Genomic DNA, 279,690 nt, shown 5'->3' on the forward strand with positions numbered 1-279,690 from the left:
GAACAAAGACCAAAGACTATTACCATCAAATTAAAAAACAAATATATTATAATGTAATTTTACTATTTCATACTTTATATTTCTTCCTTAAGAATATGATTTCTTTGTCATCACATTCAACTGAGACCAATGTATAACATGGAACTAATGTAAACACTAATCAAATGCCTTCTGTGGGGGTGGGGAAGAGAAGCAAGAATGGGAGAAAAATTGTAAAACTCAAAATAAAATCTTTCTTCAAAAAAGGTTATTCTTGACAGAAAATAGACACAATTATTTATTTATTTTAGTTTTTTTAGTTTTTGCAAGGCAATGGGGTTAAGTGGCTTGCCCAAGGCCACACAGCTAGGTAATTTTTAAGTGTCTGAGGTCGGATTTGAACTCAGGTACTCCTGACTCCAGGGCTGGTGCTCTATCCACTGCAACACCTAGCCACCCCCACAATAATTTAAATATCTTTCTCACCAAACCATCTAACACACCAGAGCTCAGATTCAAGGTGACACCAGCTTCTTCTTTACCTTCCTCCCCTCCCTCTGATCTCTGGGATCTCCTCTAATCCTCTCTGAAAACAGCCACACACCTGGGGACCTGGATCCTGGCCCTTCTCCTAAATGAGCAGAGTTGAGATGATACTTCAAGAAAATACAATAGGCTGCTTATGACCTAAAGGTATTAGAACTTGGAAGTATCTCCTATTTCACTTCCCCCACTGTTAATAAAGGGAGAACTAATAGCTAGCACAGGAAAGAGAGGTGCCTGAATCACTGTTCCTGTCAGGGGTGAAGGGTCAGGACTAGGACTGTCTTTCCAGTCTTACTATACTCTCTCCACTCAATCTCTGAGACCATACTGCCTCAGGCCTACTACATATCCCTCCCTCATAGCTATATCTCCCCTCTCCATGTCTTAGTACTGGTTGTTACTCATGCCTGGAATGCTCTCTCTCTTTTCACCTCTAAGTCTTAGAAACCCTAGTTTCCATCAAGATTCAGAGCTATCATGATGCAGCTCCTCTCAGCAGTTCAGAGAGCTAGGAGAGACCTGGGAGACCTGTTATGGACAATGTCATCTACATCCAGACCAAAAATAAAACCCCATAGAATCTGAATGAATACTATACTCACTTTTGAAAAATTTCTCTTATGTTTTTCCTTCCTATTCCATGGTTTGCTTTCTTTTCCCTTAGTCTTAATTCCTCATACACAAAATGACTAATCATCTGTAAACATGTTAAACACAATTGTACATGTGTAACATTCACTAGACTCTTTGCAGCTGAGGACAGGGGGGGTAGAAGAAAATTGTGGAACATAACTATGCAAGTAGATGAATGTTGAAAAACTTTCATAACATGTAATTGGAAAAATAAACTATCATAAGAAAGAAGATTCAGCCATCACCTCTATGAAGCCTTTCTTCATCCCCCAATTCTTCATGCCGTCCTTCCCCAAACTAAGTTGGTGTATTGTATACTATTATGTAGGTAGGTATATACATGTATATACACAATTGAATTCCCTCTTAGAATGTAAGCTCTCCCTGGGCAGGGTTTGCCTTTTGTCACATTGCCAGTATAAAGTAAGCATCTGTCTGTTGAGTGAGTGATTCTGAAAGCTAAAAAACTCAGTGGCATACTGGAATTAGGATGTGAGTCAACAGTTAATATTCTGCTCTTAGCCCTTCTCTTTGGTTCCCATACTTTCTTCCTCTCCCTTCCCTTCATCCCACAGTCTCTGATTAGGTATTGAGGACCAGACTTCCAATCCTTGAGGGGCCCCAAATCCTTTCAGCCTTGGAGATCCAAGACTCAGTTTCCCCAATCCCCTAGACACCTCAGGCGGAGAAGGGACTCAGAGGACCAGGGAGCTTGCTATGTCTCCCCCAGCCACCTCCAGGGACCCCGAATCTATTCCAGTCAGTCTATCAGTCTAAGCAGGGTGGCCGTGGGGGAGCCGGCAGGGAGCCAGAATTCCTGAGAGGGAGACGCCAAGGTCAAGGCTGGGAGCTCCCTGGGGGATCCAAGGGGATCCCAGCTCCAGATGGTGAGAGGCGTGTCTGCCGGCTGGGATTGGCGGGTGCGGTGCCAGGGACGGGACTCCCGGGAAATGACATTGAAACCGGAGCAGTGCTCCTGCAGTCACAGCTTCTGAGTCTGGATATGCTGGGCTACAGACCCTTTCCCTGCACCCCGCCCGCAGCCATGAGCTGCCTGTAGCTTGAACCTATCTCCTCACCCCCACCCTCGCCCCCATCCCCATCACTTACTTCATCTGTCTTCCCAACCTGATGCCCATCAGTTCAAATAGGCCCAGCCCTACGATCACTTGCTCCACAGGTTCCCCGTAGACCTTCAGGGACAGGGACTTGAACTCCTGACTCCTCTATCTTGAGCTCCCTTGGCCTCCAATCCTAGATTCACCTTAAAGCTAAATCCCAATCCCCACCCTGATTTCCCAGGAACTCTTTTTTTTAGGGTTTTTTTTTTCAAGGAAAATGGGGCTAAGTGGCTTGCCCAAGGCCACACAGCTAGGTAATTATTAGGTGTCTGAGGCTGGATTTGAACCCAGGGACTCCTGACTCCAAGGCCGGTGCTTTATCCACTACGCCACCTAGTGCCCCTTCCCAGGAACTCTTAAAAATTGTTTTAAAAATTCCCCACTAACCTCAGTGTCCCAAGAACTCCAATCTCCAGTCCTCTCCCCACTCCAACCCATCAGAGCTGAGATTCAAAGTCTCATCCAGCTTCTTCTTTCACTTCCCTCCCCTCCTCTGCTTGGGGTCCCCTTTGATCCTCTTTGAAAGTAGCTTACATCAGCTTTTGGGGATAGGTGGACCTGAATCCTGGCTCTTCCCCTAAATGAGCAGAGTTGGGATGATATTTCAGGAAAATGCTACAGGCTGCTTACCTAAAGGTAGCAGAACCTGGAAAGATCTCCTACTTCATTTTCCCCACCATGAATAAAGGAAGAACTAGTAACCAGAACAGGAGAGAGAACTTGTCTGAACCATACTCCTGTATCAGGGGTGAAGGGTCAGGACTAGAACTATCTTCACCTTAGTTATGTGATCACAGTCATTATGTCCCCCTTACTTTCTTCAAAGTCCCTAGGGCTGGACTGCTCCACAGGGATGTAGTGCTGCCTGTTTAGGGAAGAAATAAGAGAGGAGAAGAACTGGGGATCCTTGTCCTCTGTGTCTTTCAGAAGGGGAATATGTTTGTGTGTCTGTGTATGACTGTGAATAAGCAACCACACCCCGCTATATGTATTTTAGCATCTTACATGACTAATGGTAGATGTCAATAATGGGATTATGTGTATCCTTCTATTTATGTCTATAAATATGGGTGTCAATAATGAAGTTCTTCTATGTGTTTTGAGGGTATATCTGATGGGGAACATCTATACTTCTGTATATCTAGCTTCAGTGAGTCCATTTGTTGCCTGTGGGAGTGTGGGAGTGGGCTGGTCCCAGAGAGTATCAATTCTCTTCTCTCTCCCTTGGTCCATCTTCATATTTCTGGACAAACATTCTATAATTTCCCCTCCTTCCAGCCATCATCCAGGAAGGGGCTCAGAATTGCAGGGTTCTTATACTTCCTCCTGGCTCTTGAGACTCCCTGAAAGGAGGTCAGAACAGAACCTCAGTCAAGACAAGGATCCCAGATGGGAAAGGTTGATTTAATCCTTGATACCTGGGCATCAGATACATGTGGGAGAAGAGCTCCTGGGGGAAGTGACGATGCTGGCCCTGCCCATGCTTCAAGATCTCTTGTCCTGCCCTTGTCCTGGCCCTAACACACTAAAAGCTCAGAGATGAAAAGATTTTCTTTATTTTGGCAGTTCAGTAGGTTCTGTCTTGGTCTTCCTATGTGTTGAATTCAGTCCTCATATGTCCTGCTACCTCAGCACTACTTACCATAACCTGGACACTCCTCCTCCCCTCCCCCCACCAAGCAAAAGTAGTGCTACAGTTTTGCCCCCCTTAAGTTCCAACCCAGGGCCCTTGTGGGATCTTCTTGGGACCCAGTCTGAGACCTCAACCACACTTCCATAGTTCCCACAGTACTAGTTTTGAAGGTCTAGTTGGTGGAGTGAAGTCAGTCCATGGGTAAGAGGAGTTTGGAGTGTGTCTCCTTGTGTGTGGGGGTGGGGGGGTGGAATTAGAGTCAAAGAATCGTGATGCTATTACTAATTATCTATTTGACCTTGGGCAAAACTTTACCTCTCTGACTTGTTTCCTCTTATGTAAAATCAGGAGTTTGGACCATGTGACCTCTAAAGTCACTTCCAGATATAAATCTGTGAGATAAGTTCATCTACTGGGACAGTGACCCCATGGTGGGAGACGAGAGATGGTGGAAGGCTTCAGTAATAGTGAACTTATCCCTCCCCCAGTTTGATTATCATGCCACAGTAATCAGATGCCTTGACCTCTAGAGCCTGCAAAATGAAGAATCTATCCCAGGTGATCCCATCAAGTAAAACTTCCCTTCCACATCCAAGGATTAGTTCCAGGGTTAAAGAGTTCCAAGGGGATCCAGGAGCCTAAGGAGAGGGTAGATATGGCCTGGAGATGAGTTCCCAGGGGACTCTGGCTATATCTACTAGGCAGGGGCTTAAATTCATATCCCTTTTCTAAGAGATCAGGGTATGATCTGAAAGGTGGTTTATTTCCTAGGAGAAGCATCCTGTACTGGTCAGGATTCTCATAACCCCAAGTAAAGCCCATTTATTGTTTAGGCCAGACCTGTGATTTCATCAGTATAGGTGACTTCCAATGAGAAAACTCATCATTGAAATAACTGACCCTATTCTTCACCTTTGCTTTAGAAAGATACCAGGGCACTTAAAAGTTTTAGGGACTTTTTAAGAGTTAGGCTGCCATTATTAGCCCTGAATAGGACTTCATTCTGCCGATGGCCAAATCTGCTCCTCCAGTCCTTTTTCCACTATAGTAGAGTGGAGTCTAGGAGAAAAGGCATTGATTCGTTTTCCCCTTTCCATTTAGACTAGGGAGAAATCTAAGACTAGATCTGGCTTCCACACATGATCACAACTTTGTCACTTAACCTTTCTGAGACAATCTATTGCCCCCTCTTGGAAAAGATGATAATACTTGACCCTTGCAAAGTATAGGACTATGACTTGCCTTAGGAATGTAAGTCATCCCCCTCTCCTTCTTCATGTAAAGACCTTACTGTGTTCCCTTCATACTGACTTCTCTATTTCTATGTTTCTCTCTCTGTCTCTGTCTTACACACACACAAACACAAACACACACACACATGCACACACACCCCTTTTCTCCCCTATGTCCCTTTTCTAAGATGGTTCTTGGGCAAAGCAGCCTGGTCCAGTTTTCAAAGTTTGTCATCTTAAATCACTTGGCCCTGATGTTGATCTTCTTCCTTGTGCAAATTGCTGTGGCTCCCTTTTACTATGGCCTGATGCTTTGGTGGATGGGCTCCAAAGCCCCTGGTGGAAAGATGGATTTGCCAAGCCTGGGTCCTTAACTCAGTTAACCTCAATGTCTTCAGTGACTTGCTACATTTCATTCAACAGAGCGGAAGGGACAGGACTAGAGAGAAAGGAGGAAAGGGGGGAGCAGTTGGGGAAGTGGACCATCTTGTCTAGAGGGAAACTACTTAGCACTTGGTGAATCTCTGCCTGACTGTGGAACTGTGGCCCTTGGATTAAGGCTGGACTGGCTGGGTACCTGATAAGTACCACTCAGTCATTCAATAAAGAGATTTCCCTCAGTTCAATGCTTTCCAGACAGGAGGGAATTAGAAAAGTCCGGAATATCTCTAGAGGGTGCTGGAGCCATGTGGCTGCCACATCTGGGAGAAAGAGGTGGTCCATAAATGATAAATCGTGTTGGGGCGGGGAGCTCCTATGATTAGTCAAGCCCAGAGGTCTGGTAGCCAATCAAGTACCATTTCAACAGAGGCTTGCCTTCCCCTTCCCAGATCTCCTGGACTTGATCCTACCTCCAACATGACCCTGTCCTATACCTTTTCTTGGACAAGTCTCTGAGGTACAAGTTCTGCCTGTGGGGAATCCCCAGAGCTTGGTGAGAGACCCCCAAGGATGCAATTCACCCAACAACAGCATATACAGCACCTTCAGCTGAGTTTCCCAGAAATCATTTATTAAATGCCTCCTGTGCTTGCTAAATATTATAGATACAAAGGAGAAGGAAAGTCCCTGACCTCAAGAAACATAATTAGATAAGTAAACATAAGATAAGTCAACAATCATTTCTTTTTTTTTTAGGTTTTTTTTGCAAGGCAAATGGGGTTAAGTGGCTTGCTCAAGGCCACACAGCTAGGTAATTATTAAGTGTCTGAGGATGGATTTGAACTGAGGTATTCCTGACTCAAGGGCTGGTGCTCTGGCCACTGCGCCACCTAGCGGCCCACAACAATCATTTCTTAAGCACCCACTATGTGCCTTTTAAATTGTTGGAGTGGCATTTATACATATATATATACTTTTTATTCCATAAAATTTCACACAAACAAAACCAATGTTGTTAAAATGAGAAGGGAAGCCATTTCAAACTATCAAAAGATTACTTAACAGAGCTAGAAAAATATAATCTTGAAATTTATCTGGGGGAACAACAATCAATAATGAAAGAAGTGAAAAGGGGTGCCTAATAGTACCAGATCTCTAGCTATGCTACAAAGCAGTGTTCATCAAAAATGATTTGATATGGGTTAAGAAATAGAGTAGAACTTAGGTATGCAACACACATACAAAAGAACACAGTAGCCTAGTGTTTGATAAACCCAAAGACCCCAACTGCTAAGAAAAGTACTCAGTTTGACAAAGACCTCTGGAAAACTGGAAAATAATTTAAGTATAGACTGTCAACTGTCATCTTATACCAAATCCAAATAGATATATGATTTAAGACAAAAGGGCAACATTATAAACAAATCAGAGGAGCAAGGAAGAAATTACCTTTCAGAGCTATACATAAGATCAGAATTCATGACTAAAAAGGGGACACAAGATAAAATGGACAATTTTGATCATACACACACCAAAAACTTTTTTTGTAAAACCAAAACAAATGCAGATATAATTGGAGGGAAAACAGATAAGGAGCAGGAAAAATCTTTGCAGCATGTTTTCCTTATAAGGATTTCATATCCAAGATATTTGAGGAGCTAATTAGAATTTGTAAGAATAATAACTGTTTCTCAACTGATAAATGGTTAGAGAATATGAACTGATATTAGAAACCAAGAAGGATGGGAATTAAAGGAAGCCTGGAAGGATTTGTATGAACTGATGCTGAGTGAGATGAGCAGAACCAGAAAAACACTGTACACCCTAACAGCAACATGGGGGCAGTGATCAACCCTGATGGACTCAATCGTTCCATCAGTGCAATAATCAGGGACAATTTGGGGCTCTCTGCAATGGAGAATACCATTCGTATCCAGAGAAAGAATTGTGGAGATTGAACAAAGACCAAGGACTATTACCTTTAATTTAGGAAAAAAACTGATATCTTATTGTCTGATCTTGCTATCTCTTATTATTTATGTTTCTTCCTTAAGGATATGATTTCTCTCTCATCACATTCAATTTGGATCAATGTACAACATGGAAACAATGTAAAGACTGGCAAATTGCCTTCTGTGGGGAGTGGGGGGAGGGAAGTAAGATTAGGGGGAAAATTGTAAAACTCAAAAATAAATAAACTCTTTTAAGTAAAAAAAAAAAAAAAGAATATGAACTGGAAGTTTTCTAAGGAAGAGATCCAAGCTATTGATAGACATATCAAAAAAAAAAAACCCACCAAATCAATAGAAATTAAACCAGTTCTGAGGTTCTATCACCTACCTATTAGACTGACAAACCTGACAAATTGGAAAATGACAAATGTAGAAAGGGCTGCAGAAAACATTTATCAATGGACCACTGGTGAAACTTTGAACTGGTCCAGTCATTTTAGAAGACATTTTGTAACTATTTTTAAAAAGTTGCTAAACTACAATGATCAACGGTGAATGACTTATCTATTCTCAGCAATATAATGATCTAAGAATTCCAAAAGAGTCATGTTGAAAAATAGTATCCACCTGCTTTTGCATCTGTTTTCTTTTGCAACATAATTAACATGGAGATATGTTTTGCATGACTATATACACACACACATATACATAAATAAATAAAAGTAGATCAAATTGTCTATCTTCTCATTGAGCAGAAAGGGAGGGAAAAGTGAGAATTTGGAATTCAAATTTTTTAAAAAAGAAATATTAAAAATTGTTTTTACATGTAATTGAAAAAATAAATATTTAAGACTTGTGGGTGAGGAGTTACTAAACTGTTCATGCTTTTTGATCATGTAATAAAATTACTAGGCCTATACCTCAGAGATTAAAGAAAGAGAAAAAGCATTCATATGTACAAAAATTATTTGCCCATCAACTGTAAACTGGCTGACCAAATTATGGTATATGAATGTAATAAAATATAATTATACTATAATAAATCATGAAGGGATAGCTTCAAAGAAGCCTGGGAAGATAAGATTTGCTCGTATGAATTTGTATGAATACTAAGTGAAGGAGAACTGGGAGAATAATTTTTACCTTAATATTACAAAAATAAACAACTTTGAAAGGTATAAGAGCTCTCATTCATTACAATAACTAACTAGGAGTTCATAGGCTTCATGATGGAAGTATTTTAACTCCCTCCTGACAGAGAGATGATAGACTCAGGGTAAAGACTATGATGTATATTTTCTGGACATGATCGCCATGGAAATTTGTTTTGCTTGGCTACATATGTTATAGAATTTTGTCTCTTTTTTGTGGGGGGGGAGGTAGAGGCAGGGAGCAGAATTGAAGGGGAAGACGGGCTATCAATAGGATTGCTAAAGGGAAAACAATAAAAAAAATCACTAAAACATTTTTAAATGCACTGAGGAATCAGAAAAAAAGATCAGATAGAAAAAGGCAAGCAAGACAGTTTGTCTGTTCAGCTACCAGAGAGCATTTTTTCACTCCCTAGATTATTTTACATTGTGTTTATTTGTATACATGTTGCATCTTCTAGGAAAATATAAACTCCTTGAGGTCAGGAGTGGCTTTTTTGTCTTTGTTTCTCCAGCCCCTGGAACACAATTGGCACCCCAATGTCTACACAGCTCAGTTGATTTGCAAGGCTAAATCTGGGAATTAATAGGAGTCTGATTTGCCTAAGCTGTAAATTATAGGTAGTTACATGAAATAAAACTGACATTGGGCTCCCCATTGCCTTTGAGATAAATTATAAGCTGTCTAGCTGGTCATGGAGAGAGCTCCATTTGGTTGGTACTGAACTGTGAAGGGGGGTGGTGGCCTCTGTATCATGATGTCCTTGTGAGCAATTCAATTCAACAAAATAATGCTGATGTGACTTGCATTCTCCTCTTTCCCTATTTTCAAAAAAAAGTGCTATTCTTCTCTTGGTCTTGACTCAAGATGATGATGATTCAGGTCAGAGAGACTCTCAAAGATGTTTCTGATGATTCTGGCATACATAGGATGATTGCCCTTCCTCACCCCTCAGAGGGTCTTAGAGGTTATATTGAACTGAGAGTCATGAAATAGGAGATGGGTATGACATCTGTATCCTGTTTCTTTCTTCTGTTGCCCTCAAAAGCCAGACTTCCTGATCATTTTATGGATAGGAAGTAGGCTACTGTCCTGGATTTTGGTCTTCCAGGATTTCATGATGTAGAAAGGAGGGTCCCAGAATGTGACTGCCAGAGATCAGCCTCTAGAGGAAATCCAAATAATGGAGCAAGATGGAAACGAGTCCTAAAACCAGCATCTATTTTGACTATCAGAATGGTAAATTGGAAAGGAAGATTGATTTCTCTCATTATTGGGATCTTTTACTTATTGTGGTCTGTGATTCTCAGATGGTATACTTCCTTCCCTTATCCCTTTTATATGAGCTTTGGGGCTCAATTCATTGTTGAATTTTCCCCTTATTTTGTCTAGAATCAGACCTCTATGTGCCATCCTCCTCATCCTCTATGTACTGAATCTAGCTCTCTACCTCTGGGACTTTGAGTTTGGATAGATGATTTTTTACTTTTTCTTGCTGGGCCTCTGTGATGCTTCCCCCATCATTTCTTTCTTTCTGTCTTTCTGTCTTCCTTTCTTTAGCTAAATAGTTATTAAGTGTCTGAGGCTGGATTTGAATTCAGGTACTCCTGACTCCAGGGCCGGTATTCTATTCACTGAACTACCTAGCTGCCCCCACCCCATAATTTCTAAACCACAACTCCAACTCCCTTCTAGCTCCTCTGTGTGGTCTCTTCTCAAAAGAATGTAAACTCACTGAGGGCAGAGATTATCTTGTTTGCTTATATTTGTATTTCCAGTACAGTTCTTAGCACAAAACAAGGGTTTAATAATTACTTTATCATCCTTTCATTAATTCATTCAATTAATTGATTTGCCAGTTGAGTGCCCTCTGGTGGTCAATTAATTAATGAAGTATTTGTTAAACTAAGAACCTTGCTAAGAATTGGGGGATACAGTTAAATAATCCCTGTTTTCAAGGATCTCACATTCTAGAGGGGGAGACAGTACATAAAGAAAGATTTAGTTATAATTCAGATGTAAAGATCCCATAGCAGAAGGGAATGCTTCTTTATTAATGTTTTTTCAACTAACCTAATTGTGTATTTCTGAGGTTTAATACTTTAGTAACAACAATTTTCTTTCCTGGATTTCAAAATATGTAGCTGTGGCAATGGAAGAAGTAGGGGTTCAGTCTACATTCTCATGGAGTGCTCCCCTGGAAGATGGCTTTGAACACTGGACTGGAAACATGGCTATTCCAAAAACTTGTGCAAGGTTCAGGGCTGTCTCTATCAGTGTCTGAAGGATGGTGGAGATCCAACTTGACTGGCAAGTCTGTCCTCTGCATGGTCATTGGTTAGCAGTTGGTGAAGATGACTGGCCCATTCTCCGCATGATGTCTGGGAGGGATGGGATGGAAATGGGTGGTCTGGGTGACCCTTCCATGGATCCTGTGCTCTTCTGCCTAGAGGTGGTGGATAATTAATAGTTGCTGCTAGTGATGAAAAAAATCAATGGACAACTGGGATATGGAGTAAAGTGGTTGGAAGCAGGTATGGTGATTTGAGGGACACTGCTATTCATTTTATATTAGATACAAATAAATATAGCTATAGGTATAGATGCTATTATTATATCAAAGGCAGTAGAGCACTTATTGAGGGACCATATTATACTCCTTTATTGCATAAGTAGTGTAGTAATATACCATCTTTCTATAGACTTCAGGAGGGTAGTGTTTGAGCCATACAAGCCAGGGGCATGAGGAAAAGGATCACAAGAATACCGTATGTTTAAGACCTAGTGCTTGGAACTAGAAATATCAGTGTAGGCAAGTTTTTGACCAAAACAAACTTTTGGACTTCTTGATTATATTTCCCTAGAAAGTAAAGAATAGGGGCGGCTAGGTGGTGCAGTGGATAAAGCACGGGTCCTGGAGTCAGGAGTATCTGCATTCAAATCCAGTCTCAGACACTTAATAATTACCTAGCTGTGTGGCCTTGGGCAAGCCTCTTAACCCTGTTTGCCTTGCCTTGCAAAAACCTAAAACAAAAAAGTAAAGAATATATCCACTAAGGAAGACCAAGTTTAGCTGATTAAGTCTCCAGGACTGGATCTACCCCAAGAAGAAAACTGTTAGTTTGAAGCTGTCCCATGGCCTCTCCTGGAGGATGTTTAATTGATGGGGGCTGAAGCCCTGATAAATTAGTTCCAACTCAAGCAATTGGACTCTTGTGGGAAGATCTTTAAAAGAGAGTCAATAGGCCTCCTTTCCTTCACTTTTCTTTGTGGAGTTTTTGAAAGCATAATAAGGGATACCTAGGAGTCATTAATAGCAGCTCTGCAGAAGCACATGGCAAAGCAGACATGTGCTTGCCTAAGTAGCCTGAGAAGGAAGTTCCTGGACCATGTTGTTTCTGGACACTTGCCTTCTAGTTGTAGAAGGGGGGGGGGATTTTCCAGGCATTGTAATTCAGGAATCTGTCCTAGCAAGGGAAGGGAGATTTCCTGGGCAACATCAGTATTAGAAGTTGCCTTTGCAATCAACCCAACAATAAGAAAAATCTAGCCTTAAGAGACAGAATCTTAGAGACTGAGAAGAGGATCATGAATCTGGTTGTACTGGGCTTGTACTGGGCAAAACAGTGGCAGGGGACCAAAACCCACAATATAAAGGCCCAAAGGGTTGGAAATTTGCACTTTGCTATTTAATTTAGCTACATAGACAGTGTAGGTTAGCTGGAAAGTGGAGTGATACAGCAGTCCCAAATTTCCCTTCTAGGGGAGTCCTGTTAGACCCAAAGAGAATCTACAAAGAAAGCAAGAATGACCCAATGAATCTGGGGAGCTGGGGGACAGATACTGCCTTCTCTCCTGTGGGAAGAGGGACACACACATGAATTTTGTAGGGTAGATCCACCAGGGATCTCAAGTTCATTTTCCTTTGGAGTCTAAACCACAGGCAGGAGTTTCTGGTAGGAGGACTTTAAGACCTGGTGGAAAAGAGTTCTTTTGGTTATTTATGTACTAAGAGAGGTTTAATGTCTGTTCTGTATTTTCTTTGTATGTTATATTTTCTTCATTCTGGTGTTTTACTAAAGGATAAAATAAACTGTCCTCCACCTGTAAATGCATTTGCTACTTCTGGTATTTGTAGGGAACTGGCTATCTTTTTACAAACCATCTATGGATCTAAAATGGTTGGTATTCAGAGATTTCCCAGAGCAAACTCTGGGGGAAAAGAGAATGTTTGGGCCAGGTCCCAAGATCAGAACAAAACCCAGAAGAGATCTGGGCTGGGGAAAGGATCCTGGAGGGGACACAAGTATAAAAATTAATTAAACATTGTTTTTGAAGTATATATAATTTATTGGGGTGGGGCAGTTCAAACAGTCCACTGGGTTCAAACAATGGATACCACTACTCCAATGATCTTGTTGTAAGACATTTAGACTTTTGGAATCTATCCCCTCACTTCTAGGATGAAAAGAGACACAGCATATTGTAGCAGATAGAGGATGGATCAGGAAAGACTCAGTTTCTAGTCCAGTCTTGGATACCAGCTGTGTGATCATAGGTAATTCAGTTAGCCTTTTAGTTGGTACAAAGCAGACCTGCATTGATAGGGAGATGTTTCTATACTGAGAGTTCCCTAATACAATGAAATCATAGTTACTGGCTAAAGTCCCTTCCAGCTTTAAAAATTATGAGTTAGAGGTCATAAATATCCCACATGTCAAAAGGGAAAGGCAGAAAAAGAATTTAAAGTTAGCTAAGATTTGAAATTTAAAAAAAAACAATGTTGGAGCTCATTCCCCAAATGGAATGTAAACTCTTTGCAGCCAGTAACTCTTTTCTGTTTTGAACTGTTGTCCCCAGCTTTTAGCACAGTGCCCTACACTTTGTAGGTGATAAATAAATGCTAATTGGATCATTTCACAGGTGAAAAAACTGAGGCCCAGAGAGAGATTAGGTGATTTGTCTGCCCCAAAACCACAAAAGCACTGAAGTGAGTAGCTGATAATTCTAGGCATGGAGGCCTAGGCAAGGGTCTTCCTAGCTGGTCTGATCTGTGACCCCAGCTTGCAACTCTTTTCCTCTTCTGATTGTAATATTCCTTATTTCCCCTCTGGTGTAAGGACCACAGAGCTCATTTTGCTTTCCACCTTTGGGATTTACCTGATCCACTTTTCACCAATGGTTCCAAGAATCTATAGCATCCAGTGGCCACACTCCAGTAAACTATTTCTGCAGATGAGCTAAACCAACTTTAGGATAGATGAGAAATCTCTAACCTGTCAGTGAGTTAGCATATGAAGACTTCCCCTGGAGGAATGGTCAGATGAGAAATGTTTGTTTCAACATCCATGAAGGCAGTTGAAGCAGGCAATTTGGAGTGCTTAGAGCTTGGTTAGACATTGAAAATATCATTGCATCTCATCATCACCAATTATCTTGACTCTGTCTTGCCACTGGACAATGATGATTCTGGAGAAGAAAGTAAGGTCAATGATTTCTTGCAACTGTCTCACTTAAATCCAATTTATGCATGAATCAAAAGACATCACCCTTACCTTTTCACCATTTTTACTTGTGGCAACAGACAAGTGACAAAGCAGCAGATGCAGATAGATTGGGAGTCATAACCCTACATACAGGTGGCCCAAGCCATAGGGTCATCTCCTTACTGGAAAGAGTAGTGGAATTTGGTAGCCCCGTGACAAGCCTTTTAAGAAACACACTGCTTACCTGGTATAAGGAATTGCTAGAAAAGAAGCCCTAAAAATTGTCTGCTTACCTGATCCTGACCTAATAACTCATGGCAGGTAGGGATTCCACCTTGTAGTTGAGACACCAAAAAATGTACAAAAACTTTGATTCCACTTGCCTGCTTATAGACAACATAAAATCCAGTAGACCTAAAAGATGGAACGCTCTTGATTTGAAAGAACCTCAGTAAGAATCACATCCAAATAACAGCCCTGAGTGAAATAAGGCTGACAAATGGAGCAGGATGCACATTTTTTCCTGGAGTGGCTGAAGAGACAAGAAGCACTGTGAAGTTGGAGTAGGTTTTGCAATCAATAAGCTTGTGTGCCTACCAAAAGAAGTGAACAACTGGCTCATTGTGATTGTTACTTGCAGGAAAACATCATGCCACCTGGGCTCTCACCATGATGAATTCTGATGAAGTCAAAGAAAATTTAAGTCATGACATAGGAATGCCCAGCATGGTGTCCTCAGTAGAAAAGGTGCTGTGTTCTATGGGCAAAACAGGGTTGAAGTAATACAAAGGAAATTCAAGATGCACAAATTTAGAGAATCCCCAAATATTCATATGGATTATTTATGCTTGACCTGTGGTAGTGCATTCTGAGCTCTTATTGGTCTGATACTTACTATAATCTGACAATGACATAGTGACGTCACTTTGGTCCTCTTCGAAAATGAAGGACAACAATCGTGTGTGTGTGTGTGTGTGTGTGTGTGTGTGTGTGTGTGCGCTCATTCATAGCTTTATAAAGAGATGATATAACCTCTTACTCCATGACTCTAAGACCACCTGTTTCTTAGTGAGGTTGGTATGAGGGTGACAATGTCTATTGCTGAATGAAGGTCATTACTCAGATATGCTAAATTTTATTTGTTGGTGAATCATTCAAAATTCCCAGGATTCCACTTCCCATTATCATAACTGGGAGCACCTAGAACTCTCTTTCTATTCCTGTCATCTCTCTACTGCACCAAAAAAGAAAATTGAGGTGGAAAGGGAGACTTGTCCAAGAGGGACTTATCTTTTTAAACATCAATTAAAAAACTGGGGGTTTTCTCTGCTCAGTGTTCATAAAACTTTATCAGATTATGCTGAAATCCTCAAACTTTCCTCCTCTAATCTTCATTAAGGATAAAGACTGGTTGGGTGGCAAAGGAAACAAAACTCAAGGTAGAAAAAAAAAAGACAATTTTCTCCAAAGGGAAAGGGTTCACTGGATTGGGGGCCTTGCTTTCCCTAAAGATAAAGGACTGGGGGGGGGTAGATATCTTGTAAGGCCCCAAAGTGGGCCTCTCTTGGGGTAGGGCCTCAAGGGATCCCATCCTCCAAACCAGACTAGTGGTGATTTCAGAGCTGAAGAGGTTCATTCTATAAATGGTGAAGCCTACAACAAAAAGGAGGGAGGGCAGAGAATGGTGAGGATGGCCCACAGCCCTGCTGCTGACGCTGTATTAGTCACCCACCGGCATCATATCCAAGGGATTCAGACTGACTACCCCTTTACCTTGGCACAAGATCCAAGGTCCTTCCTCTATTCTACAGTCACTAGAATTTAGAGTTGAGAATGACTTTGGAGATAATCTAGTGACCCAGAGGTTTCTCACCTAGGAATTTGTGGACTATTTTTAAAGATATTTTGAGGAATCTATTTCAATAAATTTATTTGCCTTGTAATATTATTTTATTTTGTGCGTTTAAAAGCAGAATTCTAAGAAGAGGTCTGTAAACTTCACCAGACTGCCAAGGGGGTCCATGACACATAAAAATGCTAAGAACCCCTATTCTAGTCCAACCATTTCCCTTACTGATGGAGAACCTAAGGTCAAGGGAAGTAACTTGCTCCAAGTATCAAGCCTAATTGGTGCCAGAGCTGGGAGACAGGCCAACTTCAAATCCAGGGTTCCTTCTATTGTACCCCACCACTCTCTCTTTAAGATCCTTATGGAGAAAAAAATCCTCCCTCCCTGTTCTGAATATTCAGGACTCCCCATTCCCTTTCTCCAATTCAGAGGCAGGATTCCCAGAAGGGAAGAAAAATTGCCTTGTGGGGGTGGGAGGGGGGAACCACAAGCATTTCTGCAGAAAAGGGAGAACCTTATAAGGTGGGAGAGGGGGGCGGGTTGGGACCAGAGAAAGTCCCCTCCCCAACCCATCTCCCAGGGTGCTGAAAGCTTCCAGGAAGCCTGAGGGAGAACCAAGGCTCAGAAACTAAATTGGTCTTAAAGAACCTAGGTCTTGGCTTGGGCGGATTACTCCCCTATTCTCCCCATTTACCCTTTTTGAAATGGTCCCTAAGTGCCCAGGAATTGAGGGCAATGATGGGGGCTAGCCAAAGGAAGGTCTCAGTTCCCTAATACTAAAGGGTAGAGGATGAATAAGTGGAGAAAAGGGACAGAAAGAAAGAGAATCAGAAGAAATAGAGAAAACAGGGTCAGAGAGAAATATAAATAGTGACAAAGGAAAGAAAAAAATGACCTGGTCTATGAACTTCTAGGACCCAGGAAATGTACTGAATTCTAGGTGCTTCATAAATGTGGGTAGGAATAAACTGACCCAGACACAGTCTTTGACAGTGTTTATCTCTGGGACCATCTCCGTCTCTGGAATAGTCACGGAGAGAGACAAATAGACACAGACAGAAATCCAGTAAAGACTGCCAGACATGGGCAATACATGGGGTTAAGCCAGTGCATTGGGGGATGGTGACTGTTGTCTCAGACTGTCCCTGTCCCCGGCCCTATTCCCGTCTCTGGTTGGAAAGGTCCTCCCCAGGAATTCTCAGCGGGTTATTCTTCCACACTCCCCCATCCCCCTTTCTGGGCGAAGAATGACTATAGCAAAGCCTCCCCTCCCCTCCAACATCCCTCTCCCCCCACCAAGGTGGAAACAATGACAGCATCGGCTCCCAATACCAGGGGCCTGACATCACGGGGGTGGGGGGGGCTGAAGGGGCTGGCTGACGTGGGGGAAGGGGAGGGGGGCATTGCTTCTCAGCCATTGGTGGGTCCTCTGGCCCAATGAGATGATCTCCCAGGACTCATATGGGGAAGCCCAGAGCTCGAGCTTTCAAAAAGTTGCAGGGAAAATTTGAGACCACTTCAGCAGCAGCAGACATACATCAGAAGAAATTCGGGCCAGGCTCTCACCCCGACTAGCAACAGCACCATCAACATGTCAACTGCTCATTTCAACCGGGGCCCTGCTTATGGACTGTCAGCTGAGGTCAAGAACAAGGTAAAGTCAACATTACCTTAGCTCTGGCATCTCCCCCAGTTCACCCAGGGTGGGATTCTGAATTCTTAGTCTCCAATGTAGGAATGTCTTTTCCTAGCCCTGTTCCCCACTCCCCACCCCACCCCCACCCATTTCAGATTCTAGATTTCTTCTTCCTACTTCTCCCCTTCACTCCCCAGCCCAATCATTCACTCTGGTTCTAGGCATCTGGAGGGGAGGGGAGTGAGGGGACTACAGAATCCAGATAACCAGTTGGCCCAGGGAAAGAGAGCCATTGCCTAGGAACTAAAGACCAATTGAGGGGCATTCTTGTTCAGCTCTGGTCCTCAGTCCTGCTGCCCTTTGCCTGAATGAACTGCCCACTCCATTCACTAGTTTCTCAGACTTCTGGTCCAAAACTTGCCATTGAGGGACATGGGGGCCAGGAATAAACAGCATGTGAGGAAAAGATCTGGATGAGAGGAAGAGGGAAGGAAAGGAAGGTTTGGAAGGATAGAGGGGTCCTTCCCCCTTCTGGGGAAGATGGAGGGGTGGAAGGGTCAGGAGAGAAGAATGGAAGGTATAAGTAGCAGGGGGCAGGGAACAGAACTCAGAGAGGGCAAAGCACTAGAGGTAAAGGGACTGAAGGGCCAGAATCTGGGGTTGGATGGGAAGAGGGAGTAAGGAGGAGGGACTAAAGAAAAGGGACCAGAGGAACTGAAAACCCAGGGATGTCTATAGGGATCTCTAGGTCCTAGTACCTGAGGGAGAAAGGGTCTCATCTGAGTAGAGCTTTGGAGGGAGTCAAGATTTGCTTCACCAACACTCTTCATGGGAATATCTTCCCCTCTGAGGACAGAATTTTGCTTCCTACTTTGCATCCTACTCTAGCCCAGTTCTTGGCACCCATCAACTTGTACACTTACGTAGGAAATCTTAAAGAGCATGGAGAATGAAAGAATGAAGAAGAGGACAGATTCTCCATAGGGGCGGGGGAACCAGGTATCTAATAGTCCAGGATAGGCAGAATCTCAGCATCCCAGGGGCACCACCTGCAGGGAGATGTATTTTTGAGCCTCATCATATTGACACTAGGCCTTGGATTCCTGTACCCCAACATGGGGAGCAAATCTTAGAGGTTCTGGGTGACAGTGAAAAGGAAGGAAGATACTAGGGGGATACTGGTATTATTGGGGTTCTTGCATCCTGAACCTTTACTATGCACCCCCTAGAACTCTGGGGTAGAATGCTTCCAGAGTGGTAGGTTACTTTGGCACCTGCTTGAACTTCTATTCTGTACTCTCAGGAGAGCAGACTGACTATGTCTTTGAAGACAGATAACTGGGAATACCCAGAAAGGTCAACATGTTGATAATAGTGGCCGGCAGGAAGCATCTCCACCCACCACCATTCCCCCATTCCCCCAACAAGAGATCATGGGGGATATAGGAAGTTCAAACCGACTTCCAATCATTGTAGAGTCTTGTTTACTACCCCCCCCCCAAAATCCCCTAGGAACCTTGCTCTTCCTAGGTCTCAGACAACCTCACTGAGTAGCACACTTCCTGATGGTCCCTGTTCCCCTTTCACGTGCAAAAACTCAGTCCTTTGGAGAAAGAAACGTGGGGGGTGGGGAATGAATGATTGGACTTAGATGTTGGGGCTGATGTCCTAGGAGGGTGGGAGAATTTTAAAATTCCAGACCGGCAGGAAAGGACCTTAGAAATGATCTTATTCAACCTTCCTTACTTCCCAGTCAAGAAAATTGAGATTCCCCAGGGGATGAGGGGATCTTTCCCCCTCCCTCACCCCACATAACGGAGCGGGAGCGGGGAGGGAAGGGAGGGGGCAGAGCTTGGGCTGCCCATCCCCCATCGGGACCCAGCTCCAGACTACCCCCTCTCTCCCCGGAGCACCCGGCACAGCAGCCTCTCCATATAAGGCTGCTTTGGGGGAAGCCGGGCAGGGAGGCTTGAGCTCTATATAAGGGCTGGTTTGCTTTATAAAGCAAACTAGAGCTAGAGGGGAGGTGGGGGCTGGGGGATCAAAGGGAGGGGCCATTGTGCATGCTGGCAACTGATGCTCCTCAGGCCAGGTGAGTAGGAAGAGTGGAGAGCTAGGCCCCTCCCCTCAAGTGGGAATCTGACCCGATCCTCCCCCTCCTCCTTACCCCATTACCCTGACCAGGGCACATCAGGCCCTGGGCACCCCCTGCTGGTATGCTGGAGACTAAGGTAACAGTGGGCAGGCTTTCTAGTCCCAACCCACTTACCCCTTTACTGAGTTCCTGAAGCCTTAAGGGAGGACCTGGGAGGTTAGTGGCCAAAGGGGCCGTTGTTAAGATAGTTAGAGGACTTGTTCAGTCCAGTAGGGTCATAGTGGCAACTCATTCCAGGTCTACACACTCTGTGTCTGTCACACACACACACACACACACACACACACACACACACACCCCTCAAAACCTAGCAGTACCATAGGATCACCTGTCTTAGAGACCATTCATGAATTCCTGACTGAAAGACAGGAAATGATCTCTCAGGATCCTCCCAACTCTGAAATCCTGAGATGGAGTTACACATAATTGGAGATGCAGAAGGTAGAGAAAAGCAAGACTCAGACAGACAGACAAATAGCTTTCCAGTAGTTGGCACCATCTCAAATGATGCTTCTGTGTCCAAGCCTCTGTGTAGCAAAAGGGCACGAGAAGGAAAGAATCAGGAATACTGGCACTCTGGTTAAGGGGGTTGAAAGAATAACTTCCCCTCCTTGGGGCTCTACTTACATTTCTGCCCAATCCTCCCTTTTTACCCTATGCCAAACCTCTGGTATGCCTGGAATGGGCCCCCTGGGCAGGTGCTGAGCATGGCCCTGGCCTAATGCCTCCCCCCGCCCCTGGGCCCAGGGACAGCATTGCCTTAGTAGGGAAGAGATGGGGAAAGGAAGCTGGCCTCTTCAGTCTGTGGGAGGGGATGAAGTTGGGGGCGGGGGTGGGAAGCCCTTTTCACAATGGGTACACTTCATTCTAGGCTCTTCTTGCCCTTAAAACAGCTTAGGAGAGGACCCAGGTGTCTTGCTTTCCATTACCACTTCTGCTCAACACAATCCCAACCATAAATTAAATATTCTCCCTTACACTGTTAATCGTAGGAATTATAGGGGGGTAGAAATCCACTCACCATTCTCTCCCACCACCCAGTTGGCTCAGAAGTATGATCCCCGACGGGAGCAGGAGCTTCGTACATGGATCGAGGAGGTTACTGGAAGACGCATAGGTCCCAACTTCATGGATGGTCTCAAGGATGGAATCATCCTCTGCGAGTAAGAATGGGGAGACTGGCTGGGATTCTATGACGTAGACCCTTAATTTGTAGTATCAGATCCCCTTCACCCCCAGATGTCCAACTTTGATTAAGAAATTACATTTTCTTTCTATGGTTGAGGAGAATAATGGAAAGAACCCTGGATTTTGAGACCAGCATTAGGGATCAAAGCATGCTGTTATTTACCAAGCTGTTTGACACTGGGAGGTGATTGGTGGAGTGTCATTTGAAAGCTGTCACTTAATATTCAAAGGGTGAATGGTGACTTCTGTTTACTCAGCAACAGCAGAACTAGAAGCTGTGAGTGGGAGGAAGTTGAAGAGAAAAGATTTGGGTTCAAAATGAGCAAAACCTTTTTAATAATTAGAGCTGTGCAAAAGTAGAATGGGCAGCCACAGAGGGGTTTCAATAATGGGCTACCAATCCCTGGATGCAAGGACCCAGGTGTCTTCCAGAATGACTACTTGTAGGGAGGGCATCCTGCTCTAAGTGTGAAGAGACATCACTCTGGGTTAGCAAGTCATCCTTTGTTTCTTTTAGATTTATCAATAAACTGCAGCCCGGCTCAGTGAGGAAAGTGAATGAGTCCACCCAGAACTGGCACCAGGTATAACCCACCTCTACCTTATCTTCTAAACCCTAGCAGCACACTTGTTTCCCTTTTCTTTTTTGTTTTTGTAAGGCCATGGGATTAAGTGCCTTGCCCAAGGTCACACAGCTAGGTAATTATTAAGTGTCTGAAACTGGATTTGAACTTAGGTCCTCCTGACTCTAGGTTTACTGCTCTATCCACTGTGCTGCCTAATTGCCCCTTGTCTCCCTTTCTAATCTCTGACCTCTCTGTTCTCTAAGTTGGAAAATATTGGAAACTTCATCAAAGCCATCACTAAATATGGAGTAAAGCCTCACGACATCTTTGAGGCCAATGATTTGTTTGAGAATACAAACCACACGCAAGTGCAGTCTACTCTCATTGCCCTGGCCAGTGTGGTGAGTAGGGACTAATAGGGGCCTTTCTATTGGGGAAGGGAAAAGTAGAGACTAGGGGTTCAATCTCCACTGCCTTGATCTCCACAGGCCAAAACAAAAGGGAACAAAGTGAATGTGGGAGTGAAATATGCAGAGAAGCAGGAGAGAAAGTTTCTACCAGAAAAACTGAAAGAAGGGCGGAACATCATAGGCCTGCAGGTGGGTCAGTAGGTCAGGCTGCTGGTAGCCAGGGGCTCCAAGAAAATGTGTAGGAGTGATCCTCGTGCCCAGGGGCAGGGGTTTGCACTTGCCTCTTGCTTCTTTGTTGACTTTGCTAGACTGGTTATCTGGCTCATGACCAGGCTAGGTTTTTGGGAGCATGCCCAGTCCAGTACCTGCGATAGCTAAGGCTCCTGGTTGGGTATCTCCCTAGATGGGCACCAACAAGTTTGCCAGTCAACAAGGAATGACAGCATATGGTACCCGCCGCCACCTCTATGACCCCAAGCTGGGTACTGATCAGCCCTTGGACCAGGCTACCATCAGTCTGCAGATGGGCACCAACAAAGGTGCCAGTCAGGTAAGCCACATGAGGGATGCACAAAGGCATTTGGGAGGTGAGGGAATACAAAGCATAGCTTTGGGCACCCCACCCTAAACCTACTGCCTTTTGAATGCCCCCCTCCACTGGCAGATAGGACAGGGTGCTCCCAACCCTTGCCCCACATACCTGGCACAGGTTAGAACTGCCATTCTGCTCTTTCCTATTGCAGGCAGGCATGACAGCTCCTGGAACCAAACGCCAGATCTTTGAGCCTACATTGGGCATGGAGCACTGCGACACACTCAACGTCAGCCTGCAGATGGGCAGCAACAAGGGGGCGTCCCAGCGCGGCATGACAGTGTACGGCCTGCCCCGCCAGGTGTACGATCCGAAATATTGCCTCACCCCCGAGTACCCGGAGCTGGGTGATGAGCCCACTCACAACCATCACGCACACAACTACTACAACTCTGCATAGGGGCCAACCCAACCCCAGGGAGGGAGTGAGCAGCGACTCTAGAGGCCTGAAGATTGACCAGCCCCACCCTGCCTGCCTCACCACCGTGCCTCGAAGGTGTAGCCCACTAGCCAGGGTGCATCGTCTGGGGACATTGGGGTAGGGGGGGGAGTGGGCTTTGGGAGCCAGGAGAAGGGGGAAGACAGAGAAGAGCTTCTCTCCTCCTTCTCCTGCCCCTTAGGCCGCACCCTGAGCCTGCTGCATTCTCGGCTCTGCTTTCCACCCTGCCTCTTGCTCAAGGGCTATGGCTGCCATTTTCCCCAGAGGTCAGTGTAGCACTTAGGAGGTCTCTTCCTAGGGGTGGAGGTGAAACCTCAGATACTAGATAAAACAAAGCTGGACAATACCCCCAACAGAAAAGCCTCAAGAAATCCAAACTACTGAGTGGAAATGAAATTGCTGTATATCTCCCTTGCCCTGAGGATTCCCTCTCCTTGTCCCACCCTGATAGTCCTGACCCCCAAAGCAAACTTGTTTCGGACTTTTCCCTTCCCAACCCCAGCGCAGTGAGCACAAACTGCATGCCAAAAGGCCAAGCGGACACACTCGGTTTTGCATTTTTGCATTGACTGGCATTCCCAAAGGCGTTTGTTAAGCGAGCACTTTCTTTTTTAAAATTTCACTGGAGCACAATAAAAAATTCTACAAAAACCACTCTTAGCTCCCAAAGCCTACTGCGTTTCTGGCTCCAGTATCTTAGAGGCTCCAGTTTCGACCTTCTTGTCTTTTCCCCTTCTTTCCACTCCCAACCAGGTATGAGCAGTCCATGTATTTGATGTGGGAGTGGGGGTGGGAAGGGAGTAGATCTGAAGGGGGAGGATTTGAGTTTGAATCCCAGATCTCCTTTACCATATGACTTTGAACAAGTCATTTCATATTCCAAATTTCAGTTTCTACCTGTTTAAAAAAAAACGGGTTAGATTAGATGATCTCTAAGGTTTCTTCTTGCTCTTAAGTCTATTTCACTCCTAAGGGGCCTAAAGCACTAAAAACAAAATCTAAGGAAGGAGGAAAAGAAGGGAGAAAGGGAGGGGGAAGGAGGGAGGAAGGGAAGAAGGAAGGAAATTTCAAATACTATGCCCCAAGTACTTTTACAAATATCATCTCAATTTTTTTTTCTCTTGGAGAATTCCTTGGAGGCAGCATTGGTTAAATCTTTTTTTAAATTAATTTTTATTAAAGATATTGAGTTTTACAATTTCCCCCCCAATCTTACTTGGTTAAATCTTTAACATGGGCCAGGCATAAGTCCTGAGGATACAAAAGCAAAAAAAAGAGACTAATCTAGAATGGTCAAGTAGAAAGGTCTGGGTTCCTCTGTAGGGACAGAACCTCTGGCAGGACAAGGTATAGTCTGGGAGCTTGAGTGACAAGGGAACAAGCTGAACAGAAACTCAAAAGCAAACATTCCCCATATTCGGGCAGGCTAGAGTATCTTCTTCTCTACTACCCTAAGACTCTGAAAATAGGTCTGTGGTCACATACACAATGATTCGATTGTGTCACTGAGGGTACAGCAGTTCTTGGGGCTTGAAGGAAAGAAAGATGCAGCAGCAGTGGTCCTAGGAGAAGAAAATGGAAGAAAAGTAGGGTGGGAAGAAAGGGAGTGGTTAAAAGAGGATGATATATATCAGGCCTCAGCCTCAACTCCCACCTAATAAACCAGATTCCAAGAAGTCTTGGCTCTTGCTGTTTCTTGTCTTGATCCCTGCCAAGGGTCCCTGGCGCCTGTCCTGCCCCCAGGCCAATAGGAGAAGTTGTACCAAGGATCCAAGGCTCCTTGGGAAAAACAGCACCATATTAGCCCTGATTGGGAGGGGGAAAGGGACTAATGCTTTGTCTCCTTCAAGAAATGGAAAATATAGAGTAAGGGCCAGGACCAAAGCAACATTCATTCTAGTTCTCTCCTCCTGCTCCTGCAACTCAAGGTAGCTAGGCAGGCACCCTCCCTGCTCCTAGGCATTGACTCACAAGAGAAGTTTCTAGTAAGGGGATCTGGAATAACATGGGGAAATGGCGCTCCAGGGAACAAGGGTGTGCGGAGATCTCTTAAAGAAAAGGTTATGGTCTTTGTCTTGACTAACTGATCTATGGGCAGCTTATGCTTTTAAATGGACCCTTAACCTAACTTGGCAGCTGCCAGAGGTGTAAAACGGTTAGATCTGGTTTTTGCCTTGCCTACCCTCAGGTTCTAAGCCAGGAACCCTCCAGTTTCTAAGTAGGAAGGCAGCTGGAGGGGGTTATATCAGATGAGTAAAGACCCTGTACACATGGCAATAGTCAGCACTTGATGCACTGCAAGAGAAACTACAGTGTAGAGGAGCAAGTGCTTCTTTCATGGGACAAAAATCTTAAAGAGAGCTTTTTGAAGCTCTCCCTTCCACCCCCACATCTAGAAGCCCAAGTGCCCGGCTTTGGGTTCTGCTGCCTCAAAGTTCTCTCCCCAGTCATGCTGCTGAGAGGCCAATAATCACACAAGAAAGACTGAAATCCCTCAGAGAGCAGTTTATTGAAGGGACATTGATAGTTCCCCTCCCTCCATCTGCATACTCTCTTAACCCACCAAAACCCCCTTCTTATCAGATCAGTCTTATTTGTAGTAACCAACAGGAGGGACTTTTAGACAGTCTGAAATCAAGTCACTTCAGGAAGGGAAGATTACAGTTAAAATGAAAGAAGATAAAATCAATCAAGTGCTAAGTTCCAGCGGCAGAAGCCACTCCGGTGCTCTTCTCTTTCTCCAGACCTGGCTAGCTGTTTGTTCGCTGGGAAACCAGGTGCTGGTGGAGTTCTGAGACAACTCAGACATCTGACTGATGTAAGGCCACAGTATCTGCACCTCCCCTGGGGGAAGGTCCAAGTCTGGTCTCAAGAGGGCGGGGGGGGGGGGGGGGGGGGGGAATATCTGTCCCAAGCCTTCCGAGACCCCTGGCAACTGCCTAACTTGATGACTTCAACCACTGCCCCTCCCATCTATAAATGAATGCAGATGCCAGTCCAAGAACTTCAGAAATAGGTATAGGCCTAGCTCAGGCTAGAGCTACAGAGGGAGCCATTCTTCTTCCACTGTTCTGGAAAGAAGGAATGGGGGTGAGGGGGGGGGTGGGCCCTGGGTCAGGGAGGGGACAATTGAAGCTTAGGAGTCACTTCCTTTGTGGTCTCAGCAAAGTCTTCCAGCTACTCAGGGTCCAATAGGTTGCCCACCCTTGGCAGCAAGCAGGCCAGGTCCTCAGAGCCACTACTGATTGGCTGCTTCACAGGCATCTATCCAGTCGCTGTATACATCCACCGGTTCTGACAGATCTGTGGGGTCCAAAGTCAAGGAAGCCACAAGCTTGAAGGGGAATAAAAGAATGCACGTACTGGGGACTGACTGCTGGCTTAAAAGGCACCAATTTTTCCTGTGATGTTCACAAGAACGGTACTTATCCCACAATTTAAGACCCCCTACCAAGAACTCAAACCTTCCTCCCCTCCCCAAATCTTCTAGGAAGATTATGCGATTTCCAGCATGAGTTTACTTGTCCATGACAGGGAACTGGGTAATGAATCCTGGAGTAGGAAGCCTGAGTAAGTATATAATACCAGCTTCCCATCAATCAAATCCTTCTTGCTCTTCTACTACAAATCATTTCCCAACGCACTGACTTGGTCATTGCTCCAAGAGACTGGCAATTAGGGAAGAGTTGGGAAAGAGACATCATTTCAGAAAACAGACTTGTCTGAGAAGGATACATGTGATAGGTGTCTGAAATTCTTCTAAGCACACCGTGCAGGATATCACACCAGTGTTGCGTGCTCGATCCCTGAAATAAAGACATACCGATAAACAAAGAAGCAACAGCAAATGAAAGGATCTATAATCTTTCAAGTTGTGTCTTTCTATCTAATATGTCTCTCCTGACAAAATGTAAGCTGTCTGAAGGCAGTCTTCCTATCCCTGGAGCTGAGCACATTACCTGGCTGGCTGATCCTCCACTGAGGAGAATCAAGCTTGGCCTCTGGGGAAGAACTTGAGCTGAATCCTAAGCTACTGGGCCTGGTGACAAGGATGGAGGGTGGGGAAGAAAAAGAATGCTGATAACCAATAAAATATCTGCTGATCCTCCACCTAAACTAGGGCAAGATGTCATTCGTGTATCAGGTATTCACAGCTTTGTTCCAGCACCAGCAATTCAGCTAATAGGGGTCACTGGCACTGACAAGACCCACCATGCCCCTAGCTCCTGGGAGAGATGGGATGCCCTAACTAAAGGAGTCAAAAACTTTTAGCCCTCTTTCCCTGCAGACTACCCTGCTTTCAGGGATTATTAGGACATTGGTTAGAGGTTTCTCCCTGAGGTTAAAAAGATAAAAAAAAAAAAAATGTCTAGAGAATGGGAATCTATTGTGATTGACTGCATTGGACTGTTAGCCTAACTTAAGATGCCAAACTCAGCAGGAAGTTTCTCCTGGGCACTATTATCCTTTCAGTCTTTGCCTAGAAAGTAACTTACCCAAGCCCAAACCCTTCCTTCATGGTTGACCCCCACAGCTATGACTACTTGTCTCTTACTCACATTTTTACATCACAAGACTTCTCGTGGTTGCAGAAGGGACAAGTGAACTGAGTCTCCAATGTACCAGTCATTTTCTTCTTGGGAGGAGGCTTTCTCTTTGATTTTCTTCGGCCCATCTTCCAGGAATGGCAGACCTAGAAGAAGAACAAATATTCCTGCTGTTATTAGGAAAGAAAGGAAAAGCCTCCATAGAATTCTTTGAGGGAAGTGAGTCAAATGATAAGAGAAGTTCCTTGGCAGCAAGTAGGCCAGATCCTCAGAGCCACTACTGATTGGTTGCTTCACAGGCATCTATCCAGTCGCTGTATATATCCACTGCTCAGTCCCCCAGTATGCATGCATGCTGTTTGCTAAACCATCCTACAAAGGAAGAGCCTCAAGTGATAGGCTGGATTTGAACTCAGGTACTCCTGACTCCAGGGCTGGTGCTCTATCCACTGCGCCACCTAGCCACCCCTAGTGGTAGGATTTTTAATTTTTATTTTGATATTTCTATCACAACATAGTAACTGTGAATAGAGCAGGGATCTTTAAATGCTTGAATGAAAATGTATCCAGTCCTCAGAAGCCTGAGGGAATCAAAGTCAGTTCAAATGCCATAGGCTAGGCTCCAGAACAGGAGCACCAATATAGATAACATATGGTCAAATACAAGGTGCTCTAGTAAACAGAAACTTTGCAGCAGCCAAAAATCTTTCTTTGACTGAAAACTAAGTTAGGTATATGGATGTCAAAGCCGATTAGTCATAAAAGTTAGAAGACCTTGAAGAGCAGCTCAGACTTGTCACTAATTGGCTGCTCTGACCTTGGGCAAGTTACCTATTTTTTTTTCTGGGCTTCAGTCTTCTCATCTATGAGATGAGAGAGGTAGATCTGATATGCCCTAAGCTCACTTCCCATTTTAAATCCTATGACTATACAATTTCCAAACCTTGGAAGCCTTTTCAAGCTACCTCCTTGCCTGTACCCAATCTATCCCAACTATAGTAAAAAGGACTCACAAAGTGCTTCTATCTCCTTGCAGGATTCCCAGACCTGTAAAACCATACAACTCTCTATCCACTTTGTCCACTACCTGCCCTAAGAACAGGAAACTAAACACCGGTGTGGAAAGGTTATCTTAGGGGATGGTTGAAGTTTGCCCAGGGTGCTCAGTTAGCTACAGGACCTTCTCTGGGGGCGGCTAGGTGGCTCAGTGGAGTCTGCAGGACCCGAGTTTAAATGCGACCTCACACACTAACCCCACTGCCTTGCAAAAAAAAAAAGGCCCTTCTCCGTGGGGAGGGGAAGGGGAGACCAAAGGAAGATGACATAAACATCATTCAACGTAGAACACTGATTATTTCCCTTCCAATCTAGTCTGAGGGCTTCAGTTGGGGAAAAGGCAGTCCTTGTCTCGTTCCCTCCCTGTTTTTGAACCCTTCAGAATTTATGAACATCCTATCTGGCTCATTATCTTACCTTGTTGGAGTGCTTTGCCCCGAGCTCAGTGCTCAAGGTGCCAGGTTAGTCCACGTTCATTGGGTACTCACCTACCTATTTAGACAAAGGCCCTTAGAGGGTCCCGGTGTGGCCGCCTCGGCTTGAAAGGTTTATGAAAACGCCAAGGGCGGCCCAGAGTCTGCTTCCATCGCCTGCCCGGCGGGTGGCAGGAAGAAAAAGTAGCCCTGGGGAAGGTCAGAGGCGCGTTCCCGGCCGCTCCTCACCAGCTGCAGGGCCAAGCCCCTCCCTAGGTGTGCCGCGCCCCCTCTAGGGTCCGATCCGCTCCAAGCGGGCAGAGTGGGCGCCGTTGCCAGGGGCGCGGGTCCACGTGGCCGGCCCGGCTTCTGCCCCCTCACCCGGCGGCCCGCGCGGGGCTCCGTCCGCCAGGACACCCCGGCCCCCGGGGGCCTAGGCCGGGGTCACGGGGGGGAGGGGAGGGCGTCGGGCCCCAAGCCCGCCCACAGCCGCCCCGGGGCCGCGGCGGCCCCTTCTCCCGCGGGAAGCCCCGTCCTCTCGGGTACACACCTGTGGAGCCGAGAGTCGCGGAAGGGAGCCGGGCTCCGCCGAGCCTCGTCCCGCCCCGGCCGCAGCGCCTGGCCGAGCTCGATCGCTGCCGCGTCGCCCCGACGGGGCGGAAAACTTCCGACTCCGGAGCGGAAGCCAAAGCCCGCTCCCCTCCGGGGGCCCCGCAGGAGCTGCGAGTCCCGAATCCGCCCCGCGGCCAGGCACACAGGTATGGAAGAGAGCAGCCTTGGGCCAGGCACCACCCTCTTTTTCCCGTGCCGCCAATAGGATCTTTCAAACTCCTAGGCCCGCCTCCTGGCGCGTGCGCAAAGGAGCTACCCATAAGCCCGCGCGGGGAAGATTCACACCTTGCGTGAAGGAGGAAGAAATGCGCCTGCGCAACAGGCCTCCTTCGGCCCATCGGGCCTCAACTGTCACAGTCAACGCTTCCGGCCTGTCCGCCGGAAGTTTCTTTTCCCGCCCAGGTGGGGGCGGGGCTAGTTGAAGCTGTCGGGGCTTCTGTCCTGAGGTCCCACGCTTGGGCCGGGGGTGGGGCAGGCAGGCACGTTGGCACCTGCCCAACCCGGCCCCGCCCCTCCCCAGGTCGGGCAGTGCCAGGAGCCAACCCCGCGGGGGGCAGGGAGAGCCTTTGCATTCCCATTGGCTGACCTCAGCAAGAGATGGCAGCAGCACGCTCCTGAGACCCGTCCCCCACCGGCGCCCCCTGGTTCCTGGTGGGCAGGTGGGACAGGAAGCCTTCCTGCTTATTGCAGGGCCCACCCGAGCTCGCCTTCCATTGGCCTAGCTGGGGGGGAGCCGAAGGTCACCGGGGGCATCATAAGCCATGGCAGCCCTTGCCACCCTAGAAAGGCTTTCTGACCCCGCGCAACCAGCTGGCAAGAAGGAGCTGGCCGGGTTGGTGATGGATTGCCGCGGGATGATGGATTTTTCTAGCCAAGGAAAAGACGTACAAGGGTTATGATTTGGTTCATTGGTGAATGAAATCACAGAGCATTAAAATAGTCTTTTTTCCCCCCTCATCTACTTATTTACCAATTACATGCAAAGATAGTTTTTTTTAACTTTCATCCATTTGCAAGCAAGGCAAAAATAATTCTTTTTTTTATTTTTTTTGGAAAAATAATTCTTTAAAGGTTTGTCAAACACTAGCCTGCAGCCCTGGGAGATAAGTAGAAGAAATATTATTTCCATCTCATAGGCTGGGGTGGAGTCTCCTGAGACACATCCCTAGTAAATGTCAAGGCTTAAAAGCAGGTTTCCTCACCCCAGTTCCCCTGCTTTTCCTGTATAACCCTTGTTGCTTTCTCTTGTCCCTCTTAGAAGCTGCTTTTTTACCTCCAGCATCAAATTTAAACTCTGTTTTGCCTTTTAAAGACTTAACCAGAATCTACTTCAATGTCCATCTTTTATTATGTTACTCCCATTCTTGTGCTCTGTGATTTATCTTTAATTGTGTTCCTCAACTCTAGTCTAGACATCTTTATATAGACACATACACACACACACACATATGTACCTTCTGTGCTTGAAATGCACTCTCTCCTCACCTCTGACTCTTGGAATCCTTTTTCTTCAGAACTCGGCTTGAGAACTACTCCCTCCTGAACGCCTTTCCTGATTCTTTACCAACACCACTGCACTCCCTGGAAAACAGGTGTCAAACAACAATTCCCAATTGCTGCCAGTCAATAAACCTTTATTGAGTATTTCCTACTGCCACACATACAATACTAGGATGCATGCATATGAGTGTTTAGGTAGTTGTTTTTCAGTTATGTACAACTTTCCATGACCCCATTTGAGATTTTCTTGTCAAAGAAACCACAGTGGTTTGCTATTTCCTTCTCCAGCTCATTTATAGCTGCTACATTTAAATCTTGTGTAATTCTGATTCTGGCTCCTTGGTACTTGAATTCTTTCTCTCTGCCTGTTTTCAGTATTTTTTTTTCTTGACCTGGAAGTGCTCGATTTTGAAAAGCTATAATATTGCTGCAAGTTTTCATGTGGGGTTTTTTTTCAAGAAGTGACCAATGAATTCTTTCAATTTCTATTTTGTCCTCTGGTTTTAAGATATCTGGAAAGTTTTCTTCCAGATTTATTTAAATATGATATCTAGGCTCTTTTTTGAACATGGCTTTCTGGTGGTCCAGTGACTTTAAATTATTCTCAATTTGTTTTCTAAGTCAGTTTTTGCCTACCATCATTTTTTTTAGAAATTTATTTAAGGGGCAATGGGGTTAAGTGACTTGCCCAAGGTCACACAGCTAGGCCATTATTAAATGTCTGAAGTCAAATTTGAACTCCGGTACTCCTGACTCCAGGGAAAGTGCTCTATATACTGCACAACCTAGCTGCTATACTTTTCACATATTTTCCCCAGTCTTTTGACTTTGGTTCATTATTTCTCATTGTCTCATGCAGCCAATTCTAATTTTCAAGTACTTTTTCTTCGCTATAGTTTTATATATCTCTTCCTTTTATTGTTCTCTTTTCATATCTTTCTTCCCTGGTTCTTGTCTCTTTTCCTGTTCTTTTATCTACTGTCCTCATTGTGCTTTTAAGATCTTATTTTAGCTGGTCTTAATTCTTCTACTACTTCATATTGGACTTGGACTTGTGTCCAAGCTGCATTTATTTTGAAGCTTTGCTTGTAGATATTTCTGAATCATTCTCCTCTTCTGTATCTTGAGTTTCCCTGTTGTCATAACTATTTGTGTTTTGGGTTTTTTGGCTCATTTATGGGATCTGCTTCTTGATTCTGGATATTGTTAGTGCTGGGTTGGTGGGGATGGGGATAGACTCTAGCTGAGTGCCTATAACCTTTCAATGCCTTCAAAGTTTTGTGATTTGTGAGTTCTATTCACTATTCTCCTGGCCTGAATTCTGCAAGTTCCTGCCCCAGGTTTGGGTCTATCAGTTTGTTTCTGGTTAGGAGTTTCAGCAAGTTGTTTCTTGGCTTAACCAATTTGGACCCACTAGGAAGCTCTCTGCAAGTTCCCCTTTGGACTGGGATGTTTTCTGCTCCTGGAATGAGAGCCACACAGCTGCTTCCATTTACTTCCTGAAATTTGTTTAATATTCAGGATGTAGCAGGTGCTGGTGCTCAAGACTGCCCCTCTCTTCCTTGAATCTCTGATCCAGCACTGGGTGACAGAAGTGACAGAATTGACAAATGGCACCCAACTCTTGCTCAGGGATCTCTTTCCAGTACCCTGTCTCAATCCCTAGGCATTGGAATCCCTATATCCTGTGTTTGAAAACTTCTCTGTCTACCTAAGTGGAAAATGGCTTACTATTGACTTATTGGCTTTCCCAATCAGAATTCAGTCTGGTGCATTCTCTAGATCTTTATTGAGGAGATACGAAGAGAGCTAAACTCTAAAAGCTTCTTCTCACTTTGTCACCTTGACTTGGTCTTCTCAATTTTTGCGTGTATGAAATATGAGATGGGGCAGCTAGGTGGCGCAGTGGATAGAGCACTGGCCTTGGAGTCAGGAGTACCTGAGTTCAAATCTGACCTCAGACACTTAATAATTACCTAGCTGTGTGGCCTTGGGCAAGCCACTTAACCCCATTACCTTGCAAAAACTTAAAAAAAAAATATGAGACAAATTTCACAACTGAAAGGGCAAGAGAAGGGCCTTCTGAGGGAGGCCTGAATGGCTGCTATGGGGAGTGGGATAGAGAATCAATTAGAAAGGACTAGGATTGTTTGGCAATTAGATAGTCTAGTGGTTAGAGCTGAACCTAGCATCAATATGACCTGAGTTCAAACCCTGCTTCAAAACCCTGGGAAATTACTTTTGTTAAATGGAGATAATAAAAGCATCTATCTTCCAGGATGATAGTGAGGAAAAAATTGAGATATTTGTAAAGCACTTTGTTAGCAATGAGTTGTTACAGTGAGAGCTTGGTTGAAACTTAAATAACAAACATTTCTAGTGGTCTTAATTCTATTTTAGTCACTTTATTCTAGTCACTTTATTCTAGTCACCATAGTTTCAATAATTTTTAAAATTTTTTAAAATTTTTATTTTTTTAGCTTTTTGCAAGGCAAATGGGGTTAAGTGGCTTGCCCAAGGCCACACAGCTAGGTAATTATTAAGTGTCTGAGGTCAGATTTGAACTCAGGTACTCCTGAATCCAGGGCCGGCGTTCTATCCACTGTGCCACCTAGCCGCCCCTCAATAATTTTTTAAAGCTTTGTTCAGCAACACATGAATAAGAATGAAAGAAGCAGATGTAATAAAAAGTCTCACATCTTTTAACTTCAACATCATTAAGTGTATATTATATGCTAGGTTCTATGAATATAGAGATGACAAAAGATACTTGCCTTCAAGATCTTACATTGTGCTAGAGATCCTGTGTATAAACACGGCAACAACGTAATTTCAAGATAGAAAGTATTAACAATTGGGGGAAATCAGGAAAGGCTTCCCATAGGAAATGACACCTGAGTTGATCCTTGAAGGAGACTAGAAATTCAGAGGAGGGAATGTATTTCAGCTATGGGAGACACTTCATTATTTTCTAGCTGGCCTCAACCAATCAAGTCTTGTTGGGGGGGAAGAGGGGGAGGTGGGAAGAAAGAATGCAAATCTTTGTTGGAAATATATTCAATATATACATATATATGTATACACACATTCATGTATGTGTATTCTATATAATTTTAAAGTAATTCCTTTATAATTTTTTATTATGAACTAGAAATTATCAGCAAGCATGAAAATTTCAATATACAAAGTCAGAAAATGAGAATTGTAAAAGAAATAATGACTAGATAACTTACTTTTTAAAATGTATGTGCATATACACACTATATATATATTTTTTTCTGTCTTAAGTTCTAGCTATTATTATTTTCAGTTATTTGCTATAACAAAGAGTTGCTTTAAACATTCTTATACTTATGAATCCCTTTCTTGTCTTTGTTTAGAAGCCTAGTAGAAGTATTCCTGGGTTAAAGTCTATACACAATTTAGTCACTTTTGGAGCAGTTACAAAATGCTTTCTAGAATGTTTGAACCAGTTAACAACTCCTCTAACAGTTTATCAGTGTTCCTGTTTTTTCCTCCTTTAGCCCTTCTAACAATGATCATTTTCCATTTTTTTTATCATCTTTGCCTATCTAGTGTTTTTAAGATTTGAATTTCTCTAATTTGAAACATTCTAAAAATATTGTTGTTGGTAGTTTGGATGTCTTCTTTATGAAACAGTTTATATTCTGTTGGAGAATGGTTCCTTTTCTTATATATTTGAATCACTACCATCCATATCTTTTTTTTTTTAGGTTTTTTTTTTTGCAAGGCAAATGGGGTTAAGTGGTTTGCCCAAGGCCATGCAACTAGGTAATTATTAAGTGTCTGAGGCCGATTTGAGCTCAGGTACTCCTGACTCCAGGGCCAGTGCTCTATCCATTGTGTCACCTAGCCACCCCAATACCATCCATATCTTGACGATGAATTCTTATCCGATAAATTTGCTGCCAAGATTTTTTTTTCTCAGTTAACTATTTTGTGTCAAACCTTGTGATTATATCCTTTGTCTGGTTGAGAATTCTTCCCTCAATATGTGTTCTTAACACAACTTTTAATTTGTGGCTTCTTAGGAGATAGAGGACTAAGAATGCATATAAGCTGCCAAGATTTTCCTTATGAACTGGAGTCATGTTGTCTTTTCCATTATTAAATCAATAAACAAAGAATTTTTCTCTCATTCATTTTTTTTGCAAGGTAATGATTGTTAAGTATCTGAGTTTGGATTTGAACTCAGGTCCTTCTGACTTCGGGGCTGGTGCTCTATCCACTGCACCACCTAGTTGCCCCCCCCCCCCAATCCATTGTTGTGAAAGCTTATCTCCTTGCATTTTTCCTCTAATTTGTTTCACAGATCATATTTACATATGGAGCTTATTATAGTATATGTTGTAAGATATTGATCTAAGCCTAAGTTTTCTGAAATTGCTTTCCAGTTTACCCATTAGTGAGTCCTTATTCAAACAGTAGATTATCCTGGGTGGTTCAGTGGACAGAGTCCTGGGTAGACCCAGAGTCAGGAAAATCTGAATTCTCATATTGCTTCAGCCACTCATTAGCTATGTGACCCTGAGCAAATTACTTAACCTTTCTCAGGCTGTTTCCTCATCTGTAAAATGGAATTAATAATACCTACCTCATAGAATTGTTCTAAGGATAAAATGAGATATTTATAAAGTACTTTGCAAACCTTAAAATGCCACTGTTATTAGTGAATACTTTGCACTTATTTAGTTGCTTCATTTATTTTTTTAATAAGTGATTTTTAAAATTCATTTAGTTGCTTTATTAAAATAGTATTTGCCCTATAGTAACTAAAGTGGCAGTTGAAGGATGAGTACCCTAGTGTCATTTCAGTGAAGTACTGTTAAAATGTTCTGTCATTAACTTGTATTTTATAACAGGCCACTAGTGTGGAGCCACTCAGTCTTTCCTCTCAACAATGAAAATATTCTTTAGTTCAGGACTGACTCAGGTTTCTCCAAGTGAAAGGGGATAGAGACACCAGCAGGGAACTTTTCCCTCAACAAGAAGGTAGGATCCTGGTGATGTTAAGTCTGGAATAGATAGAGGAGTAAGTAGGAAATAACTAGGAGAAAGAGCACACTGATAGTGCTGGGTAGAATACTGAGGACAAGAGTAGCATGCCTGCCAACCTTAAGGAACTGGCAATATCTACTAGCCCTAAGATAAAATTTAAGAAAGAAAATGAGGCACCCACATTTAGCCTTTGTAACAATTCTTTTATTGAAATGCAGCAACAGAAAATGTCTTTCCTTGGAAAGAAAGTTCTCTTTATCCCAATTTCTCCTTAAGATCAGGACTGGGAGTGATAACAATCACATAGGAATGGAAAGCTATGTTTTAGAAATGCTTGTTCTTCATCCACACTGGCAGATTCACATCAATTGGTCTTGCGCTTTGGCCTCCTAGACCAAAAGCCCTTTCAGGTTCTTTGTAAACCTGTGCTCACACCCTAGATTAAACAAGTCGAACTCTACTTCTTTAGGTAACAGGCAAATCCTACCTACTGACTGGCATAGTCTTTGGGGGAGCAGGGCTGTTGAGTCAGGTTCTTGCCTATTCCTAGCCCCAAGGAAGACCAGCTTAGGCAGTGCTAGATTCCCAGGGAAGTGGGAGGGAAGAAGTTAAAAGGGAAGAGGGAGGGGTGAAATGAGCTCCCACTATCTCCCAAGACATTCCAAATATGAGAGAAGATGCTAGACAATGTAAGGTGATAGGGTCTAGGACACAGTTCGTCGTGGCAGACTTGTTTTATAGAGAGATTTGCCTGTGGCCTCAATATAAGTGACACTCATGTCCTTGGGGGTGATCTCCACATAGGCGAAGCCACCTAGGGAATCACGGGCCCCATAGTAAAAACGCAGGTAACCATCAGGGACCTTACGCTGGTGTTTCTTGGAGGGGTCCATGAAGTTTCCTGCCCCACTCAACACATATCCCACGCCATCTTTGTCCTTGAGATACTGGAAAAGAGGACATGTATCAGTAGAACATTCAGGCAAACACATTTCTATCCCCAAACCTCAAACCTTTCATTTCTTTTGTCTAGGTAGTGACTAGACTAGGCACCAATTCTTTCTTGTAGTGAACAGAACTGCTCAGAATCTCAGAGGCCCTGCTGTTGGCCTTTTTAAAGAGCTAAGCCATATTAACATTCCTAATTAGGGCTTAGGCTGAAACAAATCATTTTCCATCCCCCCAAGTACACAACAAATGACAATAGTTGGAGACCCAGAAGTATGGGGCTAGGTGACTGGTTACTTGAAAATACAAATTTTCTACAAGTTAGCTTCAAAGACGTATTTGTAGATAATCCTACTATTTGATATGGTTCATGGTTATGAACCTTACATTGATTGTGTTGTTTGATTCTAGCCACCCTGTGAGGTAAGTGAAGAGACAAGCTCAAAAAAGTGAATTTCCATAAGGAGTAAAGTGATACTTATTAGTCACATAGATAGTAAGTGCTAGAATGATCATTTGAGCCTAGGCTTTCTGATTTCAAGTCCAGTATTCTTGATGCCCTTCTAGTTAAAAATTGACTGCCCCATTTCTTTGGTATTCCACACCCTCAGCTTCACATACCTCCCCTGTCCTCCTTACCTGCAAGTTGTGATCATGGCCACATAGGTAAGCGGTGACCTTGTACTTGACCAGCAGAGGCTGTAGGTGCTTTACAAGGCAATGAGTAGGTCCATGCTCTGCTATTGACCACACGGGGTAGTGGCCAGCTACCAGTAAGTAGTCCTCTTTGGCATTGGTTAGCTGTTTCTTTAGCCAGGACAGCTGGCTTCGTGCCAGTTTCAAATCCTTGGGTCGCTCAGGCTGTTGGCTCAAGAAGTCATCTGAATTTCCACACAGTGTCACAGTGTCCAGCATAAAAATTGCCACACTTACATTAGTTTTGGGGATTTTGAATCTGAGGCGGTAATAAGGACTGGGGAAATTCCTGCAAAGAGGAAGTAATTCTTAGATAAGCACAGTCTAGGAACATGTGAAAATTGGGGACAGAACTTATTACTGGCTGGTATGAGCCTCAAAGTAGTGATTGCAGGACTCCTCTAGAAGTTACAAACTTTAAGCAACTGCAGGATTCAGTGGAGGGAAGGGGAGAGGAGAAAGATGGACTACTTGAATGAATTTAGTCCTCTGGGACATAGTTTTGGGCAATAGTATCTAATCATATATTGACCTAGTGGACAATACGGCTTTCTAAGTAAGAGGAACAAAGACAAAAACTTTTCAGTTTCACATAATGGAAATTATTTTACTTTTATAATTGCCCATATCTCTTGTTTTAGTAAAAATTCATTGCTACCTATAGCTGTGAAAGGTATACAGGTATACTATCAATTTTGGTCTCATTTTTTTCAAAAGTTTGACCTTAGCTATTCAAGTTGCCTTTCCATTTTGAATTTATTATACATATGGTATATGAAGTTAGTCTAAACTTAATTTCTATCAGACTCTTTTCTAATTTTTGTCAAATCAAGAGTTCTTTTCTAGGTACTTATGTTTTGTCCTTTATTGAACAAATTTTTCTAGTTCTTCCTTTATAATGTTCCATTGATCTGTTTTTCTAGTTTTTGATCAGTACCAGATGTTTTTGATGATTGCTGTTTTATAACTGGTCTATAAGTGTTATTCCCCCTTCATTTCTACCTTTCTTTGTTAATTTCTTTGATATTCTATTTCTTATTATTTTGCCAAGCTCTGTAAAGTATTGGTAGTTTCATTGTTATCAGGCTAAAATCTGTAAAATGACTTTGATATTTTTATTATATTGGTACAGTCCTGAATATTACTTTAATTATTTAAGTTGTTCTAATATTGCCTCCTAGATTTTGTTATCACATAGAAATGCTGTTGATTTGCGGGGGGGTTTATTTTGTAGCTTGCAACTTTATTTGAAGTCATGGATATGGGATCTGGATAGTAAAAATAACATCATTTAAACATTAAAAAGAAAGCAGTACATATACCTTTCACAGCTAGTGTAGGATACAAGTGATTACAAAAGAGATTATTTCTGCTATCTGAAATTAAATTTTTATGAATAAATTAATATAACTAATATATAATAAGGGAAGCAATCAACTGGGGAAAATCTTTCAAATATCTTTGGTAAGGGTGATATGAAAGCTATCTAGACAACTCACAGAAATACATAAGACAAAAAAAAGTCATTTCCTAATGGAGATACAGGTCGAAGGATATGAATAAAACAGTTCACAAAAGAAAAATAGTAAATTATTAACAATCATATAAAAGAATGCTCCAAATCACTAATAAGAGAGGGGATTTGGACTAGACCTGCAATTTCATTGCTATAGAGAATTCTCCTAGGTAAGAAAATTCCCTTTACCAATACATGTTAGCACTTTCTCATCTTGGGGAACGGTTTAGAACACTGAAAGATTGTGTGACTTGACAAGAACCATAGACAGTATGTGTCAGAGGTGGAATATAAAACTAGGTCTTCCTACCATGCAGCACTGCCCATCTCCAGAGAGCTGAAAATCAAAACATATCTGAGATTTCATCTCATACCCAGCAATTTGGCAAAGATGTCAAATAAAGGGAACAGTAAGCATTTGGAGAGGTCACAGAAAGACAAGTGTACTAATGCAGTGACAGAGGAGTTGTGACTTGATCCAGTCATTCAGAAAGGCAATTTCGAATTATTTGAGGAGTACCTAAATGATATATTCCTAAATTTTGGATTATGAGGAATGTTTATAGCCTCTGACCCAGAGATTTTCCTGCCAGGCATATATCCTAAAGAGATCAATGACAAAAAGGCCTCATAAGCAGCTAGATGGTACAGTGGATAGAATGACAAAGCCTAGAATTAGAAAGGCTCTTCTGCCTGAGTACAAAATTCAATCTGACAATTATTAGTTGTCCAATATTGGGCAAATCACTTAACCCTATTTGCTTCAGTTGAGATGGAGAAGTAAATGGCAAGCCACTCCTGGTACATTTGTTAAGAAAACCCCAAATCAGGTCATGGAGAGGCAGAAATGACTAAAACCTACTGCAGCACTTTTTTATCTAACAGTTCAAAACAAAGTAGATGCCCATCAACTGGAGAGTAGCTAAACAAATCTTGAATCATTTGGGGCAAGTCACTTACCTTCTCTAGGCTTTGGTTTCCTCATTGGAAAATGAGGGGCTAGACTAGATAGCTTAAGGACCCAGCTCTAGATATGCAATCCTATGAAACTATGGTAACATAAATGTAATGGATTAGTATTGTGCTGTTAAGACCTGATGAATTCAGGGAAGCACAGAAAGACCTCTGTGAACTATTGATGCTAAATGAAGTAAACAACCAGGAAAACAATAGACACAGTGACTAAAACAATATGAAAGAAGGAACCACAATAAAACAAAACTAAATATTGTAAATGACCAAGCTCTGACCTAAGAACCTTCTTTCTGCTCTCTGCAGAAGTGGGGGGGATATGAGTGTGGACCATAGATTTTTTTTACATGATTATCTGTGCTGAACTCTTCTTCTATTATAATCCTTATAAGAAATGGTTCACTGAGATTACGTGAAGGAAGGAATAGAGTGGGACGTGTAGATGATGTCATTACAATTAATGGGTGGAGGGAGAAGAACCCAGATGTTTCTGAACCCAATGATTGGCTAAAGGTGAAGGAGATGAAAGTTTCCCCATTCCATCCCAAACTGTAGGGTTCTTAGGGAGGCTCACTACTCACCAGCGCTTGGAGACTTTGGAGTAAGCAATCTGGGCTGAAACATTTCCTAGGTGATCATGGTTGCCAGCTAGCACATACCAGGGAATGTTTTGAAGGGAGGGGGCTGTGAAAACTTCCTCAAAGGTTTCCTGTGGAGAGAAAAGGAGTATGGAAACTGAGCTGGAGAAACAGGGGGTGGGCATTAATTGTAAGGTGCTTCATGTCTCATAGCAAAGTTCTGGTATGAGTTCATTTTTATTCAAAGCAGTCCACAGTGAGATATACACCTAAGATAAAGGCAAACTCCTACATTGTTGGACATTGTTACTGCTTCCTGGAATAGGGGATAAGGGTATAGAGACTGTGTCTAGACTCCCATAGAAGTGCTCAACTGACTCTCTCTGAAGTAGCCAACTGAGTGATAAATATCTCTTCAGTTAAGCATCTCCTAACAAGATAGCAGCTCTTTTTTTTTAAGGTTTTTGCAAGGCAAACGGGGTTAAGTGGCTTGCCCAAGGTCACACAGCTAGGTAATTATTAAGTGTCTGAGACCAGATTTGAACCCAGGTACTCCTGACTCCAAGGCCAGTGCTTTATCCACTACACCACCTAGCCGCCCCAGCAGCTCTTTTTCTAATGTGCTTCCAAGAAGGACATAAGAACTCTCCCAGTTGCCCTGGGTTGTAATGGGATCTTTATTTTGAGCAGAGGTTGGAAGACCAGTTAACAGGGATATGGTAGAAGGAAGTCCTGAGTGGGTTGGAATAGATGACTTTGTAAGTTTCTTCCCTTTTGAGATTCTGTAAAACTCTAGAAAAGGAGGTAATAATTGGACTTTAGAGTAAAAAAAGGGGCCTGAGTGACTATAAATTTTCACCCTTTGAGTTGACAGATGGAGGTAACAGGCTCAGAAAGAGTGACTTGCTCCAGTCACAGAGAAAATTTACTATTGAGGTTCAAACCCAAGTCTCTTGACTTGGAATTCTTCACTTTATATTACTGTTTTCCTAGTGGTTTTCGGGGACAAGTAAAAGAATTTAAGCAAAGTGCTTAGAAAAGAGAGAAGGCCTCAAATAAGGGACTTTCAGAATAGGGGTCTATGAGAAACCATAAAAAAGGGAGCACCTGGAATCTTTTATCCTCAGCATCCTGAACTCCGTTGAAATAGAAGTTGTCTCCAAGGGATAAGATGAAGTTGGCTCCCAGGGTATCCACAGTCCTCCCAATTTCCTTTGCATTTGCCATCTCTCGAGCTGTGTAGAATGGGGCATTAGGGACCCCTCCCCAGTCCCCCACAGCCACAAAGCGCAAGGTGGGAACTGAATTGTCTTCCAGTGAGAGAGTTAGGGCCCCTTGCAGGAAGAGGGCTAATAATACTGTTATCTCCATCTGCAGGAATGAGAGGTATAGATCTCAGAATGAAAGAATGGACATTAAAAGGGAGCTGATTCTTTTTCCCTCTTGCACAGCTTAAGTGTGTCAACCTTATCTGGGATCTATTTTTGACCCTTACGCCACCTGTATGTCTGTGTAATCTGTGCTGGGACAAAGAACTCACTGTAAGAATTTCTGAAAAGGGGATAGTTGGGAGGTAATCAAGGGCAAAGGAGAGAGGAAGAAAAGATGGATAAAGGAAATGGCAGATGAGCAGGTATGGTGAGGAGGAAACTGAAAACCAGAGAGGACAGCCTCCTATTTTATTTGTGAGCTCTCTAGGTATGTTGTACATGCATGTACATGATCACGTACACACATTTTCTTCCTGCTTCTAGAAGAAGTAGGAAGAACCCTACAGTGCTGACCTAGTTCCCAGGTTGCTAGAGTTAAAGATAGTGGGGAGGGGTTAGCTTGGGAGGTGTGTTGAAGTTCATCCAGAATGCCCAATCAGCTGTAGGAGTTTCTCTCATCTTTCCCTTTTGCAACCCCAGCATGGGGAGAAAGCAAGTGAAAATAGAAAAGGTCCTATGTTTGACCCACAATCCTGTCTTGGCCCAGCTTTGAACACCAAAATATTTGTGTCTTGAAAAGGAGAGCTTGACTTTACCTAGTTGTTTCTCCCCTAGTGTAGTAGCAGGAAACAAGAAAATCAGAGTCCTGGCAGTGGAAAAGGTTTAGAAAAGATATTCACTCACTCTGGGCAGTCCCCCAATCAGCCTGGTCCCTTGAGCCTCGGTAGGCAAGCTGCAGATGGCTTCAGGAACTCTAGCTCCCTATGGTTTTATTCTGTGGGAGGGAGGAAGCAGGAACCAGGGAGGGACTTAGATTAGGGCTGGTAAGCTGATCATAATGGGGATGATGAAGCCTCTCCACTGAATGACCCAGGATCACCTCCCTTTGGATCATGTGAGTCTCCATGGGCTTGAGCAGTCATATTTCCCCAAAGAGACAGATCAGCAGTCCTGGCTGGGGGTGGAGAGGACCTGCCAGTTCCCAAATCAGCATGTCAACTTTTCTTTACTCCTATCTCAGTCTATGCCTGATCCCTCAATATCTTAGTGTGGATGAGCCCCTCTTAGAAATTTATAGATCTGTCTGCTAGACATGTAATTCCAACCCTCTATCTCTGCTCTTCTGTTCATACACATTATCTTCTATGGAAAGAAAATTGTACCCATAGAAAACCCACATCTGCTTGTTACCACCTGTCAACCTCAGTCTCAAAATATGACTAACCAACCCATGACATTTCAGAGTTTCCAATATTGCCTGTCCCACCACATTTTTCTGGGCCTTCTGTGAACTTGTGTTTCACACTGGCTGCTGGAGCATCCCAAAGATTGGAGGAAGAGGTATAATGCATTCAGGAGACACCAAGAGATAATGGTCATGGCTTCTCCTGAGGAAGTCAGTATGGGCAGTATATCCTACATAAAGAGGTGAGGAGGCATGAAAATGCCTCCTTAAAGATTCTAATCCATTTTTGAAGAGACTGAACAGGGCTCAGGGCTTGGGAATTTTTGGAACTGAAGTGAAGTAACTAGAATTTCTCCCTCTTGGTCAGGCCCAATCTATTCACACTGGTGAATGAGTGAGCCAGCTCATTAATTAGGGTCATAGGGTCCTGCCAAGGAAAGCTGTGTTCCAGGCTGCTAATAGCTAATAAGAACACTAGCCTTGGAGTCAGGATGACAGGAGTTAGAATCTGACCTCAGATACTTGACAGTACTAGCTGTATGACTTTGGGCAAGTCACTAAGCTCTGATTGTTCACCTCCAGGATCAACTCCAGTCATTCTGATCCAATGGACACAGATGATTCTGGAGGAGAAAGGTTGATGACTTAGCACAGCATCCCCTCCCTCAAATCTAATTCATGTGCTTGTCATGGCACCACCTTCCCTAATGTCATGGTCTTCAAGTATGAAAGACAAACATATTCAGCTAATAGTAATAATAGCTAATATTTGTATAGTGTTTACTATACAGCAGGTCCTGTGATCCTTACAACCTTGGAAGGTGGGTGCTATTACTATTTTCATTTCATAGATGAGATGAGATAGGTTAGGTGACTTCCCCAGTCAGCTAGTATCTTAAGCAAATTTGAACTCAGCTCTTCTTAAGCCCAACACACTCCTTCATCACCTAGTTGCTCTAGAGAACTAGAATTAGAGATAAAATAAAGAGGTTGCTTTGAAGGATGGGTTGAAATTTGCCCCAGGTGCCTAATTAACCATAGGAGTTCATTTTCCCCACATTCCCCTCCTTCATGGAGAGGGGAAGGGGAGCAAAGGAAGATGACAAAATATATATCAGGGACTATGGGAACTTTTCTGAGTTAAAAAAAAAAAGGTAGCCCTCAGTGGTCCTGTTCCCTCCCCTTCCTCTGTTTCCAGCTCTTTCCCTTCAGTATTAAAAACCTTACCCAGCTCTCCTAGTCTCCAGGACTTGTGAAGTCATACCTATGGCCTCTTCCCTGTTGATCTTGGTAAAAGAGGGAGGCGGTGCCTGCATTAGGCAGGCCATAAGGCTGGGAGACTCATCTACAGTCGGGAGCCAAGGGTGCTGGCAGTGGAGTCCACCTGCGAACTTGAAGAAATCTGTTGCCCAAAGCCTACAAACTGTTGAAAGTCACCTCCAAATTGGGGCATAACATCAAGGCAAACTGGGACCCTAGGAGTAGCAGCGAAAAGCTAATAGTTTTACTTTCTGAATCGGAGGAAAGGTTAAAAAACAAGGTACTCACGGTAATCAGTGGGAGGAGGGGCGGAGCTAAAGGAAGTTAATGGCCCAGGCTTGAAGAAGAGTAGGGCTGGGTCTGGCGGAAGTTAAGGGGCCTTTTTCTTAAGAAAAAAAAAAGCCCACTGCTCTTTCCCTTGTTTGTGAAGAAAACACTGACTCCAAGAACAGCTGAGCATGGAAGAAAAAGTAGTCAAGAGAGGCCTCTCAGATCTTGAAGGTCCTTATCTGAGCTTAATGCTAACTACTTATATTGCTCCATGGGAGAGGAATAGAATGCCAAAAGAAGAAAAAAACCCAGCCAGGGTGAGTCCCCGATCATTGTTCCCAACCCTTACAACCATTCAAGGTAACTCCAGTTAAGCTACAACGATTCTTTTCCTTCCTTGCTTCCTTTTTCTTTATTCCTTTCCTTCTTTTCCTTTCCCTTTCATCTGTCCACATGGGGTATCCACCCTCATCTACAATGCTTTGCCCAAAAGAAATGTAAATTTTGATAGCTGAAACCTCACCAGGCCAGCTATTTTGTGGTATATCAGTAGAATTCTTAAGGGTCACGTCTTAAACCCAAATCACTCGACTTTCATTGATAGACCAACAGTAGGTTCCAGTCTAAGCTCCACTAGGCCATTGTTTGGGTCTTGATTGGTTCAGAGTGAAAGTAGATAACCATTATTCCTATTTTGGCCAGAAACCCTGAGGATCTTCCCCTCCCAGTTAGATTTTTCATTTTTAAGCTTGGTAAAAGTGGTCATTCTTGACCTCTTTGCCTCATCTCTCTCTTATGCAACCTTAATCATTGAGTGGCATTACCTCAGTCAAACTGAGGTCTGTTAAAAACCTTAGCTTAAAAAGGCCAAGGTTTCCCACAGGGTCATCTCCAGTCTTTCTACTATATCTGACCACTGATTCATGTGGCTCCAGAGGAGAAAATGAGTCTAATAACTTTGTACAACAACCCTCTCCTCCCTCACTTAAATCCAATTAACTTGGAAAACATGGCATCACCTGATGCTATGGTCCTCTTCCAGAACAAAGGACAAACAACATGTGCCCAGGCTTTTAAATGTAATAAGGCAGGAAGTTCAGGCAAGATGGGGATCTTTTAGGGACAATCTCCACAATGTCCACCTATCCACTGTCTGTCCCAACTGTAGTTAACAAGAAATAAAGTTCAATTCCCTTTTAAATAGGAAGAGAAATAAGACAGAGTTGGGATTAGAACCCAGGTCTTTAGACACTACTGGGTCCAGTGCACTTTCCTTTAAGCCTTTTCTTGATTCTTAACTGTGCTGAATTTTGCTTTTTCTAGCCCAGTCCTATCACAATAATTTAGGCTAAGAGTCAGAAGGAACTATCCTGGTCTAGAATTTAGATGGATTAAGGTAAGATTTAAGACTGTGGGACTTCTGAGGAGGGAGGGAGAATGAAGGTGATTGTTTTCTGGGCAAGCCAGAGCAAAGGTGCAGGGTAACTAATTGAGATTGTCATTATTTTAGGCTAAAAATGAAATCAAAAGTTGTTATACATGAAGTTTATTCTCTAAGATTTACCCAGAAATCTATAGGTGGAGAACATAGAGATATCTGCCAAGAGCATAAGAGAAGAGTATTCATAGAAAACACATAGGATCAAACTTTTGTCAGCCAACCAATCAGGTAACATAATAGTGCATAAAGGTGTCATTGTGATCCTCTTACCCATCCATAAGGTCTGTTCTATATCAGAATTGTCAGAGATTCAGTTAGCATTAGGGATAGTGTCTCCTTATATGACTTGATATTTTCTATCAAGTCTATACAGACATTATAGACATTTAAAACATTGAGATTTCTCCCTTTCCAAAATGTAACAATTTATTTGGGTCTTGTCTAATTATTGACACAAATGGGAAAGCCAACTTGTAGATGCAGTTAGAGGGGGACCAGGGTAAATTCATGCAGAGTCTTCAGATAAGTAATTGGAGAGACACAGACCTTGAAAAAGGCAGAGGTTAACATTTAAATTTATAAAACTTAATGAGAAATCAATTTTTGATCAGGAAATATATAGAAACTTTTTTAGGATGAAGTGTTAAGAGATAAGGCCAAAGATGATTAAGCATTAGGGATTTTTTTATCTGGTGTTTCCCTCTGGGAATAATCTTACTATGAGTCCTCTTCTCACCAGATTTATTATTGTCATGTCTGACCCTTTATGACCCCATTGGACCATAGCATACCAATATGGTCCGTGGAGTTTCTGGGCAAAGAAACTGAAGTGGTTTGCTATTTCCTTCTCTAGTAGTTTAAGGCAAACAGAGATTAAGTGAGTACAAATTAAGATTTACTTCCTGAGTACTGTATGGTCCTGAATAAATACTCAGGGTCACAGAACTAGTAGGTATCTGAAGCTGCATGTGAATTCAGGTTTTCTTGACCCATGGACAACTATGTGGGTCAGTGGATAGAGCACTGGACTTAGAATCAGAAAGACTAATCTTTTCTAGAAAAGTCAACTACATTGAACTACAACTCACTGTCTCCAGGTTTAGCACTCTATCCTCTGGGCTATCCAACTGCCTCCACCAGATTGGACATGTCTATTATCACTAGATCAGGGGAGGTAATAGACCCCTTGTGATCAGACCACTTATAGAGCAGTAGGTTCATTATAAAAAGGATTTTAGCAAATGAAAATACATCCAATTTGCTAAGGAAGTGGACTTAGAACTGCCAAAGGATGTTGGAAGGCATTCTTTCTAGGACAGTTCCTTTTTTTAAAATTTTTTTTTTATTTTTAAAATAAATACTTTTATTTTCTGCTTGCAACATGGACAGAAAGTTCATCCTACTTAGAAAATTAGATAGTGTAGTTCCTAGAATGGTTAATCTTACCAAACAACACTAACTTGGGTAAGCTTTGTTCACAAAGACTAAAAAAAAAAAAATTCTGGTTTTATGAGTACTTATTTGGGAGAGAGTTGCTTTAGAAAAAAATCTGTACTTTTGGCAAATTCTGATTTTTTTGTAAAATCCATCTCAGGAGCACATTAAGGCAAAAACTGTACCTCCAGAAGGAAGGAGACATGGCAGTACAAGGAACACAATTCAGAAGGGCATCAGCACCTGCCCCTGATGCTCACCCAGCTGTGTGACCTCGGGCAATCTACCAAACCTCCCTGGAATTCAGTTCCTCCTCTAATAAATGAGGGGGATAAATCAGATGGACTTGGAAGTGCCTTTCATTTCATTTGATTTAAGATCTCAAGCTAGTTACAAGCTGACTTCTTGAGGGCAGCTGCTACCTTGTGCCTCTGTTTTGAATCCCTGGCTCACAGCACAGTGCCTGGAATCAAGTAGGGGTTTGATAAATGCTTGGTAACTGATTTGGCAGGTTAGCTGAAGGATTGCTTAAGCATGACCCCAGCAATTCAAATGTAAACGTATTAGGACCTATTGCCTGAAGTCAAGCATTTTCCAGTTTTTCTAGGACAGTTCCAATGGTGGCTGACCAGCTTCTTTTTTTTTTTTTTTTTTTTAAGATTTTTGCAAGGCAAATGGGGTTAAGTGGCTTGCCCAAGGCCACACAGCTAGGTATTTATTAAGTGTCTGAGACCGGATTTGAACCCAGGTACTCCTGACTCCAAGGCCGGTGCTTTACCCACTACACCACCTAGCAGCCCAAGCTTCTCCTTCTCGAAGACCACCAAATCCAACTTTATTTCCCACCTTATCTAGTGTCTGCTTTCCTTCCTTTGCCTTCCTTCTTAGGAAAAACACTTCCATACTGGACCAACCAGAGGATCAATCAACCAAAGGGGAAAGTTAATCTGACGGTTCTGCCAGAAGCCCTGAATTTGACCTCTTGCTCAGTTATCAAATCTGTACCACTCTTGTTCTGACTTGTTTTGACTTTCTTTTAATTTAATTTAATTTTTTTTTTTTGCAAGGCAATGGGGTTAAGTGGCTTGCCCAAGACCACACAGCTAGGTAATTTTAAGTATCTAAGGTCATATTTGAACTTAGGTCCTCTTGACTCCAGGGCCTGTGCTCTATCCACTGTGCCACCTAGCTGTCCCTTTGTTTTCACTTTTCAAAAGAACAATTTGCCCTCCCTGTAAACCTCCAACCACTTCCCTTCCAAATCACCTTTCCCTATGTTTGGTCTATCCTTATTAGAAAGCTTCACTTTCCTATTTGTTTGCTCACCTTTTAGTACTGTTAGGTTAGAAGGGCTTAATGAATTCTTTTCATTCATTAAACACCTTCTGCCTCAAGAAATCTCAAGAGGCTATCCACTCCTCCCCTCTCCATGTGTGGCACTAGCCATCCTCCAGGACTGCCATGCCTTGTCTCCTCATAGTTTCCCTTGTCACCTTCTCATCTCTTGTCAGGTAACACTTACCTTTAACAAGCCTCTCCTGATTATGCTAGTGCCTTCCCCAGCAAAATTATAGGGCATCATTTTTATGCATAAATAGTATTGACCTATGTATGTATCTCCTATAAAAGAAAGATTCTTAAGGGCAGAGACTTTTTATCCTCAGCTCTTATTTAATACATTTGTCAATAGAACTGAGGAGGAAAGAGGGAGTGCATTCCAGGCTTGAGGAACAAATTATGCCACATTGTAGGCAGAGAATGGAATGCCCTGTTAAGAGAACTGCAGATAAACCAATTCAACAAGAATATAGATTCAGTGAAAGGGAGTACTGTGAAATAAATCTGGAAAGGTAGATTAACACTCACTATGAATGGCTCTGAATACCAAGCTAAGAAGTGGCCATTTTATCCTAGAGGTAATAGGGAACCACTGAAGATTTTTTGAAAAGAGGAGTGACATGACCAGACTGGTGATGGGAAACTAATTTTTGGTGAGATGAAGGCTGGATTAGAGAATAGGGAGTCCTGAAGCAGGAAGGCTAATGAAGACAAGAGCCTGAATTAAAGGTGATCTAGGCTGGCTGAGCAAGTGAAAAACTGATGAAAAATGTTTTAGTAGAATCCACAAGACCAGGTGATTGATTTCATCTGAGGAATGAGGGGAAATGACTTGATCAGGATGCTTCAAAACTTGGATGACTGGAAAAGTCTGCTAGGAAACAAGAGTTTTTGAAGACTTAGAAATTTGAGTTTAGAAGGGAAGAACATATTTTTGTGGACATGTTGAGTTTGAAGTACTATAGGAGTGGAGATTTTTCGGAGGTGGTTGATTACAGGATTAGAATTCAGGAGGGAGAAGAGGTTGGAGATACAGATATGGGAGTTATTTATCAAACAATCAATAAATCATTTACTTGGTCTACTATGTGCCAGGCACTGTGCTAAGCTTTGGGGCAAAAGACTATTCCTGTCCTCCAGGAACTCACCATCAAATAGGGGAGACAACATAAAAATAAATACCTGTGTTTCCATGGAAAATAAGCCCTAGTTCTAGCATGATTTTTTTAGGATGTTTGTAATATCAGCCCTAACTCCCCAAATAAACTTTAGTTAAGATTATCAGCCAAACAGATGCATTTAGTACATCCATTGCAACACACAATAGATGTATTGAATTATAAAATAATATTAATATGTAATTAAATATAAATAATGTCTAAGTCTTATACCTTTAATTCTATAGTTCTGATCAAAACTTGGCTTATTAGCATCTAATTGGGGTTTGTTAGTCTGAATGTTAGCCTTTGCCTTCCTCAAGGCTTATGTCTCTCCAATTATAAATCTGAAGACTGGCTCTGTATGTGTGACACAGCCTAGTCCCTCTCTAATTGCATCTGGAAGTTTGAATTTTCTGATTGTGTAAACAGGGTAAAGGCCATTCTGACAAGGTAGGAAAGTAGTATGGTTATCTCTATAAGAGACTGAATAAATTCTGAAACTTATGACACTTTGGAAAGGGAGAAATCCCAATGTTTTATATGTCTATATTATATCTAATAATAACATAAAATATCAAGTCAGAAGAGGAAACAGTAGTCTTGTTGCTAGTTGAATCTTTGTTAGGTCTGACAGAACAGACCTTATGGATGGATTAGAGAATCATAAAGTTATCAATGACAGACTTATGTATTAATGTATAACTAATTGGTTGGCCACCAAAATTTTATGATCCTTTGTACGTTTTCTATAAATATTGTTTCCCCATTAAGCTCTGAGTTGGTATCTATAAGGATACCATCCACCCATGGGTTTAGTAAGATCCTAGAGAATAAAACTTCATGGATAAAGTAACTTTTTATTTCATCTTTAACTTAAGACAGTTATGTTAACATTAAATTATATTGTTGACATTAATACTAAAAATAAATGATAATATAAATTATAATTCAATATTTGTAAACACCTGAGCAGATGCCTTTGGATGAGAGATAAACAGATGCACTTGAAAATTATTGCAGAATGACTGAAGAACATGCATGTTTGATAATTTCTGGATGGAAAGAAAGCCCTACCTCTAATCATCATTAAGAGCTAGAAAGATAGGATTGAATGGTTTCAGGCATTTATGTTTTTGAAACCAAAAAAGCTTGATGCACTCAAGCAGTTACAAGGAAGTGGTCAATTTAATGCTGTCATTTGTTTTGTAAGGTGACCAGAGGTCTGCCACCACTCACTACATTAAAGACATGAAGAACTTCCTTGCAGAAAGAAGAATAGATCATATAATGATTCCCACAAGAATGACTGCCTATCTCCAAACATCCCCTGAGAATAAGCTCTATTGTGACTTTTGGAGCAAAAATTACTCTAAGACCCAGTCTTATTTTCAGGGAAATACGCATACATTTACACAGCAAGTTGTATATAAGATAAGAGACAACAGGAAAAAAACACCTAGAAAGAAGAGAGTATCAAGGAAGAGATAGAATGATTTTCAGTGACAAAGGCTTCAGAAGAATGAGAATTGAGAAAAGGTCATTGGATTTGGCAACTAAGAAATTAGTAATTTTGCAGTCATTTTGATGAAGTGATAAGGTCAGAGGGGTTAAGAAATGAAAGGAGAAGAGGTGGTATTATAGATTATTTTTCAAGGAGTTTAGCTACCAAAAGAAGAAGAGATATAGAATAACAGAGAGGATAGGGCTTTTCAGAGTGGGGGAGACATATGTATATTTGTAGACAGTTGGAAATGAGCCTGTAGACAGAGACTGAAAATAAGTGCTACAATAGGGATGACAGGAAGCAGGGGGGATTGAAATCTGCTGGAGGATATGGAATAGAATGAGATCACTTGAACAAGTAGAGGAGTTAACTGATAATGAATAAGGTCACTTCATGTGAAGCACAAGTGAAGGAGATTCTAGCAGGAGGCATAGGAGTGACAGGAGATGAGGGAGAAGGGAGAAGAGGGAGTTCCTAATTCACAGATCATTCGAAGAATGGCCTCATGTTTTTTCTGTAAAATCAGGCAAGGTTTTTAACTGAGGAAATGGAGGGAGGGAGAGCCATGGGAGATTTGAGGAGGGATAAAAGGATATAGGAACTGGAATACTTCTTGTTTGTCCTTTATTTTCAGCATGGTTTGACTTGTGAGTGAGTTGAATTTAAGTGAAGCAGAGTTGAACAGAGTTGACAGATTCATGGATCCAGTGGCAAGAAAGTGTCAGGACAGCTGGTAATGGCCTGGGCTTCAGTAGATAATCTTGGCATCCTGAATGACTGACCAAGTTCTATGGGCTCCAAGTGCCTGCATCAGCTGCCTTCATGGACTTTGGAACAAATTATTCTTATTTAATCATTCCATTAGGGGAAGTCTTCACATGCTTGGGGCAGACACCCTGCTGCCTCAACAATGGGTTTGAGACATGTTGATAATCCTCAAAGTGGTTTAATGCATCTGCAGAGACAATTTTACTGGCATGGGACCACTGAGCAAACTACAGCTTCTTGGAGTAACAGGTAAGAGTTGAGTGAAGGTGGACACCAGTGGTGAATGTGCAGTACAGAAAAAGGCATGGAAGGAGCTCACAGTAGAATACTCTAGATTCTCCACTTGCTGATCAAAGGACTTGAAGTTTTTCAAAAGAATTAAAACTATAAAAGTCCATATGAAAAGATGTGCCATCATCAATAACAACAAATGTATATTAATATGAGGTTTTAGCTCCTATTCATGGAATTGGCAAAAAAGAACCCTAGTTTTAGATGAGCTATAAGAAGGCAAGAATACTAATATGTAGTCAGTATATCTTTAAAATAGTTCAACTGTTCTGGAAGACAATTTATTCTCCTTTCCTTGGATCAGTCCCATCATTCATCATCTTAGCTTCTCCAAACAAACTGATAAACAAAGGGGAGAAAATCATGCAACCAATTCTGACTGGGCCTACTACAAATTTACTTCACCTGGGCCCTCACTGCTGCAAGGCAATCAATTTACTATTGGTGGAACTGTGAACTGATCCTACCTTTTTGTTTTTTGTTTTTTTTCTTTGCATTTCTAGTTTTATTCTGTAAATAAAAAAGGATGTATAGCAACATAATAAGTAAATCCTAAGTGACTTAAGACTTTGAAATAGATACATGTACAAAAAATGGTTATCAAATATTTCAGAATTTATAAATACAAAACCAAGGACTATGAATTGGTTATCTATTTCATTGATTAATATTCTAGTCATCATGATCATAATAAAGCATCAGTTTTTAGTCTCCTTTGTTCTTTTTTTTAAAGAGTTTATTTATTTTGAGTTTTACAATTTTTCCCCCATTCTTGCTTCCCTCCTCCCACCCCCCACAGAAAGCATTCTGTTAGTGTTTACATTGGTTCCATGTTTATACATTTGATCCTCCTACCTTTTGGAAGAGCATTCTGGAATTAGGCTGAAAGAGTTATTACATTACCTATAATCTTTGATCCAGCAATTACCCTACTAAGTCTGTTTCCAAAGATGATTAGGGGGAAAAAAGAAAAGAACTTATATATTCTGAAATATTTATAGCAGTTCTCTTTGTGTTGACAAAGAACTGGAAATTGGAGGGATATCCATCAATTGGGAAATGACCAAACAAGTTGTGGTAAATGAATGTTATAGAATACTACTGTGCTATAAGAAATGATGAGCTTCTTTTTATGGTGGCAAAGAATTGGAAATTGAGGGGATACCCATCAATTGAGGAATGGCTGAACAAGTTTTGGCAAATGAATATTATGGAGTACTATTCTATAAGAAACCATGAATGGCTGGTTTCTAGAGAAGCATAGAATGAATTACAAGAACTGATGCTGAGTGAAGGGAGCAGAACCCAAAGAACATTGTACACATTAACAACAACAATATGAATTGATCAATCTTGATGGCTGCAGCTTCTCTCAGCAGTTCAATGACATAGAACAATCCTGAGAGACCTGTTATGGACAATGTTATCCACATTCAGAGGAAAAAAAACAAAACAAAGAAAACCCTACAAAATCAGAATGAACATATTCACTTTTTAAAGATTTCTCTTGTTTTTCTTTCCTATTGCATGGTTTCCTTTCTTTTCCTCTTAGTTCTAATTCCTCATACAAAAAATGACTAATCTGTAAACATATTAAACACAAATGTACAATTTTCACCATTGAAGGGAGGGTAATGGGAAGGGAAGGTGTAACTTATAAATTTGCATATACATGTAGATGAATGTTGAAAAGCTTTCATAAGATGTAATTGGAAAAATAAAATAAAATATCAATTGTAAAAAAAACAAATGATGAGTTTGATAATCTTATGAAAACAAGGAAAGACCTGCATGAAATAATAGAGTGAAATGAGCAGAACCAAGAGAACATTGGATGTAGTAACAGCAATATTGTTTTAACAACTTTGAGCATATAAGTCATTTTGAGTATTATAAATACTCAAATTAACTACAAAGGACCCATGAAGGAAGATAATATTTGTATCCTGAGAAGGAACTGATAAATAGAATTATGTATAGGAGGATTTTATATATATGCAAATGTTTGTATGTGTATATTCCCTGCCCTAAAGATGATGTAGAAGGGGGTGGGGATGGGAGAAGGGAAGACAAAACAAAAAAGGTTACATGATAACTTTATTACATATTTAAAAGGAATAGCAAGTATTACTGAAGCCCTTGCTATGGGATTGGATCTTTCCTCCTTTTGCTTCTTCCCCTTCCCCATACACTTGTATTTCTCACTTGCATTTGATATGTAAGATGGGCAAATTTTGTGCCCAACCTGTGGTGGAGCAGTCTGAGCTCCTATAGGTCTAACCAGTCATAGTCAGACACACTGTAACTTGACTCTTACAGAGTGATGTCATTGTGGTCCTCTTTGAGAACAAAGGACAGCAATCTAGTACACTTGCATCCACAGAATGGAATCAAAGGGAGGAAAGTAAATACCTGGAACAGAAAAAAAAGACAAGAATTTTGTGAATTGTATTGAACATTGCTCCCTAAAAATAATAGGATGGATTGATTACAGTGACCAGAGTCATAGTTTAACCTCATAGTATGGACTACATTTGACAGAACAATAGCCCTGGGTTCTGTGGTAATGGAGGACAGTGTTTCTGTCAGAGCTTTGAGCACTGATGGAAAAGGGAGATTGGATCAGGAGGCTGGGGCCTCTGTTACCTGGCAACCAGCTTGAATTCCCATTCAGCAATACCAATTCCTTTGGCTTCTTATTCAGGGATGGTCGAGAAGATGCAGAAAAAACACTTGGCTTGATGACAGTAACCTGTGACCTTATTCCTAGATGATGTTAAATTTTAAAAGATTAATATGATTCTCAACATTTTAGGCACAAGTCTGTCAGAAACCATTTTAATTCATTTATCATTATCATTATTCTAAATTCAAGCATTTCTAGCTTGGATTCCTTTATGCCCTTAGACATGTCTCTAACAAAAGACATTTTGAAATAATAGGAATATTGAACAAGGAAAATGTCACAATATGATAAAAATACAATTTAATCATTTTACTTTGTCTAATAGGACAAAAATTACTTAATGTTTCAGGAATGCTCCTGGAGAATTTATTAAATTCCAAAGAATTATAGGCAGCTAGGTGACTTAATGGGTAGTATGCAGGAAACCTTGAATTCAAATTTGCCTCAGGCACTTACTCACTGTGTGGCCCTGGGCAAGTCACTTAATCTCTTCTGCCTCAGTTTCCTCATCTACAAAATAAAAGTAATGATAGAATCTACTTCATAGAGAAATTATGAGGATCAAATAACCTAATAATCTGCCTTGCAAACCTTAATGAACTCTTCCCTTAGATCAATACCCCCAGGTTTTTCAGGAAATCAAGAGGGTAATAGAGCCATAATCCATCCCCTTGAGGGGAAGGGGAAAAGTAATGATCTTAATTATTGTAGAAGTATGCTTTCTAAACACTTTTATTTGGGGAACAATCATGAAATAATATTCTCTCTGGCTTAAGAAGGTATTTCTCTTCACGTTTGTAGATAAATTATTAAAGGAAAGGAGTTTTCCTTTGGATAAGTAAACAGAGTAGAATAACTAGAAATTTATCACAGAGTACCTCTATTCTATATAAGGATATTACCTTTCCCCATATCTGTTATAATGGCCTTGATATAGTCTTCTTCTGCCCTCTGAAAAGATCATATTAGGGTCCATCCCATGCAAAACACCCCTCTTTCATTCAGTAATAGACACATCTCCCATTCTTTTTGGCTTCTGGTTATACATCTGTGGGGGGCGGGGAACATCATTGACAACTCCTGAAGGGCAGTATTACTAATACTACTCCAGAGTTATTTTGTTACATATCTTGATACTTTTTTTTGGATTCCTATAAATGTTACCTAAAATTATTTTGGAGCAGAGAAATGTTTTGAACATTTCTATGAATCAGGAATGATTTAAAATTAGGTTAATCATAAATTTTTTTAAAAAAATTGTCCTGGCAGTCTGGCACCTAGACACTGTACAATTTTAATTTTTTTTCCTTTGATGCTAGGCATGAGATACTCATGACTCTAAGTTTGATTACTACCACCCCTAATCTCTCTTCTGTGGCCTAAACTTTCTTTCTTGACTATTTACACACTCTGAGAGAAAGGGATTAGGTCTAAAAGAAAGAAGAGAATATACAAAAAAGGACTTTCAACTGGAGAAATGTTTATGTGTTAAAATTGTATCTTGTATTGGTCCCTCTGACCTCCTACTAGTCATATAGAAATGTATAAGTAACCAGTGTAAAAGGGTTCAGCATGAAGTAAGAGTACAAAAGGGGAACCTGGAAGACACATAGAAACTGTCCCCAAAATTAAAGGAGCATAATTTACAAATTGTATCATATATTAACCAAAATTCACATCCTGACAATATATATTGAATCAGGAGAAAGTATTAAGATTTCTAGTCCTGGGGCAGCTAGGTGGTGTAGTGGATAAAGCACCAGCCTTGAAGTCAGGAGTACCTGGGTTCAAATCCGGTCTCAGACACTTAATAATTACCTAGCTGTGTGGCCTTGGGCAAGCCACTTAACCCCGTTTGCCTTGCAAAAACCTAAAAAAAAAAAAGATTTCTAGTCCTATGAAATGTACATTTCAGACAAATCCAGATCTTCATAGCTCTGGACCAGAACATCAAAACTTGAATGATGAACTTTGAGATGATAACTTTAAAGTTTTACTGATTACTTAGAGATAATGTGGATATGATAACGAATTAACTCCAAAATGATACAGATAGGAGTTGGTCTGTTTCCCAGAAATCCCTATGAAAATGAGACCTCAAACTTCTGCCCACCCCCTCTGCCCCCAAGCTTTCTTCTACCTTCATCAGGACCATGCTACTCAGTACTCCCAACTTTAATTCATAGTTATATGCATAATGTTCTCTGCCTCTCCTCCTTATCCCCTTCCTCATTCTGCTTGCCTCTGTTCTATTCCCTATTTCCAAAGCTTATCTCTGCTTTTCTGGACTTTTACCCCCATACCCTCTGTATTTAATTAAAATGTTATTGCCACCTTATTTCATGTTGCCAATTGTAGTCTTTCCTGGAAAATATCCAAAGAACTGGGTGTGCCTGCCCCTATTTCATAATTTCATAAATTAATTATCATTTCAGCTTCTTAATATTTTCAGTGGAACTAAAAAGGTTTGATATGCTTCCACATCCCCCCCCATTTTCTTTCTGAGCACAACTATTCCCAAGAGTAATTTATATTCATTAATTTCCAAGATCTCATTTTGTACCTACTAATCAGAAGCAAGATACATTACTCTAATTGGTTCATTATAAATATAGAACTTTCTATGTTCTGCTTTAATATATGGGATGCAGCAAAACAATGAGATGACAAGAATTAGTCTGATGTTATAACAATGTGCCAAGAGATATCATGGGTAGAGATGGCATTACTTTGAATTGGGGTACAGAAAGCAAAGTTGTTGGTATAAACAGAACCCAGTGTTTTTGTTTCCAGACCTTTCACTGACATTGTCAAATGGTTCAACATTAGAAATTGATATGATTTTTATCAGTGAAAATAATATGAAATGAGCAATACCAAATACTTTGCCACTAGGACCTATGGACCTTTCTATCTGCACTTAAAACCTTTCATTTATATTATCTTCTCCATTAGAATATAAGCTCCTTAAGAACATGAACTGTATAACTTTTTTATATCCTCAGTTATGTGTTTAAGAAATGTTTTATTCATTTATTCATTAATCTCTTGAGAAGTAGCCATAAAGCTATATAGATTAGCCAGGCTGTCTGAAATCCATATGGTTCAATTTAAAAACAAGTAGAACTTAAAAGTAACATTATTCTGATAATTTAATCTTCTTAGCCATAGCTATTACAAAACAGATATTAGGAACACACACACACACAATACTGATTATTCTAATGAAATTATAATTTATCAGAAGTAGAATTCCTATCTCAATTCAATCTAGCATATCACGTACTACAACCACATCCTAATCTCAGATTTTTGTACACATTGCAACTAGATGGTTGTAAAGATCAGAAATGCCATTGATTTATTTTCATGTCAAATATCTAGTGCTACTCAGAGAACATTTATATATGGATTAGTTTTCTCAGGGATTTGATTTCCTACACATCAGGATAGACTACTCCCCCCACCCCCCATTTCCCCACATTCTTCCTAGGGTCCAGAGTCAGAATCTCAGACTCCCTTCAAGGGACAATAGGAATGAAAAGGTGCATTATGAGAGATTCCTGTAAAACTCACCCCTCTTCTAAGGAAGGGACTGGAAGTGTCTTCTTGTATCTCTTCTTTAGATCCAAGTTTGTTCTTCACAATTTTGCAGTGTTCACTTTTGATTGTTTTGTGGTTGTTTTTTTCCTTTGTGTACTTATCATTATATATGTCCTTTTCTTTTTTTTATCAGTTCTTGTAAAATTTTTTATGCTTCTTTGTATTCATTCTCTTTTTTCAATTTTTATTACAATAAAGTACTATTTGTTTAGCCATTCCATGGTTTATGGGCATCTACTTTTTCAATTCTTTGCTATCACAAAAAGTGCTACTATAAATATTTTGTTATATAAAAGAACTTTCTTTTTATCAGTGACTTCCTTAGGGTATTAAGACTAATAATAGGATTTCTGAATCAGATGGTATGGACACTTTAATAACTATTTACAGAATTCCAAATTGCTCTCCAAAATGGTTATACCAATTTGTAACCTAAACAGCAATGTCATTTTATATTTTTTTTCCCAACAATTCCTCCAAAATTGACTATTCCTATCTTTCATCATCTTTGCCTATTTGTTAGATGTGACATAAAATCTCAGGATCATTTTGGTTTACAGTTCTTTTATTATTAGTGATTTGTTAAAGTGGTGCTCAAGACCTTTTAAAAAGAGTTACAAGGGGTTGAAACAATTTTTATAATTATATATTTTAATTTCTAATTTGGTAAATATAAGTATAAACCACATAAACAAAAGTTCTCTGAAGAGTATTCAGTAATTTTTAAGAGTGTAAAAGAGTTTTGAGGCCAAAAAGTTTGAGAACCATTAGTGATTTGGAGCATTTTTACATATGGTTGTTAATAGTTTGCAGTTCTTCTTTTGAGAATTGTTTGTTCATATTCTTTGATGACTTATCTCTTGGAGAATGGGTCAGAGTCACTTTGACCCTCTGACAGAAATGCTGTTGGGTAGCCAGTGGAAAAAGGATCATTCCATCCACATAGCAGGTCAGAGGATTCAGACTGTCCATGCATATTTAAGTACTCCAGTCTCCCAGAAGCACATTCTTAGCATCTTCTACAAATAAGGCCATCTTAGGTGATCCAGGCATTCACCAAACCCCCATTACATCAGTAGGCATGCTTATTAAATACCTTCTTAATGAATACATTTCTGGTCTCTAAGAAGTGTCAGATAAAGATATTTATCAGTAGATCTCAAAACAATGTGGGTAACAATCAATCTCAAATTCTCAGTTAAAACTTTTCCAGTTCCTTCCAGAAAGGCAGTCATCAGGAATTAATGCACAATCTTTTGGTCCTAGAGATGGCAAACAAACTAGATTCTACCATAAGACATTTTGCTCTGGAAAAATGGATCCTCTTTAGACTAAGAGGAAGTTACTTGCAAAGGCACCAGGTCTTTTTGCTCCAGCCTCTATAACTGGAACATTTATTTAACTCTAATGTGCTAAATGCCTCATTTGTGTAGTGTTGAGTATCTCTGCCTGTGATGGGGAAGATCTGGCTTTGATTCTCCAATGAAAAGGGCAGCTAGGTGTTACAGCGGATAGAGCACCAGGCTTGAAGTCAGGAAGAAATGCATTCAGATCCAGTCTCAGACACTTAGTAGATGTGGCACCCTGGGCAAGTTACTTACCTCTATTTGCCTTCGTCTTGAAAGAGAAATGACAAACCACCCCAGTATTTTTGCCAAGAGAGTCAGACATGACTGAACAACAGTATCAGCATGCTAAAACATTGTGCTAAATTCTGTGGTTACATTAAGCAAAGATAAAGACAGTCCCTACTCTCAAGGAGTTTATTTTTTAATGCACATAAAGGACTGCTGGACCAGAAGGAAAAGAATGGAAAAGGTAGCATCCTGGGAGTCTGGTTCTGGGCTCAATTAAAAAAAAAGATTCATCTCTCAGAGCAAGGGAGCACATGTTCATTTACAGGGGTCTGCATAAACTCTACAATATAGAGTGTGTGTTCACCTTACAGTCCTCAAAGCATATTTATGTGGCCCACATAGAGGAACCAGAAAATGAAGGAACAGGTGAGCACATATGTCAATGTTGCAACATCACAGATCTAGCTTAACCCTTAACTAACATGGCTTGACTTTTTCATGTAGCTAATATTGTGTGGTCTTACAGACTATCAGTTTTTTTAACAAAAGATATGCATATGGAAATTAGGATCTTTATTTTAAAATATGTTATATGACTCAAAGTAATTGCAACAAACAACATTAATTTTTTTATATAGGGAAAAATTAAGATGAAGGCTTAGGCTTCAGTGTTTACACTAAAAATAGTGTATTCTTATTTTTGCTTAAAAAGTAAATGTTTTATTCTCATACTTTATTACATTTTATTATTATACTCATTGGTAATATGGGTTACATTGTAGTCATAAATAAATATTAAATTCTATATGTAGCCCTTGACAAGTTTTTCTTGGAAGATCTTGGCTTTCACTTCCTTAGTGACTGATAATAATATAATTACAAAGTCTCAGCAGTTTCCTTTTTTGACTGAACTAAGGTCTGTAAGCTTCATTTTATCCTGAAAACATGTATATTGCAACGAGAATATAGTTATTATAGCCTTTAGCCATTTGAATAAAATCAATGTATCTGATAACCAAAAGAAAAGACCCATCATCATGTACATTTTGGATTTGGTTTCAGAACATCATATGCTTCTTACTATTGTTGAACTATTAAAGAAAAATTTCAACCAATTTTTTTTGTACCACAACAATACCAATTGACTTCAATTCCTCCTTGTCCCCACCTTCTACTGCTACATTTTGCCCACTAAGGGAGATGCAAGGGAAAGAAGGCACTGCCAGTAGGCAAAAACAAGCTGCTCTTAGCCCACGTAATTCATCAGTATTTCTATATATGAACAACAAAGCCCAAGAGCAAGAGATAGAAAGAGAAATTCTATTTAAAATAACTATAGATAACATTTAAAAACTTGGGAATCTACCTCCCAAGACAAACCCAGAAACTGTATGAACACAATTATAAAGCACTTCTCACCCAAATAAAGTCAGATCTAAATAATTGGAAGACTGTCAAATGCTCATGGTTAGGTCGAGTTAATATAAGAAAATGACAATTCTGCTCAAGTTAAATTACTTATTCAGTGCCATACCAATCAAATTACCAAATAATTACTTTATCAAGCTAGAAAAAATAATAGCAAAATTCATCTGGAGCGACAAAAGGGCAAGTATAGCAAGGGAACTGATGGAAAAAAAATGGAAAGGAAAGTGGCCTAGCCCTACCAGATCTAAAATTTTACTATAAAGTGGCAGTCATCAAAACTACCTGGTACTGGTTAAGAAATAGAGTAAAAGGGCAGCTAGGTGGCACAGTGGATAGAGCACTGGCCCTGGAGTCAGCAGTACCTGAGTTCAAATCCGGCCTCAGACACTTAATAATTACCCAGCTGTGTGGCCTTGGGCAAGCCACTTAACCCCATTGCCTTGCAAAAACCTTAAAAAATAAAGAAATAGGGTAATAGATCAGTGGATGGGTTCAAAAGAAGTCACAATAAATGATTACACCAACCTACTATTAGAAAAGCCAAAGAAATCAGCTTCTGGCATAAGAACTCACTATTTGACAAAAATCGTTGGGAAAATAGCATGGTGAAAACTAGGCATAGATCTACATCTCACACCTGATACTAAAATAAGACAAAATGGATTTAGAAGAGTGACATCATAGATAAATTAATAGACCAAGAAATACTCTATTGGATCTATTGAAAGGGAATAAATTTATGACCAAACAAGAATTAGAGCACATTATGAACTACAAAATGAATGATTTTTACTATATTAAATTAAAAAGGTTTTGCACTAATAAAATCAATGCTGCCAAAATTAGAAGGAAAGCAGAAAGATGGGAAACGATCCTCACAACTAGGAGTTCTGATATAGGTCTTGTTTCTAAAATATATAAAACATTGCATCAAATTTATAAGGTTACAACTCATTTCCCAATTGATAAATAGTCAAAGGATATGAACAGACAGATTACAAATGAAATAATTAAAGCTATATATAATCATATAAAAAATGCTCCAAATCATTATTGATTAGAGAAATGTAGATTAAAACAACAATAAGGTATCATCTCATACCTATCAGACTGGCCAAGATGAGAAAAAGGGAAAATGATCAATGTTGGAGAGGTTGTGGGAGGAATGGGACATTGATGCATTGCTGTGGAGCTGTGAAAGGATCCATTCTTTCTGGAGAGCAACATGGAACTATTCCCAAAGATCAGCAAAACTGTTCATACCCTTTGACCCAGCAATTCCAATTCTAGGTCTAAATTCAGAAGAAATTATTTAAAAAAGGGAAAAATCCCACGTTCCAAAATATTCATAGCAACCTTTTTGGAAACTGAGGGGATGCCTATCAATTGGGGAATGGCTAAACAAGTTTTGGTACATGAATACTAAAAGAAATCATAAATGGTCAGACTCTAGAGAAGCATGGAATGACTTAAGGGATCTGATGCTGAGCAAAGGGAGTAAAACCATGAGAACAATGAACACATCAACAACAACATTTTGAGATGGAAGCAGCTCCTCTCAGCAGTTCAGAGAGCTAGGACAACTGTATTAGATCAGCTATGGACTATGTTATCTCCATCCAGAAGAAGAAAAACAAAACAAAACAACATACATACATGCAACACACATATGCACACACATACACAAAAAACACCCTTCAGAAGCTAATGAACACTTTATAAAAATTATCTCTTATGTATTTCTTTCCCTCATACATAAAATAACTAATCTGTAAGCATATTTATCAAAATACTTATGTACAATGTTAATCTGACTGTTCACTGCTGAGGGGAGTGGGGTGGAAGGAAATTTTGTAACCTAAAAATATGCATGTGCATATGGATGAAAATAAATAAAAACAATGTAGAAGTCTTGTAAAGGCTGGTTAGGGAAGAAGTAAGAAAAAGTCATACTTATTCTGTCTGAGGGTGTAAAGGAAAAAAATTCTCCAGATCCTGACTATAAAGTTAGCTTAGACCCTTTTCTTCTCTCTCTCTCTCTCTCTCTCTCTCTCTCTCTCTCTCTCTCTCTCTCTCTCTCTCTCTCTCTCTCTCTCTCTCTCTCTCCCCTTAGAAGCTCTAAGTCCTATTGTCCTTTGGTCAAACATTATATAACGTGGCAATCACTAAAAATCAATATTTTGATCAAATTTAAAACTTTTTTACTATCTTGAAATAGTCTCTGCTCTATATTATCCCTGCCTCCTATAGAGGACTTTCTCAGTACTTCAAATAAAGGAATTTCTCATATTATTGGGAGGTGAGGAAGGGGTGGAATAGGGAAGCAATTGCCCAGGGCTATACTATGCCCTATTACAAAAACACATGCTACAGATGAACTCTTTGACAAATAGGGAATATTTGAATATTTAAGGCAGAAATCTCTAGCAGTATTTCCAGTTCACTAATCAATCATAGTATTCAAACTAAAGAACTAGCCTAATGCTGTTAATGAGTATCAAAATTAGCAGAACTTTTATACAATAATTTTCCAAATTCTAATGCAAGAAACTTATAAACATAAAACTAATTTTAAAAATCTCATGGATTTAAAACTTAAACACAAAACAATACTTGTTGCCAATCTAATAACATTAATAGAGTTGAATGCATCTCCAGATAGAAAATTAAAACAAAAACAACAAAACCTTTCCATTCATCTACCAATTTTGACATTCTATCCTGGTTACATTTAAAAAAAAAAGTAAAGGTGTGGTACCAGCAACTACTAATGAGAGTGTATCTTAAAACTATCTTTTAACTTCTTGGAAACAGAAGAAGTTTTATTGTTCACAGCTGTACATGAATGGTTCTAATAATCTCCTTATCTCAGTGAGCTCTGAAAACTAACTTAACTTAAACTTGGTCATGTTGAGCAACACTGGATTTGTCTTTCCCTGACTTTTGTATTCAGTCCGTGTAAGAGATGCCAGTGGGTTGCCCAGAGAGAGCGAGAGACAAGAGACAGAAAGAGAGACCCATTGGGTTGGTCCCTGATTAAAACAATGTTAATGAAAAGCTCACTAAAAAGGAAGTAGAAATTTTTATCAGTTACAAAAAAAATCACCTAAGGTGCCAGAGTTAACGCAGTATGTTTTCCCTCCCTACCTCAGCAGAAAATAAGAAAACTACTAGGGTAGAATTTTGTTATACATTTATCAGGTGTGGTCACTACATTGGATGCTTTAGCTTTTTGTCATAAGAAAGGATTCAATCTAGAGGAGGGAAAATGTTCTACCACTTTGGCCCCCCTCTTCCCCCACGCAGCATGATGTAAGGGTAAAATATCTTTGTATTTTATCAGTAAAAATATCTTTGAGGGGCAGTTGGTTGATGCATTGGATAGAACACTGACCCTGAAGTCAAGAGAACCTGAGTTCAAATCTGACCTCAGACACTTAATAATTATTTAGCTGTGTGACCTTGGGCAAGTCACTTAACCCCATTGCCTTGCCAAAAACAAACAAATAAACAAAATCTTTGAAAGGAAGTGGAGGAAAGGAGACAGATCTCACAAAAAGACCAATGGGAGCACTGAAGTAGGAAATGGCCTTGAGCACTCCTGTGTATCTGAGCAGCCCCAGACAGAATCCTTCAGCCTCAGATAGAAGCTGGAATGAGGTGATAGCAAGATGGCAGAGAAATACCTGAAGAAAAAACCAATAATAGAAATACCTAGAGTCAACCTTTCATTGAAGGAGCCACTATACTTGTTGCTCACTTGTCCTGTCAAAAGCTTATCCATGTGGTCCCAGAACTAGAGAAGCAGCAAGAAAGGCCAATGGGTAAACAAGAATTTCCCTCCACTACTATCATAAGTTATATCGACTGTGTAGGTCCAAGGGGAAGCCATTTGACTCTTTAGCAGCCTCAAAGTCAAAATTCCGTTTCAGGAAATTTTCAAACATAGAGTGAAACTTGAAGTTTAGAGAACTGCCTAGGTCCTTGTAGGAAGTGGGGTTCATAAAAGAATAAAGGATCAACTTTCTACCAACATCAAGTCAACTAGCAGTTATTAGGCTCCTGCTGTGTGTACCAGGTACTATGCTGAACACTGGAGATTTAAAGAAATGCAAAAAAAGCAAACATCCCTCTCCCCAAATGTATCTATTTCCTAAGAAATCCTTAACCACTATGTACAAATAAGATATGGGCAGAATAAATTAGAAACAAAGAACAGAAAGAAAGTCTTTTTTTAGAAGATAGGATTTTAGATGGGACTTAAAGGAAGCCAGTAAGGCATATTATCACTAATATATATCCTTAGTCCCATGCCTCTAGACAGATTGAGGATAAAGGTATTTTTTTAAGAAAGATTTTATTTATTTTGAGCTTTACAATTTTTCCCCCTTTCTTGCTTCCCTCCCCCCATCCCCCACAGAAGGCATTCTGTTAGTATTTACATTGGTTGTTCCATGTTATACATTGATCTCAGTTGAATGTGATGACAGAGAAATCATATCCTTAAGGAAGAAAAACAATGAGATAATAAAATTACATAATAATATAATACTTTTTTTTCTAATTTTACAGTGATAGTCTTTGGGCTTTGTTTAAAGTCCATACTTCTTTCTCTGGAGGATAAAGGTATTTTTAAAAAGAGACCTGAGGATTATATATTAAATATATATTATAGTATATGATACATCTTATATATGTGCATGTATACATGTATGTATATGTGTGTAGGTATCTGCCTGTACTGAATTTGAACTTCTCAGGAGTGATACCTTTGTAGCTAATACCTTTTTTTTTCTCTAACTCAGCCCTCATCTCAATGTGCCTTTGAGCTTTGTTCTTGGGTGCCTTTCTTCTTCTTCCTTGAAGAATCTTACCCTTTGGAGTCCTAGATCATCTAATCCTACACATTTTCCCCTTCTAGATTTTTTGAAATATAATATCCTAAAAGTCTAGAGGGCATCCTAGATCCCCAGGGCTCTTCTCCTTGGGTCTCACAAAATTCAAGGGTACTTTCTCCCATACTTCCTATCATCACTACCTAGTTCTTCCTCATTGGTCACAATCACATGCAAAACAGCAGTTTCTCCCTTCAGTTCTATCTCCTAAAAAATGGAATACTCAGCAAAACAACTCAAGGATTTGCCAGATGTTCTGCTTTTTGCCTGTTAAAGTTGTGTATTCAAAACTAAGTTTCTGTGGACTTCCGTGGAGAACTAAGAGAGGAAAATTAATCTGGCAATAATTAGAAAGGCAGATTGAAAACTGAGAGTGGAAGCTGGGAAGACCAGTTAGGAAGCTGCAGCAAAAAAGCATTGCAGTTCAGAATGAGGGCTGCTGCTAGGAGGATAGCAATGGAAATTGAGAGAAAAGGATGAATAATAATTACCCAATAATAAGGTTAACCTTTAAAGTTTGCAAAGCATTTTAGTCAGTCAACAAGCACTTCTTGTTTACTGTGTACCAGGACCGTGCTAAGCACTGAGAATACAAATTTGTAAAAGAAATAGTCCCTATCCTCAAGGAACCTATATTCTTTTTAAAAATTATTTTTACTTGGTTAAATATTTCCCAATTTTATGCAAAAAAGAATTTTCAACAATTATTTAAAACATTGTTGAATTCCAAATTCTCTTCTTCCCTCCCACCCTGCCCCACTTCTTGAGAAGGCAGGTGATTTGATGTTGTTTATTCATGTGAAGTCATGCAAAACGTATTTCCAGGTCATAAAAGAAAACAAAATAAAACAAAAATAAAGATAGCTTTTTAAAAGTATGCTTAAATCTGCATTCAGGGTTCATCAGTTCTCTTTCTTGTGGTGATAAGATTTATCGACATGGGTCCTTTGAAATTGTTATGATCAGAGGAGGCAAGTCTTTCATTTGACCATCCTTACAATATTACTGTTACTATATACAATGTTCTTCTGATTCAACTCTCTTCACTTTGTATCAGTTCATATAAGTCTTCTCAGTTTTTTTTCTGAAACCATCCTGCTCATCATTTCTTATAGCACAGTAGTATTCCATCATAAACATATGTATAACTTGTTCAACTATTCCCCTATTGATGGGCACCCTTTCAAATTTCCAATTGTTTGACCCCACTGTCAAAAAGAACTGCTAAAAATATTTTTGGTACAATTAGGTCCTTTCCCCTTTTTTTGATCTTCATTGGTCTCTAATAATGACATTTTTGATTCAAAGGATATGCACCATTTTATATCCAGGAGATAACATTCTAAAGGGGAAGACAATGCTTATTTTTATATAACTATTTACATGTTGAAACCTCCATTAAATTGTGAGCTCCCTCAAAAGCAGTCACTGTTTTTTACCTTTCATTTTCAGGATAGCTAAGTGCCATAGTGGCTAGAGCACTACACCTGAAGTCAAGAATACCTGAGTTCAAATTCAGCCTTTATTATTAGCTGTATAACCTTGGGGAAGTCACTTAATGTTCCCTCATTTGTAAAACAGGAAAAAAGAATAGCCCCTTCCAGCACTGTTGTGAATGAGGTGATATTTGTAGAATGCTTTAAAGAACTACATAAATGTTAACTATCATTATTATTATTGTTTGCTTCCCTAGCATTTAGCACTTAGAGAGGGTACTGTATGGATATCTGATATTATTAGGTGATCAAGACCTCCTCTATAGTCCAAGTCTGTCAGTGACCTGTTCTAGCTAGTCAATCACATTTCTCCTTAGGAATGTACTAGATTTCTCTGTAATCCAGGGCTGGGGATGGAATCTTTCACTGGGATCTAGGACACCTAAGTTCTAATTCTAGCCTTTCTCAACCTTTTCTTTCTCTCCAAAGGGGGAGAGGAAAAAGAAGTACAGATAATCAGTTTTCCTTAATTCTCTAAAATGAAAAGACTGTAGTTCAGTATGTGGCCATAAGAGGTCAGCAACAGACAGTCCAGAAAAGAGAATGACAATATTCTGGGATTCCTAGAATCACCTTCTCTCTTTTACTGGGGACCCATGGAGCAGGTTGAGTTTCAATTAAATTCAATATATGTTTACTAAGAACCTGTAAATCCTACTTTTAAAGATCCTAGAACATACTAGAGAAGATTAAGAAAGGTGGATGTTCTAGGGAACCATTCTAGACATAGAAGACAGAGTACAAAAAGGTGGAAACAAATAATGACTGAATAGGGAGTGGTAGAAATAGCTGGAATGTAAGATTTGAAGGAATAAATGGTGTGAGATGAAGCTAGAAAGAGCTAGACTATGATAAGCTAGGGAATGGGCAACCATAATTCCCACTGCTTCCCTTCTCTCAAGCTACCCCTTATAATTGGAGTATGGACTGAATATCCAATTTCATTGTTGTAATGATGATGAAGAAACACCTTCTCTGCAACTCACAGTTTTAAGTTCTTTTGTTTTTTGTTTTGTTTGTTTTTTTGCAAGGCAATGGGTTAAGTGGCTTGCCCAAGGCCATACAGCTAAGTAATTATTAAGTGTCTGAAGTCGGATTTGCACTCAGGTCCTCCTGACTCCAGGATTGGAGCTCTATCTACTGTGCAACCTAGCTGCCCCATGCAACTCACAGTTTTAGAGATTTTTCCCAAAGCACAGAAAAGTTAGGTGATTCACTCAGAGTCAGACAAGCAGTCTCTCAGAGCCAGAACTTGAACTCAGTTCTTTGTGTTCCAAGACCAACTCTTTATCCACTCTCCCATGCTGCCTCTTTCCCCTTATAAAATTAATTTTTTAAAAAAGAGGAATGAAAAAAGAAGTTCAGCAAAACTAACCAAAATCTTGAAAAATCTTGAACTTATATATATATTTCATAATCATGATTCATCACTTTTGGAAGGAAACCAAGGGAAGTGTTTTCCATCTCTTTGTGAGGGTCAAGCTTGGTCACTACAATTTTAAGACCTTCAGTTTTGATTGTTTTGTTATTTGCATTGTTTTCATTGACCCCTTCATTTTGGTTTTACTTTCTTCACATCGTTACTGAATCATCCCATGTATCTTTATGTTCATCATACTTATCTTTTCTTATATTAAAGTGGCATTCCATGTCTTTCTTGTACAACAGTGTGTTTTGACATTCTCCAAACCGTTACTTTATTTTCTGCTCTTTTATACCCCCCAAACCCCCTTTGCTAAATATTTTGGTGATATGGACCATTTTTACAAAGAAGGACAAAAACCTTACCTCCATTTTAATGGAAAGGGACAACATGAAACTACAATTCACATACAATATATTGACATTATAAATGAAAAGTAATCTCAGAGGGAAGGCTCTCAGAGTAGGATTGAAGGGAGGGACTTGGGAAAACTTCCCTATAGAGGGTGGAATTTGAGCTCAATATTGGAGGAAGCCAAGAGGACAAAGGGCACACAAAATTAGGCACACAGAACATCCAGAAAAATGGCATAGAGTTAGGAAGGTGGAGGGTTATTTCCTAGGAGTAGGCAGAAGACCAGGGTTGTTAGATCTTTGAGTAAATGGAAAGGAATAAAGAATAAGATTAGGAAGATAGAAAGAGGCCTAGTTGTGAAGGCTTTGAAGGATTTTAAATCTTGTCCTGAAGATGATAGGTAGCCACTGCTTTTGTTTTATAGTTTGGTATAAAAATATATATTAAAAGCCTCCTTTTTTAGTAGAACTGGAAATATGAAAAATAAATATTCTAGTCTAAAATGTTTTCCAGCCTCTTTAGGAAAGAAGGTAGAACAAAAAACTGAGACTTTTCTTTGGGAAATGAATTAAAATTCATATTTAAATTTAACTTAGGTCCAAGTATAATCATTATTTCTCATCCCTCTGAAGTGATTATATCCGTGATCCATCCAAGGAAAGTGCCATCTTCTATTATTAAGAAGGGATTGAAATCTTGATCACTGTATAGAGGATTTTCTTTTAATCCTTAAGGAGAAAGTGGTCAAAGACGTTTTGGATGATGACCTCTCATGGAATTAATCTCAAGCTGTACTTTTGCATAGTTATACATTTTTTTTGTTCAAGATTCCTATTAATATTGCCTATATCAACTTTGGGGTAGATATATGTTGGGGAAAGAGGAAGCTGGGGAAGCCATGCTAATCTAGACATTCTCCCTCTAAACTTGGATGTAGAATACCAATAAAATCACTTTGGTAATTGAGTGGGAGATGGATTGTAGTATGAAGAGACTTGAGTCAGAGAAACCAACCAGTAGACTGTTGCAGTAGTCCAGGTATGAGATGATTAGGGTCTATACCAGAGTAATGATGATATAAGTGGAGAGCACCTCCATGTATAAGAGGGTGCAAAGTTTTGTTGCCATGTGAGTTAAATGTATCTACATGGTTCTGTCTAGAGGTTGGTGAAAGGAAAACAAGAATGATAACTCCTCCCATCCTTCTCAAAGGGAGACTTTGGTTCCTGCCACAAGAAAAAGTAAGTAGTTAAGATCATAGGCTGGCTGTTGTAGTCTCCACAGAGAGAGGAGATACCAGGCTAAAATTATATCTATCTGCTCCCTTAAATATTATTAATGTAGGGAAGTAAATTTTAGGTTCAGACTAAACTCCTGATAGCTATTTATTAATAAGAAAGGAGTTCTATATCCAAAATTTAACTCCCTTCTGACCAGTTGGTAGTTCTATAATGAACATACTTAGCAAAAAAAGCAAAGAAATCTATTTATCTTAGTTGATAGTAGAATAGAATTCAGAGAAAGTATACATAGGAGAATATATACCTGACAATACAAAGTGAATGAGCTCTCCCTTTGAAAGTAGAATAATAACTCATCCAAGAAAAGATTTCACCCAATGGGAAATTTCCTTTCTTTTACCTTCAGTTTTCTCCAACATTTGGGTCTTTTCTAAAGAGTTCTATCTTCTCATTATTGGGCCAAAGTATTTAAGCTTTGGTTTCATGTTTAACCTTCCAGTGAGTAGTCTGAATTTCTTTAAGGCTGATTTGACCTTCTTGCTGTCCAGAGAAGTCTTCAGAAAGTCTTTTCTAGCATCATGATTCAAAAGTTTAGATTCTGTGATGGTCAACTTTCCTAATAGTCTTACTTTCACATTCATTAATACTAGAAAAGCCAAAGCTTTGATTATATAGACCTTTGTCAGCAAGGTGCCGTCTCTGCTTTTAAGTATGCTGTCCAGATGACCCATAACTTTTCTTCCAAGGAACAAGTGTCTTTTAATTTCATGGTTGCAGTGCCATATGCAGAGTGATCTTTGAGTCCAAGTGTATAAAATCTGACACTGCTTTCATTTATTCCCCCTCTATGGGAGTAGTTACCAAGATCTAAAGCTTTTTATGTTAAGCTTCCAGTTAGCTTTAATCAACCTTGTCAAGAAACTTTTTAATTCCACTTCACTTTATGCCATCAGATAGGTATTGCCTACATATCTGAGATAGTTGATATTTTTCCCAGTATCTTTAAGCCAGCTTCTGATTTGCCCAGTTTGGCATTTTTATACAATGCATTCTGCCTCGAAGTTAAATAAATAATGTGACAGTATGCAGCCCTGTACTCCTTTCCTAATCTTAAACTAATCAGTTGTCCCATGTTTGGTTCTTACTGTTGCTTCTTAAAGGCTCACATACAGGTTCCTCAGAAGACAAGTAAGATGACCTGTTTGAGATTGCTTTGAAAACTTGCCATATTTTTTTGTGTTCCACATAGTCAAAAGCTTTAGTATAGTCATTGAAGCAGAAATTGATGTTTTTCTGGAACTCCGTTGCTTTCTCTATAGTCTAGTAAATGTCAGTAATTTGGTCTCTAGTTCCTCTGCCTCTTTGAAAACTAGCCTGCTCTTCTGGTAATCCTTGGTTCATATGTTACTGAAGCTTAGCCTGAAGAATTTTAAGAGTAACCATGCTGGTTGTGAAACGAGTTCGATTGTTTGGTAATCTGAACATCCTTTGGCATTGCCCTTCTTTAGGATTAGGACATAAGGACTGGAATCTTTTCTAATCCAGTGACCACTGTTGAGTTTTCCAAATTTACTGGCATATTGAGTGCATCATTAACAGCATCATCTTTTTAGGGGTTGTTTTGGTTTTGGTTTTAGTTTTTGCAAGGCAATGGGGTTAAGTAATTTGCCCAAGGTCACACTGTTAGGTAATTATTAAGTGTCTGAGGTCATATTTGAACTCAGGTCCTCCTGACTCCAGGACCAGTGCTCTATCCACTGCACCACCTAGCTGTCCCTTCTTTTAGGGTTTTAATAGCCCAACTGGAATTCCATTACTTCCACTAGGCTTATTGTTAGCAATGCTTCCTAAGGCCTATTTGATTTTACTCTCCAGGATGTCTGGTTCTAGATCAATAATCACTCCATGATTGTTATTGGTGATGTTAATATCTTGCTTCTATAATTCTTGTCTGTAATTTTGTTCTTGTTAACTCTTCTTAATCTCTCATGCTTCTATTACATCTCTACCATCTTTATCTTTTATTATGCCCATTTTTTCATGAAATGTTATCTTGATATCTAATTTTCTTTTTTTAGCATTTTTATTAAAGATTTTATTTCTTACTTCCCTCCCCCTACCCCCCCAAAAGCAATTTGTTGGTCTTTACTTTGTTTCCATGTTGTATATTGATCCAAATTGAGTGTGATGAGAGAGAAATCATATCCTTAAGGAAGAAACAAAAAGTGTAAGAGATAACAAGATCAGACAATAAGGCTATCCAATTTTCTTGAAAAATCTTTTCTGTTTCCCATTCTATCATTTTCTTCTATTTCTTTGCATAGTTCCTTTAAGAAAACCTTTTTTATTTCTCCTTGCTATTCTCTGGAATTCTACATTCAGTTGGGTACTTTTTTCCTTTCCTCTTTTTCCTTTCCCTTTCCTTCTTCCTCAACTCTTTGTAAAGTCTCATCAGACAATCATTTACTCTTCTTTTTCTTTGGAATTTTTTTGTTGTTGTTGCCTCTTTTCAATATTGTAAACCTCTATCCATAGTTCTTCAGGCACTCTATCAGATCTAATCTCTTAAATCTATTCATCACCTCTACTTCATACTCATAAGGGATGTTATTTAGATCATATCTAAAGGGTCTATTGGTTTTTTTGTACTTTCTCCAATTTAAGTTTGAATTTTGCAATAAGAAGTTCATAATCTGATGCACACTCAGCTCCAGATCACAACCTTTGGCTGAAAAATATATAATTTATTTCTATTTTTTTTGAATGTTAAGAAACCAATGTTTATTTTCCATCCACATTTTTCCAACACTATTAGAGCATCTGGGTAAAACTTAGGACCACTCTGTGGTAGTTCCTACCCATTCAGTGGCCTGAGCAGTAGGAGCTGCATACCAGTCCTCAGTAGCCAGCTGAGCACTCCAATCTTCAGTAGGGAACTGCTGAATGGGCACAGATGGCACCTGGATGCCCTCAGACGAATCAGCCACCTCTGGCTAAGCAGCAGTGAACTCTGGGGCAGGTGCAGTCCATTTACCCTGAAATTCCTCCTTTGTCACTGCCTTTTCAGCTGCGGCCTGCTCTTCCTTTTCAATCTCCTCTGGATCTCTGTAGAAGTAAAGATCAGGCATGACCTCCCATGGGTGCTCATGGGAGATTGTACCACACATCCGCAGGACTTCTCGGGCCAGCATCCACCACATCAGACCCACTGAGTGAGCTCCCTTGTTGTTACATGGAATGGCAATGTCCACATAGCGAAGTGGGGAGTCTGTGTTGCACAGTGCAATGGTTGGAAGGTTAACATATGATGCTTCAGTCAAAGGCTGATGATCTGCACGAGGATCAGTGACCACCAAGAGGCGAGGCTCCCTGAAAGCTGCCTGGATCTGGTTAGTGAAGGTGCCCGGGGTGAAGCGTCCAGCAATAGGTGTGGTGCCAGTGGCAGCAGCAAATTTCAGAACAGCTCTCTGGCCAGTGTTCCTGGATGAGATGACACTAACATCAGCTGGATTTTCAATGGCAACAATGGCACGAGCTGCCAGCAGAAGCTTTTCCCAAGTTCTCTTCAAATTAATGATATAGATGCCATCACTCTTCCTTTTGTAGATATACTGTTCCATCTGGAAGTCCAAATTGGTGCCACCCAAATGGGTGCCCGCAGCGAGGAATTTGAGGACATCCTCCTCCTTCATCTGCAAGACATCCAGGGCTCCGGACATTGTGAAAGTTTCCCTTGAAAGTTATGACAGAAACCATGAACGCCGTATGGACCCTTCTTCTGGGCAGCGCAGAAAGCAATTTATTTCTATTTTGACCATCTGGTGACATCTATGTGTCACCTTCTGAGTTATTTAAAAAGAGAATTTGTTATGGTCAGAGAGTTATCTTCACAACACTCTATTAATCTCTGCCCTGCTTCATTTTTAATTCCAAGACAGAATTTGTCTGTTATTTCCTACTTTAACTTTCCAATCCTCTACGATGAATGTGACATCTTTTTGTTGATATTATTTCTAGATGTTATAAATATTCATAGAAATGATCACCTTTAGGCTCTTTGGCATCAATTGTTGGAATATAGATTTGTTTTACTGTGATATTGAATGATTTATCTTGGATGGAAACAGATATCATTCTGTCACTTTGGAGGTAATACTCCAGTATTGCTTTTCTCACCCCTTTTCTTGACTATTTCTTCTAAGGGATTTTTGTCCACAATAGTATATGTAATCCTTGGCTTTTTTTAGGCCTTAGTATCATCTTTTGGATGTCATGGTCCTCTTCAAGAACAAAGGACAAGCAACAGCAACAGTATAGATTCTCTGAGTTAAATTCACCCATTTCCATCCATACATTTAAGTTCATGAATACTCAAAATGTTGATGTTCATTTTTTCCCTCTCTCTTTTACCCACATCCAAAATACCTTGCTTTATAGATTTCTATGCAATATTGATCTTTACAGAATACTGGACTTTATTTTCATCATCAAAAACATCTGCAACAGGGCTTCCTTTTGGCTTTTTTTTTTTACTCAGCCATCTCAATCAGTACTGGACCTACTTGTAGTTCTCTCCTTCTGACCTGAGGGGTTCATCTTCTGATGTCATCTTTTTTATATCATTTTAATACTGTCCATCTTCAGTGGATCATCTTTAGTCCGAACTTTCCACTATGATCTGTCTTAGATAATCCTAAATGACATAGCTCATGGTTTCATTGAGCTACCCAAATCCCTCCACCATGACAAGATAGTGACCAGATCTCCAATTATGCTACAATGGTGTAATAATTAAAAAGTAGAGATTAAGCAAAAAGTGGAACCGATTAGATTTATTCTGAAGCTAATGTGTCTGATTAAATGCAAAATTCAACGTGCTGGGTTAAGAACACTATATGAAAAGGTCTGGGAAAACTGAAGAGCAATTTGGTAGAAATTAAATATAATACAACATCTCACACCCTTTATAGAGATGAATTTCAAATGAAATCATGATTTAGACATAAAAGATTAGTAATCTTAAGCAAATTAGAGAATCATAGAAAAAATTAAGTTTCAAATCTATAGATGGAATAATTAATGGCTAAACAATGGAAAAGAGAGAAGCATAGATGATAAAATACACAATTTTGATTATGTAAAATTTAAAAATATTTTGGACATATTTTAATGGTTAAAAGGTAAACAGGCAAATGAGAATCTTTGCAGCAAATTTCTCTGATAAAGATCTCATATCCAAAATATATAAGGAAATGTTTCAAATTTGTAGGACTAATAACCATTATCTAATAAATAAATGGTCAAAAGATATGAACAGGAAGTTTTCTTTTCTTTTGTTTTTGTTTTTTTTTTGAGGCAAGGGAGTTAAGTGACTTGTCCAAGGTCACACAGCTAGTACTCATCAAGTATATAAGGTTGAATTTGAACTCAGGTCCTCCTGACTCTAGAGCCTGTGCTGTATTCACTGTGCCACCTAACTGCCTCAGAACAGGAAGTTTTCTTTTCTTTTTCTTTTTTGCAAGGCAATGGGGTTAAGTGGCTTGCCCAAGGCCACACAGCTAGGTAATTATTAAGTGTCTGAGATCGTATTTGAACCCAGGTACTCCTGACTCCAGGGCTGGTGCTTTATCCACTGCACCACCTAGCTGCCCCTAGAACAGGAAGTTTTCAAAAGAAATTTAAACTATCAATGACCCAATTTAAAAAAGCATTTCCAAATCACTAATAATTAGAGAAATGTTTTGTTGGTGGTGTGCATATTGATTTAATCATTCTGAAAAGCAATTTGGAACTATGCCTCAAAAGTTCCCAAACTATGCATACCCTTTGACTCAACTGTACCACTACTAGCCTTATGCCCTACTAAAGAAATAAAGAATAGCAAAATATTTAAAGTAGCTCTTTTTAATAGTAGCCACAAACTAGAAACCAAAAAGATGTTTTCCATTTGGGGAACAGACTAAATAAATTATGCCATATGAATTTAATAGCATATTATCAATCCCTAAAAAAGGATGAAATGAACAGTTTAAGAGGAAACTAAGAAGGCATCTTGGAACTGAATCAGAGTGAAGTGAGCAGACCTAAGAAAAAAACTTATAACATAACGTTAGAAGAAAAACAACTTTGAAAGGCTTTAGAACCCTGATCAATGCAGAGATAAATTGTGAGCCCAGAGAACCAAAGATGAATCACACCACCCACCACCTGCCAGAGAAGTGATGGACCTAAAATGTAGAATAGAATGTTTTGGGACATGACCAACATGAAAATATGTTTTGTTGAACTATGCATATTTGTTATAAGGGTTTTCTTTCTCCTTTTTCCTCCAATAGGAAGGAGTGAATACATACTTTAAATATATATATATATATATATATATATATATGTATATACATACATATATGCATCCAGGCTACATAAAATATATACACATGCTCATATTTTATATAAAAATGAATATATACAATATGTACTTGTGTACAATAAGGATGTGTATAAAGACATACACACACACACATATATAAAAAGTAGCAAGTAGGGGAGAGAATAAAGAGATTCAGAAACCTGGAGTTGGGAATGAAGAAGAGGAGATGTCTAGGACTAGGCTGGAATAGAGAAACAATTCTATCCAGGGTCTGGAAAACAAGGAAAAGCCCAGTTTCTAGCTCTGAAAGTAGCCCTGTCCCATGGTAGCTAGGAAAAGGATATCTAGTGGCCAGGAGGTTTGAGGCCTTGGCTTAAACAAAGGCATTGACTGAGCCCCCCCCCCCCAATGGGTCATCCCCAACTTGAGGTTTAGAAGTTAAGCATTCAGAAGAGGGAAAGCCTAGGAGTGGGTGAGCAGTATGGAGACCATGCTTTTCCAACTGGGGAGGATGTGGGAATGTTCCACCCTCAGGAAGAGTGAATCTCTGAGTAATCGTTGCCAAACAGACTCATGGGTCAGAACCACACACTTCTTTTTCCCCATCTTTCCCAGTCTCCCCCAATCTTGAGATACGAGTGGATCTAAAAACAGAGAACTGTTAACCATTCATCATGTAGATTGTAGAGAAGATCTTGACCAGAATTATTCTTTTTATTTTTAGATTTTTGCAAGAAAATGGGGTTAAGTAGCTTTCCCAAGGCCACACAGCTAGGTAATTTTTAAGTGTCTGAGGCTGGATTTGAACTCAGGTCCTCCTGACTTCAGGGCCAGTGTTCTATCCACTGTGACACCTAGTCACCCCTCCAGAATCATTCTAATAAGTGTTTGAGGTAGGATCTATATCCAGACCTCTGACTCCAAGTTTAAAAAGCCAATGAAATAATAAAAGCAAAAGCACCTGTTAAATCCCTGGAGATACAAACACAAAAATATCATTGACTCATAGCCCGAGTAGTATTTCTGCTCCTGCCAGACCTTCACTAACCCTTATAGTCACTGAGGCTCCATGAACTTCAGTTTCCTCATGTAAGTTTGTCCCCAAAGTCTTAATTCACTTTTAAACTACTAAAGCTTAAAGTTTCATTAAGACTTTGGGGGATACTCCGAACATACTGAACTCTACCTTGCCCTCCCATCACCACCACCATGGACTTGGGGGTCCCAGAAAAGACAGTCTTATAATTCTGATATCTGGGCTGAGAAAGTTCTCAGAGAGAAAGTGGAAATAGGACAAGAAGAAAAGCTCAGACTGATAGGCAGAAAGGAGAATCCTGGAGCTATCCTAGTCATGAGAGGAAGAAAGAGCAGCCACCTGTCTTGACCTTTGCTTCCTAGCATTTGCACAGTGGAGCAGTGGATAAAGTACTTGCCCTGGAGTCAGGAAGACCAGAGTTCAAATCCAGTCTCAAAAAACTTGACACTTACCAGCTGTGTGACATTGAGGCAATCACTTAACCCTGATTGCCTCCCATCCAGGGCCAGCTCCAGAGGAGAAAGTGAAGCTGGTGACTTAGCTCAAATTCAATTCACTTGCATGTCATAGGATCACCTCCATGATGTCATTGTCTTCTTCAAGAACGAAGGATGGGGCAGCTAGGTGCCACAGTGGATAGAGCACTGGCCCTGAAGTCAGGAGGACCTGAGTTCAAATGTGATCTCAGATACATAATAATTACCTAGCTGTGTGACCTTGGGCAAGTCACTTAACTCCATTGCCTTGCAAAAATAAAAGGAATAAGGACAAACATTGGCACCAGAGTGTAGACTACTTAGGGAGATCATTCTCCATTCTACTCTGGCCCCACCCAGACTCCATCCTTTGACATTTCCACTTCGAACTGAGATTTCATCTTCCTCTTGGACTTGTGCCCTGTCACCTAAACTAATATAACTGATATTCCTGATTATTGTTTTCCTATTAGTGAGTCAAATATATTTACTTATTAGCCATGAATTTTTTTTTTAATAAATGAAAGCAATGGAAGTGCGATCTCTGACTTTTGTATAATGAGGATTTGGTGGAAGGGAAAGCTAAACCCAGCTCTGAGATGGGAAAACTTCCCCAACCTACCTTCCCTTCAGTGGGCCCCAGGAAAGTTACTTTAATCCTGAACACTCAAAAAGAAGCATACCACTAGGCTACAAATATTTGATGTGAAATAAATTGGCTGTAAGTTCCAAAGCCAAGTCTCCTCTTGAAGGGAAGAGAGGGGCAGGAAGCAATGGTCCAGCCACAGCCGTAACCTTGCTCCCCTCAGATGTAGTATTCCAGATGGAGTGTGGTGTTTGGAATCTAGCTACAAATCCCCAGTCTTGGTTACACAGAACAGGTGTCACATGGAAAATGAGGGAATTATACTGGATGGCTTCTGGTTCTAGATTCTCTTTGATCTATTTTCATCCTGTCCACCCCAGTTTCCATTAGAGTTTTTCCCCACCTCAGATAGAATGATACTTGGCCCTTTGGGGGGGGGGCAATTGATCCCATATTGAAAGAGACAATTAACAAAGGTGGGCCCTATATAAGGAGCTAGTTCCCCCACCACAAGGAAGACCCTGTGATGAAGAAAATTCCTTCTTCCAGGGTAGATCCAAGGGAGTTTTCCAGTTTCAATGAGCTCTCCCCCCTCCCCCCAGGAAGCCCTGGGCTAAGGATGGAGTGCTCTAAGAAAGGAGTATGTCTGTTCAGGGGACCACCCGAGTAAACTATGGCCCAGGCTCTCCTGGGGCTGGCTGGGGTAAAATTCAACCAGTCCTGCCTGCCCCATTCCCCTAGGGATCCTGGTAAACTGTAAATATCTCAAGAAGAGATTCTATCCCAACCTCTCATTCCTCTTGCAAGAAATAATCTAACTAGGCTTCCCATAGCCAGTGTTTCTCTGAGAGTTTATCTCCAGTGCAGCTGCCCCAGTCCTCTCCACCAAAGTATACCCCTCACCTCACTGGCTCCTACCAGCTTAGGCCTATGACTACTATCAGTGCAGCATACTAGAAACCATGGCTACAAAGTGAGTAGGGGTAAGCATTATGTATTCTCTTGGCCTTTTCCCATGATGGACCTGATGGCCAGAGTCATTCTCTTATCTAAAGATTTCCTGCCACTTGGGAGAGTACTCTGGGGAAGTAGCATCTCGGTAGCATTGGGAAGGAGGCAGAGAAATAGGCTGCAAAGAGGTAGAGTATCTAGTGAGATGATTCTAGGAGGGCAGCTGCCCAAACAAGCTGGGATAAAGTAGGCAGCCTCAGGGAGAAAGTGACCGGGGCCCAGAATCTAGCTTTAGGACCTTCTCCCTCTGGTGCTGGACCAGCAACTCTGTGTCCTTCTTGGATGTAGGAGAAAGCCTTCAACTAGAACAGAACCATGAGGGGAGGAAGATAAATGTTGGGTGTGCGAAGAGAAAGAGATGTAAGGAAAGAGAAGCACAGGTTGCACCCCAAGAATTGAGCTAACTCAAGGAAAATGGTGAATAGGAATCTATATTGACTGCAAAGAGTTAATCCCTCCTGGTGTAATAATTATGAACCAACTCAAGAGGATATTTACAAAGGAAAGGGAGCATTGCCAAGTCAGTCCAGGGTTTATTTCTATTCAGGAACAGTTGTCTCCTGGAATAATGAGCTGTTATTAGGCAGCAGTCCAAGAACCTTGGACACTAGGCTGCAGAACAACCCCCTACTCCACCATTTTTGACTTTCCATTTCTTCTTTTCATTGGGAACTTCTAGAAGAGGGACTAGAATAGGGCTAGAAAGGAGTTGTGGCATTTCTGCAGCATAAGCAGTCCTATGATGGGGTCTCTGCCTCCAGTTACCCAGCTCTCCATGATCAATGTGAACCTGCTGCCTCATACTCATGTTGATGTCAGCTGTCTCTGGATGGTGGTGAAAATTGTTTTGGAGGTGAGAGGTAAGGGCATTAATTCAGGGAGACTGGCTACCAGCCTTGGAGTATGTTGAATAGCCTGTCTTCAAGAGATATGAGGCAGCATCTGGTCTGTAGATCATTCTACTCCAAACATCCAACTGGATGCTTAGAGCCCCTTCCAAAGGATGCTCTACCTGGAACCCCTGCAGAAGAAGAAGGAGAGGGAGTGCTTTGGGATCTGAGGGAAGCAAGATGGTCCCTCACTGAGGCTGTCTGTGCCCACAGATCAGAGAGACGGTCCTCACCAGTGTGTCCAGCACATCCTAGACTCCAGCAGGTTGGCCCTGCTGGCCAACCATCCAGAAACTTCATCTTTGCTGAGATGATATTTTTTGTTCTATGATGGTGGCAGCTGGCCACTCTCAAGAGGCAAGCTGTACAGCAGCCGGTCAGCCAGGTGAGGAGAACCAAAGGCAGGGAACCACAGAATGTGTGAGGGTTGGAGGGGAACATAGAGGTCATCTAGCTCTACTCCCACTCAACACTCATTTAGGAAACTGAGGATTCTGTCTTGTCCCCTTCAGGCCTAGCATTTTGACTCCAACCACCTAGTAATGGCCATGGACAACCACTTCTACTGGAATGATTCCTAGTTGGCAATATCAACCAATGATTTCATAATTCAGACAAGCTGATCCAGCTTGTTAAGGAAAAAGTAGATATTCAGGCATGTGATGTGGGGGACAAGAAGAAAATGGGATGCTGGCCAGGGTGACAAGGGAGGGGGAGTTGAATCAGTCTTCATTGCTTTTCCCCTGGCAAAGCAAAGGGAATCTTAATGTTCTTACTCTACCCTGGCCTGTTACCTGTGGGAGCTAAATAAGGCCATCTTCTCCTGGTACTGGGAGGGGAGAAGGCAGGGGAGAGCAAGAGGGAGGAAGAGTGGGGAGAGAAACTCTCTGCCACAGTGATTCTGGGCCCATGCCCCAGAACGATGAAGCAGGATGACTTCTTCCCATATGCAGATGGCTCCCACCAGTTCTGGACTGGCGACTTCACCAGCTGTCCTGCTCTCAAATACTATGTGTACTAGAGTTATAAGTTTCTTCAGGTGCTAACTTTTCTGAGATCCGGGGCAAGGGGGGGGAGGGAGAAGCACATAGGAAAGGTGTTTGTCTCCTTGGAAGGAAGAAAGGTAAGATGGGGTTCTGATATAGGGAAGAAGGAGCCTATGGGAAGAATGTAAAGGTCCCAGAAAGGAGAATTAGGTGGGTTGGGGAATGGGTCATGGGAAGAGTATAAGTCATGGAAAAGAGGATGTAAGGCCTCTGGGAGTCCTGATGGAATGGGGGGAGGGATCTATAAGAAGGGGGAATTATGTTTGCTAGGGAGTGAGGCAGGTTATTGGCATGGGAGCTTAAAGGTCATTTGGCCCAACCCCTTCATCTTATACATAAAGGAACTAGAGACCCCAGAGAATTTAAAATTTACTCCAGGTCATATAGATAGTAAGTGGTAGAGACAACATCACCCAGGATTTCTCACTTCATATCTGACCCTCTTTCCCTTTTATCACAGGATGGGGCCTAATAGAATTGAATAAAGTAGACTGAGGGATTTATGGAAGGAGACACAGACCATCTCCTCTATTTGATACTTGTTTCCCCCTCCCACCAGGCATATAACTAACTGGAAGCACTGAATGAACCACCAGTATCTCAGTCCCTATGGCCAAGGGAGAAGTATCTACTGCATAGATGATAGGAACCATTGGTCAGGTTTGAGAGAAGAGGGTTGTTTCTTTCATCTTGGCTCCCCCCCAGCCCATGGTCCACCACCCTTACTCCAGCTCCCAAGAGGATTTTGTAATCTATAATTAACAGAATATCAGTTTATGCCCCCTGAGTCAGAGGGTCCTCATATAAAGGGGACAAAGGGCTCTTAGTGGACAGCTCACTGGGCTTGGGGGTTGGGAAAAGAAAAGTTCTTTTGCGATTTACAACAGGGAATGAGGGAATTTATTTTTTATATGGGGACTAGTTCAACCCTGCATCCATTGACCCCAGGTCCTGGTCATCCTCTACAGTCCCCTAGGATGGAGAGTGAACTGGATGGTGAGATTGCCAGGCAGTAACTGGGGCTTCTGGGTAAGGGATGCCAACCAGCAGACTGTGCTTAATGAGATAATTACCACATATTTCAACTATCCTTCTTCATCTAACCTCCCCCCTAGAACCACCCTGAGAATGTAGTCCCAGAATCCCCTCTAGTGGCATCATCTACTGTCCTTACCTGACAAAGGCTACACATTTCTCTCCCCAAGTCTTGGGAACCGTGACCCTCTTGAGCTGTCAGTTGGAAACAAAAAGAGGCTCCATTTATGTCTCCATTTCCTTTGACCTTTCCACTGAAGTTGTTGCTGTGTCAGATGAAGGAATGAGGACCTCCCCTCCTGAGCTCCTCTTCCTAGCCTCAGTCTCTCCCCTTCAGACCCTACACCTGGTACCCTGGTCATCCAAAATGAGGCCTAGTATTGGAATCACTGGGTCACAGGTTATGATCAATTTTATTGCTCTTTGGGCATGGTTCCATACTGCTCTCTAGAATGGTTGGATCACAGGCTTCAATGCATTAGTTCCAGTCCTGCCACAATCTCTCCAACACTGATCTTCTCCCCTTTTTGTCATCTTAGCCAATTTGATAGGTATGAGGTGATACCTCATAGTTGTTTTAATTTGCATTTCTCTAATCAGTAATGATTTGGAGCCTTTTTTCCATATGATTTTATATATATATATATATATATATAATATATATATATATGTATATATATATATATTATATATATATATAGCTTAAATTTCTTCATTTGAAAACTGTTCATATCCTTTGACCATTTATCAATTGAGGAATGACTTGTAAACTTATAAATTTGATACAATTCTCCATTTATTTTAGAAATGAGACTTTTATCAGAACTTCTAGCTGCTCTTTTATAGTATAATCTTAGATCTGCTAGAGCTAGTACCTGCATCTTTAGAACTTAAAGGTCAATACCATTTCCTGTGGGATACAGACCCCAAGCTCATCCATTGCAGGTATGAGATGGGGTGTGGTCACCAAGCCTGACAAACATCTGGGGTATTGGAAGAGGAAGAAAGAAAGGAAGGAAGGAAGAAAGATTTCTTATGAAATTTTTGGATGAAGAATTCCTAAAGGGTGGGAGATTAGGTAGGAATGAATGGGTAGACAAGGTTCCTTTTTCTTTTAGTTTTTTTTTTTTTTTTTAGTTTTTGCAAGGCAATGGGGTTAAGTGGCTTGCCCAAGGCCACACAGCTAGGTAATTATTATGTGTCTGAGGTCGGATTTGAATTCAGGTACTCTTGACTCCAGGGCTGGTGCTCTATCCACTGCACCACCTAGCCACCCCAAGAGAATTCTTTAGGACCTGAGAATGAATCTGACTTTGTAAGGCAGATGAGTTAGTTCTGTTTAGAGCAGGGAACTGGGCTCATTCAGTTGGGGATGAGTATGTGTATTTGGGTTCTCTAGGTGGCACAATGAATGAAGTAACTGAGTTCAAATCCTGTTTCAGTCACTAGCCACATGACCCTGGCAGGTCATTTCATCCTGTTTGCTTCAATTTCCTCATAAGTAAAATGAGATAGAAGAAGGAAATGACAAACCCAGTATCTCTACCAAGAAAACTCCATATGGGGTCATGAAGAGTTGGACATGACTGAAATGACTAAACAAAAATAAATGGGTATTTGGGGGAAAATATGCAATAACGAACATTTATATTACTCTTTAAAAGTTACAAAGCAATTTACATAGATTAATAACTCTGCACCACACATTGACCCTATAAAAGAGGCACTTGCTAGGTGTCTCCCTGATGAAGACGCCTAGGCTCCTTGAAATTAAAGACTTGCCTGAGGTCATCCAAAATAAGAAAATGTCAAGGTTGATAAGATACCTCAAGTGCATACCAGTCTTCTTGACTCTAAGCCCAGTGCTATCCATGGTGGTACCATGAATAAAAGAGCTCGCTTCTTTGGGGACCCAATTGGAAAAAGAATAAGAATTGGTCAAGAGAATAAAAGATGCCCTCTTTGTCTTTGTTATATGCCAGTCTCAAAGTTTAGCCCAGGGAAATCTCTGGTGTAAAGTTTTGGGATAGCTTGTATCAAGATTGGCCTAAATGTAGGGAGCAGGAAACTCAAATCTTCTGGATGCTCGTTGTAGCAAGGATCCTCAAAGAGATTCATAAATAACTCCTTGGAAGTAGCTCATGGGTTCCTCTTTTGAAGGGCAACACTTTGACATTTCTGTAGTCCCTCTTTCCCACAAGGGAGATCCCACATGGTTTTCCTAAGACTTGTAATACCAACAAGCTCCTTCTGGGAATTAAACATATGTGGATGGGGAGGGGGGTAGAAGCTACTGAACAAGAAATTTCCTTCTTTTCAAACCTGCACTATCGAACTAATTCACTGGCATAGTGAAGTGTAGCAAGGTCCAAATTTCTTTCCTTCTCCAAGTGACAGATTCACTGAACAGCTCATTCAGCTTCCAGGGCCATATGGACAATTCTCTTCTTTATCCAAAAAGGCAAGTTTGCTCAAAAAAATACTCCAATCTTTCTAGGAGGTTTGACCCTTAAGCTAATCAGTTTGGTAACTTAGTCTTGGAGGGGGGGGGTCACACTTAAAACACCCTCAAGTTTGGAAATCTCCCTTCCTTGACTAGAAGACTAAATTCTGGAATCATACTATATAAGAACATAAAATCTCTTCTCTGCACATGAGTTTGGAGTTCAGGAGCATTGTCCATGAGTCCTCTTCTCAGACTGAAAAGAAGGAAAGCACATGTTTACTTCTGCAATGTACTTCTATAGGAAATCTATCAGTGCCGTTGCTTGCTGTCATCAGTTAGACTACTACTACTACTACTACTACTACTACTACTACTACTACTACTACTACTAATTTATTATTTTTAATTTATAGATCATACATATTTAATTTATATTATAATTCTATAAGTATATATTATATAATTATTAATTAATGAATAAGTGGATATTAATTAAAAGATATTGATATATATTACAAAATAATAATTTATATAGCTCTTACCATGTACCAGACACAGCTAAGTGCTTTACCCTTATAGTCACTTCATCTTCACAGCAAAACTGTGAGGTTAGTGCTATCATTACCCTCATTTGCAGATGAGGAAACTAAGGCAGAGAAAGGTTAAGTACAGGGTCACACAACTAATAAGAGTCTGAGGTCAAATTTGAACTCAGATCTTCCTGACTCCAGGACTGGTGCTCTCTTTACTGCAGCACTAGTGGCTACTAGCAGCTATTCTCCTCTCGGGCTATATGCAAATACAAGTTTTCACAAGCTCCATTTACAGCTCCTTATGGGATGCTCCCACCTCTATCCAAGCATCTATTCTTTTCTAATTACATGCAAAAACAATTTTTACATTAATCTTTTAAATTCTTAATTCCAAATTCTTTCCCTTTCCCCTCATTGAGAAGGCGATTTGATATAGGTTATATCATGTGAGCCATATTAGTCATGTTGTAAAAGAAAACAGACCAAAACCCCCTAAAACCCTCAAGTTTAACAAAAAATATGCTTATCAAAGCACTTAGAAAAAAAAGCTGAAAGCAAAAACATAATAATTAGCCTGAAAGGGCTGAGGACTCTTTTACCTTTTTACCCTTTTTTATACTTTACCTTTTACCCTTTTTTCCTAAGCCCTCAAAAATGGGAAGTTCCTCTGACAAGAGTCCATCTTCCTTAGGGAAGTTAATCAATCATCTTAGAATCAAGAATAGGTTCTGCCTTCTAAACAAGGGATCAATGGGCATGTCTATACTCACCATTAGGAGATACTTTCCTGAGCCCCTGTGATGACTCATCCCTATATAAGATCATCAAACTTCCTAAACCCCCCACACTTGAAATATATGAGGAATTTCCTTTTTATCTCAAAAACTAAACTGTTTTTCTAGAACTTCCATACACAGCTCCTAGTTCTTCTCTTTGGGAACAATCAGAACAAATCAAATTCCTTTTCCATTTGGCCTTCTTGTATATTTATACACAAAAATAAATATTGATGTTGAATTACTAGGTATCTTTAGAGCCATCTAATCCAATCTTCTCATTTCACTGGTCAGGGAACTGAAGCCCTTTCAAATACCAGAGAACAGTCATTCTAACAGTTTAGGAAATTTATTTTCCAGGTTTATTAGGTTATATGTCACCTTGTCTAGAATTGTAACTAGCCTAGAACCATTGAGGCTTTGCCACAGAGTGCAATTTGGAGGGAACCAGCAGGTAGCACACACAAACACACACACACACACACACACACACACACACACACACACACACACATATTTCATAGAAGAACAGAACAAGGTAAGGGGAACTTGAATTTGGACTCTGGAGAAGACTGGAAAAAATAATGTTTGGGTTCTGGGAGGCTTCCTCCTTCTCTCCCTTCCACCCATAAAAAATATTTCCATACTGTCTCACTTTGCCTCATCATCAAGATTTCCTTCCTCCTCTCCAAGCAACCTGGCCTCTCTTCCTCAAACTATGGTGCTTTCCCTAGCAAGTGTGATTAATAATTCCAGTTCCTTTCTACCTATTGTGTGGGAAGGAGCTTTGACTGTGACTTTCTGGTTGAATAGAATAAACATGAAACCTCGAATCCTGTGGATTGGACTAGATAATTCCTGAAATTCTATGCCTTAAACTTCTAGAATAACCAATTTTCTTCCTCCCACTCAATTAGATTTGTCTTAACTACTTGTATTTACTTTTTTTTACCTTTGAACTCAGATCTTCCTGACTCCAGGACTGGTGCAAAGGCAAACGGGGTTAAGTGGCTTGCCCATGGCCACACAGCTAGGTAATTATTAAGTGTCTGAGACCGGATTTGAACCCAGGTACTCCTGACTCCAAGGCCAGTGCTTTATCCACTATACCACCTAGCTGCCCCTTTTTTTAAAAAAAATTTCAGACCTTTGTTTTCACATCATCTTTATTTCCCTATTAAATCCTTTACCCTCACCTACTAGAGAGCCATTACAAAGAATAAAAAAGAAAGAGGGAAAAAGGCAGAAAAATTAATCAGTATATCCACCAATTCTGGTCTGATATGCCATGATCCACACCCATGGTCACCCATTTTTGCAAAGAATGCAGGAAGGTACTTTCCCACTTTTTCTTTAGAACCAAATTTAGTCATAATAATTACATGGCATTTAGTTCCAATCCCCCCCCAGTATCTTGTTCTTTCCATTCACCACCAACTCCTGTGAATAATTGATTTCCTTGTTCTACTTAATTTATCTGGCATGAGTTCAAATGTCTTTCAATGACTCCATGAATTCTTCATACAAATTTCTTATGGGACAGTCAACATTCATATTTCACAATTTGTTGAGTCATTCCCCAATTGATGGGCTTTAACTTTGCCCCAGTTCTTTGCTACTGCAAAAAAGACTGCTATGAATATGTATTTGGAGATTACCTCTTGGTGATGTGCATCTTGGGATACAGGCCTGTATTGTTTTCACATTGGAATTACAAGATTTGAGGATTTATTTCCTTCCATTTTTCCTAGGGATCAAAATCGCTCATCATTATTTTGATGCTGTCCTATATACATACATACATATATATATGGGTTTTGCAAGGCGATGGGATTAAATGACTTGCCCAAGGTCGCACAGGAAATTATTAAGTGCCTGAGGTCACATTTGAACTGAGGTCCCTCTGACTCCAGGGCCAGTGTTTTATCTACTGTGCCACCTAGCTTCCCCCTGTTCTATACTACAAACAGATCCCCTTATAAAGTACATTTCCAGAGAAGAGCTTACTGATTGTTGGAAGAAAGAAGACATGTGGATCGTTGATAGGAGGATACTGGCATTGACCATGGTGATAGATCCCATTGGGTTATCATGATAGCTTCATTTTTTTACTACTGCTGCCACTGTACATGCTAATCTCCTGGTACTTCTTTCTTTGGTTCTCATCAGTACATATAAATCTTGTGTTCTCCCAAATCTTTCTATTTGTCATTTTTTGTTATGGTAAGGTATTTTTCAGTGTGTTTGATTCTCCTACATTCTGGGTTTTCTTGGCAGAGATACTGAAGTGGTTTGCCATTTCCTTCTCCAGATTTTACAGATGAGAAAATTGAATCAAACAGGATGAAGTGACTTGCCCAGGATCACATAGCTACAACAATAAGCTAGATGTGAACTGAACAAAATGAGTCTTTCTGACTCCAGGGCTGATACACTACCCACTGTCCACCTAGATAATTCAATTTTAATTGGCCCACAGACATTCCCTAGGACTGGCCAGAGATCTTTCAGCTCCTTGGGAAAGATTGGGAAAGCACAGTAATAATAAAGATTTCCTTTCTGTTACTCTGCTCCTGGTGAATTATTCATCTATGCAACATAGTGGATATGGTGCTAGATTAGGAGCTCTGAAGGTCTGAGTTGAATTCTTCTAGCTTTGTGACCTTCAGCAAGTCTCCTAACCTCTTTCAGTCTCAGTTTCTTCATCTGTTAAATGAGAATAATGGTAGCAACCTTATAGGGTTGTCAGATTCTAATGGGATAATATTTTTTTTAATTTTATTTATTTAAGGGAATGGGGTTAAGTGACTTGCCCAAGGTCCCAAAACTAGGCAATTATTTAATTTTTTATGTGTTTTTTTTTGCAAGGCAAATGGGGTTAAGTGGCTTGCCCAAGGCCACACAGCTAGGTAATTATTAAGTGTCTGAGACTGGATTTGAACTCAGGTCCTCCTGACCCCAGGGCTAATGCTCTATCCACTGCACCACCTAGCCGCCCCTAAAACTAGGCAATTATTAAGTGTCTGAAGTCACAATTGAACTCAGGTCCTCCTGAATTCAGGGCTGGTGCTCTATCCACTGAGCAACCTAGCTGTACCTATGTTAAATATTTTGTAAACCTTAAAGCACTACATAAAGATTAATTTATCATTAATTATTATTATTATTATTTCCAAAATATTCATAATATAGGCAGAATGGAAGAAAGAAAAGAAATGGTTGCTACTCCCCAAAAGTGGCAGCATCAGAAGTGGGGTTGCTGGTAATTTAGGGTCTAGTGTGGTAAATCTTGGAAACCAGGCAACCTATATACTCAGTGAGAGACTGTGTTGCATAGTGGAAAGAGCAATTGCTTTGTTGGTGGTGGAAATAGCTCTGCCTCTCACTAGTAGGACCCCTCAATTGCTTTATCAGTCTCTTTAGGTCTCAGTTTCTTGATCTGCCAAATGAAGGGATTGGAAAAGATGACTTCTGGGGTCCTTTGCAGCCCCAGGATCTATGACTCAATGATTAATGTTTCATGGAAACTACTTCTAAATCAAGGGGTTATTTAGAAGTAAATATCATTTTTCAAGGGAGCACAGACCTTTGGGGAATTTGTGGGGAAATTCTATTGACTAGGAAGCTCCAGAAAGGCTAGTTTGGGAAGAACATATGTGAAGTCAAGGCCTTTTCTATACAAGCCTTTCCAACTCTCCAACCCCCACATTCCTGGTGACAGGAACTTTTTAGACTTTGTATCTATCTATCTATCTATCTATCTATATTCATACTTATACACATATATACTTACATGTCTATGTGTATCTGCATGTTTAACTGTGTGCATATATGTAACTATGTGCATGTGCACACACAAGTGTGTATATATAGATATAGACATGTGTGTGAAATCCCCCTGCAGAATGTAAGCTCCTTGAGGGCAGAAACAATTTAATCTTTGCTTTTGTATCCCCAACACTTAGCACAGGGCTTAGTTCTTAATAAATGCATGTTGATTAATTGATTTCTGTGCAATTCAATCCAACAAGCCTTCATTCATTGCTTTCTATGAGTTAGGCACTAAACAGAAGCAAGGAGACTTTATTTTCTTTAACCCTGAAAATAAGTAAGCATATGGAAGGCAGTTTCCCAAAGTCTCAAGCTACAGGATGGTAAGAAATATAGGGGGGTCTTGTAAGATTCTGAGCATTTTCAGATTCAAGAGATGATGCAGGATGGGAAGGAAATGCCATGTCATCTTCCCATAAGTTTGGGTAGATCCTTTACAGGTAAGGGTTCCCATATATCTGGACTAGTCCAGCTCCTCCCCACCTTCCCCTGACAGTGCCTTATCCCTTTTTGCCTCCAAATGGTTCTGGTGCAAGTGGGGCACCAGGCACCAGCAACCCTTAGAGCTGGAGTGGATATTGGGGCTTGTGCCTATTGAGTGAGTAGTTGAGGGAGAAGGGATTAAGGAATTACTTCTCACTATCTTATTTGTGCTCCTTCACAGCAATTTCTAGTGGAAAGAAGGCTTCAGCCTCTTTGATTCCCAGTGGGAGAACTGGTGGGTATGTCTACACTAACAACATGAACAGGAAGATCCTGGAGAGAAGGTAGCTCATTAGGATGTCCACTTACCCATGACCAAGGCTCCTAATCAAGGGGAAATATCCCAGCCTGGGGAGCCCTGAGGGAAAGTGAAGCAAGGAATGGGAATCCAATGGTTTGAAATCTTATTAAGGCTCCTACAGAGTGCTAAGGTCCCTCTCTATCCTAATTCCCTGAGGTGAGACCATAGGCCCACCTGGGATCTAAGACAGACTGAGACTGTAGCTGGGAACTACTGCCCTGTCAACAGTCACATCTATATCATGGTATCCCATGAATTAGGATGACACTCCAATATACATATTGACATCACAGGAATCCGCAACTGCACAGCTAAATCATGATAACCTCACACTCTCATGAGCAGAACTACAGAATGGTATCTCCCTCAGCACTTAGACTGTTCTTTTTCTGTTATTGTGACTTCTGGTCTATTGGAAGCAGGTCACAGTCAAGCTCCCAGAGAGAATCATCCTGACTCCTTCTCACTCTAACTCCCTTCTACCACCCCCCCCCCCAGGATGGACAGATTCAGCTGATAGTGCTGACGGACTGGTCCAAAGAGGGCAGTAACCTGGAACTGATGGTGAGTTAGGGTGAAAAAGATGGGGGACATGGGAATGGGAATGGAGAGGGAGGGAAAGAACTCTGGGCCATGTGAATGTGTTTTGGCACTACTCAATGCCCCCCAGGCTGATGACCCAGTGTTCCTGCAGGTTCACCAGAGATTATTTTTGATGATATTGGAAGGGTGGGTGAGGCCCTGTTGGAGCCTAGGAATGGGTCTGGCACTGGACTGGTGGTAGGGGACAGACACCTGGTGCTACTGGACAGCAGCTACTGGATATTACCTCCAGGTCCAAAGGGAAATTCTGGCTGCTGACTCCAGCAGGGCAAGTCACCCCATATCATCTGGGGACTCCTGCATTTACACAGATGAGAGTGTGTCCAAGATTAAGAGGGTAGACAAAGGAGGAGTCTTTGCTCCATTTTTCTCCACCCCCTCCCTCTATGGCAGTTCTCTGGACTTCGGATAGAGCTCCCCCCAGCTGTGCACCTGCTGATCCTTGCCTGCTGGGGCCCCAGCTCAGTCCTCCTGCTCCTGGGGCACATTTTTGAACATGGGGAGGGAGGCATGTTCAACCTGTCCCAGCCAGTGACCCTGAACCTACAGGTAAGTAGAGAGGAGGACCAAGAGAAGGGCAGAGGAAAGAAGGAGAGGACCCCACTCAGCCCCGTCATCTCTTTGGTTTCAGGATCTGTTCTCAGCCTTCACCATCAGTCATCTGGAGGAGACCACTCTGTCAGCTGACCAACCACTCTCCAAGGCCACCCAGCTGCAGTGGAGGACCAGCACAGGAGGAGGTGCTGAGTGGGGAGGGGAAAAGAAAAGCTGCTTCTGGTCCTAGCCCCAGAATGAGGCTAGATGGGGTATTTGTGGGAGGTCTTAGGACCACAGGAGGAACCTTGGAACTGAGATGCAAAATTCCTTTCATCTCCCTTTCTCTCTGGTCTCCCTCTAACAGGCCCTGTTCCTCTGCAGTCAGCCCCCTCCTTGGACCCCTGGGCTGTCACTCTCCAGCCCATGGAAATCTGCACCTTCCTGGCCTCTGTCGCCTGGAACAAGGAAAGGGACAATGAGGTTCCAAGCCCTGGGCTGGCCTTCTCAGACTGTGCTCTCTCTTTTCAGGCTGGATCAGAAGTGGCTTTCCTATCATTTCCTCAAGTCTTTTTTTTTTTGGTCCCCTGCTATCTCTTATGTGTTTGTGTATGTGTCGGGGGTGGGGGTGGGGGGCCCCTGCAGGGGGAGTCACAGGAAGATGGTGGGGGAGATGAGGCAAGGTGGCAAGAGGAGGACTTAACCCTTCACACAATCTGGGACTAGACAACAAATGGCCTACTCCTCTTGTCTTGGGCTGCCCTCCTGTGGCCACAGGACGAATCGCAGTTGCAAAGGAAAGGGGGAAGGAATTTGTATTTGACTATCCTTTCCTCTTCCCTTTTATTTCCTTCTGTTCCCCCCGCCCACCCAGTGAAAAACAGGATCTCCTTCTCTCCTCTCCATCCCTCCCCTTATTTCCTACTTCTTTTAAAAGTTCTGAATCATCTTTCTCAGCATTCCTGATTTCCAGTCAAGGACCTTACTGAATACTGTGATTAAGTGGTGCTATGGACTCCCAGGCCTGGAATCAGGAAAACTTATCTTCCTGAGTTCAAATCTGATATCAGACACTTACTAGTTGTACTAGTTTTATGACCAGGGTCAAGTCACTTCACCTGGTTGCCTCATTTTCCCAGGGATAAAATGACTATGTTTGTCATGTGCTTTATAAACAGTAAGGTGCAGGGTGGTACAGTGGATAAAGCACCAGCTCTGGAGTCAGGAGTACCTGGGTTCAAATCCGGGCTCAGAGACTTAATAATTACCTAGCTGAGTGGCCTTGGGCAAGCCACTTAACCCCGTTTGCCTTGCAAAAAACCTAAAAAAAAACAGTAAGGTGCTATGTATTGTTATTATTTAGGGCAGCTAAATCATGCAGTGGATAGAGCACTGCCTTGGAATCAGGAGGATGAGAGTTTGAATCCAGCCTCTGACCCTTACTAACTGTGTGACCTTGGGCAAGTTACTTAATCCTGATTGTCTGGCATATAGCGCCATCTCATCCTGATTCATATCTGGCCACTGGATCCAGATGGCTCTGGAAGAGAAAGTGAGATTGGTGACTTAGCACAGCACTCCCTCACTCAAATCCAATTCATGTGCTTGTCATGGCATCACTTCTCTGATGTTGTGGTCTTCTTCAAAAATGAAGGACAAGCATCATCATTGTTATTAAAATTTAAGCCATTTGTCCTGAGTTCTTTCTCTCCTTTCTATTTGACATCCTTTTAACACCATTCCCTAATATCTTCTTTTCCCTGATCACTAATGATCTCCTTACCAGTCAATGGGAAGGGGGAAAGGGAAGGGAAGAGAATAAGCAAGGGGTCAGGCACTTTACTAAGGGCTTTACAAAAATTTCATTTAATACTTATAACAAAACAGTTTTACTATTGTTCAGTTATTTTTTCAATCATGTCTGTCTCGTCTTGGTCATATTTGGGGTTTTCTTGAGAAAAAATATTGGAGTAGTTTGTAATTTCCTTTTCCAACTCATTTTACAGATGAGGAAACTGAGGCAAACAGTAGGTGTCTGAGGCTGAATTTGAACTCAGACTTTCTTCCTCCTCGCCCAACGGTCTATCCATTATATTGTCTAGCTGCCCTGTAGCAATCCTATTAGGTAGATGCTATTATTATGTTTATTTTATTATTATCTTTGATCTTCTCCAGAAAATTGCTTCCATTGTCATCTCTTTCATTCTTATCTTCAATTTCTTCTTACCTCTCTGCCTAAATCACACTCAAGTCTCTCCCATTCTTAAAAAAAATCTTCACTACATTTTACCATTCTCATTATTATCCTATATTTCTTTTAGTCTTTTTAGATGTGGAACTTGAAAAAGTCCTTTACTCTCACTCCCTTCTAAATAGTTTGTAATCTAGTTTCTAACTTCACTACTCAATTGAAACTTCTCTCTTCCAAGTTGCCAATTTTCTCTTTATTGCCAAATCTAATGATTTCTTCTCAACTCTCATTGTACTTGATGACTTTGAAACATTCGACACTTTTGGCCACATCCTTCTTCAGTACTTCACCCCCCTCTAGCTTTTCGTGATGCTATTCTCTCCTGATTCTACTTCTGATCTTTATTAATCTATTTTGTTAAATCTTCATCTATGTTCACATGCTTACTGTTGGTGTTCCCTTGGGTGGACTTCTAATACTCTCTCAAGAGCCCCCACCAGTGTATCCCCCCCAATTAGTCAATCAAACTTAGTGTATAGAAAATTATTTTACTATGGTAATATAGTTGCTACAAAATATCTCTCCAATTTGGGGGATCAAATACATATACAATCCAGAGGAAAGTGAACTCAAGTTTAGAAAGTATATGTGTAACAAAGATATAACTCAGAGCTCCTATAAAGCCTTTTCTCCTCTCCAGGAGTACTTAAGCAATTCTCCTTAGCTATATAGTAGCCTTTCTAATGACTTTCTTGTACAGCCTTGAAACTGTGTCTCTATCATATCCAGTCTGTTGTCTGCTATGGTGCAGATATTGCTACTAGCTGTGGCTGTCATAGAGGTGCTGCTAGGATGATCACAAAAAATAAAAATAAAAATCTAAGTCCTTTGGTTATCAAGCATTCATAGGTATTCCTCCAGTCAAGGATGAGGGAGTAGACCAAATAGCACAAAATATTCAGTTCCCCCTCCCCCAAGTGATTCCTCAGGAGCTTGGAGGGAATGGCTCTCACCTGATTTGCCATTTTTAATTTTATACAAGACCTCTAGAGTATGACCAAGTCTCTCACCTGGTGAGAATAAATTTCCTGCCCATTGGACTCTAGTTCATTTTTGAGAACTCTTCCCATTTAAGTCTAAAGTCTTTGATGAATTACCCGAGGCATGATTTCCCCTGGTTTTATCAGGTCATGCCATCTCATACCTGACTTTTAGGGGTTTTTTTTTGGTTTGGGTTTTTTTTGCAAAGCAATGGGGTTAAGTGACTTGCCTAAGGTGACACAGCTAGGTAATTATTATGCGTCTGAATCCGGATTTGAACTCAGGTACTCCTGACCCCAGGGCCAGTGCTCTGTTCACTCTGCCACCTAGCCACCTCTCTCATAACTTACTTTAAAGCAGAGTGGAATAATTGTCCAGACTGACCAACTAACCCTTGCACTCTTCCCCTTTTTAATATTTGCTCTCCTCAGAAAATCAACTAGGGTATATTTAGCACAGTTCACATCCCAAATCATGGATAGCTCTTTAATGATTTGGAGAGTTTCCTCATTATTTTTTTAAAATAAAAAAAGTTTGCTGAAATATTTGTTTCACATTGCCTACTTTTCCCCTAGTTCTCCCTTCTCATACATCTCCCAGAAAGCTATCTCCAAATTTTTGATTTGGAGGGTCCTTTTTGATTTCAGGGTCTTTTGCTCAAGAGTATTGGGGAAGGTCCATGTAACATAGTTCTTTAATAGAACCAGCAATTAGCAATATTCCAAATATAGTGATGCAATTTAGCAAATCAATATCATTTACAAAGTCCTAATAGGTTACTGACTGATTTGGTGCTTGCAAAAGTCCTTGCTCAAGTCCAAAATAATAAAGAAAAAAAAAGGAAGAAGAAAAAGAAAAAGAAATTCAGTCTCCTTTCTCAAAGGGAATCCCTTAGAGAGTTCTTAAGTGGATGAGGCTCTCCCCTTAAGAATTAGGGGCATGAAGTTGATGGGAAGTCACCCCCTCCACCTTAAGGTGAGGAACCAAATCAATCTGCTTGGTACTTGAATAGCACTAATTTATAAAATACCAGTTTCCTGACTCTAGAAGGTTGGGTCCTCATCCTTTACTCTGGGCTTATTCAGGTATCCAGGGCTAAAACAAAATTGGCACTGGATAAAGGGAGGGAGAACTGGAATACTTTGCCCTCTCCCTTTTTCACTAAAAGGTGTAGTAAGAGGCACAATGGATTCAGGACTAAATAAGTTCTGAGTTCAAATGTAGCCTCAGATACTTATTAGTTATATGACTTTGGGCAAGTCACTTAAATTCTGTCTGCCTCAGTTTCCTCATGTAAAATGAAGATAATAATAACACTTACCTACTTCCCTAACCTCCTCCCAGTGGGACTATTTTATAGGCATCAAATGAGATATTTGTAAAATGCTTTTTTCATCCCTTTCTTCATTCCTTCCCTCTACTGTGAACCCCTATACAAAGTCTGGGTTTTTAGCACTGGCTAACTTTAAAAGGAAAAGAAAATCAAGCTTCCCATTTCATAAGGAAAGCCCAATCCTTATGAACATTCCAGAGTATGTGGACCTTTTTTCCACCTGGATTAGGACCTGGGGTCAACTGGAAGTCACCCCCTTACCCTTCAAGGGAAAAACAAACAAACTATCCTGGGTGAAAACTCTTTTATGATTCTTTCAGTGCATAAGTTCACCCAATTAGGGTCCTAAAAAGACTTCTATGAGTCTTTTTTCTATATAGGACTCACCAAAATTCCTCTAAAGGTTTCTGATCATAGATGATCCCCCTCAGAGATTCAGACAGATTTCTTTTGAATCCCTGTCCTAAAAGGCAGCCCAAATTTCCTTCAATGGATCCCTGCCACTGTAAGGGCAATTCAGATGGATTTTCTCCCTCACCCCTCTCTAGAGCATAACATAAGGAAAACATATTCAAGAAAAACCTTCACAGAAGTGCAGGGCTCCTGGAAATATAATCAGGCACCTATAGTTGATTCCTCAAGGTTTCTAGGTCAGTAGACAGACATTATTCTATGGACCCATAAAGTCTATGAAGATTTCACAATAAGGCAAGATGCCTGGGTCTCTTTAAAAACCAGCAGCAGTTTAGGGATACAAAGTTCATATTAGCAAAGATATTCATACTAAATTACAGGAATATAACAGCTGTTGATACATAAGCACTTAAATAAGCAAAATTTATGACAAACTGATCTTTTAAGAAAAACCATCAAAAAATATTGACTGCCTTCCTAACAGACCCTACATAAGTCATGAATCTAGGCCACTCCCCTCCTGGCCTCTTTCCTTAGAGGCCTTCTAGGAGAGCCCTGCATTAGCTTTGCATCCATTTTCACCCATCTCCCTAGTTCCCTGAGTTTCTCTCTACCTTTGGTCTCTTTATTTCAGCCTTCCTAGAATGCCTCAGAATTGTACTCAGGGACTTTGTGCCTTATTTTAGAGGTCATGTCTGAACCAGGTCCACCTCTGAAAGTCACTTCCTGCTTCTTGATTGGGTTCACGTGGCCATGGAAGCCTTACCTCCACTTGATCCCTCCTGCTGTTAGGCAGGCTTCCTAAGTCCTCAAAAGACACATCACCACCTGCCACAAGGTTGAAGGGAATACCTTGAAGAACTAATCAACCTCTTCCCTTAACAGATCTCTCTCTGCTTGGATTCATTCACCAGTGACTGACATACTCCCCACTCATGCTCTTCCTGATTCTTATCTAGCCACTGCACCTAGATGGCTCTGTAGAAGAAAAAGAAGCTGGTGACTTAGCATGTATCCTCTCACTCAAATCTAATTCACTTGTTAATCATGACATACCTTCCCTGATGTCATGATCTTTGAAAATGAAAGACAAACATCATCATCTCATCCCAATGATTCTGAATTCCTAGTTGCTGAAGTACAAACCTATTCCTTCCTCATTCCCATCCTCCTTAACCCTATCCTCCAAATGGTCCATTCCCCTGCTTGCTCCTTCTACCGAGTTCTCTGGAATGCCCTAATCCTAATTAACAAACTACTGATGCTCCCTCAATGATCCTAACTTCCCATTTTCTCAATCTAATGACCTGTTTCTCCAATCCACTTCAGAGATAGTTATATTCTTGATCTTGCCATCACTCATAAGTATTCCACTTTCATGCTTATAAACTCCAAATCTCCTTTATCTGTTCCCATCATTCCACCTTTACCTTTGCCTTACAACCCTAAGACTTTTCTTTGTCCTGATTGTCTCTATCCTTCCATTCTGCAGTTTTTCCCCCCAGGCATCATCACCACTGCACTCACTGCATTGTCCTCCCTTCCCTCTCTTAATCTCTTTGAATTGATTCAATGCTATACTGTCCTTTACACTTGGAACCCTTGCTCCCCTATCTTGTTGTGGTTCTTGTTTTTTAATCCTTCATACCTGAAGACCAGGACATCCAGTAATTGATGTCATGACATGAACAGCATTTGAATCAAAGTGAGTGGGTGTTGGCCTTACCAAAACTCAAACTTGAGTTACTCCCTTAATCCTTCAACTTCATTCTTATTCAGGTGTTATGAGTAATTTGGAGAAATTCCTGAAGCTGTGACTGGATCCACTGCAAATTTCTTATATATCCTTAATTGAACCCTCACTAGCAAGGGGAAATGGAAGGGAAAAAGCATTTATTAAAGGCCTACTATGTGCCAGAAACATAGAATTATCTCATTGGACTTTATAACAACCCTGTTGCATGCTATTATTATAATACTGTTTTGTAGTTGAAGAAATGACAGCAGGTCACATGGCTAGTAAAGGTCTGGGACCAGATTTGAATTCAGGGCTTCTTGCCTTCAAGTCTAGAGCTCTATCCACTGTGTCTACCTTGTTGCTCACTGCATCAAAGCAATTTTTTTATTCTTCTCTATTCAATTCAATACCCCATTCACCACAGTGATTATTACAAACCTTTTTATCCCTCATCAAACCTACTATATAACACCCCTCCCCTTCTCAGATCTTTATCTGCATTGGTTCCCAGCACATAAGCCTCATTAGATCTTTGGGGAGAACCTGATTCAAGCTAACTCCCTGTTAATTCAAATTGGATGTTATATCAAACTGAAACCCTCATAGATTGCTGAACAATTGATAAAAAGAGGTTTTATTTAGCCCTGACACCAAGAGGCTATCAAAAGGATACAGTTATGCTTAGCTAACAGACACAACACCCCCTGCAAACTCATCTAGTCATCAGGACAGAGTGTGGAGACTTGAATGGTCTTGGGGCATCCACCAAATCTGAAGGACCTTGACCTAACATGGTTGGGCCATTTTACATCCTTTGATGACCAGAAAGTCACATCAAAAGTCAGAGACAGCATTCAGGGAGGCTCAGTTTAAGCCTAGGCCCATTCCCTGGACCAAACAACTTGATTTCCTTTTAGGGAAAAAAGCCAAGCCTAACCCATGTGTGAAGGAGAAGGTAGAGCCCTAGTTAATACTGATCCTATCACACTGATTTTAAGATCATTCCCACAGAGTCTGTTGAAGGAACAGCATAGGTTTAGCCTGAAGAAGAGAAAGCAAATATCATAGCTATCTTTAAGGTGTTTCATAGACTTTAAAGCTGCAAGCCCCTTGAATTTATAGAAAATTAGGAAGAATGGTATTCTCTGTGGCCCAGAGAAGTTAGATAACTACCCTAAATCTCCTCAGGTAGTAAGTTAACAAAATCAGAATAAGGTATCAGGTTTGCTGATTTCTTATGCTAGCTACTGGAAATCAAAGACTATCATTTGGATGGGAGTCTAACCTCCTGCTTCACAGCAGAAGGCATAATTTAGAAGTTCCTGGGTAATATGGAAATGACTTTGACAGCCTATGGGATACCAAAAGTAGCGTGACACGTAGCAGCCTTTAACTCTATTAAAAAAGTCTCTAGGACAAGATCATCACTGACCACTTTCTTTCTCAAGGCTTCTATAATTGCTGCTTTGAATATCTCACAAATATCTGAATTAGTCTCATGCCTTAAAAGAAGGAACAGATGTCTCTGTTTTTAAAATGCTCAGATTTCTATTTTATAAATTATGTCTGGAACTCATCACCCACAAGTCAAGTTCCCCTGCCTATCCCCAATCAGGGTGGCATTTATATAGTGTCTTTGGATTTATAAAGCACAATGGGGAGAAGTTGCAGAGAGACAGATTTTGGCTCAATATAAGGAAAAAAAATCCCAATAAATAAGGCTCTCCCAAAATGGAATGGGCTGCTGTTCCAAAGTGGGACTGAGTTGGTGCCCCCTCACTGGAGATCTTCCAAGCAGAGACAATATAGTGCTGTTGGAGGAGGTTCTGTCCATATATGAACTGGAATAGAGGGTCCCTGAGCCTCTCTGATAACCTGGCATCAATCCTTTCTGAACAGGGTTGGGGGAGGAGAAAGGTTATATGATTGTAATGGGTCTGAGAGAGGCAGAGGATCCAGGCCTAGGAAGGCAACTTCACTGGAATCCATTCTGATCAGACCCCACAGCTGGAGTATGATCAATTCTGACACATTTTTTTAAAGAAAGATTTTATTTATTTTAAGTTTTACAATTTTTCCCCCATTCTTGCTTCCCCCCTCCCCCCATGCAAGGCAGTCTGTTAGTCTTTGCATTGGTTCCATGTTAAACACTGATCTCAGTTGAATGTGATGATAGAGAAATCATATCCTTAAGGAAGAAAAATAAAGTATGAGATAGCAAAATTATATAACAATATAGCATTTTTTTTTCTGATTTGATGGTAGCAGTCTTTTATCTTTGTTCAAAGTCCGTAATTCTTTCTCTGGATACAGATGGTATTCTCCATTGCAGAAAGCCTAGAATTGTCCCTGGTTGTTGCATGAATGGATGAGCAAGTCCATCAAGGTTGATCAGCACCCCCATGTTGTTGTTAGGGTGTACAGTGTTTTTCTGGTTCTGTTCATCTTGCTCCGCATCAGTTCATGCAAATCTTTCCAGGCTTCCCTGAAATCCCATCCCTCCTGGTTTCTAATAGAACAATAGTGTTCCATGGCATACCACAGTTTGTTAAACCATTCCCCAAATGGAGGACATCCACTTAATTTCCAATTTTGTGCCACCACAAACAGGGCTGCTATAAATATTTTTGTACAAGTGATGTTTTTAACCCTTTTTTCATAATTTCATCAGGATATAGACCCAGCAGTAGTATTGCTGTGTGAAAGGGTATGCACATTTTTGTTGCTCTTTGGGCATAATCCCAAATTGCTCTCCAGAAAGGTTGGATGAGTTCACAGCTCCACCAACAATGTATTAGTGTCCCAGATTTCCCGCATCCCTTCCAACATTGATCATTGTCCTTTCTGGTCATATTGGCCAGTCTGAGAGGTGTGAGATGGTATCTCAGAGATGTATTAATTTGCATTTCTCTAATAAGTAATGATTTGGAGCAGTTTTTCATATGACTATGGATAGCTTTGATTTCCTCAGCTACAAATTGCCTTTGCATATCCTTTGACCATTTGTCAATTGGGGAATGGCTTATTTTTTTGAAAATTTGACTCAGTTTTCTGTATATTTTAGAAATGAGTCCTTTGTCAGAAATACTAGTTGCAAAAATTGTTTTCCAATTTACTACATTCCTATTGATCTTGGTTACAGTGGTTTTGCTTGTGGAAAAGCTTTTTCATTTAATGTAGTCAAAATTATCTAGTTTGTTTTGAATGATGTTCTCTATCTCTTCCTTGGTCATAAACTGTTTCCCTTTCCATAGATCTGACAGGTAAACTACTCCTTGATCTTCTCTGACACATTTTAGGAAGGACACAAATAAACTAGGAAGTATACAGAGGCAAACAAAAAAGACAAAAGAGTTCCTCAAGCTTGTATCATATGTAGCAGCATCTACAATGCCTGCCCAAGCATGAGTTTGGTAGAAGACCAAAACCATGTAATAGATTGAAAGTTTGAGATTGTGCCAACTTGGCCCTTCCACCTTTTGATTGTTGCATGGGTTTTGTCCTGGGAAAAGTTTGCTAGTTCGCCATTCCATTAGAGATACTTTGTTAATATTGTATCTTTCCAGTAACTATCTTTTTAAAAAATGTTGTTGCTGATACTGTTGTTGATGGTGATGATGATGACAAATAATGATATTGGGAGGGAAATGGAGTCTGGAACCAAGAGCAATAAAGTTCTGAGGGGAGATAGTAAAATAAGCTTATTCTAAGGTTTCAACTTGCCAGGTTGAGTAGGATTTGGGATAATGATCCCTTGAGCATATATGGGCTACTTACTATAGAAAACAAAGAAAGGAAAAGAAGTTGCAGTAGACCAAATATTCAAAGAGAAATTCCATGCTAGAGGTGACACAATAGTAACAGTATTGAGAAACAAATTCTCAGACTAATTGAAGAATGGGGATTATCAAATACTTGGGGGAAAATATACCTTATTATAACAAACAAACAAAGATGACTTGAGGAAATATCAATAACCTTAGTCTTGGATGCTGACTTTCTCTATTATCTATGTTCCATCTCTATAATCAATCCATGAGTATTTATTAAGTATTTACTGTCTGCTAGGAATTGGGTCTACAATTGGGTATTGGGGATAGGTAGGTATTAGGGAAACAAAAAAATAGTCCCTCCTCTCAAGGAGCTTATATTCTTTTGAGGGGGAAACTACATACATTGAAAAGAAAATACAAAATCTTATGAAATAACTGTTAGGTTGAAATATTAGCAAATGGGAGATAGAATATCTTCGAGCGAAGTTGGCATTCAAGCTTGGATTTGAAAGGTACTAAGAATTCCAAGAGGTGGAAGGAATGAGGTAATGCATTCCAGACATGAGGGTCTGCCTGGGCAACAGCAAGAATATGAGAGATATGGGAGTCCCTGAGGAGGATTTACAGGAGAATAAGGACAATCAATAAATCAACAAACATTTAAGAAACTTCTTTTATGTGCCATAAACTTGTTAGGGTTGGACAAGAGCCACTGGGAGTCAAGATCATATGCTGCATAGAGAGGGAGTACCCACATTGAGAAGATCATGGAGATGCCAGCATATCATGATACTTCTTTTCTGGTGTAGAGAAGTTGAACAACAACTTCTTCTGTCTCTCTTTTCAGTTGTGAGGTCAAGGTCAAGTAAAAAGTTGAAAAGCAGAAAGAGATTTTGTAGTCTTGTGCCAGGGCTTATATGGGCTTCATCTCAAGAAAAGCAACATGATTCTACTTCCAGATGAGCAGAGCAGAGCAGAGGATGTCTAGGCTAGCATTCTATGCCCATATTTCCATACAAGAAGATATGTTCCTTAAAAGGAGGGATTGTTCCCCTTTGTTTTTATAATCCCAGTGCACAGTTGTTTAGTCATTTCAGTCATGACCTCATTTGGTTTTCTTAGCAAAGAGAGATTTGCCATTTCCTTCTTCAGTTCATTTTACAGATAAGGAAACTGAGACAAACAGGATTTAAATTACTTACCCAAAGTCACACAGTTAGCAAATGTCTGAGACCAGAACTCAACTCACAAAGATAAATTTTCTTGACTCCGGGCCTGGTGCACTGTGTCACCTAGCTGACCTAACTGATACATGCTATTGTTGTTGAGTCTTGTCCAACTCTTGGTGAACCCATGAACCATAGCACACCAGACCCTTCTAACATCCTCCATTTCTCTAAGTCTGTCCAAGTTGGTATTCATTGTTTCCAACAAAACTATCTCTTTCCCAACAGCTGAGTCTTTTCCAAGAAGTTCCATCTTCTCATTAGGCAACCAAAGTATTTAAACTTCAGCTTCAGCATTTGCCCTTCCAGTCCAAATTAATTTCTTTAACTGATTTGATCTCCTTGGTGTCCAAGAGACTTTCAAAAGGCTTCTCTACCACAATAATTCCAAAGTGTCAATCCTGTAGCACTCAGCATTCCATATAGTCCAACTGTCACTATCATACACTGCTTCTGAAAAAAACACAGTTCTGACTATATAGACCTTTGTCAGCAAGGTGATATCTCTGATTTTTAATATGCTGTCCAGATTTGCCAGAACTTTCCTTCCAAGGAGCAAGCACCTTTTAATAAGTGTTTAATAAATTCTTAGGATTAATTGGTTTCCAAGATGGAAAGATAAAGACACTGGGACCTCCCAGGGGTCCAAGATAGCCTGGGGACTGTAACTTCCTTTATGGATTAACATTGCAACTTGTGACAAGCAGAGAGGAAGAAATGGGAACAGATCATTGAGGAACTGTAGCAGTTTGAAGGAGGGACCTAAAGTAGAAAGGACTGGGAATTGTGGTGGAGAATGGACCAAAATAATACTGGATGAGATAGGCCTCTCCCCTATCCTCCCCTCTCCCCACTCATATCTATAGAGAGACTTGACTAGAGGTGAATCTAACTCCAGAGTTTCTCCCTAGTTTGTCTCTGAGAAATGGTCAAACTGATCTTAGTGAGTTCCAAAATCCATAATCTTTCTCCATATTCTTTTCTTCCATCTACCTACCTGTCAAGAAGAGGTACGACATGAGGGAAGTCCAATGGGCAAAGCAGAAGCTTAGAACTTAGTATTCAAAAGCTTCTTTATAACTTGGCTTTTGCTATAGTAACAAGCAAATTAAGGTTTCAACTTGCCAGGTTGAGTAGGATTTGGGATAATGATCCCCTGAGTATATACGGGCTACTTACTATAGAAAACAAAGAAAGGAAAAGAAGTTGCAGTAGATTTCATTAAATTCTATGGAACACAGCTAGCTGTTTAGATGTTGTCTGCCCACAACCACTTACTATGCTTTCTTTGTATTGGGTCCCCAAGACTTACCACAGTTTCTAGTCCACAATGAGCATGTAACATCCATTCCTTGATTTAATGACTGGCCATTACATGCATTAGCTAAGTGGGCAAGGCACATGATCTCTCTGAGCCTCAGTTTTGTCATCTGTAAAATGAGAAGGTTGAACCTGATGACTTCTAAGGACCCTTCCAGTTCTAAATCTATAATCCTAAAAACCTATTATAAGTAAGAAAATAATAATAGCTAACATTTATATAGTCCTTTTAGGTTGACAAAGTGCTTAATATGTTATTTAGAAATGATATCAGACATTAATGAAAAGGAAAGAACCTCCCCCTCCCAAAAAAGACACAGAATTAAGACCTCAGAGCAATGATGAGAGAACTGTCTAGTTTGCTGATTCTAAGTCATGCTTTTAGATCTGTAAAGAACTTGGGTTACCCACTAGGCAAAACAGTTTCCATAGGTAGTCAGAGTCCTCCTGATAGTTAAAGCTGTACTCACAGACATATATACATATGTGTATGTTACTCAGTCATTTTGAGTTGTATCCTACATTCTGTGACTCTATTTGGCATTTTCTTGGCAAAAATACAGGAGTAGATTATCATTTCCTTCTCCAGTTCATTTTGCAAATAAGGAAACTGAGGCAAACAGGGTTAAGTGACTTACCCAGAGTTGCATAACTACTAGTGTCTAAGGTTGGATTTGAACTCAGACCTTGCTCTAAGCCTTATGCTCTATCCACTGTTCCACATAGCTGTGCTACTTATATGTTTTATAAATAACACATATTACATCCCCTAACTTGTTAATTGACTGATGATCTCTTTGCAGATTCAATATATCAATCAATAGTCAATAAACATTTATTGAGTACCTACTATTTGCCAGAAACTGTGCTAAAGCTACTTATAGAAAAAATGAAAAAAATTAAAGACTGTAGAAAGCAGAGTAACAAGCCAGCCTGGGTGGGTATAGTTCAGGCAGTACAACAAATGTCTAAAATTGTGTTGAGTAGCAGTGCTGGGTGGGGTTTATCCATTTTTAGTGCAAATGGAGCTAATGTTTCTCCATTACACATAATGGTAAATCTGAACTTCAGTTAATACTATTTTTTAAAAATCATATTAAGGGGATGGCTAGGTGGTGCAGTGGATAGAGCACCAGCCCTAGAGTCAGGAATACCTGAGTTCAAATCTGACCTCAGACACTTCTTACCTAGCTGTATGGCCTTGGGCAAGCTACTTAACCCCATTGCCTTGCAAAAACCAAAAAACAATCATATTAAGGAAAATCCTTTTCTAATCCTTTTTACTCTTCTTTATATAAATAGATGCTATATTTAGTCTTCTTCATTTATTGGTTTAGTTATATTATTTTATTATTTCTCTTTATTTATGATTTATTGTATTAATTATTTCCTAATATTGAGCCTGTTACAAGCTCTACTTCACTATAATTAATTATTTGGGGCAGAGGGAATATATTGAACTACTCTGGTCACAAGTATTTTATTTACTATTTTAAATTTATATTCATTAATGAATATAATTAATGATGGGTTGCCAATAGACTATTGGTTTATATAGTAAGAAGAGTCTTGCTGGTAGCAAATACATTTCATTTCTGAGACTGACTTTGAATGCTTTTATTTAAATGTTCCTCCTTCCCTCTTCAGTGCCTGAGACCTGGTTGGAGTTTTGGGACTGTTTTATTAATCCTTTTCCATTCTAAACACAAGTAAAGAAGTCCCCTGAACCTAGAGACCTTGGAAGCAGAATTCCAAGCAAGATGTTGCTGTCTCCTTTTCAGAGAAACCTGATACCCTTCCACCCCAGAGACTGAAGGGATATAGGAGGGATGTTTGTATACTTGTTATACCTTATACCTTCTCTCTCTCTCTCTCTCTCTCTCTCTCTCTCTCTCTCTCTCTCTCGCCGCTCGCTCGCTCGCTCTCTCTTTATGTCTTCCTATGTCTTGTAACCTTTTAAATAACTTTCTGTTTTATTTCAAAAAAAAAGCTAATCTGATGATTAAATGGAACTCGGAGGTCTATATCCCAAAGAGATTTTAAAAAGTAGGGAATGGGGGAAGGATCTATTTGTACAAAAATATTTATGGCAACTCTTTTTTTGTAAAGGCAAAGAATTGGAAATCGAAGAGATGCCCATCAATTGGGGGATAGCTAAACAAATTGTGGTATTTGATTGTGTTAGAATACTATTGTGCTATAAGAAATGATGAGCAGAATGCTTTTAGAAAAACCCGGGAAGACTTTACACAAACTGATGCAATGTGAAGTGAACAGAATGAATGTTGTACACAAGAATGGCAATATTTTACAATAGTCACTATTAATGACTTAACTATTCTCATACAATAATCTAAGACAATTCCAAAGGGTCTCAGGTTGAAAAATGCTATCGACCTCCAGACAAAGAGCTGATGGAGTCTGGATGTATATAGAAGCAGAATATTTTCACTTATTTTTTCACGGGTTATTATGGTGGTGGTGAGTTTTTTGGTCCATGTCTTCTTTCCCAACATTACTGATATAGAAATATATTTTGCATGATTGCATATGTATAACCTATATCAACCTGCTTACCATCTCAGTAAGGAGGGTGGGAGAAAGGAAGAGGGAAGGAAAAAATTTGGAACTCAACATTTTTAAAAGTGAATGTTAAAAGTTGTTTTTACATGTAATTGGGGGAAATAATTTAAATAGATCTGAGGTATAGGAGACCACTAAAATTGGGTAAATATAGTCAATGGAGGCTTGAGTCCACAGATGAGATTACATACCTCTCAATCCCCTAAGGGATACCAGAGTTTTAAGGCAGGGGTGAAAAGTAAAACATCTATCCTTTGACTGTGAGAGATGGGATAGTTTTTAGCCAACAATTCAAGGTTAAAAATTCTTTCTTGTTTAGCCAAGTTCCAGATTCTACCTCCTACCAAGAATTTCCTCTAACCACCCTGGGAAAACCAGCTTCTAATCCCATGAACCTTCCCCATTTCCAACCCAACTCAGCCCAACACCTACTCCTCAGTCTTTCCACCTCTAGGTCTGGGTACAGTAATCAAAAGAACACTGCCATTCCTGGAAAGGATGTGTCAAATAATTTATGACTCCACTCACTCTCCCTGTGACTTCTGTGACCAAAATATCCCTCCCTGGCCATCACTCCCCTTAATGTGTTTTCTTTCCCTGATTAAATATAAATTGAGAGCAAGGACTTGAGAGCAAGGACTATATTGCTATTTTGTTTTTGTTTCTGGTGTTTGGCACAGTGCCTAATATATAGTATGTTCTTAATAAATCCTTTTTGATTCATTTTTTTGGTTTGATCTGATTTCTCATACTCTATTAGTGGAACATCAAAAACTCCCACAAAATTCAATAACCATCTAACTCTTTTGTAAACCTATATGCATTTCCTTCATAAATTTAACTTCTATGTTACTTGGCACAAAAATATCAATGCTTTCATTGTCAGCAATACCTTTTCAGACACTGAAGCTGACTCTTCATGACTCCATTTGGGTTTTTTGGGGGTCCAATCATAGTGGAGTGGGTTGCTATTTCCTTCTCCAGCTCGTTTTACAGATGAGGAAACTGACACAAACAGAATGAAGTGATTTATCCAGTGTCACATAGCTAGTGTCTAAGGCCAAATTTGAACTCAGGAAGCTGAGTCTTTCTAACTCCAGGTCTGGTAATCTATCCACTGTGCCATCTCATTGTTCTAGTGGTAATTTTACTTGAAATGATGTTTCAATAGTAATGCTTTCTCATTTTAATTTGACTTTATTACATGTCATTCAAGATTTTCTTAGCTATAGAATAAGTTTTCATCTATCTTGTGATTTAAATCTATATATGTCTTTTATGTTATACATTGAGTTGTATTTTTTCAACCATTCTCAAATCTTTTTGACTATTTATAGGACTTCATTAAATTCCCTATAAATTCATTAAAAGGAGTAATTGACCATTTATGTTCTACTGTTCTTTATTAAGTGATTTGCTTTGTCATAAGAGAAAACAAACTTCATTTCATTGTGTAGCAGGGGTGAATAGAAAAATCCCTGATCAATCTGATGAGTCCCTCAAAGTTTCTTCAACTTGATGAAAATGCAGGACTGAACTTTTGGTGGGATGGCATTTCCCCACAACTAGACACAGGCTGAGAGGAAAAAATGAACTCTTCTGCCTGTCCCTTGATCTTGAAGGTCATGGGAAATGTATTCTGGATGGAAAACTGTCTGAGGCTGTGGACCAACCTAGACAATTTCCTGTACCCCACTTAAAGTAACTAATAAGACCAATGCCCAATTCCTTTTCAGATGAGAACATGTCTTTCTGAATCAATCAGAAGTGTAAATAAGGCCAGCTCTCAATCAATCAAAAGCACCTCAACTACTTTTGACATCTGCTCAAATTTATTGAGCAATTTATTGATCATACCCTATGGTGCTTCTACAAAATAGCAGAAGTTAAGTTTAAATCCACTAATTTAGGATAAAAGTCTTCTAGTCAAGCTTCTAGAAAGTATTTGCTTAGTCATTTCTACACTTTCCACCTTTTTTGTCCAGAAAAATATCTTGTCTTCAAAGGACAGAAGAATCTACTAACTTCTTAAAAGATCCCTGGGATAAGAATATGTTCATTAGGAACCAAGAATAATTGGAGGATGTGTGGAAAGACAGAGTTCTGGCACTAGATGAAGGTGGGCAGAAAAATCAAGCAGATGAGGTGATGGATTCCATCACATCATTAAAAGACCTTGTCTCTACTCCCCTCATCCCAGTAGGAAATTAGTATCTGCCCAGGCCTCCAGAAAACAAGAGAAGACCCCTATCAACAAAACAATAAATTCCCGGAGCAGAAATAAGATAAGTTCCCAGTCAACAAGACAAGTAACTTTCTGCTACAAGCACTGCACATGCCTCATATAACTGGATTAGGATGTCTCTAAACTACTGACCTTCGTCTATATGTCCCCAATCACCCCATCTCTTGTCTTTAAAAAACTCACACCCTGCTCAGTTGAGCTGCTAAGGAAGTGACCCCCAAAAGAAAAGGCTTTTGCTTGGATTGGACAGAATTCTTTTAGGATTACCTCTAACAAACATTCTTGTACCTCATCAATACTATAGACACCTAAGGGCCATGTCATGAAGACTCCAGTAAAGGGCCTTCTAACTAGGAGTTGCCTCATTACCACACATGTTCCTTAAGCTCAAATCCAATTGTCCTGGGATTCAGTATAGGTTCATGAAAATGTATGTCGCAAATTCCAGGAGAGGATGTTTTGGATCAACTATATATACTATCTTACTAAATTCTCCCTATGTTAAAAACTAATTAAGACTGTCTTACTAATTGCTCTCAATCTGATTACCAAGGAGGGAAATCACATTTCTAGATGCTTGTGAATTATAGAACTAGAAAACCATCCTCCCCCAGTTTCTCAAGGTTATTCCCTCAAACCCTGAGGGGAGAAATAGTGGGCATCCAAGCTATGGAAACAAATCTGAATTCTGGGTTCTTTTCTCATATTTTCTTCCTTAAATTCTAGAAGGGAGTATAGGAAGTTTGGGGGAAGAGATTCCTTTTCCCTTCCTCCACCTGCTGCCAAGAGCAATGGTGACTAATAGCAGAAGCCAGGTCCAATGTATCTTATGTTTACAAGATTAGACCTCCCAGATTTAGATGCCTTCTTCTGTCTTCCTGTTTTGTTTTTTTTTTTTGAATAACAGTTCTGAAAATGGACATTTCCAGCTTTGAGGTTAGTTACCTCAGGAATGATCCTGAGTTTCAGAGTTTCTGAGATGATATGAGGGAGATTTCCTTAACAGAGGGCTCTTCAGAGAAGAGGATGGTTAACAGGCTTACCTTTCACCTTTCAGGTCTATGAGTGTGTAAGTTGTACTAGTACCTCTTGTGTGAAATCTTTTTAGGGTTACTCATCGAACTTCAGTTTCCACCTGGTGCTCAGCTCTCCCCCATGACTCTAAGAAACTGTAGTATGCACAGCTGTCAAAGCCCAGTTAACCATTTTGGCAGATGTGCTGAACCAATTGAGGGTAACCAGAGAGCCATAAACCCATCAAAGAGTTAGTGGGATGTCTACCCCAAGCATGTGATGACGTCTCCCAGTTGAATGAGCAGATGAAAACAATTAGTTCTAAAGGCCATGAAAGTGCTGTGGAGTACTGAGAACCTGGTTAGATCTTGAAGACATCAAGGTCATCCAAGACATCCCATTCATACTGACTTTTGTCATCACTGAGTTTCAGTGACCCTAAAAGACAGAATAAGGTTGATGAATTTGTGCAACTCTGTCCAGGGCAAATGTACCCAGAGAGATGAATTATAATGAAGGAAGAATAGAGAGATGGACAGTTTGTCTGGTTTGCAGTTCAGGAAAAGGAGCAATGTTCAATGAGGCTGTAAAGATAGATTGAGGCTGGGCTGCCTAGGCAAAACAGAGGTATTTGTTTGATTTTAAAGACAAGAGTGAGACAAAAGAATTTTCTACATAATTATATCTGTGCTGTAAGAAAATGATTAGCAGCAATATGGAGATTGAACTGGAGTGTGCCAAGATGGTGCTAAGTACTGGGAATGCAATGAAAAGCAAAAACACAGTCACTATCCACAAGAAATTCACATTCCACTGGGTGAAACAACATAAAAACAACTAGGTACTTACAAATTATAGCCATTGTAAATTGAAGGCATTCACAAAAATAGATTGGAATACAAAAGGCAATAGCATGAAATAGGTCTAGAAATGCCAGAACCAGACTATGAAGGGCTTTAAATACCAAACTGAGAAGTCTGTATTTGGTCCTAGAGACAATAGGGAGTTACTGAAGATTTTAGAATAAGGGAGTAACATTGTCATTTTTGTGCTCAAGATAGATAATCTGGGAAGCTTTCTGCAGGCTGAATTGGAGAAGGGAAAGATAAGAAGCAGTGATATCAATTAGGAGGCTGTTATATATGAGGGATGGGGTGATGTACTAAACTAAGGTGGTAGCTATTTAAATGAAGAGGAGAGGCCATAAGTAAGAAATAGTGGGGAAAGAGTTGACAAGATCTGTCCCTGAACAATGTGGTCAGTGAAGGAGAGAGAAGGGTCTATCGTGATCAGAAGTTGTAAATTTAGGTACCCTCAACAAAAATAGGGAAGTTTGGAGGAGGAGATGGAAGGGCAAGTTGTAGGGAAAAAATAATGAGGTTTCTTTTTAACATGTTGAGTTTAAGATTGTTATGGGGACAAGTTGAGGATATCCAGCATGTAATTATGGGACAGAGCTCAGAGAATAGTCAAGGTTGAATACAGAGATCTGCATTGAGGTGACCACAGAAGATGAGGATACACCTAAAGTTTGGGTATAGGAAGAGAAGAAAAGTAAGCCTGGGAAAGAGACTTGGGGGGCAATGATGATTAGTAGGCCAATAAGCAAGCTTTTTAAAATATAAAACAAGTTTTTATAGCTCAACAAAACATGCAAATAACTCAGAAGCCTCTACCATCATAGGATCCATTGTACCATGTCCCCTTTCCTAATATTTATGACTGGCTACCTAGGAGAAATTCACTTCCGCACCACTATTTCTTGCTCTCTCTCTTCCTGCTGTCCACCTCTGTTCTTCCTTTCCTGAGTTCCAATTTGGTTCTATCCTTCCCTTCCACTATATCCTAGGAAATTCCCATCCTCTATGCCCAAGGGCAATAAAAATGTGCATACCCTTTGATCCAGCAAGACTACTACTGGGCCTATACCCTGAAGAGATACTGAAAAAGGGAGAAAATATCACTTGTTCAAAATTATCCATAGCAGCTCTGTTTGTGGTAGCAGAGAATTGGAAACTGAGTGAATGTCCATCAACTGGGAAATGACTGAACAAATTGTGGTATATGTATGCTATGGAACACGATTGTTCTATTAGAAACCAAGAGGATGGGATTTCAGAGAAGCCTGGAAAGACTTGCATGAAATGATGTTGAGGGGGTGTCTAGGTGGCACAGTGGATAAAGCACCAGCCTTGGAGTCAGGAGTACCTGGGTTCAAATCCGACCTCAGACACTTAATAATTACCTAGCCGTGTGGCCTTGGGCAAGTCACTTAACCCCACTGCCTTGAAAAATCTAAAAAAAAAAAGGAGTGATGTTGAGCGAGATAAGCAGAACCAGAAGAACACTGTACACCCTAACAGCAATATGGGAGCAATGATCAACCTTAAAGAATTTTCTCATTCCATCAGTGCAATAATAAGGGACAATTTTAAAGTACCTGTGATGGCGAATTCCACCTATATCCAGAGACCAAGTCTATTACCTTCAATTTTTTTTAAGTGTCTTACGTACAATATAATTTTGCTATCTCTAATATTTTATTTTCTCCTTGAGGATATAATTTCTCTTCCAACACATTCAATTTCAATCACTGTATAGCATGGAAACAATGTAAAGATTATCAGACTGTCTTCTGTGGGGGGATGGGGGAGGGAAGTGAGGGTTGGGGGGGAAATTGTAAAATTCAAAACCTTACAAAAATGATAGTTAAAAACTACTATTGTATATAAATGGAAAACTAATACAATATTTTTAAAAAAGAAATTCCCATTCTGTTGCAGACAAACTTCCCTTCTCCTTAGGTCCCTTACATCCTCTTACAATGCTTCTATTTTTTTATGATGATGGCAACTTGGTTCTCCCCAAACACTGCTTCCCTGACTACCCTCTCCAGTAAAGGATGCATCTTTTGTAATCATTTACTTTAATAATAATTTCATCTTTGAAAAGGTGAAGGAACCATATCCACCATAGATATGGAATATATGGAATTGATTTGATTTTATAAGAACAAGAGACAGTCCTCAATAGATAAATGATCAAAGGATATTAATAATTCTCATTCTCAAAGTAAGAAATTAAAGCCAACAGAATCAAATGTTCAATGATATAAAGCCAAGAGCACCAAATGTTCTAGTGAAAAACTACTCTAATAAACAGCTAAGTTTAGCATTTATATAATGTTGGCAAAGTTCTTTACAAATATTATCTCATTTGATCCTCACCACAACCCTGGGAAGTAGATGCTATTGTTATTCCCATTTTACAGATGAAGAAATATTACGTGACTTCCCTAGAATTATACAGCTATCTGAGGTGAGATTCCATCTCCAAGTTCAATGCTGTAATCACAGCATCACCTAGTTGCAAATTAAAGTTAAAACAACTTTAAGTTTGCACCTCCTACCCATCTGATGGTAAAAGGAACAACGACAACAACAGAAAAATGGGAGGGCCTATAGAACAAAAGGTAAACTAATACACTATTTGGTGAAGTTGTGAATTGATCCAGTCAATGGAAAGCAATGTGAAACTTTGTTCAAAATGTCATTAAACCATGCATGCCATTTGATCCAATAATTCCAATTCTAAACCTAGATTCCCAAAGAGATCTAAGAAAAAAGAGAAAGGTCACATATATACAAAAAGAAATAAAATAGCTTTGTTTGTAGTGGGCAAGAACTGGAAACCAAGAAAGTATATCCAACAATTGGGGAATGACTGGACAAACTATGATACATAAATATGCCATAGGAATTGATGAACTGAGAAACCTGGAAAGACCGATATGAATTGATCCAGAATGAGGAGAGAAGAATCAGGAAAACAATTTCTCTAATAACAACATTGTAAGGGGGAAAAAAACTGTGAGACTTGAGTACTCTGACTGATGTAATGATAAAGCCTAATTCCAGAAAAATTACATTAACTATGCTATCCACTTCTTGACAGAATGGTGAAGACATTTTTAGACAAAATCAATGTGGGAATTTATTTTACCTGACTATGCATACTTTTTTCTTTTTTTTCTTTTTCTCCATTGGGGTAGTAGAAAAACGAGGTTAGAGCTAGAGAAGCAAAAATAAAGAAAGACAAAATAATGAAGAATTTTGTTTGTTGTTGGTTTTAATGAAGAGGAAAGAAAAGAAGGAAGATCAGAAATGTCTGGAGAATTTTTAATGTGATATTTTGAATTTATTATTTGCTGTGGTCACTAGGGGGAACTATAGTTCATAGAAGTCTAGACTTGAAATCAGTACTACCTGAATCTAAATCTAATCTCTTTTCAGTGATTCCCTTGGCAAATCACTTGACTTCTGTCACCCTCAATTTCCACATCTGTAATAGGATTATAATAGCACCTACCTATCAATGTTGTTTTAAGACAATATTTGGGGTTTTTTTTTTGATAAGGCAATGGGATTAAGTGACTTGCCCAAGGTCACACAGTGTCAAGTATCTGAGACCACATTTGAACTCAGGTCCTCCTGACTGCAGAACTGACACTCTATCCACTGCACCACCCAGCTGCCCCCTGAGGCAATATTTGCAAAAAAATTTATATAGTACCTACTACCTTCCTCAATCTAGATGTTTGGTCTTGTCCCACTCTTTGTGACCCCATTTGGGGTTTTCTTGAGAAAGATAGTAGAGCGGTTTGATATTTTCTTCTCCAGCTCATCTTATAGATAAAGAAACTGAGGAATGGGGGCGGCTGGGTGGTGTAGTGGATAAAGCACTGGCCTTGGAGTCAGGAGTACCTGGGTTCAAATGTGACCTCATACACTTAATAATTACCTAGCTGTGTGGCCTTGGGCAAGCCACTTAACCCTGTTTGCCTTGCAAAAAACTAAAAAAAAAAAAGAAACTGAGGAAAATAGAGTAAAGTGATTTGCCCAGGGTCACACAGCTAGAATGTGTGACCAGGGCTAGATTTGAACTCAGATCTCCCTGATTCCAGATAATACCCCCTTCCCCCTTCAACTTAATACACAAAAAAAATCTGGTATTTTTGCTTTTCTGAAAAGGGGGAAAAAGTAGAGAGACTAATGAGGGGAAATTCTTGATTAGATCTGATCCTCATTAACAGAAAGGAACTGACTGTTGAGGTTGAAATGATGAATAGGAATTCTGTGATGGTGGGGGAAGGTGGGGAGAGTGATCACTGCCTCCTAGAGAATATGATAAGAAAAAAAAGAACACAGTCAGACATGCACCCTGGTTGCGGCGGGGAGGGAATGAAGATTTCAAAAGCTTCAGAGGAAGAATAGGGAGGATTCTAAGGGAACAGCATTCTCTAGGAGAAGTAAGCCTGTGAGAAATAGGAAAGATCTCACAAATTGACATTCTGAAGACACAAGAGGAAACAAAACCAGTGAGGAGGAAAAATCAATATTGTCTGAAGAAACTGAAGTGGAAGTAAAAGGAACTCATTAAGCAGCTTAGATTTTTAGAAAGATTTACACAGAAAGCAAGGTCAGGTAATAGGATGCATTTAAGTATCCTCAGAATAGTATCAGGAATAATAAAGTTCTGAATGCTCTGAGAGGTTGGCTAATTAAGCTAAGGGTAGAAAAATGTTTAAGTTATATTGAAAATATATTGATTAAAAAAAGAAAATCTATTTATTAGATTTTTTTAAGATATATTGAAGAAATGATTAGATTGGATAAAGCATTAATTAAGCCCTTACTATGTTAGATCCTACACTTAATGCTGAGAAAATAAATACAAGCAATACAAAAGACAGTCTGCCCCAAAAGAGCTTACATTCCAATAGGTTAACACAACACGCATAAGGGAACTGGAAATGGGGGTGAGGAAATGGAAAAGTAGGCTACAGAGTGAGGAGGCTGGCTGGATTAGCTGTGATTAAAGTTAGGTTTGAAGGGAAAATGCACCTACCAGTGCATGAGGTTTGCCTTCATGAAAAGGCTCCTGGGAGGGAGATGAAAAAAGAATTTGGATATTTGGGGGACTCATCAAGTTTAGAATAGGAATGGGGTAGCTAGGTGGCTCAATGGATAGAACACCAGCCCTGAAGTCAGTAGTAAGTTAGGGTCATACAATTAGTCTGAGGATGGATTTGAGCTTTTGAAGATAGGTCTTCCTGACTTCAGGTCTGATGCATATATTCACCACCTAACTGCCCTGGTTAATATATAAGCACATCAAGAAAATGGGGGAAGGAAGGGAGAGAATAGTGTGAAGGCAAAGATAAATTTTTTTAAAGCCTGGAAAATAACTCAATGTGTCTGATTCTCTGTGATCCCATTTGGGATTTTCTTGGCAATCATCTTCAAGTGGTTTGCCATTTCCTTCTCCAGTTCATTTTACTGATGAAGAAACTGATTCAAACAGGACTACGTGACTTGTCCAGGGTCACACTTTGAATAAATGTGTGAGGCCAGATTTGAACTCAGCAAGATGAGCCATCCTGACTCCAGGCTTGGTACTCTATCCACTGTGCCACTTAGACATTTTATTATTATATATATTATTTATATAATTTATATGTTTGGGAATACTAGATATATTAATTATATATGTATGTATAATATATTACAGATTATTAGGGATACTAATTTTTAAAAGTACTTGCTCTTAAGGAATTCACATTCTAATGGGAAGCAATGACCCACATTTGGAGACTTCAGCTATAGGACAGGCAGGAAGGGGAGCATATACAAACTTTCCTACCTTTTTTTTTTGATGTTCATTTCTATTGATTAAGTCATTCTGGTTATATTTCTTTGATGCTAGAGCATCATCATATGGACTGATGCCAAGTGAGCAGAACCAAGAAATCATAAATGTCTCCTATCATCCCAATGATATGAATGGACACCAAGACAAAAATTAAAGCTGAATATTGCTCCTGCTGCCTTCCTCACTGCTTCTCTATTTGCTGCCTGCTTTCCTACTGCCTTTAAACATGCCCATGTCTACTCCGTCCTTAAAAAGATCTTTCTTGATCACTACTAACTCTAACTTTAGACCCCCTTGTCCTCCCTCTGTGGGCCAACTTCTTGGAGAAAACTGTTCAAAGTCTCCAACTTCTCCTCCTCTTACTTACTTGCTAAACCTTTTCAGTCTGGCTTCCAACTTATTTATGTAGCTGATATTGCCCTCCCCAAATTGCCAGTTGTCTCTTAATCACCAACTCTAATGACCCTTTTTTCTCCATCCTCATCTTTCTTGACCTCTTTGTAGCCTTTGAAACTTTTGATCATCTCTACTCCTAAACTATCTGAGTTGACCTAGGTTTTCCTCTCTAGGTTTTCATGACATTGTCCTTTCCTGGTTCTCCTCTGTGGCAAGGGAATTTCTGGCTCTGGCTTCTTGCTGCCACTGTGATAAAGACTATGATGAGAAAGAAATTCTGACTCAGAGTTGTTGCCACCACTATAATAAAAATTGGACATGGCCTCCATCACAATGACTTGTGTACATAAATGACTTTGGGAAACAGTCACAGTTCCTATTCTGACCAGGTTGTGGGGTTCTTCTCTCCCCCCACCCTGCAAAGTTGATACCATCTTCTTCTTTTGTTTTTGGTAAAAAAAAAATCCATTTATTTAGGCTGATTACATTCTCATTCCCTTTAAGTTTGCTGAAGATAATGTTCTGAGTTCCCTGATTTTTTTTATCCAGATTAGTCTGGGTCCCGAGGGAAAATAAAATCTGTAAATTACTATCTCTCCCATTGATTCAGTGACTGGCAGAATTACTTAATTGACAACCCCCTAAGATAATTTTTATCACACCTCCAATCTGTCATATTGTTCCTTCTTGTCCAATACTATAGTTTTAACAGTCACTTCCATAAACTGAGAGAGTCCCACCAAAGCTCTGTTCTGAATCCTCTTCTTCCTCCATACTATCTCACTTAGAAATCTTATCAGCTCCTGTGACTTCATCTTTATGCAGATATTCAGCCTCAATCTCTCTCCTGAGTTCCAGGCCTGAATCATCAACTACCTTTTGGATGTCTCATACTGGATGAACTATATTTCAAACTCATCAAGTCCAAAGCAGAACCCATTATCTTCGCCCCCTAACCCTTCCCTCTTCTGAACTTTCTTATTGTTGAGGGAATCACCATTCCCCCAAATATCTGGTTTAAGAATGACATACTCGGTCTCATTCTTCCTTCACAACATCTTTTTCTCTACTCATACAACTACAATCCTACTGATTTTTTAAATCATTTTTTAAAATGCCTACCTGCCAAGCACACTTCTATTTGGTGTTGTTCAACTCTTTACATCATTTTTGATCCTCATAACAATATTGGGATGCTGTTATTATATCCATTTTACAATTGAGGAAACTGAGGCAGGCAGTGGTTAATTGACTTACCCAGAGTCACACAGCTAGTAAGTGTCTAAAGTCAGAGTTAATTCAGATCTTTATGATTCTAGGTCTAGTGCTTTCACCACTGCACAACCTAATAAAAGAAGGGAGACCATTTAGGAGATTATTATCTTAGCCCAGGAGATGGAGGTTGATGATGGCCTGAATTAAGGTGGTGGCTATGTGAGTAGAGATAGGGAGATAGAGAGAAAAATGTGAATAATGTTGAAAGGTTAAAATGACAGGGTTTGGCAAATGATTGACTATGTAAGATGAAGAAGAATGAGTAGTCAAAGATGACCCCAAGATTGTGAACCTGGGTGACTGGAAGTCTGGCAGTGGTCTTAAAAGAAATAGGGAGGTTCAGAAAGAAGACTATGACTGGATATACACAGATAATAACTAAATTTATGAGAATTGATAAGGTCATCAGCTATTAAAAAAAAAGAGATGAGAAGAAGAAGCAGGTCTGAACTCTAGGGAATATCTATTCTTGGGAGTCAGGACTTGGGTGATGATTTAGAAGAAGAAGAGTCAAAGAGGAAGAAAAATGTCATGAAAGCCTAGAAAGGTGGAGATATCCTGGACAAGAAGCTGGTGGACCAGGGTCAAATGCTGTTGAGATGGAAAGGTGGAAACTACTAGAGAAACTAGGGATGTCTGGTTTGAAGAAGACTAAGGGAGATCAAGAGAGTTGTCCTCCTTACTGGTCCTGGAAGGGAGATAGAGAGAAAAATGTGAGAAATGTTGAAAGGTTAAAATGACAGATTTGGCAAATAACTGACTATGTAAGATGAAGAAAACTGAGTGTTCAATTAGTGAGGAAATTTTAATTTGATGTCAAAAACTCCCTGACAATTAGAGAAGTCCTAAAGTGGAATTGAGGGCATCTAAGTGATGCAGTGGATAGAGTGTAGGGCCTGGAATCAGGAGGATCTGAGTTCAAATCCAACCTAATACATTTACTAGCTGTGTGACTCTGAGCAAGTCACTACCCTGTTTGTCTCAATTTCCTTGTCTATAAAAATGGATTTGAAAAGGAAATGACATACCACTTCACAGTCTTTGCAAGAAAACCCTAAATGAGGTCTTGGAAAGTCAATCATGACCCAAACTACAACAGCAAATGGATTGGACTAGTACATTAAAGTCCCATTTGACTATTAAATTCTGAGTCTGTGAAGAGAGATTGTTGATTTATGCCAGCAACAAGGGGATTTGGAAGCGACTGTGTGGATCAAGGATTACAATTGCTACTTGAAGAGTGTTTTGGATGAGCCAGGTTGCCATCCTTGCAAGAAGACGGAAGAAGTGTAAGAGGCAGAGATGGAGGGTGAGGGGAAATTTGTTTGCAATTGAGTGAGGATTTCTGAGGATTTAGTGGAGGGGAGGGAAGAGCCAGATTGAATTTCCAGAAAGGAAGGGCTGAAGTGAAGGATGGGAGAGAGAGCAGAGCATAGTTGCAGGGGAAGTGAGTTTTCTCCTAAGCTGCCAGTGACTGTGAATCATAAGGGTTAGGAGAGGAAGGAGATGAACATTGACTAACCACGGGATGAGGATGTGGCTTCCATACTCAAAACTCTTGTGATGATGGAGGACAATGAGTCATTTGCATGTTTTGTTGGGTTAAATAAAAGTTGTTCTATAGAGGTCCTCCAAGTCCCTGTCCTGAGTCTACTTTTCATCCTATAACCTACCCATTCTCAGGATACACTCACCTCCCATGGATCTAATTATTACCTCATTGTAAATGGCTTCCAGATCTATGTATCCAGTCCTCATCTCATCTCATCTCAACTGTATTTTTTTTTTGCGAGGCAATGGGGTTAAGTGGCTTGCCCAAGGCCACACAGCTAGGTAATTAATTAAGTGTCTGAGATTGGATTTGAACTCAGGGACTCCTGACTCCAGGGCCGGTGCTCTATCCACTGCGCCACCTAGGCACCCCCATCTCAACTCTATCTTGAACATCTCCATCTGAATGCTCCCATAAGCACCTCAAACTCAACTTGTTTAGAACACAATCCCTTATCTTCCCTCCCCCCCCAAAACCTTGTCCCTCCTCTTCCTCTACCTCTAAATTTCCTTGTTTATGTTGAGAACAGTAAGTTCATAACCTCAAGTTCATTCTAGTTTCTTCCCTTTCTCTCACTGGTCATATCATCCAAGGACGAGTCTTTTCAATTTTACTTCTACAACATTTCTCACATCCAGCCCTCCTCTCCCCTTCTTTGGATTATACAAGTCTCATAAATAGTGTCTCTGCTTCTAATTTCTTCCTTCTCTAATATATCCTATACACAGCTCCCTAAATGATCTATCTCAAACACAAACATAATCATGTTATTCCCCTACTCAAGAATTTTCAGTGACTCCCTATTGCCTGCAGAATGATGATGATGTTGTCATTGTTGATTATGATGATGATGACAATAATGATAATAACTTAATGTTCAGTCATATCCAACTCTTCATGATCCCATTGGGGTTTTCCTGGCAAAGATACTGGAATGGTTTGCCATTTCCTCCTCTAGTTCATTTTATAGATGGGAAAATTGAGACAGAGATTAAGTGACTTGCCCAGATCACACAGTTAGTAAATGTATGAGACTGGATTTGAACTCAGGTCTTCCTAACTCCAGGGCCAGTACTACTCTATCTAGTGCAAATATTACCTATTGGATAAAAAACAAACACCTCACATTGGATTTGAAATCCCCTTGTGGGCTACTCCCAAACTTTCCAGGTTTATTTTATCTTATTCCCCATTACAAACTCTATGCACCTGCCCAATTATATTACTTGTTCTTCCCTGAACTTCATATTCTATCTCATTCCTCCACAACTCCGCACAAAATTCTGCCATGTCTTTAATGCATTCCCATCACTCTTGCTCCTCTTTCAAAACATCACCTAAGCAACACCTAAACATGAAAGCCATCCTGGTTCCCTCATCTGCTATTTCTGTCCCCACAAGGTATTGCCACTTATTTTGTACATATTCATATATTTTACATACAATTATTTATGTATATGCTTTCTCTCCTAGAGAATGTAAGTTTTTAAATTTCAAAATTTTGGTTTTGTATTCTATCTCCATCACAGAGTAATACCTGGAAAATAGTGAAGATGATGATGATGATGATGATGATGATGATGATGATGGTGATGATGATGATGATGATGATGTTTTTCCTTAAATCAGAGAAGACCATGACATCAGGGAGGTGATGCTATGGCATGCAAGTGGATTGGATTTGAGCAAGAGGATGATGTGCAAAGTTACCAGCCTCACTTTCTCCTCTGGAGTTATCTGGATTCAGTGGCCAAATATGAATCAAGATGACTGGAGATGACCTTGGATGTGACTTGTGACTTGTCTAAAGTCACACAGTAAGAAAGTATCAAATATCTGAGTTCGGATTTGAACTCAGGTCCTCCTGACTTTGCTTTACCCACTGGGGCATCTGACTGCTCTGGCCCATAATAGGTGCTTAATTAATGTTTATTGATTGATTAGAAATCCATGTTTGGGATTGTACAGGTACAATTTATATCAGATCACTTGCTGTCATAGGGAAGAGGGAGGGAAGGGCAGGAGATAGAAAAATATGAAATTCAAAAGCTTCCAAAAAAGATGAATGTTGAAAACTATCTTTGCATGTTATTGGAAAAATAAAATAACATCAAAAAATTAAAAATTAAAAAAAATTCATGTTTGATTTGTCCCCACGACCTAGTTCATGTAAAACCATAACTTTGATTCCAGACTGTGGTTACATAGATTTTAGTAATCATATTAGCATCTATATACACTTAAAAAATGGTAGCCAAAGGGGACCTCAATATATTGATTAGGAATTCCCTAGTCAATACTTTTTCAAGCAAAAAATGATATTTATTTAATTGAAGCTAGAGGCTATCCCCAGTCACCAAGGCAAACTATTAAAATCAGTTTCTGCCTTCAAGGAGCTTATATTATGTTGGATTTAGTTTATAGAAATTGCTTGCTTACTTGCTACACTGAGTCATTTCATGACTCAATTTACATATTTACATATTTCAAAGAGTGAATAAATTGGAGCAAGTCACTTAATTTCTCTGGGTCTCAGTTTCTTCTCCTGTAAAAATAAGGGTGTTGGATTCCAAGATCCTTTCCAGTTCTAAAACCATGATCCTATTATTCCAAGAAGTTTGGTTGAAAAGATAACAGCGTCAATCTTTTGTCATACATATGAAGCAAATGCATACAAATTTCCTGCTGACCCCTTCCAATTACTCTTTCCCTTCTCATCTACCAGCAACCAAAGCTTAGCCCCTGCCCAAGTACTGTTACCCATAGCTTCAGAATCACTGTATTATACTGAACTGCACATTTTATTCAAATCCAGTCATTAAAATAAATACTTTTTTCAGAAATTGCTCTTATTTCCCTCTGGATCGATTCATATTTTTCTTCCTTTGTAATGGGGAAGAAGAGGTCAAGGAAACCTCAATTTCATGAGTCCCCTAGTCACGCTGATGAAAACACAAGGTATGGACACTTAACTGAAGATCACCTTTCACAAAAATAAACTTGGGTTCTAGTCCTTTGCTGAAACCCCACAGAGAACTCAATTGTTTCCCAGTGACTAAGTCTGGCTCCAAGATGATTGATGATTGAGTCAGGGCAATGGATTCTTGTCAGAGGAATTACATTTTTCTTTGTCATCTCTAAGAGTGAATTCTGATATGGCTCACTCCATTTTTCACTTTTCTTTTCTTGAGTTTTCTCTTCCTTAAACTTTCAGTAATTAATGTAGCAAGAGTAAAGTGGGGTACTAGAGAACTTCTGAGAATTTCAGTAACTATGTAGATGTCTTTCTATTAAAAATTTAAATTTTTAATAACTTTTTAAATTACAAAGAATTTGTATTAATAGATGTTTTTCCTAAAGATGGAAGTTGAATCACAAATGAAAAAACAAAAAAAAAGTAAGAGTGGAATGTCAGAGTATTTCCCCTTCTACTAAGAAATAGAAAATGCCATCTTGTTGGAGAAGAAGATGACTCCAGGTCTATGCTTTTTTTCCCCCCCCTGTTATTCTGTTTCTTTGTAAGAGAATGGATTTTTCCAGCTTTAGAGGGTTACCTCAATGGGTAATCCTCAGTTGGAGAATTTCTGAGTTGAATTGTTGAGTACCGACCTCCAAAAGGGAGATTTTCTTTACTTACCTGTTTCCCAGAAAGGGAAATCAGAACATCTCTCTGGTCCTCCAAGAAGAAGTCCTCCAGAGGATTGTTCTATCGCTGAAGGTCTAAAGTCCTGCCATAAGAGACCAAGAAATCTGAACATTGCCAACTCTGCCAAGATTGTGAGTGGTTCAGAATGTCTGTTCTAAGATGAAGCATTTGTTTAGCAGCCCCTAAGAATGTCTTTATCTTCAAGTCAAATGGACTATTTGAGTACTTTATATTTCTGTATTTGCACCTTACTCATATTATAATGTATGAGAAGAATACCTTGAACTCATTTTACTATTAGAATTTTTGAATTTCTGGCTCATTGCCTAGAAAAAAGAAATAAAGGATGGTTTGAATGAGTGGAAAGGGGTTAAGGTTGGCATTTGGAGAACACACAGGAAAGAAAGAGCAAAGGCAGAGGAGGAGAGGAGAGGAGAAAAGAGATGGCAGTTAGATGACACAGTCTTGTGCCTTGGAGCTGCCCTTGATGTCAGGAAGATCTGAGATCAAATTCAGCCTCAGACACTTAATAACAATGTGACCTTGGACAAGTCACTTAACCTCTATTTGTCTCAGTTTCCTCAACTGTCAAATGGGGGTAATAATATCACCCAGCTCCCAGGATTGTGAGGATCAAGTACTATTTGTAAAGTGTTTAGCAGAGATCCAGGAGTTCTTTGCTGTATAGCTGTTTTAGTCATGTCTAAATCTGTTGCTATTGTTAATTGACCATTGCTGTCATGTCCAATTCTTAGTGGTCCCATTGGGGCCATTTCCTTCTCCAGCTCATTTTACAGATGAGGAAACTAAGGCCAGCGGGGTTAAGGTGCCCAGGGTCACCCCAACTAGTAAGTGTCTGAGGTCAGATTTGAACTGAGGAAAACACTTGCCTGTAGCAGAACTGGTAGGTTTCCATTCTGAACTTCCTCATAGTTTCTGCAAAAGTTGAATTTTTACTTCTCCTAAGTCAAAATAAACTGGGTCTGCAGTTTGCATTCCCTGTGTCCCTTTGCTCATGGTCTGAGTGTATGGAAAGATCCAGAGATAGATAGCTGGTTTTGTCACACAGAAAGAACACTCGCTGATTGGTAAGTGTTTTTTTTTTCTTGACTTAAGCTGGGAATATCAATCCTTGGTCACTCTTTTAAAAACTACAAAGCCCCCTGCACATTTTTAGTTATTTCATCAAATATTTCCCAATTATGTGTAAAATTTTTTAAAATATTCCTTTCTGAAAATTTTTGAATTCCAAATTCTCTCTCTTCTGCCCATTTCTCTTCCTCATCCATTGAGAAGGCAAGCAATAGGGGATTGATTATACATGCAACATTATTTTTTTAGGTTTCTGAAAGGCAATGGGGTTAAGTGACTTGCCCAGTCACACAGCTAGCTAATTAGTAAGTGTCTGAGGCTAGATTTGAACTCAGGACCTCTTCACTCCAAGGCTGGTGCTCTATTCACTGAGCCACCTAGTTGCCCCTACATGTAACATTATTAAAAACACATTTCTGTATTAACCATATTGGGGGAAAAAAGCACCCACACAAACATAAAAAAAGTTTTAAAAGTATTCTTCATTCTGCATTGAGTTCATCTTTGATTCCTCTTTGTATAGTCTTTCTTTAACAGGAGCTTACATTATGAGTTATTTTTCCATAATTTTTTTGCCATCTATCAGCTCCCTAAAGCAGGAATTTAAATAGAGGTTTAGAGCTAGTCATTTCCAAGACCCTAACAAATTTTTCATTTTTCAGACTGTGACCTGAGTGTCTTCCCTACAGGCAGTATAGACAGACTAAGAAGAGAGGTAGGCAGAGTTTGAAGCGTAGCTTCCTCCATGTACTGGTTGGGAGAAGAAGGGAAGCAAGAGAAAATTGATTGGTTGAAGGAAAGGGGATTAGAAAGATGGAGGGAGGGGTGGGCATGAGTGAGTATGTTTGATTTTTTTTTGTAACTTCCCAACCTGACTACTGAACTTTATAGAATGAAACAGTGACACCTAGTGAAAGATGGAGATAGCCAAAAGAAAGTTTGTACGTAATTAAGTGACAGGTCGGATTTGAATTCAGGTACTGGGGTGGCTAGGAGGTGCAGCAAATAGAGCACTGGTCCTGGAGTCAGGAGTACCTAAGTTCAAATCTGGCCTCAGACACTTAATAATTACCTAGCTGTGTGGTCTTGGGCAAGTCACTTAACTCCATTGCCTTGCAAAAACCTAAAAAAAAAGTCTACTATTGAACTCAGGTACTCCTGACTCCAGGGCTGGGACTCTATCCACTGCACCACCTAGCTGCCCCCTAAGAATTCTTAATCTGGAGTTCATGAACTTGTTTTCATAGATAGATAAGGTAGATAGGTAGATTATATTTCAATATAATTGATTTCCTTTGTAATCCTATATATTTTATTCTCTTCATTTAAAAAAACACAGGAGTAGATATAGTGGAGTTGATAGAGCATTGACTCTGGAGTCAGAAGGACCTGAATTCAAATTTTACTTAAGACTTACTAGCTGTGTGACCTTGGGCAAACCACTTAACCCCAATTGACTCCTCCCAAAAAAAAGTATATTCAAAAAATGTTATTCTGAGAATGGATCTACAGGCTTCACCAGACCACCAAAGGGTTCCTGGACACAGAAAAAGTAAAGAATCTCTACTTCATACAAATTTCCTCCAAGTTTTACTCTTGGCTAGGGACAATGATTAAAAGTAGAAAAACTGATTCTGGCCCAAAGTCCTTTATGGGAAATGAGAAGAGTCAAGGATGACATCTTTAAAACTTTTGGCCTTGGAGAGAGAATGTTAGTGTCAGAAAGACCTGAAGTCAAATGCAGCCTCAGACACTAGTTTGGGCAAGTCACTTAACCATGGCTTGCCTCAGTTTCCTCAATTGTTAAATAGAGAAAATAATAGCACCTGTTTGTCTATAAACAGGATGTTTGACTCCCAAGGTTGTAAAGAAGATTAAATGAAATAATATTTGTAAAACTCTTAACACAGTTCTAGCATATAGTAGGAGCTATACAAATAGCTATTAATATTAAATATAATCATTCAATGACTAAACCAACACTAAAGTTTTTTTTTATTTTTACAATCCAAATGAGGTCACAACTAGTTATCACAGTCACAAAATATTTATGATTCCAATCATGTGAGAAGATGCTTAGGAGATCGAAAGTCTGTTTAAAAAAATTCTTTGCTTTATAGCCTCAAGCTAGAGGGTCATCCAAAGATCTTTTCTCCTGCTGTTTTTTTGTTTGGATTTTTTCTTTTGGAGTCAAATGCTGCCTTGAGGCTGAACCTTTATACCAAGAATTGCTTAGACATTTTCATTTCTCAATGTCCTTTTTGTCCACAAACAGGATGTTAGTTGGTATTGAGTCTCTTAAAACTTGGCTTTTTGCCCCATACTCAACTGAAGAGTATCTTAAGGTCTCTTAGTTGCAAAAGTCAATGGCATTTTCTCATTATTTATCCTTTGTGACCTCTCTGCAGCTTTTTGACACTATTCATCATGATATTCTTTTGGAATTTCTCTCACTCCTTTTCCATCTACATAGACAACTTTTTTCTCCGTGTCCTTTGCTAGATCACCATATAGCTTCAGTCTTCATTGTAGGAATCCCCTAAACTCAGTTCTGTGCCCTCTTCTATGTCTTTTTCATTGGTGATTTCATCAGTTCCCATGAGTCCAATTAACATCACTAAGCAAAAGATGTCAAGGTATTTGGAGACACCCTGTTTCCCTCTGAGCTTGATATAACAACAATCCTTTGTGTTCTAAATGATCTCACCCTCTGGCAAAATGTGTTGCTTTGATCAGCATCAGGTGTTCACTGAGGGATTTATAATTTTCATATTAATCAATAACTGTTAAGATTTGTTGAAACTCCTATTTTTTTCTCTCTCTCTCCACACACACACACACACACACACACACACACACACACACACACACACACACACACATAATGTATAAACACACACAATTTCATTTCTAAACTCAAGCCTACATCAACAACTTTACAGTTAAGGAAACTGAGACCTAAGTTAGGGATGATATCTTTAAAACCTTTGGTCTTGGAGAGAGAATGTTAGAGTTACAACAGTCTCTTCTATATACTTTATATTCTTCCCAAACTAGTCTTGTTTGTTATTCCTCTGACTCAACATTCTGTTACCTTTTGACAGTCTATCTCCTATATAAGGGTGTGCTGGATCCAGCACAAACTGCCTAATTTGAGCTGATACTTCAATTTTCATCATGAACAATTACATTTCAAAAATAGGTAATGCTATAAACCAAGGTTTGATTTATTAATTTGGGTATCTAGATTTAAGAAAGTGATAGAGGAAATGTTAATGATTCAAAATAAATTTTAAAATACTGCAGCCTTTTTTTTTTCCCCTAGTGTGATAGGTTACTGGGACTACTGGAACGCACATGCAGTTACTTTTGGAGAAACAGAGAGGAGATTTTGTTGATAGTCCAGTAAAACTGAATCAAACAGGAGAATTAGTGTAATTGTAAAGTGGATCATGTTCAAATTGTGGTTGAACTATTTGTGAAAGATTTCCTTGCATTATTATAGGAGGGGTCTTTTCTCCTTCTTCCACAACAAAGAGGATTAAAAACCCATCTCTTTTCCTCCTCTGAGCATTCCCGCTGCTAGTCTGTATTTGAGATAACAGCATCACAACAATCAATAATTTTTTAATAATCTGCTTGTTTTTCCTTTTACCCCTTTTATGCTATCATCTTCTCTGTATCTTTTCCTGTTGTTTATTTGCTTTTCTTTGAGCAATTCAGTGTTCACCTCCATCTGTAGAGATACAAAGAAAACCTGGCCCTCTTGTTAGTACCTTGTTAGGCCCTTTCTATATTCCATCCTGATCTTTCCACATAACTTATTCATTAAGTACCTTTTGTACAAGTTGTTTGTTTACTTTAGAATTGCTATTTCTGGGGGCCACTAGGTGGTGCAATGGATAAAGCACGGGCCCTGGAGTCAGGAGTACCTGAGTTCAAATCCAGTCTCAGACACTTAATAATTACCTAGCCGTGTGGCCTTGGGCAAGCCACTTAACCCCGTTTGCCTTGCAAAAACCTAAACAACAACAACAAAAAAGAATTGCTATTGCCATCAACTGGAGGATGGCAGTAGTATTTCATGGCTGGATTTATACGTTGTTCATTGAATGTTAAGTAATGGTATGTATAACATGCCATGTATATCCTAACTTTAGGTTTGTTTCCAAAATTCCCCTTCTTTTGTTTTGGAGAAAAGTTTTCAGTACCCTGTTGCCACATTCTACAACGTGCCTGGCCACGGGGGTTATAAGGTATTCCTGTTATATGTATAATGTTAAATTCCTTGCAAAGAGTTCCAAAAGACCTAGAAACATATGCTGGATCATTAACTATTTTAATGGAAACTGGGACACCATGAGCAGAGAAACAGATCAAATGACAGATAACATCCTTAACTGATTCCCCTGCTAACAGTGTAGCCATAATAAAAGAAGAAAAAGTGTCCACAGTGACATGCCCATATTTCTGTCTTCCAAATGAAAGTTCATGAGTGACATCCATTTGCCACAAATCATTAGAGAATTTACCCCTGGGTTTTTTGGGGACCAAAGATAGATGGGTGGAATAGGACACATTGAACATGTCTTTTTACTATCTGTCTAGCCTCTTCTTTGGAGATGTGTTATAGAAGTCTAAGAGACCTCTCTGAAAGGTGAAACCATTCATGAGCTTTATGGGTCTCTTCTACAGTACCAATCAACAATTTGTCAGCTATGTCATTTCCTTCAGAAAAGGCCCTGGTAAGCCAGAATGTGAACAAATATGCATGCAGAACAAAGGATGTAATGGTGCCCCAATACATGATTGAAGGTCTTGGAACAATTGCAACATAATATCATCACTCTGTTTAAAGAAAACAGTTTCTATCCTCTTTAAGATACCTGCCACATATTGACTATCTTCTATCCAGTTGATGGGATGTGGTATGGTAACATCTTCAAAGCAGAACAGTAAAACAGAAGCCTTATATTTTTTTGTAGTGTCAGTATAGACAGTATAGCCCTGCACTGGTTCTGACTTACTACCTTTGAAATATCCCAGGGTCAATTTTGAAATAATTGCTTAACCATTTAAGGAGTCCCAGTATAAAAATTGTTATTAACAAAAACCTGCCAGAAATCCATCCTCCATTATAAATCCTTTCATAATAAAGCAATTCTCCATTTTCCTAACTTCTTTTTAATAGCAAAGATCAGAGAATTCCATGGATTAGTATTTTCACCTATATGCCCATTTTTGATTTGTTCTTCAGTAATTTGTTTTAGAACTTCTATTTTTCCTTACTTAAGAGCCACTGATCTATCCAAATAGGCTCATTTGATTTCCATTTTATTCTAGGGGGCATTAATTTTTCATTTCTTGCAGTGGCCCCTATGAAAAATCTGTAGAGACGGTGAGTCTCTTGCATAAGTCTCTTCCCCATAAAATCATGGGAAGTCCTTGTACCACATGTGGTCTAATTTTCCCTGTTTATTTTCAAATTCTCAATCTCTTATACAACCTTCTTCTAACTTTACCATTTTTGCTTCTTTAAAATTAAACATTAAATTCTTAGCCTACATGAAATATAATGTTTCCATGCTGACATCTCTGTTTTATAAGCTTATTTTCTTTTGTTCAAATACACTCCTATTTCAAAAAGAAAACAAGATTCTCTATGAATTTAGTTTTATATATATACATGTATATATATAAAATAATTTCAAAAAATCCAATGTAAAACTTTTACCAATGCCAGGATTACAGGATACATATAAAATTTTTTCTTCTTAAATAATAAATATTAAGTAAGAAATATTCCCTTTACGAAACACTAGGTGGGGATGGAAGCAAGATGGCAACAAGAGCAGATCCTGTCTTAGGTGCTCTCTCTCATAAATTTTCAAAACTAAGGACTGTAACTAAATTTTTGAGAAACAGAACCCACAAAGGGACCCAGTGAGGTAGTTCTCCTACTCAAGGTAACCTGGAAAAGAGCAGAAAGGCTCTGTTCCCCAAAGTTGGAGGGGCAGCCCGCTGCGGCTCACAGCAGCCAGGGAATTTCATGACCTATGCCCCAGGCAGCATGGGGCACAAATTGGTGGAACAGCAGGGGACCTCTTCCACAGTGAGAACAGCCCTCAGGGCACACAGCAAGCAGCCTGGCCAGCACACTCCAGATCCAGGAAACAGAAGCAGGCAAAGCCAGTAAGCAGGAGCCCCCAGGGCATGAGCCCATTGATCCTAGGGAGGGGAGTGAAGAGAGAGAAACTGCAGAGCTCTGCCCCTGGAAGAGGACTCTGGGGCTCTGACCACATTCAGATCCTGGTCGCAGTCTAGGCTCCTCCATAGAACAGCAGCCCCCCCCCCCACCTCAGCCCCATTCACAGACCAGGAGGGAGGACAGAGCCTCACACACTGAGATCCTTGTGGGAGTATCCAAATAGCTCAGGAAGTACCCCAAAACAGGCTTACACTGGGAAAATGAACAAGCAGAGAAACAAGAGGAACACCATTGAGAAATATTTTGCATATGAGCCCAAGAAGGATCAAAACACCCAGTCTGAAGATGAGGAAGCACAAGCTCCTGCATCAAAAGACTCCAAGAAAAACAGAAATTGGGCTCAGGCTATGACAGAGCTCAAAAAAGACTTCGAAAATCAAATGAGGGAGTTAGAAGGGAAAACTGGGAAAAGAAATGAGAGAGATGCAGGAAAAACATGAAAATGAAGTCAGCAGACTAGTCAAGGAAATCCAAAAAAATGCTGAAGAAAATAGCATGCTAAAAACCAGCTTAGGTCAAATGGATAAAAGAGTTCAAAAAGTTATTGAGAAGAAGAATGCTTTAAAAAGCAAAATTGGCCAGATGGAAAAAGAGATAAGAAAATTCTCTGAGGAAAACAAATCCTTCAGACAAAGAATAGAACTCAGGGAGATTGATAAATTTACCAGAAATCAGGAATCAATACTTCAAGACCAAAAAAAATGAAAAATTAGAAGAAAATGTGAAACATCTCATTGAAAAAACAACTGATATGGAAAACAGATTTAGGAAAGATAATTTAAAAATTATTGGAATACCTGAAAGTCATGATCAGGAAAAGAGCCTTGACATCATTTTCAAAGAATTACTACAGGAAAATTGCCCTGATATCCTGGAAGCAGAGGGCAAAATAGAAATGGAGAGAATCCACTGATCCCCCTGAGAAAGAGATCTCCAAAAACCAGCCCCCAGGAATATTATAGCCAAATTCCAGAACTCCCAAGTCAAAGAGAAAATATTACAAGCAGCCAGAAGGACACAATTCAAATATCGTGGAGCTGCAGTCAGGATCACACAGGACTTAAAAGCTCGTAGGGCTTGGAACAGAATATACCGGAAGGCAAAAGAGCTTAGAATGCAACTGAGAATCAACTACCCAGCAAAACAAAATGTCCTCTTCTAGGGAAAAGGATGGAGTTTCAATGAACCAGGGGAATTTCAAATGTTACTGTTGCAATGGCCAGAGATGAATAGAAGGTTTGATCTTCAAATACAGGACTCAGGTGAAGCATAGAGATTGGAGGAGAAGGGGAAAGTAGGAGGGACTTAATGATGATGAACTGCATGTATTCCTGTATAGAAAAATGACACTGATAATACTCATATGAACCTTCTCAGTTAACAAAGCAGGTAGAGGGAGCTTTTATAGATGAAGCACAGGAGAAAGCTGAATTTGAAGATAAAATATGGTGTAAAAATGGAGTCAACAGGAAAAACAGAAATGTAATGGGAGAAAGAAAAAGGAGAGGGGGAATAGGCCAAGATATTTCATATAAGATTTTTCTTTATTACAATGAGCTATTGCAATGATATGGAAGGGGAGAAGGCAAGGGGGAATGAGAGAATCTTTGCTCTCATCAGAGGTGGCTAGGAGAGAAAACAGCATATTTACTCAATGGGGTATAGACATCTGGAGTAAGAAGGGGGGGGACAGGGGGAAGGGGTGGGGATGTGAATGAAGGAGGAGAGGATGGACCCTGGGGGGAGAGTGGTCAGATACAACACATTTTCTTTTTTACTTCTTGCAAGGGGCTGGGATTGGACGGCCTGTCCGGGACCATAGGGCTAGGTGGATGCTGGGCCTAGGGCCTCTTGGCCCCAGGGCCAGGGATCTGCCTGCTGTGCCACTCAGCTATCCCACAGCAGAGTCAGAATGAAAGGAGAGAGAAAATATAGTACATGGTAGTGGAGAAATACTAAAGGAGGGAGTTGGGATCAGTAATGGCAACAGTGGAAAAATATGAAAGTAACTTTTGTGATGGAGTTATCATAAAGAATGTGATCCACCTGTGACAGAGTTGGTGGTGTTGGAACAAAGACTGAAACACATTTTTTATTATTATTATGGGGGGGGTTGCAGGGCAAATGAGGCTGGATGGTCTGCCTGGGGCCGCATAGCAGGGTGATCATTGGGTGTCTGAGGCCGGATTTGGACCAGGGTGCCCCTGGCTCAAGGGCCACTGCTCTGTCTGCAACCCAGCCACCCCTACTATTATTACTATTTTATTTTATTTGGGTCTTTTTTTTCTCTTTTTTTGGTTTTTGCTGGGCAGTGGGCTTGGGGTGGCTTGCATGTCACACAGCTGGGTGATTGTTGGGTGTACGGGGCCAGATATGGGCTTGGGTGTTCCTGGCTCCAGGGCTGGTACTCTGTTCATTGCGGCACCTGGTCATACTTACAATTATTACTATTATTTTTTTATTTTAATTTTTTTCTCCCCCCTTTACTTTATCACTGAAGCGAGTATATTTTTTTTAGGGGGAGGGGGTATTTCGTTTACTCTTAAACAAGAATATTTTATTAATGTATAAAAAACATTATTTGTACAAAATGAGAATAAACAAATATTAAATATATATAAAAAAAGAAAGAAACACTAGGTGGAAGAGCACAGCTTTTAACAATTTCTCTGAGCCAAAAAGACATTGAGAGATATAACCTTGTTGGCAAGGTATTCTGCGGTTTTTTAATAACAAATTTTTACAAAGGTGATGGATGATATTTTGATTCATTCATTGTTATTGTAACACAATCTTAAAGTTTCAAAAAATTGTCTGAATCTGTTCTTATGCAAAGTTTACTAATTATACATAACACATTTCAATTTAATGTATATTCCATTTACTCCCTAAAACTCTATAATACATAAAAATTTCTTGAGACCAAATGTTTCTTTTTTTTTTAAACAAGAATACATTTTATTTTATTTTTCCAATTACATGCTTTGGTATTTTTTCAACATTCATCCATTTGTAAATTTATTAGTTACACATTTTTCTACTAGCCTGCCTGACCTTCTACCTTCTCTTGGTGTAGAACAATCTGGCAAAAGTTACACGTAGATATTTCTGTTTAACATATTTATAGTCATTTTGTACAAGAGAATTAGGACTAAGTGAAATGAAAGAGAACTATGATATAGGAGGGAAGCACTTATCTTTTTTCTTTTATTTTTTCTTTAATATTTATTCTCTTTTTGTACAAATAATGTTTTTTTATGCATTAATAAAATATTCTTGTTTAGGAGTAAACGAAATACCCCCTCTCCCCATAAACATAGACTTGCTTCAGCGATAAAGTAAAGGGGGGAGAAAAAAATTAAAATTAAAAAAATAATAGTAATAATTGTAGGTATGGCCAGGTGGCACAATGGATGGAGCACCAGCCTTGGAGCCATGCGCACCCGAGCCCACATCTGGCCCTGTACACCCAACAATCACCCAGCCGTGTGACATGTAAGCTACTGGAACTGCCCTGCCCTGCAAACACCAAAAGAAAAAAGAAAAAAAGACCCAAAATAAAATAAAATAGTAATAATAGTAAGGTTGTTGGACAGAGCACTGACCCTTGAGCCAGGAGCACCCGGGTCCAAATCCAGCCTCAGACACCCAAAGATCACCCTGCTGTACGGCCCCAGGCAGGCCACCCAGCCCCATCTGCTCTGCACCCCCTCCCAAAATAATAATAATAAAAAATGTGCTTGAGTCTTTGTTCCAACAGCAACAACGCTGTCATGGGTGGATCACATTCTTTATGATAAGTCCATCACAAAAGTTACTTCCATATTTTTCCACCGTTGCCATTGCTGATCGCAACTCCCTCCTTTCTTATTTCTCCACTACTATGTACTATATTTTCTTTCTCCTTTCACGCTGACTCTGCTGTAGGGTAGCTGAGTGGTGCAGCAGACAGATCCCTGGCTCTGGGCCCAAGAGGGCCCGAGCCCCCATACCACCCCTTAGGCCCAGCATCCACCTGGCCCTATGGTCCCGGACAGGCCATCCAATTCCAGTCCCTTGAAAGAACTAAAAAAGAAAATGTGTTATATCAGACCACTCTCCCCCCAGAGTCCATTCCAGAGTCCATCCTCTCCTCCTTCATTCACATCCCCACCCCTTCCCTCTGTCCCCCCCCTCTCTCCTTCTTACTCCAGATGTCTATGCCCCATTGAGTATATATGCTGTTTCCTCTCCTAGCCACCTCTGATGAGAGAGAAGATTCCCTCCCCTTGTGTTCCCCCCCTTCCATATCATTGCAATAGCTCACTGTAATAAAGAAAAATCTTAGTATATGAAATATCTTGGCCTATTCCCCCTCTCCTTTTTCTTTCTCCCATTACATTTCCCTTTTTTTCTATTGACTCCATTTTTACACCATATTTTATCTTCAAATTCAGCTTTCTTCTGTGCTTCAACTATAAAAGCTCCCTCTACCTGCTCTATTAACTGAGAAGGTTCATATGAGTATTGTCAGTGTCATTTTTCTATGCAGGAATACATGCAGTTCATCATCATCAAGTCCCTCATATTTTCCCCTTCCCCTCCAATCTCTATGCTTCACCTGAGTCCTGTATCTGAAGATCAAACCTTCTGTTCAGCTCTGGCCATTCCAACAGGAACATTTGAAATTCCCCTGGTTCATTGAAAGTCCATCTTTTTCCCTGGAAGAGGACATTCAGCCTTGCTGGGTAGTTGATTCTCTGTTGCATTCTAAGTTCTTTTGCCTTCTGGTATATTATATTCCTAGCCCTATGAGCTTCCAATGTAGTTGCTGCTAAGTCCTGTGTGATCCTGACTGCAGCTCCACGATATTTGAACTGTGTCCTTCTGGCTGCTTGTAATATTTTCTCTTTGACTTGGGAGTTCTGGAATTTGGCTATAATATTCTTGGGGGTTGGTTTTTGGGGATCTCTTTCTCGGGGCGGGGGGATCTGTGGATTCTCTCCATTTCTATTTTGCCCTCTGCTTCTAGGATATCAGGGCAATTTTCCTGTAGTAATTCTTTGAAAATGATGTCAAGGCTCTTTTCCTGATCATGACTTTCAGGTATTCCACGTGCTCGCTCTGGCAGAGGTCCCTAACTGTTCCCCCACTTTGTGCCCAGTGCTCCCTGGGGCATAGCTCATGAAACTCCCCCGCTGCTGTGAGCCTGGGCTCCCAGGGAGGCTGAAGTTCTTTCGCTCTGGTGGCTGCCAATCTGACCCCGGGGGAGCAGAGCCTTTCTGCTCTTTTCCAGGTTACCTTGAATAGGAGAACTGCCTCCCTGGGTCCCTCTCTGGGTTCTGTCTCTCAAAAATTTAGTTAGAGTCCTTAGCTTATGAGTTTTATGAGAGAGCTCCTAAGATGCAATCAGTTCTTGTTGCCATCTTGGCTCTGCCCCCGAGACCAAATGTTTCTAAAATCCCTTTTTTATGATTACAAAATTTTCTTAATAGTTCTCTTAATAATTTTATAAATTCAAAGCTCATATTCAAAATTACCTTACATTATTTTCCTTTCATATATATATATATATATATATATATATATGTATGTATATTTAACATGCTAAGTGAGACCAGTCCAAAAAATAATTTTAGGGACAATTTCAATTTCTTCTAGGTCCCTTATAAGCATAATTTGCCAAATTAGTAAATTAAATTCTATTACTCTATCAGACCAGAAAAGAGACAACAGAAAAATAATAGAACCCCTTCTTCTCCAAAAACAACATGATTCTCAGAAAAATCTCCCTTTTTGGTGCCAATCAAAAGTTTTGGACAAAAGAAGATCTAATTTTGAAAAGAGAGAATGGAAAGAAGATTGGCCTATCAGAACACAGAGAACAGCAAGCCTGAGAGACATCTGAGAGTTTTTTTCTGCCTGTATTTTACAGCAAATACATAGAGACACATAAAAGGAGTAAGAGCATTTAGAACCAGAGAGCCCCCCCAAAATCTGGGGAAACCCTACTCTGCTCTCACACTAGAGGGTTTCTTTAAACATTACACAAAGACAAAAAACCAGATAAACATACACACACTCTGGGCAGAAAACAGAACAAACGCCACCAAAGATGACAAATCTTCCAAGAAACCAGAGGAAAAATGCCGAGAACATTCCATTTTTCACAATACATTTTTCCATTCAAAGGTTTTAATATCTAACACTTCTTGATTTTAACTATAAATAACTGTAACTTTTGAGAAGGCAAGCAATCACTCAAAAATCCCTCAACCTAACTGCAATATCCCCTGTCCCCCTTCAGTTTAGAGTAAACCAAATAACTTTTTTTAAAGGAACAGCCCTAAATCTTTTTCTGGGAGTGGAGTCTTCTATTATTAAATCCTCAATCGTCCCATTATTTTCTGTAATAATCAAATTATGTACTTTAAAATGAACCTGATTATCTTGTCTTTCTGATATTAAATAGCGATTTTTTAACATTCTGTTTTATTTTATGAAGTCTTCATGAAACAATTTTCTCTCCTATCTAGTGCTTTTTCTTAATTCCTCTCTCAGTTAACTTCAAGCTCTAGATAAGGGAGCCATGAGCTGTCTGTTTCAGCCTAGCAAGAAATTGTACAAAATCTTCATTAGCTCCTTGTTTTATTTTTGTAAATGAGATATTGCCTCTTTCCTTTTCAGGCAATTTTGGCCATCCCTGTTTCTTCAAAGCCTTATATAATAATCTTGTATGAGTTTCTTTATTTGCAACTCCTAGTACTTGTCCCATGATAAGATTTTTCTTACCTCACCAGTCCATATATACTGGGGCTGCAGCTGGAGGCCTCTTTTCCTTCTAGAGGCTCATCCGCCCTGGTTGAAGTCCTTCTGTAATCTTCCCCTAATCCCTAGGGGGCCCCACATTATGGGTGACACTTGATAGGTACACTGACTACTTTGAGTGTCCTTCGCCAAGGAAGAACTATTCTCAGCTGAATGAGACAGGAGGCAAAGGTAGTGAGCACTCCAAATTTTATTAGGTGCACACATCAGCTTATATCCTAGTCTACCCCAGTATTCTTGGACAACTCATGCTACCAGCTTAAGCTCCAATCATGTTAAAGATTACACATCGATTAAATCATTACATATTGGTTAAACAGTTACACATTTTTATGCATACTTCATTGCTCCTATGGTCATGCGATTCTTGATCAATGTCAGGAAAAACAGAGGAATTGGGTCATGCTGGTCTCCTGAGAAACCGAACCAGTATATTTGCAAAAGAACAAGTGGTCAAGAGGGTCTTTAAACCGTTACCTTTGTTGTTTCACAACTATGGTCCTCAAGGATCCCTCACTGGAGAGTTGGTTGTTAAATTCTTGCTAGCATACTCCTGGTTCTTTGCCTTAAATGCACTCTCTTCTCACAGTCATCTCTGTGATTCTAAGTTTTCTTCAAGGTTGAAATCAGATATTGCCTCCTTTTTTATTTTTTTGGAGGCAATCAAAGTTAAGTGACTTGCCCGGGATCACTCAGCTAATAAGTGTCTAAGAATAGATTTAAACTCAGGTCCTTCTGACTCCAAGGCCAGTGCTCTATTTGCTGTGTCCACCTTGATTCCCCAGATGTTACTCATATGTAAGCCTTTTTTTGATTTCAAATTTTTAATGTTTGAAAGTTTCGTGAGGCTTTCTAGGCCCCTAATATCAATTCTTATCACTTGAGGTATTGCTGTTGGATTGACTCATTGACTAATGATAATCCTATATCTCTTCTCCCTTCCACCTTTGCCCTTCTCTGTTCTTCACTAAATTCCCTGAGAAAGTAGTCTATATATACTCCACTTTGACATTTCTTGATCCTTTAAAGTCTAAACTTTTTTCAGTCGGGCTTCAGATCTCATTTTGCAACAGAAACTTTGCTCTCCATAGTTACCAGTGATTTCTGAATTCCCAAATCTAATGCAATAACTTTTCTAAGTTCTTATCCTCCTTGGACCTTTTTGCAACTCTGACATTTGATCATCATTTCTTCCTGGACATTCTCTCTTCTCCAGTTTTCCATGACCCTGGTCTCTCCTGCTTCTCCTCCTATCTGTATGACTGGTCCTTCTCAATCTTCCTTCGCTGAATCTCCTCCTTGTGCCCTATACCTCTCTTAGTGATCTCATTAGCTTCTATGATTTCCATTATACTCCTGGCCAGATAGAGCTACAAATCCAGCTCTAATCTCTCTCATGAGCTACAGACCTATAATGCCATTTGCTCAAACATCCAGTAGGTATCTCATATGAAAGAGAACTCATTAATCCTCCCCAAATGCCCTCCTTAACTTTTCTATTTCTTTTTTTTCACAGGTATAACATTTATTAAATTATGTACTATTCCTCAGAGAGTGGAGGGAATGGAACTCAAAATTAAAAAAAAACAAAGGATAAAAATAAGTTTTATATGATATTGAGGAATAATATAAATTATTATTTTAAGAAAGAGATCAGTGGTGATTTTGAAGAAACTAGTGAATGATTAGGTCAGAAATCACATTTCAGGGGTTTTAAAATCAAGTGAGAGCAAAAGAAGTGGAGAAATTGATTCAATGACTTTCACAACTTTACCTGAGAAGATGAGGTGAGGTTACCAGCTAGTAGGTATGCTAGTTGTTGAGTTTTTTATTTAATTTTATTAAAGATGTTATATAAGTTTTACAATTTTTTTTCTTTTAAATTAAGTTTTATTAAAGATATTATTTGAGTTTTACAATTTCCCCCCCATCTTGCTTCCCTTCCCCCACCCCCCACAGAAAGTACTCTGTCAGTCTTTACTTTGTTTCCATGTTGTACCTCGATACAAATTGAGTGTGATGAGAGAGAAATCATATCCTTAAAGAAGAGAGACAAGGAGTCTAAGAGGTAACAAGATCGGGCACTAAGATACCTGGTTTTTTTCCTAAATTAAAGGGAATAGTCCTTGAACTTTGTTCAAATTCCACATCTCCTTATCTGGATACAGCCCAAAATTGTTCCCAATTGTTGCACTGATGGAATGAGCGAGTCCTTCAAGGTTCAATATCACCCCCATGTTGCTGTGAGGGTGTACAGTGTTTTTCTGGTTCTGCTCATCTCACTCAGCATCAATTCATGCAAATCCCTCCAGGCTTCCCTGAAATCCCATCCCTCCTGGTTTATAATAGAACAATAGTGTTCCATGACATACACATACCACAGTTTGCTAAGCCATTCCCCAATTGAAGGACATTTACTTGATTTCCAATTCTTTGCCACCACAAACAGGGCTGCTATGAATATCTTTGTACAAGTGATGTTTTTACCCTTTTTTCATCATCTCTTCAGGATATAGACCCAGTAGTGGTATTGCTGGGTCAAAGGGTATGCACATTTTTGCTGCCCTTTGGGCATAGTTCCAAATAGCTCTTTAGAAAGGTTGGATGAGTTCACAGCTCCACCAACAGTGTAATAGTGTCCCAGATTTCCCACAACCCTTCCAACAATGATCATTATCCTTTCTAGTCATATTGGCCAATCTGAGAGGTGTGAGGGGGTACCTCAGAGAAGAACTTTTCTATTTCTATCAAAGGCACTACCATCTTCCATGTCACCCAAGCTCACAACTTTAATAATGTCCTGGACTCCTCACTCTCACTCTACATATCTGATCCATTGCCAAACCTTGTCACCTTCTCAGCCTTTCTATTGTATCTTCCCTCTTTACTCACACAGTCACAATCCTAGTTCAGACCTTTAGCATCTTGCCAGCATCCCAGAGGACTAAGGTACAGCAAGGGAGCAGCAGTCCTGAATATTGGCTAGTCAGTCAACAAGCATTACTTGATCATCATATTGATCCACTTTCTCTCTCTAAATTTAAGTATCTTAACTTTCTTGTTTAAAAAAGGGAATTGGTTAATAGGTTAGACTATACCAAAAACTATATTGGAAGAATTAAGACCCACATTAATGATCAATCTGTGTTGAAAGGAAGCAACTATGTGGCTAGATTAGACAAAAATCCACTATGGACATCGGAAAGGCTTCCTTACATTGATTACACAAGCTGGAAGTCTTCAGGAGTGAGACACAGTTAAAACAGTTGGTAGAGGGGCGGCTAGGTGGTGCAGTGGATAAAGCATTGGCCCTGGAGTCAGGAGTGCCTGGGTTCAAATCCGGTCTCAGACACTTAATACTTACTTAATACTTACCTAATTGCCTTGGGCAATCCACTTAACCCCATTTGCCTTGCAAAAACCTAAAAAAACAAACAAACAAAAAAACAGTGGGTAGAAATGTATCCTACCTGTCAAGTGGTACAGCATCAAAAGGTTCTTGACTTATAATTGGACTATAACTCCATCTTCCCACAAAGAAAGAGCACACTCAAACGTAAGCTGTGGTTTAACACATTGCCAAACCCGGTTGATGAAGGAAAGGCAAAAATAGTCCCTGTTTTCCAGAAATTTATATTCTAAGAATTACACCCTATAAAATTATAAGAATTGTCAAAAAGATACTTTTATAGAACTAGATAAAATAATAACAAAAGGCATTTGGGGAAAAAAAAATCTAAGTATCAAAAGTAGCACTTACTGACCTCAAACTATGTTCTAAAGCCACAGTCATCATAACATCTGGCACTGGGTAAAAATATAGAAATAGATCACAACAGACTAGAAAAGAAAGGATCAGTGACAATGGAACTCAATAATCTAGTGTTGAATAAAGTCGAAAACATGATTGCTTTATGATTTAAAAAAACTGCTGGGAAAGTTGGAAAGTATCCTGGCAGAAATTCAATTTAGACCAACACCTTTCACCACATTCTACAATATGTTCTAAATAAATATGACCTTAATATTTAATATTATACTATAAAAAATTAAAAGGCAGCAAAACATAGACATCTCACAAATGTGAGATGTATTCTTATTAGTTTATTCTTTAATTTTCTTCAATTACATGTAAAGATTGTTTACAACATTCATGTTTTGTATACTTTTCTCCCTCCCTCCCCAAGACAGCAAGTGATTTGATATCAGTAAGCATGAACATTCACATTAAACATATTTCCAGATTAGTCATACTGTGAAAGAAGAATCAAAGCAAAAGGGGAAAACCATTTGAAAGAAAAAAAAAGTTTAAAATTTAAAAATACTAAGCTTCAATCTGCATTCAGACTCCAAAGTTCTTTCTTTGTGATGTGATGGCATTTTCCATCTCAAATCCTTTAGAATTGCCTTTGATCATTGTATTGCTGAGAAGAGCTAAGTCTATCATAGTTGATCAGCACACAGTGCTGCTGTTACTATGTACAGTGTTCTCCTGGTTTGAGCACATGTATTCTTGTTCAAACAAGATATAGAGACAATTGTCAAAGATAAAATAGATTAACCTTGATTACATGAAATTAAAAAGATTCTATATGGATAAAAAATTGTAAATAAAATTTTATTGATGTTTTCTCTTTCTTACCTCACCATAATTCACGTATTCTAATTCCTTCCCCTCCCAAAAAGCCATCCCATATAATGAGTAGCAGTTTTTTAGAGGGAAAAATCATTAGAACATGTAATCAAAATTGAAAAGTCTGAAAATATGTGCAATGTATAACTTCTCCCCTCCACAAAGGGTTGGGAGCATCCTCTCACATCTCTTCATTTGAGTCTTGCTTGACCTTTATAATTTTTTTACATTTACTTTTGATTTTTTTATGTCATTGTTACTTACATTGTTACCATGTATATTGTTTCCTTGACTCTGTGTCCTTTACTCTGCATCAGTTCATAAAAATTTTTTCCATGTTTCTCTTTATTCATAACACATCACTTCTTTCATCACCATAATATTCATGCACTACAATTCATTTAGTCACTCCCTAATTGATGGTCATCTATTTTGGAGCATGTGGAGACTTTCTTATTATTGATGACTTCCTTGGGAATAAGACAAGTAATAAAGTCCCTGATACAAAGAATATGAATATTTTAGTCATTTTATTTACATAGTTCCAAATTGCTTTCCATACAAAAGCAAAATTGATGCATTTAAAATATAAAGGAATGGAGTCAAATGAGAAAAAAGTATCAAATTTATTTGATGTGTTTGGTATTGAAGATATATAAGCAATTAACATATATATATGTTTTGTGTGTATACACATGTGTATGTGTGTATATAACATGCATGGCTAAAAGCCATTGCCCAATAGATAAGAGGCTAAAGAATAGGAACAAAAAATTCTCAAAAGAAGAATTGCACACTATCAATAAACACATGAAAGAATGCCCTAAAGCACTAATCATAAGGCAGATCAAAACAACCCTGAGCTTTCATCTCATATTCTGAAAACTGGTAAGCATGACAAAAAATGGGAATGGTTAGTGTTGGAAATGCTGCTAAAGATGGGAATAATGGTATATTATTGGTAGAACTGTGAAAAATAACCATTTTGGAAAGCAATTTGGAAACAGGCAAGTAGAAAGAAATATGAAAGTCCCCATATATACCAAAATAATTATAGCAACAAGAATTGGAAAACAAAAGTAGATTTCCATTGATTGGGGAATGGCTAAACAAATTGGTACAAGAATGTAACAGAATATTACTAAGCTATAAGAAATGAATGCAATGAATATAGAGAAGCATGAAAAGAGTCACAATAATTAATGCAAAGTGAAGTTAATGGAGCCAAGGAGAAAACTACAACAATGGAAATGAAAAAAGATACACACACTTACAAATCAAGTGAATGCTGCAAAATTTTAAAGAAAGAGCATGACTTAAAAGAAGATATTCTAAACCAGCAGCCTTTTATGAAGGTGAGAGATCCACAAAGGTTGAGAATTATACATGTTTTCAAATGTTTTTTGATTATATTGATCAACTATCCTGATTTCCCCCCCCCTTTTTCCCCCCAACTTTTAAAAACTGCTATTTGTTAACTTGACTTCTTGGGAGAAGCATTTCCCTGGAGCATGAGGGATGTCTCATGACTGTGGATCAAAAGTAGGTCAAACTGAAAGTAAAGATAGTTATTAGAATGCTAAAGAATCTCCATTCCAATACTAAGGAATGCTAATGCTCCTAAAGAGAGCAAATTCAGATTTCCAGGATACAGATTTCTTTTGTACAACCTCACAGGTATGCTTAGAGTACACCATCAATCAGTACATTTCTAAAGAAATTTAAAATAGAAAACTGAAGCATACAAAAATATTTATGACAACTCTTTTTGTAGTGACAAAGAATTGGAAATTGAGGGGAAGTCTATTATTTGAGGAATGGTTGAACAAATTGTAGTATATGAATGTGATGGAGTATTATCATAATACTGTAAGAAATCATGAGTGGTCAGACTTCATAAAAGTCTGGAAAGACTTACATGAATTAATGCTGAGTGAAGTGAGCAGAACCAGAACACTGTACACATTAACAACAACACTGGATAATGATCAGCTAAGATGGACTTGCTCATCTCACCACTACAATGAGCAAAGACAATTCTAAAGGACTTGTGATAGAAAATACCAACTACAACCAGAGAAGGAACTATGGAGTCTGAATGCAGAACAAAATTTACTATTTTCAATTTTTAAAAGGTGTTTTGGGGGGTGGAGCCAAGATGGTGACAAGAGAGGATCCTGTCTTAGGCACTTTCTCATTAAACTTCTAAACTAAGGACTCTAGCTAAATTTTTGAGAGACAGAACCCACAAAGGGACCCAGTGAGGTAGTTCTCCTACTCAAGGTAACCTGGAAAAGAGCAGAAAGGCTCTGCTCCCCAGGGTTGGAAGGGTGGCCCGTCAGAGGGGTGGCCCGCCAGAGCAAAAGAACTTCAGCCTCCCGGAGGCAGTCTGAGAGCGCTGGGAGACGTGGCTCACAGCAGCGGGGGAATTTCCTGATCTACGCCCCGGGGAGCACCAAGCACAAATTGGGGGAACAGCGGGGGACCTCTGCCAGAGCGAGCACCTGAAGCCCAGCCCTCAGGGCACACAGCTAGCAGCTTGGCCAAGGCAGTCCAGATCCAGGAAACAGAAGCAGGTGGAGCCAGTAAGCAGGAGTCCCCAGAGCATGAGCCCATTGAACCTAGGGAGGGGAATGAAGAGAGAGGCTGCAGAGCTCTGCCCCTGGAACAGGACTCTGGGGTTCTGACCACATTCAGATCCTGGTCACAGTCTAGGCCCCCCCATAGAACAGCAGGGCCCCCCCCCACCTCAGCCCCATGGCAGAGGGGGACGCATATGGTCATTCACAGACCAGGAGAGAGGACAGAACCACACACACTGAGACCCTTGTGGGAGTGTCCTAAAAGCTCAGGAAGCACCACAAAAACAGGCTAAGGCTGGGAAAATGAGCAAGCAGAGGAAACAAGAGGAACACCATTGAGAAATATTTTGCCTGTGAACCCAAGAAGGATCAAAACACTCAGTCTAAAGATGAGGAAGCACAAGCTCCTGCATCAAAAGACTCCAAGAAAAAACAGAAATTGGGCTCAGGCTATGACAGAGCTCAACAAAGACTTTGAAAATCAAATGAGGGAGTTAGAAGAAAAACAGAAAAGAAATGAGAGAGATGCAGGAAAAACATGAAAATGAAGTCAGCAGCCTAGTCAAGGAAATCCAAAAAAATGCTGAAAAAAATACCATGCTAAAAACCAGCTTAGACCAAATGGATAAAAGGGTTCAAAAAGTTATTGAGGAGAAGAATGCTTTAAAAAGAAAAATTGGCCAGATGGAAAAAGAGATAAGAAAACTCTCTGAGGAGAACAAATCCTTCAGACAAAGAATAGAATTCAGGGAGATTGATGAATTTACCAGAAATCAGGAATCAATACTTCAAAACCAAAAAAATGAAAAATTAGAAGAAAATGTGAAATATCTCATTGAAAAAACAACTGATATGGAAAACAGATTTAGGAAAGATAATTTTAAAATTATTGGAATACCTGAAAGTCATGATCAGGAAAAGAGCTTTGACATCATTTTCAAAGAATTACTACAGGAAAATTGCCCTGATATCCTAGAAGCAGAGGGCAAAATAGAAATGGAGAGAATCCACCGATCCCTCCGAGAAAGAAATCCCAAAAAACAAACCCCGAGGAATATTATAGCCAAGTTCCAGAACTCCCTAGTCAAAGAGAAAATATTACAAGCAGCCAGAAGGACACAATTGAAATACCATGGAGCTGCAATCAGTATCACACAGGACTCAGCAGCAACTACATTGGAAGCTCGTAGGGCTTGGAATAGAATATACAGGAAGGCAAAAGAGCTTAGAATGCAACAGAGAATCAACTACCCAGCAAAATTGAATATCCTCTTCCAGGGAAAAAGATGGACTTTCAATGAATCAGGGGAATTTCAAATGTTCATGCTGGAATGGCCAGAGCTGAACAGAAGGTTTGATCTTCAAATACAGGACTCAGGTGAAGCATAGAGATTGGAGGAGAAGGAGAAAATATGAGGGACTTGATGATGATGAACTGCATGTATTCCTGTATAGAAAAATGACACTGATAATACTCATATGAACCTTCTTAGTTAATAGAACAGGTAGAGGGAGCTTTTATAGTTGAAGCACAAGAGAAAGCTGAATTTGAAAATAAAATATGGTGTAAAAATGGAGTCAATAGAAAAAAAGGGAAATGTAATGGGAGAAAGAAAAAGGAGAGGAGGAATAGGCCAAGATATTTCATATAATAAGATTTTTCTGTATTACAATGAGCTATTGCAATGATATGGAAGGGGGGAAGGCAAAGGGGAATGAGGGAATCTTCACTCTCATCAGAGGTCATTAGGAGAGGAAACAGCATATATACTCAATGGGGTATAGACATCTGGAGTAAGAAGGGGGGGGACAGGGGGAAGGGGTGGGGATGTGAATGAAGGAGGAGAGGATGGACCCTGGGGGGAAAATGGTCAGATACAACACATTTTCTTTTTTAGTTCTTGCAAGGGGCTGGGATTGGATGGCCTGTCCGGGACCATAGGGCCAGGTGGATGCTGGGCCTAAGGAGTGGTATGGGGCCTTGGGGCCTCTTGGCCCCAGGGCCAGGGATCTGTCTGCTGTGCCACTCAGCTACCCTACAGCAGAGTCAGAGTGAAAGGAGAGAGAAATTATAGTACATGGTAGTGGAGAAATAAGAAAGGAGGGAGTTGTGATCAGCAATGGCAACGGTGAAAAAATATGGAAGTAACTTTTGTGATGGACTTATCATAAATAATGTGATCCACCTGCGACAGAGTTGGTGGTGTTGGAACAAAGACTGAAGCACATTTATTATTATTATTATTTGGGGAGTGAGGGGCAAATGGGGCTAGATGGCCTGCCTGGGGCCACATAGCAGTGTGATCTTTGGGTGTCTGAGGCTGGATTTGGACCCCGGTGCTCCTGGCTCAAGGGCCAATGCTCTGTCTGCTACCCAGCCACCCCTACTATTATCATTACTATTTTATTTTATTTTAGGTCTTTTTTTTTTCTTTTTTCTTTTTGGTTTATGCAGGGCAGTGGGGTTGAGGTGGCTTGAATGTCACATAACTGGCTGTTTTTTGGGTGTACGGGCCCAGATATGGACTTGGGTTCTCCTGGCTCCAGGGCTAGTGCTCCATCCATTGCACCACCTGGCCATACCTACAATTATTACTATTATTTTTTATTTTAATTTTAATTTTTTTCTCTCCCCTTTATCATTTAAGTGAGTCTATATTTTTTGGGGGGAGGGAGTATTTTGTTTATTCTTAAACAAGAATATTTTATTAATGTATAAAAAAATTGTACAAAATGAGAATAAATAAATATTAAATAAAAAAATTTTTTAAATGTGTTTTGCTTTATATTTCCCCCTCTCATTTTTCCCTTTTTGTTTTGATTCTTCTTTTACAACATGATTAATATGGAAATATGTTTAACATAGTTATATATGTATATCCTATTTTAGATTGTTTTCTGTCAGGGGAATGGGGGAGGAAATGGTGGAAGGAAAAGAAATGTAGAACTCAAAATCTTACAAAAAAATGAATGTTGAAAGCTTTCTTTAAATGTAGTGGGAATGATAAATACATTTATTTTTTTTTAAAAAAGGAAAGCAAAGTAAAAAATTTCACAGGAGAAGGAAGGATAGAGAAATAGGGTTACCAGCCAGGAGAGAGAAAGGTTGTATTTGGAATGCAACTGGCAGAATTTTTTATAAGAATAAGAAACATACACAGTTAAAGAAGAAGAAACAAGAGGAAAAGATCCAATACAACTGTGAAAGCAGTCCTTTTTAAGACAAAACTCTAGGGTCTCTTCTCCAAAGGCAACAAGTAGTTGTACTAATAGTAGTTGAGCTCATTTGTTTAATCATATCCTGTATAGGATTTAGACTTTCTAATATTAGCTCACTAGGTGGTAGGAGGATTTCTATATTGTTAGTCCAAAAATATATCATGAAATATTGGTAGTTCTTAATTTGCCTTCACAGTTATATTGGATGATTCTCATGGAGGGAAAGTTATTCTAGAAAAAATATGATGATGTAAAATACAAAGATTTTGTTATTGTTCAGCCATTTTACAGTCATGTCTGACTCTTTATGACCCCACATGAGGTTTTCTTGGTAAATATATTGAAATGGGCTTGCCATTTCCTTTTCCAGCTCATTTTACAGATGAGAAAACTGAGACAAACAAGGTTAAGTGACCTACCCAGGATCATACAAGTTAGTAAATGTCTGAGGTCAGATTTGAAGTCAGGAAGATGAATCTTCCTATCTGTAAGTCCTATATTCTATTTGCTACACCCCCTAGCTACCCATGAAAAACAAGACATCAATAAAAAACTTATTAAAAAAGAAAAAAAATAGTTCATGACTATATACACATATATAGTTAGTCCAGAGTGATTAAAATGGTTTTTTTTATTAAGAATCTTAATAAATGGGGGGCAGCTAGATGGCACAGTAGATAGAACACTGGCCCTGGAGTCAGAAGGCGCTGAGTTCAAATTCAACCTCAAACACTTAATAACTACCTAATTGTGTGACCTTGGGCAAGTCATTTAACCCCATTACCTTTTTTTAAAGAAAGTTTATTTATTTTGAGTTTTACAATTTCCTCCCTTCTTGCTTCCCTCCCCCCCCCCACAGAAGGCATTCTGTTAGTTTAACCCCTATTACCTTACAAAAAACAAAAAAAAAGTCTTTAGAAGGCCAAGACAGAAACTCCTTGGTGATGTGGCTTAAGGTTGAAACTCATACTTCTCCAATTAAAAGCATTGTCATAGTGATTGGCTGTCCGGAACCAATACCTAGGGCAATGTCCTTTATTGCATTAAGCTGTTGATCTGATCTCAAATGGGTCCAGGAGGGAGTAGTGACTATTTAGGAACATTAACTCCAAAAATGTCTTTTAATTTATTAAACTCTTTTCTTTTTTCAAGATTTCCATAAAAGTGATCCAAATTACCAGTCATGTTAGAGATCATGGAGTAGACTATACCAGAAATATATTAAATATGAATATTATTAATCAAAATTGTTTTTGGCAGATGTGCCTAAAACACCAAACAATATACTACTTTTGCATACAGTCTAATGTTCTGCCTCTTTGCAAGTGACTAGAATGTCACTTCATCTTTCATCTCCATGCCTTTACAATGACTGTCCCCATGCCAGGAATGCTTTCTCTGCCACTAAATTTCCCTGGCTTCCTTCAGAACTCAACTCATATTCCATCTCCTACAACAGTTCTTCCCAGGTCTCCCTAAATTACTCTACCTAAATTCCCCTTGAAGACTGCCTTCTACTTGAGCAGCTAGGTGACAAAGAGATAGAGCAATTCAAATCCAGCCTCAGACACTTACTAGCTGTGTGACCTTGGGTAAGTCACTTCATTTCATTTCTCCTACTGTAAGATGGAGATAATAACAGCACTTACCATGCAAGGTCGTTGTGAGGATAAAATAAGATATTTGTAAAGTGCTTAGTCCACATACAGTAAGTGCTTAATAAATGCTTGCTACCTTTCTTTCCCCATCTTCCCTGTATATCTCTTGTGTTTCCCTTATTTCCAGGTTATACTTTGCAGTGTCCACACACATGTTGGAGAGCATGGAGTAGACTATATGATTAATACATGCTTGTTCCTTTCTGTCCCCTCCTATCCTATTTCTTGTGTTTACCTTCTTAATTCCAGATTGTACTTTGCACAGTGTCCATAGATAATAGGTGCATAGTGTTTATTGACTGGCTGATGTCATCTTTCTCCTATCAGACTGCAAGTTCTTTTATAGTTAATACAGAGGAATTGACCTTACTCAGCTAAGTATATTTGTTATAAAGGTTTTTGCTTTTCTTTTTTCCATTCAACTCACAGGGAGATAAAAATGGATTTCTGCTCATTAAAAAACAAAAAAAAGCAAATTTAGAAAGAATTCAAGAAAAAAAAATTGGCCTGGGGCAGGGGGGGCTATTTTGGTCTTTCTTTGGATCACCTGTCTAATAGACATTGTGAGTTCTCAAGAAATGTTCCCCATCATAAACAGTGGTACAGAGAGTTTCTCAAGTCATTACAGTCCCATGGATTCTAAGTAACAGGCACAATTAAGTATCTTTTCTACACTCCCAGGATTAATATTCTAGGTTGCAATTTTTGCTTTAGCACCTAAGTGGAAAATGTTACAGAAGCAAATTCAAAATCACCTATTGTATTGTTATAAATCATATACATATATATACACATGCATAGATAGATAGATAGATAGATAGATAGACAGATAGATAGATAAGATAGATGTAGCATATAATCCCAAGGATTACAGCTAGCAGTGAGATAGCATAGTAGATCAGATGCTAGATCTGAAGTCAGGACATTGTGCTAAACACCACATAAAAGTAAGATATACACACAAGAGACATACAGAGTAGATGGGGAAGGAAAGGGAACATGGAGTTCAAATTTGGCCTCAGAGGCTTACAAAGCCCTCTTTGCCTCAGTTTCCTCATCTGTAAAATGAGCTAGAGAAGGAAGTGACAAACTACTCCAGTGCCCAGTCAAGAAATCCTCAGTTACAAAGAGTAAGACTCAACTTTGCAACAATCCCAAGAACCCACAAATACAAGGCCTGTTACAGTTTCAGAACAATTTCACCGGCATTCCAAAGCCTTCCCCAACCCCTCTGTGCACACCTACCCCATTCCCCTTTCTACTAGTTTGAATACATTTAAACTGGACTGCATTTTGAAGCATCCTTTCACATGTTCCTCAATAGGACCAACATTTTAGGGCAGGAAGGAGTCTTCAGAGGACATCTAGCCAATGTTTTTCATTTTACAAATCAAACCCAGAGGAGTCACTTTAAGGTCACCTACAGTTGTAAGTCCTGGGGTTAGAATGTGAAACCAAGATGTGATTGCAGATCTGGCACTATTTCTTCTGTTTCACAATCTGAAGAGTGAGGAGAGGCTAGATAACACTGGATAGCCAAACTCGAGACAAATCATGAGGATGGGGGTGGAGGCACAGGATTGGGAGCAGAAGTTGGACTCTCCAGGCAATAGAAAAAGTCATAGCTTCAAGATCATAACAGTATCTTACAGAGTGACTGGGTTTTTTTTGTTAGAGAATGGGTTGAGGGAATCAGAAGACCATTTAGAATGTGCCAGGATGGAGCGGCTAGGTGGCATAGTGAATAAAGCACCGACCTTGGAGTCATGAGTACCTGGGTTCAAATCTGGTCTCAGACACTTAATAATTACCCAGCTGTGTGGCCTTGGGCAAGCCACTTAACCCCATTTGCCTTGCAAAAACCTAAAAATAAAATAAAAATAAAAAAAAGAATGTTCCAGGACACCCAGGTGGGTAGAAGAGCTCAGGAGACTGGGTAATTTTTCAGATTTTTTTCCAATTCAACTCTGCCTTCCCGCTATTCTGTCCCTCCCTCTCTCCCTCTCCACATTTTGTTTCTATTGATGCGTCTGTATAATAACAAAGTAGCTTGGTGTCACAGTAGATAAGAGTGCAGGTCCTGGAGTCAGGAACTCATCTTCCTGAGTTCAAATCTAACCTCAGATACTTTCTAGCTGGATCACCCTGGGCAAGTCATTTCACTGTTTGCCTCAGCTTCCTCATCTGTAAAATGAACTGGAGAAGGAAATGGCAAACCACTCCAGTATCTTTGCCAAGAAAACCCCAAATAGGCCACAAGTGTTGAACAACTTAACAGCAATCACAGATAGCATTTACTGTATACAATGAATCATCACTGATTTCTCAACTATAGACCTTCATTACCATTTTATTCTAAGCTTCTTTGGCAGTATGAATTCCCACATTTTTCTTCTCATTACTTTTTTTTTGCAAGGCAATGGGATTAAGTGACTTGCCCAAGGTCACACAGCTGGGTAATTATTAAGTGTCTGAATTCGGATTTGAACTCAGGTGCTCCTGACTCCAGAGCCAGTACTCTAACTGCTGTGCCACTTTGCTGCCTCTCATTACTCTTTCAAAAATTGTTTCTTCCTTGAATCCTTCTGATGTGTCCATTTTTCATTTTATTGGGTACTAAGGAATTTCTTGTGTGGTTTCTTATGGTCTATGGGGATCAGTTTCAGAATATCTTCCTTCAGATTTTTGTGCTACATTTTTAATCTTCCTGCCCAATTTCCCCACCTGTATCAATATGCTTTATGTTGTCTTTAAGTTTGACTTTTGCCTTTTCATCACATTCATTTCCAAATATATTCCTTCCCTTTCAAAGTCTGAGAAACTTTTCTTGTACCAGATTTAAAAAAAAAAAAGGCTTTTTTAGGGGCGGCTAGGTGGTGCAATAGATAAAGCACCGGCCTTGGAGTCAGGAGTACCTGGCTTCAAATCTGGTCTCAGACACTTAATAATTACCTAGCTGTGTGGCCTTGAACAAGCCACTTAACCCCATTGCCTTGAAAAATCCAAAAAAAAAAGGCTTTTTTATTCTTTGTCACAAGAGATGGTGAAGGCTAGTTTCAGCAGATGAATGAAAAGTTGAAGTATATATCAATGAAAGGTTTTTAAGTTTAGAAGATTCAAGGCATTTATTGCTTTGGACAACACAGGCCACAAACAAGTCTGATTCCTTGGACCATGAGAGGAGGAGAGAGTCGCATCTCCATCTCTGCTTGTATGGCTAGGCTTGGATGTTAGAATCACAGGACTCATTTGTGTTTTCTTGCGCTATTTACATTATTGTGGGCACTGTGCCAGCTGGCTCCTGGCTCTGATATTGTCACACTTCAGTTCTAAAACATCTATCTGAATTCAGAGTTGTGATTTCTTTCAACAAATTACTTTTTCATTATATTAATGCTCCCTTTTGGTTTCACCATTTCCCAGTAGATGAGGCACTCATTTTGTTTCCAGTTCTTTGCTATCATGAAAATTGCTATCACCCAAGACTTTTCTGTCTTGGGTTATGGTGAGTAGCATCTTTGAGCTGGTGTACTGATTCATTTCTGTTGGTGTGGATTTTCTTCAAAATATTTCTGGCAGGCCCAGTCTGTTAATGTTTTAATAGGTTTTTCTGAAGAGACCAAGGAGATAGGTTTCCCTAAGGTCTCTTGCCACTGAGACTATTCTGGGCCCTAAACTGGCCTCAGCTTTTTGGTAGATCACTTTGCTTACAGAGAAAAGATTAAGTCTTCTAGTGGCCTAGGGCTGGGGCTCAGCAAGAGAATCAGCTTTTAGTCCCAACCTATTAAAAGCTTGTGTGTCTAGGTGTCTGAGAGGGGTGGGAGTTCAAAGAAGGACATGGAATAAAAGAGTCAGGACAGACAATTGAAATACATTTCAGAATTCCCTTCCCTCTATTCCTGGGGCTGTAATCTTGCCCATGGCCACAAGAGGAAAGGGTCAAGTCAAAGAGAGGAGTGAAGTGTGAAGAGGACCTTTACATAGCATTGATAAGAATACCTTCTCTCAATACTTCTACAAAGGGCTGTAATGAAGGGGTTATTTCCTGTAGAGTAGGCCCTCTTCCTCCTCCTCCTCCTCCTCCTCCTCCTCCTCCTCCTCCTCCTCCTCGTTTGCTCAGACAGAATGACACACAGGCACACCAGCTCTCCCCACCAACCCTATACTCCACAATAAAAACAGCCATCGTCCTGGAGACAGTCACTGACACTTTAATATCTTCACTGGTGATGAGAGCAGTAGAAACCAATAAACTCCTTCCTTTGAGTACCTCAGGAGTCCAGCCCAAGAGACAAAGGGGCAGCTCTCTCTGGTCCAGCCTGAGGAAAGAGAGCATGGTCTGAGAAGGCCAGCTCAGGGCTCGGAACCTCATCGGTCCCTTTCCTTGTTCCAGGTGACAGAGGCCAGGAAGGTGCGGATTTCCATGGGCTGGAGAGTAACAGCCGAGGGGTCCAGGGAGGGGGCTGACTGCATAGGAACAGGGCCTGTTAGAGGGAGACCAGAGAGAAAAGATGAAAGGAATGTCACACCTCAGTCCCAAGGTTCCTCCTGTGGTCCTAAGACCTCCCACAAAGACCCCATCTAGCCTCATTCTGGGGCTAGGACCAGAAGCAGCTTTTCTTTTCCCCCTCCCCACCCAGTACCTCCTCCTGTGCTGGTCCTCCACTGCAGCCGGGTGGCCTTGGAGAGTGGTTGGTCAGCTGACAGAGTGGTCTCCTCCAGATGACTGATGGTGAAGGCTGAGAACAGATCCTGAGAGACAAAAGAGATGATGGGGCTGAGTGGGGTCCCCTCCTGCTTTCCTCTGCCCTTCTCTTGGTCCTCCTCTCTACTTACCTGTAGGTTCAGGGTCACTGGCTGGGACAGGTTGAACATGCCTCCCTCCCCACGTTCAAAAATGTGCTCCAGGCGCAGGAGGACTGAGCTGGGGCCCCAGCGGGCCAGGGTCAGCAGGTGCACAGCTGTGGGGAGCTCTCTTCTAAGTCCAGAAAACTGTCACAGAGGGAGGAGGGAGAAAAGGTGGGTCCATGGAGCAAAGAATCCTCCATTGCTAAGGTCCACCCTCCTGGTCTTGGGACACACTCTCACCTGTGTGAGTGTAGGGACCCCTGGGCTATATGGAGTGCCATGCCCTGCAGGTGCCAGTACCAGTTGTGGAGCCAGAGCTTCTCTCTGGGCCTGGAGGCGATGTTCAGCAGCTGCTTCCTCTACTGTGTCCAGTAGCACCAGGTGTCTGCCCCGTACCACCAGTCCAGTGCCAGGTCCATCCCCAGGCTCTAACAGGGCCTCACCTACCCCTCGGTTATCATCATAAAGTAATCTCCGGTGGACCTGTAGAAATATTGGGTCATCAGTGGGTCAACACACACTCACATGACCCAGAGCTCTTTCCCTCTTCTCCATTCTCCTCCCCACATTCCCATCTTCTTCACCCCAATTCACCATCAGTTCCAAGGAACCATCACTCAGGCTGCTGCCCCCTTGGGACCGGTCTGTCAGCACTGTCAGTTGGATCTGCTCATCCTGAAGTGAGGGGTAAGAGCAAGAGGGAGTCAAGAATGTTGTTATGGGGACTTGACTGTGGCCTGTTTCAGGTGCCCAGAGGCTGGGGATCTTATTGACTTAATGATCAGTTATAAAACATTTCTGAGATGCTTCTTGGGGGTCTGACACTAAGGATCAGAGAGAGTCCTTGATTTCAGGGAGGATTGTGATTCGAGGGGATAAATTTGTAAGTATGGGAGAAGTGCAGATAAGCTGCAACAGCAGAAAGGACATCAGTCCTGAGGGGGACCTATGGGAGCTGGGGAAAAGGGTCTACATCACCATTCTTTATCTTTGGACCTCAATGTCAATCTGTCCGTTGGAAATGGGGGCCGCCCTGATGCCACTAGATCCTCTGGGTCTTGTGTTATTAGCCCTGATAGTGGCGAGCTTACTGTAGGGAGATTACCGTGATGTAGATGCGGCTATTGACTGGGTAGTAGTTTCCAGCCACAGGCTCAGTCTGGTTTAAATCCCATGTGGGCCTCTTATCTCGCCTGTGGAGAAAAGTACAGGCTGAGGTTATTTATGGATCATTCCAGACTTTGCTTTCTCATTTGTCAGGGTCCCAGCAGAATGGGAACAAGACTCTGGGAGTTTTCGCTCCATGAAGAAGCCTTTCTGGAGAGCTGGGGGTACAGGAGGGAGGCTTTGTGCTGCAAGCTGTATCACAAAGACAGATAATACAACCATTCCTCACCTCCAGGCAATCACAGTCTATTGGAGAAGGTAGTATGAAGAGATTTCAAGGGGATATCTGTGGGTGTGCATATGTGCCTCTGTGTGTGTGTGTGTGTGTGTGTGTGTGTGTGTGTGTGTGTGTGTGTGTGTGTATGTGTGTGTGTGTGTGTGTGTGAGTGTGAGTGTGTGTTAGTTTCGGAAAAATATTTGAGTTTAACCTTGAAAGAAGACAAGGGATTCTGAAGGACTGAGGTGAGATGGGAGGACATTTGAGGCCCAGCCAATGCCAAGACCTAGAGGTGGCACTGAAAGTTGGAAGGGCAGTACGAACCCTATTTGGCTGGACCACTGATGGGGTAAAAGCAGGAATGCAGGGAAAGACTGGCCCAGGCCCAAAGGGTTTGCCTGCCAAGCATTTAACTAAACATTGCTTTAGGAGCAGGGAGTGATGGGGCGGCTTCACTGGAAGACAGAAGAGTGTGATGGGGAATAATGCTGATCAAGGCTAGAGAAAGAGGTTGAAGCTAGGCTGGGCAGGGTCCCAGACTAAGTTAGCAAAGGTCTTAGAGGACATCCATCTCCATGTCTTGGTTTTCACAAGTGAACACAGTGGCAGAGCCAGCATTAACTCTAGTTCTTCTGACCCTAAATCCAAAGCTCCCTGGCCAGTGTACCAACCCCCATTCTGGTCCTTAGTCCATAGCAGGGTGGGATGAGGGTGGAGGGTCCTACCTCCTCTCCAGGATCTCCCGTCCATTGCTGTCAGTGTAGAAACGCCCACTGGTCTTTAAGGGAGAGTCAAAGCGGCTAATGACTTCCTTCCCCCAGCCATCCCTACGGGAATGAGGTGGATGGGGAGATCACAGACATCAGCAGGTTACACCCCAATTTCCCCCACTTTTCTCTTGCCACTCACCCCACAGGCACAGGCCCCACTGTCCACTCCAGCTCCAAGTGCCGCTGTCCAGGGTACAGCCGTACCACCTGGGAGCACCAGGCAGAGAAGTTCTGATGTACCTCCTGCACCAGGGCCTTCTGCAGGATGAAGAGGAGGGCAACGTCAGAGAAGAAAGCGCTCACTGATCTGAGCCTCGCTAGCCATCTGCAGGACTTTTCCTGAAATCTACTGGGATCCTCTTCCACCCTACACTTCCCCTCCAGGGAACCTCTGGCCAAGGTTTCTATGCTATACTGGGGAAAATGTTCTTTCTTGATCAAGTCAATCACCAAAGATCCTTGATGCAGTGCTACTACAATGTGGGCACCTTGCTAGGTGCAAGTGAAATGAAGTAAAAATCTCAACAGTCCCTGCAGGCTATCAAAGAAGCCTACAGTCTATAAGGGGAGACAACATGTAAATATATGCATAATAAACAAAATCAATACAAGGCACTGAGGGAAAACAGGTCAGGTAAGACTTCAGTAAAAGGTGATGCTTGAGCTGAGCTCAGGTAGGAAGTGTGACATAAGGCAGTGGCAAAGAGGGAGTACAACCCAGCTTGAGAGGATAGCCAGTGCAAAAGTCCAAAGGTAGGAGATGGAGAGAGAAAAGGAGAAAAGGTCAATTTGGCTGCACCACAGTGCAAGAAAGAAGAGTTGGGGTCAAAGACTTTGGAAGGTCAAACAAAGGAGTTTATATTATAACCTGGAGGCAATAGAAAGCCACTGGAGTTTGACTAGGGAGGTCACATAGTCAGATCTGGGTTTTAAGGAAAGTCACTGGACTGAGCAGTGGACTTGGAAGAGTGTTACAATAGTCTAGGAAAAAAAGAGACGGCAGTTTGAAGAGGGTGGTGGACATATAAGTAGAGAGACACATGAACAGTCCAAAAGATGCTGTGGCAAGATCTAGCAAGTGATTGGATATAGGAAGTATATGAATGTCTAGGGCATAGAACATGGGATGCCAGAAGGACAGTGATGCCAACAAAAGTTGAAAGAGAAAACAAAACAAAAGAAAAAACCAAAAGAGAGGAGCTTTGGGAAAAAAAGACAATAAGTTTGGCTCTAGACATGTTGAGTTTGAGATATCTATATGGACCTCCCATTCGAAATGCCTAACAAGTAGTTAGCTGATGATGTAGAACTAAAATTGTAGAAAGAAACTGGGGCTGGATGTAAAGATCTGCAGAGATGATTGTTAAGCATAGACACATGGGAGTTGATGAGACACATATAGACATAGAGATAGAGAGAAAGAGGACAAAGAAACAGAGACAGAGAGACTCAAGAATATAGCTTTAGGCTATCCCCACAGTTAGGTTTTTCTGAAAGGATAATGGAAAAGAGAAAGGAGGATCTGATTGAGAAGGTTGACAAGGGGAAAATTATCAAGGATATTTATGAAACAAAATTCCTCAAAACACACTAGTCCAGAGGCATCAAATTCAAATAGAAACGGATAACTAAGAGCCCCATGTTACATTAGAAAACCACAACTTAACATTCTTTGTGTTATTTTGTTAAACATTTCTTTTTCTTTTTCTTTTTTAGTTTTTGCAAGGCAATGGGATTAAGTGGCTTGCCCAAAGCCACACAGCTGGGTAATTATTAAGTATCTGAGGCCGGATTTGAACTCAGGTACTCCTGACTCCAGGGCTGGTGCTCTATCCACTGTCCCACCTAGCCTCCCCTAGTTAAACATTTCTTAACTGCATTTTAATCTGGTTCCTCAGGCCCTAAGGCAGGTCACAAGTCTCTCACTTCTATACTAGACAGGAACCACACTACTAATTTCCCTTGCAGAGCTAGACTTTCTGATACAACCTGGTTCTTGTGACTCTGCATCTCAGGTGACCTGCCTCAGGCCTGGTCCCAAAAGAAAATGATTTTTCCCCCTCAAAAAATCTTCTGCTATATTTGGATTGGCCCAGTTGGGTATAGAGCTTATTTATTTGGTAAAGGATTAAACAGTTGGTTAAGATGATGCCTGAGAATAGATTCCAAAACACAAATTAAAATAGAAAAATGACAGGGTCTTGGCTAGGGATAGGGTATTTTTAACAAGGGCTGGTATTTTAAAAAAAAAGTATTCTCTTGAAGTTCTGCCAACCAAATCAAAAGGACTTTAGAATGAAAAGAAAGGAGAAAGAAGAAAATGGCCTACACATTATCTCCCAAGCTAATTGCCACAAAGAATAATCACAATGCATAATAGTAGAGATGTCCAAATAGTCATTAGAGATTACATCTTAAAAAAAAACGAACAAACCAATATCCAACTAGCATCTCTGGGTTTAAGAGTCTATTCACATTCAAGTATAAGATGAAGTAAGATTCTCTAAGGGGCATCCATTCCATGCAAAATGAGCAGCTATGAGGAATGGAATCTTTGGGACTTTTGTCCCAAAGAGAAACGGTATCAAGGAACAGAAAAAGAAAATTACGTGGTTACACAGAGAGTTAACTCATCAACTAAATTGCTACTAAACTCTTATACTGCTTGTTTCTTCTGACAAAGAGAATTACCTTTAAACTGAAAAGGATCAAAGAAAACAAGTTCATAGGGCAATGAAACCTAAAATGAGGAAGGAGATTATGTGGGCACCTCACTAAACTTTATGAACCTTATGAATAAGACACTAGGCTTATACAGGAGATATCAGAGCTAAAGACTGTTACAATTAATCAGATTCAGAACTAGTTGAGTGACTGGTCCTAAAGCATAGTTATTAATAGTTCAATGTCAATATGAGCAGAGGTCTCTAGTGGAGTGCCCCAGGAACCTGACTTGGACCCTTTGCTCTTTAATGTATTTAGCGATGACTTCAAGATATAGGTGGAACACTAACAAAATTGGAAATGACACAAATCTGGAGTAATAGCTAACACAGAGACAGATTGAGGATCTTTTAAAAATCCAAATCTCTTTGAAAGGTCAATTTAGAGGCAAATCTAATAAAAATAAAATTGACTAAAAATGAATATAATGGTTTATACTTTGTTCAAAAGCCAGCTTCCCACGTAAAAAATGAAGGAGGCATTGAGAGACAGCAGTACATCTGAAAAAGATCTGTAGGCTTCAGTGGACTGCAAGCATCTGCTCTGCACCAGCAAAAGAAGTTGGTATGATCTTAGGTCACCGTAAAAGGCAACAGTTCCAGGAATCAAGAAGCAAAAGCGGTTTGTGGTGAAGTCAGATCAGACCACATGCAGCTGTAGGGTGTGATCAGTAGGCTGATCCTACCTCACTCCCCCTTGCAAGCAAGGTGCTGTAGCCAAATTAGTCTGCTTCCTCTTCTGCATGTCCAACATCTCCTACCTTCATGTTCTTTCATGTCTGGTCACCTGCCTCACCTCTAGCTCTTACAAGCTCCAGCTCCCTTCAAGGATTACTCAGATACTGCCTCCTTCATGAAGCTTGTCTTGCTTTCTCCAGTCATTAGTGCTTCAGCAAGCTATTCTTCCTTCCCCCCTCCAAAAAAAAAATACAAATGGCTTTTTACTAGACATTTGATTTCACTGGTATAGGCAAATCCCAATAAGAAAAGGTCCTTTCACCAATGCCACTCATCAAGTGACTTTAAGACAAATCTCAAGGAATTGTGGGAGAAGTTAAATGACTTGCCCAGGGTCCCAAAGTCTATAGTGTCTGAGGTCAGACATGAACCCAGGTCACCCTGATATGCCAACTGACATCCAGTTCCCAGGTATGTCAAATTGCCTTTTGTTTTGCAAACATTTACTGTAAACATGTTGTATCACCTTTGTAGAATATAAATTCCTTGAGGGCAGGGATTATCTCACTTTTCAATGTATATTTCCCAACACCTAGCACAATGCCTTACATGTCACAACACCAAATAAATGCCTGTTGATGACTGATCATTTTAGGAAGGATGTTGATAAGCTAGAGAACCTGCAGAGACGGTTAAAGAGAGGGGAACTTCAAAGATATGCCCTATGAGAACTGGTTGAAGAAAGAGGGCATGGTTATTCTGGATCAGAGGAGACCAGAGATGGTGGAAAGTGCTGCAACAATAGTATTTAAAGGGCCTTCATATGGACAGGAAACTTGACTTGCCCTGCTTGGCGCCAGAGGACAAATCTAGGAGTCCTAAGGCTACTCTAAGAGCCAAGTTGGAAAAAACAAACAAAAAACCCTTCCTAATAATTTGTACCTATCATCTCAAAGTGGAATGAGATGCTGTGGAAGGGGCTCAGAGTGCCCTCATCAGAGGTCTTAAAGAATTCTAATACTAGAGCCAAGATCAGGGGCAGCCACTGAGCTGAATTTTTTCAACATTCTCCTCCAACCAACTTTAAAATAAAGCTTCAATTTAATTTTGGAATATCAGAGCCAATAAAAGGTCAGGGTGAGACATTTTTATAGCCTAAGAAAACTTGGGAAGTCAGCCAGAGCCCACACACATGGCAGCAACAACAGCTTCAGGAGCTCTCAGCCCAAAGCCAGTAAGAGGTCAGACAACTGGAATGAAAAGAGATTATCGAGGACCCTGTGCTGGAAGCAACAGTCACCGATTGGCAATTCTTTTGCCCAGATATAGCTCTGGGTGGCAGGTCTAGAGCTGAGAAGTGTATTGGGGGTTGGTCACAAGGAAGCAGGGGTAGGGGTCACAGTATCTAAGTAGAGAGGAGCACTAGCATTTGTAGCTGCAAGAGATCAGGAGCCCTTCCAAGGTAAAGTCCAGAGCATAGACCAGGAGAGAAGTGATCACACCTCTCCCAGGATCACACCACATACACAATAAAAACTTGTGGACCCCCAGAACTAGCTCTGAAACAGCAATATACACACACATACAAAGTCTGAAGCTTGGGACAATACCTAACCTTCAGGTGAGCAGAGTTTAACTTTAAAGTAAAGTTCAACATTAAGAAAAATGAACAAAGAACAAGAACATATTTATTGACCATAAAAAAGCTCCTATGGTGGTAGGGAAGAATAAGACGTTGTTTGTCCTTTGTTCTCATGACTTGCAAGTGAACTGGATTTAAGTAAGGCAGTGCTATGTAAAGTCATCACCCCTCACTCTCTCCCTATAGAACCATCTGGGTCCAATGGCATAGATCATACTAAGACAGAAACTCAGAGGAAGACAACAATGTGAAAACAGATATAAGCAAAGCTTCAAGTAAACATGAAAGAGGAATCATAATGGTTTCAATAAAGTTAAACTGTTTCCATTCTTATATGGGAAGATGTTACCTGTAACTCCTAAGAACTAAGTCAAATTTGTAAAGAGCCATTCCCCAATTGATAAATAGTCAAAGGATATAAATGGGCAATTTTCAAAAGAAGAAATCAAAGTTATCTATAGTCACACAAAAAATATTTTATGTTACTATCGATTAGAGAAAGGCAAATCAAAACTCTGAGGTACCACTTCATAACTTTCAGAAATAACAAATGCTGGAGATGAAGGAAAAAGAGATACATTAATGATAAGAGTATTCTATCACAATCATAGGCCACAACTTGTTCAGTCATTCCCCAACTGATGAGCATCCCCTCAATTTCCAATTTTTTGCTGCAACAAAAAGATCTGCAAAAAATATTTTTGTATAAATATGCTGTTTTCTCCCTCAATTGATCTCTTTGGGGTACAGATGGAGTAGTGACATTGATGGAGTAAAGGGTATGTACAATTTTGTAGCATTTTGGGGATAGTTCCAGATTGTTCTCCAGAATGGTTAAACCAATTGTGGCATATGATTGTGGTGGAATTTTGGGGGGCTGTAGGAAATGGTGAAGGAAGTGATTTCAGGGAAAAAAAATATGGCAAACCCACATGAATTGATGCAAAGTGATGTGAAATGAATGGGGAGATCATAGTACACAGTATGAACAATGCTATAATAATAAACTGTGAAAGAACTTGGCTACTCTAATCAACATAATGATGCAAGATAATTCCAAATGGAAAAACTATTCACTTCCAGAAAGAGAACTGATGAACTCTGAGTACAAATTAAAGTAAAATTTTCTTACTTTTTTTTTTAAAAAATATCTGAATAATATAGGAATATCTTATATATGACTTCACATGTTGGGAGGGGCTGAGAGGGAGAGAATATGAAACTCAAAATTCAAAAAGAAAAGAATGCTAAGATTAAATAATGGATTTTTTAAATATTAAAAAAGAACTATAATACTTGATGTTCAGGACTGAAGAAGAAATTCTGGTTCAGGTGCAAGGATCCTTCTGACTCTTAAAGAGCCTTCCTTCTAGGGCCAGGTTCATTCTTGGCCAATCAGGAATTCTCCTAATCTCTGGATGGCTTTAGGGAATTCCAACTTCACATTCTTATTTAATTCCTATATTAGGAGATCACTTCATCTCCAATATTCTTGCACTTATAAGAAGATGATCTCTTCCCAACCCTCATTTGCCTCATAGTTTATAAGAGACTCACCCCTACCTCCTCACACCTCCCCCCACTCCCAGGGCTTTGCCAAGTCTGGGCCGCCACACTCTCCTAAATACCTTCACCAGACGGGTATTGACCCAGTGCCTCAGAAGAAATGGCTTATTTTTCTCTGGTCTGAAGATGTAGGCTCCAGAGGCCTGTGGATGTATGAAGTCCCCACTACTGGCATTGTACCTAGAGGAGCAGAAGACACATGGGGAGCAACAGTTTAGATTGACTTATCACCTTGGTCCCCCCTGGGAATCCTTGGTCCCTTCCCTCTCTTCCCTCTCCTTCTTTTTACCAGTAGAAGGCTTGACTGACTGGCAACCGCAAGCCCCGGTCAAGGTTTTCAATCTCTTGCAGTAACCCAGTGTTTGGATCAAATGAAACCCGGAGGTGCTGAACAGACAGAAAGACAAGTAGGAAAGTTTAGGAAGGGTGGGGTGGAAATGGGGTCAGTTAATCACAGAATAGGACCTCAGTCACCCTCTAGCACAACCTATAGCTGAACTATGAACTACCCAACAAGTAGCTGCTTGCAGATGAAATTCAATAGAGACCAAATGTTAAATCTTACACTGGGGCACAAAAGAGATCAAATTCACTGGGGTATCAGATGGGGGAGACAGAGTTAGGTCACAATGAATCTAAAACAGATCTGAGGGTCAAAGCACTATGAGTCAGCAGTGTAACATGGAAACCAAAAAAGCTAATGGAGTGTAGGGCTGCAACATTAAGAGGGGTAAAGCTTCTAGAAATAGGGAAAGGAGTATCCTACTGTTCTCTTTGATTAGACCTCTTTGGTTATAATAGCTCAGTTCCGGACACAAAGGATTAAGCAGGGCATTGATAAACTGAAAGGATCTCCGACTAATCAGGACAATAAAAGGCCTTAAGTCATGTCATATGAGGATCATTTGAAGGAACTAGGCATGCTTGGCCTGGGAAAAAAGAACCCAAGGGGGAACATAATAGCTGCCTTAAATTCTGAAGGGCCATTCATGTAAGGAAACAATTCGATCTGCTTAGCACCAAAGAGCAGGAATAATGACTAGAAGTCCCAAAGAGGTAAAATGAGGCTCAGTGAAAAGTGTCCCCCCAGTGGAATAGTCTTCCTTCAGGAGGAGGTGGGTTTCCCCAACCCAGAGGTTTTCAAGCAGAGAATAGATGACCACTTGTGGGTATGTTCTTATGATGATTCTTTTGGGGCATGAGTTGGACTAGATGGCCTCTGAGATTTTTTTCTGTGATTCTGAAATGGTGGCCCATCTCCTGGGAGTCAAGGTCTCCTTTCTCCCCCCAGCCCTGACCTGTCTTAGGAGGCTTTTCCTATTCATATCTCCTACCCTCAGCAACTCACCTCATTCTGGATGACCAGGTGGTCAGAACCCTGGTCTACAGGAGTAGAGCAACAGTCCCTGAATTGGGGTGTTCTGCTGGGCAGACGAGTCACTGAATAGATGCTGAAGCCAAGGGGTGGTGCTGAGGCTGGAAAAACCAGCTCAGGGTGGAACTTCGATCCTTCAGCAGACACATCAATAACCTGGGGAAGGAAACAGGACCACTGTTTAGGGAAGGGAAATGGATGGACATTAGTAGGCCACCAGCTTGCAGGAGGAGTACTCCCTAAGAAGGGTAGTACTCTCCTACTAACATCCTAAGGTTTAGCAGTATTAGGGGAAATGACATATCTGGGCTCAAAGAACAGTGGGTGTGGAAATGTTAATGGGTGAGATTAAGAGCAGAAATTTTGAAAGAACAATGGGAACTGGGATCAAGGGTTTATATTTTGTTTGGGGAAGGTTGGGGGGAAGAAAATGGGATGGTTGGGGAAGGACCAAGAAAAGTATAAGGAAATATACTACCTCGCTGGGCACTGTCTGCCCACTGGGATTTCTCACATGGTAGGCCCAATCACTGACAGGCAACCGCACAGTCTGGGTGATGCTCCATGCCAAGGGATTATACAGAATGGCCTGAAACTGGGTAGCCCAGAACAAGAGATAAAGCAGGGTTTCAGTGCCTGGACCACATGCCTCCACCCTGCCTTCACTCCCAGGTCCAGCCTCTGCCCCGCAGTGCTAGTCTCACTGCTCTTCTGCAAGAAGTTCATACCCTTCTCTTCCCTTTCTCTTCCTTGCCAGCCCAGCCCTCTTACATGGTTAGCCGTCTGGGTCAGTGGGCACACACTGATGTTCAGTTGATTACAGAACACAAAATCCTCCTTGGAGCCTCCCAGGCTTGCCAAAGCATTGCTCACCAGCACCTGGGGGAAAGGGGAGGCATGAGTGTCCATCACAGAAACCTGGCCCACTTTCCAGACTCTCACAAGCCCTGCCCCTAGTCCAGTGTTTGCTCACCCCCATACCTGGCAGCTCTCCCAGCCTGCGGCCAGCTGCCGGGCATAGTCATTGGCCACATGCTGCTTGGACGTGCCACTGACAGCATCATGGTGCTGTGCCACAGCCAAGGCTTGTCCTGGGCAAACCATAGGGATAGCATGTAAGGTTCCCGAAGGGGATGGGAGAGACTCAAAGGTTGAGGGAGGGAAAAGACCTGTCACCTACTGAGGCGAGCACTGCTGCCTTGTCCATAGGGTCCTGCCAAGGCTGTAGGCCCAGCCAGCACCTCTAACTGGTTACAGACCTGAGGGGAGGGGATATGAATGAAAGAGTTTGAGGATCTGGGAAAAGACAAGCAAAACCTCCTTTCTTCTTTGGTCTACTCCCTTCTCATTTTTCATCCCATCCCCAATGACCCTCCTCCCAATATGGGCAATTCCAGTCAGTCTCCTCCTTCCAGGAATCCTCATCATTTTCCCAAAAGCCCCTCCCCTATCCCCAATAGGACCCTACCTGCAGAAATTTGTGACTCAAGCGCTCATAACGCTTGAGGGCAGGGCGGCTGGTGAAATAGCCAGTCCAGAACTGGTGGGGGCCATCTGCATATGGGAAGAAGTCATCCTGCTTCACTGTCCTGGGCATCGAGGTAGGGTATGTCACTTTCAGCCCCGGGGACCATTGCAGGTCCCTGCCTCCCCCCCCCCCACCTCCTCCCTTCCCAGTACCAGGTGAGGTTGGCCTTGTTCAGTTCCCACAGGTAACAGGCTGGAGTAGAGTAGAGGACATTAATGAGGCTCCCTTTGCTTTGCTGTGAGGGAAGGTGAGACAGGAAGGTGACTTGACTTGGCCTCCCATTCCAGCCAGCTGCTCCCTTAATACCCAAAGACATTTCCATTCCCACTGGCAGATACACACCTCAGCATTGACCATATGAATCAGCTTATCCATGTTCTTGAACCAAATATTGGCATTTTCATAATGGAAATCACTACCCATGGTCATCACAATGTGGTTAGTGAGGTAATACTGGGCCTGAGTAATGAAGGATAGGTCAGGATCCTCAGGGCCAAGTTACACTCTTCCCCTGCCCCAACTCCCAGACTTCAGCCAGGGCTGCTCTCTAGAATGAAACATCCCACAAGACTTCTGCATGGGGTCAACTTCTAGTACTGGTCAGCTTGCAGAAAAAAATGGCCCAGTGCCATAGGCCTCAGGAGAGGGCCTTAAAATGGAGAAACCAAGGCAGCATCTAGGTGACGCGATGGATAGAGCACCAGCCTTGGAATCAGGAGGATCTGAGTTCAAAGCCAGCCTCAGACACTTAATAATTACCTAGCTGTGTGACCTTGAGCAAGTCACTTAACCCCATTGCCTTAAATAAGTAAAAAAAAAATTTTTTTTAAAAGATGGAGAAACCTTGGAGCTTGTGACTAAAAGGTAGAAACCAGGAGGGCTACTTCCCAGCTGCCTAGGATCATTGAGATACAGGGATTCTGATTCATGCCCAGGAATGGTTCTGACCTGGGCAGTAGAGATGTTCAAGAAGTAGTTGACCAGTATCTTTGCATTGTATTCTGGGCTGTCTGGATCATCCACCACTGGGTAATCGAAGCAAAGCACATCCCAGCAGAGATCCTGAGGTGGGTTGTAGCCATTGGGAAGGACACCTACGACCAGGTAGTCAGGTCAAATATCCCACACTGCTCTCAGAAGCTCCCCCAGTCTCAGCCCCTATTCCCAGTCCTTCTTTCTTCAACCTCCAGTTCTCCCCAGGCCCTGTGAGTGCCTAACAAACATTAGAGACAAATTGGGGGGAAAAACTCTCACCAGTAAAGAGGTCAGCTTGAGGAGGTTGCAAGTTGGCACTTGCCCTCCAGATCTGCTCCATCTCCTTCTTAATTTTCCGTCTCTTCTTGTCCTGATAATCCAGACGGCCAAAGAAATAGCCATCAAAACCCATCTGTGAGGAGGGAATCAGAGAGAGTTCAGGGTCTAGGGTTCTCTCCAACAATGTGTGCAGGAAGGGAAGGATCAGTGGGCAGGAAGCATTGGCAAGATGAGGCAGAAAGAGAACAGACCTGGGCAAAGAGGGATGCCTGCTCCCGTGAGTGGCCGAAGGGATCAATATGCCAGGCTACTCGAGGGCGACCACAATCCCCAAAAGTGTCTCTCAAAAAGTTCAGCCCCAATGTCATTTGGTCAATGATGGCTGCATAATAAGTGGTGGCCTCATCATTCATGACCCAGCCTCCATTGGCAAACTGCAGTCTCCCTATGGAATAGAGAATAGGGGTCAGGGGAATTCCCCCAAAGGAGGCCTGGGGTCTCAATTCCTGTCTCCTGCCCTCAGGGGCCTGGCTGCAAGAAGCCCAGAGCAGGCACCAGGCTGCCAGGCTGCTTTGGGTCACGGAGGGTCCCCAAGAAGGATATAGCACCCATTCCTCACCCTGACAGACCAGCTGTTTCACATCCTGCTGCATCTGAACCGTCTGCTGTTTCCACCAGTAGGAGAAGAAAGCGATCTCAACATAGATAAAACGACGGGACTCATTGGCCAGCAGAGCTGATACCACCGAGTCCAAGATATACTGTACACCAGCATGCTGGATGCCATCCCGAGCTGTGGGTATTGGATGCAATTCAATTTATTCAAATATTCACTAAACAAGACCTATATTTCTACAGCTATGGCTATAGTAAGAAAATCAGAGAATTTTGAGAAAAGAATATTTTAGCTGGGGTGGTGAGGTAGGGAAAGAAGGTTTGATGGAAGAGATAGGAGTAGGGGAGAACAGTCCTTTCTAGACAGTGGAGATGGAATGAGCTAAGTCCCAGAGAATGGAAGACTAAAGAATAAAAAAGGGGAAAAGAGAAAAGTCCATTTTGTATGTATTATGTCTTTTTTTTCTCTGCAATATTTATTTTTCTCATTTGGATTTGGTTCTTCTTTCACAACATGAATCTATGTTTGGCATGGTTTTACATGTAAAGCCCATATAAGATTGCTTTCATCAGAGGAAAGGAGGGAGGGAGAAAAATGTAAAACTCAAAATCTTGCAAAAAAAAGATTGTTGAAAACTACCATTGTATGTAGCTAGCAAAATAAATAAATATTTAAATTTTAAAAAGAATTCACTTTGCCTAGAATAGAATATTTGAAGTGGAGTAACGTGAGAGGACTGAGATAAGAAGGTAACTTGAAATCAGTCTATAGAGGATTTTGATTTCCAAGATCAGGAATTTATACTGAAGATATTTTTTATCAGGAGAATGATATGATCAGAGGAATTCATTAGGATTTTCACCAGAGTAGGTAGGGTAGACCAGAGGGAGCAAACTGAAGACCAGAGGGACTGGTTAGATTAAATAATAGTCTAAGTGAGAAGGGATGAGAATTTGACCTAGGGTGGTGGCCCTTGAAGAGAGGGGACAGATGAAAGAGATAAGATGAAGGCAGAAGTGACAGGACTTGTCTTCCAATGCAAAGCTGGAACAGGACAAGGAGGCAAGGATAGCTGAAGTTTGGTGACTCCTAAAGGTAATATCTAGTTTAATTGTGGAGAATGCTGATTTGGGAACAAGGTGCCTTGGGAATTCCCTGGTTAGCCCACAGGGTTGAGAGGGAAGTGCTTTTTGAACCTTAAAATGTCATACAAGGACAATTTATTATTACAATGATGACATGAGCAAAAACAGAAAAGGGGAAAGGCAAGTTTACAGTAGAGAAATGAGTTTACTGTTGATTATGTTCAGTTTTAGGTGCTGGCAGGATATTCATAAGTACATGGGGTAGGCAATTAGATTTCAGGAGAGTGGTTGGGGCTGGAAATAAAAATTTTGTATCAATCCCATCTAGCCAAGGGGTAAGCATAGAAATATAAAACTTTTATATACCTATTACTATATTATTAATGTTGATTTTTTTTCTATTAAAACATAGAAACAATGAGTAGAAATTGAAAGAGGTAAATTTGGGGTCGGTGTCAGAAAAAAACTTCCTAATTGGGTTATCCCAAGAATGGAAAACCTCTTTTTGGACATTTTCAAACAGGCTAGAGGTCCACTTCTCCAGAGTGTAGTAGAAGGCATTCCCCCGTGGGACTAGATGGTTTCGGAATTCCTTTCCAACTCAGATTTTGCATTCTCTGATTTGTTTAGAGATAACTGTAACTATGGGAGTAGATAAGATGAGGCAAGAGGAGAAAGTACAGAGAGAAAATGAAGCTGAGGGCAGAACTTCCAAAGGAGTCTGACAGTAAAAAGGCTTCTCCTTCAGATCAGCTGAGTGAGCTCTAAAGGCAGAATGGCCCCTGGCTACTGGCACCAATTATTCCCTCCCAGCCCTGAGAAAGGACTATGGAAGCTCAATGACCCAGAGACTGGACAGCCAGATCCTTCATTTTGTCCCGGATGGCTTACCTCCGTAATAATACTGATCCACAGTCTTGAGCCAGCCGACATCATCATGGGTGTGGGGCAGGAGGTGCACATTGAGCATAGAGGGCTTGGTAGCCGGGCACAGCTGAGCAGTGGGCAGAGACCCCCAGCAGAGGGGCAGTTAATCACCGGAAATGCCACAGCCCCTCCTCTAGGGCAGGGCCCCCACACCACACAGGAGAGAAGACATGGACAGTCCAGAGTCCAACTTCCTCGGACCCTCACTTAGGAGGTCGGCTCGCTGTCGCAGGGCCCCCCTCGAGGACAGGCTCCTGCAGCCCACCGCAGGGCTGCGCGCCGAGACGCCCCTTCCCCACTCAAGTCCCCCAAAGGAAAGGGAAGGTGCGCCAGGAGCCACGAAGTGGTCGGGCGCGGCCCTGCCACCCTCCCCCCGCCCTAGGCCACTTCCCCTTCCTCTTCCCCAACCAGGCTCGAAGCCGAGGATGTGCGGGCGGGCGGCCCCGCTGGCCCCGCTGGCCCCGCTGCGCGCGGCCCGGCCTCTCACCTTATAGTAGTCGCAGCCGCCCTCCCAGGCCTCCGCGCCCAGCGCCGCCGCCGCCAGGAGCACCAGCCGCAGCGGGAGCCCCGGGGCCCGAGCCCGGCAGCCCGCGGCCATCGCTCGCCTCCCCAAGGGCAGCCGCAGCCCCAGTCCCAGTCCCAGCCCCATCCCCGGCCCCGGTCCCAACTCCGCCACAGGAAGCCGCTCGGCAGCCCCGCCGCCCGGCCCTTTAACCCCTCCACCGTCGGCGCCGGACCCCGGAACCGAGGCCCGGCCAATGGCCCCGCTCGGGGGGCGGGCCCGCCGCCCACCCGACCAATCAGGGGAGCGAGGGGGCAGGGCCCGGCGGAGGAGGCGGAGAATGAGCAGAGCCGGGAGAAACTTTCGTACACATCCGTCTGTAATTGGTCGAGCGAGTAGTTACAAGCGGCCGAGCCCCCGCCCCGCCCGGGAAGGAGCCCGGCCCGGGGAGCCCGGCCCGGCGAGGCTGGGGGCACCCGCCAGGCTGGGCCCAGGAACAGGCGGTCCTTCAGCGGAGGTGGGGGCGGACTCGCAGTCTGAGGCCCTGAGGCCGGAGGGCGGTGAACGGAGGAGGGAGGGAGGGATGGACCCGTGTCCAGCTCTGGCCCGAGAAGCCGCAGGAAAAGCCCTAGCCAGGGTCCCGCGGTGCGGGCTGAGGAGCCTGGAGACTGGAGTCTACCACGGGGGTGTCATAGGCTGGGGGTTCTGGAGGTAGGACATCACCACGGCAGAAATGGAGAGCCTGGTCGGGAGAAAAGAGGTTGAAGGGGGCGGCTAGGTGGCGCAGTGGATAGAGCACCGGGCCTGGAGGCAGGAGGACCTGAGTTCGTATTTGACCTCATACTTAACAATGACCTAGCTGTGTGGCCCTGGGCAAGCCACTTAACCCCATTTGCCTTGCAAACGAAAATAAAGGAGGTTGAGGCCGGGCTACAAAAGGCCCAGGGAGATCTGGTGCTCCTTGACCCCTCGGCCGGGGAGGAGGCGGGGCCGGGGACAGCACCCCTCCTGCACCACCCCGGGACCCCCACGTTGCCCGGGCGCCAGGACTCACATAAAGCTGCTCATCATCTGCTTGGTATCCTCAGAGCTTCGAGAGTTGGCAAAGCTGATGAAGGAACAGTAGACGGCGATCCAGGCACACCACTTCAGCTGGGGGTGGGGGGGGGCACAGGCGGGCCTCTGAGCAAGCACCCGAGGATCCGCCCCGCCCGGGACACGTCCCCTCCCCCGGGGCTGCCTCCTCGGGGACCCTTCCCCCGTCCCTGGCGCTCACCTTGAGCATGAGGCCGCACATGCTGAAAATCATTCCCAGCAGGTTCATGTAGTCCGGGGTCGGATCCTCCAGGGCCGGGTTGTTCTCGGTCGCAGGTGGCTTGTACCTGGGGAGACGAAGGGGACACAGCAGGGGCTTTCCGGAGTCCTGGGTTCCGGGGGGGACGCGCGGGGGTCCCCTTCCCCTTCTAGGTCTCTAAGCCCGGGCAGCGAGTCCGGTGTGGGGTCTGTGAGCGAGCCGAGGGCGGCAGCTTCTCCCGCCAGGGTCTCCGCACGCAGGGGAGCCCCCCGAGCAGCGAGCCCCGCTCCGGCCCCTCCGCGCAGCCTGGGGGGGTCCGGGGAGGGAGCTCCCCCCCGGGATCTCTCAGCGCAGCTCGCAGTCAGGGGGGAGGGGCAGGAGCGCGGCCGGAGCCTCACCTGAGCACCTTGTTGGGGCGCCGGGGGTCCGACATGTTGTTCACCGACATTGCCGGGCCGGGAAGGGGCGGGGCGTGCGGCGCGGCGGGGGCGGGGGAGGCGCGAGGCGCCGCTCCTGGCCCCGCCCTTCCGCTCCTGGCCCCGCCCCTTCCGCTCCCGCCTCGGCCACTTCCGGCGCCGCGCAGCGCCGCGAGTCCGGGGGCCGCGTGTGACGCCTCCGGCCCGGGGGCTCCCGTTCCCCGGCCGCCCCGAGCATGGCCTTCCCGGAGCCGCGGCCCACGAAGCCCGAGCTGCCGCGCAAGTCGGTGCGGAGCCTGCCCTGCCGCCAGGGAGCCGTGCGGGCCGTGCGCTTCAACGGTCTCCGCCCTCCTTCCTCGGAGAGAGAGGGGGCCGGGAGGGGTTGTGGGGAGGAGGGGCGGGGGCGCGGCAGAGGGGCGGCGGCGCCCCGGCTGAGGCCCGGCCTTGCCCCGCAGTGGACGGCCGCTACTGCCTGACCTGCGGCAGCGACAAGACCCTGGCCCTGTGGAGCCCGCTGCGGGGCACGCTGCTGCGGACCTACGGCGGCCACGGCTCCGAAGTGCTGGATGCTGCGGGGTGAGGCCCCCCAGACGTCCCCGATGGCCCCAAGGGCCCCCCGCCTCGCTGCCCCCCAGATGATCCCAAGGGCCCCCCGCCGCGCTGCCCCCGATGATCCCAAGGGCCCCCTCCTCACTGCACCCCTAAACCTCCCCGCTGCCCTCAGATGGTCCTAAGGGCCTTCCCCGCTGACCCCCAACCCTCCCCAGGCCCCTCGAAGCTCTGCTTCTGGCCCAAGCCCCCCCCCCCCCCGCAGGGCCCCAACCAAGCCCCAACCAGCCACGCATCCCCCCAGCTCCTTTGACAACAGCCGCCTGTGCTCCGGAGGAAACGACCGAGCTGTTCTCTTTTGGGATGTGGCATCAGGCCAGATTCTCCGGAAATTCCGGGGCCACGCAGGGGTAAGGACGGGGACGGAAGGAAGGGGAATCCAAGGCTGCCCCGGACCCTCTTTCCTCCTAGCCCACAGCCCGGGCAACTAAGTCTTCCCACGACCTCTCTCCAAACTCAAAACTATCTTCTGCTTGATGTGAGACCCCGGAAACCGGACTTGACTTTTCCTCCGCTGTCTTCTCCGTCCTATAACTCCATTGCCTTCAAGACCTAGTTTTCTCCCAGGAAACCCAATCACATTTCCCACAATCTCAGCTATATTAGGTCTTGTGACCTTGTGGCCTCAATAGCCCATGACGACCCATCATTCCTCTACTTCTATCCCATGTTGACTTTACAGAAGGTGAACTGTGTGCAGTTCAACGAGGAAGCCACAGTGATTGTGTCTGGTAAGTGAAGAGTTTTGGGAGGAGGAAGCTTCAAGAGCTTAGGGTCTGGCCCTCCTTCCTTTTCACTTGGATCTGGGTTCTGGCTACAGGTTCCATTGATTCAAGCGTCAGATGCTGGGACTGTCGCTCCCGACGACCCGACCCCGTGCAGGTCCTAGATGAAGCCAAGGATGGTATCTCCAGTGTAAAGCTGTCAGACCATGAGATCCTGGCAGGGTGAGTGCCAGAGGGTAAGGAGACTGGTGTCTAGCAGAGCTCACACAAAGACCCACCTCTGCTGTCTCCCCAGTTCTGTGGATGGATACTCCCGGCGCTATGATCTTCGGATGGGAGAGCTGTATGCAGACTATGTTGGAAGTGAGTATGGGGCACAAGGGACTTGGGGAAGGCCTGGCCCTACACGCTCACCCTGCCCCTTTTACAGGTCCCATTACTTGTGTGTGCTTTAGCAAAGATGGCCAGTGCACACTCATCTCCAGCCTTGATTCTTCTCTTCGACTACTGGACAAAGATACAGGGGAGCTGCTTGGAGAGTGAGTAAGCCCATAACGCAGGCAGTCTCTCATCTCTTCACCCATGTGGTCAGTGTTAAGCTCCAGGCACAGAAAACAAACCCAAACAAAGCCATAACCAACAGGTTTATTCTAAAACATGAGATAGGGATAGAGACACCTATCAGACATAAATAGATCTATTATATATATATGTTATTGGATGGGGGGTGGTGGATTTCAACAAAGCCAGACAGAAATGATCTTCCAGGCCTAGGCATAGAGAACCTAGAAAGATCATCAGATGAGGAGTTTCGTGCAGTGGGAGGAAGGGAGCCTGGAGCTCTCAGGGGCCAGCCTGCTGTCTCCCCTCCTCAGGTACACAGGACACAAAAATCAGGACTACAAGCTGGACTGCTGCCTGAGCGAGCGAGATACCCACGTGGTCAGTGCCTCAGAGGATGGAAACGTCTACTTCTGGGACCTGGTGGAGGTCAGCATCCCATCACCCAGCAGTTCCCAGTAACTAGCTTTGCCTTCTCCTCCCCTGCTCTTTTTCACGGCTTCCTTTTCTGTCACAGGGTACTCTGGTTTTGACCCTGCCTGTGGGCCGAGGTGTCGTCCAGTCCCTGGCCTTCCACCCCACTGAGCCCTGCTTGCTGACTGCCTCAGAAGGCAATGTCCAGTGCTGGCGAGAAGAGTCATTTGTAGCAGAGGAGGAGTCGCCGGCTTGAAGGGCAGCAGTAGACATAGGTGGATGGGATGCATGGAGTTTATTGGCTTTGGGGAGCTGTACCATAACCTACCACACACATAAAGAGACCTTTATCTCAGGCCTGGATGTTTGCTAACCAGGATGCCTTGAAAGTTGGGGATGTCTGGGGGAGTAGCTGTGACAAAATAATAGGAGGGGCTAGAATCCAGAACCCCCAACTTCCAGGTCCTTGTTGGAACTGGCTGCTCAGTCATTGTTCTTCTCAGGAGTGAAGGCGCTGATTTTCTGGGCAAAAGTCTCTGCCACCAGGAGAGGGAAGACAAGAGAGGCATCAGCATAGACCTGGGGGAGGAAATTAGAAGAGAGAGAACTTAAGTAACCACAGAGGCTCAAGGCTCTGCCATCACCCCAACCTGAGACCAGACATACCTTAACTGGCTTTGCATCCATGCGGATCTTGCCCCAGGACACAGCTTCATCTGGCCTGGCCCCAGAATCTGAGCCATCAAATTCCTGGGCCGTGTTGATATAGACAGCATAATCGGCCCCATTCCTCTGAGGAGACATGATAGAATGAAAGATGAGGGAGAAGGAAGTGCTGCTGACCTTCAATGGCTCACATTAGCAGCATTATGGAATAGGGACCCTGAGTATTGTAAAATAGGTATAAGTGTCTGAGATCACGTATAAACTCAGGTCCTCCCGTTTCCAGGGCCTGTGCTCTATCCACTGCGCCATTTTATAGGGGCAGCTAGGTGGCGCAGTGGATAAAAGCATTATTTTACAGATGAGGATGGATTCAGAGATTAAGTCACTTGTCCAAGAGGTCATGGCAAGAGTCTCTCTTGGATTTGAACCCATGTCTCTCTCCCTCCAAGTCCCATACTCTGACCATTTATATAACACTCCTCAGGCTTTCAGATATGGACTCAAAGATAGTATGGGGCAAGAACATTCCAGGTTAGTGGGAAGGGAGAACAGAGAACAGCCTTGTTAAACATGCAGAGAGAAAGATGCCCAACAGTTTTGTTATAGCTAGCCTTACAGGGTGGCCTTACCATGAGATTAGCATTAGCAATGTGGTGCTTCACCAGGCCTCCCCCGAGGATGATCATGCCTGTGTGCTTGGCAAAGATGGCCTGAGCATTGATGAGTCTTAAGTCTGGGCAAAGGGATCAAGCTTTACTAATGGCTCCTGGTTCCCCCAATGCCACCCTCCTCCCTTTGTACCATGGTGCCCCTTTCATGCCATGCCACCCTGCCCACTCTCAGACCCTAAGATTTATGGGGGAAGCTCACCCTCCACTATGTCCAACACAAGCCCTGGGTTCTTATATGAGTGGAAGAAGATCATATCCCCAAGAGACCCATCTGTCAAAGCCGGGCTTAGCACTGGGATGTTGTTCTAGACAGTGGGATTGGGAACTGGAAGTCACAACAGGGTTAAGAAACATTCCCTTGTCCATGCCCATACTCCCTCCTCAGTGTGTCAAAGGAAGAGGATTAAAAGTAGGAAAGGGGTATTGGGGATGCTTGGCTAGATCATACCTTCTGTGCCCAGTAATACACAGACTCAGGGTTGTTAATTTCTTTGCCCAATCGTGCAATCATCTTCGATGGTGTCCACTTCACCCCCTAGGAAAGGACAGGCCCATACGTGCATTGACCTTGAGGAACACTTTTCTCCCTGGATCCCCAGAGGTTCCACCCGCTTTGTCCCCACCCCCCCCCCCCCCGCCGTGAATGCCCTCCGCCATGACCTCCAACCCAGGGCCCCCCACCCCCTCCACAGTGGCCACCTCTGTATTCTGCTCCAGAACCATCTGGTCCAGAATTGGCATCAACCAGTTCTCAAACTTGCAGTAGTTGTCATTGGGGACAAGCAGGTTTCCGATCCTGAAGGATTAGGGGTCGGTCACTTCAGGGCTCTGAGGCAAAGAGCCCCACACCGGGCCCTCCCTCCCCCATACCTATTGATGCCATTTTGTCTCAGCTCCTTCCCCTTCAGGCTAAACTCGCCCAGGTAGGTGGGTGCCAGGCACTTGATCAGGTCTTCTTCTATCCCGCCGGCGGTTGTCACCAGAACATCCACCTGCGGGGCCAGACCCGGAGGAAGCACTGCAGACGCCGCCCGGGTCTAAGGGGCATCCCACCCCCCAGCCCAGGGCACTCTCACCAGCCCCGGGGCCGCACCATGTTGTGCTGCACCAGGTAGCGGATGGTCTCGCGGACGCCGGAGCTGATGAGGTTGGACGTGTAGCCCAGGAAGATGGTGCAGCCGCTCGCGGGCCGGTGGATCGGGTTCAGGTCGGCGTGGTCCTGCTCCTCCTCCCCGAGAGGCTCCAGCTTCTTGTCGATCTGCGGGAGAAGCGGGGCGGTGACGTCTCCCGGCCGCGCGGGGCGGTCCGCGGGCCTCGGGGCCGGGCCTCACCATGGCGTGGACCTGCTGCACGGCGCGGCCGAAGCTGGTGGCCTGGAAGCCGGTGGTGCCGAAGGCGCGGAGCAGGGCGCCGTAGTCCAGGCCGCGGTTGAAGTCGTAGCCCCGGACCGGGACGGCCCCCGCGGGGAGCGCCGCGCTGCGCCGGAGTACGGCGTCCAGGGCTCCCGAGGGCAGCCCCGGCCCGGGGCCCTCCCAGCCCTCCTCCTCCTCCTCCCGGGGACCCTCCATGAGCGCTGCGGCGGGCCGAGCGCGCCCCCGCGGCCGGCGGAAGTGAGGCCGGAAGCGGCCCCGAGCCGGAAGTGACGCGCGCCCCCTACGGAGGCCGCAGGGGCTCAGCTCTCCCCGGCTCTCGGCCGCCCTCTGCCGGCCGCGCGCAGAGCCCCCGGGCCCGCGCCTCCCGCCCCGGCCAGTCCGGGTCCCGGGTGGAGGCGCCGCCTCGGGGCGGGCGGGCCGAGAAGCCCTCGGTGGGCCGGTTCCCCGCAGCCATGCGGGAAGGCTTTGCCCTTCCCTTCTCCAGTTCCTTTGATGGGTGAGGAAAGAGGCAATGGGGGGAAGCGGCTGCCCGAGGCCGTGCAGCTAGTGGTGTCAGAGGGCAGGCTGCAGAGGCTCGGATCCCAAGGGAGCCACAGACAGAGCAGAAAAACACCATCCACGAAGGACCTGGAGCTCAGAGACCTGGAGGGGCTTGTCCCGGTCACACCGCGTCCCTGGCGGCCAGGAAGCACCCACGGCCCTCCAGCCCCACGCGGAGCCTTTCCCAGAGCGCTTCGAGTCAAAGGCCTGCAGGCCGTGGCACACCGCAAACCTTAGCCACCGACCCTGTGCGGCACAGCCTTCACATCAGTAGTCTCCTAACTTTTTGATACCATGATACCGAGAATGAAGGACAAAATATCGCGTATCTTGTCGATCAACATGTTTGATCACATAGTCCCAAAGGGTCTATTTATAAGGTCTCCGTATAAATTTATTTATATCGAGATGTTGAATGTATAAGAGCAGTTAGGTGCATAGTGGAAGGAGCACCAGTCCCGGCGTCAGGAAGACTTGAATACTCAAGTCTAGTCTCAGACACTTACTGTGTGACCCTGGGTAAGGCACTGAACTTTGCTTCAGGTTCCTCATCTATAATCAACCAAAGAAGGAAATGGCAAACCACTCCAGCATCTTTGCCAAAAAAAACCAAACCCAAATGGGGTCACAAAGAGTTGGACACAGCTGAAACAACAAAAAGAATGGTATAGTGAATAGAATGCTGGATTCAGGTCCTGATGCTTCCTGATGCTGATGATGAGCAGATCACTTCCTATCAAAGCGCTCTGGCTAAGGAAAGTATAAGGCAGCACACTGCTTAGATGTCAACCTTCATTGAAAGAAGGAATTTCCTTATCTAGAAGTTCCCTAAAAGAATGAAAATCAGAGTTCCTATCACCCTACACCACTGTGATAACATGTGTAATAAAACTTACATAAAATTATAAATTTAAAAAAAAACATCTTGGATCATACAACAGGGAGCCATTGAGTTTATTGGGAAAGGAATGGCATAATCTGACCTGTGCTTTGAGAAAAATCACTTTGGCATCTATGTAAAAGGAAAAATAAGAGGCAGGGAGACCAATTAAGCTATTAATAAAAATCTGGGTGAGAGGCTGAAAGGCCCCAGCTTGGTTGAATGAAGAAAAGGGTTGGGGCGGCTAGGTGGCGTAGTAGATAAAGCACCGGCCCGGGAGTCAGGAATACTGGGTTCTAATCCAGCCTCAGACACTTAATAATTACCTAGCTGTGTGGCCTTGGGCAAGCCACTTAATCCCATTTGCCTTGCAAAAAAAAAGGGTTCACTGCAAGGAGAAAAAAGGCAACTATTGATTGGCTATGAAGGATGAGGTTGAAATTAAGGATAAAGTGGCTTTGAGTGTGAACATCAACTTGAGGAGGTCAGTAGGGTTGAAAGGACCAGTCTGTCCTTGGTGACTCAGTGACAATGAAGTAGAGAAGAGATGACTCTACCTCCTGGGAAGCAGGGTCTGACCATTTAGAGAATCTTGGAGACACAGGCTTGCCTTGGCCAGCACTCATATCTGCCGAAGGTTGACTGGGTCAGAATTAAATTAGACTACCTTGAGGGACAGATCCCTGGTGAGTCAGTCACAAGAGGTCAGTGGTGGGATATGGTACAGATGGCAGAAGGGTATTTATTCTGAATTGAATCAACACCAATTTAGGGATTTCCCTATTCCTTAGTAGAAGAGTAAAAGAAATTCCTTATTATATTCAGATTATTTTTCTCTTAGTATGGATGTGTCAGAAATCAGCCCAAGATTGCTTATGGAGGGGAAGGTGCGATGCAACCCATCTTCTCATCCTTGTTGTCACGTACCACTTGAGATCATGCCACTTGAGAATATAGACTTGACTTGGAAGACCAACGCTGTAGATGATCTCAATTTCTTCTGGTTATGATTTCCTATGATCCATGAAATTAGATAGGATGCCAAGACATCAAGCTGAACCCCCAATATTAGATTTCTTCTGGGTTCCTGCTTGATAGATGGGTTAACCCGATGTTCCTTCCTGCCCCACTCCTCAAAGGGATCCCCACAGCTACTGCAGCTGCTGCTGTTTCCTGGCAGTGACATTTCACTCTCCAGGTGTCCTGGCTTCAAAGGTACTGGTAGGAGGAAAGAAAGGGACAGCCCAGACCCTGGGAGTCCAGGGGGCTGGGCTATTATTAGTGGATGGGGGAGGCCACATTATTCCTTGGGCACTGACAAGAACCAGACCCTGACAGAGAGAGGAACTCTCTCCTTCAAGAGGTAAGGATCATAGGTTTTAAAGTGGAAAGGTTAAAAAGTATTTAGTCCTTTGTTGGAAAAAGGAAACTGAGTTCCAGAGAAGGAAAGAGACTTAAAGAGCTAAGCCTTGAATCTGGATCCTGACTCCACATTCAGCGCTCAACTAGCCTCTCTTGCCTTCCAGAAAATGATTCAAACTCCCTCAGTCTTAGATCTGGGCCAGCAGGGGAGATTCAGGAGGAGGTGGCAGGACAAATTTGTGAATCCAGGATACAGGAGTGAGTTGGGGAGGGATGGGGCATGGGGGCTAACTGCTGAATTCTCTTGCTGCAAGGAACTAGGGAAGCTTTACCCCATTCAGGCAACTCCCAGTCCTTCTCACCCATCCAGATGTCCAGCAAGATGTCAAGTGGCAGCGACATAGGCCAAGCACGCCGGGCTGTGGAGCAGCTTCGGATGGAGGCTGGCATTGATCGTGTCCAGGTGAGAGGTGGAGGATGGGCTGGGGTTGGGGATGGGCTTGGGTCCTTGGGGACTAGCAAGGCCCCTGATCTGCCTTAGGTATCCAAAGCAGCAGGGGAGCTCTTGCAGTACTGTGTGGAACACGCCAAGAGTGACCCATTCCTCATGGGTATCCCAGCTGCTGTCAATCCCTTCAAGGAGAAGAAACCATGCACCATCCTATGACCCTCTTCTCATGGAAACCCTTGTCTCTTAAGACACCCCCATTGTGAGATTCCCTCCCTTCAGATTCTGACTTCAATATCCCCATGAAGACACTCCCGGCATCAGGTCCATTCCGCTGTCCCTCACTCCCCAGCATCTCACAGTCCTCAGACATTCCCCTATGATTCTCCCCCTCATCCCCTCTCCATCCCTTCAATTCCAAAGAGGATCTGAGACCTCAAGGAAAACATGGGTCAGATTTTATTAAAGTCCTTAGCTCCATAAGTGAGTTTCAGTTTATGTCTGGAAAGAGAACCAAGACCTTCTGACCTCCCACCCACCCACTGCAGTCTCTCACTCAGAGTCTAACACATGCTTCTCATGTCACAGACCTAATGCTGCCATTTAGTAAGCTATAGTTGAATGTATATGGTCACAAACACTGTCTTAACAGCAGAAAGTCAGAAGTGACACTCTCATGAGCAAAGTCACAGATAGACACATAATCCCATTGACAGAAAGGCACAAATGCACCACTGACATCCCGGGCAGAGACCCTGTAGTACACAGTTCAGAGCAGGGGAGATCATCCAAAAGGTTTATTCCTGAGCTTTGGCCTCAAGGAGAGGAAAGGGGCATTCCAATAATAAATAATGGGGGGGAAGGGGGAGGGGGGAGAGAGGAGGAGAGGGAATCAGGCCCAGCCCTCACTGGAGGGACTCAACACTTTTCTAGCTTTAGATGATGGGGTTTATCCCCCATCAGAAGCTAGGAGTTAGCACAGTGGGAGCAATATCATCCCAGCCACTAGAGAAAAAGAGAAAAAGGCCAGGGATTCTGGTAGCACCACAGAACCAGGTCTGAGACCTGAAGAGTCAGGATGGTCCCCAGCTACAGGGCTTGGGGTCGTGACAAGGGAAGTGTGGACAACAGCACAGGTCCCAAGATGCCTCAGCCAGCCCAGTCCTCTGGGCCCCCCCTTCAGGGTTTTAATCTCCACACTTCCAAAGATAGGCCCCCAGATGCAGCTACTACCACATTGCCATCAGCACAGACCTGGAAGAAGGAAATCAGGAACAGGTCTCAGTGGAGTGCAGGGAGGAACAGGTATAGCAAGGCTGAACTTGGGAGGAGAGGCCTTACCCCATTGAGAACATTGTGGTGGCTCCGGGTACAGATGGTCTGTGGTGGATCAGTGGGCACGTGTACCTGGGGAGAAGAGAGGAGGCTCAGGGTCTGCAGGCAAGGGTCTGCACTTCACTTTGGGGACCCTGATCAGGTGGCGCTTACCCGAATGGTCTTGTCCGTGGATGTGGTATAAAGTGAGCCCAACGAATGGTCAATGCCAGTGATTTGTGACCTATGCCCCACATCGAAGGACTATAGGAAGAGATACAAGGATTGGGAGGCTTTCTGTCACCCAACCCCAGGCTCCTCTTCTCCCCACACCCTCTTAATCTTGTTCCCAACTAAGATCCTATTCCCAGGGTAGCTGCTGATCTAGGGTCTTTCCCAACTCTCAAAATGAAAAACAAAACTAAAAAGCAACAGGTATTAGGATCACCCAGCCCAAACCTTTCATTTAACTGAGGAAGATACAGAACCTTTGGGAAATGATTTGCTATGTTCCCCCTCCCACTCCTGATGGCCGAAGAGAAATGAGCAAGGGAGGAGGCAGAGCCAAGGTGAGAAGAATGGAGAAATGCCACACCCTGACATGCTGGAACTGGCCCCCGTGGTGCTCAAACACATAGAGCAGGCCCTGGTTGTCGCCAGCCCAGAGCTGGGGCTTATGGTAGGACATGCACAGTAGGTAGGACTCCAGCTGGTGGCAAGAAGAGAAAGGCTCAGTGAAGGAAATATTAAGCCCTCCCCCATCAAGGATGGAGCCAGGGCAGGGCCAGGGGCAAGGGCAGCACCAGACCTGGAGCTGCTCCAAGCTCCCCCTGCCACCCCCAGCCCAGCTGCATCCCAGCACCTGCAGTCGTTGTAGAACACTGTTGGTCCGCCGCTCAAACACCACCAAGGTTCGGTCCTCACTTCCTGAGATGATGTACTGGTCGTCGGCCAACAAGGCCAGTACAGCACTCGAATGCAGCCTTCTGCTCTTCACCAGGGCCTGGCCCGCTATGTCCAGGGTGGGCCATGCATTAGAATAGCTAGTCACCCCCTCCCTTCCCAAGGGCTCCAGGTCCAGGCCCAGTGGATTCTTGGGAAGTCATCTTCTGAGACTTGATTCCAGACTGTGACAATACCATCCACCACCCCCAGCTAGCACAAAGCTCTCAAGGATACACGCCTGGAAGAGTCTTCTCTGGTCAGACAAAGCCCTCTCCTACACTCACCAGGGCCCTCCCTTTCCCTATCTCTGCCCAGGATTTTGAGGGCCCACCTCGGGGGTCGTAAACAGTCACTTTCTTATCATAGGTGCCAGTGACCAGGATGTCAGGACGGTAGGAGAGACAGAGCACTGCAGCCTTGCCCCTAGGGAGACAGGAATGGGCCATCTGGACTTCATGCTTCTCCATCCCCACAAGGCCTAAACCTTAGCACTCCCTCCCCTGCAATGACCACATACATACCTGATCTCCCCAAACTGTTGCCCATCAGCCTCCATGTCCCAGAGCTTCACAGTGCTATCCCAGGAGCCTGAGCAGACACGGTTATCTTGGGCAGCTAGGGACCAGACCCAGCCCTGGAGAATTGGGACAATCAGAGAATGGAGTCTCACTTGGGAAGCCAAAAGATCATCCCAGGGCATGGCTCCCCATCTCTCACCTTGTGGGTCCCACTCCGCTGGGTTCCTAGAGCCTTGACCAGAACTTTGCCTGGCTCTACTCCAAGCTGTCTCAAGTCCCATAGGTTAACATTGCGGTCCCTGGAGCCAGAGACACAGAGTGCCCCACCCTGAAGGAAGGCACAGATGGGGTGAGAGGGCTGTAAAAAGCATAGCATATAGTCCCAGGATAGGGTTTAAGAGCTAGATGTGACCTTTGAGATTATCTGATCTAATCCTGTGAGCAGTTAGAGGAAACTGAAGCCTGGAAATTTTAAGCTCATAATTTTAAGGTCACAAAGAGCAGGGTTTCAAATCAAGTTCATCAACTCCAAGTCCAGAAGTCCATTATGCCTGGGTTTAGAGTTCAAATTCTGGCTCTGGAAAACAGTAACAACCAGCTCACTGGATATGATTACTGACATTCATTAGAATTTTTTTTTTTGCAAGGCAGTGGAATTAAGTGGCTTGTCCAAGGCCACACAGCTAGGTAATCATTAAGTGTCTGAGGCCGGATTTGAACTCAGGTCCTCCTGACTCCAGGGCCGGTGCTCTATCCACTGCACCACCTAGCTGCCCCATTATAAAATATTAAAGGAAGCCCAATATGGAATGGCACTTGGGCTGTGACTTGAAGGGAGCTAAAGGAATGTGCCTATTTTGGACATCATCGAGATTTTGTGCAGAGAGAGATAGAAGGGTAAGGTTGCACCTATTCTGATTTGGAGGCTAGTTGAGAAGGAATACAAGAAGAGAAGACACAGTAAATTTCGAGGGCAGCCAGGTTTAGTGAAGTATTTTAACGATCAGCATTTTTCCCCTACTGAACCTTCTCAAGCAGCAGAGTGACATAGCCAAATCCATTCAGTAGATGAGGGGGACAGTGGAGGCAAGGAGCAAGGTCAGTGGGGCAATGGGTGATGAGAGTCTTTGACTTGTATCTGAGAGATATCATAGAAGCAAAGCAACTGGACATGGAGATGGGGAAAGAAGAGTTCAAGGTGCTGATTTCCCTTGGCAGAAATAGGAAGTTCGGAAGAAGGGTGAATTCAGATAAAAAGGATGAGGAGTTGAGTATCGGAAGAGTCGCAATTTGACATGTCTTTGAGATATCCAGGTGGAGATGTCCAAAAGGTGCGATGAAGACTGGAGCTCAAAAGGTTATTATGAAACTCTAGCTATGTGACCCTGCACGAGTCACTGGACTGCAACTGCCTCAAAAGAAAAATGAGCTTTGGGGGCTTTAGTTTTTTCACCCATCAAATATGAACGTTGGCCTATTAGGCAGGCTCCAGGCCCTCACAAACGCAAAGGCATAGCAAGTGCTACCGTTGGGCCAGCTACACCTCGGGCAGCTCTCCCCATTCACATCCAGCCTCAGCGGCTTCTCCCGGCCCGGCCCGGCCCGCCGTCCTCACCTGCAGCAGCAGCACCGAGTCGATGGAGGCAAAGTGTCCATCCGACAGGCAGAAGTACTCGGCGCGGCGCCCGTCCTCGGCCCAGCGGCCCAGGTGCTCCTCCAGCTGGACGCAGGCGGCCGGCCAGTCGAAGTCCTCCTCTGGGGGGGGGGGGGGGGGGAGCTCTGAGCCGGCCGTCCCGGACCCCCGCCCGCCCCGCCCCCCCGGCCCGCCCCGCACCTTCCACCACGGGGTAGGCGCCCCCCAGCAGCTTCTGCACGCGGACCCTCCACATGACCTGGTCCCGGACGATGTCGCGGAGCGCGCGGCACACCCGGGGCAGGACCCCCAGCAGCAGGCGCGCCTCCAGGTAGGAGCAGATCTCCAGGATGAGCTCCAGGGGCAGGCCCAGCAGGCCCGCCGCGCCCGGCCCGGGCGCGCCCCCGGAGCTGCGCCGGGGCTCCCGCCAGAGCTCGGCGGCCGGGGGCCGGGGCCCGGCCGGGGCCGGCTGCGCCAGGACGGCGCGGGCGGGCGCCGGGGCCGGGGTCCCCAGGACTCGGTCGATGTACTCCTGCGCCTGGGCGTCCGGGTCCGTCTCGGGGTCCGAGTCCTCCTCCCAGTCTTGGCAGTCGTCGGGGAGCGGCTCCATGCCGAGGGGGGGCGGCTCCAAGCCTGGGGGGGATCACAGGGCCCCCGGGGCCCCCGCGCCGGTCCCGCCCGGCGTCACACGAGCGGTAACCGGCGGGGGCGGCACTGGAATCCGGGCGCTCTCGTCCCAATCCAGGACTCTGGCCACCGCACTGCGCTGTGGGGTCCCTGGGCCTGGAGCGGGCGGGGCCCGGGGTACATAGGAGCAGGGCCCCCCCCAGAACCCCCGCACCTCCCACCTGTCACCCAGCCCCGGGCCGCCGCCCCGACAGCATTCCGTCTCCAAGGCACCAGACCCTCACTTCCGGCACTTGCCGATGACGTGTCGCCGGAGCCGCGCGCCCACGTACCGGAAGTACTGGAGTTCACTTCCGCCGGGGCACGGGGCGGCACTGCTCGCACACGCGCGGGCTCCCAGACAAGCTCGAGTGCCCTCCCCCCCATCCCTAGAGACAGACACAAAGGCGGAGGCCGAAAAACTTGAGTCACAAGAAACTGGTTTTTAGTCAACAAAAAAATTATACATAAAATGAGAAAAATCTCATTGGAGCAAAGGTGCAAGCAGTTGCTTCAACACTAATCCACAGCAGTTTTACCATAGGAAACATTACAGCACATTTACAAATGTACAAATCGAGGATTCAACAGACAGGAGGCTAAAAACTAGAGTCAGCACCGTCACCCAGGCCAAGCAAACTCCCGAAATCAGAAACTAACTCAAACAGAGGCAGAGGCAGTTGGATCATGGAGCTTTAACTTCATTGTGCAAAAACCGGAAATTTTAAATAAAACAAACTAAAAAAAAATTAAATAATCTGGAAAAAAAAAAAACCACTTGCTCCCCCGTTCCCTTCTCTGGGCCCCCCAGAGGCTGAACCCGGACCTCTCACCCTGAGCTGAGCCAAGGAGAGCCCGGATTGCTTCGAGGCTGTGTCTCCAGCACCCCGGGGGGGGGGGGGGGGTTCTCCGAAGAACCAGAATTTAAAAATAAAATTAACAAAGCAAAATAAAACAAAAACCATTTGTAAACGGCTCCCAGAGACCTGCTCGAGTTTTTACGCGATTTTAAAAAATTAAATTAAAAAGCTGAGCTGAGGAATGTGCGTGACATGACGCTTGAAATGGTGAATGAGGGATGGAAGAAGAAATGGAAGGGACAGACAGGCCCCGCCTCAAAGCTACAGGACTCCCCATCCTGAGGTGGAAGGCAGGGAGAAGTCCCAGGCGTCAACCAAGAAAGGGAAAAAAGGGAGATCTTAGCCCCTAGGGAAGGGCCGACCAGACACCAAAATCCAAGAACAGAAGACACAAGAGGGAGCAGAAAGCTGCTGGAGGGGAATGCTTCCATCCAAGCCTGTTAGTAAAGCCTCTCCAGGGGATCCAGCATTGATCCTTCTCACTGGAATCCCCCAGCCCCTTCACCCAGACCTATCTGGAGTCCTCCAGGACCATGACAGTCCTCAGGCCCAGGAAAATCACCAGTTTGGATTCCTTCCCTCCCTCCAGGCTGGGCAGCATGGGTGAAGGGCGTCCCTGTGCTAGTTTCTGGAGAGCAATCGACTCCATCTACCCATTTCTCCCTTCTGGACTCTTGTTGAGGACGGAGGGAATGAATAAGTGGAAATGCTAGGGGTCACCCATTTCATTTTCCCCCTCTCACTAGAATTCACCAGGCTGACTGAAATTCCTGCCATCACCCACTTGGCTGACTTAATTCCCAGGAAAATAAACCACCCAGAAGGAAAGTCTCTCTTGGCTCCTGCCAAAACTGGTTCCAGCCACTGTCCGAGGACAAAAAAAGCTAAAATAAAATGAGACAAAAAGGATGGCCTTGAGGCCAAAACAGGACAGAAAAGAAAACAGGAATGAACCCCTAAGACTGTCCTATCAAAATTTCTAGGAGAGAGAAAGAAGAGATACTAAACTGTATTCAGTTACACTCAGATTATCTTAGGGCTCATCCACATATGGGGAACCAACAGTGGTAGAGAAGCAAACGGTCCTCCTCCCAGTGGGGAGATTGCTAGGCAGCCTCAAGGACAGAGGCTGGGAGACAGTGGACCCAGGTTGAGGGGCTCACACCGTATGCTCCACACACCCCCATCTCCCAACTGCTACCTCTTCCCCCCTTTGCCCCCTAATCCCCCACTGGGTTTGAAAGGGAAAGGTGAAGTAAATGCAGCAGCAGCAGCAGCAGCACGAGATACAGGAGCACAATCAGTGAGAGGAGAATTCGCTGAGCAGTGGCTTCAGAAGCATGCGTCTCTACAGTGCTGACCAGCATAGCAGGGCCCAGGGCCCAAGAAATGGCTCCCTCCTGGATGAATGGCTGGGCTAGACAGCCCAGAGGAGGTTCTGTACCTTCTTTTTCTCCCTCCCCACCCCTGGCCCCAAGACCCTGGGCTCTCGCCAGCTGGGACCCTCTGTCATGGCCTTCTTCAGACCATTGCACAGCACCTATTACAGAAGCATCTTAAACTCTAGATGAAGGTTACATTAAGTCATTATGGCCTAACTCACAGGATTCGCTACTCTAAATGTCACCATGCAGTCAGGGAAAAAGGTGGGAGAGATAGGCAAAGCCCCCTCCCACCAATCTGGATGCACCATAATCCCCACAGCGACACCCCCCACCCCGCCAGACTGATGGGCAGTACCAGAATAGTGGCTGCTTGTTCTAGTTTTCCTTTCGTTTTTAAACGTTTTTAACCCTACTCTGCACACGCGAGAGACCGTCTGTGTCAGTGTCTCTCAGATCATGAGAATTCCCTTTCCCCGTTTGTTTCCCCTTCCTCCTCCTCCTCCTCCTCCTCCCAAACAAGATCCTGTTGCAGCGAGTCCTCCCCCCACCCACCGCCCCCCGTGTGGCTGGCACTGCTCAGGCTTCTGCCAGAGATGAAAGCCCCTGGTTTGTAGAATGAGCGTGGAGGCCCCCCCACCCCCCCACCCCCGCAATGGCAGGAAGACGGGAAGTCGTTTAGTTTTGTGTCCCACGTACTCCTCCCTAACCCCCCACTGACAGGGCACTGCAACACCTGGATGCTGATGAGCTCCCAGCAACCCCTCCCAACGCCGTCAGGAACCTGGGGACAGAGAAGCAGAGGGAGGGTCAGCAGGGGACCTCTTCCCCACCCCAGCTCCCCCCTACCTGAGACTCACCTAGTGCGTGGTCTCCCTGCTTCACCTAGACGCCGTAGAAGGCAGCTAATCTCTCCTTGAGCAGGGGTGGGAACTGCTCTGAAAACTGCTGCCAGTTCTCTTCCCCCACCTGGTCTTTGAAGCCGTGGAGTATCTGAGGAAGGAAAAGGAGAGACATAAAAGAGGTGCCACTGGCCCTCAGGAGAGGGGAAAGGGGAAAGAGGAGTCCAAGAACTCACCTTATAAAACATGTCCCGCAGGTCGTCCTTAGGACTCACCCAGGAGGCCACAGCATCACAGAAGAAAATAAAATCCTGAAAATGAAGATTACCCCCCACATATACCCCAGCTATGAGAGGCTGCCTGTCACAGTCCCCAGCACCCTGAGGCCCTGGTCCCTAGAAGGAAAGCCTTTCCCCTTCCATGGTCCAGTCCCTCTACCTGAACAACCCCTCCTGGGTTCACTCCAATCATCATACAGATGCCCCGAAAGGCAGAGTCCTTCTCTTCATTGTCTCGGATGTTCCTGAGGGATGTGCACCTGTAGCAGGGCAGGAGAGCGGGCTGGGCAGGCAGCTCAGTGCCATAGTCCAGGAAGGAAGACAAAGAGAAAAGGGCAACGGAATGGAAGGTTGACATGCATTTTGGGACAGAAACAGGGATGGGGGAAGGGAAATTGCTGGGGAGGGGGACAGCAGGGTCACAGGCAGCAGAAACACCCACCAGGGTCTGATGAATTGCTGGAGCATGGGCGCCACCTCCTGTGGGCACACGTAGCCCAGGCGGCCGATGGTGATGGCTGGAATGGCAGAGGGACTCGTCAGGCGACCTGAAACCCCGAGTGGCCCCGGGACTGTACGTGGCAGGGCCTCTGGGTGGGGGCACTGACCCCCGCCCTGGCCCCAGCCCCTACAGACTCACTCTAGAAGAGCCAGCAGGGGGGACAAAAGATGCCTAGTTCAACTATGCCAGGCTTCAGGCCCCAGTGGGGGCTCAGTCCCTTGACCCCTATTTGGGGAAGGAAGCTGGATTGGGTCAGTGGCCCAAGACTTGGGCTATCTTCTGTTAAATTCTCTTCCCCAAACAATGGGGAGAAGAGGATGGGGACCTGGCCCCAGATAGTTTTAGCCCAATGACACAGGGGCAGATAGAACCCCAAGAGTAAAGGGAAGGGGGACCCCCACTGGGGGGAAACTGGCTCCCCAGATTTGTGGTGGGAAAGAGACTGCCCAGGTCAGGTCTAGGCTCCCACCTGTGTTCTCCAACAGGGTCTTGGGGGTGTTGGGGCGGTTGATAATTTCCACCAAATTGTTGAGGACCATCTGCACATAGGGCTGCATCTCGGCCCCTAGGGGTTATGGGGAGAGGTGGGGAGATTAGGGCCACAAGAAGTCAGTGACTTCCTGCCTTCACTCCCCCCCAACCACCCAAACATCCTGCAGGAGTCCAGGCACTCACCCATCTGCATGCAGATCTCTCCAATGGCCCAGGTGGCATTGTTGCAGACGGAGATGAACTCAGGATTCAGGTTAGTGCCCAAGATTGGCATAAACTCAGCTGAGGGGAGAAGTCGGGGGTAAGCTATGGAAAGGAACTAGGGAAGGGGAGAATGTGGTAGGAGTTCCTGGCCCCAGAACTTTGAGGACTGAAACCTGACAATCTCCCTGCCCCGGGCATTGTTCTGACTAGACATTAGTCTATAAACAAGATTGATGGCACACCACCAGCAGTGGTTTTTCTCCAACACCTTCCAGGATAGTGGCAGAGCTGGGACTATATGGACTATAAAGTGAGGGAGGGGCAGCAGATATGAGCAAATACCGATGCAGGGCTTGACATGCATGAAGCAAGCTTTGGTAAGATCTCCCAGGAGAGCAAAGGAGCTCTGACGGACTTCTGGCATGGTGTCCTGGGGAAAGGGGGGAAATAGCCGAAGATTAGTGTCCAAGGAGGTGAACCCAACTGTCTCTCCAGTCCAATAGCTATCTTCACTATACCATTAATACAATGCCCATAATTTTACATCTGCCTTTTCCTCCAACATTTTACTTTCCCAGTTTCTCCCTTATGGAAATCCTATTCTCCCTCAATGTCCAACTCCCATCAACCACAAAGTTTCCCTCTCATCCCTTGTTGAAAGTCATATCTCCTTCCTCTGTTACCAACCCCCCTCCTCCCACACTTGCTGCTCATACCAATCCAACTTGGCTCTGGATTATGGTCCTGTTTGTAATTTATCTTACTTTATTCTCCTCAACAAGACACTGAACTCAGGGGGAGGGACTGCATCCTGTTCCTATTCTTACCTCCTCAACTGCTGGCTCAAGACATCACATTCTAAACCCATCTCTCAGTGTTGCTACATGAACAACTGAAGGCCTTGAGGAACAGAGGACAACTCACCTGCATACACTGGAAAAGCAGAGTCATAATGTTACTTCGGGCAACCAGCTGTTCCACTTGGCCTCCCAAGCCCTCAGCCAGCCCACTGAGGAGGTCCAGGGCCACAATCATGAAGTCTTTGTCAGGGGCCTCATACTGGTCTGGGTGTTGGTTGTACATCTATGGAGTGGAGAGGAAAAGTAAGGAGAACCTCAGGGAGTAGAGCAATGGTCAGGAGGATCCCAAGGAGTCCGAGACTTACCATAGCCTGGGCCAGTGTCTTCTGGACAAGTGTGACACAGCGCTGGTAGACAGGCTCACAGTAGGGCAGGAACCCACTCTGGAGGGCTGTGGCTACAGATGACAAGCACTGGGTGGGACGAAGAAAAGTGGTTAGGAGATGGGCTACCAAAGCCTGGTCACCATGCCAACCCAGGAGGTGGGCATAATGTCCTATGCTACATTTCAGATGCATAGCCCCTTTGGTGCACACTGGTCACCCCCCCTGAAATGGGAAAATGAACCCAAACTATTCTTCCTCTAAGAATGGAAAAAAACCAGGGTCACTGATCAATCACACACATCTCTTCCGCACTCACTTCCAATAATGGGAAGAGATCCTTGTCTTCATCTTTCAATTCATTCCATTTCTGGATCAGAGGAGGCATCAGCTTTTGGATGTATTCCTAATGAAGATGGAAAAAGAAAGGAATGACAAAGGAGAGAAGAGAAGAGGAAGGAGAAAGCAATATAGAGAGTTTCCAGCACTCACCGGCTGGTTGAGGTGGTGGCCCACAGAGTCAGCGAGTGTCCCGATGGCATCATAGAGGATCAAGAGGTTCTTGTGCTGATACTTGCCAAAGGCAAACACCAGAGTGTCCAGGATGAAGCTCAAGTAAGGGACCAACTCCGTGCAGGCCTCCTCCTCCAGGGTAGCAAATGCACTGTGGGAAGGTTTTGGGCACCGTGGTGAGGGCCAGCCCAGGCAGCCAGGATGCCCAAGGGGAGAGATCTGACATGCCCCGGATCAGACAGTATGAATACAACAGAGATCAGTTTGGCATCAAACAGTAACTTGTTCCATCACATCCAGGGAAGACAATAACCCAAGATCAAAGCCCCTAAGACCACCCTGGGCCAGAGGCCCAGTGTCCAGGCACCAGGGCAGGGAAAACAGACTGGAAAGGGTGCATGATGGCCTCACCTACAGGCTGCCTCCTGCACACGCTTGTTGCCATCCAGGATTCGCTTCAGCAGTTCAGTCATCAAGGGCTTCAAGTGCATGTCTGGCGGCTGGCTGACCACCCAGTGAGCATAGCGGCTCAGCGTCCAGCAGGCAATGGATCGTACCAAAGCCTTTTTGTCTGACAAGCACTGGATGAGATGGGGGATGAGCTCAGGCAGGTATGGAACCATGCCCTGCATACAGCCTGGAAGAGAGGGGAGGATACACCCTCAGCATGGACCCATAGTTAGCTCTACTTAAGCCAGGGGCTTCCAACCCACCGCATTTCCCAACCCATTTCAACTCTCACCCTCAGCAATAGCTCCTAGGACCAGGATCCCAGACTCCTTGATGACCCACTCTGGGTGAAAAAGCAGCCCCTTCAGCAGAGGCAACAGGTGAGGAAGCAGCTCCTCCCGGAACACGTTGGCCAAGACGTCCAGTGCTGCTGCTGAGCATTTCCCTACAGCCAGGGAAGGGAGCGGGTCACCCCTTGCAGCAGGTACCCCACCCTGTCAGGTCCCATGGGATCCAATGGGATGGATGCAATAGTCATCACCATTGAAGCAGGAATGACAACTGCATTAGGGAAAATGTCCTTGAGCATTGGTCCCTAACCCTTCCCTGCCTTTAACACCAGCCCCAACACACTCAAGTTCCAGTCAGACAAGGTGTCATCATCATCATCGTCATCCTCCTCCTGGTCCTCTGGATCCTCGGGTCGCTCCTCCTCATGAGGCAGCGTCACTGTGCGAGACTTGTGGAATCGGGGTTTGATGTCTTGCTCACTGTCTGGAACAGCCTCATCCTCCTCCACATCTCCCTATGGGGAAGACCCAGCAGGGGAAGTATTATTATTGATTAATACCTCCTGCCACTCCCCACCCTCCCCTTCCAGAGCATGGCCTCCTGGGATCAGACAGTATGAATACAAAAAACCTTCAAGAAACATTCAGGCTATGAAGGATGCATCACTTCCCAAGAACTAAGGTCACCTCCAGCCCACCTCTGAAACCCCCTACCTTAAGCAGTATGATGTCTATCTCAGAGTATTTCATGCCATTCACCAAAATTGGAATCAGCCTGGTGAAGGGAAGAATAAGCGAAGCTTAGGAAGCTTGTGGCTAATCTGACTACAAGTCTATCCACTCATCTCAGGGAGAGAAGGGGAGAGAAGGGGAGGAAGGGAGTAAGAGCTGAAACTACAGCTCCCTGAGGCTTGGATGTCAACTTAAGAGAGCCTTCTCAGCTCTTCCAGTGTGGAAATAACCATGAAGTCAAAGATATCCTGCTTTTCCAGGATTTACCTTGTTTAAACAGATGTTATATGCCTCCTCTAAAACACACAGACAACACACAAACAATTCTAATTCTAAGACATCTTATTATTAACACGAAGCAAAAACGATACATTCAAATTCCATAAACTACTTAAGTGTGCATTCATGTGAAATTTTACGTTTTAAAAACTGATTTAGTCTCATTAGGGATAATACATAAAATCTAACTTATTGTGGTTCCCAGAGGGTCTTCTTTTAAATCATTTACAAAGAATTGAATTGCAAGAAAACTGGATTAGGGGAGAGACTAATTCTAGTCTCAGTTCTGCCATCAACTAATTAGTTATGTGACCACAGGCAAGTTATTCAATCTGATACCGGAGAAGTAGCAATATGAAAGGCTGGGACAGCAGCCCTCTCTAGGTGAAGGGTGGTGGTGAGGCAGAAAACCTCAGGTGGACAACCAGAACTCACTGAACCAGGTGGGATGATAAGACTTCCTTGCAGATGGGTTGTTCAGCTAGCGTCAGCCAGAACTCGCAGGCCTCCAAGGCCACATTTTCATCATGGTCCTGAGTCCTTTGCAGCATATACTAATAGAAGAAGAGGAGAGAAAGAGGGTCAGTATAGTGTGAACATGGCTATCCCAGGAGGACCACTTCCTTCCCTCAGACCCCCACGCACCTGAATGATGCTATGCATGTGGGGAATGAGTCGATCAATCCGGACTTCTAGCAGCATGACCAGTGCACGGCACACGTTCTTCCGAACCTCTGGATCCTCATCCACCGCCAGGGCAAACAGGTGCTAGACATGTCCCCATCCCCACCCCAGCCCATAAAGTCAACAGTCTGAACCCAAAGGCAGCAAAAAAGGGCCAGGTCCCAGGTGGGCTCAGGGATCTTCCTTCCCCACCCCGGGTTCATCATCCAACCATAAGCCTGCCAGACACCAACTACAAAATGCCTACCTCGATGAATGTGTCAATGTTGTCCATCAGTGCCTGGGCCCGGTCCATAATGAATTGATTTACACATGCAATGGCATGGGACCTAGAGGAAACAAAACAAAAAAGCAGACTAAAATGAGCTTGAGTAATGCAAGGGGAGACCACCAATTCAGTCCCTTCATGCTGGTCAGCAGCCTCAGCACTAGCAAAGTGACCCCCACTAGCCTGAATCCAGAGGACAAGCCTTCCTCTTCTCCAGCCCTAGATTCCCTGGCTCCATAGTCCCTTCTTAGGAATAGCCCCACATACCGGATCTTGGGGCTACAGTGCTTGAAAAACTGCAAGAACTTGGGGATCATAATGTTCAAGGGTCGATTGAGCGCATCACTGTCCAAGAGCTCTGACGAGTCTTCACAGATCTTCTGTAAGGCTCCAAAAGCCCCCTAGGTATATGAGGAAAGTACTGTGGGGTATCAGTGGATAAGAGAAGAACATACAATCCTCTTTACGCAAAGAAAAGGTACAGCAACCTGTATGCAGCCTAAATGGGCCTGACAGCCCTGTATCTCTCCCTTCTGGGGAGCTGAGACAGGTGGTATATTCTGTTTCTATAGTGGCTGCAAAGCCTACCTCACATGTGTTGTAGTCCTCAGAATTGAGTAAGTTACACAGCTGAGGCAACAGTTCTGGCCACATCTGCAGCTCTCCTTTGGAGGCAATGGTGGTAATGAGGATGCCTAGTAGGAAGAATGGAAGACAGAAAATCCATGAAGCTACCATCTGGCTTCCTAGTGCTTGCCTTGAGGTAGGACATGCAGGGATGGGGTGGGGGTGGGGGGAATAAAGCCTTACTGAGACAGCATCCTCACCCAATCCAGCTCCCCCCACCCCATCCTACCCCACCTTACCAATAGTGGCTCGGATGAGTGAGGAGGCATCACCAATATTGTTGAGACACTCTTGTTTAATAAAATCGGCCACTGGTGGGGGAAAACTCTGGTAATGTGCCTTCACATTGTTTTTCAGAATGAGGCCACTAAGGGAACGTGTTGGTTCATCTGGCGAAAGGGAATGAGGGAAATACTGGAGTAGAAATTATAGAGGGCTCAAATTTGATCAATCAGAATTATCATCATCAGTATTCAAGGCTACACTGAAAAAGTTGACTATGTGTCAGTAACCTGTGTCAGCTTGCTAGTACGGAAAGACAGAATGGGCTCCAATCACCTTTCCAGGTATATTTCACATTACTGGCCTTCATACATCCAAACTTTCTGCCTTCCAATCAACTGTACTGTAAGCAGAACAATGCTGTCCTGATTCCTTGTACCTTCATAGTGACAGACTGTCCTCCTCTTTCAATGAAGCCTTCCTTGATTGCCTCTTTCCTCAGTTCTTCCCCGTACCCCCAGATTCCATTATCTCTAGATTGCATTGTTTCCTATCTACTTGCTTATGTATGTTTTCTATTACACTGATATTCTTCAAGTACAGCAATTACACCATTTTCATCACTGTAACCTCCAAGAAGGGACTTACCCAGAATAGATACCTGATAAATGACTGCTGATTTGGACTTACTAAACTCAAAATGAGACTATGAAATCCCTAAATCTTAGGCCAGAGACAGGAGGGTTGGAAAGGGAAAGGGAAGGAGCCCAGGACCATCTGACTTACCTTCTGACTTCAGTCGTGTTAAGACAAAGATCAGGTAGTTATTAAAGTCAGGAAATTGGTTTAGTTGCTTTAGTTTCTGACAGGCAATATTAAGGACTAAGCTAATTCAGTATTGACCCTTCTAGACAATATCTAGAAGGTGAATATGAATATATATATATATGAAGAATCAGACATGAAAGAGAAAAGAAAATTAGACTCCTGGGACACTCACTACTTCCCAATGTCTCTTTTGGGTACCCATCTTAACAAACCCCATTGATCCTTTTTTTTTTTAAGGTTTTTGCAAGGCAAATGGGGTGTATTAAGCATCTGAGACCAGATTTGAACTCAGGTACTCCTGACTCTGGGGCTGAAGGCACCACCTAGGCACCCCAAATCCCAATGATTCTCAGTGTCATTGTTCCACTATATGAACCCCCCCCCAAACAATGGGGAGATGGAGTATTTCCCAAGTAGCTTTGATTCTACTCTTTGCCCTTCTTCCTGTAAATAAGATCTCACAAGAATGCCTAGGATTTAGCTCTATGGTAGAAAATGTATGTTCAAGCTCTGGTGTCTTCTGAGCTCTTTTAAAGGCAGCAGGGTATAGTAGATAAAGTATCATACTTGGGAGTCACGAAGACTTGTTTTTAATCTAATCTATGGTTAAAATCTATGTGACTTTGTCCAAATAATTTACTTTCTCTATGCCTGTTTCCTCACCTGTAAAAGGAGAGTTAAATCTGATGACCACCAAGTTTCTTTCCAGCAGCAAAGCAGTATCACATGGCCTCTCCCTCCGGCTAGATCGGAGGAGCTAGAGTCGGATGGGCCTTTAGGCATCATCCAGCAATTGTTCTACTCTATTATGGGTTCTTCTCTCACCCACCCCCTTCCATACCAGACAGAGTGCTGGCTGGGCACAGGGGGAACCTGGAGGTACTTTTGAACGCTTAAAGATGAATTAGGGGCAAGAGCACAACGTGACCTCAGCAATGGGATGGAATAAACAGGCCCAGACAGTTAACCCCCCCCCAATCCCGGAGAGCCCCAAGCCCCTTCCCGAGACAAGGAGCAGCAGCAGCGCGGCCGGCGGCCGAAGGATACGTCCTGGACCACCCTCTGGGTGGCCGTGTTGGGGGACTGGGAATCCTTGAGGAGCTGCAGGACCTGCTGGAGGCCCTGCTCGTCCGGCTGCCAGTCCATGGTGGGGGAGGGGGCGGCTAGATCGCGGGCGGGAGAGGAAGAGGAGGCAGATTAGATCCTTCTGGGCAGTTCCCGGCCCCCCCAACGGGGCATCGGGGCTGGGCCGCTCCGCCCGGGGCCGGGATGGGGAGGCGCGGAGGCCCTCGGGGCCACGTGGGGGCCCAGCAGGCACCAGATCGCGCGGACGGGCCCCACGCCGGGGCGCCCCGAAGCGCCGGCTCCTGCGAGCAGGGGGGCCGGGGCCCCGCCGGGGCCAAGGCGCCAAGGCGGGGGGAGGGGAGGAGCCGGGGGCTGGGTGCACGCCGGGCCGGGGCCCGGGCCCAGGCCTTCCTCGCCCCCATCCAGCCGCGCCGCGCCGCGCCCGGCCAGCCCCTCGCTGCTCGCCCTGCTCCCTCCGGCCCGGGCCCTCCAGCAGGCCCGGCCGCTCCCCGAGGCCCAGCCCCGGCCCGGGCCCCGGCGCGCCCGCTCCTTCCCCACAGGCCGCGGCCGGCAGCCCCGACCGTGGCTCAAGCCGAACCACTCACCGGGACCCGGCGGGGACCGGAGCGACGGGGACGGCGGCGGCGGGGACGGCGGCGGCGGGCGCGGCGGCGGCGGCGGCGGCGACTCCTCGCTCTGCGGCTTCTCCCGAGACACACACACGGGGAGGAGCGAGGAAGCGAAGAGGAAAAAAAAGAGGCGACTCGGCCTGAGCCGCAGCGGCTTCCGTCCGCCGTTCAAACTGTCTCCCGCCGGCCAATCAGGACGCGGGGCGGGCCCCGGCCCCCGAGGGGGGCGGCGGGCGGGGCAGGGGAGGGAGGGGCGCGAGGCGGGGCGCGGCCGCGAGGCCACGCCACGTGACCGGCCGCGGCCAAGGAGCGGGGCCCGACGAGATGCCGTCACGTGGCTGCGGAGACCGCTACTTCTGGGGCCTCTCTGGCCTCCGGTCCTCCGGGCTCTCCTTCACTCCTCCCGGCTGCCGCCCCGGGCCCTGTGAGGAGGGCAGAAGCCCTCTCAAAGCACCTGGGCCGACCCGCCCCACGGAGGTCCAGCCTGGTCACCCCCCGGCTTTGTGACTGGCCACATCTAGTAGTGGGTCTGGGTCTCAGGTCCCTCAGCAGAAAAATGAGGGCACCGAACTAGATTACCTTTCGGGCATGTGTGGCCTTCTTATTCCATGGGTGCCATGTAGAGTCCTGGTCTAGGAGTCCAGACCCTGATACTCTACTCCCTCCCGTTCCAGACCGGCCTCCCAAATTCCCTGATGTGCCTTATTGTTTCCTTAGATACAATGGAGGAAATGACTGAAGATGCCTTCCAACTCACGGCTTCTGTGGTTCTAGGATTCATGCATACACACTAATAGCCTCACCTATGCCTGCCCCTAGCCTCCTTGATTCCTATCTTTTCCCTTCCTGCATCTCTCCCCAGCCTGTTTCTGTTGCCAGGTAGGTGTATGAGAAAGTCGTTAGCATTTTCTTTGTTCTGTGGGTTCTGTGTCCTCATTCTGGGGTGGAGATCCCAAAGAGCCTTAATTTATTGCTCTCCCCCTCCCTCATTGCTGCCATCCATCAAGTACCTCAAACATTCCAAAACTTAGGAACTAGGAGAGGCTGGGAGGTCCAGGCCTGAGGGAGAATGAGCTGGCTTCCGGAACTGAATCATGGTGAGGAAGCCAGCCAAAACATTGGAGGAAAATGAGGGTGATCAGCCTGGCGGGGTCAAAGAAGGGGTACATCTTTGCCGGGCTGTCCTAGATTTGAGGTCAAAGACCCTGGAATTTAATCTTTACTCTGTTGCATAACTCTAGATAGATTTTCCTTGCCTCAGTTTCCTTCTCTCTAAAAATAAATAAAGGGGGTTCCAAGGCATGATCCTATGCACTCTTCCCGGTGCCCAGTCTTTGCAGCCGAGGCCCAAGGAAGGCTCTGCACTCCCCTGGAATCCTCTAGGGTTTCAAGGATTCTAAAGGGTAACCTAAGATAGGGGAAAGGATAAGGCCCTTGCTGCCTGGAATGAAAGCACTGCCATGATAAGAATGAGGGAGGGAAGAAAAAAGATACTCTTTCTCTCTTTTATTCTACCCAGAGCTCATGGCCTTTGCCTTCATTCTTTCCACAAATATTTCTCAAAAACAGGACAGCAGGTCTCATTGCCTGCCTAACCCTACTGCTTTGCCCCCCCTTCCCTCTCTCCGGGGAGACAAGAATGAATCAGTCCCAGGCCGGAGGTCACAATCACCTAAGGAGCAGAAGAAAGATCCATGAATAAGTGCAAAGGAAGGCCAGGTGCAGTCCAAACACGTTACTGTCCCTCCCCACGCAGGTTTCTTCAGAGATCTAGTGGGACTCAGAACAGGCCAGAAGCGAGTACACGTGGTTCCCGCCCCTCTACCTCCGCCAGCACCGAAGCAAGAGAAGGCGCCTCACCTGCGCGTGCACATGCGCATGACAAGCCCAGCGCCTCGCTCAGTTCCACGCCCCTCCCCCCGAGCGCACCCAGGACTGCAACTCCCACAATGCTCTGCGCCTCCTCGTTGCCGCACTTCCGGCTTGGGTTGTAAACAGGGCTGAGTCCTAGTTGGGTCGAGAAGCCGGGCGCTGGCGGCGGGGCACGGCCGGGCTAGGACCATCCGGGCTCTCCGGGCCTGGGAGCCTGGAAGGAGGGGCCTCGACCGGGCTGAGCGGGCCGGGCCGGGCCGGACATGGCGAACGGTCTGAGTCGCAGCGGGCCGGCACCGGCCCTGGGGAGGAGACGGCGACCGGAGTCGCAGAGGACCTGTCGCTGCTCCACGACTCCCCCCGGGGACCCGCCGGCCTACAGGGTGAGCACCGCGCCGGGCTGGCCGGGCCGGGCAGGAGGCCTCCCGGCGCTCCAGAGAAGCAGGACTGGGGGGACGAGGGACCCCCAATATCCGCGAGCACTGCCGGAGAGGCCAGGCAGAGCTCGGACGGGGAACTCTAAATCGGCCATGACCCCCACCCTGCCCCCCAGACGCAGAGCAGGGCTGGGGCCGGGGAACCCCGAGAACGCACCACCAGTCACTCAGTTCCCCAGAGTCGGGGCAGGGGCAGGGACCTCAGGTATCTCACCCACCACCCTCAGAGAGGTAGGACTGGGCATCCAGGACCACCAGGGGGCAGGGAGACCCCGGTTGTCCACTGCTGGAGACAGGAAACTTTTGGACTGTAATCTTTTTCACCCTAAAGACTAAAGAGAGGACGTGGTAGAGTAGAAGGGTAAGGGAATATAACTCAGTTGGTAAGGAGGCACCCTAGAATTTGCCAACCCAGCTAGGTCAGGACTGGGGCAAGGACTTAATCTAGAAATCCCAAGACAGAAACTCAGAAACCCTCCTACTGAATAGTCACCAAACAATGGAAATAGTACATTTAGAAGGGAGACCCACTTCAATCCTGTCTCTTGACAGCAGCCCTGTGAACTTGTCCCTTCACCTGTTTTCTTCTCTAAAAAATGGAGTTGTATTAAATGATCTCTCAGACTCCTCCAGCTCTAGATCCAGATCAGACACCGAGATGGAGGAGCATATTGGAGTCAGGCAAGACGGTAGTGGACCAAGGTAGGGTTGTGGCATGAAGTGATTGGGGTTCAGGCCCATTGATGGAATGGAATCCTTAATTTTGTATTAGGATACCCCAAGAACAACAGTAAAGGAGGTTCTATGGGTAAAGGACTGACAGATCTCCTTAAAGCAGATCTCTTGGCCCTGCTAGATGTAGGCAGATGGAAGGATGAGCTCCTCAGAGACAAATTGCCTTGTATATCCTGTCCCCACCCCCACCCAGTATACCACCCATCGCCAAACCAGAGTCAACTGGCCACACAGCTCACAGAGGAGCAGATCGACCTCAACTGGCTCTGAGGGGTCTGAAAAGAAATTGAAAGAGTAAGGGTGGGGAACAGGATGAGGATGTCCCAGGCTCCTGAAGGGAACATTGCTTTAGACCTACAGCCTATTCCTCCACAAAGTAGAAATCTGAGGCTCCTCAGTAGCTTGGGGGGGGGGGGGGGGCTGGCCAAAGGGCAAGAGAATTAAAATTGAGACTTTTTTTTTCTTTTTAGGAGCCAAGTCTGGGGAAATATCCAGGCCCATAAGATACACCCATTAATATGTACTTGACTGGATCCTTGAGCTCAACCCCAATTGGGCCATTTTTAGAGCTCACAATTCATGTCCCCCTGGCTAGGTCCCAAACCCCAAGTCTGACAGCTCCTAGAGGGCAAGGTTTGGGTCTCTCCCGAAATGTGAACTAAAAGGCAGGTCAGATCATCTACTTTTGTTTTCTCCAGACAGATTCCCAAGAGGTCTAGGCCCACCATTACTTGAAGGCAGGTCCTAGTGTTTCCTCAATCAAGAGTGTAATTCAAGGCCAAGCACACAGTGGGAAGCCTCTGTAAGGATCAGAGCTGAGATGCTAGCCTGGGAGTATAGGGGAATTGATGTGGGGTGGGGTGCAGAAGAATGAGAAGTGGTGCTATACATTCATCCATCCCTGGTCCCTGTAGGTATGTGAACTGCATGTTGGACTTTGTGTGGGGATGCCATGCACTTCTTGCCATGCCTGCACACCTACCACTTCCACTGCATTGATGACTGGCTCATGTGCTCTCTTGCATGGAGCCAGTGGATACAGCCCTGCGTTCCTCTTATGAGACAAGCTGAATTTGGAGCCTGACAGCCAACATATCCCCTGGGCCTACTCAGGTGAGCCCCAGGGGGGAAACAGCAGCCATTGGAGCTAGAAATTGTTCACATTTGGGGAACATACCAAAGAATGCTGAAGTTTAGACTGGCACCCACTCAAGAGGTGGTAGTCTCATGGATGTCTATACACTTGACCTGGGACAGACCAAGCTGACACATCAGTGTCCCTAGCTCAAAGTTTGACTCTCAATTGAAGTAGTTTCCCCTCACTCCACTATGTATTATTTCTACTGCTGAGTTTTTAAAGATGAAAACTAATTATTCTCAACCCCACAATGGTAAGCCCTGTAGTATGTGGAGCTTTCCCTAGTGGTTACAGAAAAGGAGGCATTTTGAATTCTAATTCCAAAAGTCAAAATGTCCTTTATGGCTAAAATATAGTGAGGATTGGGGTGGGGAGGGTGCAGAAGGAACTAATTATACTGGTCCAATCTCTGCTTGGTGGGGCAATGAAACCCAGGCAACTTTACTAACAAGCCTGATATTTTGGAGCTCCTTTTTAACCTGTCCCTCCTCATATCTGAGGATGTGAGAAAGAATTTAACAGATCCCCATCTGTTTCTGACCTGGTGGTTCAGAATCATGGTCACTCCTAAGTTGGGTCAATTTTGATCGTAGTATCCATTCTATTCTTTCATAAGCATAAACCTGGGAATTGGGGTATTCCATCAGTCCTTCCCCTACTCCCTGGGCAGGCTGAATCTTGCTTACCTTAAAGACTAAAAGGGGAAGCTAGGTGGCGGAGTGGATAGAGAACTGGCCCTGGAGTTAGGAGTACCTGAGTTCAAATCCAGCCTCAGACACTTAATAATTACTTAGCAGTGTGGCCTTGGGCAAGCCACTTAACCCCACTGCCTTGCAAAAAAAAAAAAAAGACTAAGAACAATGGGTCATGCAAGTCCTACTTGGGGGAACAGGGCTCTTAAGAAGTTTGTTTTTTTAAGCTAAACTAATTCTGTGGAGCAGGGATGCAGAGGGAAACAGTATGAAATGGTTTCACACATAGGGTTCACCTAAGGACCTACAGCCTTCAACATAGACAAGACATATATAAATACCCAAACACATAGCCCTCTCCCTCCAAATGCCAGAGCATAGCCCCCCTTTTGCTGATAAGGGCTCTCCCCCCAGTCATTGGGGGTATCCCTAGGTCACCCACAACATAGGAGAAGGGTGACTAGAGAGGAGCCTCATAAATTATTATCTCTGGCTAGTTCCAGTAAGAGATGAAAAGGGCCCCTGATCACGTGGGAGACAAGCAATAAAATATGTTTCACATTAAATGGGACCCCTGTGCTGTTTGAAATGAGGATTGGGGCTGGAGAAAACTTCAATAGCCTTCAGTCCTGCCAGAGTGACAGACCTTTGATTTTCTTAAAGCCATCGGAAGGACAGAACTTCAGGACTCAGTTTCCCTGGGGGAGATGAACGAAAATCCAAATGCTTGGGGGTTCCTTAGAAGGGATGATCACAGTTTGTCAGAGAAACCTGAGCAGAAGATAAAATGGCTCAGCTCCCTCCAGACAATGGGTAGAATTACTCTCCTTGACATGAGCAAGCTCAGGGCAGTGTTTTCTCAGGAGTATTGGAAGTCCTCTATGCAGAGCTCAAATCCTATCTCATTCCAGTATGTTCCACTGAACCAAAGGGGAGAGCTCAAGAAGTACTGGACTTCATGTCTACAGCTGAAGTAAGCAAATAAATAGGAGTCCTTAGGTTATGATTCTCAGGACCCCAATCATTCACAGAAATCAACTGGCAGAGCACCAGGGGATCAGCAGACTTCATTTTCCCTGGGCCTTGCAGTTAAAGAGGTGAAAGCCAGAGGGATACTAGCTAATGTACTTTCTGGGTTCAAATCCAGACTTTATAAAATGAAAAGGACTGGATTAGGTGGGCTCTAAAGTCCCTTCCAGCTCAACATCAATGAGCTTGTGCTCTTAGGCCTGGGACTCCCAGCTTATAAGAATAAGCTAACAGGCAGGGAACAGAAGCTGCCTCCAGAAGGAACACATACAGGCAGCTCTTAGATCACTTTTTTATTTCCATTTAAAGTCAGCATTTTAAAACATTAATTCCTTGGGTAAAGGTAAAGGGGCCACACAAAGGGCTATGTGTGGGGGTAGAGAAAGAGAGCCAGAAGGAAGAAAAATGACCAGTGTCTACTCCCAAGTTCAGAGGAGCAGAACAGTACCCCAGGAGAGCAGGAACTACATCCCTACCACCCACTTGCATCCTGAAGCATTACCTCACTGTCCAGGGACAAGCATCATCCATGCTACTGGGAGGCAAAAAAGGGTCTTTTGGGAAGAAATGGGAAAGCACAAGGAGCAAAAGCCCCAACAAGCCTTTGGGGATGAAGTTTGCCCCCAAAGCTACCTAGGACATCAAACTGGGATCAGACAGAAACATCATTCAGAGGCAAGGGACAGTCTTCACTCCCCAGTCAAGTTCACATCCCCTGGCCAAAGGGCAAGAGAAACACTGGGTCAAAGGAATGGTCCCTTCATCATTTTCCCAACACAACACACATGAAACACTCACCCCACCACACTTCCCCAGGCACCTGAACACAGACTGAAGGGGATAGTTAAAACAAAAGCAAAAATTAAAAAGTTAAATTTGAGATGTCCCTGAAACATGGCCTTAAATGAAAACCTTCAGAGGAAAATTCATCCTCAAAAGCTATCACTTATGAAGAGGATGCAATGGGGCAAACCACAGGGTTTTTTTTGGGGGGGGAGTAAGCCAGGAGGAAAGGGAGACAGAAATATGGACACTTGGATTTAGGACTTGTGGACACCAAGATATTTTTAAAAACCTGTTTTAGGAGAGTCTTGCTTGACCTGAAGAGAGAGGATTGGCACAGATATTGGCCTCACAGTAGGCCAACTAGTTACAATAGATGTCTCTGATGTTGGAACTCCCTTGAAAGTCAAAGATTCAAAGGGGCCCTGGAGAAGGGGGGGGGTGAGGACATTGGGGAGAGAGAAATAGAAGACATGGGGGGCAGAGCATATACATCACAGAGAACCTGGGCAGTCAATCTAGAGAAAAAAAGTGAGGAACAGTCAAAACTCCACTGAACTCCAATGTCCAGTGCCACCTGCTGATGCCACCCAAACCACCACAGGGTGAAATCAAATAGGAACCAAGCTCATAAGAACCCCAGCAAAACCCACTAGCCCCATCTTCAGAAAGGGGGTGTTTCCGACCAGCCCCTACTGCGCCCAAGGGACAAAGATAGTTTCTCAAGAGATACAAGTCTACCAAACCAGAAGGGTCCCTAGAAAAGATGGCAGTATCAACACAGACCTTGGGTACAACTCAGGGAGAAGTCATTCTCAATTTCCTAACCTGTCTTTAATTAAAAAAAAAAAGAAAAGAAAAAAGAAGAAACAAAAATCCTCCAACTATTTAGTTGAGTTCTTTACTTCCCAGAAGTGATGGGGAAGAAAGGGAGGGGGGAGGGGGAATGAAGGATTGAAGAGGGTGGTAGGGAGGAAAAAGATTGAGAGAAACAGTAAACCACATACTAATAAGTCTCAGAAGTCAAGTGCTCAAGGTATAAAAAGTCTTGAAGAATCATCCGCTGGCGCCAGAAAGCTACAAGTTTGTCTTCTGTGTTTTGAGTCCTTGGTGAAAATGCTATTGTTCTTTTGCTGCGTTAAATAAGTATGTACAATGCAGAAAGTCCTTGGCGGAAAAGAGTTATTTCACCAGGGGCCGGGTTTTGTCATCATCACTGCACTGATGTGCCTTGTATTTTTTCACTTCCGCCATGTACTTGGCCCAAGCGTCTCCTTTACTTGTCATAACCTGGGGAGCAGGGGGGGGAGACAGGCACAAGAACCATGAGGCCTACAGGCAAAGGGCTTTGGGATGCCCAAGGCCCAGTTCTTTGCCTTGAGCCAGGTGCATAGTAGCCTAAAGGGGGAAGGTCCTTTTCGCTGTGAGGTTCAGACTTGTGTTGTGACTCTGGCTAGCCAGTCCTATTCTCCCTGAAGGAAAAGCCACCCTAGACCCCAGGACTGCACATGCCACCCAAACTCACCTCATCCTCCGTCTTCTGCTTCTTGGCTACTATTCCTGTCTTGAGGGCTAGCTTGTTCCCGCCTCTCCGCTTGCCCACCTGGGTGAAGGGATAGAAGACTGCAACCATTATAGGAGCCCTGGGGGCTGCCCTGGCGGCCATGTAGCCCACTACACAACGGGACAGGGAGTCCTGGCCTTAGATCATCTTAGCTCCTCATGCCTGTCGTGTAGTACCAAGCCGTGCCCAGCCTGGCCAACCTACGCAGCAATCAGAGAGGAGCACAAGGGACTTCTCAGGAAGATGCAGCCCGAACCTGCCCAGTCAGCCCCGGCGGGGCAGTGAGCCTGATGATAAGCCTGGCTCCACCTAACACCGCCCCCCCCCCCCAGCCAGACCTCCCCACTCCAGCCCGTCCCCCCCAAAAGAACCGGACCCCTAAGCACAGCGGTTAGAGGACAGCCAGCTGCCCACGCCATCTGGGCATCTCAAGCAACGACTAGTCTCGGAGAGCCCCGCTCCAGCGGCTGATGGTTCCCGAGCACCTTGCTTGGGCCGTCTCCCCCTTTCCGGCCCGAGTCCCCCCAACACACTTCCAAGCCGCCGCGCACCCCCCCTTCCCGCCCCCTTCCATCCGGAGCAGTAGCAAAGGTCGAATTTCGGGGGGTGAGGATGACAACAAAAGCGGGGGCCCCGGCCGGGCCGGGCGGCTCCGGGGTTTAAAAGGCGGGGAGGGGAGGCCCCGGGGGCGCCGCCCCGCCTCCCGCCCTCGCCGGCGCCCAGCCCGCCGCCCCGCTCCCCGGGGCCCCCCTCTGTCCCTCGGTCTCTGTCTGTCTGTCTGTCCCGGCGGCGCGGCGCGGCCCGTCCCGCCCTCCCGCGGGCGGCGGCTCCTTACGAAGCTGAGCGCCGCCGGGCCGGGCCCGCTCCTCTTCTTCGGCTCGCCGGCGCCGGCCGGAGCGGCGGCGGCGGCCCCCGGGGGCGCGGGCGGCTCGTCCGGGCCCTGCTGCTGCTGCCGCTGCCGCCGCCGCTCCTCCTCCTCCTCCATCTTCCGCTTGAACAGCTCCAGGAAGCTGCCGTCGTTGGCGAACAGGTTCACGCCCCCCGAGGCCGGGCCCGACGCCGCCGCCGCGTCCTCCTCCTCCTCCCCGGCCCCCGAGCCCGCCCCGGCCTCGGCCCCGGCCCCGCCCGGCCCGGGCCACCGGCTCCCGCCGCCCCCGCCGGCGCCGCCGCCCGCGGGGCCCGCCGGCTCCCGGCCCGGAGGCTCCGCCCGTCTCCCTCGGGCCGCCATTTTGTGACCAGGCGCCGCGCAGAGGACGCCGGGAAGGCCGCCGGCCCGCGCAGAGCCCGCCTCCCGGCGGCTTCCGGGCAAAGGATTGTGGGAAGCGGCGCCCCCTCCGCGCCCCCGCCCAGCCCGGCCCCCGCGGCGCGCCCCCCCCCCGCCGCCTCCATCCGGGCTCCTCCGGCCCCGGGGCTTCCTCCTGTCCGCAGACAGCGGCCTCCGCACCTCGCGCTTCTGCCGCAGGCCCCGGGGGAAGGAGACCTGGCACTGCCCAGGCCGGGCATGGGGAGCGCCCAAGGAACGCGAATTAGGATCCGACGAGCCTTCCCCGTGTCCAGACCCGTTCCTAACTCAGAGTGCCGGGTGGCCTAGCGGGGTAAAGCCAAGCCATAACCCTTCCCGGATGCCTAGGTACGGGCCACTAAACTTTGACCCCCTTGGGGGCAGAATCACAGAGTCCCCCGCCTCAGATTTTTTTCCTAGAATGAATGAATGAATGATTAAATACTTACTTAGGTTCTGAATCTTCTCTAGCATCTCACTTGGCGATCTCTTCAGCTCCCACGGACTCCACCCATTTCTCATTGCTGGGAATTCTAAATCCGCCCCTCTAGTCCCAAACTAGATGTCTTCTGGCATCTTAAACTGGACACAGTTAAAACTAAACTCATTATCTCTCCTCCCCCTGTTAGCATTCGCCCACTCATCCGTACTCATCCTCATCCCCCCAAATTCCATGACTTGCCCCATCCTTCCTTTTTCTACCTCTCCACCTTCTATACCGTATTTTCTCCTCAGGCACCTATGTGCACAAGACTTTAGGAAAAAGCAATCTCTACCCTCAAGATGCATATATTTTAAGAGGGAAAAAACGACACATTATCTACCATAATATGATCTAAAATTGAAATAACAAAAAGTCAGGTTATCCATTCTCTTACGTTTACCAAAAAACCTATAGGTGAAAGACCTCATTGAAGATGTTAACCAAGTGGGGCAGCTAGGTGGCGCAGCGGATAGAGCACCGGCCCTGGAGTCAGGAGTACCTGAGTTCAAATCCAACCTCAGACACGTAATAATTACCTAGCTGTGTGGGCCTTGGGCAATCCGCTTAACCCCATTGCCCTGCCAAAAAAAAAAAGTCACACAAAGTTGTAAAATTAGGTTATGCATTAGTAAATAAAGGTGTCATTGATTACTTTATCCTCTTACCCATCCATAAAGTCCATTCTATGTCAGAATATGAAAGATCCAATTATCAGCAGGTCTGCTGTCTCTTGACTTGATATTTCATGTTGTTATCAGATATGTTGAAGACAATTAAACCATTGGTCTTCTCCCTTTCCAAAATGTCATAAGTATAAGAATTTATTTAAGTCTCATAGAGATAACCAGACCAGTTCCCTGCCATCTCAGGGTGACCTTTGTCTGATTGTTGACACAACTCTGGAAGCCAAACTTGTAGTGCAATGAGAGGGGAACCAGGTTGTTTCACAGACAGAGGTAGTCTTCAGATTTATAGCTGGAGAGACTCAGACCTCGAGAGGGACATGGGACAGAGGCTAACATTCAGACTTACAAACCCAGTTAGAGACTGAGAAAACAATTTTTTCAGCTTTTTTTTTTTTGCAAGGCAGTGGCCTTAAGTGGCTTTCCCAAGGTCACACAGCTAGGTAATTATTAAGTGTCTGAGGCCAGATTTGAACTTGGCTACTCCTGACTCCAGGGCCAGTGCTCTATCCACTGTGCCATCTAGCCCCCCGGAAAAAACAATTTTTTTAGGGGTTTTTTTTTGCAAGGCAAAAGGGGTTAAGCGGCTTGCCCAAGACCACACAGCTAGGTAGTTATTAAGTGTCTGAGACCGGATTTGAACCCAGGTCCTCCTTGACTCCAGGCCCGGTGCTTTATCCACTACGCCACCTAGCCGCCCCAAAAACAATTTTTGATCAAAAATATATGATTAAAGAAATTTAATTTTTACAACATACCGAGAAATATGGTTGCTAAGGAGGAATGTTTTGAGAATCAGTCACATGGATGGTGAGTGAGGTCAAAAAGCTTCTATATTATAAATAAAGAATTACAGTGAGGATGCATAGAATATCAAAACATTAGGCAGGTCATGATTGCTGACACGTAGTGCTTTAAGGCTTTGTAAACTTTAAAAATATAGGGTTAAAAATAGAATGACAGAAAATATAGGTTGGATATGGAGTTTTATTGTCTAGAATTTACCTTATACCTATAGGTGGAAGCCATCTACATAAGATGACAATCTGAAGGAGAGGGAGACCAGGATATTTAGGCAGGAGGAAAAGGATTTTGGGGAAAAGGCAGGGGAAATCAAGATGTTTATATATATCAATAAGAATAGACCAAACATTAAATCTCTCTAGAGGTTTATGGTTGTACAAAATCTCATCAAAGAGCATCAGCCTAAGGGCAGCTATGTGCACAAGACTTTGGGACTTTTTTGCCTTACAAAAAAAAACAAAACTAAAGAGTATCGGCCTCATACAATGCTATCTTGTCTAAGAGAGGACACATTCTTTCCTGGATTAAAGTATTGGGAGGACCAGACAAGTATTCCTTTCTAAGTCTAAAGGACACATTCCATTTCTCACGATAATTAAGAAAACAATCTTTGACCAAGAATATAGGGTTTGGTTTTTTTAGGTTTTTGCAAGGCAAATGGGGTTAAGTGGCTTGCCCGAGGTCACACAGCTAGGTCATTATTAAGTGTCTGAGATCGGATTTGAACACAAGTACTCCTGACTCCAGGGCTGGTGCTTTATCCACTGCGCCACCTAGCGGCCCCCAAGAATATAGTTTTGAAGAAATTATACTTTGACAACATATATGAAGTTTTCTAATTTAACATTTTGAGGACAAAGAACAAAATCTATTCTGATGAAATCTGAAAGGATTAATGAAGACATTGCTTAAACTGATAATGATACTTGGGAGATGGCTAAATCCCAAAAATCAAAGATGTGGGGGGGGAGGGACATCTGATCAAACACACAGTGATCAAAATAAAGCAAGAGTAAATTGTTTATATAAGGTTTAGAAAATAATCCAGTTTTTCTGGTAGTGTAAGTGAAAGGGAACATTAAGGTGAGCCAATCCTAGAAAGGTAGGAAAAGTAGGGAAGTGTATGCATGATCTCAATCTTGGATACATGCAGAACCTTTAATGTATTCATATACATCTTGGGGTCCACAGATATGTTGACCAAACCTGAGAATCACCCCACTACCGGAACAACAAAGGCATGATTTGACTTCACATGTCATGAAGATGGGAGTTGGAGGTCCTAGTGACTGGTTCTTTCCTCAGCAATCCCTTTGGGTTCTGCCCAAGTAGACTGACAGGTTATAGAAGGAGTACAGAACTCATACAGTTAAAAAGTACTGATTTTAAGAAATGTAGTGCTTGAAATTATAGAGGCAGATTTCAATTAAAGAAATATTTTTAAGCATGCGCTGTGGAAGGAGCAGTACTAGCTGCTGGGGATAAAAAAGTAAAAATTAGACCAACTCTGCCCTCAAAGATCTTACATTTGATTGGGTGGGAGAGGATAGAGATAGAGATGTGTAATAATGATATTTGTATTTCATCAAGGGAAGTGATGCCATGATAAGCATGTGAATTGGATTTGAGTGAGGGGGGTACTGTGCTAAGTTATCAGCCTCACTTTCTCCTCCAGAGCCATCTGAGACCAGTAGCCAGATATGAATCAAGCCCTGGATTGGAGACACTCAGGGTTAAGTGGCTCCAAGATCACTTAGCTAGTGTACATCAAATATCTGAGACTAGATTCAAATTCCCATCCTCCTGACTCCAAGGCTAGTGCTCCAGCTAAGGATGTGTATATAGATAAGTAAATACTAAACACAGTCAGAAATTATTGAACATTTTTGAGTTGGGGAGTTACATGAACAGATAATGTGCCTTTAAATTATTTTAGTAGCTATTTTGAGGACAGTGTCAAGGGAAGAGGCTGGAGTCAGGAAGACAAAGTTGTTCCAGCATGCAGTGATTATGTGCAGACTATATTAGGTCTCTAGAGCTTCAAAGACTAAATACAAAACAGTTTCCTGACCCAGACTTGACACTTTACAGGGAGAGATACCACAGACACAGAGAACAATTCAAAGGCCAGAGATTACTACTGCTAGAATTGGCTGTTTATCCTTCATTCTGGAAGAGGACCATGACTTTAAGAAGTTGATCCCATGACTTGCAAATGACTTGGATTTAAGTGAGGAGGAGGTGGAGGAGACTGTGCAAAGTCATATCTGGGTTGGGTAACCAGATATGGATCAAGAGACTGGAGATGGCCCAGGGTGGGATGGGAAACCTTAGCCTTTTTAAACTAAGAACTTTCCCAGGTCTGGGTTGACCTAGGCAGTACCCATTCAGTGATTAAGGCTAACTATGAAATGAGGTAAAGAATAGCCTCTTATGCCTTGTCAAAAAATATCAACCTGAGGGCAAGATTTTCAGGGTTTCTGGCCAAAACAGAGTCTATTGCTAATTACTCAGAGCCACAAGGTCCCAAACAAAGACCAAGTAAAGTTTGGTCTGGACCTTTTTTGTTGATCAGTCAATGAAAGCCATAGTGATTGGATTTAAGGCATGATCTTTAAGAAAAAAAAATCTAGCAAGTAAACTCCAAGATTTCTTCTGAGGTTTCAGCCATCAAAATTTACATTCCTTTGGACAGAGGACCCACAGGTGATGGTGTGATGCCCGATGTGGACAGAGGAAAGGAGGGAGGATAGAAAGGAAAATAGGAGGGAAGGTAGGGAAAGAGCTGCCTTGTTCAACTGGAACTGGCCAGTTGTATCCCCAGCTCCCACTATTCACAAATTGTTGTCCTTCATACTTGAAGAAGACCATGACATCAGGAAAGTGATGCCCTAACTTGCAAATGAATTGGATTTAAGTGAGACAGGACTGTGTAAAGTCACTCCTCCTGAGGCATCAGGGTCCAGTAGCAAGATACAGAAGGACCGGAGATGACCCTGATAGAATTATTACTTATGAGTACTCCTTAAAAAAAAAAAGCTGCTACCCTAATTACCTCCATTTTGTCCCAACTCATTGGACTTTTCAACGCTTTTGTAATCTGGTTTCTGACCTCAACATTCAAAACTGCTCTTCCCCAAGTTAATAGTGATTTTTTTTTTTAGGTTTTTGCAAGGCAATGAGGTTAAATGGCTTGCCCAAGACCACACAGCTAGGTAATTATTGTCTGAGGCTGGATTTGAACCCAGGTACTCCTGACTCCAGGGCCAGTGCTCTGTCCACTGCACCACCTAGCCACCCCCCAATAGTGATTTCTTTATTGCCAAATCACTACTTTCTACAGGTTTCCATGACATTACTCTATCTTGTTTCTCCTTTAACTGTATGATCAACCCTTCCTAGTCTCTTTGGTTGGATCATCATTTAGTTCATACACACTAAAAAAATTATAGGATCTGTGCTGTCTGGTCCCTTTTCTGTTCTTCCTCTATACTATTTCACTTGATCTCATCAAGTCTCATCATCTCTATACTGATTCTTAGATATATTCATACAGTCTTAACCTATCTCTTAACCTCCAGACCTGCATCTTCAACTGCCTAGGAATAGATGTCTAATAGACATCTTAAATTCAGAATGTCTAGAACCAAGCTTGTTATTTTTGCTTTAAAAACCCTACCCCTGTCCAAATTTTTCTATTACTGTCAAAGGCACTACATTTCTCCCAGTCATTCAGACTCATAATGTAGGTATCATTCTTACCCTTTTTGATCTTTGGATGATAGACAATGTTGACCACCATCTCATCCATGACATTCTCACCTCTTTGGGTTTTCAAAAAACAGCTCTCTCTTGTTTTCCTCCTTCCTGTCTTACCATTGATTTTAATGATCCTTTACTGGATTATCATACATGTTATGTTTCATGACAATGGGTTAGGGCTTTGTCCTGGGTCCTCTTTTCTCAATATACTCTCTTGGTCAATTTATCAATTCACTTAGACTTCATTATGATCTCTATGCAGATGATCCAATGTCCAATTTTCTCTTCCTATACTCCAGTCCCAAATCAACTCTCTCTCTCTCTCTTTTTTTTTTTTAGGTTTTTGCAAGGCAAATGGGGCTAAGTGACTTGCCCAAGGCCAGACAGTTAGGTAATTATTAATTGTCTAAGGTCCAAAGATCTGAACTCAGGTATTCCTGACTCCAGGGCCAGTGCTCTATCCATTGTACCACCTAGCTGCCCCTCAACTCTCTTTTTTTAATTACATTTTGTTTTCATAAAACCTACATTTCCCATTTTATCTTTACCCCTCTCCCTACTCCTTCCCAGAGAGCCATTTTTAAACTATAGAAATTTTTTAAAAGGGGGGGGAGCTTAGAAAAAACAAGAAAATATTCTAAAATGTGATATTTTATGTTATATATTTTATGGAATATTTTATATTACACATTGGTGGTCTCCTTCTGCAAAAAAGCAGGGGTAAAGTATATTTTCTGTTTCTCATTTGAAGCCAAGCTTTGTCATTTACATGTAAAAGCATTCAGTTTAATTTTTTTTGGTTGTTATTCCCTCCTTGCATTTACATTATTGTCATCATTGAGCACATACTTTCTTGGGTCTACTTACTTCACTTTGCAACAATTCATATAATGCACAGTGAATAGAGCACTGACCTTGGAGTCAGAAGGACAAGTCCAATACTTGACTTTTCATCCAGATTGCCTCACATCCAGGGCCATCTCCAGTCATCATGATTCATATCTAGCCACTGGACCCAGATGACTCTGGAGGAGAAAATGAGGCCAGTGATTTAGCACAGCACCCCCCTCACTCATATCCAATTCATGTGCTTGATGTCACCTTGATGTCATGGTCTTCTTTGAGAACGAAGCACACAAGGGGCAGCTAGGTGGCCCAGTGAATAGAGCACAGGCCTTGGAGTCAGAATTACCTGGGTTCAAATCCAACCTCAGACACTTAATTACCTAGTCATGTGGCCTTGGGCAAGCCACTTAACCCCATTGCCTTGGAAAAAAAAAGAAATTTAATTATAGATAAGCTTTATAGGGATGTCCATTCAGACACATGTTGAACTCTAAACAATAAATATTCATTTATTTTATCTTTCTTGTGTGGATGAACAGGCCAAACTACTATAAGTGATTATAGATATCTTCCAGGAAGCTTTACTGTGGCTCAGGGTTTAAGGCAACCAATGTGTTATCTATAAGCAAGAACATCTTGATATACCCCATCATTGTGGCAAACACTTTTGGTAAGCATTCCTCTCTATGTATTATGCCTCACCTAATTTTTTTTTAAATCAGAGGACCATTGAACAGGGTTATTCTTGTATCTTGCAACAGATTTTGAATGATGCTGAAACATAGATGGGATATAGTTTTTACAAAGACTGTAAAATGGAATTTGTCAGTCTTTTGCTCTCTCGCTCTTTCTGTCTTTGTCTTTCTGTCTCTCTTTGTGTCTCTTTCTCACAGACAATTACACACACATACACACACACACACACACACACAAACAACCCTGTCTCTCTTTGTTTTGGACTCTGTCTTTCTGTCTCTTTGTCTGTCTGTCTCTCTCTGTCTCTCTTTCTTTTTGTCTCTCTGTGTGTCCCTTTCACACACACACACACACACACACACAGAAACATATCTGTCTCCTCTCTCTCTCAGTCTTGGTCTCTCTCTCTCTCTCTTTGTCACTGTCTGTCTGTTTCTGTGTGTGTGTCTCTCTCACACATGCACACACATACCACACACACACACACACACACACACACACACACACACAGAGAAACATATCTCTCTCCTCTTTCTCTCTCTCTCTCTGTCTTTCTGTCTCTCTGTGTGTGTCTCTCTCACAATCACACACAAACAACTCTGTCTCTCTCTTTGTTTTGGTCTCTCTGTCTCTCTCTCTCTCTGTGTGTCTCTTTCTTTTTGTCTCTCTCTCTCTGTTTCTCTCTTTCTAACATGCATATATGCACACACAGAAGCATCTCTCTTTGTTTTTCTGTCTCTCTGTGTGTCTCTTTCTCTCACAATCACACACACACACACACAGAGAAACAACTCTCTCTCTCTCTTTGTTTTGATCTCTCTCTCTCTCTCTGTGTGTGTCTCTTTCTTTTTGTCTCTCTCTCTCTGTCTCTTTCTAACATGCATATATGCACACACAGAAACATCTCTCTCTCTTTGTTTTTCTGTCTCTCTGTGTGTGTCTCTTTCTCTCACAATCACACACACACACACACACAGAAACAACTCTCTCTCTCTCTCTCTCTCTCTCTCTCTTTGTTTTGGTCTCTCTGTCTTTGTCTCTATCTGTCTGTCTCTCTGTATCTCTCTTTTTGTCTCTCTCTGTGTGTCTCTCCCTCTTTCTCACATGCATACACATACACACACACAGAAACATATATCTCTCCTCTCTCTCTCTCTCTCTCTCACTCTCCCCCCCCACTGTCTGTCTTTCCCCCATTCTTGATTTCCTCCCCCCTACCCCCCACAGAAGGCATTCTGTTACTCCTTACATTGACTCTATGTTATACATTGATATCAGTTGAATGTGATGACAGAGAAATCATATCCTTAAGGAAGAAAAATAAAGTATGAGATAGTAAAATTACATAATAATATAACATTTTTTCCCCTAATTTTACAGTAATAGTTTTGGTCTTTGTTCAAAGTCCATAATTCTTTCTCTGGATACAGATGACATTCTCCATTGCTGATAGCTCAAAATTGTCCCTAGTTGTTGCACTGAAGGGATGAGCAAGTCCATCAGGGTTGATCATCACCCCCATGTTGCTGTTAAGGTGTACAATGTTTTTCTGGTTCTGCTAATCTCTCTCAGCATCAGTTCATGAAAATCCTTCCAGGCTTCCCTGAATTCCCATCCCTCCTGGTTTCTAATAGAACAATAGTGTTCCATGACATACATATACCACAGTTTGTTAAGCCATTCCCCAACTGAAGGACATTTACTTAATTTCCAATTTTTTGCCACCACAAACAAGGCTGCTATAAATATTTTTGTGCAAGTGATGTTTTTTACCCTTTTTAATCATCTCTTCAAGATATAGAGCCAGTAGTGGTATTGCTGGATCAAAGGGTATGCATATTTTTGTTGCCCTTTGGACATAATTCTAAATTGCTCTCCAGAAAGGTTGGATGAGTTCACAGCTCTACCAACAATGTAATAGTGTCCCAGATTTCCTGCGTCCCTTCCAACACTGATCATTGTCCTTTCTGGCCAGTCTGAGAGGTGTGAGGTGGTATCTCAGAGATAGTTTAATTTGCATATCTCTAATTAGTAATGATGTGGAGCAATTTTTCATATGACTATGAATTGCTTTGATTTCCTCAGCTGTAAATTGCCTTTGTATATCCTTTGACCATTTTTCAATTGGGGAATGGCTTGGTTTTTGAAAATTTTACTCACTTCTCTGCATATTTTAGAAATGAGTCCTTTGTCAGAAATACTAGTTGCAAAAATTGTTTCCCAATTTACTATATTTCTTTTGATCTTGGTTACAGTGGTTTTGTCTGTGCAAAAGCTTTTTAATTTAATGTAGTCAAAATTATCTAATTTGTTTTGAATGATGTTCTCTATCTCTTCCTTGGTCATAAACTGTTTACCTTTCCATAGATCTGATAGGTAAACTACTCCTTGATCTTCTAGTTTTCTTATAATATTTTTTTTATATCTAAATCCTATAGCCATTTGTATCTGATCTTGGTATATGGTATGAGGTGTTAGTCTAATTTAAGTTTCTTCCATACTAACTTCCAAATTTCCCAACAGTTTTTATCAAGAGAGAGTTTTTATCCCAATAGCTGGACTCTTTGGGTTTATCAAACAGCAGATTACTATAATCATTTACTGCTATTGCACCTAGTCTATTCCACTGATCCACCACTCTATTTCTTAGCCAATACCAGAAAGTTTTGAGGACTGATGCTTTATAATATAATTTTAGGAATTTTTAGGAATTTTGATTGATAGGGCACTAAACAGATAGTTTAGTTTTGGTAGTTTAGTTTTTATTATATTTTATATTATATTATGTTATATTATATTATATTATATTGTATTGTATTGTATTGTATTGTATTGTATTATATTGTATTTATTATATTATATTTATTATATTTATTATATATTTTATTATATTAGCTCAACCCATCCATGAACAGTAAATCTGATTTTATTTGCATGAGAAGAGTTTTGTAATTGTTTTCAAAAAGTTTTTGAGTCTGCCTTGGCAGGTAGACTTCCAAGTATTTTATTTTGCTGAGGTTACTTTGAATGGGATTTCTCTTTCTAGCTCTTCCTGCTGTATCTTGCCTGTCATATATAGAAATGTTGAGGATTTATGATGGTTTATTTTATATCCTGCAACTTTTCTAAAGTTGCTAATTATTTCTAGTAGATTTTTAGATGACTGTTTGGGATTCTCTAGGTATACCCTCATGTCATCTGCAAAGAATGAGAATTTTGTCTCCTTCCTTATTCTAATTCCTTCAATTTCTTTTTCTTCTCTTATTGTTGAGGCTAACATTTCTAATACAATATTGAATAGTATTGGTGATAATGGGCATCCTTGTTTCACCCCTGATTTTATTGGGAATGGCTCAAGCCTATCCCCATTGCATATAATGCTTGCTGATGGTTTCAGATACATGGTTTCAGAACAAACCATTTATTCCTACACTCTCTAGTGTTTTTAGTAGGAATGGGTGCTGTATTTTATCAAAAGCTTTTTCACCATCTTTTGATATGATCATATGATTTCTGATAGGTATGTTATTGATATGATTAATTATACTAACAGTTTTCCTCATATTGAACCAACCCTGCATTCCTGGGATAAATCCTACTTTATCATAATGTATTACCCTAGTGATAACTTCTTGTAATCGTTTTGTAAAGATTTTATTTAAGATTTTTGCATCCATATTCATCGGGGAGATAGGTCTATAATTTTCTTTCTCTGTTTTAACTCTTCCTGGTTTAGGTATCAGCACCATATTGGTGTTATAGAAAGAATTAGGCAGAGTTCCATCTTCACCTATTCTCCCAAAGAGTTTATATAGAATTGAAACCAATTGTTCCTTAACTGTTTGATAGAATTCACTTGTGAATCCATCTGGCCCTGGAGATTTTTTTCTTAGAGAGTTCAATAATGGCTTATTGAATTTCTTTTTCTGATATAGGGTTATTTAAGTTTTTCATTTCCTCTTCATTTAATCTGGGCAATTTATATTTTTGTAAATATTCGTGCATTTCACTTAGATTGTCAAATTTATTGGCATAGAGTTGGGCAAAATAATTCCAAATTATTACTTTAATTTCTTCCTCATTGGTGATGAGTCCACCTTTTTCATTTATGATACTAGCAACTCATTCTTCTTGATTCCACATCCAGCTGTCTATCCACAATGCCATCTCCCTTCCTATATTCTACTTTTGGCAACCTTCTCATTCCATTTGGTAAGGAATTCAAATGTTTGCTGAGGAAGGTACTTTCTTAACAATTTTCATCTCCTTGTTATAGAAATTAATTTACATTTAACTTCTAGATGAAATTAGAGAAATGTCATTTCTGTTGTCCATTTCACACTTTCTATTTTCAATAGTTTACTTAACTAAATCAGGGTTAAAACCTCTTTAACTGGGCATAGCTAACATAAATGGAGAGCTGACACAGGGATAACTCACAGGTGCACAGATCTATTCCTATGTAAAATGTAATCAATTTTATTCTGTGTGATCTTATTTAGTGCTCACCTTGTCCAGTACCTACCAATTCTATTTTTTAAATGTTCATGATATATAGAGGTATGAAGGTTCGTTTAATTTACAAATCATAGTCTTTTTCATTTCTTTTTTTTTTTGCAAGGCAAATGAGGTTAAGTGACTTGCCCAAGACCACACAGCTAGGTAATTATTAACTGTCTGAGACCAGGTTTGAACCCAGGTACTCCTGACTCCAAGGCCAGTGCTTTATCTACTATGCCACCTAGCCGCCCCATTTTTCATTTCTTTTTACTGAACCATCCTTTCCCATACATTTCTCCCCACCTTTTCAATGAAGTTATCAAGTATCAAAATATATATCAAAATAGAGACTTAAGAAGTTTTTCAAAGAATTTCTCAACTACTTAGTCCTCAGCATCTACTCTACCAACTTCTTTCTTTGCCTTATCCATGGAATACCTATGAGCTGTCTTCATTTACCTGCAACTTTCTTTGGGTTTCATTTGTAGTCAAATGTCAAAATTGTTATTATTAAGCTTCTCCAGAAATATATCTATTTAATGGCCACTGAATAAGGATCTTACAGTTTTAACAGTCTAATTAAAGTTTAAAATGATGAAATACTTAGTCTTCTCTCCCCTATTTCCCACCATGTTGCTACTGTCAATGCAGAAGCAGAAAGGGGGCCTCACTGGACTAAGGTCTATTGTTTACTTTCCGAGTTAGATGGGTTGCCATGGTCAAAAAGGTTTCATCACCATGTGCCTAGCCTACTGATGATGTGCCTCTCCTTGATTAGCTACACTGGTCTCTAGAAAGCAGAATTCTCTGCCAGAGCTTGTGTTCTGCCAACATAGCCTTTGAGAACCTAAGCTCATTCTATGTGAGAAAATGGAATCCTACTTTTGTGAAGACTTTAAATTATTTGAATTATATAATACAATTTGAGGTCTGAAAGTGTCAATCCCATATCTCCTTCATTCCTGCCTTTTTTTCTTCCCTCCCCTAGATTCTAGATCTTTTGTTGCTCCAGATGAATTTTGTTATTTTTGCATTGCTCTTTAAAAAGTACCTTTGATATTTTTGTATAACATTTAACTTCACTAGTATTGTCATTTTTTATCTATTAGCACAATCCATCCAGAAGCACTTAATTTTCCTCTAGTTTTTAAGTTTTTTTTTTAATTTTTAAAAGAGTATTATGTATAGGGCAGCTAGGTGGCGCAGTGGATAAAGCACCTGCCCTGGAGTCAGGAGTACATGGGTTCAAATGAGGTCTCAGACACTTAATAATTACCTAGCTGTGTGGCCTTGGGCAAGCCACTTAACCCCATTTGCCTTACAAAAAACCTAAAAAAAAAAAAGAATATTATGTAATTGATGGGTATTGAGTGTACTGTGGTAGATTAATTCCCAAATATTTTGTCCATTTTGCGCTTATTTGACTGTGTTTCTCTTTCTATTATTTGCTCCTAAACATTATTGTTGCTATATAAAAATGTTATCGGTTTTTTTAAAAAACCCTTATTTCATAGACTGCAACTTTATGGAAGCTATCAATTGTCTTTTGAAGAAGACATTAATACTTGTCCTTGTCCAGCATGCAGAAAACACACCTTTCTGGTTCTAAGACAATGGGATTCAGAGCACTGGGAAATTTTAAGGGACAGGCTTGGGTGGGTCCAGAAGGACTGTTGCTGCCTATATAGATAGAGTATATCTTCTTGAATGCTGGTAGAAAGATAGGGGAAGTTTTGTCCAGCCAAGAACCCAGATTCTTTGCTCTCCCTCCTGGGAGAAAAAAAAGCTTTCCTGGGCTGTTTTCATTATTCTGCTTTTGGAATTTCTCCAAGTCCAATGCTAGGTTTTTATTGTTCTTCTTTGCGCTTCTAGTGAAGTTTCTGGCAACTAGAAATCCTTTTCTACTCCTCCTGGAGAGTTCAAGAAATCCTTAGCTTCTGATAATACAAGTATTGCTACTAACTGATCTGAGAATGCCATTTAAGACATTTGGGAAGTCCAACATACTACAGACCTTTTTCAGTCATGGAAAGTATGTGAATAAACCTATCAAAGGCCAAGCCAAGATATCTCTTTCCTTCCCAGGTAATCTTCTTCATGGATGGATTTGTGATTTCTGTACTTCTTCTGTAAACTATTTCAAATTTGTTCTACCATAGACTCAAACTTAACATGTTTTAAACATGAAAATTACAAAAACTCTTCTGAATTCTCCTGTTTCTGTTGAGGCACAGAATTTCCATCACTCAGGTTCCAAATCTGAGTCTTCCAATACTCTTCACAGTCTCTCAAACAAGTGAACCAGAATTTAAGTGCTCAAACTAGACAATGGAGATACAAAGACAAAAAAAGGAAATGGCCCTTGGCCCCAGGAAGCCTGTATTCACTAAGAGATCAAAATAAGTTCATATACAGAAGATTTTTTTGTTTGTTTGTTTTTGGTGGGAGAAGTAATAGCATCTGTAGGAACTCATAAAGTTTCTTCTTGTGGAAAGTGGCATTCCCAAACTCACTCCTTACAAAGCTTTTCTAAACTTCCTCTCATTAGGCTTCTTACACATTCCTCTCTTCTTTCCCTGGGAAAAGGATTTTGCCTGTTGCTGAGAAAATGCAAACCATGCACAGTGAGCTCACAGTGCCTTGTCATTGTCCATTTTCTCCTCATTTTCCTTAACTTTTGACAGCAAACTGGTCAGTTTTTTGTCAAGGTCAAACCTTTCCAGATAAATGAAATGGCTAGTACAAAGGGTTTGAGTGTGAAAGGATTAATGATTAATAAGGCTAGAAAGATAATTTGGAACCAGGTTATAAAGGGCTTTGGATTCCAAACAGGGGAGTTTATATTTGATCCAACAAAAATTAAGAAACTCCTGTAGTTTACTGAATAGGGAATGGTCAGATTCCACAAGATTTGGCAACTGATTAGATATGAGGAGCTCCATACTTAGAAAATGAAGGCCATTTACTAAGAGCTTTTTATTCTCTTTTCTCTCATTTCACAACTATCTGACATCATCCCTCATTTTCTCCTCTTTTCTCCTTGCCTATGATAATGAAATAGTCCTTCTCCTTTCCAAGGCAAAGTCCTTTTCATGTACCCTTGATCCCATCTCTTCCCATATATCTCTTCCCAGCAGACTGCAATCTCAATCATCCTTTTTTAAAAACTCTTCAAACTCTCCCTATCCACTAACTTCTTTCCTACAGCCTTCAAACAAGCCCAATTCTCTCCAGTGCTTAAAAACCTTCAACAGATCTTTTATTCTCTCAAAAATCATCATATTATCTGCCCCCTCCTCCCTCTCTCAGTAAGACTCCCTAAGAAAAAAAGCTGCCTACATTCACTACCTTCACTTGCTCTTATCTCTCTCTGTCCTCAACCCTTTGTAATCTGGCTTCCAATTCCAATATTTATTGAAAATCTTCAGATCTGAGGCCCTTTCCATCTATCTACTTCATTTGACTATCTACTGCCTTAGGGGCAACTAGGTGATACAATGGATAGAGCACCTGCCTAAGAGTCAGGAGGACCTGAGTTTAACTCTGACCTCAGACATTTGACATATACTAGCTATGTGACCTTGGGCCAAGTCACCTAACCCTGATTGCCTTGCCATCAAGGGCCATCTTCAATCCTCCTAATTCATATCTAGTAACTGGATCTAGATGGCTCTGGGGGAGAAAGCACCCCCTCACTCAAATCCAATTCATGTGCATGTTATGGTATCAAATCCCTGATGCCATGGTATTCTTTGAAAACTATGGACAAATATCATCATCATCATCACTTCATTTGATATTGACCATCTTCTCCTTGATGCTGGCTCATCTTTCAGCTTTTGTGACACTGTTCTTAGTTTCCCTATATGGTTGATCACCAGTTTTGGGTCTCCTTTACAGGATCATTATTCATATCTTGTTCTCTGTGGCTCTTCCTAGACTCTCTGTTCTCTTATCTTTCACTTGATGACATCAGATTCCATGACTAGTCCTAGTATTTTCTCTAGAGATTCAGTCCTAGAGCCTCAACTCCCATATTGACATTTCAAACTAAATGTCTTCTAGGTATTTCAAACTGACTAGGTCCAAAAAAGAACTCATTCTTTCTTTCCAAATCCACTCTTGTGAATTTCATTTGTAACACACCACCAACTTTCCTCTGATCCTGTCTTGAAGACCATATCACCATGGAGTCATCCTAGGATTTCTTTCTCCCTCACCCCACATGCTCAACGAATTGCTAAAAACTTGTCATTTCATGCATACCCTTTGACCCAGCAATACCACCACTGGGTCTATACCCTGAAGAGATGATAAAAAAAAGGGTAAAAACATCACTTGTTCAAAAATATTTATAGCAGCCCTGTTTGTGGTGGCACAAAATTGGAAATTAAGAAAATGCGCTTCAATTGGGGAAATGGCTTAACAAACTGTGGTATATGTATGTCATGGAACACTATTGTTCTATTAGAAACCAGGAGGGATGGGAATTCAGGGAAGTCTGGAAGGATTTTCATGAACTGATGCTGAGAGAGATTAGCAGAACCAGAAAAACACTGTACACCCTAATAGCAACATGGGGGGTGATGGTAAACCTTGATGGACTTGCTCATCCCTTCAGTGCACCAACCAGAGACAATTTTGGGCTATCTGCAATGGAGATAGCCCATCTGTATCCAGAGAAAGAATTATGGACTTTGAACAAAGACCAAAGACTATTACTGTAAAATTAGGGGAAAAACGTTATATTAATTTTACTATCTCATGCTTTATTTTTCTTCTTTAAGGATATGATTTCTCTGTCATCACATTCAACTGATGTATTCAACTCCATGTATAACATGGAGCCAATGTAAAGACTAACAGAATGCCTTCTGTGGGGGGTGGGGGGAGGGAAGCAAGAATGGGTGGAAAATTGTAAAATTCAAAATAAAATCTTTCTTTAAAAAAAAATCTTGCAGGGTGGCTAGGTGGCACAGTGGATAGAGCACTGGCCCTGGAGTCAGGAGTACCTGAGTTCAAATCCAGCCTCAGACACTTATTACCTAGCTGTGTGGCCTTGAGCAAGCCACTTAACCCCATTTGCCTTGCAAAATCCTAAAAAAAAAAACCTTGCCATTTCTGCCTTCACCACATCTCTTGCACCTATCTCCTTATCCTTATTCTCATCCCTACCAGCTTATCTTGGGCCCTCATCATCTCTCACTTAGATTCTTTCAATAATCTCCTAATAGGTCTTGTTCCTCAAGTATCTCCTCATTTTACTTTCAACTCCATGTTGCTGACAAAATGATTTTCCTTAAGTGATGATTTGACAGCATCATTCCACTACTCATTTTACTTCTAGAAGCCTATGTAAATTCCATTTGACTTTTTAAGCCCATTACAACCTAGTCCCAATTTATTTTTGCATCTAGCTGTCTAGTTAAACTGTTTTTCTCTTGGTTCCTATCTCCCAATTCATTACCTGTGCAGACCCAATATTTGGTGGCACTTCTCCACCTTTCCCTCACAGAATCCCTCTCTTCCCCAAGAGGTAGCTCAAACATCACCTTTTATGTGAAACCTTTGCTGATTACTGTAACTGCTAGTGTCCTTTCCCAAGCTACAGTTATTTACTTTGTATTTATTGTGTTTATTCTTTTTATACCTATATGGGTATTTATCTCTTTTGTTACATTGTAAATGCATTGCTGGTGGTTATTGTTTCATGTACTGTATTTTCTTCCATTTGAAAAATTCTGCTGTAAGGGTATTTCTATTCCATTTTAGCCTGGCAGCATATCTTAATCATCAAAATACTTTAGATCAAGTTCAAGATGTCTTTAAATGCTATGAAGGAATGCCAGAAATCTGTTCCAATTCATCATATAGAGTATGTCCAGTTGAATGTTGTATTTCATTGAGGTCCTCTCTGTCCTGCATAGAAGCATCATGTTGTTTGGCATGGGAGGATTTTAAAAAAATTGGGGCATATCACTTTCCAGTGTGACTCTGAGAAGGAACTGCCTGGAAGGAGAGGAAAAGTCCATTGTTTTAGCCCTGGCTAGGTCACCTCCCTTCTGACTCAGACAAGAAATGACCTTCCAATTTTGATGGGTCCAGAGTATGTGGGCATTTTGATCTTATCAATGTCCTGAATGTTGTCCTTGGATCACTGGCAGAAGTGTTTCAGTATACCAGGTGTCAAGGACAAACTGGACACAGATTCATCCTGGACAAATCACTTACTTTTGATTTCTTATCTGTAAAACAGTAATAACAGCAACTACCCAATGGCTTGTTGTGGGAATCAAGTGAGTATAAAGCACTTTGAAAACAAATTCTTATTTGAATACTACCTATTATTATGATGTACTTATGGTAGAGTATGCCAAAGACTTAGATAATATATCTTTTTATAAAACTGCTTAATGATAGCTGGCTAAATTAATTTCTAAATGATAATCTTTGGAGGAAGGGGGAAACAAACCAATAAATTATCCTAGAACCCTGAAGGAGAAATATAGCCAAGATTGGGAACCTGATTCATCAGTAGGACTGACAAGTGGAATATGGATCTTCAGAGATGATATGGGTTACAACAAACAACTAAAATAAGCCTATTTATATAGTAGAATAGTGATTTGTACATAAAAATTGCACATCTCTGTTGTGTGCAGCTTATATTTTTTTTTAAGTATAAAGGAAATTAAACAGTTTTTTTTCCAAAGCTGTCTTGTCTTTCTGTGATTCCTTCTGGCCTTTCTTCTCTTCTTTTCCTGTAGATTTAAACTCTCTCAATGATGCCCTCCTTTTCTTTTTTGCAACCTTAACTCTAGTTTCTCTCCCTGTCTCCATTCCTTTCTCCTCCCCACCCTGAAGAAAAAAACCAGAACTTTTGTAACAAATATAGTTAATCAAAAAAGAACCAAATTCCCACATTCACTGTCTGGAAATGTATGACTCATATTATAATTGAAATCCATCACCTCTTAGTCAGGAGGTAGGTAAGCATTCTTCATCATTGGCCTTCTGGAACTGTGATTGGTGGTTGTATTGATCAAAGTTCTTAAGGTTGTCTTTACAGCATTGTTCTTTAATAAACTTTCCTGGCTCTGCTCATCACTTTGCATCAGTTCATATAAGTCCTCTTAGACTGTCATCATTTCTTATCATTCAATAATATCCTGTTAGATTATATTCATCCCCAAATATCAGGCACCCCTTAGCTTCCAATTCTTGACTAGAAAAAAGAGTTGCTATTAAATTTTTATACATATAACTCTTTTTCCTCTTTATTTGACATCTTTGGCATGTAGATCAAGTCAATAGTCAAAAATCATTTAGTAAGGGGCAGCTAGGTGGTGGATAGAGTGGATAGAGCACCAGCCCTGGAGTCAGGAGTACCTGAGTTCAAATCCAGCCTCAGACACTTAATAATTACCTAGCTGTGTGGCCTTGGGCAAGCCACTTAACCACATTGCCTTGAAAAAAACCTAAAAAAAGAAAAAAAACAAACAAAAATCATTTAATAAGTGCATTTTGCTAAGACTTGAGAATACAAAGAAATACAAAGGTATATATGGGATAAATTGGAAATAAGAGGAAAGCACTAGAATTAAGAGGGATTTTTTTAAAATGGGATTTTAGTTGGGACTTAAAAGAATGTAGGGAAGTATGGAGTGCATCCAGGAATGGAGGAAAGAGAGAAAAATTGTCCAGAGCCTAATGGAATCTATTGTTTGTGAATTAGCCAGGAAGCCAGGGTCACTGGATCCAAGAATATGTGAGAATGGTAGAAAGTGTCAGAAGAGGAGAAAGGTATGAGGGGGTAGGTTATGAAAGGCTTTGGATGCCAGAAGATGTTTGTATTTGATGCTGGAGGTGATTGGGAGCCACTGGCAGATACTGAGTTGGGAAGGTTAAGAGATATGATCTCATTTATGGATTTAGGAAAATCAGTTTGGTGGCTGGAGGATTGACCAGAATGGGAAGAAATCTGAGTTAAGCAGAGGAGAAAAGTTGTCTTCACCATGGCTCATGATGAGACATTATTGCTGTTTTCTTTCTTTACAGTTTTGGCAATTTTTCCATCTCTAAAAAAAATTTTTTTTGGCTTCTCTGTTTTTTCTTAATGACCTGGCCCTACTGCCCCCATCCATATCAGCTGTGTCTATTTTGAAGACCATGTTGCTCAATGAAGTTATCACTGGGTCAAAAGTGATGTAGTGAAGGACTTTTAGCCATTATTCCAGACAACTTTCTAGAATGCTTAGACCAGAGGTGCTGTATATCTAGAAGCACTAAATAAATACAAACTATTAGTATTAATTGTATTTCTATCATTTCTGTGTCTTCAGAGATAGAATTCCAAATATTTTAACCACTCTGTACTGATACAATGGAAATCATATTTTCTTACTGGACTTTGTTATTAAATACAAAAATGCTGATGGTTTATGTGGATTTATTTTATATCTTGCAATTTTGCTGAGATTATGGTTTCAATTTATTATTGTTAATTTTTATTCATATGGTATTTTTATTAATATTTATAAGAATATAAGAATAACATTTATAAGAATATGAGAGGCACTGTGATAGGTGCATTACAAATAATATCTCATCTGATCCTCACAATAACTCTTGTGAGACAGGTTACTGTTAATAACCCCATTTTACCATTGAGAAAACTGAGGCAAAAAGAGGTTAAGTGATTTGATGAGGATCATATAGCTATTACATATCTAAGGTCAGATTTGAACTCAGGGTAAATCATTTAACTTCATTCAATCTCAGTTTCCTCATTTATAAAATGGAAGTAATAAAATCAAACTCATAGGGTTAATGTAAGAATTAAAGAAGATAACATGTTAAAAAAATTGCAACCACTACATAAATATTAGGTATTGTTATAATTGTGGTGTTGCCACCATGTATTTTCCTCTACAATTCCATTAACTTTTCCTTGAAGTATAAGGAGGGCAGGACAAGTATTCCTTTCTAACTCTACAGTTGGACACAATCCATTCCTTATAATAGCCAAGAAATCAACCTTATACTTTGATATTATAGAGACCTGGAAGTAGTTTATGAAGAGGTAACTGAACTCATGGAAGCTGATGAGGTCACCAAATAAGAGAAGAAAATTCAGAAAACTGGAGGTCACCACAATTGGGGGATATGATATGAACGATGATCTGGTAAAGGAGAACAAGAAAGAATAGTCTCAGAAAAACTGAAAAACAAGAGAGTATCAGGGAGGAAAAGATGGCCACGGGTGTCAAATACAGCAGATAGGTAGAAAAGGGCAAAGACTGAAAAAAGACCATCAGAGCTGACAGTTAAGAGATTACTGGTGATTTTGGAGAGAGCAGTTTCAGTCTAGTAAATCCAGTAAGATGAGAACAGGTAAAGGCAGTGAAGGTAGAGAGGTTGTTTTTTTTTTTGATAGTATACATCTTGAACCGAACTTGGTCATTGTATCCAGATTGACTCAGAGAGAAAGTAAATAGCAATTGTTTCTGTTTTGGCAGAAAACCCGAGGGTCTTCCCCTCCCAGATTGATTTTTTTTTTCTGGACTATGCTGGAGGCCATTCTTTGCTTAATTTTTTTCTTACTTGCCTTAATTATGCTTTAATCAAAGTGAGACCTAGGCTAAGGTCTCTCACTGAATCCAGGATCATTTCCAGTCATAACAGCTCAGAGAAGAAAGAGAGGCTAGTGACTTTTCACAGTTCCCCTCATTTAAATTCAGTTCACTTGCATTTCTTGGCATCACCTTCCTGATATTTTGGTCCTCTTTGAGAACAAAAGTCAAACAACAGTCTGTAGTTGGAACAATAGGGTCGGTTGAGGATTTTAAGCATGAGGGGGAAATAGTTTTTGTGGGAAGATGATGGGGGGGGTTAGTAGAAAGATAATGAAGATGGGGGCAGGGCAGGGCTGACAGGTTACAATCTACTGGAGCCAATGGGAAGGAATGGGATCCCGGGCGCGTGAAGAGGACTTGGCCCTGGCAAGGAGGACCACCCCACTGTCACAGACCAGGGGGAAAGGAGGAGAGAATGCGGGTTGGTCTCAGGGAGTTATAAAATGAGAAGGGGAGAAGACAGACTCAGGCGTTCCCATTTAGTTTCTCTGTGCTCTTTGGAAAGTCAGTTTTTCTCAGCTGTGAAATGAGTAGGTGCTTGCCCCGCAGGGGCGCCTGCTTCTGGGGTCTGGGTTCGAGTCCCGCGTGAACTTAAACAAGTCTCTCTGCACCTATTTCCCCGCTCTGGCCATATGGGAAGGCCTTCAGCTCTGCCGTGCTGAGCCCCGAAAGCACCCCCCAAAAAGAGTACTCTTCACCGTCACGCAAAGTTCCTTCAACATCTTTGCTCGAGGAGTAAATCCTTTTCGGCGATTAGCCAATCACGAGAGAAGGAAGGCGGGCCCAGATCATATTCTGATGGACAATGGGTTTAGAGTAAGTCCTTTTCGGCGATTAGCCAATCACGAGAGAAGGAAGGCGGGCCCAGATCATATTCTGATGGACAATGGGTTTAGCCCAGAGAAGGAGAGGGAAACCAGAGCCCTCCCCTGCCCGTGGCGGCGTGGAGGAGTTGGTCTGGTTGCTAAGGGGAGGTTGGCTTCTCAGGTAGGCTGTTGGCTGTTGGAGGAGGAACGTTCTGTAGTCCCAGCCAATCAAACGGGAGACTGTAGACGTGGGCCCCAATCCGCAAAGGAGGGCCGGGCTGAGTGGTACGATTTCGGGAAAAAGCCAGGGGGAGGAAATGAGCCAACGGAGGACCCTTCCATGCACACCTGGAGTGCACATAATTTTAACATGAGTTTCAAGTTTATTAAAGTTTATTAAATCCACCCCTAGGCATTGCCATCCTTTTTTCCCGGGAGGCGACGTCGTAAAAACAACATTTCATCAGCAATCCCCCCCCTCCGAAGAGATCGCCCGTGGTTAGTGCAGCCGTCGGGTCACGTGAGCCGGTTCCAAGATGGCGGCTGGGGTGGCCGGGTGGGGGTTGGAGTCGGAGGAGTTCGAAGATGCTCCCGATGTGGAACCCCTGGAGCCTACGCTCAGCAACATCATCGAACAACGCAGCCTCAAGTGGATCTTCGTCGGGGGCAAGGGCGGCGTGGGCAAGACCACCTGCAGGTGGGGGCGGGTGGGAAGTACCACCGTGGCCGGGGCTGGGGCGGCGATGGGGACCGGTGGGCTGTACCACCGCCATCGGGGCGCGGGGGCCGCGGCAGCTGGTGGGAGAGAGTAGGGTCAAACCCACGGGCGGGGGGAGAAGGGCGGTCCACTCCGGTCTCCCGCGGGTGGGGGGCTCGGGCTAGAGCCGGGAGGAGAAGGAAGGGGGCGGGGAGCCCGGGCCCGGCCTCCTTCCCTGGTCCCGGCCCGGCGCGGCCTCGGGCTCCCGCGGGGCCCACCTCCCCCCCCCCCCGTTGTGGGCCTTAGCGCCCCCTCCCAAGGACCAGCATGCTCTGCCTTGGGGGGGGTTCTGCACTCCCCCCCACCCCGGGGGTCTCACCTTCTTTCCCTGAGCCCACAGAACCTTGCCCACGCAAAGCCCCTTTGCTCCGGGTCCCACGTGCTTCCTTCCTGGGAATCACAGGTGTGCATGTGGAATCACAGGTGTGCGTGTAGAATCAGGTGTGCGTGCATGTAGAACCTTAGGTGTGCATGTGGAATCACAGGTGTGTGCAGGTGTGCATGCAGAATCATCATAGGTGTGCATACGGAATCAGGTGTGCGTACAGAATCACTGGTGTGCATGTGGAATCACAGGTGTGCATGCAGAATCATCATAGGTGTGCATACGGAATCAGGTGTGTGTACAGAATCACTGGTGTGCATATGGAATCAGGTGTGCGTGTGGAATCACAGGTGTGCATGCAGAATCATCATAGGTGTGCGTGCGGAATCAGGTGTGCGTGCAGAATCACTGGTGTGTGTGCATGTGGAATCACAGGTGTGCATGTGGAATCACAGGTATGCACGTGGAATCACAGGTGTGCATGCAGAATCATCATAGGTGTGTGTGTGGAATCAGGTGTGCATGCAGAATCACAGATGTGCGTGCAGAATCATCATAGGTGTGCATGTGGAATCACAGGTGTGCATAGGTATGTATGCAGAATCACAGGTGTGCATGCAGAATCATCATAGGTGTGCATGCAGAATCATCATAGGTGTGCATGTGGAATCACAGGTGTGCATGCAGAATCATCATAGGTGTGCGTGCGGAATCAGGTGTGCGTGCAGAATCACTGGTGTGTGTGCAGAATCACAGGTGTGCATGTGGAATCACAAGTGTGCATGTAGAATCTTAGGTGTGCATGTGGAATCACAGGTGTGCATACAGAATCACAGGTGTGCATACAGAATCACAGGTGTGCATGTGGAATCTTAGGTGTGCGTGCGGAATCACTGGTGTGCATGCAGAATCATAGGTGTGCATGCGAGCATAAGAAAAGTAGCCTCTCCCCCCCTTCTCTGGAGGATCTGAACTCCTGCCACAGTTCCTCTCCTTGCATGAGGTCCACTTGCACCATTTCTTCCCTGGCTCCTTTGCTTCCGCAGCCACAGGCCCTCTCCCGGGCTTGGACAGATAACTTGATGTAGGATCTGCATTCCTTTTCTCTGGGTTCCACATAGCTCCCCTCCTTCCTACTTTGCTCCTCATAGGGCTCCATGCACTCTGTTTGACTTTCCCGCTGGAGCCCATTCCTCTCTAGCCTGTTTGGGACCAGAGCTGGGAGAGGGGGGGTGGAGCTCTGCCCCTCCTGCCCCCTCCAGCTGGCTCCCCTGGCTCTCACTCTGCCCAGCTGCAGCCTAGCAGTACAGCTGTCCAAGGGGAGAGAAAGCGTCCTCATCATCTCCACGGACCCAGCCCACAACATCTCTGATGCCTTTGACCAGAAGTTCTCCAAAGTCCCCACCAAAGTGAAGGGCTATGACAACCTCTTTGCTATGGTGAGTGCTGCAGGGTACTTGGGGTTGCTATGAATAGGGCTCATCTGCTTTGTTAACTTTGAAGCTACAAATCAGAGAGAAAAAATCGGGGGGCAACAGCCTCGGGTCACAGATTCCCCTGTGCCCCTTCCTCTCTCGAGTCCTGGTACAAGGAGGACTTGACTAGATGGTTTCTGAGCACTCTCAGTTCTCACATTCTGTGACTTCAGGGGGAGAATGCTTTGTCCTACTGTTGACTCAGGCCAGGGGAGGAGAGGGGAGGAGAGGATAGGAGAGGATAGGAAAGGGCAGGGCCAAGGCCAAAGAATGGGTCTTCTAGAACTAAATTGACCATTGTCTCCCCAAATCAATTGACTCTCCTTCTGCCAGCTTGGAAATCTCCCTCTATTCTCTGATTCACCACTATTATCTTCTACTGTTGATTTCTTTGTCTGGATATGACCTTTCCATAGTTAGCACCTTACCTCAGGCCCTCATTATTTCCTGCCTGTCTTACTGCAGTAATGCCTTAACTTGTCTCTTCTTTCCCTACCCTATCCAGCACAAACTGCCAGACTGGCCTTCCCAGAGCAAGCCCTGATCACATCTTTTCCCTGCTCAAAAGACTGCAGTGGCTCCACTTGCATAGATTCCCCTGAATGACATACTGCCTATGAAGGAGCTTTGTAGGAGACCAGGAACCCAAGTCACTCCTCCCTCTCTCCCCATTGCTTTAGCCTGGGCTCTAAGCTTCATGGTGCAGGAGGACTGGATTTCTCTCTCGCTAGGTTGTTCATGATGCCAGAGTCAAGAGACTGCTGAGCAATAGGAAAGACTTTGGCTTCCCTGAAATAGAATTGTTGGTTTTCAAGCTGGAAGGAGTCTTGGAATCAAACACTTTAATTTTACAGACAAGGAAATTGAAACTAGAATGATTTATTATAATTGAGATCATGCCCAAATAACAGCCAGGATTCCAAGGCAGATAGCTGACTCCATTCAGCTCTTGTGTTCTTACCCAGGGATGGGCACAGGACAGGGATTGTTCATTCCATTTTTTCATATTAAGAATTGAAATGTTTAGTGGTTTAGTAGGTCACAAAAGTGGTAAATGATAAACCAGAATTCTTAAACTGTCAGAGTTGAACTGGACCAGAAAGATAATTTAGTTCTGTCCCCTCTTTTATCTTAATATCTGTGCTGCCCTCCCCTTCAACCAAGGTTTATTCCTTCTCCATTCTGATATCCAGACTCTGTTTCTACCCCACCTAACTCCAGCTCTCACTCTTCTCCCAACCTGATATCCCAGCTCACTTTTCCCTAGGCTGTTGTCTACCCTACCCTCCCGGAAGTCTGGCTCTCCTCAGACTGGGTCCTAGAAACATAATAATACTGGGATACAAGTGAACGAAGAAACAACAAGCCCTTTCTTGTAGGAGATGGCTTCAGTTCCTAACCCTTCCTGCTACTGGAAAGCCAAATTTGGACCACTTAGTTCTTTCTAGATTGACTTTGAGCCAGCTCCAATCCCCAGACCATGGTATGAAATTCAACTAGGAAAAGGGACCACCAATCTATAAATAAAGATCTCTGTGGGCCACATAGTAATTTAGTTTTAAAATGTGATATAATCTGTGTTTTATTGTATTTTTATTTTCTTAAATCCAAATTATTTTTTAACCTGGCTTGGACCATACTTGGGAATGTTGTGGGCCGCATGCTATGTTTGACACTCCTGTCCTAGCCCTTCCCTTCCTTTTTTTCATAAGGTTTGAATCAACCTTAGTGCCTTATCTCCTCTTAGTTGAGATAGGGAAAAGAGGGCTGGCTCCAATTCTCTGGCCCTTTGCCTGGAGTGGTTTTCCTATGTCCCTGCCTTCCTTGTCCTGGGTCATACAGAAGAAAGACCTGTTGGCTTGGGAGGCAGAGGACAGGTTCATCTGGGTGACCTGAGTTAGACACTTCCTTTTGGAGTCCCGCTGTCTTTATCTCTAAATTAGGGATGATAGCATCTCCCTTCAGGATTTTTCTTACCAGAGACATAGCTCTAAAGCTAGTTGGAATTTTAGAGATTATTTAGTCCTCCTTTCCTCATTTGTTTTTTTTTTAGGTTTTTTTTTTTTTTTTGCAAGGCAATGGGGCTAAGTGGTTTGCCCAAGGCCACACAGCTAGGTAATTATTAAGTGTCTGAGGCCGGATTTGAACTCAGGTACTCCTGACTCCAGGGCCAGTGCTCTATCCACTGCACCACCTAGCTGCCCCCTCCTTTCCTCATTTTACAGAGGAAGACACATAGGGCCATCACAGGGACTTGATCCATGAGGTGACATCTATAGCAGCAGTGTAGATGGAGCCAGAAGTGGAGTACCCTTCCTTTGACTTGGTGCTCTTGGTCTTTGAGGACCCAATGATAGAATGTGTGTTGACTACTAACTAAACAAAAGCTATTTTATTATTCCATGTGTCTTCTGCAGGAGATTGACCCCAGCCTGGGTGTGGCAGAACTTCCTGATGAGTTCTTTGAGGAAGACAATATGTTGAGCATGGGCAAGAAGATGATGCAGGAGGCCATGAGTGCCTTCCCTGGCATCGATGAGGCTATGAGCTACGCTGAGGTCATGAGGTGAGTGGCAGGACCAGCTGGTGGAGGTCAAAGCAGCAGCCCAACTAGTCCTTCCTCACGTGGCTGTCCCTTCCTCCAACAGGCTGGTGAAAGGGATGAACTTCTCAGTTGTCGTATTTGACACAGCCCCCACTGGTCACACACTTCGGTTGCTCAATTTCCCCACCATTGTTGAACGGGGCCTGGGCCGACTCATGCAGATCAAGAACCAAATCAGCCCCTTCATCTCTCAGGCAGGAAGGGGTCTCATTTGGGCTGGCAGTGGGATGGTGCAGAGGGAGGGAAGACTGACCTCAGGGTTGAGGTGGAGGGGAGGCAGGTGGCAGCAGACCTGTGGTGGGCCTGGGAAATGTCAAGGTAGCAGTGACCTTTCCTTCATTTTTCTCTAGATGTGCAACATGCTGGGCCTGGGTGACATGAATGCTGATCAGCTGGCCTCCAAGCTTGAGGAAACTCTGCCTGTCATCCGGTCGGTCAGCGAGCAGTTCAAGGATCCAGTGAGGAACTCCAAGATACCTTTAGTAGTCCCTGGCAGTCACTATGAAATGCTTAGATCTGATCTAAGGAGATAGCAGGGACCAAGATAGAACCCTGATTCTAGAGTCTAAGTCCCCTGATGCCAGCTCTGGCCCTGGCCCCGAGCTTCCTTCTTTGTAAATAAGCATGTTGTTTCAGCTGGCCTGTAAGGCCTTCTCAGTGGTGGATCTCTGTGAGTCTTTTATGTGTTCAGGTCAGGATTTACTATGCTAGGTGCTAGAGGAAGACATGAGAAACGATTATGTTCTTGCCCTCAGATTGGGGACAGTCTAATAACTGGGGGACTCAACATGAGAATAAACAGATACTAGGGCCAAAGTCCTTTAGAAAAATTGGAAAAATGAGAAAACCTTTCAGTTGAAAAAAGTGGTCCTTGAGTTGGTCTGGAAGGAAGAACAAGATTGAGATGAAGGGGAAGGTCTTCTTGGAAGAGGCAGTAGATTGGGGTGGGAGCCTGTGTTCTAGTCCTGGCCCTTACCACCTCTCTGGGATCTCGGGACAATTTTTTCTTGTTCCCATCTTGGTTTCTCTTCTAGTAAGAGGTTTGGAGAAGGTAGTGTCCAATATGTCCAGGCCTGAATTCATGATAATCCGACTAGATTTTTCTTCATGAGTCTATCTATCACTTAATAGCATTAAAAAAAACTAAACTCTTATTTATTTTCCCAACTACGTGTAATGATGGTTTTTAGCAGTCTTTATTTTGCAAGATTTTGAGTTTCGCATTTTTTCTCCCTTCCCTCCCACTTCCCCCTAAAAGAAAGCAATCTAATATAGGCTGTACATGTTTAACCATTTTAAACATAGATCCATAATAATTATATTGTCGGAAAAGAATCAAATCAAAACAGGGGGAAAACATTAGACAACTTTTAAAAATTGAAGATAATGAGCTTTGGTCTGCATTTAAACTCTATAGTTCCTTTTCTGATATAGATGGTATTTTCCATCACAAGTCTTTTAGGGTTGACTTTGATTATTGGACTGCAAGTCCTTCATAGTTGTTGTTATTGGGTAAAATGTTCTTCTGCTCATTTTATTCAGCATCAGTTCATACAAGTCTTTCCAGGCTATTCTGAAATCCCATCCATCATGATTTCTTACAGAACAGTAGTGTTCCATCACATTCATATACCATAATTTGTTCAGCCATTCCCCAATTGATGAACATCCCGGCAATTTCTAATTCTTTGCCACTATGAAAAGAGCTGCTATAAATATTTTTGTACATGTGGCTTTTTTCTCCTTTTTTGTGATCTCCTTGGGATTCAGACCTAGTAGTTGTGTTGCTGGATCAAAGGGTATGCACAGTTTTATAGCTATTTATTGCTCTCCAGAAGGCTTGAATCAGTTCACAACTCTACCAACAATGCACTAGTGTCCCAGTTTTCCCGAGTCTCTTCTAACATTGCTCATTTTACTTTTTAGTTATATTAGCCAATCTGATGGGTGTGAGGTGTTCCCTCAGAGTTGTTTTAATTTGCATTTCTCTAATCAATAGTGATTTAGAGCATTTTTTTCATGACTATAAATAACTTAAATTTTTTTCATTGAGAATTGCCTTTTCATATCCTTTGACCATTTATCAATTGGGAAATGACTTGTATTCTTATCACTTTGATTCAGTTCTCTAAATTTAGAAGTGAGTCCTTTGTAAGAAACACTGACTAAAAATTGTTTCCAACTTAATGCCTTTTAATGGTTGCATTGGTTATATTTGGGCAAAACTTTTCAGGGTAATGTAATTAAAATTATCTCTTTTATATTTTATAATGTTTTTTATCTCTTTGGTCATAAACTGCTCCCCTTTTCATAGACATGACAGGCAAACTATTCCTTGTTCTCCTAATTGGCTTATGATACCACCTTTTATGTCTAAATCCTGTGCTGTTTCAACTTTATCTTGATATAGAATATGGGATGCTGGTCTATGCTTAGTGTCTGTCATTCTATCTAACAGTTTTCCTAGCAGTTTTTATTATATTTAAGAGTGAGTTCTTATCCCAGATACTGGAGTCTTTGGGTTTATCAAACCATAGATTACAATAGTCATTAACTATTGTTTCTTTTGTGCCTGATCTATTCCACTGATGATTGCTTAGCCAGACAGTTTTGATGGTTGATGCTTTATAATATATGTAATAGCACATTAATCCATGAGCTTTATTCTGCACTTCCTGAACTTAAGACCAACCTGCACCGATTGAGGGACTTCCTAATAACCATGAAGCCCCAATCCCTATCCCTGCCCCATCTTTATCATTTACATTGAGCAGAACACTGGGCTGGGATAAGTTCAGACCTCCCTGGAGTGGGGAGGAGAAGGAAATGAGAGAATTTGAAACTCAAAATTTCAAAATCTCAAATGTTAAAGTTTGTTTTTACATGTAATTGGGGGGGGATATTTATATTTTTAAATTTGGATCCTGAAAGAAACAAAGAAGAAAGTATAGGGGTCCCTATTGTGAAAATGACACAAAACTTCCGTTTCTTTCTCTCTCTCTCTCAACCTTAGGAACAAACAACCTTTATTTGTGTCTGCATTGCTGAGTTCCTGTCCCTGTATGAGACTGAAAGGCTCATCCAGGAGCTGGCCAAGTGCAAGATAGACACCCATAACATAATCGTCAACCAGCTAGTGTTCCCCGAGCCAGAGAAGCCCTGCAAAATGTGCGAGGCCCGACACAAGATCCAGTCCAAATACCTCGACCAGGTGGGTCTGCCCAAATGTTCCTCCCCTGCCATGTCACTCCCAGTCACTGACCTGGGAATCCCCCTCTCCCTCCCCTTCCACCACCCTCACTTACCCAGGGGATGACCCCTGACCTTCCCAGGGTTGAGCTCTGACCTCGACATATGGCCCCCTCAGATGGAAGACCTCTACGAAGACTTCCACATTGTGAAGCTGCCGCTGCTGCCCCATGAAGTTCGAGGGGCTGACAAGGTCAACACCTTCTCCAGCCTCCTTTTGGAACCCTACAAACCACCCAGCACTCAGTAGCCCAGAAAGGCCGCTTGCCCATCCTTGGCCCTGGCTTTCCCCTGCCAGGCCTTTCCTTGGAACTCTCCTCTGCTCACAGGGCAGTTTGCACAGATGTTCCTGATGGCCCACTGGGGAAGCTGCTGGGTCAGGGAAGGAAAGGAAGGTATTTATTTCTTTCTCCCTGGAGGCAGGGAACTGAGTTGAGTGGGGCCAGGTGGGAGGGGAAGGGGGAAAGAAATACAATTCAGGTAGGCTGTGCCTTGCAGCCTGCCTCTGTGTAGGGGTTGGGGTTCTAGGCTGCTAACTAGCCTCTCAGAACCCTGCTGCCTGGCCTCCTGTCACTGACTCTGATTGTCCATGTTCCCTCCCTGCCCCCTCTCCAGTCTAATAACTTCTCTCCCACATCCCCAATAAATATGATCTCTAATAATCATGACTGGGTTGCTTGCTGGGATGGGGGTAGGGGGAGACAATAGAGACAGAGGTTCAAGTAAATGGACACAGAATCCTGAAAGTTGCCACACTGTGGAGGCAAACGCCTAAGAGATACCTTTGGAGGGGCAGACCCAAATCACTACCTCTATTTATTTGCTGACTGGGTGATCCAGGAACAGTCACCTCAAGTCTTGGTTTCCTTGTTTCTAAATTGGGCACTTTATAGACATCCTCTGATTCCCAGCAGCTCTGTGATGTGATATCACATTTTACCATCTGAGAGAGACCACACAACAGAATTTGAACCCAGGTGCTTCTGGCTCCCAGTCAGTGCACTCTGCTTCTTCTCCTAATAATACTCTAGAAGGGTGCTTGTGAGGAAAGTACGTTGTGAATCCTAAGACACCTCTCTTTAAAGTGACAGTGCCAGAAGGCCTGTGGAGGATAGATGGATTTAGTGGAGATAGGGAGAGGCTGCTGTTGATTGTTGAAGCTCAAAATGAGAAGAAAGAAAGGGTGGTAACTGGGAATGGAAAGGAAAAAGGGCCTCAGCCCCTAGTTGGGCAGGGCAGGCTACAATGTTCCCAGCCCCTCCCTGGCATAGGATCTGCCTTGTCCCTGGGAATTGAAAATCATGAGCACAGGGAACACCTCCCCCTTCCTCCTGAATCTTTGTCTAGGAACCAGTTAGCTTTTGATTTCCCCCTCCTCCAAGCCCCCAACACACACACACACACACACACACACACACACACACACACACACACACACATCCTTCCAGGCTGAACATCAGAAAGGTCAAGGGGCCTGGGAATGGGGTGACCATTTCCCTCTGCCAAAAGCACAGAGATAGCTGAGCACCACAGGACACAGGAGCAGGATTAGCTGGCTCTGCTGGGGGCCCGGTAGTGCCAGCTGTTTGGTTAGGGAATTAAAAGCCGCCTGAGGTGAGGGCTGGCCCCACCTTTCTTGGAGAGGGAGATTGGGTCTCAGTCTGAGCCAGGGGATTAGCAGCTGTGGTATGCCCTTCACCCCCCTCCACCTTGAAACCCAAGTCTGGAGATGTACCTACCCAACTCTGTCTGCACCAGGGCTGAGCAGCCTGTGCTCCAGGGCAGAACACTGAGACAAGTTTGATGTCCCAATCTCACAGAGAGGGAGAGAGCCCTCCAAGATCAGGGAACAATCTAGTCCGTAAGGGTCCCTACCCACTCAATGAGGGAGAGCAGCCTCCAGGAGGTCAGGAGACAAGGCTAGGCAGAGGAATCATTGGAAAAAGAACCCCAAACAGCAAGGGAAAAAGGATCTCAAAGCCTGGGCTTGTGCCCTCAGTCCCTGCCTGCTTCCTTATAGGGAGGTGCTAGGTGGGGAGGGGAGGGGAGGACACTCAAAACTCAGGAATTGTGGAATCCCTAGTGGAAGAAACAACAGGGGTACCTTGGCTAACCATTGTTTTCTTTAACTTCCTGTAAAGAGTGGTGGAGGGTAAAGAGGATGAAGAGGGGTTTAACCAAGGGTATAATAACTCATAAAGCTGTGTATATCCTTCATGATTCTTCTGCAAGGCTTCAATCTTCATTTAGCAGATGAGTAAACTGAGGCCAAACTTTGGACACAAGGTGACAGGCTGGTGATAGACCTCAGATTAGAACCTAGCAGATTAGACTCCCTAAAGGGGAGTGGAAGGGGAAAGAGAGGGTCTGCTCCAGCAGGGGTGACTGCTGCCTGTTGGCCAGTTGGTCAGCTCAGGTTGGGGGAAGGGAGAACAACCTTTCTAAAAGGGCCCCTCCCTCCTTTATGTCCCAAAGGGCAGCTGGTGGAGCATCCAATCCACACCCCCACCCGGCATCGCTCCACCCCGAGAGCTCAGCAGCAGCTGGACAGTGGGAGGCAGAGGGTTTATGGACCAGCCTGCTCCTTGAGGGTGCCGAGCCACTTTACAAGGAACGCTGGCTGGCTCAGTCTGGCTCCTCAATTACCCCCCACCACCACATGGCATGGGCGGTGTCTTCCCCCTCACACGCACACCTTAGTGATTCCAGGACAGGACAGCACACCCAGATTCCAGAACAGGACGTTTTGTCCATCCTGGCTCGAAGCGGGGTCCCAGTTCGCCTGAGGGAGGAGATGCTGTGCATGATGCCATCCTCACTCCCTGGCCTAGGGTCAAAGATAAAGGATAAAGACAGGGACGGGTCTTGAGATTTCATTGGTATGAGGAGCTTCCAGTTGAAAAGACTCCCTTTCCCGCAGGTCAGCTCCTCTGAACTTTAATTCTGCTTTGCCCGGAGCTATGAGGTTGAGACCTGGCCAAGGGTTCTGGCAGGACCCAGACTTGAACTTGCGTCTTCGAGGCTTCAAGGCCGACTCTTCATTACGCTCAGCTGGGTGTGCATGCGCTGCCCTCAGATCCCAGCGGCCTCTGGCTCCATATACTTGGAAACAGAGTTCCCCACTAGTTACTGATAGAAAAACCCCAGCATCGTAGAGGGAGATGATTTAGCACTGGAGGGGGAAGAGATTGAGGAGCCGGCTGCGGCTGAGAGAGACAGAGAGGGAGATGGAGCCGGTGTGTGTGTGTGTGTGTGTGTGTGTGTGTGTGTGTGTGTGTGTGTGTGTGTGTGTGTGTGTGTGTGTGTGTGTGTGTGTGTGTGTCTGTGTGTGTGTACCTAGGCACGCGAGCTCAGTTATCTGTGGCATTGTCCCCAGAAGGAACTGGAACCCAGCGGTAAGCGCGGGAGCAGCTTCGGCCCCCTCCTCTCCTGGGGTGACCTGTTCTCAAAAGGAGGGAGGGGAGCCGGAGGGGCGGGGCCCGTCGTTCCCGGGCTCCCGCAGCGGCTGGGGCACGAGGCAGGGTCGGCCGGCAATGGCCTTCCGCTTCACCTCTTACAATTGAATTGCAAAACGAGGCTCCCAGGATGGACTGGGGGGAGGGCTGGGGGAACTAGGAGGAGTCTCCAAAGGAATGCCTAAAGTAAGGACGCCAGTGATGTCACAAGGGGGGTGCAGGAGGGAAGATGTTGGAGACGGTCGGAACCTGGACTGCAGGGGGAGGGGAGAGGTGCTGTCCTTGATGGGTGGATGACAGTATCTGTGTGTGTGTTTGTGTGTGTGTGCCTTTCCCCTCCCTCTGTAGTCTAGAGGCGGGGAAGGGTGGGGCCGGTGGTACAGGGAGGAGCCCCCCTGAGATTCCCCAGCCCCCAACCTGGGGCACAGCCCCTGCAGTCCTCCTGTGCTGCTCCGTCTCCTAGCCCAGGTCCCGCTGCTCTTGTTCCTACTGCTGGTGAGCTAGCTGGGGTGCAGACGGGGGTGGGGGCTTCTGAGCAAGAGGGCGAGAGTGGGGAGTGTGAATCCCGGGACGCTTCACTTAAGCCTAGGATCCTGTAGGGTCGGCTTCTGTGCAGGCAGCTAAGGAGTAAAGGCTTGGCTCTAAACTAGATATCTCTGCTATCAGCCCATAAGACCCGGGAAACAGGCTCCAGTGGGGGTCAGGGAGACCTGGAATCACTGATTGAGAACTGAAAGGACTTTTGAAGTCATGCAGTCTAATTCGTTTGCTTTGAAGAAGAGTGAACTGAGCAGCAGAAAGGATAAATGACTTGCTCAATGTCACACAGGTTAAGTGGCAGGATCAGGATTAGAACTCACGGCCTCTGACGCCAAATTCCGGACTCTCCTCTGCCTCACGCTCATTCCAAAGGCGAGTTTGGGGCACATCGATTTCTGCCGCCCTAGACTCTCTCCTAGCTCCACTGCTTTTCAGACTCCCTGTGATCAGGTGAATGACTGAGAAGGCGGGATCTCCGGGTGGGGACCTAGATGTCCCGAAAACAGGAGCCCTGAAAGAGGGATGGGACTCGGAACCGAAGGGGCGAGTGAAGAATGGGGACCAGGCAGGAGGAGCTAGCCGGCGGGAAGACGGGGTCGGGGGCAGAGATTAGGTCCTGGGCACCTGGAGGGGGGTTTGCCAGATGGTGGAGATGGAAAATCCAAGTTCTGGGGATGGGACCCTAGTCAGTAAGGCATTAGACCAAACAAGGCTAAGTTCTGGGAATCCAAGTAATGAGAAATCAGAAAAGTAAAAACGTTCTCCAAATGCACACCCAATAGTCAAATGGAGAGCTATGTAAACAACTGTGTACAAACATGATAGGCAAAGCAAGTGAAGGGAGGCTTTCTACTGGGGTGGGGGAGTAGGGGAGGGAAAGGCCATCTTGCAGAAGGCAGGATTTGAGCTAGGAAACCAGGGAAATTAGGAGATGAGGAGGGAGAGGATTCCAGATATGGGGAAAGCAGAAAATGGCCCGAATCGAGCAATGGACTGTCTCCTGTGAGGAACACCACCAAGGGGTTCAGTTTCACTGTGGGTTGGAACTCCGGAGGAGGGAGTGAGGATGAGAGCCCCAGATCTGGGTGCGGAGGGGCAACCCTGGGGACTCTAGGTGAGGGCCCGAGGGATGTATACCTCCCCCGACGGGGGGGGGTGAGACGACCTGGCCAGGGTCGGGTGGGCACCGTCTTCCTCCTTTGCGGACTCGTGGGGCGCAATGGTGGTGGGGAGAACAAGGCAGGGGGGAGCCCAGGGACCTATTCAGCAGAGCGGCCCTCACCCGCCCCTTCTCTCGACCCTCAGCCCCGGCATGACGGTGACCTACACAGCCCGCGTAGCCAATGCTCGCTTCGGAGGGTTCTCCAAGCTGCTGCTGCTTTGGCGGGGCAGCATCTACAAGCTGCTCTATCGAGAGGTGCTGGTCTTCCTCGGGGGGTACCTGGCCCTGAGCGCCATCTACCGGTGAGGCACGGCCTTGGGGCAAGAGGGGTGGGAGGGAGCGGAGGGGAGGCCGAATCTCTACAAGAGTTGAGCGCCTCGGGGGAGCAAACAAGGCTCACCTGGGAGGGGGAGGCGGTGGTCCGGTCTAGATGGGCCTCTAACTCTCCCTGTTCCACCCCACGCAGCTTTATCCTGACTGAAAGTCAGAGGCCTTACTTCGAGAAACTAGTCATTTACTGCGACCAGTATGCCAACCTCATTCCTGTGTCTTTTGTGTTGGGTATGATGAACTCACTGCCTCTCATCTCAGCCCCCGACCTCAGGACCAACACCTCAGCCCCAGTTTCCTCTAATCCCCGGAACTCCCAGGAGTCCCTATTCCCAGGCAACCCTTTAGACCCCCCTCCCACTTGTCCCATATGGGGTAAGGCTCTTCTCGGAAACTTCACTTTCTAGAGTATGGAGCCCTTCACCTCAGCCTCCCAAGCAGACCTTTCACTACCCTCAGTTCCTGCTAGGGACCCCAGGAACCTCCCTCTAACCCCCAAACTAACCCTTGCAGAACTCAGACCCAAGATTCATTCAATCAACAAGAATTTACCAAGTGGATACTGCCAGACACAGATACTAAAATGAAACAAACACTGACTTGAAGGAGTCCATTGGAGGAAGGGAGGACGTGTACCCATCAAAATAAATAGATTAAAAAACCCTATAAAGTACATGCGAAAATAATGGACTGCAGAGAAGAATCCTAGGATCAGGAAGGATCAAGAATGTTATCTGAGTTGGGCTTTAAAGAGGGCTAGGATTTCTGAGCGACTGAGGGTGAGACCAGGGAAAGACATTCTAGGCAAGATGACCAGTGCAAAGACCCAGACATAGAAATGGAGTATCTTGTCCAAAAGAACAACAGTAGGAGGTTTAATTGGACTGCTTGAAGTGCTTGAAGGAAAGAAAGCAAGGTGAAATAATGCCTGGAAAAAGTAGCCTGGTACAAAATTGTGAAGGCTAGGGGTTTTTTTTTTAGGTTTTTGCAAGGCAATGGGGTTAAGTGGATTGTCCAAGGCCACACAGCTAGGTAATTATTTATTAAGTGTCTGAGACCAGATTTGAACCCAGCTACTCCTGAGACCGGATTTGAACCCAGCTACTCCTGATTCCAGGGCCGGTGTTTTATCTACTACATCACCTAGCCACCCCTTTTTTTTTTGTGAAGGGCTTTAAAGGCCAAACAGAAATTTGGGGAGAGGGAGATGGGGTGAGAGAGAGAGAGAGAGAGAGTTTCTGTGTCTGTGTGTGTGTGTGTCTGTGTGTGTGTGTGGTGGAACCTGTGAATTAGAAATACCCATTTGGCAAGAGGATAGATTGGAGAGGTGGAGAGGGAGGGAGGAAACTATTGCAGTCAAGCAAGGGATGATGAGTAACCTATTGGCTATGAAAATAGAGAGTTGGGGATAGATGTGAAATATATTGTGAAGGCAGAATCACTAAGATTTGACAATTGATTGGATATAAGGGATGAGGAATAGTGAAGACTCTAGGATGACTAAATTTGGGAACCTGGCTGCTAGAAAAGATGATGGTGTGCTCAACAGAAATGGAAGGAAGGGTTTGGAGACTTGAAAATTAGTGTTTTTTTTGTGGATTTGTTAAGCTTGAGGTGCCTAGAGTTTCATAGGTAGATTTTGTGAAGAGAGGGTAGTTGATGAACTCATCAAGACAGTGTAGAGAATGGGGGCGGCTAGATGGTACAGTGGATAGAGCACCGACCCTGGAGTCAGGAGTCCCTGAGTTCAAATCTGGCCTCAGACACTTAATAATTACCTAGCTGTGTGGGCTTGGGCAAGCCACTTAACTCCATTGCCTTGCAAAAAGCCTTAAAAAAAAGTATAGAGAAAGCAAAGGGATCCAGAAGAGAGTTCTGGACATAAGGAACCATGGATGTTTGTGTAGCAAAGGAGACTCAGAAGTGGTCAGAAAGGAAGGAAAAGAACCAAGAGAGAGTAGTGTCATGAAAATTCAAGGTGGAAACTTAATCTGAGGTTGTATTTCAGGGGATCCGTGAACCTGGATGGGAAAAAAAATTGCATTTTAATTTTCTCTAACCTTTAATTGAAATTTAACATTTTCTGAATTAGTTAAAAAACAAAAATGGTAATCTGATAATAGGTCCATAAGTTTCACTAACCTCACAAAATGGTATGTATTAAAGAAAAAAGATCCCTGTTCTGGAAAAGGTGGTGAATATTTTCAAATTGTCAAGAATAGGTTAAGAAAGATAAGAACTGAGAAAAGGTCACTGAATGTAATGTGACAATTGTGAAGAAGAGGGAACCAGAGAAGAGCATGGATACCTTTATTCCTAGGAGCTTGGCTGTCAGTCAATAAAGGCAAAAGACAATCCTTGCCCTCAAGGAGTTTATGATCTAGTGAGTGGAGACAACGAGCAAACAAATAAGTATAAACATGCTTCTACAGGATAGATAAATAATTGAGAGGGAGAACCCTAGAATTGGGAGGTTAAGGACGACTTCCTACAAAAGGTAAAATTTTAATTGGGAAGCCTGGAGAAGGTGATTATAGCGAGCATTCCAGACATGGGGGATAGTAAAAGAAGATGCTTGGAGTTTTGATTGGTGGAACCAACAGGAGGTTAGTAGTACTGGATAGAATATATGATGAATAGGAGTAAGAAGACTGGAAAGATTGCAGGGGGCTAGTTTATGAAAGGCTTTGAATACCAAACTGAGCATCTGTATTTGATCCTTGGAGGTATTTGGGAGCCAATGGAATTTTATCGAAGTCAGACTTGAGATTTGGGGAGATCAATTTGATAGGTGAGTGGAAGATGGATTGGCGTAGGAGGAGATCTAAGGCAAATGGACCCAACAGCAAGCCATTGCAATAGTCCACAAGTAAGGAGATGAGGGTTTGCACCAGAGAAGAGGATGAGATAGGGTGAGATATAAGAGATAGGTATTAAGGATGATACCTAGGTTCTAAGCTTGGGACACTTGGAAGGTATTGTTGCTTTCAACACTAATAAGGGAAGGTGGAGGCTTAGGGCAAAGGTAATGAATTCTATTTTGGACATATTTTGTTTAAGATATCTACTGAACATCCAGTTCAAAATGTCAGAAAGACAGTTGGAAATAGGAGATTGAAACAGGAAATATAGATTTAAGAATCATCAGTATGAAGATAATAATCAAATCAATTTGAGTTGATGAGGCCATCAAGGAGAGGGGAAAAAAGAGGACCTGGGCAAAACCTGTTGGACACTTATGATGAGAAGACATGAATGGTTGAGGATACAGCAAAGGAGATTGAGAAAGGTCGTCAGATAAGGGGTGTCCTGAAAACCAAGAGAGAAGAAAATGTCAAAGAGGAGAAAGAGTGTTCAAAAATACCAAAGATTGCAGGAGAATGAGGACTGGAAAAAAAAAAACCCCTTGTATTTGGCAAGATCATTGAAACTCTGAAGAGAACAGTAAGGTGGGATCATAAAGTGTTAATAGTGTGAGAGAAGAGAAAGTGGAGATTTTGAAAGGGAGGAAAAAGATAGGACTTTAGCCTGAAATAATGGTAGATGAAGTGACAGTTTGAAGGTTTTTTTTTTTTTTAAGATAGGAGAGGGCACTTTTTTAGGCTGTGGAGCAGACAGTGGATAAAGAGATTGATAATTACGGAGAGGAGCTGATTGAAGAGACAAACTCCCTGAGATAGATGGGAGTGGATAGGATTAAGGACACAAGGAGAGGCTTTGTCCATTGTAAGGAAAAGGTTCACCTCCTTCCTTTGAAAAAGGGACAAAGGTGGAGAGTAAGGCAAGCCAAATACCAGTGATTTGAAGTGTAGAGCCTGGGAGAAGAGAGCTCTGGATGGATAACCAGTTTTTTTTCAGTGAAGTATGAGGCAAGAAGAGGTAGTAAGGGGGAGTGGTGGTGGGGCAGGTGAATTAAGAGATTTGTAAGGGAAGAATAGAGTGTATCAGATAAGAATCAAAACACAGTAGCAGTAAGGGTCCAACTGAGATTACAGAACACCCTCATAGGAGTAGTTGGATGGAGTAATCTGGAGTGGAGGGTTTGGAAAGGAACAAATATGCTCCAAAGTTAATTCCCAATCCTTTCTATCTGAAAACCTCTTCATCAAGGTCCTCTTTAATTCCTCCACAATTTTTATGTGAGGCCAGAGCAAGGGGATGGTTCAGGAAAGCAGGGTAGGATGGCATGGGTTACCAGAGTTTCTTTCTTTTTTGGGGGGTTTGCAAGGCAAATGGGGTTAAGTGGCTTGCCCAAGGCCACACAGCTAGGTAATTATTAAGTGTCTGAGACCGGATTTGAACCCAGGTACTCCTGACTCCAAGGCCGGTGCTTTATCCACTACGCCACCTAGTCACCCCTAGACCTTGAATCTTTGAAGTACCTGACTTCTCCTCTCCTCCCCCTAATATCATACTTATAACTCTTGTCCCTGGCAGTCTTGACCCAGTTGACTCCCAACCTTGACTCAGTTGATCTCTAACTTCATTCTTCCCACCTACACAGGATTTTATGTGACCCTGGTGGTGAATCGATGGTGGAGCCAATACACATCTATGCCTCTACCTGATGCCCTCATGTGTACGATATCTGGCTCGGTGCATGGACGGGATGAGAGGGGTCGACTGTACCGGCGCACACTGATGCGTTATGCAGTCCTGTCTGCCGTGCTCATCCTTCGCTCTGTCAGTACGGCTGTTTTCAAACGATTCCCCACCATGGACCACGTGGTGGAGGCTGGTGAGCTTTCAAGGGACACTGGACCCTGGGTGGGAGAGTGGGAACTGGGAAGGGGGAAGGGCATTGACCTTGTTCTCCCCATTTTGCAGAAGAGAAGGGAAAAGGGGGATGGGTAACCTAATAGTCTGGTTTAGAGGTGACTTTCTGGTCTTCCAGGATTTATGACTCGTGAAGAGCGAAAAAAATTTGAGAGCCTAAATTCATCCTACAACAAATATTGGATACCGTGTATCTGGTTCACCAACCTTGCTGCCCAAGCCCGTAAAGAGGGTCGGATCCGAGACAGCAGTACTTTTAAGTTGCTTATGGAGGTATGGACAGCAAGGACTAAAAGCTGGGCTACATGTCCCTTCACCCCATCCTGGGAGAGAGGTGTTATTCGCCCAAGGGATTCTTCTCCCATTCTTGCATCCTCCTCCACTCTATGCACATCATTAACTCTAGATTTAGGTCCTTAGGGGATTCATGCAAGGTGCCCCTTGCTGCTCCCTGACTCCAAGCCCTCTATTACAGAAACTGGACCAGTTCCGAGCCAAGTGTGGGATGCTGTTTCACTATGATTGGATCAGTGTGCCTCTTGTCTATACTCAGGTACCCACCGTGACTCAGTTTCCCTTTCTACTCATCAGGTTCTTAGGGATTGTTGTAGGGAAGGAACAAGGGCAGTGGGAAGGCCCTTCCAAGAGTCAACACTACTTCCTTGATGATGTACCTCTCATTCACCCTCTCACCCACATCTAGGTGGTGACAATTGCAGTATATAGCTTCTTCCTGGCTTGCCTTATTGGGCGCCAGTTCCTGGACCCAACCAAGGGATACAAGAACCATACTATGGATCTGTGCATTCCCATCTTCACCTTGCTCCAATTCTTCTTCTATGTTGGCTGGCTCAAGGTAAAACTACCTTGAGAGGATATAGGGAGGGATCAAGGACTCAGAAAGGTAGCTGGGGGGGGTGGTGGTGGGGAAGGCATCAGGACAAAACGCAGGAATCCAAGTGTATTGGACATTCTTCTGCAGAAGACTCCCCATTTCCAGTTCTCATCCTTCACTCCATAGGTGGCTGAGCAACTCATAAACCCCTTTGGGGAGGACGATGATGACTTTGAAACCAACTTTTTGATTGACAGGAATTTCCAGGTGAGGTTCCATTCTCTCTCCAAAATTAATTCTCTATCTTTTCTATCTGAAAACCTCTTCATCAGGGTCCTCTTTAATTCCTCCCTTCTCCCAGGATAATATTGACCATCCCTCCTAGAAAATCCTCTTCTTTCAGAATGCCCAATGACCCCCTCCCTGACTCTCTAGCCATATCCTACCATCCCACCCCAGGTATCAATGCTGGCAGTGGATGAGATGTATGATGACCTGCCTCTGTTAGAGAAGGACTTGTACTGGGATGCTGCAGATGCCCGGGCCCCCTACACAGCAGCCACTGCTTTCATGATGCACCAACCCTCCTTCCAGGGCTCCACCTTTGACATCACGTGAGTTAGGGTGGAGGAGCTAGGTTAGGGAGTGAAGATTACTAGAAATCAGGACCTCCAAATTCTAGTTGTCTGTTACTGCCTGTGAGATGTTGAATAATTCCCTATCCCTCTCTAGATTTTAGTTCCTCATATGTAAGATGTGAAATTAGGTGACTTCCAAGCTCCTCTCAGTTCTTTATAGGGAAATGGGTGGGGGAGTATGCTTCAGAAAAAGATTTGGCTGGTGTTAGATCTGGATGGGGAGAAGTGACCAGAGAGGCTATGAGCTATTCTGAGACATCTATTGGTCTCCATTTACCCTACACCCTGCTCCTTGTAGGTTGGCTAAAGAGGACATGCAGTTCCAGCGAATGGAAGGTATGGAGGGGCAACTTGGGGAAGGTCCCCCAGTACCAGGAGACTTCTTGCATCGACTACTGGCAGGTGGTTCTGGTCCAGGTCTTGGCCCAGGACCTTCCACGATCTTGGGTCGACGACTCTCCTTGCTTCGGAGGAAGAATAGCTGTGTGTCTGAGGCTTCGACCACAGCTGGCTGTTCTTGCCCAGACTGTGGTCATGATGACTCAGCCTCAGGTCCCCTCCTGGACCCTGCCTCTGACACAGAGCCTGCTCCACCTGCTGCTGCTCCTGCTTCTTCCTCTGTGGAGCCCTCTACCACAGTTGTGGTTGTACCCACAGCCCGAGGACCGACCCCTAATCCTGCACCATTGCCTCCCTGGCTGCCCAGCCCAATTGGAGAAGAAGAGGAGAACTTGGCCTGAGCCTTGTTGCTCACTGACTGATGGCATGCTAAGCATTGGCCTGATGGATGGCCGGCCACTGGAGAGATGGGACAGTTGAACCAAGACACCTCCTCAGTCACCCCACACCTATGTTGTTGAATGTAGCCCAGGGGATATCCTGCATTCTAGACAGGATGAACAAAATGCCACTAATGGTCACACCTGAAACTTGCCCTTTCTCCAACCTCCCTCTCCCCATGCCTCAGGGCAACACCTGAAAACTCCCTTTCAGGACCTAGAAGAAGCACCTGGGCAAACCAGAATCCTAGCTCTGTCACTGAATACCTTTTTGTGACTTAGAGCAAGTCACTTCAGCCTCTGTGTATTTCTTTTTCTATGAAGTTCTGGACACCTCCAAGTCTTAGAATCCTAGGGACTCTAAGCTATATCCTAACTCCAGTCTTTCCATACCTTCAGCGGCTTCCACCTGAAGGGGAAGGGGCTCAAGGGAAGCTACCCTGGGAACCTAGAAATGCCTGCTTTCTCTCTATGCTGACTGAGACATGGAAGGATCCAGTCTAGTGGATTTGAGATTGAATGCTTTATTTAATTCCTCATCTCAGACATAGAGGATTTATCCCCTCCCAAATCACATTTTTAAAAAGAGAAGGTGGGCCCCAGTCTGGCAGTACTGGGAACACAGAAATCCAACTCCTCTGCCCTGAGAACCAGAGGTTAAAAATGGGGAGGGACCCTTGGAAAACATCCTAAAAAACAAAACCTGGGTTAAGGAAAAGGGTTGAGGTCAGAGGTCAGGGCTCCAGGTCCAGGGTTCCCTTACCCTGGAGTTGGGCATGTGCAATCAGGGCAACCCCTTGTAGTGTGTGCATGGAGAGGGGAACAGCAGAGATTTAACCCTAAGCTGCCCAGGAAAAAAGAGCAATGAGGATCCAAAGGTCAGTGCTTGTCTCCAGACCTGGTAGGGACACCCTGCACACGAGCCAAGGGTCCCCGGCGTGTGTTGGTGGCTAGTCGCTGCTGAGCCAGGAAGGATTGGGCATAAGCTGGGCCTGGCTGCCGATCCTCCCCCGTAGCCCGCTGCTGCAGAGCCATACCCTAAGGGAAAGAGAGGAAGAACTGAGGAGTCAGCTGAGGAAGGAGGTCCAGAGATGGGCATTTTGGGGAGAGGAGAGGAAGCTTTAGGGCATGGATGGAGTGGGCAACCACTCACCATGTTGTACCATGCACTGATGATCAGCTTTTCTTCCTGCTCCCGCTGACTCCGGCTCTTCTCAAAATCAGTCTGAGGGAGAGGTTTGGTTAGGAAATGTCAAGGCCTTGAATTCTGCCCAATCAAGGGCCACCCCAACCTGCCCCAGGAGAGGTCAGCAGGGTCTGGAAGAGAATCACCTCAAGGTGCCGGATCCTTAGGTCCTTCTCCTGGAGCTGGGTTCGTAGGGCTTGAATCTCCAGGGGAGGAGGCCCTGGTGGTCGCTGCTTGGGTTCCAGTGTCTGGATGACCTTGAAGAAAGGACGAGACAAGAGACACTGTGGGTTGTCCCCAAGTGCCCACTTTTAGGGGAGAGGCAGGGCAGTGCCAAGAGAGTTCTGGTCTGCATCTCAAGAGTCTTGGGCTTGAACTTTAGCTCTGCCAGAGCACATGATGATTACTGAGGATGATTAACTAAGGGTCCTTTCAGCTCTGGGCCTGTCATTGTCCATGGAGTTGGTGGGGGTCTCACCAAGGCCAAGGGTCCTTACCGTCCGAGCCTTCTCCATATACCGCCGGTACCGTTCCTCCATGGCCCGCATGTCAGCTTCCTTCTTCTGCAGGCTCCTCTGGAGCTCCTCAATGCGCCTTGAAGCTGCAGTGACCCAGGGGCTCAGGGGTGCTCCCTGCCACCCACCCAGTGCCCTCTCCCTGCCCAACCAGAGGGTATCTTACTGCTGCTGTCGGCTGGTGGCTGCAGCTCATCGATGTACTCCCGTTTTCTCTGCAGTTCTGAGTGTGCCTCATGCAGCTTCTCCCTAAGCCACAGGCCTGACAGTCACCCCTGGCCCAGGTAAAACAGCAGCCTGGCTACCATCACCACTAAGGGTATGTAACTGGTGCCTACCATGGGTCCCCTCCCCATAGAGCTGAAAAGACCATTTCTTGTTCTCCTCACTGGCTGATGATGCCCCTTTATATCTACATTCTTACAAACATGACCTCATTTGAAAGCCTCACAACATCCCTGAGTGAAAACTAAGGCAAATAGAATTTAAATGACTTGCCCAACTACTGACTCCACTCCAGTGCTCTCTCGACTGCCCTACCTCACTGTCTCTCCTTCCATCAGACCCAGCTCTCCAACCTTAGCCACTCTTTGGCCGGCACTTAAGACTCCTCAATACGTTTTTCTCCAACCGTGCCCCCAAACATCACCTCCCCTCTCCCCGTTATGTTCTGCTTCCACACCAGTGTAAGTACCACCAAACCCTGGCCCTGGGACTTACAGGTGCTCCTCCAACTTCCTCTTCAGCAGTGAGGACTGAGGACAAAGAAAGGGGGGGGGAGTGAGGCTGGGCTCTCAGTTTTGTCTTCTCTGTCCAGCCCCATAACCCTCTCTATCCCCCACCCCTACTTACAATAGCCTAGAGAGCCAACAGGCAGCAGAGGAAGAGAAAGTAAGGTTAGAAAGAGTGAAGGGGGTCCAGATAAGGGCAGGTTGGGTTGTCTATGCTTCCCTTCCCTCCCTCTCCTCAGGGCAAAGTCTCTGAATCAAGGCTGACAGGTCTCGATGGGGCCCAGGGAGCCAGACTACTCACATCCTCAGCTTTGCCCCCCTGTTCCTGTAATGATTTCTGCAATTCTTCTACTTGTGCCCGAAGCTCCTCCAATTGTTGCTGATTCAGCCTGGGGGTGAGAAGACACAGGACTCAGGGTGTCCCAGCTCTGGTTAGGCCTCACGTCAGTTTGGGTTTTCAGTCTCGGCGCCCCCACCTGTGCTGGGTCTCCAGCCCATGCCGGGCCCGGTTGGCCTCTTCCAGCTGCCCCTGCAGCTCCTCGGTTCGGCCACGATCAGCTGCCTCCTGCTGACACAGACGTCTGTTTTCCCGCTGCAGGCGAAGAATCGTCTCCCTGCAGGGCCAGGCCCCAAAAGGTGGTCAAATGGGGTCCCATCTTTCTGCCCACCCCCATTGAAGGGAGGGAGATTCCTGGAGCTTGGGCCAGTAAGGGAAAGTCAGGAACTTGCTAGAGAGGGAAGATTTGGATGAAGGAGTCTGGTTAAAGGGGATGCAGAAGAGACAGAAGGATCTAAATGGTCTAAGGACCAAGAGCCCAGACAGCCAGAGGTCAAAGGGTGAGCTGCCACCAAGACCGATAAAGGGACAACCTGAGCTCAGCTGGAAGGATCTCCGCTGCCAGATTCTCCACAGATGATGGCATTTGCTGCAGTTGGACATCTGAGGAGACAGGGACAAAGTCAGGTGGGCATTCTGTTGACTCCAAGTCCATCTCAGCCTTGGGGACAACTCACCTGCCTGGCTGAGGCCCCGCTGCTGCACCTGGACACAACACAGCTCTTCATGGGCCTCCCGAAGAGAGTCCCGCTCCTCAATCAGCCGCTGGAAGTGGGAGCAAGGAGAGAGAGAGAGAGAGAGAGACAAGTCAGATGGAGAGTTGGGCCACATCTCCTGAAAATACTGAGAAAGATTACTATAAAGTTGGGAGTGATCTCAGGAACAGGGACAATGAGGCCCAGAGAATGAGCAGCAGTTTCCTAACTCCAGACCTTGGCCTCTTTCTTTTTTGCAAGGCAAACGGGGTTAAGTGGCTTGCCCAAGGTCACATAGCTAAGTAATTATTAAGTGTCTGAGACCAGATTTGAACCCAGGTACTCCTGACTCCAGGGCCGGTGCTTTATCCACTATGCCACCTAGCCACCCCCCTTGGCCTCTTTCTCCACTCTTTCTCTGGGCTTTACCCACTGGGGCTTCACCCACTGGAGCTTCACCCACCTCTTTCTTTCTTTTTTTTTTCATTTTTTTTTCACCCACCTCTTTCTCTTTGACCACGGCCTCGTATTTCTCTTCTAGTGTCCGGCATTCAAACAGCCATTTCTCGGCCTTCAGGGCCTCCTCCTGACGCTGACTCTGTAATTCTTGCACCTGGAGAGGGTAACATGAATGAGCTGGGCCTAGGTCCCAGGCATCCCCAATCCCTCTGGATCCCTACAGGCCCACCTGTCTCCGATGGCCCTCCAGCTGGGCTCTGAGGGTCCCTGCCCGCCGCAGCTCATCCTCGAGTTGTCGTGTTCGCTCTGCGTGGCCCGCATTTCGCTCCTCTAGTAGTCGCACCTGCCGCCGAAGCTCCCCCAGCTCCCCAAGGCGACGCTGGCACCCACTCAGTGTGGCTTCCAGCCGGCTAGCTCGTTCTGATGACTGCCTATGGGGTCATAGTTCAACTCAAAGCACTAGAGCTAGGGGGCTCAAGGGTCAGGAACCAGTCTTGGTGGCTGGCTTTGAAGGGCTATGTCCAGTCAGGAGAGGTTAGATGTGTGGAAATAGGGATCCCACTGGGTTAGGACTGCTTACCTGAGCTCATCCATCTCATCCTTTAGGGTCTGGGCCTCCTGGGCCAGGCTGGTTAGGGCCTGGTTCCGCTGCTGGAGTTCAGCCACCTCTCTCTCCAGCTCCACGCAGCGTAGACGCTCATCCTCCTTTGAACTCTCAAGCCTGGGGGGGCAGAAGAAGGGAGGAGGAGTACAGCTCAATACTCCAAACTAGACCCTTCAATGCCAGTATCTATCTCTGATCAATCCTGTGGCTTCTCTGTATGGTGGCGATGGCCTATTTTTTCCCCATGAGCTATGAGCTCCTTTGAGTTCCTATGAGCAGGGGCTGCCTTTGGCCTTTTTTTTTTGGTAACCTGGCTCATAAGCAGCACATGATGTTTACTGCCAGACATAGCCCCTTCCCATGACCTAGATCCTTAAACCTAAGGCAGGCAGATGTCCTCTCCCCCCCCCCCACTCCGTACTCAGGTCTGCACACCTGAAGTTTTCCTCCTGTAGCTGTTCTAGCTGTGACTGGAGAAGTAAAAGTCTCTTGGAGGTGAGTCCAGTAGCCTCAGGTCCCTCCAAATGAGCCCCCCTGTCCCTCAGGGCTCGATTCTCTTGCACCAGGCTCTGCTTTTCCTCCATTAGAAGATTCAGCTGGGATCAAAGAAAGAGAACAGATGAGAGATGAATGAACCTGTCATGGGCCTATCATAGACCACAGACTCCTTTGGTGGTGCTGCCCTTCCTCCCCCCGCCCCCCAATGCCTGGTTCCCCAGAAGAAGGTTGCCCTGGGCTGGAAGCTCCCACCTGCTGCTCCAGGTCATGGCAGCGCTGCCGAAGCTGCTCAGCTTCCTCTGGCTCTTCACTTAAGAAATAATATCTTCTGGACTGTGAGCACAAGGCAGGTCAGGTCAGACTATATGACTCGGGCCTCTGATCTAAGAGAAGATAGAAGAGTCTCCTTCCCCTAACCCATACCTGGCTGTCAAAATTCCCATAGGTCTCTGAAGTCATGGAGTCTGCAGGATCTTTGCTCATAAGCTGGAATGGGGGGGGGGGGACAAAAGAGAAGCAAATGAGCCAAGGAAATTATCCCTAAGACCTTTCTGGCAGCAGGCAGGGGGAGAGGTGGAAGAGGTGGTTCTTTTCCTTTACCCTGGAACCCCCATTCCCTGCCCCAAGCAGGTCTCACCTCCTGAATGGCTGTCATGACCACATGTTGTACTGATTCCTCCAAGGTCATGATCCTCTGGATGTGTTCTGTGGATCAGAGGTTCCATTGCTGAGATCATCCCTCTCTCTCCCACCAGCCCTTGGGAGTGGTGATCCAGGTTTCCCCTTTTTCAGTACTACCTCCCCAAAATCCCAAAACTAGGCTATTCCTTCAAAGTCCCATACATCAGATTCCCCCTCCTGAGGTCTTCCTCCCTGAAGTCCCAGTCACACCTTGTTTCTTCTCACAGCTGATAGCACAGCTCAGCACCAGCTGTAGTAGCTTTCCCAGCTCCGCTGGATCGGAGAATTCCCCGATCAGATTCACATCTGGCAAGTGTTGATCGGATACTTGGTGCCCCAGAATCTGGGAGGGAATAGAGTACATCAGGAGCCTAGGAATTTCCACGGTCCCCTCCCCAGGGACTCTTCCCCCAATGCCCATCCACAGTCACTCACATCCTGAGAGTACTCCACAAGACCTTGCAATACTTTCTTCAAGTTGCTGACCTATGTAGAAAAGTGGTATTGAGGACTGAAACACCCTATTTGCAAACCAGGCTGCCACATTTATTCCCCCAACTTTCCTAATCTCCCCTCTTCTGAGTTACTTGCCTGGCCCCCACCCCAGTTAATATCTCTGCAGCCCCCCAGCCCTTCCCTAGACATTATCATCCAGCCACTCATTTTTCTTTCCTCCCTGACATCCTTCTGACCTCCCCCATCATCTGGGACGGGGCCATTTGCTCATTCCTCAGACACATGTCACAAATCCATCACTTCATTTGTCCATATGACACCATTCATCTGTCGGGATCATCTGTTTTACTTCATCATTTTACTACAAAGTTCCACACATTCCCCACCCCTATCCCCACTCATGGTCATCTGACATCCCACCATGGATTGGTGCCCCCATCCAGGACCTTCATGGATGTGTGCCACCACTCTCCAACTTCTCCTGAGATGGTCCCTACATTCTAATGGCTTCCACTTACATAGTGTCTTAAGCCCTTAACAGAGGATGTCTCATTTAGGACCCTAGGAAGTAGGTTTTTCTTTTCAGCTCTCTTTTTACTGAGAAGGAAACTAAGGTTGATAACTTAAGTGATCTGCCCAAGATCACAAATCTGATCATTGTATGAGGTAAGATTCAAGCCTTCCTCATTCCCTTCTAATGGTCTGTCTACTACATCACTTAGCTCAGTCCCATGTCTTTCATTTTTAGCAGGCCAATGCTCTCTGTCCAGCATACCCATCAACTATCTTTCCTGGATCATCAATCACCCTTTTCTCATGAACTGTTCAGGTTTTCTTTCTTGACATTTCTCATATAGCTTTTATCTGTCAGTCCATTCCCCATGCAATCTATGTAGAAATGCCCCAGATCATGTGTGATCCCTAGTCACCTTTAACCGCCAGTTGTGGTCAGAATCATCCCTGATCCGAAGGAGCCAGGTGTCATTAAACCAGGAAGGGTCTCTGGGGAGAAATTGGGGGTGACAGGCTGGAGTAGTGGAGGATGCTAGGGAAGCTGGATCAGAGGGAATCCCACTGGAGATTAAGAGTGGTGTGGACTACAGACATGCATGTCATCTAATGAGACTAGAACTAAAGTAGTCATGGTGGGGCTGGGGTCTAATGAGAAGGGGGTCCAAGCAGGTTTGAGGACAGTGGGTCCTCTGAGGAAAGCCGGAGGGTCCTGGGGGTCCCCTCAACTCACATCTGATGTAGCACATGGGCCACTGCCAGTCCACTGCTTAGGTCCTGGGGCGAAGAACAGGGCTGAGCCACCCTGAAAGTCTGTAGCTGGGTGTGGGGGAACAGAGCAGGTCAGAACCTCAAGGCCCCTTCAGCTGCAACTTGTTGGCAGCCAGGAATGGATCATCCTGAGCTCCTAACTCCCAGGTGAGCCGTCTGCCCGTTTCTGTTTTCTCTCTCCTCCTTCTGAGAGGCGGGGCCTCTCACCTGTGGGACCCCACCTCCTCTACATACTTCCAAAGGTGGAGTCTCCGGGGTTACTCTCTGCTCACATGACAGAACAGATCATCATGTGCCTGAGACAAACCAAGCTGTCTCCTTATCTTGCCCTCTCGGAACCCCTTATGCCATGTGATACGGCAGTGCCAACCAGACCCTTCACCTGTGTGCCACCACCCTTCCTGAAGCTCAGGTAGGGTGGAGCCTGGCCACTCCCAGGAGAAGTCCAGCAGGGCTCTCTCCTTTAGACTGGGGGGCAAGGGGGAGGGAGGGAGTCTCCTCCTCCTCTGAATCTCTGTTACAACACTCTGCCTACTCATGAATCTGTAAATGTGCCATATCTTGCCCCCGACACCCCCACCTTAAAAATGGAGGAGCCCTGAAGCCTTAGAACTTTGATCTGTTTTCCAGGTGGCATCACCACCTAGCCCAGAAACCATGGGTATCGATTAGTGTCTCCTGAATGAGTCTCGGGGTACAAGAAGGGGGCTGGACGTGAGTGTAGGGTCTCAAAGGCTCCAGGGTTATTCTGGGAGGGGGAAAAGGGGAATCAAGGACAGCCCAGGTGGGGAGGGAAGGACTGAGAGACTAGTCATGGAGAGGGGGTCTCTGGGGGGGGGTTGCAAGCGGGGGTCTCGAGATATTTGTGAACTTCTTTGCTTTTCTTTAGGGCTATATGAGGAAGGACCTCTGGGGGATCTGTGGGGGGGTCTGTGGGGGAGGGTCTGGAGGTTATGTGGGGGAGGGGTCTAAAGGGGGAGACTCCAAGGGGGAATCTCTGGGAGGAGGGTCTCCGGGCGGGCGGAGGGTCTGGAGACGACTTGGGGGAGGGTCTCTGGGGGCCTGGGAGGACGCGGGCCCCCACCTGTTCCTCACCGCCCCGCCCCTTACCCAGGTGAGCAGAGACCCGCACAGCTCGGCCTTGTCCACGCTCATGGCTCCGGCTCCGGCTCCGGTCCGGGCCCGGGCTCCGGCTCCGGCTCCGGCTCCGGCTCCGGCTCCGGTTCCGGTCAGGCAGGTCAGGCCGCCGCCGCCGCCGCCACGGCCGCCGGGTCCGCCACCAGCGAGAGGCGCAGCCGCCCGCCGGGCCTAGAGCGCCGCCGCCCCGCCCCCCGGGCCCTGGCCCCGCCCCTGCGCTGCCCGCGGCCCGGACAAGCCCCGCCCCCAGGCTGGGCCCGGCTCCGCCCCCTGCGCTGCCCGCGGCCCGGACAAGCCCCGCCCCCAGGCTGGGCCCGGCTCCGCCCCCGCGCGGCCTGCGGCCCGGAGAAGCTCCGCCCCGGCCCTCTGGCTCCGCCCCCGCGGCCCGGATAAGCCACGCCCCGGGCCCGCTGGCTCCGCCCCTGCGCTGCCCGCGGCCCGTCTCCGCCCCGCCCCCCCCTTCCCGCCATCTTGGAGTCCGTCCGCCTGACCGCTTTAGGGCGAGCCGCCCGCCCTTTCTGCCCTCTCCGAGGTCAGGGGGTAATTTGAGAAAGGTCGTCTCGGTCCTTCCCCGGCCGCCATCCCAAACGCGGGCGCCCACTCGGGGATCCTTCCCCGCAAGGCCGCCACAGCCGCGGCGGCGGACGGGCCCGCGTGCCGGGGAGGCTCGGGGGGAGGCGGCGTGCCTGCGGCCGTCCACTAGGCGGCGCGCGCCCCCGCGGGGCTATGTGTCTGCCCGGCCTGCGTGTCCGCGATGGCCCGCCAGAGGGCGCGCACGCCTCGGCCACCAGGTTTGGACGCGGCCCGGCCGTGCCCTCCCTCCTCGGGGCCGAGGGCGCTTCCCGCGCCGGGGACCCGCCGAGCTCGGAGGAGGGGGAGCCGGGGACGGCCCGAGGGAGACATCCTCGGCAGGGTGGGGGGTCGCTGGGCGCCCGGGCGGGCTGAGCCCCGACGGCCCCCTAGGATGAGGAGAGGCGGGAACCAAGACGGCGGCAGCGGTCAAGGGCAGGAGAGAAGGATGCTCAGCGCCGGGCGTCCGGCCTTTCCGTGCATCGCACGCACACGGCCCCACGGGAGCCACGGCCCCACGGGCTGTCCTGGCCTAAAGCCTCAGGGGCCCCACGGGCAGACTGGCCAGAAACTCCTGTTTGCTCCAGTTTTTTCTTTGCCTGGGAAAAACGGGGATGGGAAGGGAAGTCCCAGATACCGCATTTGGGGGAAGGGAGGGTCCTAGGCTCCAGATGTGGGGGGGGGTAACCAGGACTGGGCCTAGCTCCATCCAAATCTCCCTGGGGCTTGAGGAGTTTCCCGGAAAGTTGTAGGGGCCAAGGGAGGGAACTGGAGCTGCTGGGAAACCAGCTTGACTCACTGTTCCCCACCCCCCTTCCAATCTCAGCCCACAGCCCGGCCTGCCACAGCTGGATCCAGACCTCCCCTCCTCCACGTAGAGCCAAGATCCAGCAGTATCCAGACTTACCACCCCCAGACCTCTATACAGAAAAACCACTGGGGATGGCCACCTCTTCACATCCCCCCCCACTTGGAGGTGAGCCCTCTTCACAAGAGAGCTACAGCGAGACTAAACCCAGCCTCCCACAACCTTGAGCATGTCTGCCTTGTGTGAACCCAAATGTGTCTGTAGTCTTTAAAGGTCTTTTTCTGTTCCCAGGCTTTCTATGCTGGGTAGGAGCCTGTCATGATACTCTAAATTAGGGGTTCTCAACCGTTTTTGTTGTCACGAAATCCTTCGGTAGTCTTGGTGAAGCCAGTGGGCCTTTTCTGTTTTAGACACATAAAATAAACAGGATTGAAGAAAAAACCTTATTGAAACATAATTGCCAACATGTGTGTGGTGGGGGTGGGAACTTCATAGAGCCAAGGTTAAGAAAGAGTCCCTACCTAAAAAGAAGATTTTGAAGACTGGGCTATGGTGGTGGTTAATTTAGACACACACACACACACACACACACATTTGTATTTGAGCCTTAGTTTCTCTATTCATAAAGTGGGGATAATAATCCTTACACTATTATTTTTCCCCTCGGAGATTTGTAAAGAAAGTGCATTATAAATCTTAAAACTAGAGAAATAGATAGTGTTGATATCAGCAAACACCAGAAGGGATGGGGGAGGGGAGCTGCGGAGTAGAAGGCAGGAATGACACCTGCCGTCAGCAGGTAGGGGTCCAAGCGTTCACCGCCACCCCCCAGAAACGGGGCAAGAAGTATGGGTCTCATGGCTGCTTATGTCTTCATTATCTTTTCCAATAGCTGCCTTTTTAGTCGTTTTTTCCATTTTCCTATTTTAGGGTCAGTGGGAGGCTGGCCCACAGAGGAGCTTCGGGCCGAGCGAGGCCCGAGACAGGACTGAGAAGCGACGACTAGCAGCGGGGCTGGAGGGCGCTGGGTGCCCGGCGTGGCCTGAGGGGCGCCGGGTCCTTGAGAATGGGTGCAGTGGGGACGCGAATGCAACATTAGCCAGGGAAGAAGCAGGGTTTCGGCCCCGGGAGGGGGATGCTGGAGCGGCCTCAGAGGAGCTGGGGGCTCTGCGTGACGGGGAACAAGCCGCCGTGTGACGGTAAAGGGGCGGGACCTGGGTGCGTGACGGGAACGGGAGGGGGCCGCGCGCGTGACGAGGGTGGGGTGGGGATCTGCGTGCGTGCGTGACGAAGAATGCGTTCTCGGGGGGGGAGTGGGAACCCGGGCCCCGGGGATGGGGAGGGGGGAGCGCCGGGGCTCCCCGGCCCGGCCCGGGCTGCGGCCCCTCCCTGCGTGCGAGTCCCATCTCACACCTGCCCCTGTCCCCCCCCCGGGGGCTTTTCAAGCCGATGTGAAGCCGGGGGGCTGGGGCGACTGTTAACCCCTTCCTGCCGGGCTGAAACTAGCCTGGGGCTTCCCCTGGCTGGGACAGCCACGGGGCCACCAACTGCTCCCCGATCTCCATGGGAACCGCGACTTCCGGACCTTGCCTCCCCCTCCCCCTTGAACTTCTCAATGCCCGCACGGACTTGGAGAGGGGAGTGGGTGAGGGGAACCTTTTCCCGACCCGCCTGGACCGGCCTGCGTGAAAGGGTTGAGTGCTCTTCCCGCCCGGGCTGTGACTCAGCCCAGGGTCCCCGGCGCACCGAGGGGCTCCACCCTGTGAATCATCTCTCCCCGCGGCTTTTTCGATAGTGCAGGGGGGGTGTCCTTGAGGGTCTCAGCCCCTTCACCTCCACTTCTACATCCCAGTTCGAAGAAAGATCTGGGCTGAGTCCCCGAAGTGCAAGGCAGGCGAGCCAGGCCAGCCTGTTAGGTGCTGGGGGGGTGGAGAGAGGTGGGGAGCAGCCGGAGCCCAGACTGAAGAGGGGACTTTTGATTGATTCCCAGCCTAGCACTGTGATGGAAGCTAAGATGCTTAGATCACTCCTTTCCAGCCGAGGACTGGAAATCAGGACCCAGGTGGCTGTTTTGGCTCCATTCTCCCCACAGAATCTGGGAAGGGCCAGTATGGGTTTATGTGTGTGGGGTGACTCACTTAGGACTGGGGAGGCCTTGGCCTCTCACCCTGTGGCCCCAACTCATGGGCTCAAAACCAGCAAAAATAAAAATGCTTTTGCTGTGCCCCACATGTATGTCTCTGAATCTGAGAGTTAACGTGGAAGTCCAAGGGCCACCCAATAGGGCAAATTGAAGCCAACGGGATCGGGATCATGCCAAAATCATGTGTGCAATAACTATCTGGAAACAAATCTGGCTACCTGAAGGAGCTAGGTCTTCATCTCCCCATCAGACAGGAAGTTTTTGCAAAGAAAGCTGATAGAGAAACAGTTAAAAAAAAAACCTGTTGTCCTATTCATTCCAGTCCTAACTTCAGAGCTAAAGTTATCAACTGTCTCCCCCCCCCCCAACCTAGGCTCTGACTCAAAACATCTTCCCTTCCTCCCCTCACCAGACCAGGCCCCAGACCCCAGGAGGACACTAGCATCAAGGTTCCTAGCTCAGTTTCTTCTCCTGAGCTTCTGTCTCCCAAGCCACCAGTCTCATTCTGGATGCTATTCCCTGGCCAGTGGAACTCTGGTTTGGCCTGGAGAGCTCTTGATAGAAAAACAGGGCTTAGTTGCTGAAGATTCCTAGTCCTGGGCTCTCTCTTCCCCTCCCCCTCAACCCCCACCTTCTGGCACTGAGGCCTAGGATTCCCCTTCAAGAACACAACACATAGCTCCCATTCTTCAAATTTGGTCTTAAGGGTTCCCCTGAGGTCTCTACATGCTCACTTGTGACTTTGGGGCCCTCTTTAGATCGGCTTCCCTTATTCCCGAGCCTATCCCTGGCCATTTCCTGTCCTGAGGCCCCCCTCTTTCCTCTTCTTAGATCAGATCCTAAGGTCCTGAGGAGTAGGTCTCCTCAAAGTCTGGTTCTGAAGGCCCAGGATCCACTCCTCTTTACCCCAGGCCACAGGTCTAGTCCTACCACCCCCAGGTCTGGCCCTGAGGCCTCAGTTCTCCTTACTTTACCACCACACCCCTCCCCCCTCCCATCCCCACCTCCTGCCATGCACCCAGGAAGTGAGAGGCGGTGGGAGGAATGAGGAGGAACCCGTCTGGCCCGTTGGGGGCCTCCTCCCTGCCACCCTCATTCCCCAGCCCTGACACAGCCCCACCCCCAGGAGCTGAGGGTGCAGAATGCCTGGGTCCCTGTGGAGAGGCTTGCAGGCTAGCCAGCCAGAGCTGTGGGGGAGGGGTGAAAGGAGGAGGAACTGAAGGATGAAGCCCAAGTCTGGTCTAGTGTCTCGGGAACATCCTGTGGACTGGAGATTCCCGGTTCTCCTCTTATCCCAACCCCCCCCCCCCCAGGAGACATCTACTTGGGCCATCAGACAGTGAAGAAAGGGTCACCAAAACCCTGGACAGACACACATACACACACACACATACACATACCCCATACTTATCCAAGACACAAATATAATCCAGTCATACATACACAAATTTGTAATACAAACATACATATAGACAAGGGATGTACATACACACACACACACACACACACACACACACACAGACACCCTCTAACCTCGACAGATATCTCATATTTAAATGTCTATTGAGAACAAAGCTCAGTACACAATCCTAGGAGAACAGTACACAACTAAACACATACACAACCTAGGGAAGACATAGAAAGGACATAGACACTGACAGTTACACACTCCAGAGAACATACTCAAATATGCACATCACTAAACCAGTCCTGACCTTCCTGTTTCTCAGGGACCCCCTCCCCATCCTGATAGTAACATGGATATTTCCAATCATCCAATGTTCTCTCCCTTTCCACGAGTATTTCAGGAGGCAGAGAAAGCAGAGATTGGGAAGGAACTTAGGGGCATTGTTAGTAGCTTCCTCAATCTATCTGCCCCTCTGCCTGTCTGTCTGTCCTTGATTCCCTGGAGGTCTCTGCTCAGTTTGTAGATTTTGCTGGATCCACATCCAGGATCTTGCTAGAACATTACTTAAGATCTTTAATACTACTGTACCCTACAGAGGGGTAAGTGGGTATTGGTTTATGAGAATCATTCCTCTTCCATATCTGGGCATTGGCCCCCTCCCTCACATTACTATAGTGCTGAGTCAGAGGGAAAAGGTTAGGCCTAGCACTTCCTACTTCCAGGAAAGACTGGAAACACTGAAATTGGGGAGTAGGTTGGAAAATTGGCCTGCCCCACCCAAGTAAAGACTCAGGGCTTCACTTCCTGCACTGAACCCTAGGCACCCAGAAAACATTTGGCTTGAGGCTGACTTTTAACTACTCTAGGGGAGTACTTGGGGGCTAAGGGTGAATGAATTCCCTCCAATTCTTTCCTCAGTCTCAGCTGCTTCCTCTTTTCTTCCTCATGGGTTTAATCTGATTTTAAGCTGGAAGGGACCTGGGAAATCATCTGATTAAACCCTTCCTTTTGTTGAATATGAAACTGAAAAGGGAGAGGACTTACCAAGGTAACTCACCTAGGTAGTAGTAGTAGTAGTAGTAGTAGTAGTAGTAGTAGTAGTAGTAGTAGTAGTAGTAGTAGTAGCGGTACTAGCAGATACAAGATTTGGATTTAGATCTCCTACTTTGAGGTCCAGGGCTGTTTTCACTATATCACACTGTCTTTCAATCTTTCTTTCCTCTTTAACCTCTCCCTCCATCCCTTTCTTAGCCCATAGAGTAGTATTTGGAAGACTGGAGAAGCCAGAGTTAAGGCTTCTCCTCAACTGCCTCTTGAACTCAGCCAGTTACTTTTTCCTTCCTCATAGGTTTCACAGGATTTTTTTTTTAGGTTTTTGCAAGGCAAATGGGGTTAAGTGGCTTGCCCAAGGCCACACAGCTAGGTAATTATTAAGTGTAGGAGACTGGATTTGAACCCAGGTACTCCTGACTCCAGGGCCAGTGCTTTAGGATTCACAGAATTTAGAGCTGGAGGAACTTAAAATGTTACCTGAGTCAGCTCCCTAAATTTACACATGAGGAAACTTGCAGTCCATAGCTACATGAAAAGCACATAATTGAACTAGGATTTGAACCCAGGACCTTGGGCCCCAAATTTAGCCAGCTACTTTTATCCCACTTTTAGACTTCCAGAGTAGGCAGGGAAGGAGGGACCTAACCCTCCCCTACTCCTCGATGAATTTGACTTCTTCCTCTTTCTTTACTTCCTCTCCTGCCCTGCCCCCTCCTCAGCACTCACTTCCTGGACTTCGGAAGCCTGATCTTTGGGTACTAGCACCAGCTGGCTTGCTTGCTGACTGAACAGGGGGACTCCCCATCCCTAGTACTGAGTTTTCCAGGGGGGAACAAGTGCCTGTTGGTTAGTTAGAGATCTTCAAAGGGACAATATGGGGGAAAGGTTCACCAAGCTATTTATAAGAAGGAGAAGTCAGGTTGCAGGGCATGTTGTCCAAAAGCCCCAAAGAGTCCTGGGGGAGGGGGAGTCTCCCCAGCCTCAAGGGCTTCCTCTTTCCAAGTGGGCCAGAGTCCAACCAGATGCCTCTAGACAGTGCCCACCTCCCTGGGGCCTGGGCAGTGCTTATAGTGCCAGGCACAGAGGTGGGGGGCCCAGAGAGTCTTCTATCCACGCCTACCTGGCTGCTAGAACCTTTGGCGCCAGCAGGGCGGCTGGGGGGGTGGTGCCCAAGAAACACAGGCCACAAGGGTGAGGCTGGCATGGAAGTTGTCCTGAACCTGGAACCTGCCTGACTAGCCCTCTCAAGGAATTGGAGGGTGGGGACTTAGAAACAAGGATGATCTCCCATTCTTCCACTCTTCAAGATGTATAGGATTTTATCTCATTCCCACCACAATATACATACCCCATTCCCACTCCAATTCATTTGTATTCAATACAAAGAATAACAATAGTAGCTAGCCACCCTCCTCTAACTCCTTCATCACTGATTTCATTTCTTCATTTCATCCTTTTCCTCTACCACCCCCCATTTGCCCTGACCTGACAATTAGTCTATTTCCCATGTTTTTAAACTTTTGATACTTCTTTACAAATATCTTGACATAAAAAGATCTGTGGATTTGCATTTTTCTCCAATTTTCTTTTCCTGTATGTATTCTCTGTTTCTGTTTCTTTGACATGCTATATAGAAGCTTTGAGCTGAGCAGGATGGCTAGGCTACAAAGCTGTCTCTCAGTTCCTTTCCTGTCAGTTTGCAACTATATTTCTGTGACAATTGTCTACCTCTCTCTACCTCTGTTTCTATCTCCAAGACAAGAATTTTAATTGTAAAGGACCTTGGAGGTAAAGTAGGCATTCTCCATCTCTCTTTCTCTCTGCTTTCTTTATTTCCTTTCTCCTTTTTCTCTGTCTCCCTCTTTTCCTCTCTATCTTTATAATAGCTGTGTCTACTTCTGTCTTTAGAGCTGTTACTTTTAGTCCTTTTCCTGTGTTCCCCGTTCCTTCAACCTGATATCTATTTCTTTAGCTGACCAAGGCCTGTTGTAGGTGCTGAGTCACCAAAGCCTTTGGGTCCTTGCCCACCCCCAGCCCTGGATAGTGGGGGGGGGGTTGAACTTCTGGGAGCAGTGGGTGGATGTTGCATGAAGAAGGGGGGGGTCTGGGCTAGCTAGTGAGAGTCTGTACCCCTCCCCCAGCAGTCATCTTGCCTATCTTTTCTGTTGCTCCCCCACCCCACCCCCAGCCCCTCCCTTCTCTCTATCATGGGAAAGCCCCTGCAGAGGCCCTGGCCTCCCCCAGCCCAATGGTCTTGCCAGGTGTCAGTCAGGGAGTCATTAGCATGGGCGGGAGACAGGGAGACTGGCAAAGTGCCAGCCAGACAGAGCCCAGTTCTCCCCTCCCCATACTCACCCCATCCCTCCTGGCTGACCAAGCATAGTTTGGAATATATCCCAGAAGATAGAGACCAGAATGAGGGAAGGAACAGAGAAAAGGACCAAGTTGGAGAATGGCAAAAGGGGGGGGGGGGATCTTGAGGCCCTGGAAAGGGGCCAAGATTAAGGAAAAAGAAGCATAGACACACAGGTAACCTTGAGGATAGGCAGATACTTAGGCCAGAGAAACTGGGTGGTTTGAAGTTGAGGATAGAGTCCTTTCATCTTTCCTGGCCTTCTTCATTATATTGCCCTGGTTCCCCATCCTCCATCGCCACTCCTCTCTTCCTCTATATTTTTTATCTTGTCTCAAACTACATGTATACCTATCTGGTTCACTTAGTCTTAGTTTCTCTTTCCCCTCTTTCATTTTCCTACTCCATGCATAAGCTTCTCTCTTCCTTTGGTTCCTCTCTCTGTCTGCATCTATATCTCTTATTGTTTCTCTTTCCATCTCTCTTTCTGTTTCTGTCCCATCCAGCCCTAGATCCCTTTTTCTAGCCCTGTCTCACTGAGCATCTCTCTCTCTCTCTAGCTCTTTGTCCCTCTGTTTCTGTCCCTTACTTTCCATGTCTCTTTCTAACTTTCTCTGTCTCACTCTATTTCTCACTTTCTGAACTTTTCTATTTTTGTTTGTAATCAGAAATAAGATTATCTAATACAACTTTTTACCAATGAGGAAACTAAGGGCCACAGAAGGAATCATTCACCCAATGCAGGAACCATATCTTTGTTTAAAGAGTCAGAATTGGCCAGACCCTTTCATGATGGGGAAACTAAGATTCTGAGAGGGGAAGAAGTCAGTCTTACAATAATAAATGGCAGAAATGGAACTAAAAATGCAAGTCTCCGTGTCCTGAATCTGAGACAAGACTCCTCTCCTTGCAGAAGAACTCCCTAGGTGAAAGTAGGGGCTGGACAGCTCCCTCCAAAGTCACCTCAGCCATCCCCCGGCTGCAGCTCTGGGCCTCTGCGGAAGGGAAGTGACACTTCCTTTTTGTTCCAGACACACACCCTGGCAGTTGGGAAGTCCCACTTCTGGCCTGACACTATGCCTCACCATCCCTGTGCTACCCAATAATTCCAGCTGTCCTATGAAATGGGAACTGTCATTCTCAGTCTCTCCTTCCCACCTTAGGTTCGAGGCTCCTCTGCTACGCCAGCTCCCCAGACCTTGTATTCCTGGCTGCTTTGCTCCCTTCCCAACCCACCCCAAACCCAGGATGGGGTGAAGTCTGGCCCTAGCCTGGCTGGGCTCTCCTGGGATCCTGCCTCAGGGCAGGGGGACAGGACCTGGCTGGGCTGGGCGGGGTGGGGCAGGACAAAGCTGTTGGGGCCCGGGGGGGGGGGTGCTATCCGGAGGCGGTGGCCAGGGCTGGTTGGAACTAGCCAGAGAGGGGCCCGGTTTGGCCCCTCCTTAGGACTTGGCAGGAACCTGGTCTCTAGGCTCCGGGTTCCCGCCCCTTCCTGTGACCTTATATGGACTGAGGGCTGAGACTGGGAAGGCAGGGCCAGAGATTCTAACTGGGGGGAGGGGGCAGGACCCTGGAGGACCAGCAGGGCAGAGGTATAGAGACTGAGAGCAGAAGCTTGAAGTACAGGGTCTGGAATTTGAATCTGGCGGGCCTAGGACTTAAGACCCCGGGGGATGGAAGGAGGGAGGAAGGGAGGGAGAAATCTGACCCGGCAACGGCCAGAGGAGGCCGGAGGGAAGCGATTCCAAGGAAAGATCCCTGGAGATTCCTAGACAAAGGTTCTGAGGGCGAGTGTTCAGTATCCTGCAGCAGGGGATTTGGGGAACTGAAGAATTCTAAGATGGAAGGGTCTCCCGGGACTAGAGAGGATATCTGGAGAAACAGGAAGAGTAAGGGCACCCGATGAGGCAGAGCTTTAATGGCCTGCAGGAAAGGCCAGGCATCTCTGAAGGGGTAGGAGTATCTCAGAACCCATTCAGCTCGTAGACTGTACCCCTTCCCTGGGAACCAGGGGCGGACAACATCCTAGAGCCCCTGGTTGCTATAGAAACGATGACAAGAGCTCCACCACCCCTCCCCCATCTCCTTCTCTACGGTATTATATCACCCCAATCATGGCTCTATCGGGACCCCTCTTAAAGGGATCCCAAAGAGGATATTGAAGACCCGTCTTTCCTCGTCTCTGACATAGTTTCCATCCTGGACTTCGGAGACCTGCCGAGGTTTGGGGGAGGGGAGAGACTTCGCACAATAGAAATACACTCTATAGTCCATTCTGGCCTCTCCCTCCTCCTCCCTCAAACGAGCTAATGCTGCTAGAGACAAAAATGCTACACAACTTCTCCCCCCCCCCCCCAAAAAAAAACCTTCTGCATCTCTAAATTCCCAACAGACTCCTGGACATCTTGGAAATGCCCAGGGAAGTCCGTCTATTGGCCATCCTTAGAGAAAAGGCTCATTGACTTCCAGAGGCAGGCCACAACTTGTTTCTGTTGGGGAAGAAAGATGGTTCTATCCCTGCCTCTGCTTTGGGGGAGCAGTTCCAGAAGTAGGAGGTGTACCTGCTCCCCAGCTCCTGTCGGGTCCCAGTCCCTGAGATTCGTCGCCACAGTTCCGGAAGTTAGTTCTTTCTTAAGCAGGTTTCCCGGGAAAAGAGTCAGGAATTGGAGTACCCTGGGGAGTCGTCCCGGATACCAACCCAGATCCCAAATGGGAGGAAGTGAGCTGAAAAAGAGCCCAAGGCTTGGAGTCAGGAAACCTGGACTCTAGACAAGTCTCTCCTTACTATCTTTGGGCCTTCCTCCTCAGTTTCCCTCTCTTGTAGAATAAGGGACTGAACTCGATGATTTCTAAGATACCTTTTAGCTCTGCAATCTGTGCTTCTGTGGGTGTGCCAGCTCCTCAAAGCCTGGGAGAGGAACCCCGGTGTTCCGCCCTCCCCAGTCAGACCTCCTACTAGGGGAACAAGCAAGACTAGGTTTGGGGGCTAGGAGTAGTGAGGAATCTCTGGAGGTTCCAGATGCCACACTCCCCCACTCGACTGTTTCCCAGTGGAGGTCCTCAGGTACCCTCCCAGTACAAGGAGAGCTCTTTGGACCTTGATGGAGGGGTAATATGTGAGGGTCAGGAAGGGTCTGAGTAGGTTATAAACACTGTGTGTGTGTGTGTGTGTGTGTGTGTGTGTGTGTGTGTGTGTGTGTGTTGCCGGGATGTAGAAGGGACCCAGACGGCTCGGGGTGTCTGAGTCTCGGTGGCAGAGGGGCCTGGTAATTCCCGTAGGGATTTGTCACAGTGGCTTTTGGATCTTGGCTTCCACGGCCCCGATCCCCAGGTGGGTCTTCAGATTCCCCTATCTCCTATCTCAGACCTGTGCTAGACCCTCCCCCTCCCACCCTGCTCCGTTTCTCCGACTCTGTCTCTCCGCCACCCGGCCTCCAACTCCCTATTTCGGCCTCCAGTTTCCCTGTGTCCCTGGCCCATCCCAGCACAGTTCCAGCCCAGCCCTGTCCTTGCCCGGCCCTGTCCCGCCGCCGCTGTTTACAAGGACACGCGCTTCCTGGCAGTGACGCCAACCTCCTCCTCCCCTTCCCCACGCCGAGCCCCGGCACACAGGGCGGGGAGGGGGGGGAGAGTGGGGTGCGGGAGGAGGCGGGGGCCTGGTTCCCCTGCACGACCAATCAGGGATCGCTTACGCAGCCACTGCCGTATAAAGGCTCTAGGGTACGCAGCGAGGCCGGCAAAGAAGCGGGGAGTCCGAAGACTGTGGGTTCGGAACAGGAGCTTGAGAAGGACGGGCAGCCATAGAGCCTCGATCGCCCGAGCCAGCCAGCAAACAGGGTGCGGCGCCACGGAGACCGGACCCGCCGAAGCAGGCCAGGACTTGGGCTCCCGCTCACCCACAGCAGACCCTTGCCACTGTTCTGGGGGGCGGGGGACTTGGAACCGTGGGGGCGGTCACTGAAGCCTGAGTCCGGGAAGCGTGGGGCGCAGCAGGGCAAGGCAGCTTTGGCACCGGAGGGGCTTTAAGGAAGCCGGGAGCCGCCGCCTGGACCCCAACCCCCCCAAACGTGCCCCGAGGGCCACCTAGGCAGCGGAGCTCGAGTGCCTCGGGGGGCTCCTCCTCCCCGCCGAGGGGAGCGCCGGGGGCTGCCGGCCGGGCGCGCGGGCGCTTGGATGTGCACGAAGATGGAGCAGCCTTTCTACCACGATGACTCGTACCCGGCGGCCGCTTATGGCCGGGGAAGCGCGGGCGCCCTGGGACTGCACGACTACAAGCTGCTGAAGCAGAACCTGGCGCTCAACCTGGCGGCGGCCGCCGACCCCTACCGCGGCCTCAAGGCGCCCGGGCACGGGCGGGGGCCGGGGCCGGAGGACGCCGGCGGCGCCTACTTTTCGGGGCCGCCGGCCCCCCCTCAGAACGAGGCCCCGGCCGGGCCAGCGGGCTCCCTGAAGCTCGCGTCCCCAGAGCTGGAGCGCCTCATAGCGCAGAACAGCAACGGGCTCATCACCACGACGCCCACGCCGCCGGGCCAGTACTTCTACTCGCGCAGCGTGACGGAGGAGCAGGAGGGGTTCGCAGATGGCTTCGTCAAGGCGCTGGACGACCTGCACAAGATGAACCACGTGACGCCCCCCAACGTGTCCCTGAGCGGCGGCGGCGGCGGCGGCGGCGGCTCCGGGACCGCGGGGCCCCCCGCTCCCCCGAGTAGCGTCTACGGGCCCTCGGCCCTGGGCCCCGAGCCACCTCCTGTCTACACCAACCTCACCAGCTACAGCGCCAGTGGGGGTAGTGGGGGCGCGGGCGCAGGGGCCGCGGGCGGCTACCCTACTGCCACCATCAGCTACCTCCCCCACGGACCACCTTTCCAAGGGGGCCACCCGGCAGCCGTGGGGCTGGGCGCGCGGGCCACGGGAGGCGCGGGGCCGCTGGCGGCCTTCAAAGAGGAACCCCAGACGGTGCCCGAGGCGCGCAGCAGGGACGGGACGCCCCCCGTGTCTCCCATCAACATGGAGGACCAGGAGCGCATCAAGGTGGAGAGGAAACGACTGCGGAACCGGCTGGCGGCCACCAAATGCCGCAAACGGAAGCTGGAGCGCATCGCGCGACTCGAGGACAAGGTGAAGACGCTCAAGTCCGAAAACGCAGGGCTGTCGAACACCGCCAGCCTGCTCCGGGAACAGGTGGCGCAGCTCAAGCAGAAGGTGCTGAGCCACGTCAACAGCGGCTGCCAGCTGCTACTGGCCGTCAAGATGCAGAACTTCTGAGCCCACGCGCGGCCCACCCACGGCCCCGGCTGCGTGACTGACTCTCCCCCTCACGCCCCCGCCGCGCGTGATTCTGCCCGGGTATGGGCGGGCCGCAGACTCTGAGACGCGGGAGGAGGGTAGGGCCACCTGGAGGGCACTGGACTAGACTGAGGGGCCCCGCCCAGAACGCCTGCAGGCTCGCTCTCTACCTTCCCCACTCACCAGTCACTAGTTCCAATCTCGAAGTTTACAAGCCCCACCTTGGCCTGGGCCCCCAGTGCTCTGGGGCGACCCCTCTGTTCTCTCTATTTTGTACGTTTGTTTTTTTTTTTTTCTGCTGGAAACAGACACGATTCATATTGAATATAATATATTTGTGTATTTAAGAAAGAAGTTCTATCCCCGCGGCGGAGCTGGCCCCGCCGCCCGCACTCGGCCCCAGGGGTGGCGGGGAAGGGATCGGCGGGAGCCCCCCTAGGCAGGGATGCTCCGGGCCTGCCCACCCCGTTCGCCCCGAGGGTTCCATCGGGTTGTGTCTCCCGAAGCACTTGGGTTTAAAAGTTTATTTTATCATTTTGTGTGTGTGTGTTTTTGTTGTTCTGACTTTTTATTGAATTTATTTAAGTAAAAAAAGACTGTTTATTATTTATTACTCCCTGGTGTCTTAATTACAAGATGGGGGAGGGAAGGCGAATGGGAAGGGCGGGCTAACTTGAACCTTCACTCTGGTTCAGTACCTCCTCCCTTCGTGCTAACAGCCTCCGGAATCTGCCTATTACGTGTCTCCGCTGCCTCCCGTGTTCTTGTTATCTGCCTGTCTGTCTGTCTCTCTAATCTCTCTATTATCTATCGTCTCTTTGGCTCTCTGTCTCTGTTTCTACTAGGGATCTGAGTCCTGCTTCTGTCCGCTAGATCGAGTTCCTTTTCACCATTTCCCTGGCTCTCATCTCTGTAGCTTCTTTGTGTGTCTCTCTCCAAGCTGTCTCAGTTTGTAAGTTCTCTCATTAAAATCTCTTGGAGTGTCTCTGGTGCTGCAGTCTGTGGCCGCGGGCCGTCCTAGCCCGGAGGGACAGGCTGTGACGTCGCTGGGGCTTTTTCTCGCTTTGAGGCTAGACCCAAATCTATCTTTTGCCGAGAAGCCTCTACGGGGGAGCTGGAGTGGGCTTGGGGCTGCGCAAGCGCGGTTCCTCGCGCCAGGGGGCTTTTCCCGGTGACGCACAGGAAGCCGTGCCCATACATGGGCCGTTTCTGCCCAGTGACGCGCCGGCGGTCAGGCCTATTCCGGGAATCCCCTCCCACGTTGCCCGGCTGACCCTGAGCACCGGGAAGAGGGGCCGGGATTTTCCCAGAGCGAGAAGTTGGGGCGGCGGCTCAGCCTCGGCCCGGGCCCAGGCCCAGGCCAGGAAACCCCCCGCCCCTGCGGCAATGGGCGGGATGCGGAGCTGTGACACGCGGCGTCCCCAGGAGCGAGGCCCACAGAGCCAGGGAACCGGTTCGGTTCTGCGGCAGAGCTGTCCGGTCTGTTCTCCTCCCCCGCCTCCAGCCTGGCGCCTTCACCCGTCTGCCAGGACTGACCCTGAAGCCAGCCTGGGACTGGGGGAGGGGAGGCGGGGCGAATTAGTGCCCGGCTGACCAGGAAGGGTGGTGATTGCCTCCAGTCTACACTCCTTCCCACACCCGCCTTAGTCCCAGGTGGTGGGTGGTGCCAGCTTCCCATGCCAGGGCGTCCAGGTCTGGTCATGCCCTGTCGGCTCCTCTGTGCCCCACCAGCGACAGGCGCCGCTGCAGCCTCGCCCACTCCCCCAGCCTGGGGCTCAGGGCAGGGCAGGCCCAGCACCTGGGATGGGGGAGGGAGGGGAAAGGGAACCAAATAGACTAGACACACAGGCGGCAGGCTACCCATCTTTCCTAGGAGTTGTGCCCAGGGCCACCTCAACCCTCCCTCTTTCCCCCCCATCCCTTGAACTCATACAAGGGTCAGGCACTTAAATGGTGGAGAGAAGAGACAAGATCAGACCGTCAGGAAGTACATGGGTCAGGAAGGAGTGGGGGCAATCTCTTGCCCCTGTTCCTGTGGACTATTGGCTCCTTCAGGCTACTCAGTAGCTTCACTCCACCAAACCCTCGGTGCTTAGTTCTTCTGGTCTGCCCTGATGCACAGGAAGATAAGGTTGGAACATTGTTGAAATTTCAGAGAGATCTAGGGAACAGGGGTTTCCTTTTTAATTCCTGCCCCCATCTCTGGAAATTGGTTGGACAGAATTACCTGCCATTTAGAAATTCAGCCTCAGTGAAGGGGTATGAGAGGTCTCAAGGGAAGTTTTAAGCTGAGGTCCTATTACCTCTTTAGGTTTTTTTTTTTTTGGCAAGGCAAATGGGGTTAAGTGGCTTGCCCAAGGCCACACAGCTAGGTAATTATTAAGTGTCTGAGACCGGATTTGAACCCAGGTACTCCTGACTCCAAGGCCGGTGCTTTATCCACTACGCCACCTAGCCGCCCCCCTATTACCTCTTTAGCTGAAGGAACAGCTCTTAAGATGTGGGCTGGTTCCTCTGTAGGGTACCTAACACAGCAAGGATAGCATCGCCTTGATTTTTTTTTTTTTAGGTTTTAGCAAGGCAAATGGAGTTAAATAGCTTGCCCAAGGCCACATAGCTAGTTTATTATTAAGTGTCTGAGGCCTGATTTGAACTCAGGTATTCCTGACTCCCTGGCTGGTGCTCTATCCACCCACATTTAGCTGCCCCCATCTCCTTGATTTTTCTCCTCTCCCTTTACTTATACCAGAAACAGCTAGGTGGTATAGTGGATAAAGCACCAGCTCTGGAAGTCAGGAGGTCCTGAGATCAAATGTGCCCTCATATTATGTGACCTTGAACAAGTCACTTAACCCTGATTACTTGGAATCCAGAGCCATCTCCATCCATCCTAATTCATATCTGACCATTGGGCCCACATGGCTTCAGAAGAGAAAGCAAGTCTGGTGATTTAGCACAGCAACCCCTCACTCAAATCCAATTCAGATGCATGTCATTCCCTTCTCAAGAATGAAGGACAAACTAGAAACAGTGAAAGACAGATCACACTATACTTGAAGTGTGTGTGTGTGTGTGTGTGTGTGTGTGTGATTTTTCAGGGAGAAAAATGCTCTGGAGGCAATTCTCCTGTCCTATCCTGGAATCTCCCACAATTCAAGCTTTTATTTCAAACAAAAGATATAGTGATGGTCCTATATACTGTCCAGGTCAAACAGTTTCCCCTCCACCCCCTCCAAATTCTTCTCTACAAACTCCTAGCCCAGGGTTCACAAGATCCCAAACCTTCATCTCTCAGCTCTCCCACACTAAGCTCTACTATTCTATGAAGCTCCTCTACTAAAGTCAGTTTTCTACAACCTCTCTTTAACTGTGGGAGCTTGAGGCAAGGCCACCCTCTGGTGGCTAAATGTAAAGCTACATAAATCAGGTGTCTAATGTTCCTGCCCCTCTTTAATCACGTGGGTTAGCTACAGCTGGGCAGAAAAAGATGAGTACCCAGATAAGGGTACCAGGTTGTAAACTCCTTTTTCCTCAGGCACAGAGACATAGTTTCAGGCCCAAAGAAGTTCAAGGAACAGATTCAGGGCCCAACTGCAAGAGAGACTCACAATGAGAGGTTTGATTTTCTCAAAGGTTTTATTAGACATAGGCCCCTTCTTGTCTCCAATACCTGGCCCCTACATAAGGGGAAAAAGAGATTAAGAGGGGACATGGGGCAAGGGCCACTACCCAGAAAGGGCAGAAGCCTCCTTCACCATATTAATGTTTGCCACCGGAGCAAAGGGAACAGCAACATTGCTTGTTTAGTTGTTCTTAGAGAAATATTCCTTGCTGTCTTCCACATTGGGCTTGATAGTATCTTCTCCAGGCTTCCAGCCTGCTGGGCATACTGTGAGAGGGAGAAAAAGGAAATAGAAGTGGTAAGGGATAGGAGACAGGTATTCCAGTCCTTTGACCAAAGCTAGAAGTGAGACTAGGTCAAGACTCCAGTACTACATAGGGTAGCCACTTAGGGGAGATGAAGTATCAAAACAGACAAGGAGAGGTGGGGCAGGATGGGGAATATGCAAGGCTCGATCACCTTCTCCATGCTCATCTGTAAACTGGAACGCTTGTACTAGTCGCAAAGCCTCATCCACTGAGCGTCCCACAGGCAGGTCATTGACGGTGATTTGGCGGACAAGGCCCTTAGCATCAATGATAAAGAGGCCCCTGGGTAAATAGAGAGGGATTAGTGTAAGATGCTGGATGCCACTTAAGTCTGGGCAGTAGAAAGAAGACTGGATTTT

The 279,690-nt window shown here is 44.1% G+C and overlaps 17 protein-coding genes, 1 long non-coding RNA gene, 2 other non-coding genes and 1 pseudogene across 28 annotated transcripts in view; 7 read left to right on the top strand and 14 right to left on the bottom strand.

Annotated features, from left to right (window-relative positions):
* The first annotated feature begins 17,427 nt into the window (after positions 1–17,427).
* On the top strand, positions 17,428–24,626 carry CNN1 (calponin 1). Its single transcript, XM_074203477.1, has 7 exons — positions 17,428–17,618; positions 20,797–20,918; positions 21,461–21,527; positions 21,773–21,910; positions 21,998–22,108; positions 22,323–22,469; positions 22,663–24,626. The coding sequence occupies exons 1-7, from the start codon at positions 17,556–17,558 to the stop codon at positions 22,909–22,911; spliced, it is 897 nt and encodes a 298-aa protein (XP_074059578.1). The 5' UTR covers positions 17,428–17,555; the 3' UTR covers positions 22,912–24,626.
* Positions 24,627–25,440: 814 nt separating this feature from the next.
* Positions 25,441–29,782, bottom strand: ELOF1 (elongation factor 1). 3 transcript variants are annotated; one of them, XM_074203480.1, is made up of 4 exons: positions 29,517–29,782; positions 27,510–27,643; positions 26,686–26,756; positions 25,441–26,253 (listed from the first exon to the last, which is right to left on the bottom strand). In XM_074203480.1, the coding sequence occupies exons 2-4, from the start codon at positions 27,623–27,625 to the stop codon at positions 26,189–26,191; spliced, it is 252 nt and encodes an 83-aa protein (XP_074059581.1). In that variant the 5' UTR covers positions 27,626–27,643; positions 29,517–29,782; the 3' UTR covers positions 25,441–26,188. The 3 variants fall into 3 exon arrangements, with proteins under 3 accessions (XP_074059581.1, XP_074059579.1, XP_074059580.1); XM_074203478.1 differs by lacking the exon at positions 29,517–29,782 and adding an exon at positions 29,046–29,349; XM_074203479.1 differs by lacking the exon at positions 29,517–29,782 and adding an exon at positions 29,042–29,349.
* Positions 29,783–36,285: 6,503 nt separating this feature from the next.
* ACP5 (acid phosphatase 5, tartrate resistant) lies at positions 36,286–45,027 on the bottom strand. Of its 5 annotated transcripts, XM_074203481.1 has the most exons (6): positions 44,651–44,744; positions 42,922–43,012; positions 41,915–42,178; positions 40,811–40,938; positions 37,685–38,030; positions 36,286–37,044 (listed from the first exon to the last, which is right to left on the bottom strand). In XM_074203481.1, exons 3-6 carry the CDS (start codon positions 42,176–42,178, stop codon positions 36,802–36,804), a joined length of 981 nt encoding a protein of 326 aa, XP_074059582.1. In that variant the 5' UTR covers positions 42,922–43,012; positions 44,651–44,744; the 3' UTR covers positions 36,286–36,801. The 5 variants fall into 5 exon arrangements, with proteins under 5 accessions (XP_074059582.1, XP_074059586.1, XP_074059587.1 ...); XM_074203485.1 differs by lacking the exons at positions 42,922–43,012; positions 44,651–44,744 and adding an exon at positions 44,972–45,027; XM_074203486.1 differs by lacking the exons at positions 42,922–43,012; positions 44,651–44,744 and adding an exon at positions 44,808–44,935.
* A 10,179-nt stretch (positions 45,028–55,206) lies between these two features.
* LOC141500359 (uncharacterized) lies at positions 55,207–140,397 on the bottom strand. Its single transcript, XR_012471914.1, has 3 exons — positions 140,136–140,397; positions 106,575–126,086; positions 55,207–55,655 (listed from the first exon to the last, which is right to left on the bottom strand). It is a non-coding gene; the product is annotated as an uncharacterized LOC141500359 (long non-coding RNA).
* Positions 74,409–75,352, bottom strand: LOC141500358 (small ribosomal subunit protein uS2 pseudogene; annotated as a pseudogene).
* Positions 140,398–156,458: 16,061 nt separating the features above from the next.
* MAN2B1 (mannosidase alpha class 2B member 1) lies at positions 156,459–173,290 on the bottom strand. The gene is made up of 24 exons (XM_074203488.1): positions 173,147–173,290; positions 172,624–172,726; positions 170,651–170,824; positions 170,283–170,476; positions 170,032–170,164; positions 169,726–169,871; positions 169,120–169,236; positions 168,930–169,012; positions 168,718–168,838; positions 168,430–168,508; positions 168,231–168,340; positions 168,021–168,128; positions 167,728–167,844; positions 167,223–167,405; positions 166,164–166,261; positions 165,937–166,054; positions 159,405–159,523; positions 159,221–159,322; positions 158,217–158,304; positions 157,706–157,786; positions 157,352–157,594; positions 157,100–157,255; positions 156,907–157,015; positions 156,459–156,747 (listed from the first exon to the last, which is right to left on the bottom strand). Exons 1-24 carry the CDS (start codon positions 173,255–173,257, stop codon positions 156,632–156,634), a joined length of 3,009 nt encoding a protein of 1,002 aa, XP_074059589.1. The 5' UTR covers positions 173,258–173,290; the 3' UTR covers positions 156,459–156,631.
* Positions 173,291–173,522: 232 nt separating this feature from the next.
* WDR83OS (WD repeat domain 83 opposite strand) lies at positions 173,523–174,991 on the bottom strand. The gene is made up of 4 exons (XM_074203495.1): positions 174,854–174,991; positions 174,438–174,543; positions 174,216–174,313; positions 173,523–173,903 (listed from the first exon to the last, which is right to left on the bottom strand). Exons 1-4 carry the CDS (start codon positions 174,901–174,903, stop codon positions 173,837–173,839), a joined length of 321 nt encoding a protein of 106 aa, XP_074059596.1. The 5' UTR covers positions 174,904–174,991; the 3' UTR covers positions 173,523–173,836.
* A 23-nt stretch (positions 174,992–175,014) lies between these two features.
* WDR83 (WD repeat domain 83) lies at positions 175,015–177,535 on the top strand. Its single transcript, XM_074203494.1, has 9 exons — positions 175,015–175,210; positions 175,327–175,447; positions 175,725–175,830; positions 176,163–176,211; positions 176,301–176,427; positions 176,501–176,568; positions 176,636–176,744; positions 177,081–177,195; positions 177,284–177,535. The coding sequence occupies exons 1-9, from the start codon at positions 175,108–175,110 to the stop codon at positions 177,434–177,436; spliced, it is 951 nt and encodes a 316-aa protein (XP_074059595.1). The 5' UTR covers positions 175,015–175,107; the 3' UTR covers positions 177,437–177,535.
* Positions 176,835–180,133, bottom strand: DHPS (deoxyhypusine synthase). Its single transcript, XM_074203492.1, has 9 exons — positions 179,849–180,133; positions 179,611–179,775; positions 179,388–179,509; positions 179,217–179,313; positions 178,966–179,052; positions 178,717–178,822; positions 178,476–178,579; positions 177,847–177,972; positions 176,835–177,759 (listed from the first exon to the last, which is right to left on the bottom strand). The coding sequence occupies exons 1-9, from the start codon at positions 180,083–180,085 to the stop codon at positions 177,664–177,666; spliced, it is 1,140 nt and encodes a 379-aa protein (XP_074059593.1). The 5' UTR covers positions 180,086–180,133; the 3' UTR covers positions 176,835–177,663.
* A 1,117-nt stretch (positions 180,134–181,250) lies between these two features.
* On the bottom strand, positions 181,251–188,447 carry FBXW9 (F-box and WD repeat domain containing 9). The gene is made up of 10 exons (XM_074203491.1): positions 187,732–188,447; positions 187,513–187,652; positions 186,097–186,225; positions 185,901–186,013; positions 185,711–185,802; positions 185,297–185,445; positions 185,030–185,143; positions 184,609–184,698; positions 184,462–184,527; positions 181,251–184,374 (listed from the first exon to the last, which is right to left on the bottom strand). The coding sequence occupies exons 1-10, from the start codon at positions 188,138–188,140 to the stop codon at positions 184,300–184,302; spliced, it is 1,377 nt and encodes a 458-aa protein (XP_074059592.1). The 5' UTR covers positions 188,141–188,447; the 3' UTR covers positions 181,251–184,299.
* Positions 182,963–183,694, top strand: GNG14 (G protein subunit gamma 14). The gene is given in 1 exon segment (XM_074203496.1): positions 182,963–183,694. A coding segment is annotated over 1 exon segment (297 nt). The 5' UTR covers positions 182,963–183,042; the 3' UTR covers positions 183,340–183,694.
* A 2,629-nt stretch (positions 188,448–191,076) lies between the features above and the next one.
* TNPO2 (transportin 2) lies at positions 191,077–200,684 on the bottom strand. 2 transcript variants are annotated; one of them, XM_074203490.1, is made up of 25 exons: positions 200,503–200,684; positions 199,880–199,995; positions 198,791–198,866; positions 198,022–198,171; positions 197,744–197,850; positions 197,423–197,556; positions 197,135–197,216; positions 196,849–196,971; positions 196,639–196,757; positions 195,907–195,967; positions 195,536–195,707; positions 195,195–195,347; positions 194,864–195,089; positions 194,432–194,603; positions 194,259–194,345; positions 193,922–194,029; positions 193,681–193,839; positions 193,099–193,186; positions 192,736–192,834; positions 192,530–192,625; positions 192,001–192,076; positions 191,719–191,818; positions 191,517–191,591; positions 191,299–191,431; positions 191,077–191,222 (listed from the first exon to the last, which is right to left on the bottom strand). In XM_074203490.1, the coding sequence occupies exons 2-24, from the start codon at positions 199,976–199,978 to the stop codon at positions 191,324–191,326; spliced, it is 2,670 nt and encodes an 889-aa protein (XP_074059591.1). In that variant the 5' UTR covers positions 199,979–199,995; positions 200,503–200,684; the 3' UTR covers positions 191,077–191,222; positions 191,299–191,323. The 2 variants fall into 2 exon arrangements, with proteins under 2 accessions (XP_074059591.1, XP_074059590.1); XM_074203489.1 differs by having other exon boundaries at positions 192,001–192,106.
* LOC141503831 (small nucleolar RNA SNORD41) lies at positions 194,682–194,752 on the bottom strand. The gene has a single exon (XR_012473132.1). It is a non-coding gene; the product is annotated as a small nucleolar RNA SNORD41 (small nucleolar RNA).
* LOC141503833 (small nucleolar RNA SNORD41) lies at positions 195,795–195,865 on the bottom strand. Its single transcript, XR_012473133.1, has one exon. It is a non-coding gene; the product is annotated as a small nucleolar RNA SNORD41 (small nucleolar RNA).
* A 7,415-nt stretch (positions 200,685–208,099) lies between the features above and the next one.
* Positions 208,100–210,074, bottom strand: TRIR (telomerase RNA component interacting RNase). Of its 2 annotated transcripts, XM_074203504.1 has the most exons (3): positions 209,612–210,074; positions 208,738–208,815; positions 208,100–208,502 (listed from the first exon to the last, which is right to left on the bottom strand). In XM_074203504.1, the coding sequence occupies exons 1-3, from the start codon at positions 210,002–210,004 to the stop codon at positions 208,395–208,397; spliced, it is 579 nt and encodes a 192-aa protein (XP_074059605.1). In that variant the 5' UTR covers positions 210,005–210,074; the 3' UTR covers positions 208,100–208,394. The 2 variants fall into 2 exon arrangements, with proteins under 2 accessions (XP_074059605.1, XP_074059608.1); XM_074203507.1 differs by lacking the exon at positions 208,100–208,502 and having other exon boundaries at positions 208,739–208,815; positions 209,632–210,074.
* Positions 210,075–232,790: 22,716 nt separating this feature from the next.
* On the top strand, positions 232,791–241,347 carry GET3 (guided entry of tail-anchored proteins factor 3, ATPase). The gene is made up of 7 exons (XM_074203503.1): positions 232,791–232,971; positions 234,648–234,795; positions 237,249–237,397; positions 237,480–237,630; positions 237,787–237,894; positions 240,450–240,647; positions 240,804–241,347. Exons 1-7 carry the CDS (start codon positions 232,811–232,813, stop codon positions 240,933–240,935), a joined length of 1,047 nt encoding a protein of 348 aa, XP_074059604.1. The 5' UTR covers positions 232,791–232,810; the 3' UTR covers positions 240,936–241,347.
* A 4,645-nt stretch (positions 241,348–245,992) lies between these two features.
* On the top strand, positions 245,993–253,282 carry BEST2 (bestrophin 2). The gene is made up of 9 exons (XM_074203509.1): positions 245,993–246,144; positions 246,309–246,403; positions 250,677–250,910; positions 251,067–251,221; positions 251,424–251,501; positions 251,652–251,804; positions 251,970–252,050; positions 252,243–252,397; positions 252,720–253,282. Exons 1-9 carry the CDS (start codon positions 245,993–245,995, stop codon positions 253,159–253,161), a joined length of 1,545 nt encoding a protein of 514 aa, XP_074059610.1. The 3' UTR covers positions 253,162–253,282.
* Positions 253,283–253,667: 385 nt separating this feature from the next.
* HOOK2 (hook microtubule tethering protein 2) lies at positions 253,668–261,954 on the bottom strand. Its single transcript, XM_074203508.1, has 22 exons — positions 261,754–261,954; positions 260,606–260,691; positions 260,292–260,364; positions 259,342–259,392; positions 259,117–259,249; positions 258,863–258,930; positions 258,649–258,711; positions 258,478–258,558; positions 258,163–258,323; positions 257,704–257,844; positions 257,353–257,554; positions 257,167–257,277; positions 256,647–256,734; positions 256,503–256,572; positions 256,109–256,246; positions 255,934–256,021; positions 255,622–255,656; positions 255,068–255,150; positions 254,884–254,987; positions 254,533–254,643; positions 254,354–254,425; positions 253,668–254,238 (listed from the first exon to the last, which is right to left on the bottom strand). The coding sequence occupies exons 1-22, from the start codon at positions 261,796–261,798 to the stop codon at positions 254,080–254,082; spliced, it is 2,163 nt and encodes a 720-aa protein (XP_074059609.1). The 5' UTR covers positions 261,799–261,954; the 3' UTR covers positions 253,668–254,079.
* On the top strand, positions 261,797–264,363 carry LOC141499463 (uncharacterized). Its single transcript, XM_074202168.1, has 4 exons — positions 261,797–261,876; positions 262,031–262,571; positions 263,177–263,326; positions 264,089–264,363. The coding sequence occupies exons 1-4, from the start codon at positions 261,797–261,799 to the stop codon at positions 264,353–264,355; spliced, it is 1,038 nt and encodes a 345-aa protein (XP_074058269.1). The 3' UTR covers positions 264,356–264,363.
* Positions 264,364–273,817: 9,454 nt separating this feature from the next.
* JUNB (JunB proto-oncogene, AP-1 transcription factor subunit) lies at positions 273,818–276,014 on the top strand. The gene has a single exon (XM_074203510.1). It carries the CDS (start codon positions 274,289–274,291, stop codon positions 275,378–275,380), a length of 1,092 nt encoding a protein of 363 aa, XP_074059611.1. The 5' UTR covers positions 273,818–274,288; the 3' UTR covers positions 275,381–276,014.
* Positions 276,015–279,018: 3,004 nt separating this feature from the next.
* PRDX2 (peroxiredoxin 2) overlaps positions 279,019–279,690 on the bottom strand; it is a 3,359-nt gene continuing 2,687 nt past the window's right edge. The window contains exons 5-6 of the mRNA XM_074203512.1: positions 279,483–279,613; positions 279,019–279,290 (exon numbers count right to left, since the gene is read on the bottom strand). Coding sequence (XP_074059613.1) covers positions 279,205–279,290; positions 279,483–279,613 — 217 coding nt within the window. The 3' untranslated portion in view covers positions 279,019–279,204. The remainder of the gene's footprint in view (positions 279,291–279,482; positions 279,614–279,690) is intronic.

The sequence above is a fragment of the Macrotis lagotis genome, chromosome X (genome assembly GCF_037893015.1).
Source record: "Macrotis lagotis isolate mMagLag1 chromosome X, bilby.v1.9.chrom.fasta, whole genome shotgun sequence".
Classification (NCBI taxonomy): Eukaryota; Metazoa; Chordata; class Mammalia; order Peramelemorphia; family Peramelidae; genus Macrotis; species Macrotis lagotis.

What these genes read in the sequence shown, in the direction of transcription:
- MAN2B1 (XM_074203488.1), bottom strand. Translation starts at nt 173,257, where the DNA reads ATGGCCGCGGGCTGCCGGGCTCGGGCCCCGGGGCTCCCGCTGCGGCTG. An exon ending in CAGGCTGGGAGAGCTGCCAG is followed by an intron (nt 168,129 to 168,230) that starts GTATGGGGGTGA and finishes CCTTTCCCCCAG; the next exon opens with GTGCTGGTGAGCAATGCTTT. An exon ending in GTGGGGCCTGTGCCTGTGGG is followed by an intron (nt 159,323 to 159,404) that starts GTGAGTGGCAAG and finishes TCATTCCCGTAG; the next exon opens with GGATGGCTGGGGGAAGGAAG.
- TNPO2 (XM_074203489.1), bottom strand. Translation starts at nt 199,978, where the DNA reads ATGGACTGGCAGCCGGACGAGCAGGGCCTCCAGCAGGTCCTGCAGCTC. An exon ending in TAGACATCATACTGCTTAAG is followed by an intron (nt 195,708 to 195,906) that starts GTAGGGGGTTTC and finishes TCTTCCCCATAG; the next exon opens with GGAGATGTGGAGGAGGATGA. An exon ending in TGCTTTTCCAGTGTATGCAG is followed by an intron (nt 193,187 to 193,680) that starts GTGAGTTGTCCT and finishes CCCTTTCCCCAG; the next exon opens with GACACCATGCCAGAAGTCCG.
- DHPS (XM_074203492.1), bottom strand. Translation starts at nt 180,085, where the DNA reads ATGGAGGGTCCCCGGGAGGAGGAGGAGGAGGGCTGGGAGGGCCCCGGG. An exon ending in TGCAGCAGGTCCACGCCATG is followed by an intron (nt 179,776 to 179,848) that starts GTGAGGCCCGGC and finishes CTTCTCCCGCAG; the next exon opens with ATCGACAAGAAGCTGGAGCC. An exon ending in AGACAAAATGGCATCAATAG is followed by an intron (nt 179,314 to 179,387) that starts GTATGGGGGAGG and finishes CTAATCCTTCAG; the next exon opens with GATCGGAAACCTGCTTGTCC.
- HOOK2 (XM_074203508.1), bottom strand. Translation starts at nt 261,798, where the DNA reads ATGAGCGTGGACAAGGCCGAGCTGTGCGGGTCTCTGCTCACCTGG. An exon ending in ATCCTTCCAGCTGAGCTCAG is followed by an intron (nt 256,247 to 256,502) that starts GTTGTCCCTTTA and finishes CTGGCCCTGCAG; the next exon opens with GGAGACGATTCTTCGCCTGC. An exon ending in AGGGGGGCAAAGCTGAGGAT is followed by an intron (nt 255,657 to 255,933) that starts GTGAGTAGTCTG and finishes CTTTGTCCTCAG; the next exon opens with TCCTCACTGCTGAAGAGGAA.
- WDR83 (XM_074203494.1), top strand. Translation starts at nt 175,108, where the DNA reads ATGGCCTTCCCGGAGCCGCGGCCCACGAAGCCCGAGCTGCCGCGCAAG. An exon ending in AATTCCGGGGCCACGCAGGG is followed by an intron (nt 175,831 to 176,162) that starts GTAAGGACGGGG and finishes TTGACTTTACAG; the next exon opens with AAGGTGAACTGTGTGCAGTT. An exon ending in GACCATGAGATCCTGGCAGG is followed by an intron (nt 176,428 to 176,500) that starts GTGAGTGCCAGA and finishes CTGTCTCCCCAG; the next exon opens with TTCTGTGGATGGATACTCCC.
- WDR83OS (XM_074203495.1), bottom strand. Translation starts at nt 174,903, where the DNA reads ATGTCGGTGAACAACATGTCGGACCCCCGGCGCCCCAACAAGGTGCTC. An exon ending in CGCCCCAACAAGGTGCTCAG is followed by an intron (nt 174,544 to 174,853) that starts GTGAGGCTCCGG and finishes TCGTCTCCCCAG; the next exon opens with GTACAAGCCACCTGCGACCG. An exon ending in TGTGCGGCCTCATGCTCAAG is followed by an intron (nt 174,314 to 174,437) that starts GTGAGCGCCAGG and finishes CCCCACCCCCAG; the next exon opens with CTGAAGTGGTGTGCCTGGAT.
- ACP5 (XM_074203486.1), bottom strand. Translation starts at nt 44,876, where the DNA reads ATGCCCCAATTTGGAGGTGACTTTCAACAGTTTGTAGGCTTTGGGCAA. An exon ending in CTGAGGATAAAAGATTCCAG is followed by an intron (nt 40,939 to 41,914) that starts GTGCTCCCTTTT and finishes TTCTCTCCACAG; the next exon opens with GAAACCTTTGAGGAAGTTTT. An exon ending in TCCAAAGTCTCCAAGCGCTG is followed by an intron (nt 38,031 to 40,810) that starts GTGAGTAGTGAG and finishes TCCTCTTTGCAG; the next exon opens with GAATTTCCCCAGTCCTTATT.
- GET3 (XM_074203503.1), top strand. Translation starts at nt 232,811, where the DNA reads ATGGCGGCTGGGGTGGCCGGGTGGGGGTTGGAGTCGGAGGAGTTCGAA. An exon ending in GTGGGCAAGACCACCTGCAG is followed by an intron (nt 232,972 to 234,647) that starts GTGGGGGCGGGT and finishes CACTCTGCCCAG; the next exon opens with CTGCAGCCTAGCAGTACAGC. An exon ending in ATGACAACCTCTTTGCTATG is followed by an intron (nt 234,796 to 237,248) that starts GTGAGTGCTGCA and finishes TGTCTTCTGCAG; the next exon opens with GAGATTGACCCCAGCCTGGG.
- ELOF1 (XM_074203480.1), bottom strand. Translation starts at nt 27,625, where the DNA reads ATGGGCCGAAGAAAATCAAAGAGAAAGCCTCCTCCCAAGAAGAAAATG. An exon ending in AAGTCTTGTGATGTAAAAAT is followed by an intron (nt 26,757 to 27,509) that starts GTGAGTAAGAGA and finishes TCTTTATTTCAG; the next exon opens with GGATCGAGCACGCAACACTG. An exon ending in ATTTCAGACACCTATCACAT is followed by an intron (nt 26,254 to 26,685) that starts GTATCCTTCTCA and finishes TGGACCCCACAG; the next exon opens with ATCTGTCAGAACCGGTGGAT.
- FBXW9 (XM_074203491.1), bottom strand. Translation starts at nt 188,140, where the DNA reads ATGGAGCCGCTCCCCGACGACTGCCAAGACTGGGAGGAGGACTCGGAC. An exon ending in AGCGGAGTGGGACCCACAAG is followed by an intron (nt 186,014 to 186,096) that starts GTGAGAGATGGG and finishes CCAATTCTCCAG; the next exon opens with GGCTGGGTCTGGTCCCTAGC. An exon ending in CCACGGACAAGACCATTCGG is followed by an intron (nt 184,528 to 184,608) that starts GTAAGCGCCACC and finishes TCTTCTCCCCAG; the next exon opens with GTACACGTGCCCACTGATCC.
- JUNB (XM_074203510.1), top strand. Translation starts at nt 274,289, where the DNA reads ATGTGCACGAAGATGGAGCAGCCTTTCTACCACGATGACTCGTACCCG.
- CNN1 (XM_074203477.1), top strand. Translation starts at nt 17,556, where the DNA reads ATGTCAACTGCTCATTTCAACCGGGGCCCTGCTTATGGACTGTCAGCT. An exon ending in CCACCCAGAACTGGCACCAG is followed by an intron (nt 21,528 to 21,772) that starts GTATAACCCACC and finishes CTGTTCTCTAAG; the next exon opens with TTGGAAAATATTGGAAACTT. An exon ending in CCAACAAAGGTGCCAGTCAG is followed by an intron (nt 22,470 to 22,662) that starts GTAAGCCACATG and finishes TTCCTATTGCAG; the next exon opens with GCAGGCATGACAGCTCCTGG.
- BEST2 (XM_074203509.1), top strand. Translation starts at nt 245,993, where the DNA reads ATGACGGTGACCTACACAGCCCGCGTAGCCAATGCTCGCTTCGGAGGG. An exon ending in TCTATGTTGGCTGGCTCAAG is followed by an intron (nt 251,805 to 251,969) that starts GTAAAACTACCT and finishes TTCACTCCATAG; the next exon opens with GTGGCTGAGCAACTCATAAA. An exon ending in TGATTGACAGGAATTTCCAG is followed by an intron (nt 252,051 to 252,242) that starts GTGAGGTTCCAT and finishes ATCCCACCCCAG; the next exon opens with GTATCAATGCTGGCAGTGGA.
- LOC141499463 (XM_074202168.1), top strand. Translation starts at nt 261,797, where the DNA reads ATGGCTCCGGCTCCGGCTCCGGTCCGGGCCCGGGCTCCGGCTCCGGCT. An exon ending in CCGGCTCCGGTTCCGGTCAG is followed by an intron (nt 261,877 to 262,030) that starts GCAGGTCAGGCC and finishes CCCCGCCCCCAG; the next exon opens with GCTGGGCCCGGCTCCGCCCC. An exon ending in ACATCCCCCCCCACTTGGAG is followed by an intron (nt 263,327 to 264,088) that starts GTGAGCCCTCTT and finishes TTCCTATTTTAG; the next exon opens with GGTCAGTGGGAGGCTGGCCC.
- TRIR (XM_074203504.1), bottom strand. Translation starts at nt 210,004, where the DNA reads ATGGCGGCCCGAGGGAGACGGGCGGAGCCTCCGGGCCGGGAGCCGGCG. An exon ending in GCCCGGCGGCGCTCAGCTTC is followed by an intron (nt 208,816 to 209,611) that starts GTAAGGAGCCGC and finishes CCCTTCACCCAG; the next exon opens with GTGGGCAAGCGGAGAGGCGG. An exon ending in AGCAGAAGACGGAGGATGAG is followed by an intron (nt 208,503 to 208,737) that starts GTGAGTTTGGGT and finishes CCTGCTCCCCAG; the next exon opens with GTTATGACAAGTAAAGGAGA.